The 288,358-nt window shown below is 38.5% G+C and overlaps 6 protein-coding genes across 13 annotated transcripts; 4 read left to right on the top strand and 2 right to left on the bottom strand.

The window, feature by feature from the left end:
• Positions 1-24,628: 24,628 nt before the first annotated feature.
• LOC130548761 (uncharacterized) lies at positions 24,629-42,084 on the bottom strand. 4 transcript variants are annotated; one of them, XR_008962082.1, is made up of 5 exons: positions 42,029-42,084; positions 41,812-41,932; positions 40,989-41,049; positions 38,806-40,160; positions 24,629-24,873 (listed from the first exon to the last, which is right to left on the bottom strand). XR_008962082.1 is itself a non-coding variant. In XM_057325769.1 (3 exons), the coding sequence occupies exon 3, from the start codon at positions 40,148-40,150 to the stop codon at positions 39,359-39,361; it is 792 nt and encodes a 263-aa protein (XP_057181752.1). In that variant the 5' UTR covers positions 40,151-40,160; positions 40,989-41,049; positions 42,029-42,084; the 3' UTR covers positions 38,613-39,358. The 4 variants fall into 4 exon arrangements, 1 of the variants encoding a protein (XP_057181752.1); XR_008962083.1 differs by lacking the exon at positions 24,629-24,873 and having other exon boundaries at positions 38,613-39,858; XR_008962081.1 differs by lacking the exon at positions 24,629-24,873 and having other exon boundaries at positions 38,613-40,160.
• LOC130548762 (NACHT, LRR and PYD domains-containing protein 3-like) lies at positions 28,739-38,485 on the top strand. The gene is made up of 7 exons (XM_057325770.1): positions 28,739-30,100; positions 31,427-31,543; positions 32,074-34,128; positions 34,924-35,097; positions 35,336-35,509; positions 36,855-36,901; positions 37,693-38,485. Exons 2-7 carry the CDS (start codon positions 31,443-31,445, stop codon positions 38,211-38,213), a joined length of 3,072 nt encoding a protein of 1,023 aa, XP_057181753.1. The 5' UTR covers positions 28,739-30,100; positions 31,427-31,442; the 3' UTR covers positions 38,214-38,485.
• A 5,310-nt stretch (positions 42,085-47,394) lies between the features above and the next one.
• Positions 47,395-51,257, top strand: terf2ip (telomeric repeat binding factor 2, interacting protein). The gene is made up of 4 exons (XM_057325937.1): positions 47,395-47,436; positions 48,214-49,177; positions 49,549-49,673; positions 50,549-51,257. The coding sequence occupies exons 2-4, from the start codon at positions 48,226-48,228 to the stop codon at positions 51,131-51,133; spliced, it is 1,662 nt and encodes a 553-aa protein (XP_057181920.1). The 5' UTR covers positions 47,395-47,436; positions 48,214-48,225; the 3' UTR covers positions 51,134-51,257.
• A 1,339-nt stretch (positions 51,258-52,596) lies between these two features.
• Positions 52,597-205,756, top strand: LOC130548638 (E3 ubiquitin-protein ligase RNF123). The gene is made up of 39 exons (XM_057325536.1): positions 52,597-52,707; positions 54,738-54,840; positions 54,942-55,029; positions 56,373-56,452; positions 56,832-56,926; positions 57,267-57,321; positions 58,012-58,097; positions 58,349-58,435; positions 58,515-58,582; positions 58,688-58,813; positions 59,454-59,568; positions 59,655-59,759; positions 59,856-59,981; positions 60,824-60,916; positions 64,011-64,084; positions 68,046-68,163; positions 68,532-68,631; positions 68,798-68,859; positions 72,928-72,999; positions 73,655-73,775; positions 74,137-74,238; positions 78,412-78,512; positions 78,813-79,005; positions 79,627-79,772; positions 85,146-85,229; positions 86,493-86,600; positions 87,806-87,983; positions 88,393-88,467; positions 91,585-91,672; positions 93,229-93,316; positions 93,727-93,811; positions 105,857-105,996; positions 110,474-110,662; positions 116,420-116,495; positions 118,899-118,983; positions 161,239-161,366; positions 179,125-179,219; positions 201,024-201,109; positions 204,156-205,756. The coding sequence occupies exons 2-39, from the start codon at positions 54,762-54,764 to the stop codon at positions 204,253-204,255; spliced, it is 3,897 nt and encodes a 1,298-aa protein (XP_057181519.1). The 5' UTR covers positions 52,597-52,707; positions 54,738-54,761; the 3' UTR covers positions 204,256-205,756.
• On the bottom strand, positions 137,277-152,703 carry amigo3 (adhesion molecule with Ig-like domain 3). Of its 4 annotated transcripts, none has more exons than XM_057325534.1 (3): positions 151,903-152,703; positions 150,263-151,675; positions 137,277-137,933 (listed from the first exon to the last, which is right to left on the bottom strand). In XM_057325534.1, the coding sequence occupies exons 2-3, from the start codon at positions 151,556-151,558 to the stop codon at positions 137,859-137,861; spliced, it is 1,371 nt and encodes a 456-aa protein (XP_057181517.1). In that variant the 5' UTR covers positions 151,559-151,675; positions 151,903-152,703; the 3' UTR covers positions 137,277-137,858. The 4 variants fall into 4 exon arrangements, with proteins under 4 accessions (XP_057181517.1, XP_057181516.1, XP_057181515.1 ...); XM_057325533.1 differs by having other exon boundaries at positions 137,277-137,936; XM_057325532.1 differs by having other exon boundaries at positions 137,278-137,933; positions 150,164-151,675.
• Positions 205,757-232,214: 26,458 nt separating the features above from the next.
• Positions 232,215-238,237, top strand: LOC130548853 (uncharacterized). Of its 2 annotated transcripts, XM_057325883.1 has the most exons (4): positions 232,215-232,261; positions 232,956-233,040; positions 233,404-233,499; positions 234,883-238,237. In XM_057325883.1, exon 4 carries the CDS (start codon positions 235,611-235,613, stop codon positions 237,090-237,092), a length of 1,482 nt encoding a protein of 493 aa, XP_057181866.1. In that variant the 5' UTR covers positions 232,215-232,261; positions 232,956-233,040; positions 233,404-233,499; positions 234,883-235,610; the 3' UTR covers positions 237,093-238,237. The 2 variants fall into 2 exon arrangements, with proteins under 2 accessions (XP_057181866.1, XP_057181867.1); XM_057325884.1 differs by lacking the exons at positions 232,215-232,261; positions 232,956-233,040; positions 233,404-233,499 and adding an exon at positions 234,456-234,516.
• The last annotated feature ends 50,121 nt before the right edge of the window (positions 238,238-288,358 follow it).

A 288,358-nucleotide genomic window follows, 5' to 3' on the forward strand; every position in this document is an offset into this window, starting at 1 on the left:
CATATAAACATTTGTTTTGCATACAGTACTAGGGATAAAAAGTAGACATTTTATAAAACATTTTATACATTTATTTTTAAAAAACAGATAATTGCATTTTAAAGAAAAGTAAAGAGTTTGCATACCTGATAAATAGGGAAAAAAAGAGAACTCCACACTTAACATGATAAGATATCGCTATTGTTTAACCAACAATTTACCATTGTTTTGGTACCAGGAGAGAGTCTGTCCCGGTGATCCGTTCTTCACAGGACAGGACAGCACACATTGTGGGTTTGTAGAATTTTGAGGGCAGTCCGTGGTAATGACAGGATGAGGCAGATGAGCTGAGAAACACAAAAAGTAACACATTTCTGACAACAAATTCAAAATTAAATGCAGGAAAGATTGAAAAGTTTAACATGTAGATAGAGTCTTATCTACAAATGAGCAAATGAGAATTGTAGTTTTTTAAGCATTTGTAAATCTATACATATCTTTTTTTCTGTTGAACACAAAGAAAGATATTTGAAAGAATGTTAGCATTTTTCAGTACTGGGACATCAACAACTACCATAGTAGCATATTTTGAAGAATTTAGGAAAACAAACCGTTCTAGGGCACCGTTGACTTCCATTTTACTGTTCCTACAATGGTAGTCAATGTCCCAGAACTGAATATTGCAAAAATTATTCCAAAAATATTTCTCTGTGTTCATCAGAACAAAGTAATTGAGTGATTCAGCTAAAACCAGAAAGCGTTCAGTTGTGCCGCGATCACCCAACACCCCATCTCCTCCCTGAAAAAAACATACAGTACATGGTACTTACAAGGCCTATGATCAGCGAAACATATTTTCAGGAATTTACTCACGAAGGACTGTAATGTTGAAATGCTTCCATGACACTGTTCCGTTGATGATGATCTGTACTGAACATAATCCAGTGTGTTCAGAGGTGACGTTTGGGATGTTAAGATCTCCAGATGTTTGGTTCATGTTCAGTCTGTCGCTGTATCTGTAATCATAATTTGGGATTTCACCTGCTCTTATCTGAGCTATTTTCCGGTTTTTGGATCCAGAATACCAAATGATCTGATCTCCTGTCTTTTCAACACTAACACCAGTGGACAAAGTAACAGTTTGCCCTTCTGTCACTGACACTTGTTCTTTCGCTTCAGCACCAAACACACCTGGAGAGCAGAGGCAGGATCAGTTGCCATACCAAATACAAAACCATGTGCTTTAAGGAAAAACTTGTTTGCCATTAAAGAAAAAGACAAAACCCAGTTTCAACAGTTCTTTGAGTTCTTGAGTTTACTGGAGGGGAAGATTGTTTCACGGCACGCGATAAAGGCTTCTTTTCCATGTTAAATCAGTTTTGTCCTAACCAGCCACGACAGCCCTGTGGTTTCTATTTTTTTGGAAACTGTTTCTATTTCTGCGACGTTTGACAGCTCTGCCCAGACATCGCTCTCATTGATGTCTTTGAATCTTGTCCTAATACTGTGGGTAACACCAGCAACATGCCCGTGGACACTGACTAGCTCTCAGTGTCTGTCGACGTAACCCGGGACTGTAGTGGAGGGCCGAAGCAATAGGCCAGGGCTAGTCAACTCCGCTCCTGGAGGGCCGGTGTCCTGCAGAGTTTAGTTCCAACCCTAATCAAACACACCTGACCAAGCTAATCAAAGTATTCAGGCTATTTAAAAATGATGACCTGGGCCCGTAATTATAAAGCCACTCAGAGTAAGATTTTACTCTCAAGTGTGTCAAAGCTCTAAGAATGACGTAATTTTACTCTTATTCTTACAATTCATTACAATTAAGTGTTAAGAAGGTCTCGGCTCCTAAATTATTTAGGAGAGCTGAAGAGTAACAAGATGCCAGTACAGAGCCAGATATCATGGCCAGATACATTTCTTTACAACAAAGAAAAAATGTTTTGGAATGATATGATGACAGGGAGTTAATCAAATAATTTAATAATATAAAAAAAGTTAAATCCATTTTTTAAGGATTTGCAGCTTTGGTCTTAGCTGTGAGTGCAATATAGAAGGATGGGATTCAGCAGCTTAATTATATACTGTAAATTACCTGTTAAAACTCAATTAAAAGTATGTGGAATCGAGCCAAGAATGGATACAAATTTGTAATATTTTTTAACAGAATGCAAAATAAAAAAAATTAACTGCAAAACTTTTGCATCTCTGTTGCCATCTCTGTTTGAAATATAAAATTGCAGGTTACTTTATGAATTTATCTTCATATGGATTGAAGTCAACCGATGTTAAATTTGCCACGAAATCGTATAGTTTAAATTAACAATCACTTTTATAAGCTTACCGTTGTAAATCAGGGGAAGGTAGGCAGACAGTTTTCAACACTGATTTTTGTGTACTTGCCCAATAACTATTTATTTTTATTTTACCCAAATAAGTTATGGATTGCAGCTGTATATACAAACTAATAAAAAAATATTAACGTAATGTCTGAATTAAGTAAAAGTAAATGGTGTCATGCAGCTATGACTTCGCCCTTGCAGGCTCCCTATTGGCCGACTCAGGGGTCAAGGGCAGCCATTTTGTGTTTAAATCATTGTAGTCCTTTATTCACAACACATATGCTGCATCCGAAATCACCTACTTCCATACTATATTATTACTATATAGTAGGTGACATTACTATATAGTAGGTGAAAATGAGTCATGAATAGAATGTCCGAAACCTCAGTATGCAAAAAACAGTAGGCGAGAAATACCCGGATGGTCTACTACTTCTGCCGAGATTTGTGAGTGTGGATCAGATGGACACTTTTCTATTCCATGATGCCACGGGAGCTGAGCAACGATCAAATTTCAAAAGTAAATCAAATAAATAAAGCGGATAAACTTTAAGGCGGACGTCCGTTTTTAATGTAAGTGCCAAGAAATGAATTTCTCGTGACTAAACGCTATATAAACGCTTTTATAAACGCTCACGTATACGTTGTTGTTAAAACGTCATATGTAAAAGAGCAAATGACCATAAAACATAGCCGACGCAGTATGTCCGAAAGGTATTCATACCCACTCATACTATACAGAACGTTAGGTGCTTCCAAATCGTGCACTTATGCACTATTCTACACCATTTTGTAGTATAAATAGTGTGAGTATTGCGTTCACATTTTAAATCCTCAAAAAAGAAGTGCACTAAGTACCCGGATGATGCACTTTTTCGACCGAAAATATGAAGTGTGGAACTGTGGACATTTCAGGCACTCAACGGTTATGGAACATGAACGGGGACAATACCTATAACGCGAAACGCGTTGTTCATCGTGACAATTTTAAACGTGACTTTTTGTTCCGTGTAAACGCGAACGTTTCTATCGTCTTTACGCGAAGTTTTTGGCCGTGTTATTTGAAGACACGATCGTTTGTATCGCCATAACGCAATATTTTTGGCCGTGTTTTTAGTTATGTGTTTAAACTAACGTTTTTGTAGTGTAAACAGGTCGTTTGTGAGCGTGTAATATTTTGACTCTTATTTTGATGTGTGACATACTAATCTTTCTGTTTTAGTTGAACTGCTGCCAATTTGAGGTCATAAAATAAATTAAAATCCCTAATTATATATCGCTGTTATTTAATTGCTTCTTTTGTGGCATACATATATTTATATTCTATCCTGTGTTGTATGGTGTATAACTTACATATATTTATGTTTTTATATACAACTTAAATGTCACTGCACACACACAGTATATTACAGCCTATTACATCACTTATGTCTTATATAAGTTTTATTGCTGAATTTTAAATAAGATATTTATCAAATAAAATGTATTTATTGAAAAGGGTTTAAACTATGTTTTTCATGCTTCAATGTAACCATTATGTCCAAAATGCACATATGTGGATAAGGTAGCAATTAAAGTCATGGTTAGAATACCAAAGGACATTAAAGAGACTTTTGTACTGACTCAAGCAGAGATGAACAGTCCACAGCCCATAAAAGGACAACCTTTCCCGGCATTATCTTAAAAACTTCCAGCTTCTTGCATCATGAACAGCACTTTGGCAGCAGTGGAGTCATTCAGGTTCCTGGGCACCACCATCACTCAGAACCTGAGGTGGGACAATCACATTGGCTCCATTGCTAAAAAAGCCCAGCAGGGGATGTACTTCTTACATCAGCTGAAGAAGTTCAACCTACCACAAACTCTATTAAAACAGTTTTACTCAGCTGTCATAGAGTCTGTCCTCTGCACATCCATCACTGTCTGGTTTGGCTCAGCCACAAAGTCAGACATCAGAAGACTACAGAGGACGGTTCGGACTGCTGAGAAGATCATTGGTGCTCCCCTGCCCACCCTCCAAGAACTGTATACATCCAGAGTGAGGAAAAGGGCTCAGAAAATCACCCTGGACCTCTCACATCCAAGCCATCATCTCTTCACAATGCTGCCTTCTGGTTGGCGCTACAGAGCACTGAGCATCAAAACAACCAGACACAAAAACTGCTTCTTCCCTCAGGCCATCTACCTCTTGAACAGTTCAATGTTTTTTACCCACCGTGCAATTAATAACTCTATATTAATTATATCCTCCAGATAATACACTATCTATTTTTATGCAACTTTTTCTGTAAATTATATTTCATTCTGCTGTATATAGCACATACCTTGTACTACAATAGTCTATTCTTATTTTTTACTTGTACATATTTACATACACACATAGCTTCACTCTCTATATCTTTATCTTATGTTTATTGTATTGTATTTCTTAAATTTTTATACCCATAGGCCCTTATTTAAATCATTGTGTACTGTATTCTATTGTGTTATGGTCTCTGTGTACTGTTGTTGCTGTTTCTGTGTTCTGGATGCTCCTGTCACCAAAACAAATTCCTTGTATGTGCAAACACACTTGGCAATAAAGCTCTTTCTGATTCTGATATTAAAAAATAGGAATAAATAAAAGAGTGTGCGGTTTTCATTGTAAGTTGTACGATATCATATGGAATATACACAGTGGTCGAAAGTTTACATACACCTTGCAAAATCCTAAAAACGTTTGAAATTTAATTTATTCAAATAAGTGTAATTTTGAAGATTTGTTTTTATTTTAGTACTGCCCTGAACAAATTATTTCACATATATTCCACAACACAGAATAATAACTGAATTTATAAAAAATAACCCCGTTCAAAAGTTTACATATTGCTTATTCTTATAATACTGTATGATGTACCCAGACAATTATAGTTTTTGTGTTGTCTGACTGTTGTTTAAGAGTTTTTTGTTTATGAGCCATTTAACTTACACTTAAGTACACTGATCTTCAGAGAAATCCTCCAGGTCCTGCACAGTCTTTGATGTTCAGTATCTTCTGCATGTCTGACCTCCGTCCAGCAGTAACTCTGATGTTGAGTTGATCTTTATACACTGACATATAATAGTTGTGTATGAGTGCTTGTTGTCAGTCTGTAAAGATGAATCTAACATCACAGCTTGACATTGGTCAAACATGCAGAAAATGCTGAAAAATCAAAGACCAGTGAACAGTTTAATGGACCAGGACAACTTTAAACTCTTAAACAACTATCACAAAACCACACACACTGTCATTGTTTTTCCAGGTAACATTGTACTGTATTAAGAATCAGGTGTATGTAGACTTTTGACCACCATACTGTATATCTCTTCATAGGCGTGTCTATATGTAATGTGCAGGGCAAATTTCAAAGCTTCAGATGTGGTTAAAAGTAAATGTAAGGCAATAAATGATGCCGTATACTTAATAATTAAGTTATCAGTCTTGCATTATTTGTTATTATTGTCCTGTCAGCTAAAGAATATCGCAAAGATGAAGTCATCCTTAACATGTCTGTAATACATGCTTTTATCTCATCCAGATTAGATTATTGTATTGTTTTGTACTAGGGTGTTTCAGTCTCTATTGTCTCGTCTTCAACTTGTTGAAAATTCCGCCGCTTTACTGTTAACTGGAACAAGTAAAAGGGAACATATTTCACCAGTGTTGATCTCTCTCCACTGGCTCCCAGTTAAACATCGTATCCATTTTAAAACATTGTTGTTTGTTTATAAGGGTTTGCATGGAATGGCTCCGTCATATATCTCAGTTCTGATTCCGTTCCACTGTAATGCTTTGGGAACTTCAGTCAACTATAGTAGCCTTCAGTTGACTGTTCCAAGGACAGGCTTGAAATCGAAAAGGAGATCGTGCATTTTCAGTGACTGCTCACAGCTATGGAACAATTTGCCACCTTTTATAAGAACTTCACCAACATACGCTGTTTTTAAGTCTCTTCTTAAAACGTAAAGATGAGATGACAACCCATGACATAGGAGTGACATCACAACCAACGTATCACTCAGAATTTATACGTTTGCCTACGTACATGCCAACGTACAATTACAATCTCATTCGCGAACAGATGTTACATGTGACGTCTGCATAGGTATTTGATTACATCCCTCATCCCTCATCATCCCTCACGCAAAAAATGGTCGTCTGATGTTTATATACGTATACAGTATATACGTATATAAACATCAGACGACCATTTTTTTGCTATGTATAGCAACGTGCCATCGCATCACAAATGCAAATATAATCTTAAACAGAGCAACGCTATTGGCTGGTGTACGGTCTGATGCGATCACCCGAACTCAACCTTCGTATTTACGCGTACAAAATAGTCATGTTGACGCGTCCAAATTTCTCGCGTTTCGCCTTATAGGTATTGTCCCCGTTCGCGTTCCATAAACGGTCGCAGTTTCGCTTACGTAGCGGAAGGGAGGCGGGGCTATCAGATGCTGCTCAAGCAAAACTCTCCTGCAGAGTGATAACGCTTCAATCTGATGATGACTAAAGTAATGCTGGGCAAAACAGAATGCTCGGAAAAACAGATGAAAACTACATTAAACGAACAATGCACAAGTACATTTTTATTCACACGTTTTGTGGCGTGTGATTGACGTCATTGGCACTCGTCTGGGAAAACGATATACTTCCGGTTAGTATAAAACCGTTTAGTATTCCATTTGGAAAAAAAAGTATTCCATTTGGGACCATACTACTCTTCTGAAATGCATATACTAGATGGTTGAGTGCATATTGCATAGTTTTAAGTGTATAGTATGTCATTTGGGACACAGCTACTGTTTTAACGGCGGATAGGTAGGTACTTATTCAAATTCGGTACTACTGTCACAGTATGCGATTTTGGACTCCCCAGCGTAAGTCCCCGTGAACCGGAAGTTGCGATCATTTTTACTTCCGTATTCTGACACATTTCCGAGTGAAAAGGAATTTCAAAGGAGATAATTCGTGGGCGTGGCTTGCGTTTTTCACTGCGAATTGATTGGATGTGTAAAAACAGCTGTTGCATTGATTTTGAAATTAAACTGGCAGCAGACTGATAGTTAAAGGGGAGGAGTTAACGGATGCTCCGGCCCAGAGCTGTTGAATATGAGAGTTGCGACACTCAATCTCGCCCCCATGTGGTTGGGGTGGTTCATGGAGCCCTCGATAGTTCCAAATAAATCCTTACTGTCAACATATTTAAATGGATTTTTTCGGGACAGATAACAGCAACTGTATTTGCATAAATTTTGCTAAATATTAGCACATTATGTACACTGATTAATTACTACGTTGACTATATTTATAGCATCCGTTTATCTTGGGAGTAATATAAATATAATATCAGTCTTTGTGTTTAATTTTAACATTTAATTTCAACTGCCAACTCTAAAAACATGCAGTTATTTCACCAAATGTGATGCAAATCCGTTTGGGAGACACTGACATGAATGGGTTTCAGTGCAATGTTTGGAACTATCGGAGGCTCCATGACCCGAGTTACTTCCGCATTCCATTATTCCTATGGAGGTCTATGTGCGGCTCTGCTCCGGCCAAGGCGTCTAGTTTACGTCATTTGAGATGAATAGTCATTTCAGGACAGAAGTGCATTTTCAGATTTTAACTGAAGATTAAGTTAAAAGTAGTAAGCTATTTATAAACTACAGCTTTACTGTAGCTCAGTGGTAAGAGCATTGCGTTAACAAGGTTGTGGCTTCGATCCCAGGGGATTGCACATGCCTATGTATAAATGTATAGGATAAAGCAATGTTAGTCGCTTTGGATAAGCGTCTGCCAAATGTATAAATGTATATGTAAATAAATGCTGAAATATTTCATGAAATAACAAGAATTGTCATTTTTAATTTCACTGGGACTTTAAGTCAAAATTTAAGAATCAAGGCTTAAACTTGACTGAAAGTTGCTTTTATGTTCTTTAGTCTCCTACTCTTACAAAAATCCTATTTTACTAAGAATTTTTTGACACTTAAGTCAAAGTTTAAGACTTATTCTGAGAAATTATATGGGCCCAGGTGTGTTGGATTTGGGTTGGAACTAAACTATGCAGATTACTGTCCCTACAGGACTGGACATGACTAGCCCTTCAATAGGCTAAACTTAATTCTGCTCAATCTTGATTTTATGGCTTTATAAAATGTAGTAAATATAGATTTAATTAGCTGCTACGATCTGAAACGACACTTTTACATTAAAAAAAGAAAGCAAAACAACCACCAGCCTATCCATGTATCCTCTATCCTTTGTGCATATCACTGGTTAGCATGATGTGTAACAAACAGTTCTAAAAATAAAACATTGTACTATTAGGCTACAATCTGAGTTAAATATTTGGCATAGCAAACACTTCGCATTATATATATATTGTTTGTGAGCCATATTTATGAGCCGCTGCCAATAGGATTTAAAACAAGCTTCGCTCATGAATTATATATAACATGTTACTCACATACGTACGATGTTCAAGCAAATAAATATGAAATACATCTGCACACTAATATGAAATCCACACTGTAAAAAACATCTAGCGATATTTCCCTTATTTTTTTGTGCAAGTTTTTGCACGCAGTTTTTTAAGTATTTAATACACGAGTTTGCATAACATGTAATCTGATCTAATAAAGCAGATTTGGCGTGCTGTCCGAGGGGAGGGCTCCGAGCTCGGAATTTTGGACCGAACCCAGAGCACCCCTCTCTTTTACTGGGATAGATGCCAGTATAGACTGAGGCGATGGGGTGGATGGTTCCATCCAAACATTTAACATTTAGGGTACATTTGTACATTAGAAAGTGATATTACTAGATTTAAATGTTAAGAATTTCCCCCTGTAAATGTAGCCTTTGATAATGTTCACAGCTCCGGTGAAGTCCGAAACATCAGCACTTGTCTTCTGAACGATAAAACATGTTTAAGGGACACGTTTTTGCAACCCAAAAGGATCATTCTAAACGGACTTGCAATTTCGCCGTATCGAGTTATCTCTGTAGCAATGAGATCATTCGAGACGAAAGGCGGCACATTTGATATTACTTTGGTTGCCGGAGCCATCAAAGGAGTCACAGGCACAACGCTTCCTTAATCCAAATTCCATTTTCGGTAAATTGATTTAGTTTTTCTGTTTTTACGAACACAACAACTGCCTTATTCATTCGTGATGATGAGATAATATTATCAATCAATGTATAACACAATAAAACACATTAAAATATGATAACATCATAAAAACATGATTTGAATGAAATGTTATCCTGATTTTATTTATTTTTATTGTGTTATTACTGTTATGTAGAGCTCTTTGCTCTTCAGACACGACTGTTAGAAAGAAAAACAAATTGTGAAATTTGAATAATCTTGATTTGTGCCTGAAAGAAAGAGAGACTGAACGTTTTAAATCTCACCTTCGTCTAGCTCTTTTTCTTCCTAGGACTGCAACCTGCAATAAACAAACAACACATGAATAAATAAATACTAACCCTTAAGGGTACATTTGTACATTAAATTTATATTAGTAGATTTAAATGTTAAGAATTTCCCCCTGTAAATGTATTGACAATGTTCGCAGCTACATACTAAACTCTACTTCATGTTTGCCGTCAGATTATGGCAATGTAACAATGATACACAATATGAAAAACAATTATGAAAATTTGAGTAGTTGACAGATAAACCACACTTGTGTCCTATGGTGTAACAGCAAAAACTATAAAGATAAATCTCCCTTATGCTATTTTATGTAAATAAGAATAATTACTATATAAAAGTATAAATTAATTTTTCAAAAATCATGTAATATAATATCAATCAAACTGCAGTTGGTTTGTTTTGATTTAAGCCATAATAACTCAAAAAACACAGCTAACTAACACAATAAAGACACACACTTAGACCATCATCCCATTATACCTCTAGTCTACAGAGGTCTGAAATCCTAGATTCAAAAAAGCAATATAGGCGGAGAATGAGCCAAATGCATTGCATAGAAAAGTAATCATTAAATCATTAGAACAAACGTGTTATGATCACAGAGGTTCATATAAGGATATTTTTTCTGCCAGCGGTTTATTATCATGTTAATTTAGTGTGCCTTTAGCCCCAACAACAGGGGTGCTTTTTACCCCATATACCATACTTTTACATATTCTTCAGTTTTTTTTATTGTTGCTTTAATTAACTTGAACAAAACAGAAAATCATTCACAACACCCTAAAAATACAGTATATTGAGTAATTTGAACGATTATTATTTACTGCTTAAAACTACAACATTTTGAAAAACATCAAATATTAGATCAAATTAGCACCAAATCAATTTTGCGCTGGTGCCCGCGATAGTGTCACAGATAAGCTGAATATCCACATGCAGAGGGAAAAGTGCATGCTTTGGAAAGTGCTACAGCATTTTTTTGTACCAAGTAGAGGTTTACAGGAAAATAAAATCAAAGGAGCCTTTTACCCCATTGAGCCTTTTGCCCAGTACTGTATAGCACAAATATATATATTATATGTATAGTAATCGAAAATTTGCTAACATGAAGTAACAATTTTTTGTTATATTCTTATTAAATACATTCCTATCAAATTAGTCAGAGTATATCGTTAAATTTAAGCCTAAACTTAACTTAAAAGATAGTAAATTAATAGGCTAAATACCTATAATTGATTCGTTTTTTAATTGTTTTATTAACCCAGTCTTCCAGGGAGTTAGTAACTTACAGTAAATTGTTTGTTACCGTTTTAATTTAATTAGTAGAGCCTGCCAATCAACATCGGAGAGCCACCTCCAGGCTGAATTACACAAAGACACTAGACCTCCGCCAAAAGTGTTCTTTTCATTTGAATGTCAAACCAAGACTTCAATCTGTTAAATGTAGGCTATATATCCTACCATACGACCTAGAATCTATCCCAGCTAAATTTATAGCCAGGAGCCGCTACTGTTAGATGGACCGGTTACACGTGCGTCTTTCTGCGTTAAATAATGGCCCAAAATAAATATGAGTAAATTGACGCCAAAAGCAGCGCATGCTGTCAGTAAATCTGGCCGTTTTATTAACTGTTATTAAATACAGAACTGCTAAATAGACTTTAAATTCTCTTGTGTTTCATGGAAAAAATAAAACGGCATAATAGAAGGATGGTTAGATGATGGATGGCTGCCTCTAGATGTATATCTGTCTGTTATACAGTATGGCAGATACAAACAATATCCACCTTTAGTTTATAGACATAATAATATAGTTATTTGTTTTGAAACAGAATTTTCTAGCAAGTGTTACAAGTTTTAACGTTTTCACTTCAGTCACTTTTGCTGTACAGAACGGTATGTTCTATACCTTTTGTTCATTTCATGACGTGTATGCTGTGTTGAAATCTAACTAATTAAGCTTAAATATTTTTGAGTGATTGAGCTACAACCAAAAAGCGTACTTTGTACCGCTCCCCTATTTGGTGATTCAGTGCAGTTTTGAGGAAAAGGTGATTATTTTTTGTTTAGATGTTTAACACTTAAACATTTTCCCAACGAGACTTTTCTTTAGCCTACTCAGGCCTTAAGTGGTTGATTTTGTCATCTTGGATTCTCACTCAACTGTGAATAATTATTAATAACATTACTGTATTTGACTTCATGTAACATTTTGTTCATGTAGCGGAACGTTTTGTATCTTTATGCAGCAATTTAAATTAAACACGATGAACTACATAGCATGATATCGTAAAAAAATGTTATTGTTGTCATAGTTCACTACTCAGTTTAAGCTTTGACATAAGCTTTCTTTACGTAACGTGTAGCCTACATCATAGTCTATGGATAGATACAGTGAGGGAAATCATTATTTGATCCCCTGCTGACTGAAATACAAATCAATTTATAACCTTTATATAACATTTTTTTCCATTTTATAGACCCTTCATTTCTTTGTAAGCAGGCAAACTTACAAAATCAGCAGTGGATCAAATAATTTCCCTCAATGTATATGAGAAAATGCCGCACAATTAAAATAAATAAATAAATCATAATTGTCAATAACCCTCGCTAATATTGTAATTTCAGTTATGATTTCGATTAATGGAATTTACATTGTTTTTATCTCATTGTCTTGCATGCATTTACTAAACCCTCTCTGTAAACATTTTTCGAAGCCGTTAAGTTCGAAGTGGCTGACATGTTTCAATATGGTGCTATGTGACATGCAACAAAACAGTGATTAACATAATATAAGTTTGAATTTGGTGACTTACACAACGAAATGATTATTACAAAACACATTACCGAAATTTACTTTCATGCTGCCAAAACGCTCTTTGTCCAATATCTCCAAGAACACACATCAAAACTTTAACAAATTCACGCAGCACTGAGAGAAAAGGTTTGAAAGCACAACACAGCTAGGGTCGACCCTGCATATATATGAAAAATATCCGTGAACTTTACAGTTTCCCCCGCTTTACTTTGTGACCCGCTCTCCCCACAACTAAAACACTCAATGAACAGTTATGACACATTAAAATAGCAAAAGAAATAGAAGAGAATTAAACATCGACTTGCTGATATTTCTATCAATGTATTTTCATTTCAGTATCGATGTACAGTAAGCTATATAACTGAAGACGTTTTGAGCGCTTCTGGCCCCAAACGCCATGACTCCGCAATAAATCCATTAACCATCAAAGCTACAGTAGGCCTAACTGTAATAGTGAAAACCTAAATACTCAACAAATCAAACACTGAGGCTATTACTCACCAGTTAGAGCGCAGAGACACAAAAATACTTGAATGTTCATCTTATTCCTCGACAGTAACGCGTTAAACTGACAACACGACCCCACAAGTGACTAACGGGATGACTTTTTTCCGCTAGCGGAAACTGGTTTAGCAGCTCAGTGCACCTGATGAAGGAAGAGCTACATACGTCAAGCGCACCTGTGATGGCACTCAACCACACCCTTTGCAGATTTTAAATGCATGTTTGAGCTCTCTGGGGCTTTAAAATGATAAATGCGTTTTCCACCCATTTTAGACCCCAACTCTTAAGTTTATTTGGTTGATTTCCCGTTTATATTTTTGCATCTTACCATATTATTAATTTGAGGAGAATGTAGGCCAACTTCTGAAAATACCTTCACGTCTCGCACCTACAGTCCTGCTCACCATTATTGGCACCCTTGGTAAATATGAGCAAAGAAGGCTGTAAAAATAAATCTGCATTGTTTCTCCTTTTGATCTTTTATTTAAAGAATCTACAAAATTCCATCATTTCATTAAAGCAAAAATATTTAAAGTGGGGGGAATATAACATTATGAAATAAATGTTTTCTCTTATGCACCCTGATCACAATTATTGGCACCCTTAGAAATTCTTATGAGTAAAATACCTCCCAAGTATATTCCCATTGATATTTACATTTTCTTAGCACACCAAGGTGACTAGAAACATGACGTTGTCCAGTTATGACTTCTTGTTGCACAGGAGAATAAATATTAGTAACACAAAGCCCAACCCCCCTTAATCATTTATCACAATGGATAAAACCAAAGAATATAGTTCTGATGTGCAATATAGTTCTGTTGAGCTACACAAAATACAAAATGGCTTTAAGGAAATAGTTAAAACAATAAACAATGTCATTTCCAACATCAGGGCAATGATCAAGAAGTTTTAATGGACTGGAGATGTTGAAAATCAGCTTGAAACAGGATGTGTGTCTATATTGTCTCAATGCACAACTAGGAGAAGAATTTGAGTGGCCAAAGACTCTTCAAAGAGCACAGATGGAAAATTGCAGTAATCAGTTGAATTTTGGGGTCAGAAAGCATTTAATAAAAATAAAGGAAAACTGCACCTCCATCACCACAAGTTGTTTGGGACACTGTTCAAGAAACAAATCTTCTGCTCTTATGCAAAAATAAACTGCACCATATTAATCTGCCATACTGGAACTTCAACCAGGACTGGGGTCTATGGCCATATGGAATGAAAAAGAGTTTTTTTGGCAGCAATAACACAAGATAGGTTTGGTGCACACAGGGATAAAAGAATGCCCCATGTCCACAGTTAAATATGTCACCAGATCTTCATTGTTGTGAACATATTTTTATACCAGAGGTTCTGGACATTTTGTTCAGATACATGTCATCATGTTTTATATCAAATACCAACAAGTAAAAAAATCAAAACCTGACTTGCTCTGCTAGAAATATTATAATGGGTCGTGGTTAGATCGTCCATCAGCACATTGGTTCAAAATAAACATTAACATCAATAAACAATGGGTCACTGAACACAAAATCAAGATCCTGCCATAGCCATCCCAGTTCCCTGACCCGAACCCTAGAAAATGAGTGATGTGAACTGAAGAAGAGGGAGGACCAACATTTGAAGGATCTGGAGAAATTCTTTATGGATTAATGGACTCAGATGACTCTCAATGTAATCTCAAACCTCATCAGACTGAAAAGAAAACACTCAGAGCTGATTTTCTTATAAATTAAGGTTGCGGGGTGATTAAGTACAAGGGTGCCAATAATTGTGATCAGGGTGCATAAGAGGAAACATTTATTTCATAATGTTATATTCCCCCCACTTTAAATATTTTTACTTTAATGAAATGATGGAATTTTGTACTGTAGATTTTTTAAATAAAAGATCAAAAGGAGAAACAATGCAGATTTATTTTTACAGCCTTCTTTGCTCATATTTACCAAGGGTGCCAATAATGGTGAGCAGGACTATGCAGGTCATTTTGTGCCCTAACTGTGTCTTTTTTTCACACTGCCTGTGAAAACCAGGCTAAAGTCTCCGGATCTAATTCCTTAGTTCACTAATTTCAATCTTGAATATGGCGTTACTCAGTCAATATTAAATATTTCACCGATGTAAGAACATTTTCATAGAATGTTCTTTGTATTATGTAGGTTGATTGTACACCAAACCGTAATTTTGATGGGTTTTCATCACAGGCTGGATCACATATTATCATTGTTATCTACAGTATGGTTTGGTTAAGCCATGAAATTTGATCTTGGCACTGGTTTGGTGGCACCCTCCCCTCTCAGGACTGTACACCAGAAGCAGATAACATGCGAAAAACAATCACCACAGACTCCATTTACTCAGACGTTTACTTGACAGACTTTACAGATCCCTGCTCACTAAGCCAATCACAAGATAAAAAATTAAAAAACCCACAATGGCCCGGTTTTACTGACACGGACTAGGTCTTAGGCAAGCTACTTAAATATGCTAATTTAACTTAGTAAAGACATTGCTGGTGTGGTCGCTCAGTGAGCTGACAGCTATAGGATGTCATTATACACCCTTCAAAAAGTGTGAAAAGTGATTAAATTCTAATATTGCTTAGGAGAAACAGTGAAGACTCCACTGTTCCCCGCCCCTCAAAGTGCTGAAACGTAAACGTCTTTTCATCTCGTTTTAAATTTAAACAACAAAATTAATTTTAGGCATGAAAATATTTATATGAATTCATGCAAATTAGCCATTTCAGAAAATAGTTACAAATTCCTGTGACGATTGGGCATCAGAGTTTGACACCTGGTTTAGAGGAAGAAATATGGAAATACGGTAATATGCATATTACAGACAAAGAGAAAAGACAAAATACAGGGATTAAGCATGAAGACTACAGGGTTTTACAGATGCATCTAAAGACCCAGAGAAAGGTGGGGTGGGGATAACATCATCCCAAGGTTAAAAGAGGCTGGAGGAAAAACAATTGCGGACCAAGTTTCAGTGTTTACAGGAGAGTTTTATAGCAGTTTTGATAGCAGTGAATAAAATAAGATATGGGACTGAACCAAATCTTATGTTTGGATTCAAGCTCAGTCTTGCTAAGCCTGCCCTGGACTATCAACTAATTTAAGAATGCTAAAGTCGGAGTGATTTAAATAATGCATTTACAACATACTTTATTTTATACATTTTACAATTAGGCCTACATATGTATATTTTTGTAACATATACACATTAGTTAAATTCTTCTGCTCTCTCCGTCTAAAATGTTGATCTGTTTGTCTTATGATGATTCTCACTGATGATCACTAGAGGTCACTGTCAGACCATAAAATACAGCCTTAAGTTTTTGATTGTTTGAAGTAATGTGAACATTTTAAAATGTAACAAATTGACTTGCAAAGCTAATTACATCAGATTTTACTAATTTAATGTGGCAAAACTGTACAGAGTTTGATATTTGATTTGATTTATTTATGATTTGCCCATGCATGAGATGTCAGGAAAACAAGATGAAAATGAGAATCAGGACACAGAACACATGGGCAGGTCCAGTCGGCAGTACAGGATCAGGGTTCTCAGGGGTTGAGAAGCACAGAGGGCTGTTGGGTGGTGGTGAGAGAAGGGGAGGGGCTGGGGGGGTGATGCGGTCCCAGGATGGTTCAGGCAACCAGGGCACATCAAGGCACAGGACATAAACCACCAGAGAAATAAACAGGGGAGGTAATGACAGGATCATTACTGGACAGGAAAACAATAATAAGACAATTAGCCTAATAAGATAACAGGAGGGTGAAGTTTAGAAAACCAACTCTAAGAAGCTTCGTTGTATACTTTCACTAACCAACGAATATCACAAAACATTGAGCATACAAACGCAGTAGCCTAATAAAAACCCAATTGGACAAACTTTTAAACAGTTGTAATATGCAACAATTTGTTATGTCATGTTATATGAGCTCATTTAGGTCACACAAAAATGTAGTAAAACCTTTTCCCACATTTTATTAAGCTTGAGCTAAATGAAGCCACACCTCTACATACCTCTCAATCATCTGGAGCAAAAATTCAGGGTAAAAACAGATTCATCCATGTTAATTGGAGTTTCTTTTGAATCCTTTTGTTCACTTCTCAAATCAAATATAAACTTGTAGCACGTTCTTTGCCACATTAAATAGTAAAATTGAATGTTTAGTTCAAGTTTTTCATGATGGGGTGGTGAGAGACACGGAGACAGAGGACCCAAGTGCAGACAGCGGGTAAGGGGTTAACACAAATTTTAATAAATAATAAGCAACAAAACAAAGACTCACGTGGGGGTAAAGTAACAAACATGGAAACAGGAACAAGACTAACTAAACTAACAGGACTAGACTAAAACACATCACAACTACAAAATAAAATAAACTAACTCAAAGACAGGAACTCACCACATTACACAAACACGACACAGTACAATGAACCAGCATGAGACAGAAGACACAAGGGCATTATAAAGGGGATAAATCAAGAGGGGACAGGTGCAGGACATGAACTAATTAACAAACAATAACGAGGAGACGAAAGGGCGGGAACAGAGACGCCACACCGGAGAGTGGAAGACCATCAGGGACAAAACGTCACTCTCCACATAAAACAAGAGGTTCTATCATGGTTCTGCCACTAGGTCAAGAGAAGCAAGACAAGGTGGGGCAGAACCATGACAGAAGCCCCTCCTTAAGGAGCAGCATCCTGATGCTCCTCAAGGAACAAACAAGACTAGACAGACTGTGACTAAAACACATTATACAAAACACGACCAAAAACGTGATACATAGGAAAAAGTTCAAACAAAGACATGGCGCCGGCTCGAAGGCCGGCTGGACAACACATGACGCCGGCTGGAAGGCTGGCTGGACAATACATGGCGCCGGCTGGAAGGCCGGCTGGACAGTACATGGCGCCGGCTGGAAGGCCGGCTGGACTGGACATGGGCTGGCTGGAAGGTCGGCTGGACAACACATGGCGCCGGCTGGATGGCCGGCTGGACAGGACATGGCGCCGGTTGGATGGCCGGCTGGACAGGACAGGGCACCGGCTGGAAGGCCGGCTGGACAGGACAGGGCACCGGCTGGAAGGCCGGCTGGACAGGACATGGCGCCGGCTGGATGGCCGGCTGGACAACACGTGGCGCCGGCTCGATGGCCGGCTGGACAGGACATGGTGCCGGCTGGATGGCCGACTGGGAGGCCGGCCATCACCGGCTGGGCAGGTCTGGATGTCGACATGACAGGACAGGATGTTGGCGGCTGGGCAGCGCTCTCTGGCAGCTGGGAAGCATCTCCGATGGCTGGGCAGCGCTCTCTGGCAGCTGGGCAGCAAACAAGGACAAACACACACAAACAGAGTCTACTCAACAGGCCTGGGCACCAGCTGGGAGGCCGGCAGGGATCTGCGGCGGGAACAGGACACCGGCGGCCTCAACCCTGGAGGGGAATCAGACGACCTCAACCCTGGAAGGGAGCCCGGCGGTCTCGATCCTGGACGGGGTTCCGGCAGTCTCGACCCTGGAAGGGAGTCCGGCGGATTCAATCTGGAAGGGAGTCCGGCGGCATCGACCCCTCCCGCTGAGATCCCTCTGTCTGCTGGGTCCAAAAGGGCTGGATCATTCTGTCATTAACGTGGGTGGTGAGGACAAGGACAGAGGACCCAGGTGCAGACAGCGGGTAAGGGGTTAACAAGACATTTAATAAATAATAAGCAACAAAACAAAGACCCACATGGGGGTAAAGTAACAAACATGGAAACAGGAACAAGACTAACTAAACTAACAGGACTAGACTAAAACACATCACAACTACAAAATAAACTAAACTAACTCAAAGACAGGAACTCACCACATTACACAAACACGACACAGTACAATGAACCAGCACGAGACAGAAGACACAAGGGCATTATAAAGGGGATAAATCAAGAGGGGACAGGTGCAGGACATGAACTAATTAACAAACAATAACGAGGAGACGAAAGGGCGGGAACAGAGACACCACACCGGAGAGTGGAAGACCAACAGGGACAAAACGTCACTCTCCACATAAAATCAAAGTTCAATATCATCGTAGTTCTGCACATAGGTCAAGAATAGAAGACAAGTGGGCAGAATCAGACTTAGCAAGTTCATTTGGTTACATTGTAAAATGTTCACATTACTTCAAACAATCAAAAACTTAAGGCTGTATTTTATGGTCTGACAGTGACCTCTAGTGATCATCAGTGAGAATCATCATAAGACAAACAGATCAACATTTTAGACGGAGAGAGCAGAAGAATTTAACTAATGTGTATATGTTACAAAAATATACATATGTAGGCCTAATTGTAAAATGTATAAAATAAAGTATGTTGTAAATGCATTATTTAAATCACTCCGACTTTAGCATTCTTAAATTAGTTGATAGTCCAGGGCAGGCTTAGCAAGACTGAGCTTGAATCCAAACATAAGATTTGGTTCAGTCCCATATCTTATTTTATTCACTGCTATCAAAACTGCTATAAAACTCTCCTGTAAACACTGAAACTTGGTCCGCAATTGTTTTTCCTCCAGCCTCTTTTAACCTTGGGATGATGTTATCCCCACCCCACCTTTCTCTGGGTCTTTAGATGCATCTGTAAAACCCTGTAGTCTTCATGCTTAATCCCTGTATTTTGTCTTTTCTCTTTGTCTGTAATATGCATATTACCGTATTTCCATATTTCTTCCTCTAAACCAGGTGTCAAACTCTGATGCCCAATCGTCACAGGAATTTGTAACTATTTTCTGAAATGGCTAATTTGCATGAATTCATATAAATATTTTCATGCCTAAAATTAATTTTGTTGTTTAAATTTAAAACGAGATGAAAAGACGTTTACGTTTCAGCACTTTGAGGGGCGGGGAACAGTGGAGTCTTCACTGTTTCTCCTAAGCAATATTAGAATTTAATCACTTTTCACACTTTTTGAAGGGTGTATAATGACATCCTATAGCTGTCAGCTCACTGAGCGACCACACCAGCAATGTCTTTACTAAGTTAAATTAGCATATTTAAGTAGCTTGCCTAAGACCTAGTCCGTGTCAGTAAAACCGGGCCATTGTGTTTTTTTTTATTTTTTATCTTGTGATTGGCTTAGTGAGCAGGGATCTGTAAAGTCTGTCAAGTAAACGTCTGAGTAAATGGAGTCTGTGGTGATTGTTTTTCGCATGTTATCTGCTTCTGGTGTACAGTCCTGAGAGGGGAGGGTGCCACCAAACCAGTGCCAAGATCAAATTTCATGGCTTAACCAAACCATACTGTAGATAACAATGATAATATGTGATCCAGCCTGTGATGAAAACCCATCAAAATTACGGTTTGGTGTACAATCAACCTACATAATACAAAGAACATTCTATGAAAATGTTCTTACATCGGTGAAATATTTAATATTGACTGAGTAACGCCATATTCAAGATTGAAATTAGTGAACTAAGGAATTAGATCCGGAGACTTTAGCCTGGTTTTCACAGGCAGTGTGAAAAAAAGACACAGTTAGGGCACAAAATGACCTGCATAGTCCTGCTCACCATTATTGGCACCCTTGGTAAATATGAGCAAAGAAGGCTGTAAAAATAAATCTGCATTGTTTCTCCTTTTGATCTTTTATTTAAAAAATCTACAGTACAAAATTCCATCATTTCATTAAAGTAAAAATATTTAAAGTGGGGGGAATATAACATTATGAAATAAATGTTTCCTCTTATGCACCCTGATCACAATTATTGGCACCCTTGTACTTAATCACCCCGCAACCTTAATTTATAAGAAAATCAGCTCTGAGTGTTTTCTTTTCAGTCTGATGAGGTTTGAGATTACATTGAGAGTCATCTGAGTCCATTAATCCATAAAGAATTTCTCCAGATCCTTCAAATGTTGGTCCTCCCTCTTCTTCAGTTCACATCACTCATTTTCTAGGGTTCGGGTCAGGGAACTGGGATGGCTATGGCAGGATCTTGATTTTGTGTTCTGTGACCCATTGTTTATTGATGTTGATGTTTATTTTGAACCAATGTGCTGATGGACGATCTAACCACGACCCATTATAATATTTCTAGCAGAGCAAGTCAGGTTTTGATTTTTTTACTTGTTGGTATTTGATATAAAACATGATGACATGTATCTGAACAAAATGTCCAGAACCTCTGGTATAAAAATATGTTCACAACAATGAAGATCTGGTGACATATTTAACTGTGGACATGGGGCATTCTTTTATCCCTGTGTGCACCAAACCTATCTTGTGTTATTTCTGCCAAAAAAAAACTATTTTTCATTCCATATGGCTATAGACCCCAGTCCTGGTTGAAGTTCCAGTATGGCAGATTAATATGGTGCAGTTTATTTTTGCATAAGAGCAGAAGATTTGTTTCTTGAACAGTGTCCCAAACAACTTGTGGTGATGGAGGTGCAGTTTTCCTTTATTTTTATTAAACGCTTTCTGACCCCAAAATTCAACTGATTACTGCAATTTTCCATCTGTGCTCTTTGAAGAGTCTTTGGCCACTCAAATTCTTTTCCTAGTTGTGCATTGAGACAATATAGACACACATCCTGTTTCAAGCTGATTTTCAACATCTCCAGTCCATTAAAACTTCTTGATCATTGCCCTGATGTTGGAAATGACATTGTTTATTGTTTTAACTTTTTCCTTAAAGCCACTTTGTATTTTGTGTAGCTCAACATAACTATATTGCACATCAGAACTATATTCTTTGGTTTTATCCATTGTGATAAATGATTAAGGGGGGTTGGGCTTTGTGTTACTAATATTTATTCTCCTGTGCAACAAGTCATAACTGGACAACGTCATGTTTCTAGTCACCTTGGTGTGCTAAGAAAATGTAAATATCAATGGGAATATACTTGGGAGGTATTTTACTCATAAGAATTTCTAAGGGTGCCAATAATTGTGATCAGGGTGCATAAGAGAAAACATTTATTTCATAATGTTATATTCCCCCCACTTTAAATATTTTTGCTTTAATGAAATGATGGAATTTTGTAGATTCTTTAAATAAAAGATCAAAAGGAGAAACAATGCAGATTTATTTTTACAGCCTTCTTTGCTCATATTTACCAAGGGTGCCAATAATGGTGAGCAGGACTGTAGGTGCGAGACGTGAAGGTATTTTCAGAAGTTGGCCTACATTCTCCTCAAATTAATAATATGGTAAGATGCAAAAATATAAACGGGAAATCAACCAAATAAACTTAAGAGTTGGGGTCTAAAATGGGTGGAAAACGCATTTATCATTTTAAAGCCCCAGAGAGCTCAAACATGCATTTAAAATCTGCAAAGGGTGTGGTTGAGTGCCATCACAGGTGCGCTTGACGTATGTAGCTCTTCCTTCATCAGGTGCACTGAGCTGCTAAACCAGTTTCCGCTAGCGGAAAAAAGTCATCCCGTTAGTCACTTGTGGGGTCGTGTTGTCAGTTTAACGCGTTACTGTCGAGGAATAAGATGAACATTCAAGTATTTTTGTGTCTCTGCGCTCTAACTGGTGAGTAATAGCCTCAGTGTTTGATTTGTTGAGTATTTAGGTTTTCACTATTACAGTTAGGCCTACTGTAGCTTTGATGGTTAATGGATTTATTGCGGAGTCATGGCGTTTGGGGCCAGAAGCGCTCAAAACGTCTTCAGTTATATAGCTTACTGTACATCGATACTGAAATGAAAATACATTGATAGAAATATCAGCAAGTCGATGTTTAATTCTCTTCTATTTCTTTTGCTATTTTAATGTGTCATAACTGTTCATTGAGTGTTTTAGTTGTGGGGAGAGCGGGTCACAAAGTAAAGCGGGGGAAACTGTAAAGTTCACGGATATTTTTCATATATATGCAGGGTCGACCCTAGCTGTGTTGTGCTTTCAAACCTTTTCTCTCAGTGCAGCGTGAATTTGTTAAAGTTTTGATGTGTGTTCTTGGAGATATTGGACAAAGAGCGTTTTGGCAGCATGAAAGTAAATTTCGGTAATGTGTTTTGTAATAATCATTTCGTTGTGTAAGTCACCAAATTCAAACTTATATTATGTTAATCACTGTTTTGTTGCATGTCACATAGCACCATATTGAAACATGTCAGCCACTTCGAACTTAACGGCTTCGAAAAATGTTTACAGAGAGGGTTTAGTAAATGCATGCAAGACAATGAGATAAAAACAATGTAAATTCCATTAATCGAAATCATAACTGAAATTACAATATTAGCGAGGGTTATTGACAATTATGATTTATTTATTTATTTTAATTGTGCGGCATTTTCTCATATACATTGAGGGAAATTATTTGATCCACTGCTGATTTTGTAAGTTTGCCTGCTTACAAAGAAATGAAGGGTCTATAAAATGGAAAAAAATGTTATATAAAGGTTATAAATTGATTTGTATTTCAGTCAGCAGGGGATCAAATAATGATTTCCCTCACTGTATCTATCCATAGACTATGATGTAGGCTACACGTTACGTAAAGAAAGCTTATGTCAAAGCTTAAACTGAGTAGTGAACTATGACAACAATAACATTTTTTTACGATATCATGCTATGTAGTTCATCGTGTTTAATTTAAATNATTTATGATTTGCCCATGCATGAGATGTCAGGAAAACAAGATGAAAATGAGAATCAGGACACAGAACACATGGGCAGGTCCAGTCGGCAGTACAGGATCAGGGTTCTCAGGGGTTGAGAAGCACAGAGGGCTGTTGGGTGGTGGTGAGAGAAGGGGAGGGGCTGGGGGGGTGATGCGGTCCCAGGATGGTTCAGGCAACCAGGGCACATCAAGGCACAGGACATAAACCACCAGAGAAATAAACAGGGGAGGTAATGACAGGATCATTACTGGACAGGAAAACAATAATAAGACAATTAGCCTAATAAGATAACAGGAGGGTGAAGTTTAGAAAACCAACTCTAAGAAGCTTCGTTGTATACTTTCACTAACCAACGAATATCACAAAACATTGAGCATACAAACGCAGTAGCCTAATAAAAACCCAATTGGACAAACTTTTAAACAGTTGTAATATGCAACAATTTGTTATGTCATGTTATATGAGCTCATTTAGGTCACACAAAAATGTAGTAAAACCTTTTCCCACATTTTATTAAGCTTGAGCTAAATGAAGCCACACCTCTACATACCTCTCAATCATCTGGAGCAAAAATTCAGGGTAAAAACAGATTCATCCATGTTAATTGGAGTTTCTTTTGAATCCTTTTGTTCACTTCTTTGTAACTCAGTGTCCTATGAGGAACTTCCTGTGCTCACATTTAAGAAAATAATTCAAACTAAATGGACCTGGCAACCCTAATCCCCGATTTACATCTGTTTGTTCACTACTGTAGGTGTGGTCAGGAAATTGTGGGACAGTCTCAAAATCTCCATATTCAACTGCAGCTCATAGATAACAAATGAAAGATCACATTCAAATATACACACAAGTACACATACACAGAAGCTTTCACATTACCTTCATTTTATTTTAACTTGATTCTTTTACAATCCATTTTTCGTTTGTGATTTACTGCACAACAGTTTTTATATATCACAAGGACATCAGGGGACTGAGGTGAATTCAACTTCTCTTTAGGATCTGAAGTCATAAACAAGTATAGCAACAGTAGCCACACCCACCAGAGCCGAGATGACTAATCGAATTACAGCTTTAGTAAAATCACATGAGTAAACCAGATCTGAGGAGACAAAAAGCATACAGACATACAATATTAATGATGGGGACAACACTTGTTGTACTCTGTACTCTGTTTTGAATAATTATGCCATTCACAAGTATTTGAAATGCACAGTTGTAGTTTTATACATTTTGGTTACAACCTTGTAACAAAGCTCAATAAAACAGAAGGAAGGAGGTGGGAACCGGCGAACATTTAACAATAAACTTTAATCAAAAATAAACAAACAATAATACGGAAGTAAAAGGCCGGCAGCCCCTCACGGACGACTGCCGGCCACACGAACATAAACAAAACTTAACATTTCCGGACCCGGTCCTCTCTCGTCGGCAGTCCCGTCGCTCGGCCTCTTATGCTCCCGAGCTCCCCCGTGAGGCATGCGGGACCGGTGCGCGTACAACTGATACTCATTATCACTCACGCCATCGGCCCCGCCTTCCTGCCCCATGGCTCTCGTCCCGCCTTCCTCGCTACATACCTCCATCGCCCCTCACAGGCCGGGGGGTACCACCGCGCCTGTGCTTACTCCCCCCTGGGGGTCCCCCTCTTGAGAGCTCCAGTGCCTGGGGGTACGCACCGACAAGACGAGAGAGGGGAGAGAGGTAAAAAAAAATAGTCCGGTTCTCTGACACGCTGTCGTTCTGTCCTCAGCCCAGCCGGGAGGCTCTTCCTCGCGGTGCTATGCGGTGGTGCGGTACGCTCTGGGGCGACCCGATCCTCCTCCGTCTCCTGGCGGCCGGCGATGGCTTCCCCCCGAGGGCAGCCGGCAGCGAGTTTTCCGTTCCCTGCTCTTCCCCTTTTTCCCGGTGGACAGCAGCAGGCTCCGGCCCACGGCAAACAGCCCGAACTCCTCCGCTCCCTTCTCTACGGCCGCCATCCCACCTCGGCCCAGGAGCACGGCAGCGAGGTCTTCGTCCCCCGTCGAGCTCTCTCTCTCCGGCACCACCGCTTCGGGCAGCCACTAGCGGACGTCCTTCGTCTGCGCTGCACGAACTCCCTAGCACCGCGAGGCCGCTCGGCGGCGAGGGCTCTTCGACAGCATGTCCCTCCTTCCTCCCGGGTTTCGGCACCAATGTAACAAAGCTCAATAAAACGGAAGGAAGGAGGCGGGAACCGGCAAACATTCAAACACTTTAATCAAAAATAAATAAACAATAGACATCAGTAAAAACAGGCCGGCAGCCCCTGATGGACGACTGCCAGCCACACGAACATAAACAAAACTTAACATTTCCGGGCCCGGTCCTCTCTCGTCGGCAGTCCCGTCGCTCGTCCTCTTATGCTCCCGAGCTCCCCCGTGAGACATGCGGGACCGGTGCGCGTACAGCTGATACTCATTATCCCTCATGCCATCGGCCCCGCCTTCCTGCCCCACGGCTTTCGTCCCGCCTTCCTCGCTACAGGCATATTAGTACAGAGTCCTCCCTTTCGGTCTGTCCCTGTCCCCACGAGTCTTCACGAAGATCGTGGAAGCCGCCCTCACTCCCCTCAGGGAGGGAGGTGTGTGGGTACTAAACTATCTCGACAACTGGCTCATTTGACACACTCGCGAGATCTGTTATGTACTGTACACACAGGGACCTAGTGCTTCGGCACCTAGATCGATTTGGACCACAGGTCAACCGAGAAAAGAGCAAGCTCTCCCCTGTGCAGAGCATACTCTTTCTTGGTATGGAACTCAACTCTGTCTCCATTACAGCGCGACTGACTACAGAAAGTGCTCAGTCAGTGTTGAACTGCCTGGAATATTTCAAGCAGTCAGCGGTCCCCCTGAAACAAATTCAGAGGCTCCTGGGCACATGGCATCCTCGGCGGAGGTGATACCCCTCGGGTTGATGCACATGAGACCGCTCCAACACTGGCTACAGAGTCGAGTTCCCTGGAGAGCGTGGCACACCGGCAGCAGGCGGATGGTGATTACGCCTCTCTGCCGACGCACCCTAACCCCTTGGTCTTCAATGACCTTTCTACGGACGGGTGTCCCTCTCGGGCAGGTCACGAGGCTCGTCGTGGTGACGACAGACGCCTCCCTGCCGGGTTGGGGTGCCATGTGCAACGGGCATGCAGAGGTCTGGCCTGGGATGCCATAACGTGCCCTTACCCTGGGAAAGCCGCGCTCCGTACCCTCTTACCACCTTGATGCGGTCCTGGAGCCCCTCGGAGATGCCGCTCTTTCTCTCCTCATGATGAAGACGGCTCTCCGGATGGCGCTCAAGAGGGTAGTGGACCTACATGCATTCTCCGTGTCCACAGATTGCCTAGAACTCGGGCCCGGTGATTCTCACGCTATCCTGAGACCCCGGCCCGGCTACGTGCCCAAAGTTCCCACCACTCCCCCCAGACACCAGGTGGTGAACTTACAGGCGCTCCCTACCGGGGAGGAAGACCCAACCCCATCCGTGTTGTGTCCAGTAAGCGCATTACGCCTCTGCTTGGACCGCACGCAGAGCCGCAGGAGCTCTGAGCAGCTCTTTGTCTGTTTTGGAGATCAGCAGGGAGGGCTGTCTCAAACAGAGATTGGCGCACTGGATCATGGACACCGTCACTACGGCGTACCAGTCATAAGTTTGCCCGCGCCCACTGGGTGAGAGCTCTCTCCACACTGAGTATAGCCTCCTTGTGGGCACTGGCTCGAGGCGCCTCTCTGGCAGACATCTGCAGAGCTGCGGGTTGGGCTACACCCATCACCTTCGCGAGGTCTTACAGCCTCCGCGTAAAACCGGTTTCAGCTCGAGTCTTGCAGGCATCAGGCAAGACCGGCGGCCGGTAGGGTGTACTCCTATGACAGTACCTTCCCCCCCTTTCTTCTAGGGGGGTCAGCATACTAAACTAGCCTCCCTTCTTCCCCCACTGGGTGAAGAACAGGCACTCCATCCATCACTAAGCAAGCACCTCCTGCGGGCGGGCTGGGCAGAGCAGCCCTGCCCCTTAGGCCGGGTACAACTGAGTTATCCACAACATAGCTCTAAACGGACCTAGTGCTACCGGACGTTGTCCTCATGATTGGTTCCCACCTTGGTAACCCATGACCTTCCCTAGGTGGACCTCCACCTTGTGGTTAACTCCTTCAGTCCGCACTTTCTTCCCATGAGTTCTCCCCTAACGGTGAGACCATGTTGGTATCTCTACTAAACTCCTCCCTGTGGTAGGAAGTGGTCTCTGTAGCACATTCCCCATTTGAGGAAGTAGCGCTTACCCAGTGGCCTTACGGTACTGGGCGGCTTCTCGCTGTTAGAGAAACAAGGCCGCCGCCTGTGAGGCCGAAGGCAGGGTCCTTCCCACCTTTCAAGAAAGCTCTGGGACCCCCTACCTACCCACTAGTAGGTTACAATTTCGCGGTAGCGCTCATGGCTTACACGCCCAGGCCAGTCACCGTCGCGTCGCCAGAGATTGTGACAGGGCACAGTGTTTTGGCATTTTCCATAGGAACCCCATTTGTCGGCTCGACACAACGTCGAGAGACCGACAGAAAGGGAACGTCTTGGTTACGGATGTAACCTCAGTTCCCTGATGGAGGGAACGAGACGTTGTGTCTTTCTTGCCACTGTCACGGATGGTGAGGAAGAACCCAATTGCAGGCAGGCAGAGGTGAAGGGGACTCCGTCCCGATCCTGCCACACGACTAGAAATTCAGAAACAAGAGGGCAGGACCGTGACAACCACAACACGTGCTGCCCACTGCAGCAGTCGTGAGAGGTCTCAGGCTCCTCAGAACAAAGGTGAATTAATGAGGCACGCCGTCTCCCTTTTTTAAATTTCATTGGCCTTTTCTAAGAAGTCGGAAGCGAATGGTTCTCAGGGACGAACCCCATCTGTCGGCTCGACACAACGTCTCGTTCCCTCCATCAGGGACATCAGTCACAACGTTGCATTATTGTCAATGTGAGTTACTGTCAGTGTATCAGACAGTTGAAGTGTATAATTTCAAACAGACTTTGAAATAGTTCACTGATATTTACATGCATGTGCCCACCATGCATTGTTTTCCTATAGAAATTAAAATGCCTGTCATAACTTGCAGCTACAGTATATTGACTTTTGCCATTTGTTGTCAGTACAACCTCTCATGCCTGTTTCACACATAGGCCTATTTCCAAAGTCGTGTTAAAGTGGTGATGGGTAAAGCATTCACACTGCACAAGAATGTGGTGCAATGGTCATTTTCGCCTATATTTGTGGTGCTGTAAGTTCAAGCACAATGTTTGAGGTAACGATGAGGACTGATATAATAATGTATTTAAAGTAAAGTCACTGTACTTTTCCCAGGATAAAACATAAAATGCTAAATAAACTTGTAAATTTAAAGTCTGAGTAAACCAATGTTAATTATGTGTTACACCATAGAAAAACGTGTTATTAACCACCCAACCAAATGTAAATGGCAAGTAATTAAAATAAGTTATCAAAATCTTGCAGCATAATAGAGGTTTTGTTAATAAAATAATTTTACAGGCCGATGCCCTGAATGTGAAAAAGGTCAAAACAGAAAATGCAATTCCAAAATCTGCATCACATTTAAGATAATTACTTATAACTTCATTTAAACACTGCTATCTTCTGGACTGTCAAATTGACGGATAAAAGTTTATTTTATGTGATTTAAATGCTATTTTAGGACATTCATAGATCTGATTCTCGAATTTAATTGGTCAAACAGAGTGAATATTATAGTTCATCTTGAGAAATGTTATATTCATATTATATGATCAGTGTATATGATACAGTTTTACCAGAAACATATAAATATGTGCATTTTAGATATGTTTTACTTGAACATTTTAAACACTTCAGTTTAATTAATTTGATCAGAATTAAAAGCAGGAAATAAAAGTTCTCGGTGTCTCGGTACGTTCGTTTCTGAGTGAACACTGACATCTACTGGTTCAATCCAGTTTTGCTCGTCTCTGATATGAGGAGATCAAGCACGAGCTACCAATCACAGTCGTTTGATGTCGTGACGTGAGTTCGACCTTCTGTGGAGCTGCGCAGATCAATCAAAGTGCAACATCAAAATACCGCGAGAGGATTCTAAAGCATACGAAGCAGTCTGTTCTCGCGTGACGTTGATGTCATACATTTATCAGTCTGCGCTGCGCCGCATAGGAAGTCTTATAAACACACCTTTTATTTGATTCCGCCCAGTGATAGTTGTACTGTATAAACCGAAACCAGTTTCGATTGGTACTTGACAAAAGGCGCCATTTCAGACTTTGAACGTAGGTAAAAGGTAAGTCCGCTAATGCCATTCTCATAACTTTTATCATTTTGATGTTGTTGCATAAGTGTCACGACATTGTGTCAGAGATGTGAGTTACATTAATTAATCAAAGTCGACAGAGTTTAATGCTAGGTTTGGGGTCAAGTACACATATTACGTTCTTAAAGAAGATATTACATTTGTATAAGGAAATGTTCACTACAATTGCACAATGCATACAGTTGTGAGAAATATTATTCCTTATGGGTAACGTTATTAATTACGTTTTCTCGACGCTCAAAGTCAGCATTTCCTAAACTATATTCAGAGACCAAACGTCATCAACACATGATCAATGCGCCGCTGGATCCTTTAGGGAACTTAACTCGGTTTTGAGAATCTGCGGTGTACCAGTAAAGTTACAGTATATTACTTGTCCCTGGTAATATTTCTGTACCTCTGTTTCAGTTGATCTATAATTTGTCGAGGAATCATTCATGTGTGTGAGTCATCAATCGGTTCGCGGTTCAGTCTGAATCATTGTGGCAGCTTGAAAGTGACTTTACAGCAGTTTCTCCCACCAGACGTCAATCAAATAACGTTAGTTTATAACACACAGAGAACAGATCGCTGAATAAAATGAAACATTAAAACACAAATATGTAATGCAAATACGATTACATCAACTTTCCCAGATTGCACAGGTGCGTCTGTAAACTGCTAAAGATCTGGAGGTCTGGGAAACATCTGCTGTGTAAAAACATCTGCTAAACATCTTAGAAAGGGCAGTTTTACATCCATTCTAAATCATAGACATCTTCGAGATGATAGACGTCTCAGAGGCATATTGCAGATGAACAAACTAATGTATTGCAGATGTAAATGCAGACATCATGTATGTGTGCTATCAGGGTTCACACCTGCAGCGTGCAAATGAATGTACATATCTGTTAAAAATGTGAATGTGAAACATGTAAAAAAAATCATTAGTCATAGACAAGTATCATAATAAACGGTGGAAACATAACCCAAAGTAATTTTATTGTCTGAATGAACTTTTAGATGCTTGGATCAAACATCTGAGTTCTTTATTTCACTCTAAAAAAGTTGGGTTATTTTCAACCCAGCTTTGGGTCAAAATATGGACAAACCCAAGTGTTGAGTTAAATTAACCCATGTTTATAAATGTTTATATTTGACCCAACAAAGGGTTAAAACAACCCAGCATAGGATAATTTATAATCCAACTGTTGGGTTTGTCCATTTTTGACCCAATGCTGGGTTGAAATGACCGAAAGCAGCCTTTACGACTGTAAACATAAATAACAAAATTATTGTAGTTTATTAAATTATCAGCAGGAGTGAGAAAAAGATGGCAACATCCCCAGAACCCAGTTGTGTGTCTATGAAGAGTAACAACTCCATGATTCAGTCAATCAGTTTCAGTGATGGAGGAGTGACCTCTGAACCCAGGTGATCTCTTATTGATACACACGCACTTTTACTGTCGTGATTCTGTTTGGCTGTATATTTAGAATATCTCTTGGTTTTCTTGCTGTTTGTTTGCCTTTAGTTGAACTGGAGTGATATTGCAATCCGTGAAATTAAAAGTAATGTTTTAAATAATACAAACAGTCACTCTGTGCTGCTGTAAGGTTTTACGATTGTTTTATCACGAAAGGAGATACGTATTTAATTACAAAACAAATAGAACACATAATTGCAATAGAACAAGATTACAATATAGCTACAAAAACATGTTTTTTTGTAACACCGTGTCTACACCGGATGTGATGCGACAACAGACAATAGAACGCATTAGAACCCATTATAATTAAATGATTTTGTCCACACCGGACGTGGCGCGATGCACCGTTGTAGACACGGTGTAAGTCACCAACACAACATTTTCCTAGTAAATTTCATTCATTGTCTAATCACATGAGAAACATGTACAATTACCTTGGTTATCTTTTTATTTCTCTTTCTGATTATTTTTGCAGTGTGGATAAGTCCGTTTTGCTTCATCCTCAGTGTAAATGTGAACTGTGTGAGCAAAGTTTGAGAGATCCAGTCTCTATCACCTGCGGACACACTTTTTGTAGTCTATGCATCAGCAGCTATTGGGACAAGTCACATCAGTCAGAAAACTTCAGCTGTCCTCAGTGCAGAAAGAGATTTAAAACCCGTCCTGTTCCCCAGCCACACAAGGTCATGGCAGCACCCGGTTCTGCTGGATTGGCAGCGAATGATGTCTTGCAAAGAGTCAAAGACAAACACAAAACCAGCATGAAGAACAAGTATGAGAGTCTGTTTGAGGGAATCAAGCTACGAGAGAATCAAACCCTCCTGAACAGGATTTACACACAGCTGTACATCATAGAGGGAGAGAGTGATGGAGTGAATGAAGATCATGAGGTTTTACACATGGAGAAGAAAAACAGAACACAAGACACTCAGATTTTCTGTAATGACATCTTTAAACTGCAACTAGAATGTGAGGAAAACATAAAAGAGAGGACAGATAAAATCAAGAGTGCTCTTACAAAAGGAATCGCTGGAATTGGAAAAACAGTCTCTGTGCAGAAGTTCTTTCTGGATTGGGCTGAGGGAACAGCCAATCGGGATGTAGATTTCATGTTCGTGCTTCCGTTTCGAGAGCTGAACTTGATTAAAGATGACCGGTACAGTCTTCACAAACTTCTGCTGGACTTTCATCCTGAACTTCAAGATCTGGACTCAAAGATTTATGACGAGTGTAAAGTTGTGTTCATCTTTGATGGTCTGGATGAAAGCAGAATTGAGCTGAAGTTTGCAGACAGTGAGAAAGTTTTAGACGCAACTGAGACTTCATCATTGAGTGTGTTGATGTCAAACCTGATCAAAGGAGATCTGCTTCCCTCTGCTCACATCTGGATCACCTCCAGACCTGCAGCAACCAATCAGATCCCCTCTGAATACATCACGCGTGTGACGGAAATCCAGGGATTCAATGATGCTCAGAAGGAGGAATATTTTAGGAAGAGAATCAGCGATGAGCATCAAGCCGACAGAATCATCTCGCATGTTAAAAACGCGAGAAGTCTTCACATCATGTGTCACATACCAGTCTTCTGTTGGATCTCATCCACGGTGCTTCAAAACATCCTGAATCAAGATCACAGCGCAGACATCCCAAAAACTCTGACTGAAATGTACATCCACTTCCTGCTGATTCAGATCAACATGAGGAATCAGAAGTATGAGGAGAAAGATGAGAGAGATCCAGATGTCCTCCTGAAGTCACACAGAGAAGTGCTTGTGAAACTGTCTGAACTGGCTTTCAAACAGCTGATGAAGGGTAACGTGATGTTTTATGAGGAAGACCTAAAAGAGTGCGGCATAGACCTCACTGAGGCCTCTGTGTATTCTGGGATCTGCACCGAGATCTTTAAGGAGGAATCTGTGATTCATCAGAGGAGGGTTTACTGCTTCGTTCATCTGAGCTTTCAGGAGTTCTTCGCTGCTTGCTTTGTGTTTTTATCTTATTTACACAAAAACTGTTACGTTCTGAAAATGTTTCTCAGAGGAACGTACAAAAGCAGGTGTAAGAATGTTCCTCTTAATGTGTTTCTGAATGGAGCAGTAAAGAAAGCTTCAAACTATAAAAACGGACATTTGGATCTTTTCCTACGTTTCCTCTTGGGCATCTCGCTGGAGTCCAATCAGAGACTTTTACAGGGTTTCTTGACACACATGGAAGAAAGCTCAAAGAGTCTTGAGAACGTGATCCAGAACCTTAAACAGGTTCAAAAAAACAACATCAGCCCGGAGAGATGGATGAATCTCTCTCAATGCTTGCTTGAAATGAAGGACAATTCGGTTTCGGAAGAAATTCAGATTTTTTTACAATCTGACAGAAATAAAAACCTGTCTCTTACACAGTGTTCGACTTTGGCAAATATGATCCAGTTATTAGAGAAGGGGCTGAAGGAGTTGGACCTTACAACGTTTATCATTAAATCAAGGGATGGCCGCGAGAGGCTGGTGCCAGCGGTGTGGAACTGCAGAAAAGCTGTGTGAGTGTTGAAGGCTGAAATATAATCATTAAGTTCCTTTTAATTTGACAGATTCTTGATGGAGTTCAGTACAGATATGAGAGGAATAAGTCGTAGGCTGATACTTCTATCTTTTTAGACGTTGTATAAGGATGCACCAATGTGTGAAATTTGGCCGTTAACGATAACTGATAATTCTTTAATGTTGGAAGCTGATAACCGATATATTGGCCGATATACAGTATCTTTATTAATATACATTTTTCAGAGCCTGAAACAAAAGGCAAAAAGAGGACAACTGCTTATATTTTTAAAACATTGACTACAGAAAACAAGCTGAAACATGTACCAAGCCTAATTTACACTAGTTAAAGATTCTTTAACTTTTAAACTTTTCTAGTATAATGTTTATTTAGTTATAGATGTTCTTCCAGTGCAACCCGAAAAAGTGTTCTCAATAGCCACAAGTGGTCACAAGACAGAAATAATTCAGACATTTGGAATTTATCGGCTTTAATATATCTGCCTGATTTTATTATCGGGTTGATAGCGATAACAATAGAAAAGAACCATTAATAGGCCGGCCGATACCGATTTGGTCGATAATATATCGTGCATCCCTAACGTTGTAGAGTTACTGTGTTATGCTCTCTTTGTTCTCATATTGATGTATTTCTGTCATGAATGTGACTAAAACAGATGAAATTATTTTCTAAATCACTATATTAGGATTTTTGTCAATTTGCTAGAAAATAGCATAGCATACTGGCACTAGTATCTGGGTCTGTTTAAAACGTTATTTTGTGTTCTGTTCAGATTGGCGAGCTGTAACCTCACTAACAAGAGTTGTGAAATGTTGACATCAGCTCTACAATCCTCAAACTCTCCTCTGAGAGAGCTGGACCTGAGTGACAATGATCTGCAGGATTCAGGAGTGAAGCTCATCTCTGATGGACTGAAGAGCTCAAACTGTCAACTAGAGATACTGAGGTATTCATTTATGTCAATAAACTGATCTTTGTAACGTATCAGCAAATGGCATATGGAGATGTGAGTTTAAGAAGTATGTTTATGTGACACTGAACTTGTGTCTGAAATGCACTGCATGACTAGCACATGTGATACACTTGACTTAAATACTACAACTGCCATCTATATGTTAAGAATATACTGCATCTCGAACAAGTTTACTGTTTAATGTGATAATGAATGTTTTATGTTTTTGTAGATTATCTGGCTGTATGGTGACAGAGGAAGGCTGTGGTTATCTGGCTTCAGCTCTGACTTCAAACCCGTCCCATCTGAGAGAGTTGGACCTGAGCTACAATCACCCGGGACCCTCAGGAGTTCAGCTGCTGTCCCATAAACTGAACGATCCGAAGTGCACACTGGGCAAACTCAAGTATGAATTCTGAATCACGGCAATAAGTAATAATGTCCTATGTGTTTGTGTGATTCTTATTATATTCCCTCATCATTATTTTGAAAATGAAATATACATCAGTGTTTAATGTTTCTGTGAGAATTATGAGAAAATACGTATAAACATTCATGACTAACTGAGTGTTCCCACCAAACGCTTCATTCGCGAGTGAAATTGACTTCAGAACAGACGCGAATTCGCGTCATGGGAGGGGCTTCTGACAGGCGGCTCCAGTCTCGTGTATATATATAGCTCAAGTTGAGTAAAGATCGTTTATTACAACTTACCAGATTGTCCGACCTCCTCACTCACTTTCTTCCAAGCAAGATCCTTTTTATTATTGTTTCGATAAAAGTAAGATGTATCGTACAACTCCGGGTATCCACATACAGCAAAGATGATTTTGTCCTCCATTGTTGTTTCGGATTTCTGCCTCTGCTCGCTACGTCATAATAACGTCACTACTAGAGCAAGCTCCTGATTGGTTAACGCGGCGCAAATTTTTGCCAAAGTTCAGATTTTTCAACTCGCGCGAATCACGCGTTATTATTATTTAACATGTAAATCACTCGCGCTTAACGCTTCATTCGCGTTTGGTGGGAACACAGCTTAAGGATGAGGCCAAACAACATAATGCTCATTAGGTTTTATATATAAATGTGTTTTATATAATGCATGGACTCCACAGTGTCTTATTTGTGTGTACTAAGGGATGTCTACACAACAGTTTAAAAAACATTTAATGTGTTTGGTTGTGCATTCAAATTATAGCTGCGTTGCAGGGGTCTAAAAACACAAACCTTTTCAAACGGGTTACAAAATTCTAGTTTTTTTATGTAAAAGCTGACATCATACGCATGCATATGTTCAGTCTCTAGACATGTACGATAATATGTACAGTATGTGTGCTGGCATGCGATGTTTCTTCACAAAATGGCATTGCCAAGTACTGACCTGGCATGTGTAAAACAGCGTTTTAGTCATTTATTGGATCTTTGTGAATGATGATTGTTTGGACAGCATTGTTATCTGTATGTGAAACTTTTCAGAAGGACAAAGGTGAAACTTTACATTTTGTTGTCATGTAAACGTACTATACAATTCTAGAAGGGTTTAGGAACAGGGCAATTCGGGACAAGATTTAAAAATATAGGTAATGACATTCAAAAAGGGTAAATGCTGTGTTTTACCTTTTGTGTGGGGAAAAAGGGGCATCTCCTGTTAACCTTTGTTAAATCTAATGGATGTCAATCAGCTTTTTGAGCTCTACAGGTTTATCCCATGTAGAATGTGATCTACTTTATTTTTTTTCGGTGTTTTTTAGTGTGGATTATGGGGGAAAGATCAGGATTACACCAGGACCACAAAAATGTAAGTATACACATAAACAAGAGCTGAGTGGTATGTCACTGTATCGTGTGATGGTAGAAATGAAATCAAAATGAAAGCTTTTTCCTTTTATTAAAAATATGTTAGCCTTAAAGGACCAGTGTGTAATTTTTTGGAAGATCCATTGACAGAAATGCAATATAATATCCATAACTTCATAGTTGTATAAAGACCTTACATAATGAAGCGTTATGTTTTTATTACCTTCGAATGAGCTATTTCTATCTACATAGTCCTCTTGCATGGAATTCATTATGTTGTTCCTACAGAAGCCCTAAACAGACAAAGTGCTCTACAGAGCGCATTTCGCAAATATGTTATCTCCTTCTACAAAAACGTGGAGCCATTAGTTGCAATTTGCAACCTTGCTCCTTTAAGGAATAAAGTAATATGCTAAAGCGCTGACAAAATTCGCATTTAGACGATATAAGGATTCAAAATGGACAGTCTTGCACTTGCACTCAAAAAAATCTAGAAATTTTATGACATCTTTCTATACTTAAATCTTGTCCAATCAAATGCTCTTTAGAATCCGAAGCGTTCTGCCCCCTTGAAAGTCAACAACAAAGTTATTAATAAAAATAACAGTAAAACTCTTCCTCCATGATTAGAACAGTGTTCACTTACTTTTTTCTACAAATGTATAAACCATTTTTTTCTTGAAGTTTAAGCAAACATGTTATTACTCACTAGTGTGTTGTTGAGTAATATTTTGGTAATACTACCTACTCCTATAATACAGTTGTACAGTGAATGTTTTCTCTTGTGTCTAGATGTCTGTCATCTCACTCTGGATCCTAACACAGCTCATGCGTATCTCGTAGTGTCTGAGGACAACAGATCAGTAAAATATGTGAGAGTGGATCAGCAGTACCCTGATAATCCAGAGAGATTTGATATAAATGCTCAACAAGTGCTGTGTAGAGAGAGTCTGTCTGGACGCTGTTACTGGGAGGTTGAATGGAGCGGAGAAGCCGATATATCAGTCACTTACAAGGGAATCGACCGGAAAGGAGAGAGTGACAGTGTGTTTGGACGCAATGCAGAGTCGTGGAGTCTAACCTGTTCTTGTGACGGATTTACTGTCTATCACAATAAAGAGAGAACACCTGTCCGTTCAGACTCCAGGAACAGAGTAGGAGTGTATCTGAACTGGCCCGCTGGTACTTTGTCCTTTTACAGCATCTCTGACATGCACACACTGAAACACTTACACACATTTAACACAACATTCACTGAACCTCTCTATGCTGGAATTGGTCTTTATTTTCTCACCTCAGCATCACTGTGTTAAACGTTTGTCCTACCAAATATGTACAGTTACAGATCTAGAGTACAGCAAGTTAAATGGAATTGTTTAACACATACTGTATCAACACTAATGTAAATATGCAATTGTTTTTACAGTTAAAGTGATTTTAAGACGAACAACATGAATTGTTAAACATGCAATCAACCAAATTATATACAAACAAATGTATAATTGGATATAATGTATATTTTACACATACTGTCAGTGGCAGTCTGTTAATTGTAAATAATTAAATAAATTGGTACAGTATATCATTGATGTGGGACTGAAACCCGTCTCTCCACGTTTCATTATTATTATTTTTTTCACAAATCATGATTATTTGCTCACCCTTCTCTATGGGTTTTAGCCACCAGGGGGCGATCAAATTGCTTTGGCTCCACTGCAAGATATGTGTGGCATGCTTGGTTTTAACCAATAAAAAGCTACAGCTAATAAGCCCTAACTAATTGTTAGTCAGTAAAACTAGCCCTGCGTCCGAAATCGCCTACTTCCATACTTTATAAATTAAGGATGAGTCATGAATAGTATGTCTGAAACCTCAATATGCAAAAAATGGTTATAACAGAAATACCTGGATGGTCTACTGCAGTGGTTCTCAAACTGGGGGCTGTGGCCCCTCGGGGGTCCCCAAGACGGACACTATTTTCATAAAATATAGAAATTTATCATAGATTTAATGCAATCAAACATCAGAAAAATAAGACCACCAACCAAAAGAATTGATGTTCCAGCATTGTATAACTAAATATGTTTTTGGATCATAAGTCTTTATTTTGGGGGGCCGCAAAGCGATGCACTCTACACAAAGGGGGCCTTACAACGAAAACGTTAGAGACTGCTCTACTGCTTCCGCCGAGATTTGTGAATGTGTGATGGACAGCCGAGTATAGGTCAAATTTCAAAGTAATTTGAATAAAAAATAGCGGAAAACTTTAAGGCGGATGTCCGTTTTCAAATGTAAGCACCGATAAATGAATTTCTTGTGACTAAATTATGTTTTTGTCATTGCCAATGTACAGGTTGTTATAAATAGGTCAAAGAGAACACGGGTCATGACAATAAAACGATTGTCGGACACATCTTAGGTCTTATTTTAGCATCTATTCACCTGGCCTCAGAATGACTTAAAGTATGGCACAATTTCTCCAACAAGTCATCTGCAGGTCCTCAAAATCTCCTTCCATGGGTATGAATATGTCAGGGTTTTTTTTAGAAATTGGAGGATGTTCTTTGTCAACAGTATCATCTGGTTCTGAAGAGAGATTGGCTGAAAGATCCACAGTAACATTTGAAGTTGGGATGGTCTGAGGTGTGAGACTGCTTGGTGGAGTAGTCAGAGGTTGATTGTGAACATTAACGGGGTGTTCTGGAAAGAGACTAGCTGAAAAATCCACAGCAACATCCAAAGAAGATGCCTGAACAGATCCCTGAAACTTCTCCAAATCCATTCTCCTGATGAACATGAGCAGGCCTTTGGAAATCCGGAAAGTGGTGTCTGGATCATAGTTTGAATTGTCGATGTGTTGAGTCACATAAACTCTTTCAATATACTCGTCATCGTCCACGCTGACAATGATCCGGTCTGTATTGCTGTCGTCGTCGTCATTATAGGCAGAACAGTCTTCTGAGACATATGAAGGAAGTTGATGAGCTCCTGGTGAATTTAGATTGCCAATCACATAGTATGGGATATCTACATCTGGTAGAAGTCTATCACCATACTGATCATATCTGTTTTTAAAAAGGTGAAAACCAAAACATCCCTCGTCCGGGTCATATTTAGAGCGGATTTCATTATTGTTTTCAAAATAAATGCACTCATTGGCAAACCAGTACAAGAGTTTAAGACCATGTCTGGGCCTAGGTCGACCAAACCCAGAGCGTCTCAGATGGGCTATTTCATTAATTGTTTCCATTGTCTTTTACCTGAGGAGGAGAGATGAATATCGATGATATAAATAAGCATGCAAGATAACCTAATGTTATAGACTTTGTGAAAATGTGACAGTACGACGTTGTGTTCTCTGTCTCCAAATGTAACTTAAACTGTAAAACACTACAGCCTGTGAGACAGTGGTCATTCAACATCAAATAAATATGATGTCCTCCTGAATGATCTGAATCTATTGTGATTTGGCCGTTCAGACATGAATCAAATACCAAATCTCAAACCACTTATGTTAGTAAAGACACAGCCAGCAGTAAGAAACGCTAATTTACAACACCAACTTTAAGCACGTATAGTCTGTTCCTTCCCATTTCCTTGAATGAGTTAAACCAACTATATACAGTTTTAATTTGAAAACAGATAAAAGGAGACTTATACTACTATTAAGTGTTTACACCTACACTGTATGTATTTAAATACGATTTAAAAATGTATTTGAAATTCTAGATAGAAAACAGAGTTGGCAAAGAGAAAGTATCTAAATTGTCACCGCAAAAGTATTTTGTAATTGGAAAAAGAACTGGGAAACTAAATCACTCAGGTGAAAGTTGTTTTCTATTCTAAATACAAACATACTGTATACTTTAGAAATGATATTATTTATTGTGGTTCAAACAGTGTTTTCACATCACAGGTTTGCATTAGTTGCTTTTGCACAAGTCGTGTATTCATTCATGTGGCCTCTCATCTTTTTTGTTTGTGACATCTCGTTTTTCTTTCGTTTGATTTATTTACCATTTCACATATAGATATTTTTAAAGCAAAGTAATTCATGTGATTAGAAAAAGGAGGAAAGGAGATCATACCTTTGTTTGGCAACCATCAAATAAATGTTGGAGTTTCTTGGAAGTTGCTCTTTGGTTCTAGCTGTAGACAAAGAAAACTTGACGATCAACTTACTGCTGAAACAGAAACTTCACCAGAAAATATTCTGGATGTGTATGGTGTAAGGTTACAAGGGTGTATACATACAGTAAATGTATGTATTGCATAGCGCTTAAAAGTAAGTCATTTTGACAGGTCTAGTTTAATGCTACACATAGATTAAATATAAACATTATGGGGCGGTTTCCCGGACAAGGATTATCTTAAATCAGGACTAGGCCTTAGTTAAATTAGGATATGTAAATCAATTTTACAAACAACATTACAGGCTTGCATCTTGAGACAAAACAATCGCACTTATATATTTTAAGTTATGTCAGTGCAAGTTGTTTTCGATCAAGACACCTCTAACATTTAAGTTAGTCTAGGACTAGGCTTAAGCCCTGTCCGGGAAACCGCCCCTATATAACTGTTTCTATGTTTTGTGATTAAAAGAGAGCAGCATATTAGCTGGGAAAGCGAAACTAAATCCCTCTTACATAACACCAGCCTTACAATGCTCTTAAACAAAGTAGAGGTAAAGTATTTTTGCATAACATCATCTCCTAAGTACACACATGCACACAGGGTTTATCCCAGTATTTTTTGTTAAATTGTCCCTATAGTACATGGTGCACTGACATACATAAAACATCAGAACAAACATAGTAGTTTCATAAAAAAAAAACAAAAAAAACACAGGGATAAAAACAAAAGATAAAGAACAACAACAGCATTAAATAATAAAGATTGAATTACTTTCACCTTTTGCCGGAAGTGACTTTTTTGTTGCTTTGTGTATAATATTCCTGAATCCTTTTCACAGCCTCTCATCTAAACGTATTAATGTAGCTTATTTGTATAATTTCATCTACGATTTCACTATCTGTTGCAAAATACAATAAAAAACAGACATTGAATCAACAAAAATTGTAAAGGAGATCAAAACCTTTTTTGACAACACTGTTAAAGTTGCACTTACCTTTCTTGCGAGTTGTCTGTTTCTAGCTGCAGAAACACAAAACAGGCTTAACAAACTTAACCAGGAAAACGGAAGCAGATGCCAGTGTGGGTGTGGTGTTTCTATGGAGAGTTCAATTCAGGCTTTTACAATTGGGTATGAGTGTCATGTTCATGTTCAAACACAGTGAAGCACACAGCCATACAAATCAATATATTTCAATGGTAACCTATATTAATTTGACATTCTGTTTCATGTTTTTTCATTACTACAGTATTACCAACTGTCATGGTATGACTGTGTATATAAAGCGCACGATGAAAGAGTAGAATTCCAAAAGTCTTTTAATAAATACACAGGGAGAAATCACAGGAGCATCCAAAACACAACCAAACGAAAGTCATACAGTTCTTATATTTAATCTATGTGTAGCATTAAACTAGACCTGTCAAAATGACTTACTTTTAAGCGCTATGCAATACATACATTTACTGTATGTATACACCCTTGTAACCTTACACCATACACATCCAGAATATTTTCTGGTGAAGTTTCTGTTTCAGCAGTAAGTTGATCGTCAAGTTTTCTTACAGCTAGACCCAAAGAGCAACTTCCAAGAAACTCCAACATTTATTTGATGGTTGCCAAACAAAGGTATGATCTCCTTTCCTCCTTTTTCTAATCACATTTTAAAAGTAGATGCTTTATCTATATTTCTACTGAATTAAATATTTAAACTTTTTCAGAAAGCTGTGAGTGTCTATTTTTAAACACGTAACAACACTGTTTCAATTAAAGCAATAAGTTCCAAGAAACAGTGGGTTACAGTGCATTTTATAACAGCTAAGGGCGTTGTGGCACGACGCGAAACGGAGTCATTAAAACCCCCTTAGCTGTTATAAAATGCACTGCACCCACTGATCGCAGGGCTTATTGCTTTAATAAAACGGTTATTCCATATGCGTAGCAAGTTTCATAAAATAAAGTAAATAAAATGATATTTAGGCTATGTAATGCGGTCAGCCGTTATACATCGGGGTATTTTATAACGGCCTAGAACTTGGCTCAGCCAATCAGAATCAAGGACCAGAACTGACCGTTTTATAATTTTATTTTTATTTCAGATATAATTATGTCTTAAAGTCCAGAGTGATTTTTCATATTTATTAAAATATTGATGTTCCCTCTCCTCAGGTAAAAAGCCATGGTAGAAACATTAAATAAAATAGCCCAGCTGAGAGACGCTGGGTTTGGTCGACCTCGGCCCAGACATGGTCTCAAACTCTTGTACTGGTTTGCCAATGAGTGCATTTATTTTGAAAACAATAATGAAATGCGCTCTAAATATGACCCGGACAAGGACATTTTGGTTTTCACCATTTTAAAAACAGATATGATCAGTATGGTGATAGACTTCTACCAGATGTAGATATCCCATACTATGTGATTGGCAATCTAAATTCACCAGGAGCTCATCAACTTCCTTCATATAATCCAGAAGACTATTCTTCCTATAATGAAGACATTATTATCAGTGTGGACGATGACGACTGGATTGAAAACGTTTATGTGACTGAACACATCGACAATTCAAACTATGATCCAGACACCACTTTCCGGATTTCCAGACGATTGCTCATTAATTTCAGAAGCATAACCTTAGAGAACCTCCTGTGGAAAACAGGCTATTATACATGGCAGCCTCAAAGACCTGTGCTGGACGTTTTCCCGATACCATTCCCCAAAACCATTCAGCAACCATTCAGACCTGTAACAACTTTAAATGCTGTGGTTTCTCCAGCCAGTCCCACTCCATTACAACAAGATGTTGACAAGGAATGACCTCCTACTTCAAATCCTGCCTTGGTTTCTCTTGCTAGTCCTCCATCACTAAAGCAAGATGTTGACAAGGGACCACCTCCTACTGCACAGACCAATGACACCACTATTCAGATTGAGCCAGATGTTAATACACACAAAACAAAAGTTTCAGAGAACGTACCGTACAGAAATAAGACATTTTGGGATATGTGTGCCACTGTAACACTTGACTCCCCACCCTCTTCCTAGTTTTATCTCTTAGTATCCCTTTGTTTATTAGAAATGTAGTTTGCATTTATAGAATATATTCTAATGTTTTTGTGTAGGTTTTATTAGGTCTATGAGTTATTTTATAACAAAGCAAAATATTACTTATTCACTCTAAATGTGTTTGACCTCTTAGTAAAATCAAGTTTTGAAATTAAGTCAGTATGGAATTAAAAAAGGATAATTCTAATTTTCTTAGTGTTGCAGTATTTGTTATAAATGATTTATCTGTGCACATTTTCTAATTCATTTGCACTTGTAATCTTTAATCAAAAACATTAAACTCCTCTCAAAGACATCTCTTCATAACGTAATACTCAGAAAAAAGTAGAACTATACTGACTGTCCAATGGGTACCGGTAGTGTCAGGTCCCGGGTTTGATTTTCCTTTTCACTGTCTCACTTTCTCCTCATCACTACTCTGTTGCGCAGCTGACGCGGTTTGGCAATCAGCTGAGCGGCTCAGCAGCGCACACCTGTCTCTTATCTCTACTGTCAACTCTCCCCTTTATATTCCTCTCTTTTCTTTCCTTAGTTACTGTTGTGTTGCATGGTTTACACCGCTCTTGCTACCTTCGGAATATTCTAATCTTGTTTTCTTCTAGTCGTAGTTACCTTGAGTGTTTTTGTTTGGAGTTTTGTTCCCGGGACTGACCTGCTGTTCGGTACTGGATCATCCTTTAGTCTTCTTCGGTTGGGATTACGAGCTTGCCTTTTCCCTCTGGATCCTGTTTGCACCTCGATCGACCCTCGCCCGTCTGACTACTCTCTGGATTTCCCTTTGGACACTGTATGCCTCTCGTCTGACCACACGCCTGTTTGACCCTGCCTCTGTCTCACCCTTTGGATTGTCGGAACTCTGTTATGTTATTTTGTTTTTTGACTCTTGTCTTGCTGATTTATTAAATTCTTTTGATTTGAATCTGCCCTTGAGTCCAGTTCTTCCGAGCGTGACAGGTAGTGTATCAGGCCAACTTGCAACGATCCAATCAATAAGGAGAGGGCAAAATGAAGCCCTATTTTTATCTAATTTCAGAAGATAAGCTAATATTTCAACAGCACACACAACACTACATGTTACACATGACAGAATAATATTTCAAGGGGCGTAATTTTGGGACAGGATCTGTTTTGCCCACCTGCCTCAATTCTACCCCCCTCAAACTTATGCATGGTTGCACATACAGTCCAAAACAATTAGTCTGATGCATGCACAAAAGCAACACTGTAAGTCTCATTAAGCATTTATTCCTAAGGCCATAGACATTGTAATGTTTCATAGCCACAGGCACTACATGACAAAGTAATACTTAAAGAGGATAATATCGGGGCAGGATCTGTTTTGCCCAGGAAAAGCACCCCTCACATCTTCCACTAGGAGCGTATCACATCCATGAAACTCACCACCCTTAACCACAATAGACATAAAACTATACTCTCAAATTGTGTGACGCTAGGACCAACAGAGGCAAATTTAGGAAGGTGTGCTTTTAACTGTTTTCTCAAAATTGTCTGATGCTAAAGACCAAGAGAGGCAAATGTAGGAGTAGGTGTTTTTTTGGCAACTGGTCTACCAGGAAAACAACCCCTCAAATCTCCCACTAGAAATTCACCAGATAGTTCAATTCTGTCATGAATTACACACTCTCTAGTTGTTCCAAACCTATATCATTTTTTTGTTTGGTTAAACACAAAGAAAGATATTTGGATGAATGCGTGTAACAAAACAGTTCTTGGACCCCATTGACCACCATAGTAGGAAAAATTATAATAGTAGTCAAAAGTGCCCCAGAACTGTTTTACATTCTTCAAAATATCTTCTTTTGTGTTCAACAGAACAAAAAAATTATGAAGTAATTTTTCCTACTATGTTAGTCAAGGGGGTCCAAGAACTCTGGTTATAAGCATTCTTCCAAATATATTTCTCTGTGTTCATTAGAACAAAGAAATGTATACAGATTTGGAAAAACTCGAAGGTGAGTAAATGATGACAGAAATTTTATTTTTGGGTGAACTATGCCTTTAACCATTACTAAATAACTATACTCTCAAAATTATGTGAAGATGGGACCAACAAAGGCAAATTTAGGGCGGGGGTACTTTTAATGGTAAGCATTTTCTCAAAGGTAACCCCATGTAAACACTGGATATACAGTGCACTGCCCGTCCCAAAAAACGTCACACACTCTAATGTTTCGTTGGACCACTTTTAGCTTTGATTATGGCACACATTCGCCGTGGCATCGTTTCGATAAGCTTTTGCACTGTCACAACATTTATTCCCTTCCAGAGTTGCATAAATTTTTCACCAAGATTTTGTATTGATGATGGGAGAGTCGGACCCCTGCGCAAAGTCTTCTCCAGCACATCCCAAAGATTCTCAGTGGGGTTAAGGTGTGGACTCTGTGTGTGAGAAAATTATGTCAAATGCTCCCTGAACCTCTCTTTCACAATTTGAGCCTGATGAATCCTGGCATTGTCATCTTGGAATATGCCCGTGCCATCATGGAAGAAAAAAAACATTGATGGAATAACCTGGTCATTCAGGTAGTCAGCTGACCTCATTCTTTGGGCACATAACGTTGCTGAACCTAGACCTCCAATCCAATGGGAGGCTCTTACCTATTTGCTTAGTTAAATCCAGGTGGTTTACTTTTTTTTGGACGGGCAGTGTATTAATCATTGTATTTTTAGCCGTAAATGATAACTTTATGTAGTTTTCTTACCTAAATTGTTGTCACGGACAAAGCAACCAATAAATTGATTACTTGCACTGAAGGCAGGGGCTGTAGCCTATGGAGAGCCAACTTGGTAGGTCACATGACTATAGATAGCGTATCTAATAATAACAACGTCATCTCAAAGTACACACATGCACAGCACACAGGGATTTAAAGGTCCCAGTATTTTTGTTAAATTGTCCCTATAGTACATGGTGCACTGACATACATAAAACATCTGAAAAAACATAGAAGTTTCATTAAAACAACAACTATTATTATTATTATTATTATTATAACATATAATAACAACAACAACAATACTAATAATAATAATAAAAAATCACAGGAATAAAACAAAAGATAAAGAACAACAACAGCATTAAATAATAAAGATTTACTCATAATAGATTTACTTTCACTTTTTGCCGGAAGTGACTTTATTTTCCCGCTCAAAGGCGGTTACTTCCAAAATTAAAGTCTCTGTCTAGCTCCAGCCTAAACCGTTAACACTGAAAAACTTAATTCGTGACTCTTATTTTGAAGAATTTCCATCGCTTGTTTTCTGTTATTGCCGCAGATTTACACGTCGTGCTCCTGAAACACTGCATATCAGAACAGGTAGTTTATGATATTTAGTCATATGTCTTGTATGTTTTCTTCTTGTTTTCACCACACAGTTCATACGAGTGTTTGTTGGGGCATGTACGGCCTTCGTTGTTTTAAAAGAGTCCAAAGTAATCCATCGTAATGTTAGTTGTGAAACCGAGATAAATGCATTTTATTAGCGAGGAATAACTACTATTTTATCATTTATTTAAATATATTTACCAGCTTTTTAGTAATCATTTTACCGTCATTTAGCGAAGGTTTATTTAATGCAAGAAACAACTTTTGTTTTGAAGTCTTGATCCCACTTTGTACACAAACACAGTGTGAAACATTTACAAAAGTATTACAAATTACGGCGTAAAATAAATATTGCATATACTAAATAGAAATTTTTATATGACAATTTCTACTTTTAATTTTAAATTCTAAAGATTTAGGTTAAACATTGTTCCTTAAACTTTACTCTCCAATCCGATGAACATTTTGAAACTCGTAAAATAAGAATAAGCAAAACATATAAAGATGTGTATTTAAAATAATAATAATGAGTATATATAGATATATGTAACGTGGTGAATATGAATTAAATCCTATAGTTAATTATTTGTACAGATTGTACAGAAGATTTGCAGTAATACAATGTATTTTACAATTTTCTATGACTTCTTTTTGTACTTAGTTCTCCTCAGTTTTACAATGTGTTTTCTGTAAATGCAGAAATTTTAAAAAGTGCTATAGAAATAAAATTGAAATGTTATGAAAATAATGACGACTTCATCTCTCCAGATAATTCTAAACATGTCAAAGACGGTGAAGGAGGAGGATTCTAACGTGTCTCCAGTCTTATTCCTGGACACAAGCGGACAACAGATGCGGTTCTTTTTAAGACCTGGCCCCACCAAAGAAGAAATTGCCCCGCTCGTAACCAAAGGAGGCGGTAAAATGTGTCGCGTTCAAGAGCATAGTGCCGTTTTACTAGCCGACCCCAAGGATGCAAGTAGTGCCATGACAAGTACTGGACAAACCTATATCTCCATTCAATACATTAGAGATTGTGTAGAGCAGAACCAGCTGCTAGATATCGATGGATACGTCATTAATGATGGGCCTTCGAAAAAGACAAGGAGTTCTACCCAAAACCAGGGAAACGGACGGTTGAGTTACTCAGCAGAAGATGACGCTGCTATATTGAAGTTTATTGAAAATCGGCAAAGTGAAGCGAAAGGCATCCTGGTTTGGAAAGAAATGCAGAACATAAAGCTCACCAAACACACCTGGCAGTCCATGAAAGACCGCTTTAAAAGACACATTCAGTTTAAGCTTATAGACAAAAGCTCGGAGAAATGTCCTAGTGTGGCATCTAAAAGAAAAGCCCTTGCTTTCATAGACAGTTCCATGAATACGGAGAATGTCTCTCAAACCTCCTCAAAAGATGAATCTTCTCAAAAGTCACCTCAGAAGTCCGTTGTTGTCTCGGACTCCACACAAGTGGTTGGGGAGAACAGTTTGTGTCCCGCTGATGTGTCCAATCCTCAGCCTTCTCCTGATAGAGCTAGTTCAACTCCAGATGTTCCTGAAGCAGCTGAAGAACCTCAACAGGGTTCGAGTGATGCTGGTCAGCAGGAGTCTTGCCGCCAGGTCCAAGAACAGGAAACAACAAATGAAGAACAACAAAGTCAAACTCAGCCAAGTCCTGAAACGTCCAAAAGACCAAGACTAGATGGTGATTGTGATGAACAAGGTCCAGAAGGTAACATTCCTAATAAAATGCATCATGATTTCTCTTAAACTAATTACTTTAACCAGTACAAAATGACTTTAGTGTTTTATACGTGGATAAGCTTTTTGTGTGTATATAAGCTCTTTTTTAAGGTGACTATCTGGTGCCAATGCCGTAATAATTAAAGACAATATTTAAAGTTAAAAGTTTTGATGTTGAAAGAAATTCAAGCACAGTAATGTTTATTTTTAATGTTTGTGGTGATGTGGGTTTGTAAATTCTGTGTGTAAAAACAGACCTAATTTGATTCTAGTAGAAAATGTGTTTACCATATCGTCCCTCTGGGGGGTGCTGTTGAACTCCCCCAACAAGCTATTTACAAAAACATTTTTTTTTTTTAGAATCAAACGGACATTCCTCATCTCTCACAGAAACCAGAAAAACACCCTGCATAACCTCCTCACCAGCCGCCAAGACATTTGGCATTCTTGCAAGAGCAGCTAGAGAGTTTGAAGATTCTGACGGGGTATGATCAAACAACTCCAAAAAACATTGTACAGTTGTAGCTGTTGTCTAAAACACATAACTTTTTGTAGAAGAAAAGCTTTTTATTATCTTAAATCAAATCCACACTGATAGATCCAACTATGACTAGATCCTACGGATCCAGGGTTCAGCATTTAGAATGTCTGTTATATCTCATATAATACACACACCGGTTGTTGATAAAAAACTTAGTTCTTAAGAACCTTTAACACAGTTTCAGCTGAAACCCATTGGTTATCTACCTTTACGTTTATTATGGAAAATGATCATGTTAACATGCCATGACTGGTTCTGGGTGATCATGTGATACCATTCGTAACCGATTCAAACGGGTATTTACTTTCGTTCTGGCAATGCATTTGTGTGTAAAAGACATTTTGAAAGCTTGTGGACGGCTATGCTATGTGACCTGTAGTGATCGACCAGTGTTTTCTTTTTAACAACTTACTTGGATGCTGAGTATTGTTAGATGTCTGCCAAACAATTTTCTGAATTGTCTCTTCAACAGAATAACGAAAAAGTTAGACTTGAGTTGTGAATATGTCAAGGGTTGTGACTATTGATACTGTTATTATGACATTGTATTTACGCTATATTTATACATAGCTAACAGATCACACATTTGTTTTTATATTTGTATTAGGCTGTGTCTAAAACGATGTGCGTTTCTTACTTGAGAGTAATTTATGCGAACAGTATATTAAGAAATTTTACTGCTGTTTGCTTTTGTACACACTATGATGTAATACCGTTGTTTAGTGCTACTCTTTAGAGAAGACAGGAATACCAGAAAGTGGCCAAATTGATTACAGGTCTTGTTATATCTAATGACCCTTAATGGTTTTATTTCTACAGATAGATGATGAAAGCGAAGAAGAAGAGGGTCCGAGTGAATCATCTTCAAAAAAGCCTTCTGACACGCATGAAAGTTCAACAGCACCTGCACGAGAACCAGAAAGTCAAGCTGAGAATGACAGGGATGCCCGACAGGGTCCATCAGAAGCCATTTGCAATGGGGCACCACAGATACCTGATGATGAACGTCCAGGACCCAGTGGCACAGCTGTGACCTCCAAAATCCAAGAATTAATCTTGTACTCCGAATTACAGGAAAGATACCACAGCCAGCCGAATCCAGCGGAAATGCTGCCGAGTAGCTTGACAGACATCAAGCAGCACGTCATGAACTTGATGAGAGAAACCAAGAAAGACCTGGTTGAGGTGACCAAAGCGCTGTTGAAGGCCAACGGTGACCTGGCCAAAGCTCAGGTTTATCTGCTTGAGGGATATGATTGTGAGACACATGGACCCCTCTGGACCCCTCTGGATGATGAGATACTCCTGCTAGCTGATCCGTATGAACTTGTGCATCTTCAGTCAAAATATGGAGAGGAAGACGTGACCAGGAGGAGAGCATTTCTCAAGGCTGATGTGCACTGAGGGGCTTTGTGAGCGTACAAAACAATTGACATTCCTAATTGTAGAATATGTGTAATTCATAGTTTTGCTGAAATGTTCATAGCTTTAAATTACTTTTGTATAAAACAATTAAAGTATTTTTTATATCTGAGTATGAATCAGTTTGTTAAATGGGTTGACAAATATACCGTTCATGTGTCATATGGTGTGACGGCAAAAAATTTGAAACAAATTAACAAGGTTGATAAATCTCTCTTATGCTGTTTTATATTATAAATATTAACATTATCAAATAATATATTATTAACAGTTTGTTTGCTATTTTTTGCTGGCACACCATATGGCACATGTACAGTATATAGTCGAGTCATTCATGTAGAAATTAAATAAATTTAGTGTAATGGCCTGTGTATGGGGACGTGGAATGGGCGGGGCTTACATAGGCTACCGTATTGTTGTTTCTATTAGTCAGGTACTGCGTGTCTAAACAAACATGACCACATATTACTTTATAAGTATATGGCTGTTAAAGTTTCCAAATGTCATTGTTTGGGTGTAAGGTATTGTCCTGGCAGCATTAAAAGAAACACAGTTCGGTATAAGCAATATCTGATGCTTTTTGCAGCGCTGCTTTGGACTGACCAATCACAGGGCAGTTACGTGATACGTAAGTTAATTGTATACAGTGCGCTGGGTCGATTTTTTTATTCTTATATGAGGACATTTGAAATGTAAATACGTATATATTTAAAGCACAGATAAATATACAATAAGACAAAACGTCCTGAAGCCGTTTAGAGCCCCCTGCAAAGTCAAATAGAGACGTTTAGCCAGCAACAACTTGCTATTTAATAGATGAATAATGATTCGCCTTAGTCAATTTTGTCCCAGACGACGTACCATAGCGGTGAATTGCTTGGGTTAAATGCATTGGAAGACAAGCGTTTCCTTACTTTTAACTTCTCATATGACACAGACAAATTTCTCCAGCAGGGGGAGCTTGACGGTTCATCATGTAAAACTGTTGCATTCACGCCTTATAACTTATTAGTCTTATTTGAGACACTTGTAACTTAAAAGTACAATCGTTTATTACTAATGAATGTAATGAGCGGAAATTGAGAAATACGTTTAATTTCTAGTAATTTCTATGAGAAAACTGATCAAAATGTATTTTCACAAACAATTCTGATTGGGCCATTCTGACCAGCGCTGAGATAAGACGCAGCAATCACGTGGTAACGCAGACGCTCTGCTTTTCAAACAAAGGTTAGATACATGTTTTATACATAAATAACGACAACCACAAACTTTAACACTAATAAATGCACAATATAACGAGTTTTTGTAAATATCTTATTTTAACGTCTTGCCTGACCAATCGCAGATAACTTCCGCGCCACCGAGCCCCGCCCATTGGGAGACAGACATTCAATGCTATTATAGATCTACACATTTATTGTATTTCTATGGTTAGAGGCACTGACTGTAGACACATTTAAAGAGGAGAGTCCAATAACATAATCTGCTGATCACAAATAAACACAACACACCAAATCAGTGACGACAGCAGGACATTAAAGAATCAACCATCGGTAATGTCGCTTTATTTCCCTACAGTGTATTTAAAATATGATCATAACTGTGCTTGCTGTCACATGCATTCAACACGGAGGGTGAAACACATGAAATATTGTTTTTGATGCAGATATTTAGGGCAGGTTAGAACATCGACATGTGTTATTAATAGAAGTTATACACGTATAAATGATATGGCCATTATTAGTGTTGGCAAAGAAGGGACTGAAGACTATCTGTATTTATTTTGTGGATGTGCTTTTATGTTTGCCTGGACAGCAGCATGTAAACATTGAAACTGCAGCTGCTTTGGGGGCTGGATTGTAGTTTAAAAGTGTTGTCAAAATAATCCTGTCTAGAGTCTGTGTTTTTGTTTATCGTAGGTTTGGATAGATGTGTGCTGTGTGTTATTAGACAATAAAGAGAACTTGAGCTTTGCTTGTTTTAAATAATAAATAACACACTTAAAGTAACAAAACATACTGTGGTATAACTGTGAACTGTACTACGTTTTTTATGTTTTTAATGGGTCAGAGACGAAAAGGGGTTTAAGCATAAAAGCAATAAATGTAATACTGCTTTAAATTGTAAGTTTTCTGTATAATTCATTTTCATTTTTCTGAGCAAAAAATTTATATCATACATTTTTCCCTGATTTACAGAAGATGCCCACTAAAATGTCATTCAGTATATTAATCTTGTCAGGCATATTTACAACAAAAATCAATTTATGACATATTAAAAGACTAATTACTTTCACCCCAAATGCAAATTAATTGTAATTGTAATTCTTTTTAAATTTGCCACTATCCTAGGTCTTGCCCATTTGTCAATAATATTTTTTTACTCATTTAAAGCACAATGAAATGTCATATGCTCCCTTATTCTTTTATATAGTTTAATATGTACAAGTCAGAATAAACATGTTGTTTGAATTTGTACAGAAATATTGTGTTACACTGAATGGCAATGTAACATTATTTCAACAAAATTTTGACATTTTCTCCAAAAACCATAAAGTGGAGATTTTACTTGCATTTAATGTACTTTTGTAAATTTCTTTTGATGGGGACATCTTAATGTCTTTGACCCATATACCATGGTGTACCTTGTTAATACCATGGTTTATAAATCATTCAACATTTGCATTTTACATTTATGCATTTGGCAGACGCGACTTACATTGCATGATACTAAACATTTGTGTCTAAGTATGTGCAATCCCCTGGGATCGAACCCATGACCTTGGCTTTGCTAGCATGCTCTAACCACTGAGCTACAGGAAAGCTTCAAGGCTATATCACGTATTACTTTTTAATGCTACTACATCATCTGGTCATCATATCTCTATTAATCTATCACGATGACATGCATATTAATGTGACAGATGAATATATAATTATATTATACCAATAATTATTGGCAGCTAGTTTATTAATATTCATTTACATGCTATATAAAACATTAATATATTTTTTATACATTTGTATTTTATGTAAGAACTCTAGATTTGTTAGTCAAGTAGCCTCATGCCGGTAAAATGTGTGTTTTTCAACCATAACAACAAAAAATGTGTCTGGTTTGATCTTATGTATGACAACATCTTCAATAGCTTGGTCTTAAACTGAAATATTAGACATTAATGATGATTTGATTTATTTACATAAACCAGTAAAGATAGCAATGAATTCAGTTCAAGCCAATTGTTGTTTTGCTTTAAAGACAGGCCTTTAGTTTAGGGTCCAATTTTATTCAGCAAAACTTTAATAAAAGCCTATTCAAATAATTGAATAGACATTAAGATATATTAAAAGAAGCACTTATTTGTATCTGTTTTGTGATAACTCTTGACAGTGGTGCTTGCGTGTGTAAAGCTCCCCACCACCGTTCTGGGTGTTTTTTTCTGTCCTGTTTTATATACTGATGTTGCGTTAAGCAGGATTGTTTCAACCTGTTTTTTTAACGTAACTTTTTTATGTGACACCTGTACAGATGTGTACAGAGTACAGATGTGCGGTATCTTATATCATTTGTCTGTTTCTGTCAGATTGGTGATCTGTCTATCAGCAGTATGAGCTCAAAGGGTGGCACTGCCCTGCCCCGACGCAACTATCGTCTGACATCAGAAACAGACAAACCTAAAGCTGCAGGTATGTTTATGTGCTAAATGTGCTATACACACAAGTGACTACTAGCGAAGAATTGTCATTCCACATGCTTAAGAGTTGTGTTTATGGTTCATATTTTTCAGGTATTGTCAATGAGAAGTTGTTGAGTGATTATTTGCATCATGTGTTTCCTGCGTCCGGTAAGCATGGACCAGCGTCAGCAACGCACAGGTGGGTTCTGAACTTTCCATTAAGTTGCCTGAATTCAGTATATAAGGAATTCAATTGAGTATGTTCTTATTGACTGTACAATATAATACAGTATTATTAGTATGAATGCATTCCTGAAGATTTTGGACTGATATTGGAATACTATGTAGTAGGGAAGTAGTGTACCCGAGTTTTTACCCTAATGAGATGTGACCGCAATAATTGACTAGCGACGACTTTGTTTTATGGCTGGAATACACTACTCGACTTTTTCTCCGATGTTTGCCCAATTCGCAGTCTGGACAATGGTTGACAAGACTGACAGATTCATATTAGTGAGGTTTAATAATAAGGTCTATAATGCGTCACGTTTCCCTGTTGAATTCAGCAAAATGTTGTTGAGAATTTTGCTTCTTCATCATTCAAGCAAATACTCTCCTGTGCCTTCATTCCTGAAAAATAGTTGACTGGGGGCATCACCAAGATGGATGAATGAACTGAATGAGCCAAGTCCCTTTGACATTAAACATTCTGCTTCCTGATTGGCTGGGATTCTTTTGCATCAGTGTGAATGGACAAATTATAGTGCAAATTAGTCTGACAGCTGTGAAACGGCCTTAAACGTGCTACAGTTTTACAGTTTCTCATGTTTGCATTATCACATCCACAGCAGTTAATTTAATGTATAAGTAACTGTTTGACCGAAGGTAGTAAATGATGAATTCACGAAGAAATGAAGTTTGATCTGTTAGTGGTTTGTTCACAAGCTGGTTGAAAGTAGGTTGTGGGTGTCTTGTGTCATGATGGAGGGAACCAGCGGCCCCGTCCCGCTCATTCCCAGCCAGTGTCAGATTACTGCTGTGGATCTATACATAGAGCGTGATGTTAGAGGAGAGAAAGCTGACACTCAGCGTGTGAGCGCTTCAGTGTGTTTACATGTCATCGTGTTTGATCGCTGGCGTTCCCCGCAGGTGCAAAGATGAGCATCTCTCAGCACATGGCGCGAAGCTAAATCACTGCCATCTGAGGATGCATCGCGTAGAATATGAAATACAAAGTAAAAAGGTTTTGTATATACGGCTGTGGAAAAAATTAAGTGACCATTTCAAAATTATTTTCAGTTTTTCATTTTTGTTTCATTCTCTGAACTACTAACAACATTTCTCCCAAATTAAAAAAAAAAAGTTTCTATTTGCAGAAAAGGATAACTGAAGAAACGGGTGAAAATAACAGAAAAGATGCTCATAATCACTTTTAAGCAATACAACAGTCATATTGTATTTAGAAATAGTGGCTATATACAGTATCTCTATAATTTGGACGAGCCAAATGAACTCATCTCATGTCATCATTGTTCCCTGTAGAAAAACTCTGACGTTCCAGAATCTTGGAGCCCATCTGGAGAAACTGCTGTCTGAGGATAATGCTTCCGACGACGGCCGGGGTCGGTCATCTTCACATATGAGCTCTTCTGCTGAGTGTAGATCAGATGAACAGAGTGTTCAGGTCACAGGTGCACTTGAGTAATGATGAGAGGCTGTGTTATATTGTAAATGTTAACAAACGATTTTGAAGAAATAGAAGGTTGCGACCAATCAGCATTCTGGACCACCTCAATCAGCATTATAATGAGAATTTAATTAATGACTTTTTAATAAATTGATTTTTACTCCAAAATGTCTTAATTATTAAATGCTGCATGTAAAGAAGTATTTACTGTGTTAGCAATTACCATTTGCCAAGCAACAGATTATTTTTTCTTTTATTTTTCTGGGATTTGTAAAGGTGTGTTTAGTCATGAATTTGTGTGTGGTTCTGTGCAGATCAGGTGGAAGGCTGTCTCGGACCGTCGACTGTTGTTCTGGATCACAGCAGTGGGTTTGAGGGACTGTTATTTGTTGACGACGACCTCTTAGGGGTGAGAATTTGTCTGTTTATAATGGTTTAATAGCTTCATCAAGTTGTTGCTGAAGACAAATTGTAAATAGACATTGGTTGCATGCCAATATAAAACGGCAAAACTTTGACTTTCGGAGTTAAAAAACAAGGTAACAGAAATGGATTGGATCACAAAAAGTTGTACTGTTAAAGACTACGCCCCTCCCAAAACTTTCCCAGCTCAAAAGGAAAGACGTTTGGACGTTATTATTTTGGCGAAAGATTACAAAATACTCGATGATGTGCAATAATGAATTGTTCAAATGACACCAGTAACGTGTATGAATGATATTTTGTTCTACCTTGTTTTTGTATTCAAGGTGATCGGCCACAGCAACTTCAGCTCCATCAGAGCCACCACATGTGTTTACAAAGGTAACATTTCACTGGCGACGTACAAATGTATTAACATTATGTTACCCGAGAGTGCAGTGTAAACAGCACGGCATTTAAGTTCAACGACATCATTTACACAGGACACACAAAAAACACCTGAAGATGTCATTTTGAACAACACCACATTGTGAACAATGAGTTTGTTATACATTCAATTCAGTTTATTTTTTGTAACGCTTCATGATTCCAATGCAGCTTTAAAAAATTCAGGTTGAGCATCTTCTTTTATGGCTGTAAGAAAATTATGTCTTAATATAGTTTTCTGTAAGCACTCTTTTAGTTTTAATAATATTTAAAATTAGCTTTTCTTTTGAGATTTTTTGTTTTAGATACATTGTTAGCAGATTTGTTATAGGGTAATGTTACTATTGTCATTTTTTGTTTATTTTTTATTTTGCTATATAAGATTTTTTTTCAGTTTTTGTTTATTATTGTAATTTTAGTGTCTTAAACTTATTTCAATATATCTCTTAGGCAACATTTCGATCTTTTGTTTATTTTTCCCAATAATGTTTAGGCCAATGTTTTATTTGATTTCAAAAAACAGAAACGTTTTCAAAGTTTTCATTTTGGTAAACTATAATAATCTTGGTCTGTACAGTCGAACAGTGTCGTAAACCCCTAAAATGTGTAATGCAATGTATTGTTGTTTGTTTTTATTGGTTTTAGGGAAATGGGTCTATGAAGTCCTCATCTCATCTCAAGGACTGATGCAGATTGGCTGGTGCACATTTAACTGCAGGTTTAACCAGGAGGTAAAAGTTTTCGGTGTTCAAAACAAAAACTGATGTCATGTCAACCTCTGAGGACAGAGTTTTCGGTATAGAGATGTATGAATCAAGCTATTTTTTTAGATGATTCGCAACATTCAGAAATGACGAAATAATCGGGACTACATTGTGTTTGTTGACTTCTGTTCGGGTTTAATACATCTGTGAAATTGTCTCTGGTAGCAGAAGGTGTTATGATAAATTAGGTATATGAAAACCGCACTTATTGTCTTCAGGAGGGAGTTGGAGACACGCCAGACTCGTACGCCTATGATGGAAACAGAGTTCGTAAGTGGAACGTCACAACCACCAACTACGGCAAGGTAAAAACTCTTGGTTTGTCCCTGCGAATATTATTAAATCTGAAGCATTTGACGTGTATTTCTTTGTGTTTCTATTTAGTCGTGGGCTGCTGGGGATATCGTCAGCTGTCTGATAGATTTGGATGAAGGAACGATTACGTTTTGTTTGTAGGTATATTTTTATTATTAAATGCGTTTTATGCATTGGTACAACGGTTTACAATGAAATGGTGTTTGAGCTGTTTTTAATTGCCTTTTGTTTGTTTATTTTAGAAACGGACAGTCGCTCGGTGTCGCGTTCAGTAACATTAAGACGGGACCCGGCATCGCTTACTTTCCCGCAATTAGTTTGTCATTTAAAGAGTCTGTAGCATTCAACTTTGGCAGCCGTCCTCTCAGATATCCTTATATGTGTATAGATTTAGAAAAGTGCAATGTCATTTAATGTTAGTCATTTAAAGAGAGAGTTCATTGAAATTTGAAAATTCTCTAATAATGGACTGTATTCAACGTATTTATTGTTATTTATTATTCATTTTTGAATGATTAATCATCAGCATTTCTAAGGATAGCTTTAAAGTCCCAGTGAAATAAAAAATTACAATGCCTATTTTTCATGAAATATTGCAGCGTTTATAGTAAATAGTTTATCAATGGGGGTCTTTTTAGGATTCGTGTGCCCTCATAATCTTCAGTTAAAATCTGAAGTCCTGTAATGACTACCCCATCTTAAATGATGTATGTTAGACGGCTTGGGTGGAGCATCCGCTAACTCCTCCCCTTCAGCTGTCGGTCTGCTGCCAGTTCTATTTCAAAATGCAACGGCTGTTTTTATACATCCAATCAAATCACAGAAAAAGACAAAAGCCACGCCCACTATTTTTCTCATTAGAAATTCCATTTCACTTGGAAATGCGTCAAAATACGGAAGTAAAAATGATCGCAACTTCCGGTTCACGGGGACTTTAAAAAAAAGTGGGGGAAAAATGAGATAAATTCAACACAAAGATGTTTGTCCCTTAACCCGTCTGTTCTTCACGTACCCTGTGGAGGGTTACCTTCCTCTGCAAAGCCCACCAACCTCTGACCTCAGCAAAGCCAATAGACTTCTGGGATACATCAAGACTCTTTTGTCCACCTCCATGGACAAACAGGTACCTGCAGAAAACAAGACGATAGTGTTCTTGATGAATTATGATGTGTCCTAAAAACACTATTAAGTATGTATTATGTTTAAAAGGAGGAGAAAATTGTTGAGAAAGAAATTGGGGCCTGGCAGCTTCATGGCGATCCAACGGTCCTGATGACCCTTGCACATGTATTTAACCATTTTGCACCTCTCATGGTAAACCCATCACTCACCTTTGATCTTTTTATAAGAGCCTTCTTATTACATGGGGTTCATGATTCTTCCATTTGCTGCTTTATCTGTGTTTGGTAGTGTAAAGTGTATCTGGTGGAGGACGTGTTGATGAACTTTCTGTTGAGTATACTGGAGGGCGGAGGATCTGTGGAGGAACATCCGCTTATACAACAACTGCTGGATCTTTTCTGGCTGCTCATGGAGGTAAAGAGATCAGACACAAATTAAAGAGTAGATGTTTTGTGATTTTTAAGGTCCTACTTTGGTTAATGGAGTGTCCAACAACAAGTTACGTACATACAAGGTGTAAAAAGACTTTCATTTTCTAATAATAGGCTGTTATTATTACCTCACTTCTTGACTGACTCTCAAATGATTCATTCGGCGATTCATCTGTCTAATACCCTACTATCGGTCAGCCTACTCTTATCTGATTGGTCATAAGGTGCTTGTCTGCTGGGATTGGTCTACCGCGTACAGCGTCGCAAATGGAATGTAGGCAGGCATTACACGGAGTGAAGCAAATCCGACAGATGACTCGTTCGCATGATTCAGAGTCAACTCATTTTTTACCAAGCCAGTAACTTTGTTATTCGTTCACTTTCGGCTTTACAACTTGGCCGACTGCTTACATTCGCACACAGCAACATTACACACTGCATGAAATGTAATTTTAAGGACATTGTAATGGTTACTCCTTAAAACAAATGAAAGAAAACAGAGTCTTACAGGGTCTGCTTAAGTCACTAAATCATCTGCTGGTCTTTAAATGTTAGCGTCTCGAATTTCTGATGTTATTCATCTTCTTTTTGATGGATGTTTGTGAAGGCAGCTTTTAATCAAATAAAATGTGTTTAATCATCTAAATAGTTCAAAAAGCTTTTATACATAAGGAGATTTCTCATCTCATGAGTCTACATCACTGATTGATAAAAGCTGTTAGTTCTTGGTCATCTCATAATGGATTACAGTGTGCCAAGTTTGCACATGCGGGAACGTGAATGAGGTTATTGAGGGTTTCAACCAGTGTTTCTATCTGTCTGCAGGACTATGAGGTGAACGAGTGTTTAAAACAGCTGATGATGTCACTGCTGAGAGCCTATCGGTTTTCGCCCATCATTCCTGATCTGGGCTTCCAGGTGACAAACTTATCCTTCTAAAGCTTTCACACACACATTTCTATACTGTAGTCTTTTAAACTGTTAACTGAAAGTTTGTTCCTTTAGGTTGGCACCCCACTAGGGTTGATCAGTAATTTGTTTTTGTTCTTGATCAAGACACTTAATCCCAGAAGAAGACTCACCCTGTATTAAATCAGCTGTAAAAGCCAAAATTAAACGGAGTGTCTATTTACACTGAGTACAAATAGCCCACCTTGTTGGTAGAAACTATTTACACTAACTCCGCCCACCAGTGATTGGAATAGAGAAAGTGTAAGAACGACAACATCTTAAAGAGCGACTTCAGTGTTGTAAGGTGTAAAGTGTGTAGTAGTTAATAGCTTTGATGCTGGAGACCCATGTTCGAATCCATCTTTTGCCGAACTCGCTCTTTAACCTATTTCCATCACATATCAGATCATGAAGGCATTTGTTTTCAATAAAATTAAGAAGTATTTGAAAACTGTCTGACAAGGGTTTAATCATAAAGTTTACGTTTAGGGCATGGTTGGGGTAGGTGGAGGGCTTTATGATCTATCTAATAGATAATCTAATAAATTACCATTCTTTTAATATTTTTATAAATATAATGATTCACAATTTATGCATTGTGTTTAATGCACAACAATACTGAGGTGCAAATAGTCACTATTTATAAGTACGAATAGCATTTAAATACTGTTTACACTTAATCAAAGAAAATACAGCTATTTTCATTTAGTGTGAATAGCATATCGCTAAGAAATGCTGCTATTTTCACTTAGTGTAAACAGAACATACTGCTATTGAAAATTAGTGTACATAGCATCTGTCCCTATTTTCACTTATGCATATATCTATTGCTATTTATACAAATAGCCACTGCCAAAATTGAATGTAGATGAACTAAAAGAGCCTGATGCTAACAATGCTAAGGTCACGGGTTCAAAAAATGGAATGTGTGCGCTAAAAAAAGTAGAGTTTGAATGTACTGTACTGTACTGTACTGTAACTGTCACTTTGGTTAAAAGCATCTGCCGAAAGTAAATGTAAAAAAAGAAAAGAAAAAAATAGAGAATTAGTATTGCAGTCGTTTTCTTTATTGATTATTTAGGAAATTGCAGTCTTTAATAACACTTGTAGTGAGACTTTGAGACTTCACTGATAAAGTTAGTTGCAATAAAATCCTTGACATGAAATACAAATGTATTTCAACAAGTAAAGCACCACTTTGCACCACAATATGTACGTTGTTGTGATTGTTATGTTATCCCAAAATGAGCATTTTTGGGGAATACTAGGTGAGAGTTCTCTGTTGTATTTCATTTAAAGGCGCAGTTTTTGATTTACAGCGGCCACTAGCGTTGTATTATAGATTTGCAACGAATCGCTCAGTCCAAACACGACGGTGGCCACCATAGTACAAAAAGATGTCATTCTCATGTTGACGCATGGAAGAGATCGTGCGGGCATTAGAAAGACTGTAGAAAGAGCGATGTCTTATGTATTACATAAAATAAAAGGTCTGTGGATTTTAAGTTTAAAAAGAATGATAAAAGTCAGGCAGGAGCTAGGACCTGCGTTAATATTATAAAGACATTCCAGCAGAGACGCGTTAAGACCCGCGGTACTAAGGCTTTTAGCAGAGATACTCACAGATATCTATGGAGATACTTTCCAGCAGAGAGACGTTGGAGAGAAAGATCGTCTAAAAATCACCCCTGAGGAGGATGCTTTGATTCGGATCAGTATTTGAGTTACATTGGTTTTTCTGTTTGTTAGAACCAAGATATGTTGTTGTTGTTGTTCTACTATTAGCTGTGTGATGGAGCAGTTTTGAGCGTCATTGTTTATCTGGAACCGCTTTAATATTGTAGAGAGAGAGAGAGAGCAAGAGCGCGTTGGCGCTAAAACTGTAGAGAGAGCACGTTATACTCTCTTACTCAATGATGAATAAACTTGCATTTAATCCGCGGGTCCGATCATGCGTTCCGATCACGGATCATCCGCGATCCCTTTCACCACTATACCGCAGCGGAGAGGAAGAGAAAACGCGCGTTGTAGAGTTGTTTGTCCGTTTAGGGCTGCTGTACAAAACATGGCGGAGAATTCAATGCATGTAGGGCCGCTCTGTATGTAGATATAAACAGCTTATTCTAAGGTATTACAAACTTAATGGTTCATTACGTAAGGTCTTTATACACCTCTGAAGAAATAGTTTAGTATATTATATTGCATTTCTGTCAATAGATCCTCCTAAAAACTCTGTATTGTTCCTTTAAGCATCAACTAAAATTGCTTAGAGAAAAAAACAGAAACATATTAATTGTTCAAATAAATGCAGAGTATGGAGGTGTAAAATGAATGTGGATTGTAGAGGTTATTTGGATCTGGATTTAGGTACATTTAATGAGAAGTGATTGAGTTCATATTGAGATCTTTAATAATATTGACTTTTGATTGCAGACTTGACAAAGCTGAGCTCAGTTTGTGACATTGTTAAGATCTCTTCTAAAACTCGTTTTGTCCAGTGAAATATGTTTTTGCTCTTTATTCAGTTGGTCTAGGTGAAGCAATTGCGATTAAAAGGTGTTCATCTGTCATTTTTCGTAGGATTTAATTTGATGGTAGCTCCGCCCACTGCACCCTTTCGGGCATGTCCCTCGTCTAACACATATAATTCAGCTCATTAGTAGAGACCACAAGACCTGAACTGGATGTGTGTAATATATAAAACATCCAGACGTGCAGTGCTTGATGCTGGATACTGTTGTGATTTTGCATCTGATCAAAAGCAGAGTTGTTGAATTCCTCTTGAAGTTTATGGCAATTATCGGCAAGGACTCGAGGACTTGTAAACTGTAGTACACATCTTGTGTTAAACACTTTGATGAACCACTTAACCACATTTGAAGGATGCTGTAATACAAATCATGTTTGTTTTTGATGTTTGTTGTTTTGGACCTTTTCACTTAACGGATGCCATATTTTCACATGCACTAAACTGCAAACATTTTGATGTTTAGTTTGGTATTGTTAAGACATGTTATTGTGTTATTTGTCTAAAATGTGGTTTCTTTCATATGTTCTGCAGATTCATTACCTCCGCCTGACCATAGCCATCCTCCGTCACGAGAAGTCAAGGAAGTACCTGCTCAGCAATGTTTTATATCCTCTTTATTGACTTCATCATTTATTTTAATTTTAAGATACCTTTGCCTTTATTGGGTTATGAAGAAGGTCTCTAACTCTTCTTCCTGTGAAACACAAAGTTATTATTGTGAGAAATGCCTCAGTGGTTTTGTTTAATTCAATTCAATTCAATTTTATTTATATAGCGCTTTTCACAATGTGCATTGATTCCAAAGCAGCTTTACAGGAGCAAATAAGAAAAACACAGAAAGGTAAAACACAGCACAGTGCATGGTGTTTATAGACCAAGCAAGATCATATAATAAATAATATCTAATAAATAATAAAAATAAATAAATAAATGCAGTCTCCCGGTGAGCAAGCCAACACTGCACTGCTCTGCTGTGGCGAGGAACCCAAACTCCAATGCTGAATAATGGAGAAAAAAAAACCTCGGGAGAAACCAGGCTCGCAGGAGGATGGCACGGGATTTTCAGATGTAGCTGGCGTAATCTCTAGTTGTGGATGGGCATATGACGTTCATCTGGGCCTGCGGAATCTCTCCCTCACCTCGGGATGGGCATCCCGAGGCGAGGGCAGAAACAGAAAGAGAATAATTAGCGTAGCTGCTGTTCATTAGCTATGTATTAGTGAATGCTTGGCTGAAAAGATGTGTCTTTAATCTAGATTTAAATTGGGAGAGTGTGTCTGACCCTCGAATAGTATCGGGGAGGCTATTCCAGAGTTTAGGTGCTACGTATGAGAAAGCTCTACCCCCTTTGGTGGATTTAGTTATTCTAGGTGTTATCAAAAGTCTGGAGTTTTGAGATCTTAGAGAGCGTGATGGGTTGTAGTGTGGTAGAAGCTCTGTTATGTAGGTAGGGGCTAAACCGTTTAAGGCTTTATAAGTAATTAAAAGAACTTTAAAGTCAATACGATACTTAATGGGTAACCAGTGAAGGGTTGATAACATTGGGGTTATGTGATCGTATTTTCTGGACCTGGTTAGAACTCTGGCAGCTGCGTTCTGAACTAACTGTAGTTTGTTTATTGATGATGCAGGACAACCACTAAGCAGTGCATTACAGTAGTCAAGTCTTGAGGTCACAAATGCATGAATGAGCTTCTCTGCATCAGCCACACATAAAATATTTGCAATTTGGCAACATTTCTAAGGTGGAAGAAGGCTGTTTTTGTGACATTTGAGATGTGATTTTTAAATGACAGGTTGCTGTCTAATATAACGCCAGGTCTTTAACTGTATTTGTGGAGTAACAGTGCAGCCTTCAATTTGCAGGTCATAATCCGAAATATTCTGCTCACGTGTCTTTGGTCCGATAAGTAATATTTCTGTTTTATTAGAATTTAAAAGAAGGAAATTACAAGTCATCCAATGCTTTATATCGTCGATGCACTCTGCCAATTTGGATAGTTGGAAGGAATCATCTGGTCTTGATGAGATATATAGCTGAGTATCATCTGCATAACAGTGGAAGCTAATTCCATGTTTTCTAATAATGTTTCCAAGGGGCAGCATGTATATGGAGAATAGCAAGGGTCCTAAAACCGACCCTGAGGTAATCCATAATTTACTTGCGTTAGATTTGATGATTCCCCATTTAAATGGACAAATTGATGTCGTCTGATAAGTAAGATCTGAACCATTGTAGTGCCTGTCCCTGAATACCGGTATAATTGTGTAAGCGATCTAGAAGTATTTTATGGTCTACAGTATCGAACGCAGCACTAAGGTCGAGCAGGACTAGGAGTGAGATGTTACCTTTATCTGATGCTATGAGCAGGTCGTTTGTAATTTTAACGAGTGCAGTTTCAGTACTATGATGCGGTCTAAAACCTGACTGGAATTTTTCGTGTATGTCATTATTTTGTAAGAAAGAGCACAACTGAGTGGACACTACTTTTTCTAGTATTTTAGACAGGTAAGGGAGATTTGAAATCGGTCTATAGTTTCCTAGTTCATTGGGGTCTAAGTTTGGTTTCTTGATAAGAGGCTTAATGACGGCCAGTTTAAAGGGTCCTGGGACATGGCCTAGATTAATTGACGAGTTGATAATGTTATAAATGGGCTCAATTGCAACGGGTAATAACTCTTTTAATAATTTAGTTGTATGGGGTCTAATAAGCAAGTTGTAGGTTTAGATGTTGCAATAAGTTTAATTAAATCTTCCTGTTTTATAGGTGAAAAACACTGTAGCCTTTCTTTTGGGGCATGGTTGGTACTAATTATAGGACAGACTTGGAGGTTGAGTTTTTACTATTTTGTCTCGTATGTTTTCGATTTTCTCTGTAAAAAAATTCATGAAATCATTGCTACCAAGGTGCGGCGGAATACCCAGGTCAGGTGAAGTCTGTTTATTTGTTAGTTTAGCAACTGTACTAAATAAAAACCTTGGATTGTTTTTGTTAGTTTCTATGAGGTTACGGATGTGCTCGCCTTCTGCTGCTTTTAGTGCCTTTTTATAACAGTTTGCACTCTCTTTCCACGCAATTTTAAAGACCTCAATTGGGTTTGTTTCCATTTGCGCTCCAGTTTTCTGTTTCTCTTTTAAGGGCGCGAGTGGTGCTATTGTAACATGGTGCTACGTTTTTCTCATTAATCTTTTTTGACTTCATAGGTGCGACAGCTTCTAATGTATTAGAGAAAATAGTGCCCAATTTGCTGGTCATGTCATCGAGCGATTCTATATTTATTGGTATGGTTATTAAAGGATCAGATCTGGCAAGCTCTTTGTGAAACTATCTTTAGTAGTCGAGGTAATTGTTCTACCCTGTCGATAACGAGTTAAACGGCTGATTTCTGCAGTGCGCAGTGTACATGTTATAAGATAGTGATCAGTGACATCGTCGCTTTGAGGTATAATATCTATATTGGTTAGATCGGCTCCGTGAGATATAATCAAGTCTAGTGTATGATTAAATCGATGAGTGGGTCCATTGATGTGTTGTGTTACTCCAAAAGAGTGTAATAGCTCTGTAAACGCCACTGCTAATGCATCGTTAGCACTATCTACGTGGATATTAAAGTCTCCGACAATTAGTACTTTATCAACGTTAACCAATAGGTCCGATAGGAAGTCCGCAAACTCTTTCAGGAAATCAGTGTAGGGACCAGGGGGTCTATACACTGTAGCCAACGTACAAGAAAGCAATGGTTTTTTACTGTCAATTGGAACAATTATGTTCAACGCAAGCACTTCAAATGATTTAAATTTATGCTCCGTTCTCTGAGTTAAGTAAGAAAGTCTCTAAAGATTGTTGCGACACCCCACCTCGACCAACCGGACGTGGCTCATGCATTTAACAGTAGCTTGGTGGGGTACACTCATTTAGACCGTAATAATCATTTGGTTTAAGCCAGGTTTCGGTAAAGCAAAGTATATCAAAACTGTTGTCTGTGATCATTTCATTTACAATAACTGCTTTTGAATTTAGTGATCTAATATTAAGTAGGCCGAACTTTATAGTTTGGTTTTGGTCGTTTATTACATTGTCCTCAGGTTTAATCACGATTAGATTTTTTCTCTGAGATTTGGCTATTATTATTGTAGTATTATTCGGGGACAGACACAGTCTCTATGCATTTGGAAGCAGTAACATTTATAACAGATGATGTGGAGAACACAGACTATGGTTAAAGTTTTGACTTACCGCTGGGAGACGTAGTCAAGCGGTGCGTCGTAGTCGAGGTATAATGTCTAACTGTTCATACGATGGAAGTCAATGGTGGTCAACATTCTTCAAATATCTTCTTTTGTGTTCTGCAGAAGAAAGAAAGTCATACAGTTTTAATAAATAACGACAGAATTTTCATTTCTGGGCGAACTATTACTTTTAAAAGATTAACTTTTAAATCCTCAACCGAACCGTAAGTCTAACCATAGGCATAATACGAATGTGTGCATGATCACTTTATAGTAGATGTGTAAATAATCACAGATTGAAGATTTTCACAAACGTTGGTCCTTAACAGTGTCACATTCGACGTTCTGAGATCTGTAGTCTTCTTTTACATCAAGACTCCTCTAAGGGTGAAGGAAGCGGGGCTGGAGGAACTCATCCCAACCACATGGTGGCCGACACGCTTTGACAAAGAGGTGAGAACGTCTGGGGACCGTAAGGTTTAAAACTTAAAGAACTTAAACGCTGTACACTATATTAAAAATATCATTTGAATAACACTTCAAAAGTTCATTTAGGTCTGATTAGGAGTATTATGGTTATGTGTATAAAGCGTTTAAGGAGTATTATTATGATTATTTTAAGGTAATGTTATGCTAAAAGAACATTTATTATTATTAATAATAATACCATTACTATTGTAACTGCAGTATATTTAGAGTTGCTAAGCAAAACAACACATATTTATACATGCACTAAATGAAATGTCACCATTAATAATCTTGTCACACGAGTGACCTCTCATGTAAATTAAAGATGAATAATCCTCCCTTTTTTCTCTCAGGGTAAAGATGAGAGAGACACACGTGAAGAGACGGCTGACGAGAGACTGAGACGACGGGCATATGAGAGAGGCTGTCACAGCTCAAGAAAAGGATTGAACCGTCGACATTACACCACAACACACCACACACACACACACACACACACACACACACACACACACACACACACACACACACACACACACACACACACACACACAAGATCAAATGTAACACTGTGACACTCAGCTGAACCCGTCTCTGTTTGTGTCTGTGTTGTTTTCAGTTGTGGAGGAGTTGCAGGTTCAGATTCTCAGACTGATGTTAAACAACAACGACAAGGGAAAGGTACGTGGATTCCTCTGTGTTGTCTGATCACAAGAAAGTGCTTTGAGTGTCATTCTCTTCATCATAATAAAGGGTGTAAGAGAATTTCATTATGTGCCTTAAAGGCGGGGTAACCGATTTCCGAATTACGCTTTAGACAACTGAGTCGGGCTGAGTACCAAAACAACCTTGTAGCCAATCAGCAGTAAGGTGCACAGTGCACAGGACGGACATTAGTCGATGCGAGCACTGACGAAAGCGAAAGATGGGGGTAGGGGTGTGTTTGTTTTGGTGATTTGAACATCTAAGAGATGTTAAGAGAAATCGGACACCCCGCCTTTAACCCTGTTAACAACGTTCGACGGAGAGCGTGTTATAGCGACAACAGCCAATCACATTGTTCTCCGATCTTGCATGAACGCAATAAGCTAGCGCCTGCACTAGGTTATTTGCATAAGGCGATCTGATTGGCTGACGCCTGCGTTGGCGCTTGAATAGTTACGCTGACCTGTACGTTATGCTTACGTGTGAATGTCGAATGTTGACTACAAAAAAATATTTAGTCGTTATTTAAAGGGGTCACATTACGCAGCTAAAACAAATATTATTAGGGATGCACCGAAATGAAAATTCTGGGCCGAAGCCGAATAAAAATGAAACGCTTATGAATACCGAATACAGAACATGGCTATTCGCATTTCTTTTATTTAACTAGCCAATTTTTTCACTATTGCATAAACTGAATGGTCAAAATGTGCTTATATAAATATTTTGTCTTGCTTTTCAATATAATACTGTAACAAGAGTTCAAGGGAACAGGAAGGAAGAGGCTGGAATCAGGGTAGAGCTGACGACTACAAAGTTTCTTTATTATACTACACACAAGCGCTGTATGCGCATAAATCAAAACTCCCACTTCAGTGGATGAAAAAGTCTTTTACTGGCTCCGAGCCTCTCGTTTCAGTCCGCAGCTCGCTCGTCCAGAGTTCCGCATTCCCAGCCGTGAGCTCCGGTCTCTCTCCTCGACTGTCTCTGCCTTGCTGGCTTTTAAGCCTCCCCACACCAGTTACTGGAATAAGGCACAGGTGTTCGTTATTTGTGCGAGCGCCACTCACTCACCGCTCGTCTCCTCACTCTCTCTCCCTCTGCAGACTTCGCTGAACCACGCCCACCTTGCCACAAATACAATATAACTTAAAAATAAAATTGATCAAAACAAGTAAATTAAAACAAAAAATTGTCCCCTCTCCCTTCTTGAATTGCCTGTATCAGGCCTAAACCTGACTACTGTACCCCTACAACAAAACACTTCATTAAAAAGTGTCATTCAAATGATTTAAATGGAAAAAAACATCCATGCAAGCAATTCTGACTGACAACCATTTCAGTTCACGTCTCTCCACCAAACTCCGCCCACAAAAGCTGACTGTTCTCTCAGAAGGTGCACACGTGGCCGGGATGCACAGAACATACTTTGACAAGTTGTTTAGTACAGGGAACTGTGTGCTCGCTAGACCACTGTATGATGTCAAAGAATGTCTCGAGCGGCATGGTTACACAAGTTACTGACCGGAAAAGATACTTTCATTCAGAAATTTACTCTGGCGCGACAAGTCCTGTCCTGTGCTGCTCTGTCACTTTAAAATGCTCCACACACGGCCGACATGTTTGCTGCATTAATAAAGTGCGTAATGTAACGCCTCTTACCATATTTGGACCATCAGGTTCCAAAGCAATTGGATATACGCCCACCTTACTTGCGTATACATTTGGGCGGTCTTAGTCAAATCATACTACGAACTGATGCAGATTTGTGGGGGTGTGGTTACACGAGGCGTTTCAGGCAGGTCTGGGAGAGAGCATTCGCTTTTAGATAGAATGCATCTTTTGTTCCCGCACTTTCATTTGTGCATTTTTACGTGTCTAATACAGTGTTTATTTTGACAGCAAATTTTGATTTAGTTTTAGTCATAGTCTTTTGACGAAAATGCAATTTAGTTTTAGTCACATTTTAGTCAACCCCATCATTTTAGTTTTAGTCTAGTTTTAGTCGACGAAATATGAAAAACATTTTAGTCGAATAAATATACATTATACTAAAATCTAAATGGTTTAAATCATTTACTTGGTGTAATTATATGTTCTATACAAAGATTCAACTGTTTTGACATAATTTACTTCACCTTAGAATGAAATTAAACCAGGTCATTACCTTTATAAAGTTCAGTAACTAGATATGCATTGTTGGAACACATAATATTAGACCATGAACGACATGTTCCAGTTCATTCATCCCATTTGACTCAATTGACTCGTTAAGTAGGGTGTATTCATTCAGTTCATTCAACCAATGAAACGCTCTGACAGGGCTCACACTCAAAGGCTATTGGCTCATGGCATGCCTCTTTGAAGAAAGAGCTGCACTGTCTTTGCTTGAGACAGCAATGAATGAGAAATAGCTTTCAAAAAGACATATTATATAAATTGTATTATATTTCTTTAGTCATGCAAACATGTTACATATTTGGATCGAATGTACAGTTTGACTCACTTCATCACTTCTATAATCAGTAGAGGACAGCGCTGGTTTTCTTTTGGCTGACTCTATGTTGCATTTCACGTTATGCAGAAGCTCGTGTTAGCGGATACGTTAACATAGGTATATAAAAACGTTTGAGCTTGCCTTTGTAATGCGTTTCGGGGTGACTCGCCTGCAGTCGCGCTTCAAGTTTGCGGGGTTTTTCCGGCTATCGTGAAGGAAAATAGACGCTTTGTAAACCGTGTGGAGACACAGAATATATGTCTGTGCTTTCCCTTCTCCCAGAGACTTCTCTCTATCGTTTATATGAGATAAGCAGCACATGCGCTCAAACTGATGTCCGCCAGGTGGGACAAGAATATTTTCTTCTCGTTTTTATTAGTTGACGAAAATGTCAGTATATTTTTATTACAGTTTTCGTTATCATGCATTAATTTTTTTTAAAGTGAAAGTGAAAGTGACCTATTAGTCAGATATGGTGACCCATACCTGAAATGTGACCTCTGCTTTTAACCCATCCAGAGAGTAGTGAACACACACACAGCAAGTGGTGAACACACGTACACCCGGAGCAGTGGGCAGCTATCACTGCAGCGCCCAGGGAGCAAGTAGGGGTCAGGTGCCTTCCTCAAGGGCACCTCAGTTGGCCCTGAGGATCGAACTGGCAACCTTCTGGTCACGAGTCCAACTCTCTAACCATTAGGCCACGACTGCCCTATTTTAACAAATACTTTTCATCATAGTTTTCGTCAACGAAATTAACACTGGTCTAATACATGCATGGGCACCTTATAACACACCAAAAACACAGAAAAACACGTACTTCCGCCATATGACCCCTTTAAAATGAAATTCTTTGAATCTTTAGGCATACGGTATCTGTAGAGAGTTCATTACCAGTAAGACTAGTAATGTGATAATATATATTAATACTAGAAAGGAATACTAAGGACTATGTCCAATAAAAAAGTTATTCTGGGACGGATCTCCCAAAAATGTTAAGTTTGACTGTAAAATTGTGTAACTTTGATGGCATCAGAGTTACTTTTATGTTGGTTCAGAATATCAGACTTTTTGTATTGTGGTACCTATAAACATGTCAACAGTTTAAACACTTTTTTTTTACATTTTTAATAGTTTTCTTTGCCATGAAAGTAGCTAATTTGAAAAAAAGTTAAAGATAATTTCTGCCAGGTATAGACGGTTTCATCGGATGCACACGCCTGGCCTAACTTCCGTTCTGTGTTTGTTTATAATTTAACAATTTATTTTATATTTAATTTACATTACGTTCATTTATATTCATATTTTATTGTATATTAATGCTATTAAATTCATTTAAGACTACTCAACAGTCATTGATTCTTTTTGCAGGTCTATCAGAAGTTAAGTTTGGGCCACTTAACATAAATTTAAGCTGTTGCCGCTGAAATGGCTGAGACGCATTTGAGAACACAACAACGTTTGAGCATATTTTCGGTCTTAGATTTGTTTGTGTGCTATCTTGTCTGGCATATTGGTCTGGCTCAAATGGATTTCTCTTTTCGCAGGGTGAAGCTTCCCGATACATTTTCCTGAACAAATTACGCAAGTTTCTACAAGAGAACTCCAGCAACAGAGGGGTATGAAAAGATTATTCATTTGTCAGTCTATTCAAATCACTTTTAAGCAGCGGATCTTAATATTCTTAACTTCAAGTCTCCCACAGGCATAAGTCCCCCCTCACTCACAATTTTCACCTAAAATATTCTTGATCTTGGCATAACTAGAAAGATGTGTATTTGTTCTAAAAATAACCAAACATTAAGATAAATATTGCTTTTTAATAGTTTTAGCTTTTTTAGTGCTTGTTTTGTCTTAAAAAAATAGAAGTCATCTTGAGGTCCCCTTAAAAGTTTATTGAGGCCCCCCCAGTGGACCCCGGCCCCCGGTTGAAAAAGACTGAAGTTCTGAAGTTTCAGGCGATACAGTCAGGCGATAGAAAGACTTGTTTAACATGGGTTCAAGACATTTTATTGTGAATTTACATTTGGTCAAGATGTCATGCAAACAGCTGGGAAAAGTTGGACCTTTTTTATAAAATTCACATGATTTATAAGGCCATCAAAATATGGCTTAGGCAGTTTCTTGTATCAAATGTATATACTGTAAATCTATATAAATGTTTGTCTATTGAACCAACATTATTTTAATAATCATTTTTTTTATTGGCTGGTTTGATATTTGCTTCCCGCTTGTGAATTGACATCAGTCATGTTTGTGTGTTCGCATTTTCAGAACCCCACAGTTTTATGTCCTCCTGAATACATGGTGTGTTTTTTACATCGTTTGATCACAGCCATCAGGGGCTACTGGGATGAAGGGAGGAGAAAAAGTCCTGGATCCATCAGTAGTGAAGGTACATGTCTTATTACGAATAGTGTCAATGACGCAAAGTTGCATTTCATGCCTTATAGATTTCCAAACTGAGACGTGTTATATCCTCCACAAGTGCATTGAAACCGATCTTAACTTCGACTTTTATGTTTTAGCTGATTTTTATTGACTAGTGGAATACACCGACCATTAATAAACATGAATAAAACCGCCAGAAAGCTTTTAGGAATGAGGTCACGTTTTCAAGCGTTTATTATTTGGCCACAGATGTAGACTCCATTATCATTGTGCGTACCAAAAGTGCTTTTGTCCTTCATAGTTTGACTTCATACAGGACATATGGACAACAAACTTTGTAAACGTTCTTTTTGTGTCTCCGTCAGATGCATACGTTCCCCCTCAGCTGTTCTACAACGGGAAGGTGGATTACTTTGACCTTCAGCGGCTTGGTGGCCTTCTCTCGCATTTAAAGAAAACGCTTAAAGGTTGGTAAAAAAAGAAATAAATCTTTTTGGGTTTCAAAATCATAATGTGCGTAGTTCCGCTGGAGGCCACCAGAGGGAGCAGAAAGTCAATCTGTAAACTGACAACAGCAGAAAATATCCAATCAACTTTTATCATATTATCAAACTTTACATATAAAAATTATTGTAAGAAATTATATATACAAATATTCGATTGCATTTTTGTTCTGTTTATTGTTTGTTCTGTTTATTGTTTCTATTATTTTGTTAAAAAAAATTATATATAAAATAGCTATAAATATTACATTTAGGCATTTGGCAGAATATATACAGTATATATAAAATATTTATTAGCATTTTGTTTTGTTTCTTTTTATAATTGGTTATATTTGTTGTATTTTGTTTAAAAACATTTTTCCCAGAACTTTTCTCAGATGTATTGCTTTTTTGTTTTATAATTTAAATAGGGATTCTCATATTGATGTGCTCATTATGTTTGTTTTGTTTTGAAACTTCAGTTATTGATCTTAGCAAAGCTGGCAGGCAATGTGTAAAGATTGATCAATGCTACTTATTCATTTTGAATGGAGACCGAACGCGCATTGTGTTGAACCTGCAGGGTGCTTTTTTTAGTTGGGAATTTGCTTTTGACTTCGCCGTTAACCTCAAAAACAACGGTCGGCCGTTACTTTGATCTGTGGCGTCATTAAAGTTTCTGATATGATGGGATAAGATAGATGTCGGGTACGTTTAGAAAGACTCTGATGCAGATGGCCATTGATTTCCCTCAGGGTAGCGTCACATCCCGTAAATATATTGACGGACAGTGGGGAGCGAGAAATAGAGGCTAGAGATTTTTCTTTTTATATCTGTGTATTTTTAAGCGTATTGGCTGGATTACCCAGAATGCACTGAGGCAGGAAATATTTCACAATTCATTTACCTTATAATGTCCTGATCAATAAAAGTGTCAAAAAGGCCAAAAACCATTAAAAGAAATGCACCAGTAATGTCATGCTGTCTGGTCAACTCTGGACATAGGCTACTGCTTTAATGTATTATATGATTTGGGACGCACTCATCCCAAACTGGAATGCTGTATATATTTAAATTACATTTATGCATTTGACGCTTCTATCTAAAGCGACTTACAGTGTATTCAAGCTATTTTTATCAGCATGTACCCTGGGAATCAAACCCATGCTCTTTGCTCGATCCTGATACAGGATTATGAATATGCTAATTAAGAATCACACGCTTTCTGTTTAATCACAATGTGAAATCCAGGGTGTTTTCATTGGTGGTGAGGTACGTCATGCGTCACTTTGTTTGAATTCATATACAGTACCATCACTTGTTTCCTAATTTTTCACTCGCCTTTTTCTTTCTCCATTCTCATTTGATGAAACACTGATGATTAAATTGTTCGCCTTCTGACGTCTCCACATTGTTCATTGTTCTTTCAGAAGACTGATCGAGCTCTTTGTGATTGTTTCCTCAAAGCCTTGTGGGTAAATCTCGCATCGACACATGTGGTAGTTGTGTTTTGTCAACAGTGACCGTTTGTCGTTGTCAGGCATCGGTTCTGACAGTCGTATCTTGAAGAATCTGTGGGCTGAGGCTTAATTGTAATGCCAACTTTGGAGCTTGTCATTCGCACTGTATCTCGACAATGTCAATTTATATTTAGCAGCAGCAGTGGAAAGCATTTCATTCTTGACATTATTTGTGTTTTTACTATTGATTTTGGCATCAAACCGTGCCGTATTTTTAATTTACTCAGCATGACATGGTTGAATCCACCATCTAGGTTTCTTCCTAGTTCTGTTATGACTTTTGTCTGTTTAATAAAGTAACTCCACATTTGGATTAGATCGAACACTTTACCAAAAGAATTGCCATATTAAACTTTTTTATGCTAGAAAGATGAACAGTAAAAAAATCCACAGATTTACTTTAAATACATTTTTGGGACAAATTTAGAAGCCCAAATATTGAAGACAATTCACTGCAAAAAAAAGTATTTTACTCTTACTTTAGTATTGTTGTCTTGTTTTTCTGTACAAACATTCTTAAATTACAAATATACAAGATTACGTTTTTTCTTGCTTTTTTTGTTGCTTAAAACAAGACAAAATATCTGCCAATCAGGTAAGTTATCTTCTTTTTGAATTATGTTTTATTTTTCTTATCTCACTGTCAGATATTTTCTTGTTTTAAGATTAAACTCTCAAGAGTTTAGTATAAGATATAGATTTAACAATGTTTAGATCATTGTAAAACAAGAAACTTACTGTGAGAAAATAGTATAATATATAATTTTTGCAAGTTTAAACCACCAAGAAGACCCTAACAACCACTTAGCATTGCCCTAGCAACCGCCCGGAACACCCAAGCAACGACATAGCAACACATTTACAGTAAAAGTGCCGCATTAGCAACCACTAAAACATTTCTACAGATCAATTACCATAATCACATCATAAATCATTTTGAATGGTCTTGATGTTTGTTTTGAAACCTCATCTGTCAATCTTTCCTGAGCACTTTAGCAAACTTCACTACAGCGTTTTCAGCATTTACCTTCGATTTCCATTTGAGGCTAAATGGACGGCCTTGGTGCTCTCACCAACCTACTTTCATACCGAATCCATTTCACGGCTTCATCAAGGTCACGACAGTATGAGGAAAATATCAATATTTTTATTTAGCAGTCCATCGTCTTCGAAAAGCAAGGGATGTTCTTATCCTAAACAGTTTATTTTTCCGTCACCTGATGTTTTTAGCGTGGTGATGAGAATTGTGGATGATCAATAACGTGACAGATACTATGTTATACTTGAAGGTCATGTTTGAGACATTAGAATGTAAAAAAATAAAAGCATCACTTCTAACCAAGCTATAGTTTTGTAAAAATATATCAAAAAAGTGAAACGTCCACCTGTCGACTCCTCTCCCTTACGTTCGCAGTCGTCAGGGTGTAATAACTGTCAGATTTATGGATGTGCTCCTGGTGATGTTTATGGATACTGAAATTTATCAGCGACAATTTACTGATGCGCAGGAGTGACTCCCGCAGGTCGAACGAAGACGCTGGATCAGCCTGACGCTAAACTAATGAAACTATATCTCTCAGGTCACCCATCCTGTCCGACTACTTGGTCCTAAATTATGAAACCATCATGCTTATGATAAATTATAAAATACAATGTGCGTGTAGATTGTTCAGTTTTTTGGATAATTGGAAAGACGAGTGTACTGTTTGAAGGTTAAATTCAGATCTTAATGTAAACAGAATTTAAATATGCTAAAATGTCCATATTCAGCACATTTTTCTATTGCCTGCTTAAATGAACCCTCAGTGCCATAAATGTCTTCACTTTGCTGAGGTTAAGCCTTCTTTTCATGTTTCTGAACTAGCTTTTTTTATCCCAAATGCACTTCTGTTGGACACAAGTTAGATGGCTGTGGATATGTAGACGATTGGAAATGGAGCACATACGTCTCATAAAGTCCTCTGATGACTTGAAGCTGTGATTTTTATTGCTCTGCTGTCCAGAAGAAGAAAAACGGCCATTAATAAATAATAGGCCGGAGAGTTCATGAGAAGTTAGGAGCTTGTCATCCACTGATTTGCTACGCTTTGAAATTTCTGTCTCGGGGACTGATAGAAAGTTTCTTTTTAGTTTGAGTTTCACATTGTTTCTAGAAATTTCTGTAGCACAGGGAAGGTGGGATGAAGCAATGATGGATGACAACGTCTGGAACTTGGTTTGTGAGGACAGTATCAGTCATAAAAAACAAAAACGATCAAACGTACACTTCTGAAGTTTTGGACGACTCATTTTTAGTAATTGGTTGATTAAACTGTTGTTTTGAGCTCAGTGTTATGCCAGTACCTTGTAATTTCTGCGTACGAGTAATAATACCAAAATGTATAAATGTGTGAAAATATTGTATCGTTTTAGGTAGAGTACCTTAGAGTACAACAATTAATGTGATTTTCGTATTCAGCATGTTAAACTAAAATAATAAATAATAACGAATTATACAAGCATAAATATAAATAAAAACAAATATGTGCACTTCAGATGCATTTTATTTTATATTTTCTGTTATTTTATTACATTTTTTACTTTTTAAATGTTTTTATTTGATCATTTTTAGTGTTAAAAACGTTTGTGTTTTTTTTAGATGATCTGGCCGCAAAGGCCAACATCATCATAGACCCAGCAGAGATACAAGCTGCCTCCATGGATGACCTGGATGAAGATGATGAGACCGGAGCCGCACAGGTACAAGCTTCAAGGGATTTTACTTTATGACTTGGTTGACAAAGTACTTGCTAATTGAGCAAAATCTGTTTTTTAACATCATGAGCCATGTGTCATTTTCATGACACTGGTAATTTGCCGGTAATCTCAGAACTCCTATTACTGGTAAATTGGGAGTACTGCTTTACCGGAAAAGTTCTGTTCACACACAATCTGTTACCTGCAATTTTCTTGCAATTTACCAGTAAAGACTGTATGTGTGAAAGGGACTTTAGAGTTTAGACAATAACGAATGACATGATGTGTGTTTGGGATCCACAGAGACCATCTGGTGCTGCTGCTATGGGTGGTGCCATGGCCCGGCCCAGCTGGTTAAGCTCCCCGACGCTGGGCAGAGCCAACCGCTTCCTTAGCACTGCTGCCGTCAGCCTCATGACCCCTCGACGACCTCTCGCCCCGCCCGAGAAGGTCAAAGTTCGGACGCTCGCTGTGGAGCAGAGAACAGAGGAGGATAGTGAGTCAAACCATTTACTTAAATTGAAATCCAGGCTAATAGAAATAAAATTGCAGAACTTTTATGCCTATTTCTAAACAACATCTGCGCTGAAATTAGAAGATAACATTTAGTATATAAAACCATAGAAATATGTTTTTATGAGAAATATAAGCACGAATATGAGCGAGAAATGCGAATATGTGCCATTGGGACGACTTGCCCCAATTTGTTTAGTCCCATGGACTGCTGATGGTTCAATCCTTGATCATCCGATACACATTACACACAAAACTGTTCATTGCTCTGTATGTATATATGTCAAATTTGAGTCAATTACTACCTTTTAGTTCGCATGTTGGTCCGGCTGTCTCCAAGTGGGCTTTTTCTAGGACAAAATAAACTGTAATGTGGACCAGACATCATGAGTCATAGGTCAAAGTTTAGCGTATACCAGACTACCTGACGCCCAATCACACATCTACAGGTGAAATCATCTGGAAACCAATTTGCTTTTCTATTAGTCTCAAAAATCTATTATCCGCCTCAAAGGAATATGACATTTGAGCTCAAATCCCTCGTCTTTTCTTTCTCCCCCTTAACCAATATCTCTCTCACCCCTCTCCCCTCTGCCATGTTCAGTTGAGGGAAGCCATGGTAACGATGGGCTGTTGCTGGGGCGACCGTTAGAAGAGCCCGACCAGCCAATCACGGAGAAGTCCCTTCTGGAGATCCTGGATGGGGTTATGATGATGTATAATCTTAGCGTTCATCAGCAGCTCGGAAAGGTAAGAGATGGAGATACAGACGTCTTGGGTGTGTGCAGGAAAAAGAGACTAACAGGCGGAACTTTACTTGGCTAGTACAGTGCTACATAGAACCAGCTCAGACTGTACTCAAAGTTTGCTTTTATTTTGGTGACCTGCTTCTTTATTACGTGAACTGTAGAAATTGATATGAATGCACAATGCAAGATTTCGTTTTAGAATGTCATATTGGGACAAAAAGATGATGTATGACGACATATCAATAGACGATATTAGAGATGCACCGATGCTAAATTATTCCAGAATACCGATAGCCGATTACTCTGCCTATGCCGATATCAATTCTCAAGATTAAATGAATATTTCTTAACTTTCTGAATCTAATTAAATGGATAGTTTTTCTCACCCTCAAGGCATCCTAGGTTTAAATGATTTTGTTCTTTCAGACAAATACAGTCAGAGTTATAATAACATTTATCGTGGCTCTTTCAAGCTTTATAATGGGAGTGAATGGAGGATGAGCGCAGCCATCGATAAAAAAACAGCTCGACCTTAAGCAAATCGATGCGTTTGTTTTAGAGAAATATCCATACAACTTTATAAACTGGATAACTTCCTTTGTCTGAAAAGTGTGAAAAGTTGCTTTTATCGACCGATATATATATATATGGCGATATTATATCTGTGCCTCTCTAGATAATTTTATCGACACAGTCCTAATTCTGTTAATGAAAAACACACAAAAAGTTGTAGACACTTTGTTATGCACATGAAACCTAAAGCTCAGCTCACAATTCGATTCAATACATGCTGCTTGCTCATATGATATGTGGTACCACAATATAATTTTTTTATCTGAAATTAAAATAATTTCTTTTAAAGCATTAAGAATTACTAATATTTACTAATACTAGTATTTTTTGTTGTACACACCACTTGTAATAGAACATTTAACATTTAAGGATTCATTCAACTTTCTGTATGTAAATTAAAAAAAATTGAATAGATGTGTCACTGAAAATAAATCAGAATGATAACATCAAATTAAAATTAAGAAAAGGTAGGGCTGTCCAACGATTAATCATGATTAATCGCATCCATAATGAAAGTTTGTATTTACATAATAAATGTCTGTGCATATTTATTTTGTATTTATAACCACATACACATATACATGTATATATTTATTAAATATTTGCATGTATATATTAATATTAATATATAATTTAAATTATATATAAACATTTACTCATTTTTATTTTTTCTAATATTTCTTAAATATATGCACATATGTGTTTATGAAAACAAAATGAATATGCACAATGCACAGACATTCATTATGTAAACACAAACTTTTATTTTGGATGCGATTAATCACGATTAATCATTGAACGGCCCCAAGAAAAGGTATGAAGAAAGCAGCAAAAGCCCAAAATTGAAAAATAAAAACATTATATATGTTGATGCAGGTCATGTGTTTGCAGCTCAACCGATAGCATTAAACAAATCACCATAGCTCTGATACATATTGTAACTGTTATTCTGTGCTACAATATATCATTACACCCCCCCCCCCCTTGGAAAAATAACATACACATTTTATTTTGCCCTAAGCTTCTTTGAACAATTTTTTGGGAAAAATAGTCCACTTTGATTTACAGTCGAATTCTCGTGCCAGCTCATCTTGACCGACCCGCTCCGCTGGTTGACGTGTGGTTTCTTTAAAGAGTGAATCACATCTCTGTAATACACGTCCTGCCGGCAGCTGTTTCTGTTGTTCAAGTCTTTCAACAGCGAGGAGAAAAGAGTCAGACATATAAACGGTGCGGCACTCACGGCTGTAAATGTGTATCATTCATTCTCTCTGTGAAGTGCTTCGCTCAGCAGTTGGCTTTGACCTCTGTCTCCTCACTTGTGTCCTTAAACCTGAAGAAGAGGCGTTTCTATCACAGAGCGATTGATTTTCTGTTCCTTTTTTACTCTTAGTACTAAATACCTGTCAACATCGTGCAGTCTTTGGATTTTCTTAGTTTATTCCTAAGAGGATGCTTATAAATATCCAGAAATGGTTCCGGTGTGCGATTGCTCATCGCTCAACTGCACAGGAAAACTGGCTTCATCTTAAGCCTGTGTTTAAAAAAACTGCAATAATTTGAGTGAAAACGTGTAAAATATTTCTAATCCACATTAGACTATGTTAATATACATGTAACATCTTTTGTGTACTGCTGCTGGAGAGACACAAAGGTGAATAAATGATGACAGAATATTCACCTTTCATTACTTAGTGAGAACTGAAGGATGGTTAAAGGTCATTTTTCAGTTATTCCACTTTGATTTCTGATGTGATTGTCGTCAATTGAACGTGTTATTGAAATGGCCGAGAACTGACTGGCAGATTACGAGCTGTGAGTAATTTATCAAACAAGCTGTCATTCATCAAAAGAACGAGTCGTGTCACTATGGAAACGGTGCAGGCTTCGGGATCTGTACTACAACATCCATCATTAAGAAAATCCTCTGTTAGAATGAAGGCAGCATAATGATGGCATCTATGAACAGTATGTTATTTGGGACACATCTCATTAGTTTGGAGATCATTCGGCCATCTGGCGAGTCACTGGTGTTTTATGTACTGACCAAAGTCAATTTTTCTCTTGTTTGGCACTCCGGTGAATGTTCATTCTGAAACTGCTGAGTTGTCATTGAGTGGATGGCATTAATTCAGAGAGATGCTGACAGTACAGGGTCAATCCCTCAGGATACACCTGAGGTTAGGTCTCATGTTTAAGGCTTCAATAGTGATTGATCATGTTGTGCGGGATGTGAACCCACAACATTTTGGTTCTCATGTTCTTTACGCAAGTAATCGTGCCAATCCGACAATTATTTCCATTGTGTGACATATGATTCTCTAAAGCAGGGTTCCCAAACTTTTCAGCCAACGACCCCCAAAATAACAGTGCCAGTGACTCCAGACCCCCACTATCCTCGGAGGTGGGTAAAATATACAAATGTTGCACGCAACTGCGCACATGCACTTATTAAGTCTATCCAAACACGCGCATAATGACAACACAAAAGCTATTTCTAATAATAAAAAATATATATTTCTGGGAATCATCATGCGACCCCCGCCCTCGCGGCCTTGCGATCCCCCGGGAGGTCTTTGGGAACCCCTGCTCTAAAGGAATAGTTCACCTTCAAAATGAAAATTCTGTCACCGTTTACTCACCCTGTTGTCATTTAACCTGAAGATATTTAGAAAAATGTTGGTGACCAAAAACCATTGGTCCCCAATGACTTCTATTGTATGGACACAAAACCAGTGCAAGACAATGGGGACCAACAGTTTTGTGGGTAACACTTTACATTAAAGGTGCAGTTTGTAACAATTTTGCAGTAAAATATCCAAAAACCACAAAGCTAGTGTTATATATTTTGTTCAGCTGAGTACTTACAAGTAGTTGGAAACATTTGAGATATTGTAAATCTTGAGAAATTCGCCATTCTAAACAGTGACACGGTGCTGTGCAGTCACCTGTCAATGGTGTCATATCCGCGTTCCCCTTTTTTACCGCCTTTACTGACGTAGAAACCGCATGACAACAGTGTCGTTGACAAATAAGGAAGTAGTGTCTAGCAAGCCACTAACTTGTTTCGAGCAGTCACTTATTTATGGACCACAATTATTCGCAAAAATGATAAAACTTTACCTCATCCGCTAACATGATTTCTTGTTCCCGTCTGATTGATGGCCATCAGCGGTGGAGTTGAAGACAAACAGATCCCATCATTCCACGCTCCTTCACAAGCATCAAGCTACGCCATTGTTATTGTTTTGATTCTGCGCCCTTTAGCGGCGGTTTTTACAAACCGCACCTTTAAATTTCTCAATGTTAGTGCATGTTAGCTAATGCATTTACTACTGTTAACAAATAGCACCTTATTGTAAAGTGTTACCGTTTTCTTTTACCAACATTTTTCATAATATCTACTGCAGGAGAAATAAATTCATACAGGTAAGTAAATAATGACATAATTTTCATTTTGACTGTGAACTATCCCTTTAATGGACATTTAATGAAGTTATTTATGAATGAAAACTACCTATAATGCACCACCTATAGAGTTACGCTTTATAGGTAGTGCATTAATTTAGACTAGTAATCGAACTGAATGGAACTACTTGTGCATTAAACGGTTTTGTTGCACACGTTTGAGCCAATCAGAATCGAGCATTCAGACAGAGCATGTTATAATGGAAATTGAAAGCGTTAGCGCTGGTGTCATGACAAAATGAACCTCTGGAGAAGACTGATTCCTCATTGATACATGTAAGTTAACTTGACTTTGTAAGTTAATTAAAAGTGTCTTGTTTCCTACTGAGATTTCTTCAGAACTCTGTTGGATCTTGATGAGGTTTACGCTGGAGCCTGTCTGGTTTGACTAACACAGACTTCATAAAGAGTTTTTTAATTGGCTTGGCACGGTGCAGTCAGACGTCTCGCCTATTATTTATATACGGCAGATATATACGCCCCCTCATTATTTATATACGGCAGAATTCAGGCACATTGTGAAATATTACCATTGTACCTCGTAATTTCATCAAACTCTAATGCATTTTTTATTCTGCTGAGTTTGAGAGGGCCGGCTGGCCATAGTCTCAATAAATAATCCAGAGGCCTCATTTTGGGAATGGCGTAAAGCGGTTGCTCAAATGAAAATGAGCTGCACGATGATGTGTTTTTTAACTTCTCCACAAGGAAATTTACTTTCACTTCAGGTGAAACCCAAATGATGTATTTTGAAATATACAAATATGTGTGCATTGCATTCTCAAAAAGTTCCACAAGGGGCGCTATGCTTTTCAAAATGTGAGTTTTGCTGACAGATTTTTCTTGGAAAAATGTGATGACTCATCTTGCACTACACGTATTTGTGTCTAATCAAATGATATTTGAAATGTACGTCCAAGCTTTTTTCACTAAGAAATCATCAACAAATGGAAGGAAATTACACTCATCGGTGGTTAAATGGTTTTATTATGCGAAGCGATGCTTTGACACGTCCATACTTGCGTAGCACATATGTGTCTTAAGTGTACACATTTGTGTCTTGTGAAGAGAGATGTTTTGATTTCGGCTCTATTAGAAGGGTCTGTGCTCAGTTCAGCACACATTTAAACCTCATCTCTGCCCGCAGGACATGGTTACTAGGATGATAATTGTCCTTTTCCCCCTAAAATTGGTGGCTGTTTTGGACTCCAGCCAAATGGATAGCGATTATAATACTGCTACTGAAACGAGGACAATTGTCTGTACCTCTTTGAGTTTGGATAGCCTAAACTCTAATGTTGTTTGTGCCTTTTTTTGTGTATGTTTTCTACAGATGGTGGTCGTGTCCGATGATGTCCATGAATATGCGATTGCCCTAAAGGACACAGAGGAGAAGATCGCCCGATGCCCAAGCAGAGTAAGATTATCACGTCATCCATGTAACACAAACATAAACGTTATACAAAAATTATGAAACACTGTGAAGCATCGTTACAGATGCACAGATGCTAAATTTATCCAACGATAGCTGATTATTTAGAGTGATATCTGCCGATACCTACAGTATCTCACAGAAGTGAGTACACCCCTCACATTTTAGTACATATTGATTATATCTTTTCATGTGACAACACTGAAGAAGTGATAATTTGCTACAATGTAAAGTAGTGCATGTACAGCTTGTATAACGGTGTCAATTTGCTGTCCTCTCAAAATAACTCAACACACAGCCATTAATGTCTAAACCGCTGGCAACAAAAGTGAGTACACCCCTAAGTGAAAATGTCCAAATTGGGCCCAAAGTGTCAATATTTCGTGTCGCCATCATTCTTTTCCAGCACTGCCTTGTAACCCTCTTGGGCATGGAGTTCACCAGAGCTTCACAGGTTGCGACTGGAGTCCTCTTCCACTCCTCCGTGACGACATCACGGAGCTGGTGTATGTTAGAGACCTTGCACTCACAGATGCTCAATAAGGTTTAGGTCTTCACCTTTACCCTCAGCTTCTTTAGCAATGCAGTGGTCATCTTGGAGGTGTGTTTGGAGCCGTTATCATGTTGGAATACTGCCCTGCGGCCCAGTCTCTGAAGGGAGGGGATCATGCTCTGCTTCAGTATGTCACTGTACATGTTGGCATTCATGGTTCCCACAATGAACTGTAGCTCCCCAGTGCCGGCAGCACTCATGCAGCCCCAGACCATGACACTCCCACCACTATGCTTGACTGTAGGCAAGACACACTTGTCTTTGTACTCCTCACCTGGTTGCCGCCACGCACGCTTGACACCATCTGAACCAAATAAGTTTGTCTTGGTCTCATCAAACCACAGCACATGGTTCCAGTAATCCATGTCCTTAGTCTGCTTGTCTTCAGCAAACTGTTTGTGGGCTTTCTTGTGCATCATCTTTAGAAGAGGCTTCCTTCTGGGGCGACAGCCATGCAGAGCAATTTGATGCAGTGTGCGGCGTATGGTCTGACCCCCGACTGGCTGACGCCCCACCCCTTCAACCTCTGCAGCAATGCTGGCAGCACTCATACGTCTATTTCCCAAAGACAACCTCTGGATAATCCGTCCATAACACCCCAGCATCCTATTTTGCAAGGCTATAAGCACCCCTTATATTTTCCTCAGAAAATATTCTAATTTAATTATTTATGATGATCTGATTTTGTTTGGCAGAGGCCGGATATTCTAGAAGAGTTGCAAAAGAGCCAGAAAGTGTTTGCTGAAAAGCTGAACCACTTGAGTCGCAGGTTGGCCTGGATCAACGCCACCATCTATTCCAAGGTACGTCTGACATCAACAAAAGGTTTTCAGAGAAATATGAGGTATTTCTTTGAATTTCAGAGGTTGGCATTGTAACATGGCATGTAATGGCCCCTGAAACGACTCTTTAAAATGGCAAGAATTGTGTATAAGGTAAATGCCAATGCATTTATCACAGAACTTTCTGCATGCGGAATGATAATAGTGGAGGTCATATACCATAGGAAACTGGATTTTTCTTGCACTTTATAAAGCTGCAATTAATATTTTTTTGTTAAAAATAAATAAAAATCAATGCTCAAAACTGTATGCTTACTTTACCTTGATTCACAACAATATACTTGTAACAGTGACTTTTAATTTAAGCTGTCGGGTACGATATTACAGTTAATATCATCGACTTTAAATCTACTTAATGTATGTAATGTAACCTGCAATTTATGTTTCAAACAGAGATGGCGATACTACAAAGGGATACTTCACCCAAAAATGAAAACTGTCATGAATTACTCACTCTTGTTGTTCCAAATCTGTGTAAATCTCTGTTTGGTTGAACACAGAGAAAGATATTTGGACGAATGCTTAACCAAACCCAGTGACTACCATAGTAGGAAAAATTACAATGGCTGTCCTACATTCTTCAAAATATCTTCTTTTGTGTTCAACAGAACCAAAAAATGATAAAGTAATTTTTCCTACTATGGTAGTCAATGGTGGCCAAGAACTGTCTGGTTATAAGCATTCTTCCAAATATATTTCTCTGTGTTCATCAGAACAAAGACATTTATACAGATTTGGAACAACTCGAAGGTGAGTAAATGATGACAGAAATTTTCATTTTTGGGTGAAGTATCCCTTTAAACAGTTGTTACTGGTTGCTCGCTAAGGAAAGGAGGAAAAGCAATTTTTTTGTTGTTTTTGTAATTCAACTGATAATATGACGTCAACGTTGCTTAAAGGGACAGTTCACCTAAAAATTCTTTATTTACTCATACTTGAGTTGTTCCAAATCTGTATAAATTTCTTTGTTCCGATCTTGCTCTGTGTTCATCAGAACAAAGAAATGTGTACAGATTTGGAACAACTCGAAGGTGAGGAAATGATGACAGAATGTTTATTTTTGGGTGAACCATCCCTTTAAATAATGTTCAAGCTTATCTCTCCATTTATACATTTCTAGATTTTCTGTGAACCTATTTAGTTTCATTAAATGTGTTTGAATGCAGGAGAAGATGTCGGACGTGTACTGGCTCCTGAGGGTTTGTATCCGCACCATCGAGCATGCAGACAACACTGGCTCCTTGTTTGCATTCATGCCTGAATTCTACCTCAACGTAGCCATGAACAGCTACAGCGCCCTCAAGAACTACTTCAGCCCCTCCAACTGCATGGAGGAACTTCCAGGTCATTATCACGTCATACTCTTTACATTAACTTCAAGCAGATACCTATACGTACTGCTGTTTACAAACTCTGTTATTGTTATGCAACCTGTTGTTTTGGGGCATCATGATGAATAGTTTCAAAATCATTTTGCATTGTTTTGTTGTGTGTCACTCTTGGTGATATATGCATGTGTAATATATGACATGTCCTACAGTATATGGCTATCATTGCATTTTTTGTTTCCTGTTGTTATTCATGAACAATAAACGAGGAGCATACACTGTAACATTTAAGCCTTGAGAACAAAACTGTGCACCTCCTAAAACAACAAATTCTTCAAATCCATTTTTATGACTATCGTTTGATTTTTTTTATGTTGTGTTACACAACATGTTTGTGTTTACTGTTGCTTGTGTATCACCATCAGGTTACGAGGAAACGCTCACACAGCTTGCCACGATTCTCTCCAAGCACTTCGCAGATCTGCGTATCGTCGGGACAGGTGAGAGAAACCACCTTCGTATGGTTCTGAACCATCTCACAAACGGTGATATTCCTCATTAGCACGATGTAAATATCTAGAGAGTGTGTTAGTATTGTGAGTGGTTGCTAAGATATTCAGGGTGGTTGCTAGGGCATTAGGGTGAATGCATGAGCATATTGTTCACCACTTCAAAATGGGGGAAAATAACTCATCCACATCACAAAAGAACTTGTTGTGGTGTACCATCAGTCATTGTGATGGTCGGTCACTAGCATTTTCTAATTTCTATCGTCTGAGTAACAGTTACGAATTTTGCTATACCATTTCATTGGCCACACGTTTACACAACAAAGGGCAAGTTTTTGAAAGTGATACCGATACAGTATATGTGTAAACTGTGACATTATGCGCATGTCTATTACCTGTTTAATAGTCACCACTCTTTAGAAAAATGAATATAGACCGTTTCAACGCGTAGATATGGGTGGGCCCGGGTGGACCTGGGCCCACCCACCTGTCAGTCAGGCCCATTCAATTAGCCTAATAAGTGAATTATGTGGCAACTATCACAAAACTTGACCTATTAAAATAAATTGTATTGTTTCTTGATTCTTGTTTGCCATATAATCAAATCTATCGATCTATACTGAAATAGATGAGCAAGCTTGGCATGTATTCCCGTTTTGTTAGGAGCCTAATAAAACCGCAGGTCGAAGCAACCACAGTTCACGTTTTTTCTTTTTTGTGTGCTTTTTGTTTTGGAGGTTATGCATGCATCTAATAAAGGTTAAATTAATTGGTAATGAAAACAAGATTTAAGAGAGTCATTTATTATTCGTAAAAGTAAAAAAAATTATCTAATGCTGCACCCAAACTGAAACTAAAAGAGTTTGACGTCGTTTTGCCTCTAAATGCAGATGTAAAGTTGAAATGACTTTAGTCAACATAATTAGCTTACAAAGCGTTTTGATCGATTTGATCGCTATTACCTGCAGCCCCCGCGCCACTGAGGAACGCGTATTGTTTTCTTCGCAAAGACCTGACTTTTACTCAAGCCTTTATTGATTTTACTCGACAGAGCATTTTGAAACAACCTAAAAATTAGGATCATGTGACGACTCAAGTGTTTATGTATGTTCCCTACATTATTATGGGCAGTCTGCTTTATTGACGGGTCTTTCGTTCACCTTTCGTGAGCTCAAAATGCTTTAGTTCTGAACCCTTGTACTCACGCATGCACCGCATATTTTCGATTAAAAACTCGGCATATAATGTGAGCTTATTATATAGGCCTAAGTATATCAAGTAGGCCTAATTCAGGCTACCGAAAATGGCAAACCTTAATACCCAGTGCTTTTTGCATTCGTTAGCTGCACAAATATGCTTATTTTATTTATTCATTGAAACTCCGCCGTGTTTCGTTGTAATTTAAATTGAGGCTCCGTATATTTGCACTAAACAGCCTAAATGAGCATTTCTTTTCGTTTGACATTTATGTTTAGCTTACGATGGCTAGACGTATCCGGAAAAAACGTTCTTTCTAATTGCACATCACTGCTTGTTGTTATGCATGTATCAATAAATAGCCTAACTAATAAAAAGCGTACGTGTAAATAATAATAACCTAATAGCCTAATAGCTGATTCATTCGTATTTTTGTCAGCATTTCTCTCATTGTCATCAGGTGCATGTACATTTTCCTACTATGTGTTGCCTCAGCCATGACCAAGCATAGTTTTCAACATACTATACACTACTGTACTATCCAATACTGTCCTGCTGATTTGTTGATGGTGTAGTGTTGAGTCTGTCAGATGCGCGCGAGGTGTGGTCATTATGCTGAAGCTGTCCTTATCGTTATGTTCTCAGCGCTGTTCATAATGATATACAGGCTTATTCTCTGATTAAACGGTGGAATATTCAAGCAGGTGAAATTGTGTAGCCTATTTTAGATGTAATTTAGACCTGATTTTCTCTGGGCCCACCTACATTGTGATTCCTGGCTAGCCACTGGGCTGGACACACCCATGTTGCATACACGTGTTGTAATGTGAACAGGTAAATAATGGACACAGTGTTCCACGAGAGGATTTTCTTCAGATGTGCACCTGCTGTAGATGTGGTGGTTCCTACCCACGAGGAGCTGAATTTAATCACATTATCTTGTTCCAGACAGAGAAAAGCCCGAGCCATTATGATTTATGACACGGATATTAAATTAACCCTGCTCTGAATTCTCAAACTACAAGACATTTCCTGTGTTAATGCATGGACTCTCTCTCTCTCCATCTCTCCGTCTGTCTGTCCATTCGTCTCTTTGTCTGTCACACACTCTCTCTCTGTCGTTTTCTATTAATGTCTCATTACCTGCAGAATGTCGAACAGCTCAAAATATGTAAGGAATCAGTTTATCGGCTGTTTTAATGGGAATTCTTTAGCTTAATATAGCCAGTGGCATGCACCGTTTATCACTGTGCTCCATTTCTCACATGGAGGTGTAATTAAAAGCTTCCTACTTCAGCTCTCGGGCAACGTTAAATCGAGCCGCATTTTTTTTTATTCTGTTGAAGATTTGGACTGTGAAATACATGGAATTCATGATTCACGAGAAGTGCAGTACTATGCAAATGAACAGATGTTATTAGACACCACCCATTTATTTAAATTGCATTTCATATGCAGGCTTTTTATTATGCTCACACTCCGTTATGCCGATGCAGTTAGTTTTTTTGAATACTTTTTGTTTTGATTTTTAAACGTGGGTGTCTTACACGCAGAAAAAACCCTCTGTTTTGAATATGACTGCTGTGTGCTCTGAACTACCTTTGTAAGAATAGCTCTCCAAAGCCTCAATTTGAGTCTTTAACAAAAGGGTTAACAATTAGGGTCTTTAAACATTTTTTTAGACTTCTTCTGTCAGTATAGTAGTTTACTTATAGTTAGTGACAAAAAACTTTTACCAGATATGCACATTTGAAATATTTCCGTTTTTGCGGTCACCCATGCGGTCAATGTCCTGTTTCAATATGACATGTTGTATGTCAACATAGTATAGAAAGTCTGTTTATGAGCCCAACAAAACGTGCAAACACATTCATTTTCTACATTATTTTTGTAACCTTTTTCCAATTTTAGATATTAAAGATTCTTTGATGCAGGCTTTGGCCAGTTATGTGTGTTACCCACAGTCCCTGCGAGCCGTCGAGAGGATTCCAGAGGAACAGTAAGTGCTTTTTTTATTGTATCAAATAATAAATAAAAAAAAATGTCTGCACTGGTTAAGAGACTAAATGTAACCGATCAGTTGATGGTTAACTACTGTAGTTTTGCAATGACGGTAGTTGATCTAAAAGAGAAACTGATGGACTATAGGTGCCGCTATGTCTCTAGCGGCAACAGTGAAAGTTGTGTTTTGAATTCCTTTCAGACAAATTTCCTTTCAGTTTTATTTTTTTCAACGATGTGAATCAATACAAGCGATTCATCTTTTGGAGGCTGTATAAGAGTTATACGAGTGCTATCAACGGTTTCATCGAATGCACGCGCCCGGCCCGAATTTAACTTCTGGTCGGTGTTTGTTTATTGGTCTGGCTAGTGGCTAACTGTAACGGTACTCAGAGAATAGACGATGCTACAGGTGGTAAAGTGAAGGTGAATAAGTTTAAGGAACCAGGAACAAAAAGGGTAATCCACAAAAATATAATCCACAGGGTAAAAACGTGCAAAAACCAAGTAATCCACTGAACAATACAAAAAAACACGGAACAAGATAACCAGGGTCAAAACATGCACGGGATAGGTTTGGAACTAGATATACATAAACTTACAACTAGACCAGACACAAAACACTGGGTAAAGGGAGAACATATAGTGTCCGGATGATGAGGTGCAGGTGAAAGTCATTAGTAATCGGGTGAGCGGGAACGTGTGAAGCGGGGTGAAAGCGCTGATGCAGGAGGCGTGGTCGACTGTGGAGACGTGACAGTCACACTAATAATATAACTATTTATATTTGATTTAATACATTTGCGTGAAATTGCAATGAAGCAACGTTCATAATTGTTGTCTAATCTATAGCGACTGGTGAATTGTAAACTTGCATGAGATTAATGTGAAAAAACAAAAGCCTGTTTTTGCGTAAAGCCGGCCAATCAGATTAGAGTTTATATTAGAGTAAGGCTGCGTCCGAAATCGCCTACTTCCATACTATATTGTAGGCGAAAATGAGTATGAGTCATGAGTAGAATGTCCGAAACCTCAGTATGCAAATTCTGAGATTCGTGAGTGTGGATCGGATGGACACTTCTCTATCCCATGATGCCACGGGAGCTGAGCAACGGTCAAATTTCAAAAGTAAATCAAATAAATATAGCGGAAAACTTTAAGGCAGACGTCCATTTTTAACGTAAGTGCCAATAAATTAATTTCTCGTGTCTAAATTATGTTTTTATCAACTCTCACGTGAAGGTTGTTGTTAATACGTCAAAGAGCATACGGGTCACATGACCATAAAATATGGCGGACGCAGTATGTCCGAAATTTATTCATACTACTCCCAGTCATACTATATAGAACGTACTGTTTTAACGGCTGATAGGTAGGTACTTATTCAAATTCATTACGTACTGTCACAGTATGCGATTTCGGACGCAGCCTAAGAGTTTGCTTTATTCTGCTGCTTAGTGTGTATTATTGGTTCCTACTGTCTGTCTTTTGTCTGTCTTTGTGTTTTAATGTTGTTATATATAATAAAGTTATATATACTGTGATATCTCTCAGGCGGGTGGCTATGATGAGGAACTTACTGGCTCCATATGAACAGAGACCCTGGGCTCAAACCAACTGGATTCTGGTTCGTCTTTGGAGGGTATACTGCATATTTTCTGTTCTTCCCTCGCTTCTTTCTTTTAATCTTCTCTTTCCCCCAACCTCTTTATAGATTCCAGCTCGGAATAGGTGCATTAAATCAAAGCCATTATGCAGGATATCTCCGCTGCCGTTTCCAATTAACATTATGAAATGCTTCTGACAGACCAGCGACTGCCATTGTTTTAACATTTATTCTGTTCTCGAAACAGTGCCTGCATTGTTCTGTAGCTTTCAGAGAAAGTCTACTTGACTAAAATAAACTTTATGGGTGTAATTGAAGTGTCTTTTCATAAAGAAGTGGTGAATAAATATATTTAAAGGGTCATTGGTCACAGGCACAATAACAGGCTTAATCTGAGAAATATTAATATGAAGTCTGATATTAAATCGTCTTCGTCTTGTCTTTAGGGTTGTGGGTTTGGCTACAGGTACACTCGTCTTCCTCACTTACTGAAGACCAAACCTGAGGATGCCAACCTACCCAGCCTTCAGAGTGAGTCATTCAATTGTATTACTTTATTTATTTTATTTTACTAAAAATATTTTTTTCTTTGTGAGTTTTCTCAGTTATTTTTAAGTTATATGCTAATACATTTCTGGGCTGCGTTTCCCGAAACCTTCTTAACGCTACGTCTTCTTAAGTTATACCTTATGCTGTACCTAATCGTTAATACTTGTTTCCCGAAACCTTCTTAGTTAAGTATACCTTCTGCAAGTCATACTTTCGTAAGGTTGGTCTGGACCGCTCTTAGCTATACCTTATCACCTTTGATGGTTCATACCGCTATGCAATAAGCTTTTCTACATCGCAGTTTAATTTCACATATAAAATTTAATATAAATTCTATTTACTATTAAATTTACATTTTTACTTTAACTTTAATTTTACAAATAAAATACTCGGGTTTAATACACTCAGTGTAGGCTATTGAAGTGTTTTCATGAATAAAATTGTCATACACTGAGGGTTGTTAGCGTTTTTAATTACAGCCTATTATCCCAAGGCACATCAGCTGGCAAACCATTTGACAGGAAAGGCGTAGTCTATATAAAGGGAATGAATGTTATGGTGAGTTTGGTCAAACTATGACAGCGAATAGTTGTCTTAAATCAAAGACGGCGCCGTCCGCGGAGCCAGTTAGTGTATTTGCACAATTTCATTAGAGAACATTTTAGTCCCCTGGTTACCATGTCAGAAGAGAAAATTCTACACAAATTTAGCCTGCCATGGGAGCAAATTCTGCAGCTCTTGCATCTCATTGGCCCAACTTGGTCGAGACAAACTCGACGGAGCTGCCCCCTCAGCCCCGAAAATCAGCTGCTGCATGGCGGCTCTTCGTTTTTATGCCGTGGGGAGTTTTCTGGAGGTGTTTGGGGATGAATATGGGCTGAGAAAGACCTCGGTGTGCCGGTGCGTTCACTGCTCCGTCATGCCACCGATTACATACGTATGCCTTTCGCCAGGCACGACGTGATGGAGGCACATCAAGGCTTCCATGCCATTGCGGGTGTCCCGCGAGTGATTGGCATTCTGGATGGGACACTTATCCCTATACACAAATGAGTGATTTATGCTAAGGATGCTCATATTGAACGTTTAACCGTTAACTGATCGTTAACATTTTGACCGGTTAATACTATCAGTTAAACGATTTTAAAGGTATGTTTATTTTAAGTTTAATAATATTAATAATATTTTTTAATAATAAAAATAATTTAGTAATACGTTTTTAAATGACTATTAAATCGTACATGTTTTTAGTTTTCTGTATGGTGAAAGAAAAACATGCTTAGCATTACCTCACGGAGCGTGCAGACGCGTGCGACTAGGTGTAAATGTCCTCCGAAACGTTTTCGAGACCGATTAAAATCCGATCACGCAAGTCACTTGACGAAACTGGACACGTGTAATTCGTCTGATTGTTGAGGCCACATTTGTCTGGGCTTTACTCCTCCAAACGGAGTGCCACTGGCAGCCTTGCTCAAGTTCTTTGTTTTAAATGTAGACACGGGACAATCGCGCTCACAATGCGCTGTGACATTCTCTGTCTTCCCGGCGTGTCTACGGCTCAGCAAAGCTAATAGCGGAGCTACTGCAAGGGAATTTCGGTGCTAGCCATAAATTTATCCTTTACATAAATTTATCTCATGGATGCTTATCATCGGCTGCCCGTGCGCTTTGGAAAGGAGAAGAAATCGGCGCGGCCAGTGGTTTCCCTGCCTTCTTTTAGACGTGACGTAAAAATATGAATGTGAAATATGAGTAAGTAAAAAATAATGTCTGTATTTTGGGTGGTATAGCAGATCGGATTTATATATGTTTTGCTAAGACTGGCTGGTGGAAAGCAAATGTGACGCACTTCCCGAGGCGTTATCTCTACATTCCCGGGACATCCGTGCCATCTGAAAGGGTGTTTTCTGCCTCAGGTCTAATTGTCAACAAGCTCCAGACTGTCACCACAACACGTAAACATGTTACTTTATTAAATAAAAACTCCAAGCTTTGGATTGAGGTAGGCCTGCTATTTTTATTTGATGAAAAAACCTTGCCGGTTCTTCTGTGTTTTCGTTTTGTCATATTTTGTTAATTAATTCAGTTTTTTTCTTGCCTGTTTATTTTATGCTTTGAATTTATATTATTTTAGTTTTTCTCCATTGTCCAAAACGCTGCAGGTTCGTGAAAATGTGATAATATGTGAATGCAGGTGCTGTTGTTGATGTATGTATTCGTTATGCTGCTGTTTGCATGTTAAAATAAAACTGTGAAAAAAATGTTTGTATATTTAACGTGTCACAGACCCTCGTCAACTGTAGCTGTGTTCTTTTTTCGAAGGCTGCGTCCTCCGGATGTCGCATGCCAAGGCGTATTCGGCGGACAAACGCGACCTCCAGAGGACGCAGCCTTCGAAATGAGATGCAGCATGTATTTTTTTAATTCCAATTTATTATTAGAATCTTATCGGTTAACGGTTAATGTTCGGATAATGAGTGTCGGTTCTCGGTTAGGGAAATTTACCGAAATGAGCATCCCTAATTTACGCCCATAATGTGAATCAACACAGATCGTGGAGAACATTAACACACGATGGCAAACTATGAGAATATAAATGACCCTTTCAAAAACAAGCGAAGCCAAACAGCCAGTTAATTTAGCTGGTTAACGCAGAAAACGTATGGCCGTGAGGGTGCGGGATCGGACACTTGCAAAATTATAAATACGTACATACACACACATACACATATTTCTTTCTTTATTTATACTATTTCAGTGAGCCCTGATAAATGCCATTTCTATTATTTCTAAAACGTTTCTTTATAATAAACATTGTTTTCTCAATACTTTACCCACTCTGTACGCAAGGTAGAGCGAACAATCGATTCTCGAGGAATCGATATCAACCTATTCAGCACCACCGCCATGGACAGCACCTGCTAACGTCGCACTTAAGAAGGTTTACCTTAAGTAACCTCAAAAGGTAAAGTTCGGGGAACACGCCAAGGAAAGGTATAACTTGAGTTAAGGTGTACCTTTAGAGTCTTCGTAGCGCACTAAGAGACGACGTTATCGGGAAACAAAGCCCTGTTGTCATTTACATGAAGCAATATTCAAAGAAACATTGTGGAAGCTGAGTAAAGCATTGAATATAGACATAGTCTAAAACAAACATTACAAACAAAAAGTTTTGCTGTTTTATAATTTATTGGTAGCATTTTACAACATTAGTTAAATTAAATTTAAATTTAATAGCATTGATTTAAATTTGTTGTGTTTATAAAAAATATATACAGTATATATATAATCTTTTTTTATAAAAGCACAAAATAAACAAATTAAATTCACAGACATTGTTTTTATATCTTATATAACAACTAAGTCTGTTATTTGACCTGTTTTGTTTCACTTGAAGTATTTCATACTTATGCTTTCTTGTGTTTTTGTCATTTTTGTTTACATTTGTTTGTTTTTCCCCTTTGTTTAGATATATGTGTGTGTGTGTTTGGTCAATGGAACGGTATTTAATTAATGTCTCATGGTTAACAGTCAAAACAAAGCACTAAATCTTCATCACCCAAAGCACACCACATGCAGAGACTCATTTATATTTGCAATATCAAAACAAACAAACAAACACTCGAGTCATTTATAATCCGAAGCAGCCCCTTTGGACACAATTTCCAAAATATAATTTAACAAAAAGTTAAATTTCCGCAAACTCCTCAGACAATGTTAGCATCTTAAAGGGACGGTTTACCAGAAAAAGAAAATTCTGTCATCATTTACTCACCCTCTGGCTCTTCCAAATTTGTATACATTTTGATGTTCTGTTGGACATAAAGATATTTGGAAGAATGTCTGTAATCAAACAATTCTGGGGCACCATTGACAACCATAATAGGAATAACTACTACTATGGAAATCAGTGTTGCCCCACAACTATTTGGTTTGCTACATTTTTTTAAATATGGTTTGGTAAAAATTAAATTTAAGAAAAATTTAATCTTTAAGAAATGGTTTGGTAGTTGAGTCTGGTACTGGTGTACAAAAAAATGTACTGGTTTCAAAAATCGATCAAAATAATTACAGTTTCTGTTTAAATACTATAGTTACTACAGTAAATCTATATTAAAGTAATTTGAAATCTCTTTAAATTAGTTTAAAACCTGTCATTTGTGTGTTTTACTATAGTAACAACCCCTCCTTGTGGTTTTCAGTGGAAACTATGCTCACCATTTTATAAGGGATTTGGAAACTGATGCCATCTGCATTACACATCACATTTTTCTTTATTTAATATAAGGTGTTGTGTGGTTTTTGGCATGTTGAGATGGGGTTGCTAGGGTGTTCTGGCTGTTACTCCTGGAGTCTTCATCCTCCTCTGACATTACTAGGATGTCCAGGTTGACAATGTTAAACACTCACTACAGATGCTGGGGTTATAAGGGCAGTTTTGACGTCATACCGTTGTAAAATATCTCTTGGCTTGAAACTCATTAAACAAGGCTGGAGCAAGGATATGACAATTCACCTGTTGTCCTTTATTTCTTTCAACAGCCTGCCAGATCAATACTTTTGAAGAGACAATCATTTAGGGCAAATCCTTTGTTGCAATATTTCCCTTTTGAATGTGTTTTAAAGCTGCATCACTCTCGTTTTACTGCCATTGCTGTTTTTCGAGGCGTCGCTTTCTTGCGTATAAAATCCATCGCCTAATTCGTTGCCTGCATCTTTTGTAATGTAATTCTCTGGAGGATAAAAGCAGGTCATTTTGACATTTTCAAATGTTTAGCCTGTCGTGACTTTGAGAAAAGTCACTTTTAAATGCAACACCATTTGCGATCCATTTAACGAAATTACTAATAAATGACCAATTAATTTTTACACTTTTCATGTGTCCTCATTCCTTTTTTTTCTGTCACTGCCTTGAGGCAAAGAGCTGTGGGACCTGTCAAATAAATCTCATTCATTTAATTTCATCCTCTGAAATCGAGAGTAACCGTATAGTGCACATTTGTGTTTCTCCGTTGTACATGTTTGAAGAGACCGCTGCTGAGGTTTATTACTTCTTCATGACTTGCTGCTTGGGAAGAAGTCCTCAGACATTGACCCAGTCATATATATAATGCCAGCTTCCCAGGGATTTTCCTTGCTCAAAATGAGGTGGAGGTGGTGCCACCCTGATCTTGTACACACACATAGGCCTACTGTACCTTTAAGTGGCTTAACCAAAGTGACATTGACATATTAAAAGTTCTAATAAAATAAGATGAAAATGACAATTATTAAGTTATATAAAACATTACTTTTATTTTTTTAACTAACTATTAACTAACTATTTTCAACTAACTTTTCAGCCCACAATCGCCAACTGAATTTACCAGTCTTACTAAATGAGCAAAGCTCATTCACATCTTGCATTCTCTGTGGTTCACTTTAAATGATTCAATGATCTCTTATATTCGCTAGTGACTGAAAAGTTCAATAGTTTAAATTAATCGGTTCAAATGAGTCATTCGTGTGCGAGTCGTTCTAAACGCAATGTGCGTTCATACTGGCGAACTCACTGGCCGTGAAACACAGCTAGCTGTTGTTCTGCAACACTTTTTAGTGCCTCAGTGTGCTGATAACGAAACAGCGCCCCCACTGTGGCGTAATGTCGCAACTGCAGTTACAAATGACAGTCTGTTAAATGCACGCAGCATTTCTTGTGAAGACTCGCAACATAATTTTGGCGATAGCCTGAGGCGACACGACATTTGACGGAGGCGGCCGCCTCCAATTTCTCTATGCAGGAAAAACCCTGGCTTACAGATCTCCATCACCACACTAACAATTGTGACTTTTAACAATGACACTTGAAGGAAAATTTCCGTTATTATTTACTTGGCTGTTATTTTTATGGCGAATACAAAGTGCGATTTTAAAGAATCTTAACATTAGGGGCCGGTTGCATAAACTGCTTAGACTAGTCTTACAAGTTAGTCATCTCATTTTTTCCTTCAAGAATGGACATAACTTCTTTAAGTCAGTTACATAAAAAGGTAGATTGGTCTAATTGAAATCTGAAAAGTAAGACTGATTAGTCCTGACTAACTGCTAGTCAGTGAGACTCGTTGTTAAGACACAGTCTTAACTTAGCGGCTATGTTTATGCAACTGGCCCTAGGTTCGCCTCAGTATACCAGTACTGACAATAACAGTGACTATTACACCGTGTCTATACCAGATGCGGTGCGACAAGAGACAATAGAACACATTAGAACCCATTATAATTTAAAACCTTGTCCACACCAGACGTGGCGCGATGCAGCGCAACAATCCCATTAGAACAAGCCATGTGTCGCGCCGAGTCCGGTCTAGACACGGTGTTAAAGTCCCCCTGTGGTCGATAATTTTATCCCAACTAATTGTTGACCATCAAAATGACATATTTAAACGTTTTTTTTCCTGTGAAAATAATTTTTCCAGCCCTAAAATAGCTTTAATGTAACTGTACACCTGAGCTTCATTAAATATACGCAGATACATGAATATGCAAATTAGCCCCGCCTCCACTCATTTGCAACAGGCAGTTCCAGACGCTGCTAAAACTGAAAGCGAAACTGAGAGCTGACACAGCAGTTCAGCGATCATTTTAGGCCGAATCTATGCGCCATATTTGCATATTTATGTCTCAAACTGCTGATCCACAGGGGTCAAATGAGCTGATGTGATTAGTTACAGGTTTATGACATCATTAATCGGAGCAGTTTCAAACACATTTTTAAAGCTGTCTTAGGTAAACTCCAGTTTTATGAAGACAATACTCAGCAATGGTTTAAAATGATAAATTTGTACATGGTTTGTCTTAAAACACATGAAAAACACCACATAAACATATAAACAACATTAAAAACTTGATTTTCACCACAGGGGGGATCTGTACGTGATGATAATATAGTAAATTGTGGATTTGGAATGATAAGACTGTGTAAATAATAATAATAATATTCAATTTTGGAGGTCTAGTGCTTAACTTCACAATTTATTCTCTTTTTACATAACCAAAAGGACAATCTGGTATTGTCTTGACACTTTATGTGACGCATGAATTCTTTCCCTGGTCTGATGAGTCTTGTCTCAACTCTAATTCCATCTCTCTTCACTCTCATTTGCATGATGTCCAGGGGATTTGTCAGTTGCTAGTTTTCAAAGTAAGTTTGGTTTCTTATTGCTTCTTGTTTTCACCTTCCGTTGACCCTGATCCTCAGTTTAACACTATCCTGTGTGTACAGTTTGTTCTGCTGTAACCGTACAGACGGAGCCGCCTGACAGCAGACTGACTTACAGTTAGGATTGTGTTCATTTACCCTTAGACTAGTTTACCCTTCAATTCTTATACTAGTTTTAGTGCTGACGTGTAGCTTTATGAAGATGTATCTGTTCAATTTGTCTTGTTTGTTTCCTTAGTTCATTCCAGTTGTGTCTCATTTCTGCCTGTAATTTTGACTTTTCCATAATTGTTCCTCATTACAATACGATATATTGTTTGACCTCAGTGTACTGTTGTAAAGTATTAGTCTATTAAACATCACTCCAAACATAAATATTTATTTGAATTTACATTTTAGACATGGCCTAAATAAATGTACTATAATACTTAATAACTTTCATTGTCCTTCGAAACATTTATCATGGTAGCAAAGGTTTCTGGCCAAAGTTAACTTCCATAAACTCGTAATCAATCCATTTGCTTTTAAATACTGCAAAAAGCATTAGATTGTGATTTTTTTTGCTAGTGAAATGCACACAAGATTTTCACTCCTTGGACGTGACAATAAAAGTGAATTGAATTAAAGGTGCTTTGAAACAATGCAACATGGTAAAAAGCACTATACGTATACTACATAATCATGACTTGCTTTGAAGAAACCAAATTACTATAGTTTTACTGTTGTAATTAAGTTATTTTGGCAGAAACTATTGTAATTTTTTTATAAAGGTTAAAGTAATTAAAATGTTTTAGAAATCATTCAATTCACTTAAATTCATTCATTTACTACAAAGATTTTTAAATTATAATTTATTTTTTAAATAATAATGTATTAAAAGTTTTACTGTAGTAATTATGGTATTCTGGCAGAAGCTATTTTTGTTTTTGTAAAGCTTAAAGTTATTAAAAATAACAATTTTTATTTCTTTAATGTTTTGTAAAGGTTAAGTAATTAAAATGTTTTAGGAACCACCCAAATCACTGTAATTTATTTATAACTTTTTTTAAATTATATTTTATTTTTTAATAATAATTAAAATGTATTAAAAGTTTTACTGTAGTAATTATGGTATTCTGGCAGAAGCTATTTTTGTTTTTGTGAAGCTTAAAGTTATTAAAAATAACGATTTTTATTTCTTTAATGTTTTGTAAAGCTTAAAGTAATTAAAATGTTTTAGAAATCATTCAAAATATTACAAATTATTTATAACAATATAATATAATAATAATGAAAATTTATTAATTATGATTTCATGACATCATATATTTCAGTGTATGTTAAGTTAAAAGTAGGAATTCAGTTGTATAAGCAGTGTTTTTTTGTTGAATAATGTACTTTACATAATAATATTTAAAAAAGTGTAAAGTAAAATATTTTAAAAAGTGTAAAGTTAAAAGCTTAATTGTTCAATTATGAAAAAACATACTAACACAGTTATTTTGGATTTTCTGTAGACAAAACTATTGTTTTATTGAAATATTCAAAGGTTACAAATGTATGTTATATAAATCTTATCATGAATATGTAAATATGATTAGCATAAAGAAGCACACTGCACTTGTGTCTTTCTTATGATAACTATAGGATGAGCTAATGAAGAACTGTGGGAAATTTACCTCGGGATAGCGGCTTATACAAACAAATTTAGTAACCTTATCTCGGTTCCTAGTTAACAATCTCCACGTTTGCATATTATTTATTTATTGTGATACAACTGAGAGTTTAAGCAGTTTGTATTCAGCCAGCGACATTCTGCTATCAAGTCGTCTCAAAAATCCTTATTTACTGATGCATTATGGGTTTGCCATCATCTTGCATCCAGTTGTAAGTATCCTAGAAAGCAGCATCCAGCCCTCCCATCAGGTTTAACATTCCCATGATGCCTCACAATACTGCCTACAGGGGCAGCTGACAAAGCTTCAGAACAGAACAACAGTTAATGTAATTAGTGTCCTGTGTATCTCCTCGTGTTCAGAAATGTCCTATGCCATGCCATAAATGACACACACGTCCTCCACTTTTACAGCCTTTGTATATCTCTCTCTCTGCCTCGGTCATTGCCACATAAGCCCCTGTGTTTCCTACCTTCCACTTAGCAATAAGCAAAGACGGACATTTAATTAAATATAAAGGTTGCGTCCGTATGCGAGACGCGAGCTTCAGCATCTAATGATTGGCTTTATTTAGAGCTTTATTGCCATTGCTTGCTCTTGCTTTTAACACGGCACTCCCAGGCTCTTAGTGTGTTTGCCATTGCTGCGCTCTTCCAGATAAGCTATTAAATTACCCAGTGTTCTCTTTGTGTGTGTGTAATGAGAGAGTGCCCTTTCTGTGTTCGCCCAGATGTTGGCAGATAGCCGTAATAAATGGGACGGGGGTGACGCTTTTCCATCAGCCTTCGGTTTTGTCATTTTCTTTGTTATACGATGTCGTCATTCTGTTTGAATGCGATGCACAGAACTGTTTGTTTCTCTTATGTTAATCTGGTATTTGTAATTATTGTAATTATTTGTAAATATTGTCTCATTTATATGCAAAAAAAGTTGGGGTCAAATAAGGAAGATAATAGATTTTTTCTTTAAAGGTCTAGAGTGGGATTTATAGCGGCCACTAGTGGTGAGTTTGAGAATTGCAACCAATCTCTCAGTCCTCCGCTGACTCCTCCCTACAAAAAGATGTCGTCGGCTGAGACAGCGTGTCTTCTATTGTTGACGCAGGGAAGAGATCCTGCGGGCATTAGAAAGACTTTAGAAAGATCTATGCTTATTTATAATAAATGGTCTGTGGATTTTAAGGATAAAAAGAAGGATAAAAGTCAGGACCTGCGTTAATATTATAAAGACTTTCCAGCAACCCGTTCTCACTCCCGACTCATCACGTTTACGCTCGGTCAGCGCCTCTCGGCATCACTTTTGAACGCACAGAGAACCCCTTTGGTGTCGTTTTTCGTTGAACAGGGATCTGCGTTGCTGTTCGCTAAATGCTGCAGACCGAGATGCGTTCAATTCTTAGCATTTCATAATTATTTATGGTTTTAATATTTTGTAGCACCTAACTCCAACCTCACCCTCACACCGTATCCTAACCAAGCGATGCGACACTGCGACACGCGATAAAAGTTATCTTTTCCATGTTAATCAGAGATTGTGTCCTAACCAGCCGCGACAGGGCTGCACGACGAACATGTTTAGATTCTAAAATTATATCATAGCGTCCGGTGAGGCGTCACTGTGGGAGGGTGCGTGGACAGCGAAAAACAGTTCTGATTGGCTGTGTTTTGTGATTGATTGTAGCGTCCCGCCTCTTTTTCGCGTTCGGTATGGACAAACAAATTACTTATCGCAGGAATTTCATCGCATCGCATTTGGTTAGGATGCAGTGTTACCCTAAACCTAACCACTTCTCAGCCATATAAAACGCAACACGCGAATAAAAGTACAGTCACAGGTATTTATTGCACAAACTGACCAAAAGCATTACAAAGTATTACAAACAACTCGTGTCGCAGACCATTTTGCACCAAAGCCATATGATAACTTTACATGATGCCATGTCCGTGAATGCACGAAGTCTGCTCCCATTCAAAAGATAAACCAGAACAGCTAGATGCAGTCGGTCGCGAGAGCCAATACCGTTTCACGTTCAAAGCCAACGAAATGACACGATTGGTCACGAGACACGGGAGAGCCAATGGTATCGAAGCCTACATAACTCTTCCTCTGGTGGCAATTTTTGAACGTCGTTGTTCACCGGATCTGAGATTTACGGCGGACTGTGATCGCTTTCGCTTCTGTCCCTCACACAAATCAATCGTTTCGCGTTGGTACCCTTGGAATATCTGTATTTTTGAACAACATTGTGACTGCTTGTATCTTGTGTTTTATATTACGATAAATACACTGTTACATTACTTGCACAAACTGCCTGAATTGTGTCATGTAAACGCAATTGTTCTGGCCATTCAACTTAAATTAAACCCCGAAACATAATCATTGAGAATTATATCTAATATACATTTTCATAATGACGGTAAAATTTGCGTGCCCTAGCAGATAGAAAAACGATGCCAAAGGGCTACCCTGCACATTCGCGGCCACAGTTTGCAGTGTAACCAAAGCCTTAATAGTGACTGATGTATCAGTTTAGTTTAGTTTAGTTTAGTTTAGTAATATTCTCATTACAAAAGCCCTATGTTTAATGTCTTCCTTTTGGACTATTAAAATAAAATTGGGATGCCTACTACAGTACATCTGTAAATAAGCATATGAACAATTAATTTCACTAAATATAACACGTTTATGACTTTAGTATATGTGACCCTGGACAACAAAACCAGTCTTATGGGTCAATTTTCCGAAATTGAGATTTTTACATAACCTGAAAGCTGAATAAATAAACTTTCTATAGATATATGAGTTGTTAGAATAGGACAATATCTGGCTGAGATACAACCGTTTAAATCTCTGGAATCTGAGAGCGCAAAAAAATCAAAATATTGAGAAAATTGCCTTTGAAGTTGTTAATCAGGGGCACTGTGGCAGACCATGCACTCACAAAAATAAAGTTTTTATATATTTAAGGTAGGAAATTTACAAAATATCTTCATGGAACATGATCTTTACTTAATATCCTAATGATTTTTGGCATAAAAGAAAAATCAATAATTTTGACCCACACAATGTATTTTTGTCTTTTATAAAAATTTTCCCGTGCTACTTAAGACTGGTTTTGTGATCCAGGGTCACATATGATGTATGTGAATAATCTCTTCTTCTGTTTGTCTACAGAGCCCTGTCCATCACTTCTGCTTCAGAAACACATGTCCGAGCTTCTTAGTCAAGACAAAGAAATGGCTGCCAGTTTCCTCAACAGTGTCCTCAACCAACTCAACTGGGCTTTCTCTGAGTTTATCGGCATGATACAGGAGGTTAGACAGAAGAAATATTTGTACAAATTCTAGACATCATTTTGATTTATTTTATATTTTTTAGTCATAACAAGTTACTTTTTTTAGTGTTTATTGTTTGTAGGATTTTTACTCATGTCCATTTTACTGTATTTAGTACAAATGGTGCAGGTTATGCCTCACAGTTTAGCGTTTTGAACAAACCCTTCACTTGTAATCAGTAATAATGACAGCACTAATAAACATGTCCGCTCTGTGTAACTACTGCACTGTACATCATCAGCAACAAAGTACATAGATCTGTTCATTTTCACTGCACGTGTGCGTTTGTGACGCATCACCGAATAGCATTATCCACCTCAGCGATTAAACAAGGCCGTAAAGATCCTGAGATTGCAGAATTGCACACATGGACACACAATTTCATTAGTTACTGTTCCTGCAGGACATTGATATTCCTTAAACCTTGTGGTTAGCGTTCACTCCAAACCTCTATTATAAAGTAATAGAAAAAAATAATGCAGCCTGAACTGCTTAGTGTACATTTTACCTGATTTTTACTTACACCTGAGTTTATTTTGTTTTGGTCTTTGGCTTGCTATCATTTTTTATTTTTTTATTTAAACTTCGTATTTTTTAATGATTTTTTTATGAAGATGGTTGTTTTTAAAGTCTCTCGTTGGCCTGTGCTATAAAAAATACCTGTAAAAAATACCTGTAAGTAAAATGACATGTTTTTGATGTTATTTTACACCCAACTTGTAAATTTCCCTAATTTGACAATTTGGTAACACGTTACAATAAGGTGCAATTTTGTTAACAGTTTTTTTAATGTATTAGCTAACTTGAACTAACAATGAACAATAGGTCTACAGCATTTAATAATCATAGTTCATGTTAATTTCAGAATTTACTAATACATTTTTAAAATCAAACGTTGTAACTGTTCACATTAGTTATTGCACAAAAAACTAACATGAATAACTGTATTGACATTAACTAACATTAGCAAGGATTAATAAATGCTAAAAAACTATGTTGTTCATTGTTAGCTCATGATAGCTAATGCATTTACTTCAGTTTACAAATAGCACCTTATTGTAAAGTGTTGCAGACTTTTTATTGTAAAATGTTGCCAATTTATATACAGCAATTAATAAATCCGTGAAAATTCTGTGAAATAAATGATAAAGTTTGTAAACGTACAGTTTTTACCATTTAAAGTATTATTTGAAAATATTGCTAAGGCAACATTTCTAATTTTCATTGATTTTGAGAAATAAAAACATTGACACAACTTTAATATCATATATCCATGATAACAAATTCCTAAATATTAACTCTTGTTGAGGTTGAGCTTTAAAAATGTAGCCAACAATGTAGATGTCATCATAACAGGTGCTAGCTGAATTCTAATTTATGTGTTTTATTACATATGTTTGCATGCTGGATTCTGATTGGTCTGTCTTTTCTTCATCAATTTAACATCGGTATCCACCGTTGTCCTGTTTTAAATTCATAAACAAAGATGCAGGCTTCTGTCACGAGAAATAAAGTCCAATGACCTTATTTACTCTTCTTTGCCACCTCGCACTGGTATTTCCTTTAGGCAGTGGTGTAAAGTATTGGAGTAAATGTACTTAGTTACTTTACTTAAGTATCTTTTTGGCTACTTTGTAGTTGTACTGAGTATTAAAGATATTAGCAACTTTTACTCTCTACTTAACTACATTTTTGAACAAGTATATGTACTCTTTACTCCACTACATTTGTAATGACTAATGCAATTACACATTACATTTTGCATGGCACCTATCTTATAATTAATATTGCCATTTACAGGGCAATGAAGGTACTACAATCTTGTGGATTTTGCCCTAACTTACAAAAACTTGTCAACATGGCTTCTTTATATGAATATGAGTGCAGTATCAGGTAGATGTCAATCGCTGGCGGTTTATACACGGTTAGCCCTTACCCGCTATTTCTACAGTAATATATTGGCAACACTGTTGCCAGCTAGTTACTGTAGGTCACACATCTACAAAAGCTCTTATTTTTAAAACTAACTCTTCCTAAATGTGCTCTAAACATGTTTGCTCAAAATTTGACCATATGGTGGGACTATTGCCATGAAGTGATGTAAACCAGTAAAAAGAATGTATAGTATTTCAATTTTCAAAAGTGCTCTCACACTATATAGACAAAATATTAACCTATAGAATGAGTCGGACACAGAGAAATGAACAATTCACATATGAATCTCAACAATGGTGACAATCAACTGAACAGCTTCATGCTGCAATGCATGCTGGGTACATAGTACAAAACTCATTCATGATTGTTTGTCACCATTGATGAGGTTTGTATGTCAAGTGTCTAATTGTGTCTCAATTGCAAAGAAAGATTTTCTGACAGAGATCTTTCCATTACAACATGTAATCACTTTACCAAACATATCTTAATAAATCTTAAATGCTATATTATTATTATTTAATGATTGAATTCTTTCAGATGTATCTTCAGTTACTAAGCAAACATAAAGTTGCGGTTCCTGTAAAGTCCCTTTCAGTGTTATTGTATAAGTGTACATTTTAAAGCTACAAGAAAGTCAAAGAGTCCAACCAAAGCAAACACTGATCGCCATAATGGTGACTTAAAACACAATTGAACCACTATGAACTAGAGTTCAATCTCAATAAGATCTTACACAGATGACAGAAATAAAGTGAAAGTGGTGTCTGTAATATGTGAAGATGTTATTGATGTTTGTGTTTAATTCTCCTCTGGTGAAATCTTGACAGATTTATTGTGTTCATCTGTTATTTACACGTGTTCATCTAAGACTGTGTGACTTAAGTGCGTTAATAGATTCTTTATAATGTATCTTCAAACAGCCATTGCAGTAGTTTACTGTAAAACACCTACAGTAACTAGCAGGCAACAGTGTTGCCAATACAGTATATTACTGTAGAAATGGCAGGTAAGGGCTAACAGTGTATGTGAAATGAGGACATGACTGCAGCTGGCCATGAGGCCCAAACCAGCATGTCCAGTGCAAAAAGGCTTTGACTTTTTGATTTTACTTAACATTACTTTATTTATCCGTTATATTGAAGAGACCTTTTTGAAGGAGTTTGGTTTACTTATGAGCAGTTGAGCTTAAATGAGACTTGGGTGTTTGTAATAGACGTACAGTAGGTTATGATGTCGGCCATGATTTGTTGCAATTTTGAGGTGTTCAGTCTTATTATGATTTAAGAAAATAAATGCGATTGCTCTCCTCACAAATCGACTGTTTCTAGTTTTTCCACTGACATGTCTCTTAAGTGTTGAGGACTAGTGCTGCTTTGAGCCTACATTCAGTATGAGTAAAATACTCAAGTACTGTTCAAATCAGATACTCGAAGACTTTTACTCAAGTCGTTTTGGAATTGGTGACTTGTAACTTGTAATGGAGTAATTTTCACTGCAAGGTATCTGTACTTTTACTTAAGTATGGTTTTCAGGTACTCTTTACACCTCTGCCTTTAGGAAATGCAAATCAGGTTTATCTCATGCTCCGTTCACCTCCTTCAAAACATGTCCAGCTGCACACTAATTTAAAGAGTTTGGACAGCATGGAAACAACCTTTCGGAGAAAGTGGAGCGCTATTAGTGGGGTCATTACTAAACGCAGGCTTCTGAGCCTCAGGGGAAGATCCAGAGGAAAGCAAAACCTCCCTGATCCGTAATGGCGGTGAAATAAACCTCAGACGTCAAAGCACTTTCCCACCGAGCTTCCTCCTCGACATGTAAATCAATGCCTCTCAGGAGAGGTGAGGTAGAGACATCCCGCTCAGAGCGGACTTTGATTCGCTCGCTCTTTCGCGTGGAGGTTGGCCCGGATCTTAAGAGCGGCTTTCATCTGTGATAATCCTTGAATTAGGAGCGTTCTCCAGGGACGTTTGTGATGTGTCGGGTTGCTCTCTGCTATCATGGCAGTGCTAAATAAGAATCTGATTTGAATTTCTAAATATCAGGGCGTTCTGTTTTTATGCACCAAATAGAAGTTTCACCCCGAAAGTGAAATGAACCATATTTAATACAAATATGAACTAATGCTGGGGTGGGTTGCTGGAACGTTGCTGCATGGTTGGATGGTTTCACTTACAGAACCCACCTGCAAGTCTCCATATTAATCTGTTCCCTATGGCTTTGAAATGTATGAGCTGGAATGGATAGTGAAGGGAAACATGGCGTACATAGGAATTGAAAGCATCCCAGGATGCACCTCATGATTTACATGAGAGAATTAGGGACTTGATGGTTTATCCACTCTTAAAGTGTCCAAGACCATTCTAAATTAAACGAGTAAACCGATCCAGTAAAATATACAATTACGTAATAACATTTTTATTAATGAACTGTTTAATAAAACCATTTTGAGTCAGACGTCCCATCACTTCTCTGTGTCTTTGTTTCAATTGTTGGCTTTTTGTTTTTCTCATTGTTTCAGATCCAGCAAGCAGCAGAGCGACCTGAGAGGAATTTCGTGGACACGCGGCAGCTGAAAGTGTGCGCGACATGCTTCGACCTGTCTGTCAGTCTGCTGCGGGTTCTGGAAATGACTATCACTCTAGTACCGCAGATCTTCCTGGACTGGTCCCGCCCCTCCGCCGAGCTGCTGCTTCGACGATTGGCTCAGGTGAGGGATTGACAGCAGATATGTTTTTTGAAGACACTGCTATGAAATCTAAACGTGATATTCTCCTGTTTGCTCGGAGCTTATCAGTTTAAGCGCAGAAGTAATTTTCCATTCAATCATAATGTGTTCACCTTGCTGACATCACGTTTCCTGCAACACTATTTTTATGAGGAACTGTAAATGAATAATCTCTTCTAAAGCGATTGCACTTTATTAAACATGATTCATATTTTTTTTCTGTCCGGAAGGAAATGTGTTGTAATGTAACGTGTGTTTGTGTGGTGCTTTAACAGACGAAACTCAATGGTTGGTAGGCATTATTAAATGCCCACTTATTGCCCCAATAAAGCAAGTCGTTCTTACTAGAGATGCACTGATATATTGGCCAAAAATTGGTATCGGTCTTTAAAAGCAACTTTTCACACTTTCGGCTATCGGCCAGCCGATGATCAGTGCCGATATGTATTGTCAATCAAAAGAGCACAAGAAATTGCAATTGATTTGTGCTCTGTATATAGAAAATGTTAAGAAACATCACCAGGTTGATGTTCAATATTAATAATCATATTATGAATTAATAACATTCATGAAGTTAAGAAATGAAGAGTTTGGTTCCAAAATGAGATAACTCCGTTTTAACAATTTTTCAAAAATCAAGTTTTTTTTTGTGCATTCCAATTAATCAAACTGCAGTTGGTTTGTTTTGATTTAAGCCATAATAACAAAAAATACAGCTAACTAACACAATAAAACACAATAAAAACATGATTACATAATAGAAAACATGATTTTTGAAATTTTTTGAAAATGGAGATATCTCATTTTGGAACCAAACTCTTCAAATATTTATTGAATCTTCAGAACCGTTATTAGCAGATATCACTCTGAATAATCGGCTATTAGTAACGGTGGAGAAATGCAGTACCGGTGCATCTCTAGTTCTTACATATTTGTCTTTTTGTAGTTTACATTAATGGAGTTTTTAGATTTCTGTATTTATGCACAAAAGTTTAATGTAATGGTTGTATAATGCACCAACGTCGGCACTTTAATAGAATTTTCTTAATAATTTGTGTATATCAACGTTGTACTGATGTCATACTTAACTAGGGTTGGGAATCGTTTGAATATTAGCGATTCCAATTCCGATTCTGCTTATCGATATCGATTCTTGGTTTCGATTCCACAGTTAAAGTAAAACATTTAGATCAACCTGTATGGTCATTTAGCCTGCTTATTCACTTGTTTGCAAAAAATATATATATATTTATGAGCACCGTTTTGTGTAACGGTCCTGTCTGCCCCCTTGTGTTCCCTTGCCAGCTTTCCCCGTGTTTTCACTCCATGGACTCTTATTCACCGCACCTTTAACAGTCACGGACTACACTCCCCATAATCCTTTGCACCAGTTCGTCACCATCTTTGATTACACCCTCACCTGAGACTCACGATTGCACCCACACATGATCGTCATTCCCTGGACTTTTTATATTCCTTGTGTTTTATTCTGTTCTTGGTCAAGTCTTGTTGTATTATGTTTGCTCTAGCTCCGACTTCGTACTTAACAGTTGTTTGTGGAGTTACTTACCCGTGGATGTTACCAGTTATTTGTGGATTTACTTACCTGTGGATGTTACCTGTTGTTTGTGGAATTACTTACACGTGGATGTTGCCTGTTGTTTTTGGATTTACATACCTGTCTTCTGTTCACTTGTTCCCTGCAATAAACCACCAGTCTCCTTCAGTTCCCTGTGTGGCATCGTCCTTCCGTCTGCTTGTGAAGTTGTTACAGAAGACCTGACCCAAACTACGATGTGCAAACTGCAACGGGACCCGGACATCTTCTCTCCGGTGACTCGACTCCTGCAACTCCGGCAGGATGGTATGTCTCTGGAGAGATACGTGGAGGATTTTTTGGAGGCGTGCAGACTGGTGAGTTGGAGCGACCCAGAGTTTAACAATTTGTTCCTGACTGGGCTGGATGATGAGCTGCTCGCAGATGCATACCCCCTGGAGGATTTTCTCAACCTAATCCTCCAGGCTATGGGGTATGAACTCTGCTTCGGGAGGAGTGATGGGGGCGGGCATAGTAGTTATCCAGTCCCAGTCGCAAATGGGGGGTCTGTTCCAGCTCACATGGGGTGCACGCCTCAATCCTCCACTGCCCAGCACTCCTCCACAAAGCCTCACTGCCGTGGGAAATGACGTGGATGCCGTAGCACATCCTTAAAGGGCCTTGAGCCGGTCCCGTCCAGTCTTCCAGAAGCCTTCGAGCCGGTCCCGTCCGGCCTTCCAGAGGTCTCCGAGCCAGTCCTGTCCAGCCTTCCAGAGGTCTTCGAGCCGGTCCCGTCCGGCCTTCCAGAGGTCCTTCAAGCCGGTCCTTTCCGGCCTTCCAGAAGTCTGCGAGCCAGTCCTGTCCGGCCTTCCAGAGGTCTTCGAGCCGGTTCCGTTCGGCCTTCCAGTGTCCTTCCAGCCGATCCCGTCCGGCCTTCCAGTGTCCTTCCAGCCGGTCCCGTCCGGCCTTCCAGAAGTCTGCGAGCCGGTTCCGTTCGGCCTTCCAGTGTCCTTCCAGCCGATCCCGTCCGGCCTTCCAGTGTCCTTCCAGCCGGTCCCGTCCGGCCTTCCAGCCGGTCCCGTCCGGCCTTCCAGAGGCCTTCGAGCCAGTCCTGTCCGGCCTTCCAATGTCCTTCCAGCCGGTCCCGTCCAGCCTTCCCGAGGTCTCCGAGCCGGTCCCGTCCGGCCTTCCAGAGGTCTCCGAGCCAGTCCCATCCGGCCTTCTAGAGGCCTTAGAGCCGGTCCCATCCGGTCGTCCAGAGGCCTTTGAGCCGGTTCTGCCCGTCATCCAGAGGCCTTCGAGCCGGTTCCGTCCGGTCGTCCAGAGGCCTTCGAGCCGGTCCCGTCCGGCCTTCCAGCAGTCTCCAAGCCGGTCCTGTCCGGCCTTCCAGAGCCCTCGCCCGAGTCATCCCCTGAGCCCTCCTCAGGACCCTCCAGCTCAGTCCTGGCTGATTTGCCCGAGATCACCGCTGTGGCCACCTTGGCAGTGGCGGTGGCGTGCGTCTGGGTGGTACAGACGACCGGGGGGTCTCCCCTGGAATTTTTTGGGGGGGTGCAGTATCGGTCTGTAGTGGCCGTCCCAGTACTTACGCTCCAGGCCACCAAACCGGGGAAGCGCAAGCCTGCTGCTATTGCCGTGGTTGTGGTGACGTTAGGCTGCGTTCAGCCCCTGCTTCCCCGGCAACACCGCCAAGGCAGCCATCAGCCCTTGCTCCTCATCTCCCGATTCCGATGTCATGGCCACGGCATCCATCAGCCCCTGCTTCCCCGGCAACACCACCAAGGCAGCCATCAGCCCCTGCTCCTTGTCTCCCGATTCTGATGTCACGGCCACGGCATCCATCAGCCCCTGCTTCCCCGGCAACACCGCCAAGGCAGCCATCAGCCCCTGCTCCTTGTCTCCCGATTCCGACGTCACGGCCACTGCACCGTTCCCTGCTCCTCACCTCCCAGCTCCGCTGACTGTCTGGCTCCTGGTAAGGCCCGCACCTCTGCGGCCACCCAAACGGCCCGCACCTCCGCGGCCGCCCGAGTACTGTAACGGTCCTGTTTGCCCCCTTGTGTTCTCCTGCCAGCTTTCCCCGTGTTTTCACTCCATGGACTCTTATTCACCGCACCTTTAACAGTCACGGACGACACTCCCCATAATATTTTGCACCAGTTCATCACCATCTTTGATTACAACCGCACCTGAGACTCATGGTTGCACCCACACCTGATCGTCATTCCCTGGACTCTTTATATTCCTTGTGTTTTGCTCTGTTCTTGGTCAGGTCTTGTTGTATTATGTTTGCTCTAGCTTCGACTTCGTACTTACCAGTTGTTTGTGGAGTTACTTACCTGTGGATGTTACCAGTTATTTGTGGATTTACTTACCCGTGGATATTACCTTTTGTTTGTGGAATTACCTGCCCGTGGATGTTACCTGTTGTTTTTGGATTTACTTACCTGTCTTCTGTTCACCTGTTCCCTGCAATAAACTATCACCAGTCTCCTTCAGTTCCCTGTGTGGCATCGTCCTTCCGTCTGCTTGTGAAGTTGTTACACATAGAACCATGTTTTTTCTGATTTATTATCTGTATCCATTCAAAGTTTTGAATAAAAAGAGAATAAAGAGAAAAGAGAAAAAAAAGAGAAAATAGTACTTCAGATTAAGTAGCTTTTATTTTCAAACTTTTACATTTACTATATTATCAAAATAGAAGTTGTTGCAATGTTCGAGAATAAATTAAACGTATTTGGTTTGAATTTGCATTAAGTACACTTTAAGTACACTTCTGTAATGTACTTAAAGTGCTCCATTGTCACACATTAATTTTATACTTAATATACTACAAATACAGTATATATTTCTTCTAGTCATGCTGTTTCAAAAATAGCACAGTTGAGTACACTTAGATCTTCTCTTGAAGAAGTTTATCTTAAAAAGAACTAAAAAAAATTAGACACATTAAAACATAAAATTAGCAGAGCACTTTAAGTACATTTAAGTGTATTTAGTGCACAATTTGTTTAGACCTTTTGTGCCCGATTGTCGCACTTTAGCAGCATACAAAATCTATATCGGTCTGAATCTAAGTCGAATTGAATTAAATAAACAAAAATTGTTCTGTCATAAAGTGTTGAGGCCAAACAACAGCATTGAAGGTCTGTCAGTCATTTAATGCTTTTCACGTTTTGTGTGTCCTTGTTTTTGGAAATGCTTGTTTTTGTGTCTTTGTGTATGTGTGCGAAAGAAGATTTTGACGCTGTATGTACACACTGTATGCAGATGAGGTATCCTTGGCATGTTTAATGGTTTTGTGGCCTCAAATAAAAGCAAAGGCTTTGAAAATGAAAATTTTCACTGTGCTTGAGGAGGATTCGTTCCCAGTGGAGCATCTATACACCTGCGGCTTATAATCAGGGTTTAACTGAAACACACCTGTGAGCACAGCAGGCGTCCACATGTCCTTGAGAAGAACACATTCACCCCCCACATCCCATATACTGCACACGTTTGCCTCACATTTATTATTTCCCCTTCCTTAGCAGCACTAAATGAACATAACAACAGTACTGTATGCATTTTGAGGATGGAAGACTAAAATAAATTTTCTTTATAATAACATTTATGGATTTTGAATATTGTCATGTAGCAGATGAGTAATCCTGGCGTCAGTGTAAAATAAGTTTCATGTTATGTAACACTTAAGTTAAAGAGGAAAATTCTTTCATTGTTTATTCAACCTCATGTCATTCCAAACCTGTATGACTTTCTGCCTCTTTTGGTCATGTTTTTCTTAGTCTTGTGGCAGGATCATGACAGACCCACGTGTTTAGTGTGGAGAGAGACATGGTGTTGTTTGTTTTGGCGTGCCATGCGCTCTTTCCGGTCTCATCTTTAACCCCGCCCCCTCGTTTCCTCGTTTAACTTCCCGCTGTTGTATTACCCACACCTGCCCATTGTTATCTTCCCTTCTTAGTTCCCCTATTTAATGCCCTTGTGTTTGCTGTCCTGTGCTATTTCATTTTGATTCGTTGCTCAGTATTTTTGCATGTTTGTAGACTTACCTCATGTCCTGGTTCGAGTTATTCCCCAGAGATTGAGATTGTAACCCCAGATGTGTTTGGTTTATTCAAAGCTTCTTCATTGGAAAATGTCCCCCCCCACGATTAAAATTTTGGTTTAGCAACATTTTTGTGTTGTGTTTTTTTCTACAGCTCCTCAACCAAGTGTTAAATCGAGTCACGGCAGAAAGAAACCTGTTTGACCGAGTGGTCAACTTGCGCCTCCCAGGTAACGCGTCTCCTTTTGTTTTGCATAAAACGATACTTGAAAATTCAGAGAAAAATGCAAATTGTGTAAAGCATCACACACGGGAGTGCATGCTTCAGTACGCACTTGAACGCAATTATATTTCTCAAGTGCAAACCTGTCAGCGGCTTTGCTTTGATCATTTTCCCTGGGGGCTGAAACGTGGTTTGTTGTATTCTAACAGCTAAATCTTCATTCGTCATCTTTTTTCGGATATTATTTTATGTCCCAGAATGCAACAAGTGCTTGATATCACCTATGAAGTTTGAAAAGTCAGCCCGCCTAGTAAGGAAATGATATCGAACGAATGCTGTACGCCGAGAGATTAGACGGCGAGTTAGTGGGGAAACCATAATCCAATTGTGCTGAAGGATATCGAGAGCGTCCTCGGTGCAGGAGGGCCAATTTCCCCCTGTGACACTGTACCTATTAAATCTATAATGCATGAGGTTGGGTCATGCTGTTAGCCTGAACTTCACCCCCAGAGGGGTTTACAGAAGACGGGCGCTTAAGCAGGAGTCTAACTGCTATAGATGATGTTATTAGACCCATTATGAGTGCATTATGACTCATGTCACCGTGGTCTCGCATACGGCCACCGGGTAGGGAGCATACAATACTGTTTTGGCTTAAATGGATTTTAATTTGAGCAAAACTTGATGTTTTTCCTCTTCTTTTTTATGTGTGCCTGCAGTCCCAATTTAAAAAGAAATGACATTTTCAAGGGATCCTTGAAACGAAACAAAAGGACATTAGTCAGACATTGGCTTGTCTGTTCTTTTTCTTGACCTGCACTTTAGAAAAGCGCTTGCAGTAAGAAAGTCTCCAATTAAAGTCATGAAAAGTAATTTTCTTGGTAAATAGCCTAATGTTGTCGTGTAGTTACATGAATCACAGGTTGTTTGAAATTACATGGCACTGGTTGTGATTTAAAGGACAATTATCTAAATTGTTTACAAAACATTTTTTATCTGTTTGCTTAAGCAATAAGGTATACGATATTTAAAGATTGCATAATATATAATATAAATAGGTTTTGCTTCTTATATTATGGATAGTTGAGGTCTTTAGCATTCATTGATCAGTTACTTAAAGCTGCAGTTCGTAACTTTTTTGGTGTGAAATAAACAAAACTCAGTTCAACCTCAACAATGGTAATCTTATAACAATGATTTATAATCTGAGCTGTCGGGAACAATTTCACAGGAAATGTACAGAATGTATGTAATTTAACTCGTAAAGACAATGTCTAAGATAACATTTTAAAGAGTACATAACATGAGATGAAAATTACATTTCATGCAGTGTGTAACGTGCCGTGTTTGAAAGTAAGCAGTCTGCCAAGTTGTAAATCCGAAGGTGAATGAATAACAAAGTTATTGGCTTGGAAAAAAGTCGACTCTGAATCACGCAAATGAGTCGTCCCTAGTCCGATTCGTGAACCGCCGCGGATTTACGTAACTACATATAGTCCCCGCCTACTTTTGCTAGGACTGCCCGCGAACTTCACTCTTCTCCCCCAAACACTGTAGCTCATGAGCCTCATTCGCGGTAGACCAATCACAGCAGACTAGACCATCTGACCAATCACATCAGACTAGGCTAGCGGAAAGGAGGGGATTAGACAGATGAATCGCAAATGAATCATTTGAGAGTCAGTCAAGAAGTAAGGTAAGAATAACTGCCTATTATTACAAAATAATCGTGTTTTTACACCTATGTAGATAAACTTGTTGTTGGACACTTCATAAACCAAAGTAGGACCTTAAAAATCCCTAGTTATGTACTCTTTAAGTAAAAAACACAGATGAGATTTCTTTAATGTCTCGATTATTTCTTAAACAGAGAGCTTTTGCTTAAATCTCTTGCGTCTCAGATATTTCTCCTGAGAAAAGAGGCAGAAATCTCACAAATGTCTCCAGTAGAGTTTCAGAAGAGATCTTAACAATGTCTCAAACTGAGCTCAGATTGGTCAAGTCTGCAATCAAAAGTCAATATTATTGAAGCTCTCAATGTGAACTCAAACATTTCTCATCAAATTCACCAAAATCCAGATTACGTTACCGCTACATTCGACATTCATTTTACACCTCCATACTCTTCATGTGTTTCAACAATTACACCCTCATTTGTTTTCGTTTTTATTTCTCTCATAAGCAATTTTAGGAGAAACATCTGAGACTAACTCAGAATTGACAAAAAAACATCCTTTGAGCAGTACATTTTTTATGTTTGAAATACATAGGCAAAAGTTACGAATTGCAGCTTTACGTAAAATGGTTACACCATAAAAAAAACAATTGATTTGTACTAAAGCATAATTTTATACATTTTAATAACACGAAAATGTAATTACCTGAATTGACTGTTATATTTTCTGCCCAGGTCTGGAAAGCGTTGATCATTATCCTATCCTCGTGGCTGTTACAGGGATTCTAGTGCGCATTCTGGTGGACTCGGACAAACAAGGGTACGTTGATGGGTTTTTCATTTAAGCTTATATTTGATGGTATTTGCATGCTTTGCTGGATATAATTTACAGTGATGTCGTAAAAATCTGGATTAAAGCAGCCCTCATGAATTTCAGACATTGCTTTCTTTTATTTGACATGTTGTTGCCTGAAGGTGCTATTAGAAGTAAATATCTTGAAGATTGTGGTTTATATAAAAAATGCAGCTCTCTACGTCTGACAACTCTGGCCATCTGGAGACTCTGGAGATCAATTTCTGCATCTCAAGATATAAAGTCGTCGACATATTTTCAGAGTATATAAACTCATACCAACAAACTTTTATTTAAACTGAGCTTCTATTTTCATAGGTCTGTGTGGTTTGTATCATTGGAGGTCACATAATGGGTGTCTGTGACTTTGTCTGGCTTTGAAAGCCATTTTTGCTTTCTTTTTATAAGAGCCCATTTGTTCCTAGCAAACTGGCACATGGCAGAGGTTGCGCTTGTTGGCACGGGAACCGGGTGACTTTGGTCTGATCTCCAGAAGTAATCGACAGTTAATTGCTGTTCTGTTGCCTGGGGAAGTCTGACACCTACTTCCTCCCTGTTGTGGGTATGTGGGGCTGAGAAGAGGGTCAGAGCAACAGGGTTTCAGGACAGAAGATGTCCTGTGGGAAGGTGACAGATAATAACCAAAGAAATTAGACTTCTGAGAGACCAAATAAAGGACAAACGGTGTCTACGGTTTTGAAATGATTTCTAAGGCTAGATTTGTCGCGTTGCCGGCACTTGAAAAGTCAATTCCACTGTGGGATTTTGGTGAAATGTTATTCTTTCTTTGATATTATTGTTTTGCTAGACAGCATTACACTGTGCAGCTTTGATAAAGTAGATAGACTACTAACTGTAAATTTTGTGATGTTGTGCAATGCTGTTTGTCAGCCGAGGCCATTTTTACTCCGATGTTCTGCCACATAATGTTGAACGTCCAGTGTATGAAATTTAACAGCATCTAGACAAACAAATTACACACAGCAGCTTTAAAATTAGTTTTTTATGTTTAGTGTGTAGTTGTTTAACACTGTGGTCCCCGTGAACCGGAAGTTGCGATCGTTTTACTTCCGTATTTTGATGCATTTCTGAGTGAAATGGGATTTTGAATGAGAAAAATATTTGGCGTGGCTTTCGTCTTTCCAGCCGTTGCATTTTGAAATGGAACTGGGAGCCGACTGACAGTTAAAGGCGAGGAGTTAACGGATGTTAAAGCTGCATACATCTAGACAAACAAATTACACACAGCACCTTTAAAATGTGCTTTTTATGTTTGGTGTGTAGTTTGTTGAACACTGTGGGGTCTGTCACTGGCATTTTTCTTTAAAGCTGCAATCTGTAACGTTTGACTCTCTATCGCCACCTCTGTTTGAAACATGAAATTGCGGGTGAATTTATGTACTTTTCTTTATGTGTGTTAAAGTCAAATGATGTCAGACTGACATTTCCCAGAAGGTCTGACCTGAAAGCTCAAATTATAAATCATTTTAAGTTTACCGTATGGGAAGGAGACAGATTTTTCATGTTCTTGCTCTACTTTTTGTTTATTTTAATTATTTGTTTTTTGTTAATTTTTATTAGCTATTTTCTTTATTTGTGTGAAATTAACAATTAATGTTTTGGGGTTAGATTTTGGTCAAATAAAATAAACTGGAAATAATTAATTTGCTATAGACCATTTCGCAAGATGTAAACACTGGTCCAGTTTCATTTTTATGCATTTTATTTTTAAATCGTACATATATAAATAAATCTTAAAGATATTTGTTTAACATTTTGATTCAGTTATCAATGTTCTGTTGGATTTATTTTGTTCAAACGTTTGTGTAGTGTTAACCATCCCCCCGTCATGATTCTGCCTCTTTTGGTCATGTTTTTCTTAGTCTTGTGGCAGGATCATGACAGACCCACGTGTTTAGTGTGGAGAGAGACATGGCATTGTTTGTTTTGACATGCCATGCGCTCTCTCCTGTCTCGTCTTGACCCGGCCCCCTCGTTTCCTCATTTAGTTTTGATTGCCCTCACCTGACCCGTGTAATCTCCCTGTTAATTTCCCGTTAGTGTTAATTCCTGTCACCTGCCCGTCACCTGCCCTTTGTTATGATCCTTTGTTAGTGTGTCCCTATTTAGTTCCCTTCTGTTTTTGGTCCTGTGCAGTTTGTACTGTATCTGGTCTTGGATTACCTTGCCTTGTATATTTTGTGTTCCTGTTTTTGCCTTGTTGTGCCTTTTGGATTACCCGTGTTTTTTTAGTTTGTTTTTTGTAACATAGACTTCCTTGTTTTCGCCCTCGTAGGTAGTTTTCTGTTTGCCCTTGTCTTTTTGCCCCCTTGTGGGCTTATTGTTTAATAAAAGTATTTTGTTTGTTTCAATGCTGTCTGCATTTGGGTCCCGTCCTTGTCACTTTCATGACACCCCCCCTGTAATTTTACAGAATTTTACTGTTAAAGTTTACGTATTGGTGAATCATCAAATTACAGAAAATGACTGCAAGAGAAACACAACAATATTCAATTTTACATTAAAATATGTTTTTTTACTGTATGTCTCTTGATGGGCTTGCTCTAAATTGAAGATTTTATTCCAGGGTATAATTTCTTCAATTATAATGTAGGATTTACAGTATATTACACACCCAGTGATTTCTTTAAATTATCAACAGTTTGTAGTTCCAAAATCCCTGTGTGATAAAATATTGTAGTGCATTAAAGTTTATAAATGTGTTTGGTAGTCACAGCTCTGGTTACAAATGGAAATACAGCATAAAATCAAAACAAGAGTACACAAAATTGAAACTAATGAGCAGGTTTAATATTTGTTATCATATCATGAATTATGCAAAGATAAAATCAAGACTAACCTTTTAAAGTGTGTTTTTTTTTTAGATATTTTTGCATATCTCCTTGAAAAAGTTTACTTGGAATCAGAACATCTCTGAAGAAGTTGATGTCTTGAACTTTTCAAACTCGTGATCTGTTGCGTTCTTCAGAATTGTTTAGAACATTTGCTTTGAACATCTAAGATGCATGGATGGGTTTGGTAATTTTGAAAGGTTTTCTTCCTGGAAGATCCTGATAACTGTCTCTGCTGTTGAATGCTTCCTAATTAGACATCTTTCACTCTACTGCGTTCAATTGTGTTTCATTGAGCAGATGTTTACAGCAGCTTCAGGCTGATGTTGAAACATTCTCTTTATCTGCACAGATCTAGAGTGATTCAGTGTTTAGCAAGAACAAGAAAAAATCAAAGTAGATAGATGGAAATGGCACATTATTGAAAGAATTTCATGTGGTTTGAGAATCAAGACTCTACTCACTTCCGGTTCCGGTCTAGAGAGCGAAGGTCCACGCGTGGCTATGGTAGCGCATTGAGTTTGAATATTTTTTTGAATTGTTAAAGTAATCGGGGCTATGCCACCAAAACAAATCTACACACAGACCGATGAGGTTGACGACATTAAGGGATCGCTGGAGATGTTGTCGGAGGAGATTTCTGTTGTTAGACATTTCAAGTAATATCAATCAAACTGCAGTTGGTTTGTTTTGATAAAGTAATAGTAACAAAAAAAAATTCAGCTAACTAACACAAGAAAACACAATAAAAACATGATGATAAAATTTTGATGATAGGAAATACCGAGTAAATTGTTAATTTACATTAATGCTTAAATATCATTTTATTTAATTAAATTAAGTTTTGTTTTGTTTTGTTATTATTTATTTTATTTTAATCAAGTTGACAAGCTCTATTCAATACTTTTTATTGGTTAAATATTTGCAAAACCCACAGACAAACATGAAGAGTGACCAATATGATTTATGAAAAAAATATAAAAGAAATGAGACACAATGTTTCAGTCCGACAGTGACAGTATCATATTAACTTTTTTTTAAAGAATTTTATCATACTCGTGTATGACCTCATTTAAAATCGGCACAATTTTTATTTTCCAACAAAAAATGTATTATTCAAGTTCTAAACCAGAAGTTCATAATATCATCAAAATATATATCAGTAAGATGTGTCAAACCCCTTGACCGGTCTTGTATTTATTCTAGAATTGGTCACATATTCTTCTACATTTATCATATGACCAGAACAGCACTGTATAAAATATCACAGTTTTGATTGTGTCGCTGTGGCCATACAGTATATAAATGAGCTGTGATTAATCTCCGATGAATAACAGTCTTACTGATATACGACCGCTCCCACTCCTGTGTTATTGCTTTCATATGAATCTTGAGAAAGGATCTGAGAAATTGCGGTCTACTTTCCAGTTTACGTCCTAGTATCGTCGACAGCTAGCCTACGCCACAATGCTCCTCTCCGCTGAACTGTGGCGTTCTCTTATCTTTTCAGGATGACCTAGCATCTCTCTCTTGTGTGCTCAGATAAGACGTGCTCTTTCCCTTTTAATGTCATCCGACTGCTACTTGTGCTTCTGTTTTATAATGTCTTTCATAAGGTCACTGTAAGCCTGTAAACACACATTGAGACGGGCAAGTCACTTCTGTTTACATGTGAACACAACAGTTTCTCTCCTTACAAGATGACATTTACAAACTTGAGAAAACCGTCACCTCACACCTCATGTAAAAGCCTTTTTTTCTTGAGAGTGGAGCATTTCTGGATTTTTTAACAGTCTGTATTTGAATCAAATTGCTAATGGTTTGTTTTGGCTTGAAAGCCGGAAAGCTTTTTCATAATGCAGTTTGTTTATAGTTATCATATTATCATATATTTTCATTTAACAAAAATCTTTTCATCTAGAGAAAATGTAGAGGTCGAAAAATGGACAAGAAACATCTTTGCCATAATCAGACCAAACAAACTGATCTGATGCTAAATTTGGCGTATGATATCACGCACAAAACTGTTAATGAGGAAATAATTGGTGTGACACCTGCCACCTTCCCGTTTCCTGGATTCCGGCAGAAATCTGCACTAACTCAAGGTGTCATGCTGTTATTATTCTCTTTTTTATTCTCTCAGAAAACTCCGACCTCAGTAAAATGTACACCAGCTAATTCATTTGCATGCATGTCTCGTACGTTTTGATGTAACCATCCTTAGCTATTTGGATGTTTTGGCTCACAAATTTGATTTCAAGCGTAGAAAATCAAGCTTGAAATTAAAAGGAACATTTCTGGAAAAGGAATGGCTTGAAGTCATTGGGCCATGATAAAGCGGTTGACAGCTCCGCCCACACAACGGTCTCATTCGATGCAAGTTCTGCACCTCATGAATATTAATCGCCAAATATGGATGAGGACTGGCTATATATGTTTGATTACATACGTTTAGATGCTAAAATTATAGCATAGCGTTCGGTGAGGCATCACTGAAATCATGAGAACAGGACGCATCTTTCTTTGTGCACTCTTCTGAAAAACTGTTCTGATTGGCTGTGTTTTGTGATTGACTGTTGATTAGGATTTGTCTGACAGGCATTTAAAATTGACATCAATTACATTATTTGACATAGTCAAATAATGCTTGTCAATAATACATTAAGATCAAGCTCGATGCGGACCGATCCTTTCAGAACCTTCACAATTCTTTTAGTTCTTTTATCTTGGCACTGGGATCTTTAAATTATTTCTTCACATCTCTTGTCATCTCCTTAAAGATTGCCTGTAATTTTCCACAAGAACCAAAAAGCTTTGTGGGACCCGTGCCAAGTTCAGCCTTCCATCCGCTCTTAGAAACCACACTGAGCACATCCAGCCTAAAATGACCCTTACAAAAATATCCTGTGGTATTCCATGTGATAAAACATAAAAAGTACCACACAAAGCTTGTGTGGTAATTGTGCGGAACTCTGTGGTTTTTTGGGACGCTTTACCACAGGATTTTCTGTTGTACAGCATGTAATATTCCTGTAATATTCTTATGGTACTTTGTGGTATTACTGTCATACTTCTGCAGTAATATCCGTTGAAAGATGATTTGTCGTATTTTTGTTGGATGCTGTGGTAGTTTGTAGTATTTGTAAAAAGTAATACGTTAATGGCATTTATGCAGGAAGCATGGCTTTCTATGCAATTTTACAAGCATACAAGACAAGTTCACAAATAAGGTACATTTATGCATTGAAATATGCAGGAGGTTTAATAAAATCAGCCTTCAAATAAGACACACAATACTACATATATTATACAAGTTTATTTACAATGTCAAAACCATTAAGGCATAACTCATTATTCCCTACAAACTATAGGGTAAATGCAGTGAAATGAATTAACATGAAAAATTTAAACACAAAATTAAAGTCTCACAGCAGGCTTGACCCTTTATCTAATCTGTTGATAACTGCCTTTTTCAGGAATCATGTCTTCAGGGCAATAACATCTCTCCTTTCCTGTAAACAAAACAAAAAAACAGTTTGATGATCAAATAATTGTCTCAATTTTATCTTTTTATACAGTGTTATAAACAGTCAAAGCCATCACCAAATCCAAGCCGTGTGTTCCAAAGACAAATGTTTTTGAGACAAGAACTGTGTAAATGTTTATGATTCCTCTGATAATTACACCGTTTAACACCCTTAGACATTTAAGACGCTAGCTTTTTATAAAACAGTACATACGTTATGTATTGTGAAAATTGCTTTGCAAATACATGACTTGATGTTAATTTTGGAGCTGATATTTATAACCACAAAGCTTATGCACGATCTGTACCTATCTATACGTCACAGCATAGTCTGATTCATGAGTAACGAATCTTACATACAGCGCAATTACTGCAGACGATTCAAGAATTAATTACTCTTATGAACAGCCTTGAAGTTATTCAATAACATACAGCGCATTTGCAGACCACCCGTTTAATACTCAGTGATTCCAGTACATACTACATTTGAAAAACCCCATTAAAGGCTTAAATAAACTATATGTGATAAAACACGATTGCAATAAAACTCTTACATTATATTTTACTTTGAAAATGAGTATTTGCGACCGTCAAAACTTTTGTTGTAGTGTTAACAAGCAAATAAAATACAGTTAATGTTCACGAGAATATAATTAATGCAGTAAAACGTACACACATAAAATTTTAAGGATGCAAGTTACACAATTAACGTTACTCACCAGGAAAACGATTGTGGCGACGTAACTTTGCTGTCCGGTTTTCCCTCAGGACCTTTTAAACATCACTCCGGAGGGGAAATGGCACTCGTACAGTAGTTATTTAAAGTCTCAATAACAATTTGTATTGCGTTATCGTAATAAATATATCAAATAAATGGTGCAGGTCTTTGGCAGTTGCAGGCCAGACTGTGACAGGCACGTTCAAACACAAAAGAGCATCAGTTACCATGGAAATGGCAATGACGTAGTTAACTGCACCTTGTGGTAAATTCTTGTGATATGTACAACAAAAGGTGCTGTGGTAATCCTGTCATAATGAGGTCTGTTTGCATGTGTTGTATTATACCACACAAAAAACAATTTAAATACCACAGACTTCATTTTATGGTAAATTCTTGTGATACTGTACAACAAAAGGTGCTGTGGTAATCCTGTCATAAACAAACATAGTGTGGTAATTTTTTACTGTACCACAGAAATACCACAAGTAATTTTTGTAAGGGGATGCTCAGATCATATGTGTGCTGTTTGCAGTTTGTCTGAGTAAAGCAACAAAAATAAACAAAACACTCGAACAAATGCCACTGACGTACATCGCCACTGCTAAAGGCTTCTGGGTGGTTGCTAGGGTGTTGCTATTGTGTTCCAAATGGTTGTTCATGCGTTGCTATGTGGTTTTAAGTGTGTTGTGCAGTTGCTGTGCCGTTGCTTGGTTGATTTTTAGATGGTTGCAAGTCAAACGTATCAACCCTCAAGGTTCTGTTATATTCTGGTCTAGTAATGGCTCGCTTCCCACCTTCAGTGTAAGTCTTCTTCGTCCATTTTATGGATCGTCAGGTGAAAATAAGTCACTGAAAAGTAATCGCACACCTCTCCACACGAAGTCACATGATTTGAGATACTGTTTCAGTCATTTTTCATGCACAAATAGTGTAGGACCAGGCTTCTTCAAATCTCTAACCCAATATCTAGGGGTGAAGCTTTCACCACCAACCTATAGACGGTTTGCGGTTAAAGAAAGATAAGTGATGATGTCGTGATTAGAACAGTCATTTTGTAATATGTAGTTAAAAAGAAATGTATTTAATGAGCTTCACATCACATCAAACTGGGTGCGAGGACATAAAACATCTCGGAGATCTTTATTTAAAGATTTACCTCGGTTTTGACCTTGGTCTTTGAGATAAATTCCCCCAATGGTCTGTTTAAATGTCTTCTTATAATCTCTTCACACTAATGAATTTCTTACGTGTCACTTTCGTTCCGCCCTAAATAGCTGGATGGTGATGGATGGCCGTGGTATTTTACAAATGTGGAGGTCAGTGGAAGTTCACACGATTTTCTTATCAGATTTTGAGATTTAGTTTCTACCTGTATTGTAAAGGTACACATTGTACTAGGGTACGGCCAGTGTATATATACTGTATAACGTGGTACTGAATAATAACCATATTCATTTACTCTATAAATATATATTTGCATGGTGGCTAAAATCGTCCAAAGCGCTTTGTTTTCCTCACTCTTGTAAGTCGCTTTGAACGAAAGTGTCTGTCAAATGCCTACGTAAACATAAAATGGCTGCATTTATGAAATACATTCAGTTCATACATTTCTTGGGACTCAAACCCATGGTTATGCCGTTGTTAGCGCCTTTTTGTACTCAATAAGCTACAGGAATGCAAGTTAGGGTGAGAGTAATGTTTTTTTCGACAACATGTCCATAAAAGCGTACAGTCCTGCGATAGCTTATGTGTGACCTATGACATGCTAGTGATGTGCTGTAGTGCCTAACATTACAGCAAAATATTTCTAATCTATGAAGAAAATCATTATAATTACAAACAATTAGCATTATTTCGTTTAGCATGGTGAGTGTATCTGTTTGACAGCCTCACGGAGACCGCATTTGCATTAGCAATTCATTTATGCGTGGCGGCGGGGTTTGATAAAGCAGAGCCAAATGCGTGTCAGTTTGCCATGTTTTAATTGGCCCATTTCTCTTTTACCCCACTGACAAAAGATAAGAGAGGACAAAGCAAAGCAGCGTTAGCACATCACCCTTCATTAGCCGAAGTGTTCGACATGTGCTTCACTGCAGCTGCTACTACAAAAAAATACTAAAGCCAGTGAGGGTTGAGCATAGACAACACATGGGGTTCTTTGCTTAATATTCATTGTGTAATAAAAAGATGTTGAAACCAGTTTAAAAGAATCTGCTGCCCTATGGGGCAAAATGCCACGTACTGTATTTCAACCTAAAAACGTTAGTTTAAAAGCGTCCTTGATTGAAGTTAAAGAAAAGTCACAAGGCTTTACAAGTAACTTAAATTTACTTTAAATAAACTGACTGAAAAAGATCTAGTTGCATTTCGTATAACTTACAAAATGAAGTTGATATTGGTTCAGTTATTTTGATGAGGTAAAGCAAAGTTTGTTTACTGAAGTCGTGTCGTGCCACTCGGCGGCCATGTTCGCATCTGATTCAGTCATAACAAGACCACAGTGCTGTCTATTTGATTGAGAAAGACATATTTCTCAAATCGCTGGCAAAGTCAGAATTAAATAGCAGTTATCCAACCAACAATTAAATTGTTGTCGGTTTACAATTGCCTCTTTTTTGGAAGGCGAGACTTCCTTCCTATTGGGGACTTTAACAGAGCAAACCTCTCCCGTGAGCTGCCAAAATACAGGCAGCATATCACATGCCCCACCAGAGACAGCAACATTCTGGATCACTGTTACACCACAATACGGGATGCATACCACTCTGTTCCCAGAGCAGCTCTGGGTCTCTCTGATCATTGCCTGGTTCATCTTCTTCCGACCTACAGACAGAAGCTTAAATCTGCCAAGCCTGTAGCAAGAACAGCAAAGAGATGGAGCAGCGAAACAGAGCGGGCCTTACAAGCCTGTTTCGACTGCACGGATTGGAGTGTCTTTGAAGCTGCAGCCACTGATCTGGATGAGTTAACTGACACAGTGACATCCTACATCAGCTTCTGTGAGGACATGTGTATTCCCACCAGGACTCGCTTAACATACAACAATGACAAACCATGGTTTACAATGAAACTGAGACAGCTTCGTCAGGCCAAAGAAGATGCTTACAGAAGTGGGGACAAAGTCTTGTATAATCAGGCCAAAAACACACTGACAAAGGAGATAAGAGCAGCTAAGAGAAGCTACTCTGAAAAGCTGAAGAACCAGTTTTCAGCCAACGACCCTGCATCAGTGTGGAAAGGCCTGAAAGACATTACCAACTACAAGCCATCATCCCCTCAGTCTATGGGTAATCAACGACTGGCTGACGACCTGAACGACTTCTATTGTCGTTTTGAAATGCAGAGTCTCACCCTTCACACCCGCCCTGACCCTATCTCTGCTATACCATTAACACCTCCTCTTGACATTCAACCTGCACTTAAGATCTGCGAAGAGGATGTTTGCCAGCTTTTCCGCAAACAAAAGATCAGAAAAGCACCAGGCCCAGACAATGTCTCACCCTCCTGCCTGAAAGTCTGTGCGGAGCAGCTGTCGCCCATCTTCACTAATATTTTTAACAGATCTTTGGAGCAGTGTGAAGTCCCTTCATGCTTCAAACGCTCCACCATCATCCCTGTACAGAAGAAACCCAAAATATCTGGACTTAATGACTACAGGCCTGTTGCTTTAACATCTGTGGTCATGAAGTCATTTGAGAGACTTGTACTGGCCCACCTGAAGGACATCACCAGACCACTTCTTGATCCCCTCCAGTTTGCTTACCGAGCAAACAGGTCTGTGGACGATGCAGTAAACATGGGACTGCATTACATCCTACAACACCTAGACAGACCAGGGACTTACGTCAGGATCCTGTTTGTAGACTTCAGCTCGGCCTTCAACACCATAATCCCAGACCTCCTCCTGCCCAAGCTTACCCAGCTCTCTGTGCCAACCTCTACCTGTCAGTGGATTATTAACTTCCTGTCGAACAGGCAGCAGCTAGTGAGGTTGGGAAAATTTAAATCCAGCACATGTACCATCAGCACCGGAGCTCCTCAAGGATGTGTTCTTTCTCCACTGCTATATTCACTCTACACAAACGAATGCACCTCTACAGACCCTTCTGTCAAACTCCTGAAGTTTGCAGATGACACCACAGTCATTGGCCTTATTCAAGACGGTGATGAATCTGCCTACAGAAAGGAGGTTGCTCAGCTGGCTGCCTGGTGTAGTCAAAACAACCTAGAGCTGAATGCATTCAAGACAGTGGAGATGATAGTGGATTTCAGAAGGAACCCTCCATCACTTCCTCCCCTCACCATCCTGGACAGCACTGTGGATACTGTGGAGTCATTCAGGTTCCTGGGCTCCACCATCTCTCAGGACCTGAAGTGGGAGTCCCACATAGACTCCATTGTAAAGAAGGCCCAGCAGAGGTTATACTTCCTCCGTCAATTGAGGAAGTTCAACCTACCACAGGAGCTACTGACCCAGTTCTACTCAGTGGTCATCGAATCTGTTCTGTGCACTTCAATTACTGTTTGGTATGGCTCGGCCACCAAATCAGACCTACGAAGACTACAACGGACAGTTCGTAGTGCTGAGAAAATTATTGGTGCTCCTCTGCCCACACTTCAGGACCTGTACGATTCCAGAGTGAAAAACAGGGCAAGAAAAATCATCATTGACTCCACACACCCAGCACACAAACTCTTTGATCTGCTGCCCTCTGGCCGGCGCTTTAGAGCACCAAACACCAGGACTTCCAGACACAGAAGCAGCTTCTTCCCCCAGGCAATCTCCCTCCTAAACAGATAACTGCTCCTTAAGAGCAATATTCCACTTCCACTACTCCTATAGTGTGCACTATAGTGCCTTATTATATCTACATCTTATGTATACATGTATATAACACTACCTCTACTTACTAAATTATCCATTTGCACAAGTGTACATACAATCTGTTAATATGTTTATTCTACTATATACTACCCTGTACAATGTCTCTTATATGTTATTATCCCCCATTTTCTGTAAAATAGTCTTTATTTTATATATGCACAATTTAGAATCTTTTAGACTGTAAATCGTATTATATTGTATTGTCATTGTGTTGAATGTCTGTACTAGAAGCTTCCAACACCAAAGAAAATTCCTTGTGTGTGCAAGCACACTTGGCAATAAAGCTCTTCTGATTCTGATTCTGATTCTGATTCACTCAAGCAGCCCTATTGAGCGTTACATTCCCTCCTCGTTTATAGTAATATCAATGGTGCATTTCGTTAATATCTATTATTTTTGGTTACAGTAATGCTGTAAACATCATTTTTACACAGCCTTCCTCCAAGTAAAAACGACTCGAAAGATCGTTTGTGCACATAGCTTATTACGACAATAGTTCATGTTTTAAATTTAAGCACCCCCCAGCGATTGTTTTATGAAAACGACCCCATGCCGTTTTGTGCAGACAGATAAAGACGCATTTATTTTTGCATTTGTAAAAGTATTAATGGTTTAATAAATGTTTATGGATTCAAAGATATTTCAAGAGCACCTAACCCCAATCCTTACCCTAAACATAACCACTTGTCAACCATTAAACACAACACAAGTACAGTCACATGTATTTATTCCATAAAATGAACAAAACAGTATAAACGTATTACAAACAAGTCACGTTGCAAACCTTCTGAACCAAAGCCATACGATAACTTTTTACGAGGAACTCCGGGAATGGACATCAACGCATCTTTAAACAAACCGGAACATTAGAATGACGTAATAGGAGAGCCAATAGCATTTCACACTCAACGCTGACGCAATGGCGCTGTATGTCACGAGACAGACGAAAGCCAATTATATTTCACTATTAAGGCTGACGTTACTTGGCGGCAGATTTGAAAATTGTGAAGCGCAGCAGAAACCGGAAGACAGCAGATGGTGATCGCTTTCGCGTGTGTTCCTCACATAAATCAATCGTTTGACATCGCTACACTTGGAATATTTGTACTTTAAACATTTTAACTGTTTTGTATCTGTATCATGTGTTTTTTGTTATTTAATAAATAAATGTGTTACGTTGCTTGCTCAAAATGCCTGAGTAATGTAAATACTGTTATCACGACATTTTGAAATGAAAATCAAACCAAAAATTATTATTAAATTATTGCAAAATAATACCCCAAAATTTACATTTTATAATGACGGCAGGCGATAGTTTTGCGTGCTGCCGGGAGAGGCGCTGATTTAGTAAACGCTCATGTTTGTCGTAGTTGAGGAAGGGACAAACGACATACATATGTTGTATGGGTTGGAGGATATGTTGTTTTTACAGCATATGTTTTCTAAGTTAGGCCCGATTCACATTTCGCGTCTAAAACCGTTCGGAAACAGCGAGCCGCGCCTCTTTCTCTCTTCAAATGACCCGCGTCATCAGAGTGCGTGCGCGGCACTCTGAAAAGTTGAACTTTTCCATCTCAATGCGGCACCGACACGCCTAGAAAAATGTGCGCATGCCGCACCGCATGCGCGTCACGACCGTGTCGTCCCCTATTTGTACGCGCCTACCGCCGTCTACGTTTAAAATAACGAATATGCGCGCGTAAAAGACGCGAAATGTGAATCGGACCTTATGATTCTATTACAATGCCGCATAGTACAGTTTTTCCATCTCAAGTGACAACAAATTGGTAAGTTGGTTGCTTGACCATTTTTAATTTTCCTTATTTCCTTCATTTATTTTTGGTGAAACGCAATTTCAATCCGTCTGTGTAAGTACTGTTACATGGTCGGTTTTGACAATAAAGTTTACTTTGACTTTGACTTAATTTCCTTATTTGATCATTGCTTGGTTGGTTGAACAATGGTGGCTGTCTCTTTGCTGCACAAAAAATGTGTGGTTTTACAGATGTTTACAGAGCTTTTAATATCGTAGCTCAGGATGGTTCTAGCTCCTTTGTCGTTAGACAGGTGTGGTTTCTTACACCACCTTTTCCAGTAATATCTGTCAGATAGCGGTGATAGGACAATAACAATAAAGTTTGTTCTAAACTTAAGAGAGTAGTGCAGTCACAACTAATAATAACGTCCCAAAGGAACATTACTTCTAAGTTCCCCTTAATAACATTTTTCCAGCTGAAGAAATATAAAACATTAACTGACTGTGAAACTGCAGTGCATTAGCTTCAAATAAACATAACGTTATCCTCGCTAGTGTAGACTCTAATATAGTTATCTGTTTCAAACAGTCTTCAAACGCAGTATCACTGAAATGGCGAGCTGCTCCGCCAGCGTGCTATTTTCATTCTGATAACACAAGCACACGCCTCCCCAATCTCTGGTGCAAGAAAAAAATCAATTGAGATAATTTCCTTCCATTATTGTTGGCTAAAAGGCTTCAGATACAGCTGGCAGTGCTGTACTAATTAGATTGTGACATAGTGTAATTGGCTTTGGCAGCTTGAGGGGACGCAGTGGATGCAGTGAAAGGGCGGTACATATCACTCTCGGTGTCTTTTCAACACCCCTGAGCAGGTCCTGCTGATAACCGTTTGACCACAGGTTCCCATGAACCACTGTCTAATCAATCACACTCACAACAGCAGAGAAAACCATTCTGTATTTTTGGCTATGGTGGACCACGGTACTGTACTGTAGATATGGCAATACCTTGGGTATTTTTGGACATATACCATGATGGTACTACCATTGGTTTGGGCTACCTATTCCACGGTAATACCACAATTCTAAGGTCATGACAGTACTATAGTAATGCCATGCATGTACCATGGTTCATCACAAATACAGTATTGTACCTGTATTTAAGAATACAGGTAAAAACAAGGAGGCCTATGTCTTGATGTTTAATGTCTTCAGAAAATCTTCAAGAATGATTTCTCAGAAGCCAGCACGTATTTCAAAGCTGCTTTCTCCATGAGATAATACAGTCATCTGACGGCATTGAGATCACGACTCATCACGCTTGATTTATTTGAAAAGCTTTTTATGTTGATGGTTTCACACTAATACTTGAGTTCTTATTGCATTTCAAATGCACTTGGCTATTGGGCTTCATTTCAATAAATTTCAAATCCTATGACTGTGTTCATGGCTAAGCAACATACAGCACCACAGTTAATAAATATGGGCAAATATTTTCCTTTAATGTACACTATTAAAAAATAAGTTCTATGAAAGGTTTTTCAGAGCGTTGCCATAGAAGAACCATTGTTGGTTCCCCTAAGAACCATTTACGGTTTTTAAAAGACCCATTTCTTTCTTTCTTTCTTTCTTTCTTTCTTTCTTTCTTTCTTTCTTTCTTTCTTTTTTATAATCTATTCAGCCAAAAATTTATTTTAAACTTTATTTAAAAGTGTATATTGTGATTTCGATACATTTGCTATGAAATATTGCACTACAAGATGTTCTTATTTCACTTCATATTTATTTATAATGTAATTATGTGTTATAATAAATCATTGTGCCAGGATGTAAAACTCACAATTCTATACAATCCACAACAATGCGTTCACGATATGCTACTATCACAAAAAGTAAAATCCTGAAATTGAAATAATAGATTTATTTCCCAAACAGTCATTTGTTTTATTTTGTTATTTGGTAACATACAACTTGTTAAAAAATTGATTACACTGAAGGTTAAATTGAACCTTCTGTATTTAATTAATTTAATTGTGAATTCAAATGAAGAAAATAAGAAAGGTAAACACTTTAATAAATATGTAAATAATTAATCATTATTATTATTATTATAGTTGTTGTTATTGTTATTATTATTATAAATAGAAGAATAAAAAATAAAAATAAAAATATAAAATATATGTTAACTCTGGGCACATTTTGGCTGCTCGTTCTGTAAAATTGAACAAACATCATATTGTAAAAAATGCCATAGCTCTAAAATACATATTGAATTGTTAATATCGCAATATATTGTGTCACGATATCTCACTAGAAGCACACAATATGTTGCAAAGTGCATATGTTCATCAGCTAAGACATATTTTAACAAATGGCGGTAAAAACTGTAAGATAATGAGACGTGTTGTTCCAGAAACTGTCATTGGTTCTTATGCGTGAGTCTGAAATATCGACTCATGTGGAATGGGCTGCCGTCACCCGTGAGAACACCAGTAAACAGATTGATGAGAATAAACACCTTCAAGGGTTTCACTCAAACCCAAACCAAATCAATCACAAACTCTTTTCTTCCGCTCTGCATGCTAATGCCATACAAATCCTTTGAGTGCATCAATTCAAGCTTTATCAACTTGAATGACTCAAGTGTAAAATCATCGTCTTTAGTCTGCACTTTTGCTGTGTTACATCACATTGCAGCTCATGACAGAACCTGTGATGTTTTCGAGATCTTGGTTTTGTTTACACCGTAGTTCTTGACTGCCGCAGTTGTTAATGTTTACCGTGTTGGGCGGCGTTTTTTTAGATTGATCCGTATTGCAGTGATAATTCATCACTATCGATTCTTCTCACTGTCGCAAACACTTTTCTTCAGTGCTGGCTGACTGTGTGAATTGACACATCTGCAGCATCATCAACCCTTCCTGTGTCACACCCGGTGTACAGATTCAGTTTCCTTTACTGCGGCTGTCTGTTAAAGCTCCAAGCAGTCAGCTCTAGTGTTTGTCCAAGAGTTTCTTTTGCTGATTTTGTGTATTTGTTTGACTCTTGTTTTACCCACAGTCCAAAAACGTTTAGATTGGAGTCAATAAAATTGTGTGTATTGGGTGTGTTAGTGTATGGGTGTACCTTGCCTGTGGCCCAAGATGCTAGAAGAGGCTCTCATCATCCATCTGTAGAGGATAAGTGGGTTCGGAAAATTGACTCTCGGTCAAAAGTTTAGGATCACTTACTTTATTTTTTTCTACATTTTCGAATGATAGTAAACCCATCAAAACAGCTGGAATAACGATCATAACTGCTGGAATTATGTTGTGACTAAAAGCAACCTAAACTCTGTTATGTAGTCACCCTTTGTCAATTATGCGCAAAATTGTATACATGGCATTTCATCTGGCCTCTTGAGGTCTCAACATGGGAAGATTTCTAAACAGTATTGAATGAATTTCTATCTTTGCTGGACTTATTGGCTGTTTTTTGTTCATCATTTGGTCCAAGTAATCCATTTCAAAACTTTTTTATATAATAGTTCTGGTCCTTGATTCTGATCGGTTTATTCATATTTTTAGCAAATATATTTTTTACATTAGAATACATTACATTTGCTGTGTGTTCTTTTATGAAGTCTAATAAAAGCAACAAGCTTTATAAAATAAACATTTCGTTCAAGAAATTAATTGGTTGGCACAATAACTTTTTTGTCTCCAAAACTAATTTCAAACATTGAAACATACACTTTCAGATTAAAAGATTTTTAAGATCATTAGAAACATTTTTATCAAATATTCCTAGAAACCTTTAACCGGTTGTGTGTACTTGTTAGGGTTTCACACCCAAGTTTTCTTTAACTAAAGCACTAAACTCAGACCCATTTAACTCTTTTCTCGCCATTGACAAGATTTTTCATCATTTTTGACAATGCTTACCTACTTTCAACCTAAGTTTTTCTGGCTTTTCACTGTTTTCACTCTTGTACAGTAGGAGGCGCTGTTTCAAATCTTCTGAAATAGCACAGCATCTATTGATCCCAAAACCGTAAATATCTGTTTTGATCATCGTTCTGAATCCAGTGTGGGTCAAATATTTGACCAAAACACAATTTTCCCATTCTTTTTATAGATTTTTGAAGAAACCTACCCACATTCAAGATAGGATGCAAAAAAAGAGAAATGAGCGAGAATAAAATGTTTTAAAGCAGAGGCTCTGTTCTTTCTATATGTTGTTTTCTCATAGATTTTCTCAAAATGTTGGTGAGAAAAGTGAACAAAAAAATTCTGTATCTTTGCTTTCACACGGTTTTAAGGAACCCTATTGAACATCATTATATCGTAAAATGAAACTATTGATTCTCTCAGACACCTGAATTAAACTATTCTTTGATTTTTATACCTAGAGACACATCTAACAAAACGTCTTCTGTGGGCCAGTGTATTAATTTCTAAACTTCATCTGGTGAAACTATCAAATCACATTTCGGTTTATAGAAGTGGATCATTGTAAACTTATGTTGTTTTGTGTTATCCATGCCTGCCTTTTGTATCCTGAGTAAGTTCAAGGTTGCTGTTCTGTAATCTGTCTCTCTATTGAAGACAAAGTTGTTGAGTTTGTTTGTATCAAATAAAGCGTACACACAGCTGCAGTGCAGCAGTGAGTGAGTTGATTCTCTTTATTGCCTACATCATTTTTCACCTCCAAGTAACTGCCATGCCGTCCTGCCATTCCCACAATGCAGTATTACACATTTATCCCCTACAATTCCATTTAAAATGCAAGCTCTCACAGATGGAGGGATTCATATTGTCATCTACTCTACGTTTGTTTTATTCATTATTGCTTTAAACAGGAAGTATAGAAAGATAGATGTGGCATTCATAAACATTATTATTTGAACATTATCAGAACATCATCGTTGTTTCACGGAGTTGTCGGCTTATTTGTTTTTCTTGCCGATACACGCGTGCGCAGAATTTTCATGAACAGTTTTTTTTGTAAACACAGAGATTGAGAAAGAAAAGGTCTTGAGATTGGTAGCTGGTGACTTTTTTACAGGAGCCGTGCTGTAGGTTAAGGCCTGAGATGTATTCGTAGTTTTATCCGCAGAGATTATTGTGGCGATGTTTGAGTGGTCCATATGTCAGGAGCCGGCTGCTGGGTGACTGCTGGTTTGGACTGAAACATCTTCTGAGGAAAAAGAAAATCGGAAAGAAACAGAGAGAAAGAGAGAGAAAATAAGAATTGGGAAAATCCTGAATAGATTGCTTTCGCTTGATGTTGTGTTGGCATTTGATACATCCAGAAATTCAAATAAAATATTAGTCTTTAGTCAGTTTGTCTGAGTCAATATTAAAAGAAAAGTTGTCTGAAATGAAAAGTCTGGCATTTATTTGCCTTCATGTTGTTCCAAACAATTGTTCTGTTGTTCTGATGTGCGTTTATATTACACTATTTTCCATAGAATGAATCTCAATGCTCCGAAAAGGCACCACAAAAGTAGCTCACACTCCAAATATTCTATATAATATATAATAATAAATTATTTAAAAACTAGGGCTGTCGCGATTAATCACATCCAGTATAAAAGTTTGTGTTTACATAAAATGTGTCTGTGTACTGTGAATGTTAATTTTGTATTTATAAACACAAAAACATGCACATACATATATATAGGAAATATATATGTATTTAATTATATTTGCCAAAAAGTAAAATTAAATATATATATATATATAGGAAATATTTATATGTATTTAATTATATTTGCCAAAAAGTAAAATTAAATATGCACTTTCACACATTTTTATATTTTTAATTTTTCTTAAATATATGCATGTATGTGTTTATAATACAAAATTAATATGCACAGTACACAGACACATATTATGCAAACACAAACTTTTATTCTGGATGCGATTAATCGATTAATCCTTTGTCAGCCCTAAGAAACAGATCTTTTATTATTGACGGAGCTATTTCTTTAACATTAATGCAAGAGCCCACAAACCATAGGTGGCACATCTGAGCTTCATTACACTGGCATCTGTCTTACCAAGAACATTTCAACACAAAGCATCACAACCCTGTTGCTCTGTCATTCATTTGCATGTGTGTGCCCATGTGACTCGCTTTGGGATGAAGTCCAAGCGACGGAGCCTTTCTTACTCGTCTGGAACTGCGACAAGATAAACGTCATTTGAATCGTGTTGCCCAGCATGTGATTCCCAAAAGCTGAATCGAAATCTAAGGGCGAGACTGAGCTGGGAACGATTTTGTTCATAATATTACAAAAATGTGAACAGCCCCAATCACAGCCTCCGTCATAAAACAGAGACAATAGATTCATTTTAAGAGGGATATTAGACTGGAAATTAATGTCAGGGCTTCTCCAACACACAAAGTATAATCCCGTATAAACAAAATGAGTTTCATTCGTTCAGTTCTGAGCAGCCTGAGCTCAATTCAGTTTACAGCCTTGTCAACGCTGTAACAACATCACCTTCTGTCGCACATGCCACGATGCAAGTGCTAAAAAATTTACTTTTAGTTCACCTCGTAGTGCTTCAAAAAACGTTTTGGCCTGTCTGTGTGGTTATGGTGATAAGAAACGTGTGTTTTTGTACTAGACGTAGGTGCCAGCATTCTGGGATTATTATATAGAGTATATAGAGCCGCGCCGCAGGTGGCCGACATTCCCCATCTGTAATGTGCAGCCAAATGGAGATGTGGAACTGCTCCACAGTTAAAGCATTCACTTGTGAATAAAATTATTTTTTATGTTACTAACTGAAGCGTAAGAAGGAATCACAGCAAACTTCAGGCACACTTAAAGGGCTGGAACATCCAAAAAATAAACAAATTATCATCATTTATTCACCCTCATGTCATTCATAACCTGTATATTACTTTTTTCTGTGGAACACAAAAGAAGATATTTTGAGAAAAACAAAGCAATTAAACAGATTATGTAAACTTAATTTTATAAAAAAAGTTCAACTTACTTAATATATATGCAGTATTCTTCCTTTTTGAGTTAAGTATATTGATTATTTTTGAGTAACTTCAAGTTTTGAGTCGCACTCAAAAAAATGTATTTGCTCCTCGCTCAGTTTACTTAATGATGGTAATTCAACACATTTTGTCAAAACTGATTTCCAATTCCCAGCATGCTTTGCGTCAGAATGCATTGGGAAAGTAAATTTTGAAAAATGATTATTTTGTGTGTTTTTCAGTAAAGTTAAAGACAAGTTATCTTGGATATTTAGTAGCGTGTTGTTTCGCCAATGCGCAATAACTGTGCTAATGCCAGTTCTGAGATCAGTCTCTTCTTGCTCATTTTGACTTGCATAAATCAAGGTGTTTAATTTATGCATAAAAGACTAAAAAATATGTATAATAAGAGAAACTAAAAAAATACGTTTAGCTAACTTAATAATAAATCTTTGTGAACTTATTTTTGAAGTTCTGTCCTCTTAATTTCAAGAGACGGATAAATGAAAATTTTAAGTCACGCTAACTAAAAAAATTGAGAACTTTAATTTAGCAGTATTCAAAATCTGAAAGTTCTGCTTACTTAAACGAGTTGCCTTAATTTACAGTGTAGATGTACTGTATTGTTAAAAACAATTTTTTGTGATGGTTTGACCCTCTGGTGCAATATTGAATGCAATATTTGATCCAATCATGCTCTAGCAGAACATATATGTTGGGTCAACATGTTTACATGTCCAACACTAAACAAAGCAAACATCTATTGAGCTGAATGAGGCGTGTCCACCTGTTGTTGTCATACAGGGCAGGTGCCTGGGTTTCCGTCGTTTTGCATTATTGGTCCTTCATAGCAAACATTGCAGAGAACGAAGCTTAAATATACATACACAACATGCTTGTGTGCTTTTGTTGACTACACTCAATTTGAATTCTTCTCGCTTTTATTTTTTGTAATGATCAGGGCTGCGTTTCCCAAAAGCATCATAAGGCTAAGTGCATCGTAAAACCAATCATACGAATCATCTTAGACTTACGTACCGTTTCCCAAAAGCTTCGTAACTAAAGTAGCACTTGAAAATCGTCATAGATATAAAAATTAAATGACTGAACATACATTAATAAAGTAAAGAATAAAAAATATATAGTATGGGCAAGTTATTGGTTCTAACAAAGGATGCATGTTTGTTGCTGGATTGCTGTATTAAAGTTACTCCACATTTTATGCAAAGTAAAAATGTGTTTACAGTAGAAATGGTCAAAATGCTTACTTGGTGGTTGTCCCATCTACACATAGATAAAGTATTACACGTTGCACAAAAAATATGTTAAACAACATTAAACAACATTCACCTACCACATGCACATCCAGTGAAAATAATTAGCCTAAACATTTCGAAAACAAGTGCGTGCTACAAAAACGAGCCATTGTATAAGGTGGCACCTGACAAAAGGATAGCGACTTGTAAGTAGTACTTAAAGCACTGCTATGTGCAGTCGTGTTTAGTGCATTTTCGGGAAACGCACGTGAAACGATGACGAACGTTCACAAAATGGCTTGTAGAAAACGCTCTTAAGTGCTAAGATCTATCGTTATCTGGAATCGCAGCCCAGGACTGTTGGAAAATAAACCTTAGTTGTTTGTTATTAGGTGGCTTGTGTGGTGTTTATACAGACTTTTCACTATAAAGATGATGATGAAAATAACTAAAGGTTTTAAAAAGCACTCTTAATTTGGACAGTCCAAATTATAAATATATTTTATATAATTAATTATTAATAATATGATGTATTTTCAAAATAAATAAACTAATAATAATATTATTTTCTATTATGTTATATTGTTTATTATATTAATTACAACAATTACAATACAGAGGAACAATCTTTTTATTTATATTATAGTTCTTGATAGGAACAGACATTATAAATAAAGTGTTGTTTTATAAATCTATAAATCTTTCAGCATCATCTTGAAAAAAAGCAACAGTTGTCTGGAGTTTAACCCTGCAAACATCTAAATCTTTTGTCTCTCATGTGATTTATTTGCAATCTGTTTGATAGCAGTACTAATATGGTAATGGCCTTTGAACGTTACTTCAGATTTAATTGGTTGCCTGCTCTTCATAGCACACGCACCAGTAAATCATTGTAAGTTTGCCCTGGATGGCTTCATTAAATACCAGCGGAGCGGCTAAATGTCGGCTCAGAGATCTCATTAACAATGCCTGCTAATTAACTTGAGCAGACTCAAGGCTCTGGGTTCATGTCTAAACATCCTGATACTTATAAAAAATGAGTGAATTTAAAGAGTGAAAAAGTATATGCTTACAAATAAACGAGTATAACTAATAAAGGAAGTGCTATCAGCTGATGGTAATTATTCAGAAAACGGACATGTAGGCATACACGTTGTGTATGAAGGTGAAATAACGTTTCAACCTTGGAGTGTATGTTGCAGCAATGTAACACAATAGTGTATTTCCCTTAATTTTTTGGTAAAGAAAATTATTTTTAGAAATAATATGTAATCATTTCAACATAATTTACATGTACAAGTTTAAAATATTTCTGTAAAAGTCACACAAAAGTTCCTGGTAAATTCCTGGTAAAAAACTACACTACCCATAATCTAAAAATAAATCTGCCAATCAAAGAGGCTGCTGTCACCATGGAACAGCGAATCATGCAAGTCTGCTTTCCCAAAGCTTTGCAAATAATAAAATAAAGTTAGCCACCCATCACTCTAATTACTTTAAATAAAAAAGCAATTCTTTTACTTAAAAAATTTGAATGTTATAGTTTTTCAATATTTAAAATGTCATCTTAGTTTGCGATGATTCGCAACATTTAGCTTGTCCTTCTGAAACCTCGTATCTCCATATTTCGTGATTTTGATTCGTTTTTGATTAATTATTTTGATAAATAATTATTATTAGTCAACCTTTATGTTTTTCACTGGGTTTTTGAAAATATCTGACAAATAAAAAGTATTCAAAAGTGATGGTCAACTTTGCAACACCGTATTTAACTATTTAAAGGGATAGTTCACCCAAAAATAAAAACTCTGTCATCATTTTCTAACCTTCGAGTTGTTTCAAATCTGTATAAATTTCTTTGTTCTGATGAACACAGAGGAAGATATTTGCAAGAATGCTTGTAACCAAACAGTTCTTGGACCCCATTGACTACCATAGTAGGAAAAATTACTTTATATTTTTTTGTTCTGTTGAACACAAAAGAAGATATTTTGAACAATGTAGGACAGAAAACAGTTCTGGGGCACTTTTGACTTCCATTGTATTTTTCCTACTATGTTAGTCAATGGGGTCCAAGAACTGTTTGGTTACAAGCATTCATCCAAGTATCTTTCTTTGTGTTCAACCAAACAAATAAATCTTTACAGGTTTGGAACAACTAGAGAGTGAGTAATTCATGACAGAATTTTCTTGTTTGGGTGAACTATCCCTTTAACAAGTACAGTGTTTTTTTCCATTTTCTGAAAAACAGCAAATTTGGACATCTGAGGTTTTGAGAGGACAGCGATGATTTATAAGTTGAGCTATCAGGTCTATCGGGATTTTGCTGGAAATGTCAGTTGTTCATCATCACATGCAAAGATAGTACGTAAAGAGTAACTGCAGTTTTATGCTTCAAACAGCGATGGCGACAGAGTTAAAAGTTACGCATTGCGGCTTTAATAACATGATCAGCTGTTTTATATTGTATCATGTTTATGGTGTCATTTTGCAGTACACCATGGACAGAGCAGTTCATTCTCTCGTAAAAGAGCTGGTTAAATTAGTTCATGGCTGAGAATTTTTACTGTAGTGTCTATGGAGAAAATAAATGGGAATAATATTTCCGGAATGCCATTGAACTTCTGCGCTTTACTGTGGCTTTTATAGCTGAACCTAAATTCTTCTGCCATTTTCTACTGCAGTGAAGTTATTTTATGGACCTTGTATCGATCTTGATAATGTTTCTCGTGTGAGTTAGTTCTAATAATAATGTGTATTCGAGAAGGGTTGACCTGCGAGGATCTCTGTTACTTTAACCCAGTCTTTGTCGCATTTCATCTTTCCGCTTTCACCTCGTGTGGCGTGATTACATTTCACATTGGAATGGATCTAGGCCAATGCTCTAATTTCAAATCATTGATATCCAAAAACAATTTTGTAATTCACAGGTTAATCAAGACAGTATCAGAATAGGCAAAGATTTCTAACAGAAGTGATGTATAGATTTTGAATTGTTGGATTTCTAAAGTGCTGAAGTCAGAGAGCTCATACATAGTTAATAAGGACTGCCAGACATTTAATGTAAAGCTATACTTCAGAGAGTCTGTCCTCTTTGAGTATACTAGGCTAGTCTCTATGACGTTAGAACATAATGTTTGGAAAACAACCCATAATGCATCTAGAGCTGCCTGGTGCCAAATAATGTTCATTTCAACAGCTTTCAATCGAACGTTAAAGGAAAATTGAGGCATCATTTGTTATCCTCTATTGTAATAATTTTAAAGCTGCAGTCTATAAATTTTCATATCTGTCGCCATCTCTGTTTGAAAGATACAATTGCAAGTTACTTTATGTACCTATCTTTATGTTGGTTCAAGTCAAATTATGTTAAATTGACAGCTTATATATTAAATCATTATTATCAGTTTATTATCAGCTTACCATAGTGAATTGGTGTAAGGGAATTAGACTTTTTATGTACTTACTGATTTTTGTTCACACAACTCTAGTTATTACAGATCAAGCATCAAACACCATCAGAGGATTTATGTCAGATTACACACAAATCTTTCCACACATTATTTGTAGGACTTCAGTCTGATCAAGACGAACTATAAATATTCTTGATTTATTTGGACCGCTTGCTGGTAATCGAAGAACTGTGGAGTTATTTTGAATATCTTTGAAATGGGTGGACCAAAATACGATAAAAATGAATAAAGTAAATATAGTCATGACTTATTTTTACCATTTTCTTAACGTGAACAGTCTTGGCTACATTGATGTCTTGGCAGTTTTTCCAAGTTAAGTAAGCTTTTTATGTTCATCTGACATGGTTTTTAACGCAAGTGTTCATTAAATTTTTTAATGCGTTCAGGTCCGTTTAAACTGTTTGGGAATAGATTCACGCTAATGAATTACACGTTCCTCATTTACATCTTCACAGCCTGTTGGGCAAAACTGTTGGGTTTCTCCTGCTGTGCTCTAATGATAGAAATCTCGCAGAAAGGCGGAAAATGAAAGCCGATCTGATGTGCATGTGATTGCATTATGGGAGACTAAAACTGTGTGTCTCTTTATTTTCATGCTGGCTCTGCTCAAGATCTTTCCACATTTAATCGTATATTGTCTGGAATTATATTTACACAGAACAAATGTAGAAGTCTGTTCACACAGAATCCAATGTGATTAAATGAAACAGAAGTACGAAACATCCGCAAGTAGATTTTCGCACTAATGCCAAATTATTGTCACCGTCAAAAAAGAAATAAAAATAGAGATCACTAAATAAATCCATAGGCTTCGAATACTTCTCTCCCCCGCCACTCATTTGAACATTTCAAGATAATGCCTAAAAAAGTTTTTTTGTTTAAAGAACATATAGTCTGTTTTTTAAGCATGCTGCCAACAACCATTAATATTTATATGAATTGGCATTTTCTTTAAAAGTGGGAGTTACTGTACATACTTTACCAGAATTGAGTCTGTTGGGTGTTTGATAAAACAATGACTAAACCTTCAGTAAACATTATCCAGTAGCCGTTGTGGCGTCTGTGGCGCCAATGAAAAAGTTATCGCATTTTTATTAAAGATGACAAAAAGGGTCAGTTTTGATTTTGCTAACATTAAGCTCCATCTGTTATACAGCCGTGGTTAAGAGAAGATATGTTGGAATCCTTTCCAGCGTGTTTGCTTAAACAAACTCACATATTGATCTTCCTACACAGACGTCTGAAGCTCATTATAGTGTCCAAGAAGAATCTTATAGACCAGCTGTAAAGCTTAACAAATGATTAAAGGATTTCACTTTTTTGTTACATTTACCTTTTATGCCAGCTGATTTACGCAAGCTTGTTTATGGGTTAAAAAACCACATTCTTCTGCTTGTTAAAGGGTCAGATTGTGTATTCACTGCGGAATGATTGAGATCCTGTACAGTTTACTTGTGGTAAATATATTTCCACATTTTTAAAGAAATAGTTTACCCTAAAATGAACATTTTGTCATCATTTACTCACCCTCTGGTCATTTCAAACCTGTATGCCTTTCTTTTTTTTGGCAGAACACAAAAGAAGATATTTTGAAGAATGACAGTGGCGTACCCTTTCACTACTTCACAAAACCAATGCAAGTCAATGGGTACCGCTGTTGTTCGGTTAACGACATTCTTCAAAATATCTTCTTTTGTGTTCTGCAGATAAAAGTAAGCCGTACAGGTCTAAAATGATAAGCAGGTGGGTAAAAGATGACAGAATTTAAATGTTTGGGTGAACTATCCCTTAAATGGAAAACTGGTTTATGTTATTTACACAAAATTGACAAAGACACGTTAGGTAATGTGAAAAAACAGGTGAAGGTTTCGATTCCAAACAGGAAGCATTAACTTCTTAATAAGGGTTTTGTGTTGGGCTCAACATGACGTTTTGTTTTGTTTCTTTGGTTAGTGTACGTTCCAAATAAAAGTAGAAAATGCAGCGACTACCAGATGGTTATTTTTGGATTTTTTTGGATTTGGATTCAATTTATTGTCATTGCACATGTACAAGTACAAGGCAACGAAATGTGACCTCTGCATTTAACCCATCCAGAGAGTAGTGAACACACGTACCCCCAGAGCAGTGGGCAGCTATCACTACAGCGCCCGGGGAGCAAGTAGGGATAAGGTGCCTTGCTCAAGGGCACCTCAGTTGTTACCCGCCGGCCCTGGGAATCGAACCGGCAACCTTCTGGTCATGAGTCCGACTCTCTAACCATTAGGCCACAACTGCCCCCGATTAAAAATCAATATCATTTTTGTTGGATATCTAGCAAAATGAGTCATATTGTGATATATACTGGTGGCGTTATATATTACTCACACTGTAATATAAGATTTCGGTCATACCCCCTATCCCTGGCCTTGAGTTTTTTTTATCTGATAGAGAGTAAATTAAATGTTGCCGTGTTTATTATGCACACACACACACACACACACAAATATTGCATGTGTCAAAAAGCCTCTCTGACACCCAAACCTTAGGTTTTAAATAGAGCTCAGCTCAAATGATGTTTCTCTTTTTTTGTGCGTTTCGACATATTGTTGTGTGACAGTATTGATCCTTAGTGATAAATAATACAGTGATGTGTGGACCACGCACAGCTCACAGGCAGCCCCTGCACCCCACTCGACACAGTTCCCCTTTACACAGCATGAAAAGACACGTACACAGCAAAACATGCATTCAGAGCGGTGAAGATGATGAAATGTTTTTTATTTGAGCATAATAAATATTGTGCTGCATTTGAGGTAATAAATATTATCAGTGTTTGTTATAGACCCTTTTGCAAGACGTAAACAAGATTGGTCCAGCACTTACTGTTTCTGTTTTTTTTGTCTTAAAGATGTTTGATTAATATTTTAGATTTAGTTAGATTGTATTTGTTCTAGCAAGTGTTAAATAAACTAAAACAGGAAGTGATTCTGGATTAGTGTTGTTTTCGTATTGCAAATTGGTCTATAGTTCGGAGACTGGAGCAGGTCGTCTGGACAGATTTTGGGAATGTTATAGTTGCTTTGTGGGACCAGATACATTGTATGAATTTGTAAGATCTTATACATTTTATTGTGATCTGCTCTGGTGATGGTTAGATTTAGGGGAGGGGATTCATTATTGCTATTTTCTAATAATCGTAATAATGATTCACATTCAATAATGATTCACATCTTACATTTTTCATTTATCTTAAATTCATACAAATTAGCGACCGTGTAAAATAGTGATGAATTGCTGTGAGATCATGTTGTGGATTAAATTACTTTCATGAAGTTTTGAGTCATAGACTCTCATTGTCCCATTTCAAGACTATGAACCAAAATTTTTAAGGAAGAGCCAAGAGCATGGCACTATAGACGGTTTCAGTGGCAACAACATAAACTTTATGTGGCCCAAACTTAACTTCCAGTATCCGCAAAGAATCAATAACTGTTGATTAGTTTTAATTTAATTTAATTAATTGATACAATTAATATACAATACAATATTAATTATTATTTAAATATTATCTAAATTGTTATATTATAACCAAACACAGCCCAGAAGTTAACTTTGGGCCTGGCACGTGCGTCCGATAAAAACTGTCTATATGACGTTTGTGTCAGCGAGTGAGACGTTTTATTAAAATAATTGATAACTTTTTTACTGTATATGATGGGTAACAAATAACTTTAGCATTCTTGTCACATTGTAATTGTTTTATCAAACGTTTGAGTTCACTTAAAAAATTAGTAGTTCAGAACTTTGGCTCTCTTCCAGTTCTGTGTGTCAATGAGAGTGTCAGATCATGACATGATCAATCCCCACATCAACGCTACCAAACGTGACAGAAGCTGAAAGCCGTATATCATGCAGTCTAACATTAAAGGCTGTGGCCTTGGATCTCAGCAGGCTCACACCATACAAGCTGACAAAGAACATTCAGGCCAGGAAAATATGCGCAGCGCATGCACAATTTTTAGGTGAACATGTGTCCATGCTGATTAGAAGCAGTGTGATGATGATGATGATGATGTTGATCTCGTGATGATGATGATAATAGTGGTTGTGGTTTTAATGACAGTAGTGCAGCTTTATTTCATAAAGCAGATGGTGCACAAGAATTACTATGCAGTTATTCTGGGGGAGATGGGCTTCGGCTCAAGGGTAATGTACTATTGCAAAATTCACCCTGTGACTGCATGTTTTAATTTCTGGGTCACAGCATATCACCGAATCATGAGTCTGTGTAATATGAATGACTCCCTTCACTGAGCCTGAGAGGACATTAGCATCTTTGGACAAAAAGAAAGAAAACAGCTGGTTTGATGGTCTTGGATACTTTAAACTGGTCTCCCAGCATCACCATGCTGGTGTCCCCCTATTTTGACAGGCTAAACATTGCCAACTTATGTACATCAACAAACAACTTTTTAGCTTTTTTCCAGCAGGATAGAGCTGTGACATCAATGGTCAGTTATACCTTTGTATACCATTGTCAAGCTCATATAATCCTTTTTGCACACCATTGCAAATAAAAAGCCATGATATGTACAGTATGTCATGACTAATGCACGTGTGTCTGGTTGCCAGCAGCTTTCAACATTGAAAACCTTGTTAGACTTCACATGTTAGAATTCATTTGTATGTTCGAACACAGTGCTATGTGTATTTGCAAAGCAGAAACATTGGCACACGTATAGTTTGGCCAAAGCATTAATATGACTTGACAATAAAAAGGCAGACATTTACCTCTGGGGTCGAAGCAAGAGGATTTATTAAGGTGATAAAGAAGGAATTGTGAGAGGGGAGGGAGTGGTGGACAAAAGGGAAACATGGAATGCTTAGGAAAGGGGAAGAGTATTCCAGTATGTAAACAAAACTTTCACAGATTCTGTTTCACTCAAGTTATAATCCCATTAAGGTTGGGATTTGAAGTTTGTGTGATATCCGCGTCTTTTTTTGAGCACCCCCTCGCACAGTTTTTCAAACAACTTTCACTAGCTCAACTATATACGCTCTGGATCCATTTTCTCTGTGAATTTACAAGACAGGCATGGTCCCGAAACGGTTTACAACTAACAACCAAACGGTAATGAGAAACACGGGTACAATGACATAAATCTAAAAAAATCAACATTCTAGAAGTCTGTAAAAAAAAACTAGAAAATCAGTATGCACTTGTCATTCTCCTTCATATCCGTCATGCTCTTTCTAAAGTAATAACATGGCTTTTTGTGGTATTTAGTAAGATATAGGCTCTGGACAAGGCATTCATAGCTAAGGATCTATCAAGGCTCAAGCAGTGTTAAAGGGGAAGCTTTTTACCCTTTTTAGCATTTTCGTTCACCAATTCCTTCGTCTTTTACCATTGTGGCTCAGTTAAGCCTTAAAGCTGATTCACGGGAACGCTCAGCTCCATCTTTTTGCCTTTTTGTTTATTATACCTTTCTGTTTGAATGTGCTTTTTTCCTACTGTATTTGGTTCCCTGCCTTGGGCTTGCCAAGCCTCTCCCTGATCTGTCCTGAGTAGCTGTGCAGTTGCGTACTGCCACGTCGTAAGAACCGCACTCTCACTTGAGCAGGTCATCAAAATAACAGCAAGCACACTCTATGGCACAATTGTGATGTCTGAGAAGACAGAGGTGACCGAGTCAGCATCGCTCCGCGTTACCGTCAGCCTGGGGTGATCGGGGGCCAGTGCTGCCCGCGGCCTCCCGTTCTGTGTCTCCTTGATGGGTTCCAGAAAGGCCACATGCTTGTTGTTACTGACCTTGCGGCCGGGGCCCTCCGTGGTGGCAGGTGGCGTGGGAGACATGATAGACGATTGGACGCTGCATTCGTTTGCGGGACTTGGCGTTGATAGTGGGGGCTGCTTGCGGCACCAGCACCGGCAAGGCGTCAGGTAGAGGTACATAAGAACCAGAACCAGGCTGACCACGCAGCACAAGAGGGTTGTGTAGCCGGTGTTGAAAGGCTCATCCACATGATGCTTTTCAACCACTGTTATGTTCACTTCTCGAGTCTCGTTGCGTGACTCCTTATGGTTTAGAGCCATGCACAAGTACATCCCGGAGTCATTCATTTGTGCTGCCAAGATTTCCAAGGTTCCATTTGCATACATTCGCATCCTGGTGTTACCAGGGGGAGCAATGTACTCCTTCTGCGGGGACACCCACAAGAAGGTGAGATGCTTTCCCATTAATGATGTTTTACAATCCAAAAGCAACAAATCCCCAGTGTCTGCTGTCAGACTCTCTGTCTCCACGTGCGGTTTTAAAGTGCAGTTCTCAAAGTATCGCATGTGTTGGAGAAACCTCACTGAAGCGCGCGGCTCGCCGTAAAGCAAGCAGGTGTGCTCCTCTCGGAAGTCTTTCACAGAATTGAAGCCTCGCTGCTCCCAGTGTTTGAACAGGCTGTACATGGAGCAGTCACAATGGAGAGAGTTGTTGTGCAGGAACAACCCTCGCTGTATTGATTCCTGTAGACTGAAAATGTACTCCGCAGGAAGGTTGGGCATACGGTTCGAGCTTAGGTCCAGGATAATGAGGTTGGCATTTTCCTGGACTGAAAAGAAAGGGAAGTCTGTCAGCCTGTTATGGCTCAGGTAGGCCTTACGCAGGTTTGTCAAACCCTTCAGGGCGTTGCTTTCCACCCTTACTATACGGTTGTTGTATAGGAGCAACTCCCTGATTCCTACTAATTCTTGAAAGTAGTGCTCCTCTATAACATTTAACTGATTAGATGAAAGGTCCAGGTGATGTATGCTACTTGTATTCCTGAAGGTTCCTGGAGTGAGCCTGCTCAACCAATTGTGGGCTAACCGTAAGGTGTCCAGATTGGGTAGTCCAGCGAAGCTGCCATCCTCCAGCTGTTTTAAGCAGTTGTGGTTGAAGTCCAACGTGGCCACCATTACAGGCAACTCTACAGGAACATGTTCAAGGCTGAGGTTGGTGCAGCTCAGGATATCGGATGCGATCAAACAACCAGAAGGGAGGTCGGCCCTGGCCAGCTGCAATAGGAAAGAGCTCAGCATCAGGGGTGCGGCAACACCCTGAGCACACAGCATTGTGCCGTCAAGATGCTTCAGGTGTTAAACAGAGCAGCCAGAGTTTCACGGGTAGAGGTCCACGCGGTGTTTGACTTAGAGCTGGCGCCTGGGTTGAGTATTCCTATCATTAAAAATCTAACAGATTGCAAGACAAGAGAGAACAGAAAGACATCAGTTTTTGAATACAGTACTTATCTTTCATAATTGTGTTCTGTTAGCCTAAAGCATGAGAGTGCGTGTATGAGAGAGGTGTATTATTATAATTCAATCACCTCACTGTCAATTCAATCCACAGAGACATTACAGAGTGAAATTTTATACTTAGAAGTGCATAAAAGTTGCAGTGCATAAATTGCTTTTACCTTAAGATTGCCAGCAGTTTCTCCAAATAGCTTATATCTCTCGTTTGTATGGCTCCCGCTCTCAACCATTACGGCTCTTGGATTTCCAATGTTTCCCCAGATATCAGTTCATTCTTAGGTAGAGAGGAATGGAGAGCATAAGTCATTGAAAGAAAAAACGCATTTGTTTTTGCCCCATCCCCGAGGCTCATCCCAACCTTCTGTACAACATCCTTTTAACACTTGGTGTTGTTTTACAGACGTGACATTTAGGAGGAGGTTTTTCTATCGAGTTAGCTTGCTTCAGCAGGCTGGAAGATGTTTTTTGAGAAAGTCAGCATCCTGTCCGGTTTAGTAAGTATAATGTTGCCCTCGGTTGAACAGCAGGCGCACGGCGTGTCACATGGGCTCGGCTCCGCAGAAGCGCTCGCGAAACAATCAATCTGTTGTTTGCTTAATTCAAAAGATAAGTTCGTTGCTCCAGAAAGTTAAATAAATCCTTGTTTTTTTTATGTAGATTCAGCTCATTTAGTTCACATGCAAGTCACACACCACGCTTGCTGGGTAGAGCTGCTACTTTCATCCAGGTGGCTTTGAAGCTTTCGGTGTCCACGTGGCATTTGGAAAAGCTAATAAAAGATGATCGCCCGATCGAAGATAACTATCATAAAAGATTCTTCCGTGTTTCTCCCAGGTCCTGGTTACGCGTCAGTTTTTTTCTTTCTCAGCATCCTACTCTCCTTTACTCTCTTGTGTTGTAAATGTCTTTTCCTCTGTGTCTCTCTCACGCGGTGCTTGATTGTGTACAACACTCTCTCTCTCTGTCTCTCGTTCTTTCTGCACTCTATAAACACACTGGCATGGAGTTTTGGAGGAGGGGCGTTATGGAGAGGGGTTCTACAGAGCACTGATTGGTTGAAGTCGGAGATTATGAAAGGCAAGTGTTTGCCAGAGCCTCCCATGATGGTGCTGTTTTTTTTTCATTCTTCCAATTATTCATTTCCCTTCGCAGGCAGCTCTTTGGCAGGTTGTGTTTGCTCTGTTTTGCTTTTAATATTTCATTGACCCTTGTCCTTTAATGGTGATCTGAATCAGCCCTTAATTGCTTGGATAAAATACATCTTAATGTGAGAGAGTGGATTTAAAGGTGGATTTTTGCAATGTGCATATGATGTAAGTGATATCACAAAGTAGAAGCGTACTGCTGTTAGATTAATGTTTATTATTTGGGCAACTTGTGTAATTTCCATTAGCAGTACAGTCAGGTTCCAGAAGTAAAAATTTGATTCATTACTTTCACCACAGGGAATACATTTTTAACAGTGACTTATAAAAGTTTAAATACAGAATACTGTGAGCTCAGTGGGTGGTAATCAGTGCTGTATGCTTTTGTTGACTGTTTTCAAATGGAAAATGGAATCTGTTGAAGAATTATTAAAAATAAGATGCCACAATAATTATTTTTGGTTCCTCAAAAAACCCTTAGTCAAAGAATCTCAGATGAACAATTTGTTTATCTTTTTATAGTCTGAAATGGGCTATCACAGTATCAGATTTTCACTGCTCGATTACAATTTCCCAAAGCATGTACGATAACAATATTGTGATTTCTATTGATATAAAAAACAATGAATTAGTCAAATTCCTCTTTAATTTGATTTATTTTGTGTTTTCTCTTTGGTGGCCAAATAAACTAAAAATGGTAGAGGTGGAGGGGGAGAGAGTATTTGGAAGAAAGATATTTGGAAGAATGTTTGTAACCAAACAGTTATGAGGCACTATTGACTAATATAGTAGTATAGCGCCTGAGAACTGTTTGGTTACAAACATTCTTCCAAATATCTTTCTTTGTGTTCATCTGAACAGAGAAATGTGTAGATTTGGAACAACGTTAGGGTGAGTAAATGATGAAAGAATTGTCATTTTTTGGTTCAAACTATTCCTTTAAAATCACGATAATTGTCAATACTGGTATATTGTGACACTACTCTGAAAACCTTTTTGAAAGAACCTTTTATGAAATGGAAAGCTTCTGAAAGTTAAAGGAAGTTAATAGTTCTTCATTGTGCCATACGGGCCAATAAAAAATAAGAACCTTTATTTTATAGAGTGTACTTATGAGGGTGCGGAGAAAGATCCTACCATGGAATCATGGGTAACCAAAAATGCGAAATAATATGTAGCCATCGCCCTGTCTAACATAATCAAACTGTTCTCTCTCAACCTACTGATATGTTTGTATTGTATTAAACAGGCATGGATGATATTTTTCAAACAAACGTCACCCATCACCTTTAAGATCACAGTTGTGTCAATGTTTGGAAAGAAGATTTAGAGTGTGTTTACAAAAATAAAGTTTCTGTGAATATTTACTCGCTCTCAGTTGCATCACACTAGATTTGACATAAAAGCAAATGCCCTTGGTCCTTGTGTCCTTGTAGTTCCTGTTGTTGTGTATTTGGTTTCCAAGAAACATATGTATGGTACATGCATGTATAGCTTGAACGCACTGTACGTGTCACTTTTGCATAAAAGTGTCTGCCAAATGAATATAAATGTGGAGTACGCAGTTCATTGAGTATTCATTGTGTTAGTGTGCACACTATAAACCTGACAGTACTCGTTCAACCTCGTGGGTGTATAGCGTCCTTGAATGTGTTTGTCATGGCTGTGGAGAACCTTTATATTTAATAAATCTCTTTATATTTGTTGTAAGCCCATTGTATACAAATGTGTTAGCACCTGTGTACGCCGTGTCTCAGCCCTTGATAATAGATTTTGACTGCGGTCATGATTAATTTTCCTTTGGATACAAGCCGTGGGCCACCTCCAAAGGATTTGAGCACTGCTACACCCACTGTCACACTTCCCTTCACCGGTTTACATCTATAACTAAATATCGAGGGCCAGTTTCAGCAGGTTTCTCGCCTGAGGTGCACATATTTCACAGAGCGCTTAGCAAAGACAGAGTCCAAGTTGTTCACTGTCAACAGTCCCCTAAAATGACAATGTTCTGGAAAATTGGTTTCCTGGCCCTGAGCTTGCTCATTTCTCAAAAACAATCCTCTGAAAGTGAAGGAAGCAGGCAGCGGGACAGGAAGTGGAACCCCGAGGTTAATAGCTTAGTCTCCTCGTATACGTTTCCAGACAGCATCAATTTGAGCCGGAAGTTGCTTTGCACCTTTCATAACTCTGACCCGAGAAGCAGTCAAGCGTCAAACTGCTTATTACGTGTGCACCACATTTTCTCGGCGTGACATATCCATCTGCTTTCAGAAACACCTTTGAAAGCACTTTCATAAAGTTCGAGACGGACGCAGTTATGGATGGTTAGCTTTCCTAAAACCATCTCGAAGATCATCCGGCCTTGTCGTTGGAAATGGCAATATCATCGATCGCCTGATGACAGTTTGCTAATGTTTTTTAAAGATAATAGGTGATTCATAGTCAATGGCGGGTCTTCTGACATGTTGTTTAATGGAAGCGGCTCTTAGCGGTTGATAAATGCTTTGTAAGGTGTTGTAAAAGACCTTGGGGGTCTGTTGATGTATTCAAGACATGCAAATACTTGATTCTCAATGGTTGCGTAGAGGACAAACCGATGTGTCATGAACGTGTAGCGGAAACCATTCGTTTGTGTTAGTTATAGAAAGGGAGCAGCGTGATGTGAGGTGGGTTATCTCATATTGCTTTGTGCATGGCTTAAAATATAGGAATGGATATCCTGTGACATCGTATACGATAATGCTCAAGAATTGTGTTGTTACAACTTTCTGAACTTTCAAGAACAATACTTCCGTAATCTTGTAAATATGGCATGAGTTTAACAGGAGCACACATTACATAAATTTAAAAGGTCCACAAAAAATGAAAATTCATGTATTCACCCATATGTAATTTCAAATGCAGAACACAAAATAAGATATTTTAAGGAAAGATGATAACCAAAAAACATTGAACCCCATTGACTTCCATTGTATGAACACAAAACCACTGAGACATTTATTAAAATATCTTCTTTTGTGTTCCACAGAAGAAAGAGTCAAATACAGGTTTCGAATGACATGAGGGTGAATTAATGATGACAGAAATTTTGTTTTAGAAAGAACTGTCCCTTTAACCCTGTTGAAAAAAAACAGCATATGCTGGTTTGATATGTTTTGATGCTGGTTTGTGCTGGTTTAAGTTGGTCATGTGCTGGTTTAAGCTGGTCCTCAGCTGGTCATGTGCTGGTTTAAGATGGTCATGTGCCATGTGGTCATGATGGTGGTCAAGATGGTCATGATGGTCATGTGATGGTTTAATCTGGTCCTTAGCTGGTCCATAGCTGTTTAAGCTGGTCAAACCAGCATCAAAACATACCTAACCCAGCATATGCTGTTTTTTTCAACAGGGAATACCAGCAAAAACCCATATGGACTAGCCCATAGAACAAACTTTTGTAAGGAAACAGCTCACACAATGCTCTTTCGCACAGGGTTGTTATAAGCTGAGAGACTAAAACTCCTTTAACAACCTGCTACAATCATTGAGGCTGAGTAAAGAACACAACACCAAAGACAAAGGCGACAGCTAAATGCCGCTAGCATTAGCTTCATGTATGTTTATGTCCTGTTAAACTTTAAAATATTGTTCTGTATCATGCGTTCGTTCGTTCGGTCAATCAATCAACATACATTTGGTAGTTCTGGTAGATCCTACTCTGAAGATAATTTAGTCCTAAAAGGCGTTCCTATAACTAAAACCAGGATTCCTAGTTCATCCCAGTTTGGGATGGATGTTGTTCTGTTGCGCTGAGGAATAACGTTGACACCATAATGTATTTTAAGCACACAGCACAATGACATTGATGGCATACAGTGAGACACAAACAGATTCACCAGCCTTCAGCTCGGCAGTCATTGCTGCTTGTTCAAAAATCCAACTCTCTTTATACCGAGATCCAAAGTATTTTGCAGAATAGTTCTGTTATTGCTCGAGTCTGTATGTGTGTCTTTTGATCTAGGACAATTAGATGTGCATTCTTTGTCGAGATTCAGCATGAATTCAAGTTTTTGAAAGCGGCTCTTTATGATCCACAATCTGGGATGTTTATCGGAACATGAAAAAAACTGAAGCCAGACAATTCATAAACATAAAAGTGAGAGAAAACAAAAGGAAATTTGAGGCAGACTGTTTGTGTCGTATTGTACAAATACTTGAGACAGACTTCATGCAGAGAGAGAGAGATTTCAGACGTCGTTTCTAAATTGGCTCTTTTTGTTGGTCTCTTTCTCATTCCTGAGTGTAATAAAGAGCTGTGTTGATGGCAGAATGTTACATCTCTGGGGTCAGAATAGAGTCAAGGCCATATACTTTTTGATAGTTGTTTTAATTCCAGTTTTGTACGGTGTCATATACAATAAAAGGGCCAAACATATCAAATTTACAGGAAAAAGCTGCTGATATCGAAAATGCGAGATATTTATGGCTGTGCGTGGGTCTTGTATACCAACACAAACTAACGGCAGTTCGTAACTATTTTAGGAAGTGGCGAATTCATATGAATTATTACGATCTCAGTTGTATGCTTTAGTACAGTTAGGTCCAATGTGTAATTTTTTTCTATTGACAGAAATGCAATATAATGTACATAACTATGTCTTCAGAGGTGTATAAAGACCTTAAATAATGAAGGGTTATGTTTTTATTACCTTAGAATGAGCTATTTCTATCTACATACACTGCGAGTCCCCTTACATGGAATTCACCATGTTGTTTCTACAGTAGCCCTAAACCGACAAACTGTTCTACACAGAGTGTTTCGTAAATTATTGTTATCTCCTTCGGCAAAGAAGCGAAAATGCGACGGCATCTTAGTTCTGTGTGTCACCGTAGTGCTTTGAAAGGGAGGGGGGAGTGAGCCTTTGGTTGCAGCTTGCAAGCTCACCACTAGGTGCCGCTAAATTTCATACACTGTACCTTTAACATCGTACAAATTCATACGAATTTGTCACCTCGTCAAAGTTACGAATTTCCTTGAGATTAGGTTGTGTATACTGGCTGTACATAAAAGCATTTACACCAACACAGGTAGCGTTTTATTTAAATCAATAGCTTAAACTTATTTCGATTTACAAAACAACTAGCGGCTAACAATAGATTACCTTCTGCTGTCCTTTGATCAATGTGTGCCAAATTAATCCCAAAAACAGTTATTTATTCTCACTAGGTAATGTGTTTAAAACGACAAAAACCTTCGGCGAAAACAGGTTGAGTAGAATCGTTTGAAATTTTGGTGTCCTGTTCACTTTATTGTCTGTAGGTTGCTGTAGAAAAGCATAAGAAATGGCTCACACATATTTCTGGTGTGTCCATTTTTCTTTCATCATCACCCTTCATACACAGCTGTGCCTTTCGCCAAAGGGCCCGTAGCATGCAGTGTGAGTTGGAGTAGATCTGTAGGCATATTTTTGAAGGATGTGAAGGAATCGTGAGCCATGTGTCACACACACACACGCCTCACGATTCCCTCACATCTTTCATAAAAAAGGATATGGTGATGGAAGCTGTTCCAATAATCCTCCCCCGTGCTCAGCTGTCAGTGCCGCTGTGCTCCGAGGGGCAGGACTGAAGTGGAGAATGGGGCCCGTGAGTCAGTGTCTGTCTGTTGGGGGCCACAGGCTCCACAAATAACCTCTCCTGTTTACAGGCTTATCTCGCTGAGAGACACCTGCTGTCATACTGGGATGTTTTACTAACCTTTTTGACTGTGTTTTTCGTTTTTTTTCCGTCAATTTTAATGTGAAGTTATGATTGTCAAAAGTTGCTGACAGTCGCTGTGCAACACCAACGCTACTATATTTGATAAAAATGTATGTTTGTGCGTCATCATTTTGGTGCCAAAGAAATAGGCGTCAGGTGTCAGGCACACTCCAAGACGTCTGCGGATGTGATATTTCAGCGGCCCTAAAACACACCAGGGGGGTTGCCAGGTGTGGGTTGTGCCGGCACTGATCTTGTGTATGTGTGATTTGTTTACTAGACCTTTGTTGTTTGATGGTTGTTGTCTGTCTAGGCCTGTCATTGAGCGTGTGTACTGTACTGCTAACTTCGCATGACAGCCGGCCATGCCTTGTAAACACGGTAGCCTGCTGGGTGTGTTTGTGTGCCGTGCAAACATATTTGCTCAAGTGTTTGTCTCTCTGTATTTCCTAAATCATTTTCCTTGCAGCAGAATTTGTTGCCTTAAACACGCACTTAGATTGTCGGGGAATGTTACATTTGAAGTGACGTATATTGACAAATTAGTTTTTGAACCATCTAGTCAGAGTGTTTAGTTATGTCCACATTAATTCGGATACATTTTGCAATGCTCTTTCACAATGTACATTTGGTGAGAGACTTTGCATTTTTAACAAATTAATATAAAATATTGTTTTATTGAAAACATAGCTCAATTTTATAGTCTGAAATAACTTTCATTATTAATAATATAATTTAGAAAAATAACAATAATAATTTTTTGTATTTATATTATAGTATTTGTACTTACGTGCTAAAAAATCAATCAATCTTAAAATTGCAATTTGTATCTTTTGCCTCTCTGTCGCCACCTCTGTTTGAAATGTGAAATTGCAGGTTAATATACAGATTTTACGTGTGTTGAAATAAAAAAACTGATATTTTCCTAATACCAGACCTGACAGCTCGAATTATAAATCAATCATATAATCATACCATTGTGAATAGATGTAAAGTAAGACGACAGTTTTCAAAGCTGATATTTTATGTACGCACTTGTAACAGATTTTGGTTGATTTTGAACAAAAATGTACGGATTTTATCATTAATAATAATATAAAACAATAAATAAAAATAATATCTAATTCCAGTTTGATGACAACAATGGATAGTACGAAGTAACTTTAACTTCAGTAAACTTTTATTTTGGTAGAAACTCTTCACTTTCCAAACCTCCCAGACGATTCCCATAAGCATCAGCAGTTGTTTTTATTTTATTTTTAAACTCCAGTGTATTATTTAAAGATGACGGTTTCCTTTGCTTGCATCATGAAGAAATGTACATGAGTGGGTGGATGTGGTCCGATTGGGAAAAACACATGAAAGATTGATCAGTGAGGGTTTAGATGCACACAGCAGGTGTGCCGGGTGGCTGTAAGTGTTGGTTTGGGTGTTAATGTGTAATGTCTACAATTTATGAATTATATGCATTTTTTGAGAATCGGGTGATACAACAACGTGAAAGAGAGCATTGTGATTCATACGGTTATGGTCAAATCAGATATTTAGTTGTAACACTGAGAGTAATCCAGCCAGGAAGCGGATCCACGTGCAGTAAAATATTTAATGAATACAAACCAAAGTACAACAAAATAAATGAACAAAGTAACAAGGAGCAAAAGTAATCCAAAACATGACTAAACCCAAAGCAAAGACTTGACAACTGACAAGTGAAACTCAAGGGCTTATAAAGACAGAACCAAACAGGGTAAGAAGATACATCTGGGAGCAAATCAACAGGGAACCAATGAACAAAATAAACTGCAATAGACTACACAGGAAACAGGAAGTGACAAAATAACTAAAAACCTAAAGTCCACATCATACAGGGGAAAAAAACAGACAGAATCATAACAATAGTTGATCATCTAGGATGTGCATCTGGTGTGTTTGTTTTTCTGATGGAGAAAGACATGTTTATTTATACACTGGAGATGTTTCTTTTCCATGCTGTAGTGGAGTTGGTGTTGACCCTTCGGATGATTTGTGTTTGATAGGAAGGGCTCTGCTCTCACAATCTGACAGTTGTGTTCCCTTGGCTTTTCATTGGTCGCTTGGCTTGTATTTCTATTTTTGTCACATCAATGAAAATCTTAATTTCTAAATTTACTGAGACAATAGCATGTTATGGTTGTCTGTGCAAACTTTGTTGCCATGATGTGTTCTGTTTGGTTTCAGAGGCATTGCTATAGAGTTTATAGGGTGCTTCTAGGTAAATGACTGTAAATTGTAGATTTTCTTTCCAAAGTTACAGTATCAACTTAAGTATAAGTAATGTTTAGCAGGTAAACTCCTGTAAATAAATTCTGAGTTGCTATAATGTTGTTATAATGCTTTCCTGTGGCTCATTGGTTAGAGCATGGCGCTAGCAACACCAAGGTCATGGGTTCGATCCCAGGCATTGCACATACTTAATGTATAGTACAATGCAATGTTAGTCGCTTTTGGTAAAAGCGTCTGCCAAATGCATAAAAGTAAATGTTGCTTTTTGTGTACATCATAAACACAAAAACTATTATTTGATGCGTGAAACCTGAAATTCGAATATGTGAAAATGATGCGCTTCTCTTTCAGGATCTCACGGGCCGCAGCCGTGCTTCTGTCGGATCCTTGCTTTCAGCTTCGGTCCATCCAGTATCTTCTCGGGGAAGGAGAGGGCGAAGCTACGGCCGCCGACAGCAAACACTTCTCTCTACACACGTGTAAGTTTGAGCGGACGCAACACTCTTAAAATACCCAATTATACAGACTCATCCTCAAGTGACGTTATACAGTATCTTATTTGGGCATACCCAGTAGGATATGAAATTGAGTTTTCTTTGCATTTATTGCACTTATTGCTTCGGTTTTAGATGTCAGATCCTTTGGAAGGCCACCAGCCTGCAAAGTTCAGTTTCAAAACACCTGCATGCATTTTCAAGTAATCCCAAATACCTTAATTATTTCCTTCAGCCGTATTTTGTAGGTTTTATGCAAGGAATGGTGGCCTTCCAGGGTTTGACACCCCAGGTATTGATACTCAGCATTTCGTTTTTAAATACACTTCCTCCTCCTCAGAATAGCTTTTTATATCCAGTGATCTGAAAGTTATTGTGACTCTTTAAATAGCCTCCTCTCAGCCATAGCCCCAGCTCCTATTTCACCCGCTAAGAATAAATCCATGCAGTGATTTAGATGAATCACAATTATAATCGGATATAATTTACCTCTTCATTTTTTTGCTCATATACTTACGTACCAGGTGGGATTGATATGTGAATAAAAACATTTTTGCAAAGGTGTAGAATGAATAGAAAACATTTTAATGGGTGTGGAAATGAATTAAATGCCATATTACTTACATTGTGCAGATTTTATTTACACGAGATGCACTTTTTGTTACATCCTGCCTTCATAACCAGAATTTCCGGAGCTTGAATGGGAAAGCATAGCAGTCACAATGCCAAGGTCATGCAAGGCACAAATTGAATTTGATTAATTTGGATCATACGTATAATGCACTATACTTCACTTTAAAACAATGTTGTTATAAACTTTTGGTTGATTTGAATGTTGTCCCAGGGTCAAGGACGTCTCGTGGCAAAATCAGGAAAGTCACTGTTATACGCAGCCTTGAATGGTTTATTATCAAGTAATTTTCTGTCACTAAATAATAGTTTGTAAATTGATGGTTGGTTACTGTTAACAAGCAGTGGCGTAACTTTGTTTTGAAAAGTGGTGGGGACAAAAACAATAAAAGCTTAATAAATTGTTTCTGTAATAACTCGTTGGGAATAGTTATCATATAGGCTTGTGGGCGGTCCGTCCATTGCCTCCTCCACTTTTGGACTCCAGCTCTAACAGTATGTGGTTCCCAACCTGTCATTTTGGGAAGGTCACTTGGCTGTTGCAGTGCATTACACTTAAAAAGCAGTTTATTCCTATGACTATATCACTTGTTCTTTGGTTTACGCGTTTTTGTGCTTGGACACTTGATGCACAAGCAAGCGCGCGAACGTGGATGATGAACGCATTTTATTCTGGCCGCGTTTATGGAGCCGTGGATCTCTGTCTTCCGCAAAAATGAGTTGAGTGTGAGCAACGGGAGATGGTGAGAAAGCGTCTGCGTTTTCCACGACTTTTAGATGTTAATGGCCCCTAAACAATACACACCTTCCACAAGCATTTCTTAATTTCTTCCAAAAAGTGGTGGGGACATGTCCCACCCACAAATTACGCCTATGTTAACAATCAACATACCTTTTAAGTATATATACAGTATGAGTATTAATTAGAGATGCATCAATACTTTATTTCTCCACTGATACCGATAGCCGATTGTTCGGAGAGATACCTATTCTGAAGATTGAATTAATATTTCTTAACCTTCTGAATGTTATTAATTCATATGATGACTATTAATATTAAACATCAAACTGCTGATGTTTCCTAACATTTTCATTACAGAGCACAAATTCATTGCATTTTCCTGTCCTCTTTTGATTGACAGGATATATCGGCCCTGATTATCGGCTGTTTTTAAACTAAAACAAACAACGGATTATTGACCGATATAATCGGTGCATCTCTAGTATTAATGTAACATCAGGAAATCCTCTCCCGCCTGCACTGCAGTGTCAATCGATTCCTCCAGCACTGAAGCTCAGATCTGCTGTCTAACTTTATAGACCATCCGCCCCAATCTACCGCCACCGCTGTACTGTAAGAAGCCTTGATGAATTATTTACACTAAGTGGATGCATTTCTATCCTCTCGATGGCCACACTTCTAAACTTCTCCACTTAAAGCGAGAGCCAGGCGTGACAGGAGTTCTTCAAGCGTGCAAGAACATCATTGAGAATTTGTTTACTTTCGGTTTGCGAGGAGAGCCGCATCACATAAAAAAGTAAACTTTTACAGTTTACAGAGTTTTGTAATAGAAATAGAACTTATAATATCTTAAGTCATTTGAATATTTTTACATTAGCTGTTTGGCCCAAGTTTGGGCGGTCTGAGCAGCATGAGGTCATTTTTGCCATGATGATTTCTTTGTGATTCATTCTGCAGTCTATTCTGACCTGTAAAATTCATGATCAGAATTTTGAAACTGTTTATTAAAGCTGCAATCTGTAACTTTTGCATATCAAAATTGCAGGATACTTTACGTAATCTTTACATGGATTAAAGTCAAATGACATCATGATGTTTCTCACAAAATCCTATCTGAAAACTCAATTTATAATCTTAGCATTGTGAATCAGGTAATGAGACTGTTTTCAACAATTTCACTGCAATAAATGATTTTCTTACTAGGCATTTTTGTCTTGTTTTCTGAGGTAAGAAAAATAAACTTGAATTAAGAAAAAAGTACAACTACATTCAAATATATTTTTCTTACCCCATTGGCAGATTTTTATAAATAAATTTACTTTATTCTTATATTTTTTATATAAGAATTTTTGTAGATTTTTATATTTGTACTAGAAAATCACTTAGAAATCATTTTTTAGCTGTGTTTTTTACTTAATGGATTTTCGTTTGTTTTTAACCAAAAATGATGGCTTTATCTTTTATTATTCTTATTATTAAAAATCATACACAAAACATTATTTCGCATCTTCAGCAGCACTTATACCACAAAAAGTAAAATTTACAATGTGAGAAAAAACGTGGGAGACTTCAGAAGATTTAAACCAAGCACCTTTTACCGTTGCTGAAAACTTGACATCTATTAAGAATGTTTTTCAAATCACAATGTGACACCCTGAATCCAAAGGTGCGTAAACGCTCGCACTCCTAGCGATTTACTGGTTGTGGGTGAGTAGAAATACAACCAGGTTTGTCATGCAGAACTGAGGTCTTTATCTCTGACAAACTCTTCATTCAAAACCAATTTTTTTTCACACCGTGAAGCTCATTCCACTTAGCTCCGAGGGACGGCATGGTGTGAATCTCCAGGCTTACAAGGAAGAAGCTGGTCTCTCTCGTAGTCATGGAGACCGAGGGTCGCCATGGACACCATGTCCGGTCTCAGTTCCTGTCTGTCTCTCAGATTCCCCCCCACCGTGCGTTGTTTTTCCACCACTAAACTGGGTCACTGGTATCAGACTCTGAGAGGAGATTGGTTGGCGGTCGTCCTTGGGTCTTTTTCAACCTGTTGGTAAAAAACCCAGAGGACACATAACGGCAACAACTGAACCCAGATCAACATGACATGGTAACCCATGTGAACGGGGACACTTGTAGCCACAGGACTTGTTTTTTTTTATGAAGCTGCTAATGGATGTAATGGGGTTGCATTTGTTTTAGAAGCGATAGAGTGGCTGTGTTCTGAAAAGCATATAACCCCTTGTTTACACCGCATGCATCTGCGGCACGTTACGGCTCCGGCAAGGTTTTGTTCCATCTCAATGCAGTGCCAATTTACACCAATAGCGCCTCAAGCGCAAAGCGGCTGAATTTGCGAAGACCACGTGATTTGCCTGTCCGTCGTTGTTTTTTCTTAATGTTTTTTTTCATGATTTTTTGGCGTTATACCATAAGAAAGTTGGCTAAATGGTTATGTTTGTCTGGTATATTGTTGTGTTCATTGCTATGAGTCATGCTTTGTTCATTTACGAAAATTAACCATGGTTTTACTTAAAACAAAAAAACATGATTATTATGTGGTATTTTACCACAAAATAACCATGGTTTTGTTCGAGGATGAACCTCTCGTCGTCCATTTATGGTCCTAGGTCAGGGATATGTGAGGTGAAATACGAATGGAAGTCTGCATAGGAACTTTTATTTTGACATGAAACTGTGCGGCTTGGACGCGGCGTCCGTCAAAAAAAGACTAGGTGCGTAACACGCGTGGCCGCGTCGGAGCCGTGACGCGCCGCATATGCGTGCAGTGTAAATGAAGGGTAACCGTACTGTTCTTACTATTTTATCATATTTTAAAATTAATACAGGCGTAGATATAAAATGCTAAATGCAAAAATTCACAGTATACAACAAAGCATATTAATTGAGATTCTTCATCTCATAATGCATTGTGTTCCGTCTGATCATCCATCCATGCTTTTTTAAAGCAAAATCCCACAGATGTCTAAACTCAAGATTTAATAAGTTAAAGTTAGGAAAAGTTTTTATATAACCCATGGTTCTCTTAAAAATGGACAAACCCAAATGTTGGGTTGTAAATTGACCTATGCTGGATTGTTATAACCCATGATTGGGTCAAAAATGAATATTTTCTGGGTTCATTTAACACAGTGGTTGGGTTCTTCCCTTTTTGATCCAGCAATGGGTTGAAACAACCCAGCATTTCTAAGAGTGTATAATTTTACACTCTTATACATATACAGTACACTTCAGTGTGTATGTAGTAAGCCGCGCACTAGCAAATGAAACACAGCCTATGCATAAACGCTCAATTATTCTTCCTAATTTTCCATCCCTGTAATGCAATTTCTGTTTTCAGCTCTCTACAGAACCGCAATAGAAGGGCAGGTGTTGTCTGAACAGCATTAATTAGCGTCTGGAAATATGTCCAACGCTTCATTTTCTCTGGTCTCTGCCAATCTCAGAAGTCGTGTTATTAAATCAGAACTGCTAGCAGTGTCACATCTTAGAAGTGCCACTGTTTTTCTTTTATAGATTATTCTTGGTAATGTACTTGGCCGAGCTTCCTCTCGATAGCAAGTCTGAGCCTGCAGGGCGCTCCAAATGTGAAGAAAAACCTGTTCTGTGCTCATAGTAATATTTATTTATTTGGTAACATATTGTGTGCGAAGAACAATGTGAGAATTATTGAAGTAGAAGTTGGCGAGGTTGATGCTGGCATTAATTCATGGGCCCTGCTGCTGATATTGTTATTGTGTTGCTCCCCTGGTCCTGAAAAGCAATTTCTTTAATAAAAAAGGATGAAGTGATTTTACAGTAAGAAAATTCTGAATTTAATCTGAAGGCCATGAATTATACAGTGATTCTTGTGTTTCTTGATTTCTTTCTCACATCAGCAGATATTTCAGAATAAAATAAATGTTTTAAGAATAACTGTTTTGAAATAAGTGTTTCATGAAAAAAGAAATCAATCAAATTGGACTGTTTGCGAATTTGAAGGTGTCTTGAACTGGGCTTGTTTATTGTTTTATACTGTTGTATTAGGTCTACTTATGTATTAGGTTTGCGTGGTTTTTACATTCGAAAACATTAAAATCAATAAGTAATAGGCTGTTTTCTAACCGGGTTTAAGGCCGTCTCGTCAAACGCTCTGTTTTAATGGGTGTGCCGCGTTGAAGACTTGGAAGTAACCGCCCACTGCTATGATTGGATAGCAGTTTGCGTAGTAAACTTAGTTGGAGCCTTCTGTGAATTTGGTTAGACACGTAACGTTAGGTTACACATTATCAGGACATACAGTATCAAGCGATCTCTAACAAAGCAATAGTGACTCATAGTACAAATATGTTTTACTCGCATAAGATTGCTGCGCCATTCCTGTTGGATCCAATATTGACTGCACAGCACTGCTTTATAATTTTAGTCTCTCTGCAAATCCAGCGCCTTGTTCACAAAGGAATCCATGGTGAAATGACGCGAACAAATGCTCAATGTTTCACCCATGTGAGCAGGAACGTACTTAAAAATAAACTTCAACCACGCATTCCTAATATCAGAATCCGAAGGAAGCGACTGTGTTCTTCCACAACCAGGCGCTGCACAATGTTGCATGTTTGTTGCTTGGTCGCTCTAAATAAAAATAACAGTGAAAGTAGTCCTCACTTTTGCACATATGACACGGGGCTAGCTGCTCTCGAGAGCCCTTCGCTAAAGTGACAGGGTTGCCAGATCTGCACAGAAAAAAAAGCAAATAAAGACAAGACAAAATCAAACCTTATAATGCAAATTGTTTATATATCTTATAAGACCAAAAATTCTTAAAATCTGCAACAGACCATTTATTAAGACCTAAGTGCCGAGGCTTTTTGATCTAAGACCAAACAACAAGCATAATGCGCTTATTAGTACCAAACATGGCAACACAGCAAAAGAGCGCTGTGTAATGTAGCCTTCCGAGCATAAACACAAAACAGCGCATATCAGCAGTTTAGTTTAAACTGACGTACAAAACGAATCTTTAGCCGAAAAATGTGTCGCTATGGTTACCAGTTTGTCAATCATCACAAATGCGGGAGTGTGTACTATGTGTGGCTAAAGTCATTCACGAACCAGTGGGCGGGGATAGAGAAGTAGTCGTTGATATTTTTCTGTGGAGGCGGTGTTCAACCTATCTATGACATAGATAGGTGCATTCCAGGACCTGGCGTTCGCTGGGCCTGGTGTCAATAACAGTTGTAATTTCAGTAACAAGAACGTTTTCAGTTCTGACACTTACAGGTTGTTCGCTTGAATACGATTCCCTCTTATACAACACAAGCTCGGGTTAAAATTGAGTTCTTAATTCATGGCCCCTTTAATGCCTGTTTACACTAATACTGATTGCTATAAAGACAACTATACCGATAAGTACAGTTAACTAAATTAGTTTACATTGGTCTATATTATGATAATTTTCGCAAACTGACGTTTCACATTTTTTATTTTCTTTCTTAACTTATTTTTTAAATAGTTTTAGATTGGCTGGTAATGTTTTTTGGGGGAGGATTGAGGATTTCAATCTATTGTGGCATAGCGTGTTACCAATGGTTTTCTTGCTAACTGTGGTCCCAACTGTCTTGAAATCATTAACAAGCTTCTTCCGTGTAGTTCTGGGTTGATCTTTAACCTTTCTCATGATCATCTTTACCCCATTGGGGAAATCTTGCAGGGAGCTCCAGACCAAGGACAATTGATAGTTATTTAGTATTTCTTCTATTTCCAAATAATCACAGTTTTTATACTGTTTTATACTATCAGTTAAAATAAACCTACCGTAAAAATTATAGACCCTTCATTTCTTTGTAAGCAGGCAAACTTACAAAATCAGTACGGGATCAAATAATTATTTCCCTCAATGTATAATCTAAACCACATCGACAAAATAAACAGGTAGGATGATTTTTCAATGCCAAATACCCTGTCATATTATCCTACCAGCATAAAAGAAACATGTGGGATTAATTTACAGCGCAATACCCTATCAAATTGTACTATAGGTATTAAATAATGCAGTATGTAGAATGATTTAACTATGAAAATACACTATCATATTCCCGTAGCAGTATAAATAGAATGATTTTATAGCGCAAATGACGTTACATTGATGTGCGCATTCCTGGTAGGATAATCTGACGGGTATAAATTTCAGGACACCTGCAACATTTTTCTACTGCATAAAATCTATGGTTTATCTACACGCTTTACCTGATGAAAGAAGTCACTGCAACACTGGTTTGTGCGCGAGGCATGCCTGTGTGTGTGTGCACGTGTGCCTGCATGCGTGTTTGTTTGGCATTTGGCGGGTCCGGAACGAATTCCCTCCCGGTCCGTATCCGCAGATTGATCGTCTGCGCAACGTTGCATGAAGTCAAACACACCTGATATTATCGGATATCGTGATGATTTTAAAGTCGATTATCAATTTTTTTTAAACACATCGCCCAGCCATATTGTTATAGTTCACTATTATGCCAAATTTTCTATGATTTTTAACACTTTATAATTGTTGTTCTCGGTGTAAAAGCGCCTTTAGTCTGTCTGTCAGCTTTATTTCTCTAGTGTAGTCCCGAAAGCTCACAAAACAAACTTTTAGCAAGTACATGCAATTATAATATACAGACATATTATAATATACAGACTTAGAGTCTTCCGAGACCAAAAACTTTGATGAATCATTTTGCACTTAAAGGCGTGTCCAATTTTGTATCCAGTAAATAGCTGTTTATACAGCCTGATCACACAGGAATTCGTAACTATTTTACGAGGTGGCTAGTTCGCATGAATTTGTACGATGTGAGTTGTACAAAAATGTATGATGGTTAGAAAAAAGCAATGCTGAAGCCCCTCTCCTAACTCAACTCAACTTTATTTATATAGCGCTTTTACAATTTTCATTGTTACAAAGCAGCTGTACATGAGACACATTGACTACAAGCAAAACAATCAAAGTTGTACCTGCAAAAACAAGAAAAGGTTGAAAACACAGAAGACAGACACACCCACACACAAAACACTCCACACACACAACACGCACACGCACCAACACACACAGACACAGAGACACACACACAAACACACACACACACGTACGTACACAGACAAGTACGCACACACACACACGCTCAGTGAGAGCACACATTTAGGATAAAGGAGAGAGAAGCACAGGTCAAATATAACAGATAATAAATTCCTATATGCAATATTAATTAAGTAAAACTTTAAGATTCTAAAGCAGCCCCCCCGGTCAGGCAGATAGTGCAAAAACAGTATGCAAACGGTGGCGAGGAACCCAAAACTCTAATCGAGAAAAAAAACCTCAGGAGAACCCAGGCCCAACCAGGGGATTCCAGTTCCCCTCTGGCAAAAGCTGCTGCCTCTGCACAAGCTCCAGAGAACTTGCACAACAAGGCTAAATAAAATAAATAAACTTAATAATAAAATAAATTATAGTTTAAGATTATCATTAATAATCTAATAGCATTTGAAATTTTGTGGTGAAGACATGTCAAGAGACCGCGTCCTTCTTTATCCAGCTCTATCATCTCAGCTCTTGTCAGGTCCCCACTTCCCATTCTCCGCTCTACCATCAGGTCAGGCCATGAACTGCATCCTGCTCGCTGTGGTAACCTTGGAACAATGAGACAAGACTGGCTGAGAGTAGAGTACTGTTCTGTACTCTTTGATGCAACAAGTACATCAGTTGTGTTTTTGGTTCCGGTTGATCTAACTAATGCAGCCTAAACCCTCTGAAGATTTATATTATGGAAGAGTAGTGTATGCAAGATTAAAAAGATGCGTCTTTAGTCTAGATTTAAACTGACAGAGTGTGTCTGCCTCCCGGACAGTGCAGGGAAGACTATTCCAAAGTTTAGGCGCTAGATAGGAAAAGGATCTACCACCTGCACTTGATTTTGAAATTCTAGGTATTACCAACTGACAGGACGCCTGAGAGCGTAATGCACGTGAAGGACTGTAATACAAAAGGAGTTCATTCAAGTACTGAGGAGCTAAACCATGTAAGGCTTTATAGGTAATAAGCAAGATTTTAAAGTTAACGCGATGCTTTATAGGTAACCAGTGCAAGGTTGACAGAACCGGGCTAATATGTTCATACTTTTTTGTACGTGTAAGAACTCGAGCTGCCGCGTTTTGGACCAATTGGAGTTTTTGTAATAAGCCTGCAGGGCAACCACCTAACAGTGCATTACAGTAATCTAGTCTTGATGTCATGAATGCATGAATTAACTTCTCTGCATCTGAGATTGACAGCATATGACGTAGTTTAGATATATTCTTAAGATGGAAAAACGCAATTTTACAGGTGTTGGCGACGTGGCTCTCAAATGACAGATTACTATCGAATAGAACGCCAAGATTCTTTGCTGACGACGAGGGTTTTATGGAACATCCGTCAATAGTTAAACAGTATTCTTGGTTGTTACTTATAGCAGTTTTCGGTCCAATAAGTAACACTTCCGTTTTGTCCGAGTTCAGTAATAAAAAGTTGTTACTCATCCAGTTTTTTATATCGACTATGCATTCCATTATTCGATGGAACTGCTGTGTTTCATGAGGCTTCGAGGAAATATAAAGTTGAGTATCATCAGCATAACAGTGAAAGCTAACTCCGTGTCGCTTTATTATATCTCCTAGAGGTAGCATGTATAATGCGAAGAGCAGAGGCCCTAAGACTGAGCCCTGTGGTACACCGTACTGGACTTGCGATTTGCGTGACACCTCATTGTTTATTGCTACAAATTGAAAACGGTCGGATAAATAAGATTTAAACCATTTCAAAGCTATTCCCTTAATGCCGACATAATTTTCGAGTCTATGTAGGAGTGTGCTGTGGTCAATGGTATCGAATGCAGCACTAAGGTCTAGCAGCACCAATAACGAGATACAACCTCGGTCAGACGCCAATAGCAGATCATTTGTAACTCTGATCAAAGCAGTCTCTGTACTGTGACATGCTCTAAATCCAGACTGGAATTCTTCATTGATGTCATTCCTTTGGAGGAAGGAGCATAATTGAGTTGAAACTACTTTTTCCAGAACTTTAGATATGAAAGGTAGATTCGATATAGGCCTGTAGTTCCTTAGTTCTCTAGGGTCGAGTTGGGGTTTTTTGACAAGGGGCCTTATAACAGCCACCTTATATGCTTTAGGCACATGTCCTAATGTCAGAGATGAGTTAATAATACCAAGAAGAGGATCTATAATTTCTGGGAGCATCTCTTTCAGTAGATTTGTAGGTATAGGGTCTAGTATGCATGTTGTTGATTTAGATGATCTAATAATTTTAGACAGCTCATCTTGATCTACGGTATAAAATAATTGCATTTTCTCCTTAAGGGCGCTGTAGTTAGTTTGTTCAGCGGGTTTCACTTCTGATTGCATTGTTATAATTTTTTCTCTAATATCTTGGATTTTATATGTGAAGTAGTTCATAAATTCATCACTGCTATGCTGATATACAGGATCAGAAGTCACTGACGATTTATTTTTTGTTAATTTAGCCACCGTGTTAAATAAAAACCTAGGGTTGTGCTGGTTTTCTTCTATTAGTGATGAAAAGTAGGCGGATCTAGAAGTTATTAGGGCTTTCCTGTATTTTCGAATACTATCCTTCCATGCTGTACGAAATACCTCTAATTTAGTTTTCTTAAAGTTGCGCTCCATTTTTCGGGCCGCTTTCTTTAGAGCCTGAGTGTGTTCATTATACCACGGTGTGGGGCTGCCATTTTTAATCTTCTTTAAACGTAGTGGAGCAACTTTGTCTAGCGTTACCGAGAAGGTGGAATTAAAATTTTCAGTGGTAATGTCAAGATCTTCAACGTTATTTCTCATGATTTGAGACAATTCGGGCAGATTATCGAGAAACGCATCTTTGGTAGTTGAAGTTATTGTTCTACCATATTTGTAACAATGAGTTTTATTTGCAGCCGTAGGCCAGTGAAGCAAACATAATACCAGATAATGATCCGAAATGTCTTCACTCTGCTGAAGGATTTTAACGTCGTCCACATTTATACCGTAAGACAGTATTAAATCTAAAGTATGATTACGAAGGTGAGTGGGTCCTGACACATGTTGACTAATGCCCATGGAGTTAAGAGTGTCTTTGAAAGCCATTCCTAAGGCATCTGTAACGTTATCTACGTGGATGTTAAAGTCACCAACGACAAGGAGTCTATCTGCGGCCAGTACTAGTTCTGATAAGAACCCACCAAATTCTTTAATAAAATCTGTGTGGTGCCCTGGAGGCCTATATACAATAGCTAGAATCAATTTAAAAAGTGTTTTATCTTTAGTATTAGGTGTTGAAACATGAAGAACCATGACTTCAAAAGAATTATATTTAGAGTTCGACTTCTGGGAAATGCTAAGAGAGTTATTGTAAAGTGCTGCGACACCTCCCCCTCTGCCTTTTAGACGAGGCTCGTGTTTATAATAATAATCTTGGGGGACAGATTCATTTAAAGCAATATAATCATCTGGTTTTAGCCATGTTTCTGTCAAACAGAGCATGTCTATTTTATGATCTGTTATCATATCGTTAACAAAAAGTGCTTTATTAGAGAGAGATCTAATATTTAGCAATCCGAGTCGTAACAGTTGATTATCTGTATTTTGTTCATGTTTAGTTTGTTTAACGTTTATTAAATTACTTTCAAGAGGTTTACGCATTATTTTATGTTTGCTAATCCGGGGGACAGACACAGTCTCTATTTTGTGATGTTTGGGAGAACGGATTACTACATGTTGTACATTTTGTGTATTCTGCGACGTGAGACGGCAAGCAGACAGTTGGTTAAGCCATACTGTCTGCTCCCTGACCTGGGCCCCAGCGAGTCAAGTTTTAGCATTAGCATTAAGACTTTTTGCCATATTTCTAGACAGGATGGAAGTCCCAGCCCAGGAGGGATGGAGACCATCTCGTTTCAACAGGTCAGGTCTGCCCTCAAAACTCTTCCAGTTATTTATAAAAACTATATCATTCTGCAGGCACCACTCAGACAACCAGCCATTTAGTGATGATAATCTGCTATAAATCTCATCACCACGATAAGCATTGAGGGGGCCAGAGAATATTACAGTGTCTGACATCATGCTTGCGAGCTCACACACCTCTTTAATGTTATCTTTTGTGATCTCCGATTGACGGAGTCGAACATCATTTGTGCCGACGTGAATGACAATCTTACTGAATTTACGATTAGCCTTAGCCAGCACATTTAAATTTGACTTGATGTCAGGCGCTCTGGCTCCCGGTAAACATTTGACTATGGTGGCTGGTGCCTCTATGTTAACGTTCCGAACAATAGAATCACCGATAACTAGGGCACTTTCAGCAGGTTTCTCAGTCGGTGCGTCACTGAGCGGGGCAAACCTGTTCGAGACTGTAATCGGAACGGTCGAGTGATGTTTTGTCCTGCGACTACGCCGTCTCACAGTCACGAAGTTTCCCAGCTGCGGAGGATTTTCAACCGGAACCGAGCTGTGTGCGCTAATGTTGCTCGCATCCAAAGTGTTTTCTATCGTCGTTAAACTCTTACTATCCTCAGATAAAGATTGGATGCGAGACTCTAATTCTAAGATCTTCTCTGTCAGCCTAACTATTTCCCTGCATTTATCGCATATAAAGCCCTCGCAGCTGACAGAGAAGGCTAAGCTAAACATATGACATGAGGTGCAAGTAACAATAATAGGAATAGAAGCCATAACTCACCGGATTTGAAGTGCAATTCCAACTTACCAAGGTTGCTCGATGGATCGTAGTATACTCGCTTAAAAAGAGAAACAGTTAGCACACAAGACAAACCAGAGGCAAGATGATATTCCATAGTGTGAACAAAAAGCAAGCTAACACGCTATTGCTATGCTAACGGCGTTAAGTTAACTATCACTTTTGGTTTAGACTCTTCCAAGTAAATAACAGGAACAGGGTTATTGAGATATCAGGATAAGTTAGCAACGACAATAATAATTAACGAAAATAAAATACACTAATATTAGAGCGAAGTGATAAGAGCACTGATACAAACAAGCTGCCGGCAGCGATGCAGGAAACAGGAAGCCAGCGATAAAACCGATATCCGATAAAAACCCCCCACCGACCCCACCGATAAAAACATAACGTCACTGGCACAAAAGCAAATCATACTAAAACGTACAAATAAGATCGTACAAATTAGCCACTTCATAAAATATGTACAAATTCCTGTGAGATTGTGTTGGTTTAGAATAATAATATTTTTCTTCGTAAATCCGCCTACTTTTGCAGTAGCAAAAAAAAAGGATCAAACCCGTCGAAATGCCTCTCCCCAACTTCTTGTTTTCTGTTTACGAAATACATCAACACAGGAAAGAAACCTAAACTAATTAAGCGATTTCATATTTTCTTTTGAAGCACTCAAGCATTCTCATTACACTTATTTCATAGACCAAGAGCGGGCTTTAGTGTACACAAACACAGCCACGCAAGCTATATATAATGTACGACTCCTGGAGGCAGTTCAGATTCAGCGTGACTGTAGAAAGAGTGAGAAGAACAGATTAATGAGAGACGACGGACCGTAGGTGGTCCACATTAGCACTTCAAAGGGTATGTCCGTCTTGAAATGTTCAGGCCAACCTGAACGGCTGTTATTGTGCAGGATCTAATGAAAAGTCAAATACCACAGGCAGTGGCGCCCCCAGGATTTTTTTTATGTGGTGGCACAAAGAGGCCAGTACAAATCTTAGGGTGGCACATTTAAAAATTTTTTATTATGCCTGAATCTAATGGTTAAGAGTTTTGGCATTGCCATTAATACTACTGAGATCATATAAAGTTATTACTAGTCTTACGATTTAATTTCTAATTTAATTTACTAATATTTTCAGTGTTTGATCGATACATGCTAATTCGCTGACTGTTCTACATATATTTGACTATAAAAAATATGATAGTAATAGATGCCAAAAACTGCAAATCCAACAATTTAAAGATCAGCTGATGGAGTAATGTATTAACCAAACATGTAGAGTGATCGGTCAAAATGCGAGTATGAGCAGCAGAAAAATTAAAATCCAATGCCTTAGCGACTAGCTTAATCTCAGTTAGCCAACCCGTATTAGAGTTTGATAGAATAAGTTTTATCATACAATAAACCACGTTTTACTTACTAGTTTGTGAGTTTCGTCTCCAACCCTCTACCCCTTTCATGCGTTCTGACTGAACAGGAGCAAACATGACGTCACGTGCGTGGTACTGCGGCTGCCGTGCGCATATTAGTCGCGGTTTCGCAGGTTAAACGAGAGAGGAGGGGTTGAGATCGTATTCTACATAACACATTATACAAGTTATTTTTTTCACATAGTGCTTCGATAATGTACATTTTAATTAATAAATATTAATACTATTATTCTAATATAAAAAATATATATTTAAAAAATCTCATTCTGGTTGGGGGGGCCAATGGGGTGCCAGTGACTTTTTGGGGGGGCCACGGTCCCCCTGGCCCCCCCCCTTGGGGGAACCACTGACCACAGGCCCTCTCCGCTTCTTTAACCCGAAGTGGCGTCAGGCCCGTCTCATTATCCTAGTGCTTCTGAAGGAGGTTACACATAGATGCTAATAGATGTAATGACATTAGGCTATGTTCCTGTCGCAAAGCCGGCAATTTAAATGGGACGCAGAATTGATCTGGCTTCTGGGTTTTGATGTGGATCTTCTCGACTCGAAGGACTAATTAATGTCTAGATGCTGTGGGAAAGATAACCGGCCCTCTTCAGAAGATCTTCAGCATGTGGGAGTCTTCTGGAAAAAGCAGTGGTGGAGCTACTTGTGTGGGCCGGACTATTAAGAAACCGTTGACGCAAAAATGTAAAATTCTGTTATCATTTACATACCGAGATTTCAAATGATGATTGATAGTGTGCTAATGTTGTGAACTTTAAAATCTGAAAAAGTGTTTCCCTGTTGAAAAAGGCCAAAAGTTTGCCTCATTTGAATCCACCTCATACATATTCCTTGTAAATATCACTGCAGCTTTATAACTCACAGGTGTAATGCACACCCCATCTGCTTGTGCTCCTGCAACAGATGTGGCTTATGTTTTTTTTCTGTCTAATCATTGAAGAGTTGATTGGTGACATTCAGTTTTAAGAGCCCCCTGAGACCGCCAGGCCCTGAACAAGTGTCAGGCATTCCCTACAGAAACACAACTACTACACATCTCAGAAGAGTGAAGTTACAGCAATCTGGTGTTGTTGGACGGTTGCTGGGAATTTACTGGCAACGTGTAAATTCTTGCCAACAAGTTTTTATCATTTTGTGCCCATATGTTGCGTCATTCGATAAATCATGTGCATTATCAATGAGGCGTTCTGTATATATTTATTACTTTGGTTGAAGCTTTTATCCAAAGCAATCTGCAATACATTTAAACTATCCATTTTCTCAGTGTGATATGTTTATATACTGTATGTACTGTATGTTCCATGGGGATTGTACCCATGACTTTCCTTCTTCGAATGGAATGATCTATGCATGCATGATCAATTGAGCTACTGAAACGCACTTCTGAAGAATCATGCAATGACACAATGGAGAATTGAGCACTATTAAAATCTTAATAAGTAACACTTTACAGTAATGTTGTATTTAAAGAGTTTATTTGCAAAAACAGATAAAAAAATGGAGTTATCTGTTTTTGCAAATGAACTCTTGGATTAGCTGCCATTAATTAACAATGGACAATACTCTTACAACATGTATCTTGTTAATACATGTTAATTTTTAACATGAATTATTAACATTTGTCTTGTTAATTTCTGCATTTACTAAATTTACTACATACATTTTGATAATTAAAAGTTGCATCTGTTAACATTAGTCAATGCACAATGAATTAACATGAGTAATTGAAATGTTTGAGCAAATTAAAATGAATCTGTATGAATTGCAGTTGTTTCTGTAGCTCTACTGGTAGAGCGTGCACTGTAAAAAAATAAATTCACTTTGAGTTGCGTATATGTAAATTTAACTGGACTTAAATGTGACAAAAAACAGCTACGAACCTTTTTGGGAAAAATACTAATATTGATACTAAAGCAGTCAACTGAGCACCTCGTGATACCTGAAAAGTGTAGTCGGCTACGTACCATTGCTAGTTAATGACTCTCCATCATTGACTAAGCTTCAGATAAAGCACAGTTTAACATTGGCTCTGTGTCATTGAGAACATTCGGGAGGCCATGGCGAGGTCGCTCTTTTTTCTCTCTCATAATCAGGATGTCGGCTGTCAATGCTGTTCAACCGTCCAAATAATTAGCTAGAACAGCAATGATTGGCAACGTCAGGGCCAAATTTGGCACTTGCAAACTAGACAAGCATGAAATCGCTGTGGGGAAAGTGGAAGCTGCGGGGAAAAATGTGCCGAGCAGACCTCTGGTGCTCAGATGAAGACTAAAATTATCAAGCTGATCCCGAAGTCCCAGCGCATTCATGATGAATTTGTGTAATTGAGGTTGGGAGTGTGTTGGGGAGGGGTCTTTCACACAGTCCCTTAATAGCAAATAGACCCCGCAGGGCCTGGGCTAAACCTTATGTCTGATTGAAATAGTGACGTAAATGCAGTTATTAAAGTCTGTTCTTCGCCCCTGATCTTTTTAGTTGTGCCTGTCAAAGCTGTTGAAGAAGAATTTGAGTGGCAGTTGTAACTACGGTTTTCTTTGGCACTTGCGTAGCTGAGTAAAGTGCATCATTTCACTTTATTTTATAATGAATCTTGTTTGTATGAAGCACCGATGAGTAGTCATGTAAACAAGATAGTTTTTTTAACAACAGAGTTATTGTTTTGTTTTCAGTTTTATTTTGGTTTTATGCTTATTTTGAATTATTTAAATGTTATTTTTACGTATTTATTTAGTGTTCATGCTCATTTCAGTAAAATTTGAGCTATTTTGTTGTTTATGTTGCTATATAAGTTTATATAAGTTGCTATGCAGTTATTTTATATACATTTTATTTGATTAATCTGTTTTTAGTTTATTTTAGTTGGTTAATTGTTTTGTAGTTGATTGTAGTTGGTTCATTGGCTCTTGGTTAATCTTGACTAACCATACATCTTTGAAAAGGTTCCCAAGACTTATTTGTCATTTACTTTATAACAGTAATGTGACAGCAACAGTAAATTCTTCACTTGTGTCAGGACTTCACATCAGAGATCAGTTTCAACCAGGGAGCACAGATCAATTTGTTAAGCCTGGACTTGAGTTCCTCAAAATCACAATCTGTCAGTACCCCACTCTGATGCCTATTTGTGTGTTCATTTGTTTGAATAGACACAGACTACATCAGCGCAGAAGAGGAACAGAAGGTAGAACAGATGCTGGCTTTCCTGATGGAGGAGTCCAAGCAAGCGGCGGCCAGCACAGCGGTGAGTACACCTACCCACACAGGGCCCTAAAACAACTACCAGCACTTACTTGCACCATTGTTCCCTCATGTGCTATAACAGAAAGCAATACGGTGCGTGTCTGCAATATATTCATTTGAACTGTGAAATAGGCATTTGAAACAGAGGAATTCAAGGTGCGTGCGACAGTACAAACAAGTGGAAGCTTGTTAAAGGAATAGTTTACCAAAAATGAACATTTTTTCATCATTTACTCGCCCTCATTTTACCTGTATGACTTTCTTTTTTTCTGCAGAACACAAAAGAAGGTTTTTTCAGAAATGTGTAAAAAGTAATTATTCAGAATTTTTAGTTTTTTCTACAGAAAAAAAGTCTGTAAATTTACAAGAAAAAAAGTAAAAAAAAATGCAATTTTATACCACAAAACTGTTATTTTACGTTAAATAAAAACATGAAAACCCCTAATTTGACAACTTTTATTTTACACTATTTAACTGGCACACCAGCTGCAGGAAAAAAAAAACATTTTTTACATGATTTTATTTACAGTATTTTTGAAATACAATAAAAAACAATAAAAAAGAAAAAAAAGAAAAACATGAAAACACATAATTTTAGGTGACACAAATATTTTACGGTATTTAACTGGCGCCCCAGCTGCTGGAAAATTAATGTTTTTTACGCCTTTTTTACAGTGTAACCAAATAACATTGAACCTCTTTGAGTTCCATTGTATGGATACAAAACCACTAAGACATTTCTCATATCTTTTTTTGTGTTCAACAGAAGTAACACTAGTTTACATTATGATATCAGATTAAACAAAGAAGACACTACATATGTGATTTTATAAGACTTCAGTGTCGACACTGATCAAATCTGTTCAATGGGCATCATTCAGAATTGCCTAAACAAAGTCATTTTTAGAATGTTAGATTTGTACATTTTTATATTTTTATTCATAAATGTATTTTTTTTGTTTCTGTTTCCTGGACAAGGCCCAATGTACCTGAATATTGTAATGTTACACAACCATAAAGCTCTACAAAAAAAACACTATTGTGTCAATTCCATTTGGTGACACTAGTGGCACCTGATATAATATATAATACACCCTTCACTTTTGAAAGTACATCCAATCTCAGTTGAAGTTTTATTTTTCTATATATAATTCAGTCAACACCATCGCATCTTAAAGTAAATTGCTACTTGAGAGTACTGCAGGCACCTTAAGCGATGCAGCACGCCGTAGCTTTCAGAAAGCATTAGTGTGGGTGGCAGTACAAGCCTATTAGCGATTTTCTGAAGTGGAATCACAATGTTCCCATATGTTTCTGTGGTCCACAGTTAATGTAATGGCCGCCCCATTCAGGTCTGTCCACAGCCGGTTCTCAGGGATAGCTGAGAGTCCACCGCAGCATTAGACAGCAGAAAGTGAGCTCCTCCCACGAGAGCTTTTCTCTTCTGCAGAGAGAAACATGATCGGCCATTCCCATCTCCCCTCAACCCAACACCAACCATCAGCAGAGAACCGGGAATTCCACTTGAAACAGATGATTTGCCCATTTTATATCGAGTTGTGAAATCTGGTGTCGCAACAGCATTTGATATAAACTAGGGCTGTCAACGTTAACGCGTTAACGCATGCGATTAATTTTTTCAAATTAACGCGTGAGAAAATATTTATCGCAATTAACGCAGCATCCGTTTGTTTTGACATCCTTTGTCTAGCGTTACATTATGTAATCACGCTCTTATTCGTGTACAGGCTTTTAAACCACTTAAGCGCGATTTGAAACAGTTGCTTTGACGCGTTCAATGGAGATAGACCGCTTCTAAACTGTGGGACGCGGCAAAACGCAGCGTGAGGTCCAGTCTGGTGTTTACAGTAACGGCTGCGTCGGTGAATCTCTGTCAGACAGCGCATCCGTGTTAAGTTCTCTTTCGTGCTTGAATGGATAAAACCACACAAGATTATGTCAGAAAGCCCGTTTTGTCTAGCGTTTTCTTAAGCACAGACTTCAAAGTGTAAAATAAAATCTTAATGAATGCAAAGAGTTGTGAAAATGGGAGTGCGGTGACGGTCAGATCTGCGTACTGAGACAGCTCTTAAAGGGGCCACGTTCTTAAACGTGCTGCTGTGACTCCTGTCACTAATGTTAATCAAAGAACAAAATAAAAGAAGAAATCAATGTGATTTTATAGCTTTAATGAGAATTCTTCTGCATTTAATTTATAATTTAGCATTAAAGACTGTAAAGTGTCCTTCAATTTCCTACATGAGCTCTCAATTATACTGTTGAATGGCTATAATTAATGTTAAAATAATCAATTTAATAGAGACATCAGTTACAATACTAATATCAAAATGTTAGCTTTCATAAAATGATGCTGTTAAAGAAATATGTTGTTTCTACATCAATTTGATGATTAAATGTGAAATTATTAATATGTAAAAGTATATTTTAAAATATAATTGTTGTGTGCGATTAATCGTGATTAATCACAGAAAAAATGTGTGATTAATCCGATTAATTTTTTTAATCGATTGACAGCACTAATATAAACGTATTTGCTTTCTACAATAACGTATAAGCGGTGATTGCCGTGTTGAGACGGGATGTGTTGGTGTGATCATGGGCAGTTGATCATAGAGCCCTTGTAGTTTTTCCTGTTGTATTTTCATCCCTTGGCTGGATAGCAGATTTGGTTGATTTTAAATATATAAGTGTGGATGTTGTTCTGTGGCTTGACCTTTCATCATAAACTGTTAGTTACAAAAACAGAAACCGTATAAAATATGAAAACAACATGAGCAGAAATACATTTGAATAGAAGTCTTTTTTGTGTGAATATTTAAAGGTACAGTCCGTGGGATCAGCCACTAGAGGTCGCATTTTTTAAAATATAATACAGGCGTAACTTGATGCCTGTGAAGGAGCGTGGCATGATGGAATTCAATCCGATGGGACTAAAAAAACACGCTCGTGGAAGACATACCATTTTATAATTGTGATAAGAAGGGCCTTAACCTGGAAAATGTCTCTGGATTCCAACTTTTACGGGATAATGTAAGTAGGTAAGTAAACAAAAATATATAACTCTGTGCTAGGGGTTTTGGGATATTTTAAGGCAAAAATCTTACATATTGTACCTTTAAGCTTCCCATATAAAAGAGAGATTGCATTTTAAAAAGCATTTTCCAACTGTATTGTGATTGTTATGCATTGTTATGTTTTTTATGACCTAATTTAATGAGAAACTACATTGGATACTTTAAAATTGCATTTATCATACCACAGACCCAGTTAAAATCACGTTGTAAAGACAAAAGCTTACATAAATTGGTGAAAAAACACGTTTCTCTATACAAAAATAAAGTATACGATAATATAACGTTTTTTTCAAATTTCGTAATTGTCCATTGTCAACCACCTCCATACTAATATAGCCATATTGAAAAATATGGAAGCTCAATAAGGCAACATTGAACATTGCAGCATTCACATTTAATTTGCACTAGAAGGTGCAAATTTTCACGTTTTTACCTCAGAGAGTTGCGTGTTGATTTCGTGGTTTATTTCTAAAAGCGTCTTGTTATTTCTTATCCTGGAACAGATGTACTTAATCTCAACCTTCACAAAAGAGACGCAGAATTGCTGCCGTAATTATTGACAGTTTTTCTGTCATTACACTCTGGATGATATTCAACAGGATTGCGGCAAATAACACAAGCAATCACAGGGTAGTTTGAGATCCAGGTAAAGCAACAATTTCTTCACATTTTGTAACCAGAGCTTTACAGGTATTCAAGCAAGTTACAGATTAGTGTACGTTTGTATAGAAAGACTTTGGAAAGTTTTTCTGTAAAACTATCCAACAACATGCTTAAAGGCTGAGTAGGCAAACCTGTCCAGAAACTTTTTGTGTCATGCTGGTTGGAAGTCTCTTAACATCCTGATAGCAATCAATAAGTAAAGTGATACATTGGTATTTTTATAATTATACTGTATATTGTCTGTGAAAGGCATAGGTCCAAAAAAACGTTTGCCCAATCATTGCCCTCGGCGCGTCATGTGTACATTTTCAGTCAACGTATTTTGCATCCCACTGCACACCCTGTTCACGCACACACCATACGTCATCAGCACGGTCACATACGCTTTGCAGACACAGCGGGAGAATGGCAGGTAAACAGTTGGAACCTAACTTTCCCCTTGTTAAATGTGTGCAAGTTGCAAGTGGCACTTGCAAAAGATGAACAAAAATAAAGACCATCTTAAAAGCTGCCACGACTAAAAATGTCTAATCAGCAAAGAGGTGAAAGCAGAATTCCATTTAGACGACTTTAGAAGACTCGATGCAATGCGACCTGTTCATAATGTTTTTATGTCGTTTTTGGTGTTTGTTTTAATAAATGTGGCTGACTTCTATTTGCTTGTTGCATGACGGAAAGTGGGTAGGTTTAGGGCAGGAGTGGGTTTAGAGTGCTCTAAAATATCTACTATTTTATATACAAGTACAAATACTACGCATTTATAAAATTGTTTCAGTTTTACAAATGCAAAGAACTGAGCGTGTCATTTTCACGCCTAGAGGAGGCAAAGGGTGTCTATTACATGTTTTGGCGTAATACCGAGTTGGAAATGTGTGTGTGTGCATGAATACGGCTGTCAAAAAGTTACATCACAATAAAAAAAGATCATTTATATAATGAAAAAATGTTGTGCACAAGTATTTTTGGCAAATAAAAATACATTAAAAAATATATATATTTTATGTAGTGGCCCAAGGGTGAGTAGTAAAGCAGGGTTAAAAGTTTAACAACAGAAAACGTCCTTTATTTGTAAATAAATTGTGACGGAAATGTGAAAAATAATTTTAGTGATAGACAGTAATACTTAAGTATTTTTAGTCTGCTTTTACCCTAGTACATTTTATACTGTTCTGTACTTTATTACAGTGTTTTTACTTTTAGACTACTTTATAAAGCATGTATATATCATGTTTTACTCCATTTCATAAATACATTTTCATAAACACATCTTTTACACTTAAAATTCCCAATACTTTAAGTACATAAAAAATCTAGTACTTTCTTACTTTTATTCAAGTATAATTTTGAGCAAAATACATCAGTAAAAGTAAGAAAGAACGGTAACACTTTACTTGAAGGGGTGTTCATAAGACTGACATGACACCTTCATAATCATGACATGACACATGTCATGAATATGAAGGAGATTTTATGCATGTTTATGACAACTGTCATTAAGTATGAGGAGCCGTTTAGGCCTTAATTATTGAAATGACTCTTACAAACACTAGTGAAATAAAAACATTGATCGAACTTAGTGAAATTCATTCATACGTATTACTGAAATACATCTTACAAACACTAGTGAAATNACTTTACTTGAAGGGGTGTTCATAAGACTGACATGACACCTTCATAATCATGACATGACACATGTCATGAATATGAAGGAGATTTTATGCATGTTTATGACAACTGTCATTAAGTATGAGGAGCCGTTTAGGCCTTAATTATTGAAATGACTCTTACAAACACTAGTGAAATAAAAACATTGATCGAACTTAGTGAAATTCATTCATACGTATTACTGAAATACATCTTACAAACACTAGTGAAATAAAAACATTGATCGAACTTAGAGAAATTCATTAATATGTATTACTGAAATACCTCTTACAAACACTAGTGAAATAAAGCATCAATCGACCTTAGTGAAATTCATTCATATGTATTAATGAAATACATCTTACAAACACTACTGAATTCATTCATATGTATATAACTGCAATCTTTTACAAACACTAGCGAAAATCATTCACATGAAAAGTCTTTTACAAACATCAGTGAAATTCATTCACGTGTATTACTAAATAACCTTTTACAAACACTAGTGAAATTCATTCATATGCATGCTGAACAGCCTCTTTTAAACACAAGTGCACTACTGCGGCAGCATATTTCAGGTATAGTTGATGAAAGATTTCAGTGTAGTTGATGAGAGCTTATTTCACTTGAAAAGGAAGCTGCACCCGCACTTCCGTTTTTAGTTTGATTTGAGCCCAGGCAAACCTTTGTAATAATACATCTGTTGTTGTGTCGCAAAATGCAGTTTGAAGAGTTCGTTAGAGCACAATGTGGTTGTTTAAACTCACAATCTCAAACTAAACAGAAGTGCGGGTGCAGCTTCCTTTTCAAGTGAAATAAGCTCTCATCAACTACACTGAAATCTTTCATCAACTATACCTGAAATATGCTGCCGCAGTAGTGCACTTGTGTTTATAAGAGGCTGTTTAGCATGCATATGAATGAATTTCACTAGTGTTTGTAAAACGTTATTTAGTAGGCTAATACAAGTGAATGATTTTCACTGGTGTTTGTAAAAGACTGTTTTCAGTAATACATGTGAATGATTTTCGCTAGTGTTCGTAAGATCTATTTCATTAATACATATGAATGAATTTCACTAAGTTCGATCGATGTTTTTATTTCACTAGTGTTTGTAAGAGGTATTTCAGTAATACATATGAATGAATTTCACTAAGTTCGATCGATGTTTTTATTTCACTAGTGTTTGTAAGAGTCATTTCAATAATTAAGGCCTAAACGGCTCCTCATAATTAAGTGTCATTCGCTGATTTATGTCATTTTTATTGCAAAGATGACATTGTTTGAGTTGTCTTTGTTATGACAACTTGACATAAAACAATACATCATAACCAGTCAGTGTCTTTGTCATGACAACTTGACATTACCAAGACAACATAAAATGTCATAAATCTGTCATAAATATGTTAATTCGTACCACTGTAGTTGAGGGCAAGAAAAGTATTCATGACACTGTTATAAAACTATCTGACAGAGTATTAACACTTAATGACATTTTAATGCAACATCCTCCAACCCATATGACATATGTATGTCGTTTGTCCCTTCATCAAATACGACAACCATTGACAAACAAGACTATCGCCTACCGTCATTAAAAATGTACATTTTGGGGTATTATTTTGCTATAATAGCAGGTGTTGTGGTTTTATTTTCATTTCAAAATGTCGAGATAACTGCATTTACATTACACATACACAGATATTCAGGCCTTTTGAGCAAGTAACACAACACATTTATTTATTAAATAACAGAAAACGCATGATACAGATACAAAACAGTTAAAATGTTTAAAACATACAAATATTCCAAGTGTACCGAGATGAAATGATTGATTTATATGAGGAACAGACGCGAAAGCCATCACCATCTGCTGTTTTCCGGTTTCTGCTGTGTTTCCAGATTTTCAAATCTGGCGCCAAGTTACGTCAGCCTTAATAGTGAAATATCATTGGCTTTCGTCTGTCTCATGGCAGACAACGTCATTGCGTCAGCATTGAGTGTAAAATGCTATTGGCTCTCGTTACCGATTACGTCATTCTAATGTTCCGGCTTGTTTACAGATGTGTTGATGTCCGTAAAGTAATAATAGTAAAAAAAGATGCGTTGATGTCCGTTTCCGGAGTTCCTCGAACAAAGTTAGCGCATGGCTTCAGTTCAGAAGGTTTGCAAAGCGACTTGTTTAATACGTTTATACTGTTTTGTTCATTTTATGGAATAAATACATGTGACTGTAATTTTACTTGTGTGTTGTGTTTAATGGTTGACAAGTGGTTAGGTTTCGGGTAAGGGGTGGGATAGGAGTTAGGTGCTCATAAAATATCTTTGACATTGGTAATAATGTCATAACAAAGACAACTCAAAAAATGTCATCTTTGCATTAAAAATGACATAAATCAGCAAATGACACTTAATGACAGTTGTCAAAACATGCATAAAATCTCCTTCATATTCATGACATGTGTCATGTCATGATTATGAAGGTGTCATGTCAGTCTTATGAACACCCCTTCAAGTAAAGTGCCAGCGAAAGAACAAGTGCCCAAGTATTACAGGTAAAAAAATCAAAAGGTATTAACATTTACATTTTTGAAGTAAAGTAAAAAGTATGATATTTGCTTTATAGTCGTGTGCATAATGCCGTAGGTACTAAAGTAAAAATAAATCCAAAGTAAAAACACAGTAAGTACAGATATGTTTAAATGTACTTGAGAGTAAAATACTTCAGGACTGTGTATCTTCGACAAAATGAGCTTTCTTTCAGAGTTCATCACAGATCTGTGATTTGTATGTGAAAATAACGACAACTGCCAGCATATGATTCAGAAATTACATTGTCAGCTTCAGTTTAAATCCTGAGGTTCGAAATAACAATTAAATGCCAATTTATAAGTGTTTCTCATCAGGAGCAAATGCGATCTGACGTCTAGGATTGAGAGTAATGATGACTTCAGGTTGAGCTTCATTTCCTTATAACCAGCTTGACAAATGAATGCCATGTTTAGGCATTTCAAGTGTCATTAGTTGTTTTGAAATATTCTTAATTTTCTTAAATCGAATGTCATTTTAATTATGATGACACACTTTCCCATATCCCAACTTCAAATTAAACAACTACAAGCAAGCCATTTGTAGCTTGATTTCCCCGAAGTAACACTTAAGCATGTTTAGTTAAGTCTTGCTGTACAAAAGTACACTAATCTGTAACTTGCTTGAATACCTGTAAAGCTCTGGTTACAAAATGTGAAGAAATTGTTGCTTTACCTGGATCTCAAACTACCCTGTGATTGCTTGTGTTATTTGCCGCAATCCTGTTGAATATCATCCAGAGTGTAATGACAGAAAAACTGTCAATAATTACGGCAGCAATTCTGCATCTCTTTTGGGAAGGTTGAGATCAAGTACATCTGTTCCAGGATAAGAAATAACAAGATGCTTTTAGAAATAAACCACACATATACACTCAAGTTTAGCGTGTGATGCAGTCGGAGCAGGACAGCCAATGCCATTTGATAGTTTCTGAAATTGTATTGTACACAACAGGTTCTGAGTTTTATGGCGGGCGGAGAAGGGGATCGCTTTTGGGTCTGTTCTTCGGGCTCGGAAAGCTTGGAATAATTGCCCTTTTTGAATAAATAGCATCTGTAGCCATATCTGCCTGTTATGTGTTGTGTTTTATATGATATAATATACAAACAGTTGGGGTCGGGTTGTGTGCTAAAATGTCTTAAGTGTGCGCACAAAGTAATAAACGTACACAAAATACCATGTCTGATTAAATTAACGTAAGAAAATCGCCCCCTGCTGGTAATGTTACTCCACCTTCATGTTTGGTGTCATATTCACGGCTAGAAAAGGCGTGTTTTTTACACGATTTGGCGTGATACTGGGTTGCAAATTTTGAATAAGCGGAATTCCGTCAACAGATTTGTTTACGTTTGCGTGACATAAAAATATGTACATGATTAACGAATGTAATTGAGCACTGGCCATAAAATGTCTTGAAAGGGCGAGCGGGCCGCTCTTTTTGTAGAGATCTGTTATTTGTTTGCATGTCATAATGCATAATGCTAAATGACTAAATGTAGAAGTGCAATCAAACAGAAATATTATTGCCGCTGCTCGCCTCTGGGCCTTTAGTGATCTAGCTAATACATATTGTTATTGTTGTTTGTATATGGTGTCATCTTTTATTTGCGTTTGCTGTTTATTGCTGCTATAATTCTGCATGCTTATGTACATCCAACCCTTGATGAAAAGATTATGGGTCTGCACTACAGATCAGGCTCAGGGTAATTGAGACAATCATTTCTGCATAGATATTCAGTTCTTGTGACCTTGCTGTATATCCGCATGGAATCAGACTGATATATTGCGTTGTTTGGTTGTAATAAGCAAAGATTAAACTCTTGAACTCGCCTAGTAAGTTTATTGTAGTGGAAGAGATGAAACAATAATTTAATGTTGCAGCTCTGCCGTTTAGTTGACAGTATGTCTCTAAGCAGCATTAAAATACATTTTAAATTATTAACACTAAATCTATCTTATGAAAGAAAATTATTTCAGGCATTATTTATGTTTTTCAGCACTATTTAATTGGATAGTGACAAATGACTGTTGCCACAGAATAGAGCAGCAATGTTGTGGATGAAAATCCAAAGGCACAGATTACATTGCATGTTTATAAAATACAAATTACATTATGCTTTTTATGAAAGATGATGAAAGAATGCACGGACTAATCATGCACAAAAAAAGTTTTGAGGACAAAAATTGTAGTTCATTGTATTGTCTGGAATAGCGCCCCCTGTGGTTAAACTGAGAATGCACTGTGAATCTCATTATGAATTGTATAGCATTATGAATTGCGTTTTTACATATTTTAAAACTCAACGGCGTGTGAAGTGAAGCTTGTGTACCACTGGAGTGCATTTCCAGCACATTTTTGCAAAACGCATCATTTGCTCATTGAGCTTGAGCTTGTGTGTTTGTTTCCACACCGGCTGACATTTGTTTACTCTTCTCTGCCCTTGGCTCTGACGTCCAGGGTAACAAAGCGTGCAGTCTGGCTTTTGTTCACCATCGATGGGATCGGTGTGTGTGTGTGTTTTTACCAGAGATTGGGCATCTGTGAAGTGGCAGTCATTTTTCCTCCTTTGAGTATAGCTGTTGGATATGTAAGCAGACCTCTCAACCTTAACGGTCCTCTCCATTTGTTTTGCTTATTAATTCTTTTTGTTCAAAGTTTCAAACTATGACGCCTCGTTGTAGCTATATTTGGCCTTACACATGTTTGGATTTGACAGAAATGGGAGTATTTATTCATTTGACATGGCTTGAAGGTGTATTGAGTGAGCTCCTCTGGTGAGGATTGATGCCTACCAGAGTGAAACTCTTGCTGTGGTTTGTTTTTCGATATTTTCTAGTACAAGTTAGCAAAGTTAAGTAAAACAAGGGTGTGAAGACGACTAAAATTCACATTATTCCTTAAAAGAAAAGCTATACTTGTTGAACTATTGAACTATTTCTTTAAGCATCTGAATTTGTCATTATATGTCAAATTGCTCGAAGACATTTTTGCAATGAATTTATTTGACTTAGTGAATCTAAAGCCACATTTTTATATTCTATGCAACAAGAGGAAACATTTTACAAGTTTAAACTCAGTATACTATACTGTATGTGTTCTGGTGTTGCTATGGTTGCCTTTGAAGTTCAGACTTTCGCTGAGCTGTGTCCTAGATTTCAGTCATTGTGAAGACATACTGTCAGGTTACAAAACAACATACTGTTGCAATCAGTTGTTAGGAATAATCTGCAAAAGGTTTTGGTATCATACTCAAAATAGTCTGAAAAGTATTTTATTTTATTTTATTTGATGAATCTGTTTTTTTAGACTATACATGATTCACTAAATCAGTCCTTGCAAAGCCTTTTTGTTCCTTTTTTATTTACTTAAATGTTACTATTCATTATCTATATAATAAAATGCTGTAAATTATATAATTTAAAAGAATCATAATATAATTTATAATATATATATATATATAGTTATATTAATTTATTTATTTTCCCCCTTAAATAGCGTTAGTATAGACCCCTTCAGAACACATAAAAAATGCTGGTCCAGAAGAACTTGTTTCAGATTTTTTAACATTACACAATCATTTGAACGAAATATAACCAACAGAATATTTATTACCAAATCAAAATGTTAAATAATTGATTAAAGATTTAATTATATGTTGCCCTGCTTGTGAAAACCCAGATAAAGGCATATTTCAGTCATAGATTTGCTATTTTCTACATACATTTCATTCTACATAATGTAAAGAACATTCTGTGGAAAATTTCCTTGATAGCTTTAATATTGACTGAGCAACGCCATGTCACAAGATTGAAATCAAAGTGAAATTAAAGTGATAGTTCACCCAAAAATGAAAATTCGGTCATCATTTATTCACCCTCTTGTCATTTTAAACCCGTATGACTTTCTTTCTTCCGCAGAACACAAAATAAGATATTTTGAAAAATGTTGTTCACCGAACAGCAATGGCAGCCATTCACTTGCATTGGTTTTGTGTCCATACAATAGAGGTCAATGGGTGCCACCGCTGTTTGGTTATCGACATTCTTCAAAATATCTTCTTCTGTGTTCTGCGGAAGAAAGAAAGTCATACAGGTTCGAAATGACAAGAGGGTGAGTAAATGATGACAGAATTTTCATTTTTGGGTGAACTATCACTTTAATGATTGAAATCAAACCTTGATCCTGGTTATCTCATAATTAGATTTTGATACTTTAGCCTTGATTTCACGGCTAGGGTCACATGTAAGATTTAAAAAATTCATTTCAATTAAATTTGAGAAAATAAAAGTGCTTCTGGACCAGTGTTTACATCTCGTGAAGTGGTCTATAGCGAGGTGCTGTGAGTTTGTTGCAGTAGCTTGACTCTTGATTTTGAGCAGTTCGTAAAGCTGGAGTTTTAAATATCTTCCCCATTACTGCTAATGACACACCAGTGTTTGAGAGGAATATTATAATTTTCTGAAATTGTTGCTGCAGTGGGAACTCCACCCTGACACATATTTGACAAATCTCCTTCAGATGCAGTTCACAGTCAGTATAATCCATTCCAGCATGAATACCACACTTTGAGCTCTGATCTTCGTGCTAGAAAAACATAGGGATTTTCACTTCAGGAAAACCAGAGGTCTGATTACTCAGGATGGAGTTTCAGCATTTTGACGGCGCCTTCATCTGATTCTCAGAAAAGTTCAGTGCAATTACCAGAGCGCTTTAGCTTTCACCAGAGCTACAATTTTCACTCCCACTACAAAAGTGCTGCCTCCCCACCATACAAGCCCCCTAGTCTTAAAGCATGTTGTGATTTACATAACTCAGAAAAAGTTCAACTTATTTTCATAAAGATGCACCAACAAATTCGGTCTGGTTTTCCAATAAAAATATTTAAACATCCTAAAACAAGATATAATTTATGCAGTAATTTTACAGCAAGGTTGTGTTTTTTTACATTAGTTAAAGCTAGCATGAATTAACTAAGTGCACTATAGCTGTACAACATTTTTGACCTTTGTTACTGTTGTATTGACCTTTTTTAGTCATTTATTTTTTTGTTGTAAGCATAAAACTTAGAAAGGCAAAACTATTTAATAATGGTGAGAGAATCAACTTAATTCTGTTAATTATCTGACAAGAAAATATACTTACAAAACGATTCATTATTACTTTTGGAAATGTGCCACATCTTATATTTTCCCAGCTTTAGAAATCTCTAATACTGCTCGTTTTACAACGCTTTTCTGTGCGTCTATCAAAGGATCCAAGAGAATATCTGTGTTGACACTGACTGTTCGATCTATTTTTAAGGGTCTGTCGACTGAAACACAGCGGCATGTCTAACCCAAAAAAGATGGTTTTGTTTTGGTCTTGTGCAATAACTAGAACAGCATCTCGGTTAAACCTGTTTCTGGAGCTCACCGCTGTTTTGAATGGCACAAATAACAATCTGTTTGGATATGAATAATTCAGCACTTTTTGTCAGGAAATGTGCTATCATTTGAGCATTAAATCTTAAAGATGGGATCTTTGTGATATATGGTGTGACAGTGATATAAAACATCTGTATAAAAGCCTATAAATTCCGTGAATTGTCTGCTTGTCTCAGAGCTGTGTGTGGTGTACATTCAGATTCACTCAATCTGTACAGCCAAATCTGAGGTTTCAGCGTTGTGTATCACCTAATAATTTTATATTAGTCTATTTGTTTTGCAAGGTTGTTTAAATGATAGAATAAAATGTTTGTTTATGTTCTTGCCTGCATTGACAAACTCCAATGTCGCTTCGATTTGAATGTCATTTGTCACACTATTGGGAAGCCATAACTAGTGTTGTAATCAAGACCACCTAAACCAAGACCAAGACCAGACCAGCATTTTCAAATTCATCTGAAAGGTACACATCCTAACCCTAAAAAGGCATAATAGAAAAATAAAATGTAATTGCAAGTGAATTTTATTGAGAATTTTCCTTTGGTTTCTTTGAGCAAACAAGTACAAATACTAAAGAGCTGATATGTATTTGCTTGTGACTATTTTTAACACCCAAATAAAGCAAACACTTAAAAAAATGATGTTACCCAATATTAACTGCTTGTTAATGTTCATATAAAATCACATTTGCATTCGTGCTCATATTCATGAAAAACAGCTCTTTAGGCCTTGTTTTAGGTTATTTTAGTTTACTAAAATTAAAACTATGAAAGTGTTACTGTTTATTGAAATCAAATAAAATATTGGCCTAAAAATTATTGGGAGAAAATAAACTAAACGAAAAATTGAAATGTTGCCATAGTTGCCTCAGAAATAAACTGAAATAGGTTTAAAGCACTAAAATTATAATAATGAACAAAAACTAAACTAAATAAAAAATTTATTAACATTATAAAGAAATAAATAATAAAAAGAATAAAAGCATATAAAAAGTTGCTAATATTAACAACTAAAAATCTTAAAATAAAAGCTAATTCAAAATATTAATAAAAAGGAAATAAAACAAAACTATAATAACTCTGGACTATATTGCATGAATCGCAGGCAGGATTATTATACTTGTTTAAAAAATGTCTGTTTATTGAATAAAACCTAGGGCTTCATTTTTTTTTAAATGCTTAAACTATATGAAAATGACAAATGTTGCCTTAGTAATAAATCGCAATATGTTGAGGTAATAAAATGATTAACTGACATAAAATTACATAAAAACTAAACTGAAACTGAAATAAAAATAAGTAAATCTATATATGATGCAATAAATGAACAAATAAATAATGGAATGCCAAAAGCACATAACAAAATTGCTAATAATTAAACCAAAATATACAAAGCTCATTTAAGATGTTAATTAAACTATGACAAAAGTTATCTTAACTCTGATTGCAGGATCATTTCTTGTTAATTCTTTATTGGTCAATATATACAATTTATACGCACACTGTAAAAAACAATAATATCCCAGTACTATAGCTGTGGTCGCCAAAAACCACAGCTACAGTATGTGGTATTTTTTTTTATAAAAAAAAGTAAAGTAACATAAAATTGACATGTTATTTTACACCTGCCATGTAAATTTGCAGTCCATTTCTGTAATAATTTTTCCGCATTTCAAAAATACGTGAAAATTCTGTTAAATAATGCAGTGCAATTCCATAAAATGATATTGTTATTTTTGCAGTGCAGGACTTTCAACATTACACATTTTATGTAATGGCCCCCCTTAAAGCACAACTAACCCCAGCCACTTTTCAGCCATTTCTGAAATATCACCCCAGCACATGTCAATGGTGACCCATCAAAGAAAAGGTCAGTTGTCAGCACTCTCAGGGAACACTCAAACCCACAGTATCCCACAGAGGGACCCCTGCGGTCAGACGGTTAGGGGTGGCCTGAAAATGCTGCAGCGGCCGGCACAACGCTCAGATGTAAATATTGCTGATGCAGTCGTGTTTCCGCATCTACGATTAGTTCAATCGAAACAGCACAGCATGTTTTTTCCACATCCTAATGTGATGGAAAACTAATTTGTTTAGTGAGCATAGCAAATGGAAGTGGTGAATTTTAAGATGTATTTTAATGAAGACGAAGCAGTTTTAGGATTGGTTCACAGAATTTTTATTCAACAATTTGCATTTTGCATAATGGGAAAACAAACAGATTATGAAAATTGCCAATTTTACAATCCTGTGTTTTTATTTAGATCTATTTACCTTGAGCCAATTTCTGAGAATGGAGTACACACAATAGATTGTGTGTTTCCCCCTGTGATTACAGTAAGATCTATAAGGTCTTGAGTCAGTTATTCAGAGAGGTCTGGGTGGTACTGTACAGCGTTTTGTGCCTCTTCAGCACATTTGCTCTGACCGTACAGGAATATATGACCTGTGGCTCTGGATGGATGGAGCCATCAGCTCAGTCGATTTCTGCTTCTGTGGCTCACAACTCTACATTTCATTTAGCAGTAGAGCTCTGTGGGCACTATTCACATTGAGACACATCTGAACGTCACATTTCTAACAAGAATGATTAGAAATCTTGAACACAGTATGTTACAGAGCAGAATTACAAAAAACATGAAAAGATCCACAGGCTCTCCACGTCTGCAGTGTTCGAAGCAAGAAGTCATAATATAATAAGTTAGCATTGATCAATAAAAAATGAACTTTTTTTCATGTTATTTCAAGCCTGTATGGCTTTCTTTCTTCTGCAGAACACAAAAGAAGATATTTTGAAGAATGTTGATAACCAAACAACACTGAACCCCATTGACGTCCGTTGTATAAACACAAAACCACTGAGACATTCTTCAAAATATCTTATTTTGTGTTTCACATACAGAATAATAATAGATGACATAACTTTTTTATTTTGATGTGTTGCTTAGAAATAATGTTTTTGTTTGAATACACTAAATTGAACAGAAATAGAAATATGTTTGTCAACTTTATAAGGCAAGATTTATCGACACACTGCATTTGTGTTTAGTCTACCTCAGCTACCTTGAGTAAATATTTGTCTGCGGTCGACAAGCCTTCAGAACAGCGTCTTCTGTGATAGATGAAGTGTTTACCTGCACTGGCAGTCTGTTACCCTTCAGGGTTGTATCAGACCTGATGTTTTGTTGCTGGACTGGATTGGCACTTGCACTTCTTCCATCAGCCTTACCTAAAAAACTTCAATTGTATACATTATGGAGTTGGTTTGACAATAAGTGTCTGCTTTTTGTTGACTAACCTCAGACACAGAGCAACAAACAAACACACTCCTTCCCGGCACAATCACAGGCTCGACATGACCGATTTCTCTATTAGTTTGTGCTGACGGACTAGAATTGGAATTTAGCTGAATAATGAAATAAAACGTGTGAGGGACCTACTGTTCCATTGTAAATCAAAGTGATCCAGAGTAGTCAAGGTCACGGGCCGCTCGTGGAAATTACCTCGAGATAGTGGATGTCTTCCCCCATTACCCCGACACAGGATCTGAAGTTAATAGAAGGACTTAGAAGAGAGTGAATGAGATTTTGGAATTAGCTTAGATTTCCTTCATCTCACCTCAGAGAGTAAACCGAAACCCAATCGTTCCCTGTGGCAGAAAGTTCAGTTTTGAGAATGGAAGGGCATCGGGGGGGGGGGGGCAGATGCTAATACGAGGTTCCCCGGTCACGTCACGCGAGCGGACAGAAAACTGATGAAGGACTCTTTAGCCCTGCTTAACTGCGTAACTGAGGTCGATCAATGGCTTGCTCTCAGAAATCACTTTGCGAGTGCAAAGACCTTTTAAACTTGCTGAAGCTTTGCTTTCCGTCACACTGTGTGTTTTTAATCAGTTTGGCAGGGGCGGACAGTTACACTACTAAGGGGAAAGGAATCCTGCTGGCCTTCATTTTCTTTAGGTCTGTCTGCACAAGTCTCATGTGTCTGCGCCATACATCTGTTAATTATTTATATATACCATAATATTACTATTATCTTTTTATTTATTATTATTATTATTAGTGGTTATTGCGTTTATTTATTTATTATTACCATCATCTATATTTTTTTATTCATTATAAGTAGGTGATTTCCTTTTTATTAATGATTTATTTTACATTTATTTATTATTTCCATTATCTTTGTTTATTTATTTATTAATTATTTGGCAATTTCGGCTTACTTAGTGCCGTCAACACCTTTTAACAGTATTTCTTTACTAATGGCAAGATTTGTTAAAGTTGTTACATACACAAAAGTGTATAGATTGAATCTCTGGATAAAAGCCGATACATAAATGCCAAATGCACAACTATAAATCACAACAACGTCTTGTGGTGCCGTCCCACAAAGGGAAAAAATCACTCTCGCGCACTTTCTCCGGATGTGTTCCACGACTCTGGAAGGATCTCCCTCTTGCCACAAGATCAGCGGATTCTGTAGTTGTCTTTAAGAATCGGCTAAAAACACATCTCTTCCGTCAACATCTGATGCATTAGTACAGTCTTCTACTTCTTTTCTAGTTTCCTATCCCCCCCAAAAATGTCATAGCTTCGTATACTGTGGTAGGCTAACTGAGACCGGTTTTACTGCACCTATGCATTGTTGTTCTTTTGTTGCATAAAAAAGTGCTTCTATTGTTTTCCCCTACTTTGTAAGTCGCTTTGGATAAAAGCGTCTGCTAAATGACTAAATGTAAATAAATTGTAAAGCCTGCACTGTAAAAACTGTAATTTTACAGAATTTTATTGTTTTTTTACAGATCTTTTTATGCATTTTAATGCATAAGGTAATAAGGAAATAGGAAATAATAAGGAAATAAGGTAAAATCTGTCAAATTACAGAAAAAGAGTGCAAACATGAAAAACATGTAATTTTATGTTTTTTTACAGTAATTCAACCTGGTGTCTTATTTTATTTTGTTAAAACAATTAGTATTATCAGCTTTAACATGATAACTAAAAGCTGAGGTGTCCTATGCAAGTGAAGCAACGTGATACTACGTAAATAATGACAGAATTTTTTATTTAGGCCTAAAACACAGTATGCAGACTCTATGTAGACATGCAAATGCTTGCTTGACTGCATTTTAAACAACCTACTTATACAGTTATTGTAAACCCTAAAAGTTATAGATAAACTATTTTTGGAAGTTGTATTTAAAAATTTTTGCAAAAAAAGCACACACAACACAGACATGACATTTCCGCAACTTTGTACATTGTAGAGGCCTTATGGAATTGTGGGATTGAGGTCAGAGTACTAGGTGTACGTGTAATCTTTTAAACTAAAGTGGTGAATCAATATGGTTTTTCATCACTTATATCTGGAGAGAATGCTATTGTAATGGAGGTTTTTACATTTCTAAAACTGAACCCTTGACTTTGTTGATCAGCGCTGAGCTCTACCACTTTAGCTACAGGAAAATTACTATTACAAATGTAGTGCATTGCAAAAAAAAATGAGTTCGTTGAATCGAATTGGCTGTTTAAGTTATTTCAACTGAGTTTCTGTTATTTATAGCATTAGTGTTCATTTCAAAACCAGTTGAAATTGCTTCATTAATTTTTAAGTTTTTGTATTCCATTTGACTTTGTATATAAAACTTTTTTATTTTCTAAAAAAGGTCTCAAAATGTACACAACATAAAGAAAAAACATCAGATTTGCAAATAGTCTCAGAATAAAAATTTGACAAAAATGTCAGATTTTGTGACTCAGCAATCCGATTGGCTGCAGAGGACTGGGATAAACGTGTGACCTCACACTGGCCTGTCCTCTGTTCTGTCACTGCCATCTCTATGAAATCAGTACAGAAAATTCAACTATAGGGGTCCTATGACAAGGCTAAAATGAATATTATTGTTTGCTTTAGATGTAATGCAATGTGTATACACTATTTAATCTTAAAAAACGTTGTATTTTCCACATACCGTGCATGTTTGTATCTCCTCTTAAGCTCGATGCTCTGTAAAGCGAGGTGTGTGCTATGATTGGCCAGTTAACCAGTGCGTAGTGATTGGTGGAATACTGCAAGCGTGTGACGGAAATGTAACGCCTCTTACCATATTTAGAACATCAGGTTCCAAAGCAATTGTACTGACAGGTACGCCCACCTTACTTACGTATATATTTGGGCGGTCTTAGTCAACTCATACCACAAACTGACGTAGATATGATATGTGGGGGTGTGGTTACACGAGGCGTTTCAGGCAGGTCTGGGTGAGCATTCGCTTTTAGATAGAATGCATCTTTTGTTCCCGCACTTTAATTTTTGCAATTTTATGTGTCTAATACATGCATGGGCAACTTACAACACACCAAAGACACAGAAAAACATGTGTTCGCGCCATATGACCAAACTGAAAAAAGGCCTTGGAATGAAAGGCTTGAGATTAAAAGAGTTTCATGTGACTCACAGCTAAAGGTCATTCATCTCTTCTTGGGTGTCTTATGGCTGTTTCTGGAATTTTGCCGATTGGAAGTAAAGATTGAGACTTACTGACAGCAGGAATTTTTTTAATTGCATTTTTATGGGTTTTGCAAAAAACAAGTATCACTATTACTAATGCTCATATTTTAGGTCTAAGTCCCTAACCCCAGGTATTAAAAAGTAATTAAAAATGTAACCCATCCCACATGAATGATGCCTTTCAATTCTGTAGGCAACCACTTACAGCAGAATCATTCCAGTTAGTTTGGACAAACACTGCTGTCAGATAAATTCAGCGTGAAAACAGTTTGTTCCTTGCTTCCATTTATGAGTCAATGAAGTGTATGTGTACTAGTTTGTTGACATTTCTGAAGGCTGTGTTCTCTCTGGGATGGCTTTATAATTGTCTAGCAATTGACATCTCTTGGATATGAATTTAGAATATTGTTTGCAGCCTTTTTAAAAACATCATGCTCTTTGAATGTGAGGCATGCGAATTGCATACTTTAAATAAAAATGGTGTCTTCATGTAACATTTAGAACTCTGAGCTGTCAAATTTGACATTGATTCACATAAATGTGAGATATTAGCATTGTTGATGAATCTTTGGGATCACTTGGCCACCTTCAAATTACAAAACATCCATTCTGCAAGATTTCATTCATTTGAAAATGCCGTAAAAAATAAAACTAGGAGCGCTTTTCCACCATTCTGAACCGTTCTCGTTGCTTAATCGTTCCACTTCATGCCGATCCAGGCCAGCCGGTACGTAAATGGTTTCATTTTCCACCGCAGGGCTGATAACGGAAATTTTCAGAATGTAAACGCAAACGCGTCACACGCTGCCTTGGTAACACAAGAGACTAAGCAATAACGTCTCTGCTCGCATTCATTAGCACGATTCAGCACAGTTAGACAACCGTGCCAAAAATTCTGAGTTGAGAACAGTTTGTATTCTTGCCGAGTTGAACCAGGCTCACGTGGAAACATAACTGTAACCGTTCCAGACCGTGCTTAGAACTGTTCGACGCCATGGTGGGAGATCCACTTCTGTAACTCGATAGCTTATAAGAGCCGATATTAGTCTAGAAAGCATCCATGATGCATGGTTCATAAAACAGAAAGCTCTCAGGGCATCTCGTCTCTTGTCAGACTGTCATTCTAAATCTGATTATTTGTGTATCCGATTGGAATTTGATTGAAAAGATTGACTGTGTATGGCAACTGTTCAGATCTGATTTGCGTGTCCCATGGTGCTTTTTTTAGAATATCTGTATTTGGAAATTATGTTGCGTTGGTAGGTCAAAAACAACATGGAGTTTACAATGTTGTCTTACGATAATGTGTAGGGACGAATGGACTACTACAACTAATGAAGCAACGGCAGAAATGGCTGGCACATGCTTTTTTATTCTGTGCTGTCGTCTTTAACGGCACATCGGCACTTACATTTACATTTATGCACTTTTATCCAAAGCGACTTACATTGCATTGTACATGCACCACTCTGTGACATTTTCTCTCATTTCAATGCAACCCCATATTCACAGTCATACCTTTTACTCCCTGCGTGGCCTGGTTTGAGACAAAAAATCCTGTTGCCCTACTGCGTACATTTGAATTTGCTTCAATTTAGAATACATTCATCCTGTTTACGGCACACTTGGCAAGACGGATGGTTAATGCAAATTTGTATTCACATTCACAGTACACTATGTTTCCAGGTTAGCAGAGTCATGTCAAAAAAATGCAGATTCATGGATGTGTTGTATTGGTTTGTATTAAAAAAATGCAACTATTCTACTCATCAACTATTCCCGGTAGTATTTCAGTTTCATTTTGCAGTGTGATATATACAGAATAATGATACCCTTTTTACTGCTTTTTACTAATTTAATCTCAATCTTTCTCTTCCATAGCCAACCAGCGAGGATGATCTTTGCCCAATCTGCTATGCACACTCCATATCGGCCGTCTTCAAGCCCTGCTCCCACAAATCCTGCAAGTGAGTTCAACAAACTGCTGCCAATATCCCGTCAATAGCACCATTCTTCTATTCATTCTTCCATTTAGGAGATTAACACCATGCATTTAAAGCCTTCTATGGCCATTACTTGGCCATAGCATAGACATCATGATGGTTAATTTGGTGGTCTCAGAACATGCATTATGTAGGGGGATGTTGTCTAGTGGTTAGAGAGTTGGACTCGTGAACAGAAGGTTGCCGGTTCGATTCTCAGGGCCGGTGGGTAACTTGAGCAAGGCACCTGCCTTGCTCAAGTATGTGTGTTCACCACTTGCTGTGCGTGTGTTCACTACCCTCTGGATGGGTTAAATGCAGAAGTCACATTTCACTTAATGGCATACAAACATTACAGTTTAGATGTTTAGGGTCATCTGAGCGAAATGTGTCTCATACTCTTAACAAATGATTGACTAGTTATGTTTGTAAACAAAAACATAGTTGTGCCAACCTTTTTTAATTCTTTAATTGCAAAACTAAAATCTAGTTTTAACCAAAAAAAGTTATTTTACTCAAAAATCGTTTTACTTGAGTATGATTAAGATGGTTTTTAATGTACTTAACTAAAAAGTACATTATATGTATGTGTAAAAAAGTATAATATATGCATAATAATGTTGTGAAGTAAAACATTTCCAAAGTAAAAACTGTCACGGCTGGCGTGGCGGAAGAACCCAATTGCAGGCAGGCGGGGTTGCAGGGGTTAACAAGACAGACTTTATTTTAATAAACAAAACACAAAACAAAGATCCACAAGGGGATAAAACAACACTAACAGAATAAATAATACATGAACTTTGACATGAAAAAATAAACTGGACTGGACTAAACTAACATAACACTTGACACTACTAACTTGACTAGACTACACACTTACTAAGACTTGACTGGGTTTTTAAACAGCAAACAGGATCACAGGAACACAGCAAACATGGGCTACATAGAGTACGTAGAACGCAATGCACGAGCAACGAGACAATAGACACGAGGGCATTTTATAGGGAAGACAAACGAAGGATAATCAATGAGGGCAGGTGGGAAACATTAGACACGGCAGGGAAGCAATACATGAAACGAGAGGGGCGGGGCCAATGACATGACACGAGAAAGCACATGAGATGTAAAAATGTAAACAACTCATGGCTTTCTCACATAAAACCTAAGGGCTCTGTCCCGATCCTGCCACATGACTAGAAATTCATGAACAAGAAGGCAGGACCGTGACAGAGCCCCCCCCTTAATGAACACCCCCAGGTGTTCACCAAGGGGTCGACTAACAAGACATGACGGACTGGGACAGTGACAAGAACCAGACAAACATAGAAAACATAACTAAGGGTAAACATGACAAAATGACAGCGGGGCTGGGGTGAGACAACAAAAACAACAAACATGGGAGGGGGGGTGGGGGAACAAAAGAGTTCAAGGGGAGAAGTCCAAATGGGTTAGGACAGGGTGGAACAGTCTTAGGGGGGATAGTCTTAGTCCCCTGGGGCATTCTCGTGGTTGGAGTCCCCGGAGACTTGGTGGCGGCCGACATGGCTGTCGGCCGGACCCGGCTAGGGACCGGGAAGACTGTAGGCTGAGACGCCGGCTGGACCGAGCTAGACGCCGGCTGGACAGGGCTTGACGCCGACCGGAAGGCCGGCTGGGCCGAGCTAGACGCTGGCTGGACAGGGCTTGACGCCGGCTGGAAGGCCGGCTGGACAGGGCTGACGCCGGCTGGAAGGCCGGCTGCTGCACCGCTGGGGACGCCGGCTGCTGCACCGTCTGGGACGCCGGCTGGGCAGGACAGGACGCCGGAATGGACTCCGGCTGCACCGGACTGGATACCGGCTGCACCGGACTGGACACAGGACTGGGCACCGGCTGCACCGGACTGGATGCCGGCTGCACCGGACTGGACACAGGTTGGGCCGGATCCCGCGTCCCCCTCCGTTGCCTCTTCTTCTTCAGCCGAGCCACCCGTCTGGTGGTCGGCTGAAGGAAGGAGGTGGAGGGCACAGCTGGCTCGGGGTTGGAGGCCTCCGACGAGGACCCCCAAGACTCACGTCTCCCCCGCTTGCCACCGAGGCTGGCTGAAGAGGGTGGTGCGGACAGCGTGGCAACACCCAAAACCCCGACCTGCAAGGGACTGTCCTCGGGGATAGCCGCCAGCCCCGTGAGAGACTCCGCTGTGGACGTTCCCCTGGGCTCCTCACGATTCATCGCGAGTTGGAGCTGGTTCATGAAGCCCAGGGGTCTCAACCGGCGCATCCCTGCTGGCTCGAAGGGTTCATCGAGGCAGCTCATTTAATTTGAGTAGATGTATTATTTTATCTTATGCAGTGAAATTTATACTTATACCATTTACTAGATAGTACTTATACTGAAGTTCCAAAAATGTGGTGGCCAATGCAAAAATGTTAAATATTAACAAATAAAATCATAATAATAAATGTTTTAACTTTTTAAGTCAGTATTTAAGAACGAGATTGAAAGTTGTTTTCTCTTTAATGGTAAATAAATATGAGGAAAATGGCAAGTAGCCTTCAGTTATCTCTTAATTAAAAAAGCACTGAAAGCTTTTTGTGTGCAAATAATTCATGGTTATGATATGACTCGACAGTCTTCAAATGATTTACTGCAAAAAATAAATGTATTGTTTTTGTTTTATTTTCCAATCACAAATATCTAAACATCCAATTTAAGAAAAATATATGAAGTCTGTTTATTTAAAAAAAAATAGGGAAAACACCTGCCAGTGGACTAAGAAAAATAAGCTTATGTCAAATGGATTATAATGAAAAATAAGATTATTTTTTGCCCCATGGCTGATATCTTTCCTCTGAAGCACAAGAAAACAAAACTTAATATCTTATTTTGCTTTCTTGTATATTTTTATACAAGCGAACAAGACAAAAACACCAATTCAAAATAATAATAATCATCATTATTAATTGATATTGTTATTATGTTTTTTTTGCCGTTTTCAGTGTCCCTGATCTTACTTGACATTCAATGTGGCTTTTTGTCTTTTTTTTTCCAGGGCCTGTATCAATCAGCACTTGATGAATAACAAGGACTGCTTCTTCTGCAAGGCCACTATCACAGGAGTAGATGATTACATCAAACCAGCCAGCTCATAGCATGCCCTTCACAAACATACACAACCTTACACGAAATCAACATGACTTTCCCCAAAGACTTCACTTATGAAAACACACACGTGCAGACAGGTCTCACATCCTTTCTGTGTTCAGATAGCCCCCCATCTGTTCATCCTGGCAGTGAACCCCTCTGTGCCGATATATTTCGTCCTCTGGCAAATGGACCGAGGCCTCGCAAGGCGACAATCCTTCCCAGGTGTCTTTGTGATGAATGTGATGAAAGCTGTCGTCTCATAGCGGTTCTGCAGGAGCAGGAAAGCGGTCTGATGCTGAATCAGAAAAATCAGATGATAGTGACGGATCACTCGGACGCCGGAGAAAAGGAAATGAGAAATCCGGCATCACACCTTTATCACTATCTCACCTCATCTCTTCTTGTCTTTCATTTTTTCTCATGTTTTCTGTTTTCATCGTCTGTTTTACTTACGTCTGATCTCTAATCTTATATTCTGCATCTGATTTCATCTCTTTTCTTGCATCTTGTCTCATTTCCTCCCCTCTCGTGTTTTGTGATCTCATCTGTTTTATTGTACTCTTTTTCCAAACTCTGGTTATAATAGCATATCAGTCGGGAAAGCAGACATAAACTTTGTACTAGAGACACTTTTACATCATTACCTGCATTTGGTAATGTTTTTATACTCTAAACCTACAGCCATATTTGATGTACCGTATACACAGTAAAAATATGTAGTATCACACTAAGCAGAACCTACAGTCTGTAGTCTGACATGGTCAAAGAAGAACATACACTAGTCAGACTATATGTAATAACATTTTTATTAAGGGTTTATAAAGCACTATACTGGATAAGAACTTCATTGTGTATGTTTTGACATTGGGACTGTTTACATTTGATCATCAATGCAATTTAATTTGTGGGACAGTCAAAATGGTTGACACCATCAGGACAGATGGACGTACAAATGGTTCAGCCAAGATTTAGCGTTGACTGTCGAAATACAGCAGACGAGTGTTACAACAGTTGGGTTTTGCTTTTTAACCCGCGCACATACTGTATCATATACATCCTGAACGCTCTTGTCACTTAAGTTCGAAACACTGTATAAAATATATATATGAATTATCAAAAACCAAAAAAGTTGGGTTACTACTTCTATGATTTGGACTGTTCAAGGATTTCTTATGATCTGGTGTAATATTGTTTTAACCGGGGATGCATGACATGATTTTAGGACCCCCACTCACCCTCCATAGCTCTTCACTTAAAGTGTGCGCGTGTGTGAAGATGTGTGAGTTTGTTTTATTTCTGCGATTGAGTGTGTGCCGACAGATTTCATTTAACAATGGGTTTCCACTCTCAGGCATCTGATTCAGTTGTCAAAGGGAATTTTAGGTTAGTTAAGCAATATTTAAAGAACGGTTGATGAAACGGGAGACAGCAACTTCTTGTTCTTTCACGTTTGTGGGAGTGTACATGTATTGATGTGATATTAGCATTAAATTATTTATCTTAGAAGTCGGTGTGGTGTGGTAACTTGGGGCACACGTTGGTGTCCCGGTACTCTTTTAGTAAAAAATACATTCACTGCCAATTGAAATTTTATAACGGAAAAAATGGGAATATTTTTTTTATTTTGATACTCAACAGGTGACGTCATTTTGGACTGGGTCTACAGTATGGATGTAAGTAAACAACTTTTTTATTGTGTATTCAGTTCACATTTTAACTTTATTAGATAATATCTATTCAACACAGCTGAGTTGATTTAAACCAAAACTTCAACCCTGTTGACCGTTCTTCCATTTCTGCTTAGCCTTTGTGTGGTGTTCATGTTTTTGTTACTTGTGTTTTAGGTCTGGTGGACCCACAGCATTATTTAGTTTTTAAGTCAATAAGGCGAAAAAAAAACTTTTGATGTTTGCTTAAACACCATACAGTGGCTTGCGAAAGTATTCAAAGCCCTTTATTTTATTCACATTTTGTTATGTTGCTGCCTTATGTTAAACTACTTCAAGTTACCATTTTGCACATCAATCTGCACTCCATACACCGTAATTATTAAGCCAAAAACAGATTTGTGACAACTTTGCAAATAAAAAAATTTCATTTACTTTTTATTAAATTGCATTTATAAAAAGGTGTCATTTTTAGTCAACTGTTCTAGTTTTTTTGTAAACTGTGCTAAAAATTCTATGATATGGGAGAACACATTAATGTTAAAGTCTCAATGAAAATTATTTTTCCAAATTGTGATGTACTGTCTAGTTTTCGAAAATGTAAGGCTGGGCTTGATTTTGATTGTTGGATGTTGAAAGCCTGGCCATCGGACAAAAGACTTTGATCAAAGATTATGAGGGCACATGAATAAAAAGCTAATTACATGCACAGATCAATCAGTTATAATAAACAATGCAATATTACATAAAATAATTTTCAATTGATGGTGACTTCAATATAATAACAGTGAATAATAGTGACTAATATAAATGTTGTGGCTAAACACCAGAGAAGGGTTAAATAGGAAGTATAATCTAAAGCAACATCAATCATTTTACTTTTTACTTTAGATGGCATATAATGAAATATGAAGTTTAAACTGAAGTTTGTTTCAACAAGACGTCAAATTCATATTTGTGCCAAAATTCAGTAATACAGTTTATCGTAATAATTGATTTGTACAATATTATTATCATTGGCAGTTTCAATACTGTGAATAACATTGTTTACTTTTCTCACTTTCAATCATTAAGTCAAGATTCACAATGCTCATGTCAAACGTTCCTGGAGAGCAAGTGTAAATATGTAAACAAAACCTAAGATGAGAATGTAATGATGTAGCGCACTTCTACCGCTTGGTCTGTTGTAATGGAAATGCACAATAGCCGTAGGCAATGGCAAAAAATCTCGCCAGTGCAATGCTTTAAATAAAAGATGTTTGTATCCACCTTTCTTCCCAGTCCAGCTCCCAGAATCCTTCACTCTAATTCCCTCTCTCTGGCATCAGGTTGGTACAGTATTGTATATTGGGTGGAAGTCTGTGCCAAGCTGCTTTGATAGGATGATTTGGCTGTAAAAGAGTCTCTGGTAGTAAAAACGTCGATAGTAAAACCTTGCTGTTATGTCAGCTTTATTGGGCCGCATCTTTCCTCCAATGGCCTTGAAAATTCTTTCAACATTTACTCGCCCTCATGCCCTGTATGATATTCTTTCTTCTCCAGAACACAAAAGAAGATATTTTGAAGAATGTCGATAACCAAATAACATCGAACCCCATTGACTTCCGTTGTATGAACACAAAACCAGACATTTCTCAAAATATCTTCTTTTGTGTTCCACTGACGTCACATACAGGTTTTAAATGACATGAGGGTAAATAAATAATGACAAAATTTGTATTTTTGGTTGAAATATGTTTTTAAGTGTTCACAATTTTAGAGAGGTACAATTCATTTCTATTTCTTAAGATGTTCAATCGGTCGATAATGTGCACTTCCAAATGTGTGGCGTTTAGATATTTGTGTACAGATGCATGTGAATTCAATAACCTGGAGCATCAATGTCTATTTTTCTTTTTTCCTGAAGATAACAGGAAGGGTGATGAAGTACGGGCTGTAAAACCCGTTGAACATCTCGGCTAGAGGGACGAGCACGATCGCTTCCTCACCAGAGGGGTGGCGACCTCGGCCCGAAGCACGGGGCATCCTTGCTTCTGCTGAGGTTAAGAGGATGCCCCAAAACTTAGGCGGGCGTCTGGGGAGTTGGATCGCGTCTCCAAACACTCAAGAATCCGTCTGTAGTCCCTCCCAGTGGATGGGATACAGCCTAGCGTCTTTCCCCACCCAACCCCCAAAACATCGCTACCTGTTCTGCAGCTCTTCATTGATCTATCGGAACCCCAGGCAGGCGGCGTGCTGGGGCTTTATAGATCGCCTTCAGAAATAGCCTCTCCAGAGAAGAGAAAAGCAGGCAATGAGAGAATCTTCCCTCCTCGGGCCGGCCACCGATAGCACCTCATGTACAGTATATTTATAGATGAACAACAGCAAACCAGCACCTCGATCAATACATGCTGGGACGAGAACCGACCTGCCCGGAGCTGGTGGCAACATTTCTGAGAACATGACCCTGGGTAAACAGAGGGAGAAACCTTGTTCTTTTCCACCTGTTCACTTTTGCCATCCTTCCACAGCAAATGCGGTACAAACCACATCTAAAGTAATTTGATTCACCCAAAAATGAAAAGTCTGTCATCATTTACTCACCCTCAGATTGTTTCAAACCTGTAAACGTTTCTTTGTTCTGCTAAACACAAAGGAAGATATGTGAAAGAATGTCAGAGTAACCAAACAGATCTTATCCCACATTGACTCTCATAGTATTTATTTTCCCTACTATGACAGTAAATGGTGGGTGAGATCTGACATTCTTCCAAATTTCTTCCTGTGTTCAGCAAAAAAAAAATGTATACAGGTTTGGAAAAATCTGAGGGTCAGTAAATGATGACAGAATTTCATTTTTGGGTGATGTTAAGGGGTTTCTTGAAACTGGGCACTGTCCTGCATGTATCGTGGATCTGGCTCTTGTTTGTTTTCTAGGTGATTTTCTGTTTCACGTCTTGACCGCGCTCCCTAGTTTCCTAATAAATCATTCAATTATTGTTTCATGCCCCACACCTGCCCTACTAATATTATCTTGTAATGCACTTGTTTCTAATTCTCTTGTGCCGGTTTGTTGTCCTTGTCTACAAATTGTAATAGGCCTAGTGTATTTCTTATTTCATTGAACATTATAACAAACATATATAACAAATATAATATATAACAAAAGCAAGGTCTCCTAGAAAATGAAATAAGACAATAATAGCACAGTATATCAGTACAAAAGTAATGTTCCAACATGCATTTCATAAAATACTTTTAAAAAATCATACTTTGAAATCTTCAGTTTGTGTATTTGTTCAGCATAGATGTAATCAAAGGACACCATTCTATGTTAAAAGTGGATGATGGTTTCATCACAAAACAGATAATTGTTGTGATTCTGCCTCAACTTGTCATGTCTTTCTTGATCGTGTGGCAGAATCACGGCAGGATCCCCTGTTTAATGTGGAGAGAAGCATTTTGGCCCACTTGGCCTTCCACATGCTCTCTCCAGGTCTCGTCTTTGTCCCCGCCCTCTTGTATCCCTCATTATTGATTGTTAATTAGTTCATGCCCCGCACCTGTCCCTTCTTGATTTGCTCCCCTTTAAAAAGCCCTGGTGTCTATTGTCTTGTGCTCGTTCGATGTGTATTCATGGTGTGTATACCGTTCCTCTCATGTGCTTACCTGGTCCTCTTGCTTGTGTTCCTGTTGTGGATTCCTCCGTCTAGTCTTAGTAAGTGTTGAATTTAGTTCATGTCTAGTGTTTTGTTTGTCTAGGGTTTAGTTAGTCTTTGCCTCTGTTTAACTGCACTGTAAGAAATATATTGTGAAAATTACAGTAATTTACTGGCAGCCATTGACAAGTAATACACTGTATTTAAAAATACAGTAAGTTATTGTCAATGGCTGCCAGTTAGTAACTGTGATTGTTTATTACAGTAAGTTACTTATCAATGGCTGCCAGTTAGTAACTGTGATTGTTTATTACAGTAAGTTACTTGTCAATGGCTGCCAGTTAGTAACTGTGATTGTTTATTACAGTAAGTTACTCATCAATGGCTGGAGGTTAATTGTTGTGTTTTTACAGCAATTTGATTGTCAATGGTTGCTACTAAATTACTGTGTTTTTTTACAGATAATGTAGATGATTTGGAAACATGTGGTTTTAGTTTACTAACTTTCTTAAGATGATTGCTTAAAAGTGAACCTAGAGCCAAAACCAAAATGAATCACAGATCACTTATTCTGGTTTGGTATCTTTACGACTGTTTCTGACCGTAAGAATAATACTATTAAGAAAAACAATCTCGGTACAAATTCAATAGAGTTCCAGCACTTTATGCTTGGACTGATAGAAGTTGATCATGACAAATACACTATCTCTATTTTAAGCACAATTTGAAAACATTTCTTAAACAAACAACAAAATGCAAAAACATGGCATAATGTAAACAAGTCCACTTATAAACACTGGGGAACACTGCTAATAGAGCGCTGCTATGTACTCTAAGGAAATAAATACTCTAGGACTAGGTAGACTAACTCCAACTGTGTCTCAAATAATGCAAACAAAATGTACAATAAAGATGGGTGTATAGTGCACACTTCACAGCTGAACTGAATGGATGGTTCCACATGAAATGTTACAGAAGATTTATGAAAAACAAACAATAAACAGTAAATGATACTATATACATTAAAAAAAAACATTTAGCTTAAATAAACATTCAACTTTACTGCCATCATTCTGCATGATAAAGCATCTTGTCTGTGGCAGCGGGTTTGAGGTACCGGTTTAACTTTGTGCAAATGAAATCGATACATATGCCTCTGAAGTGCACACACTGTCATGTAGCAGGTCATTCTGCATGCCCACACTGAAATCTGATGTTTGCCAGATTTCTTTGAAATTTAATATGCCAAATGAATGCAGAAATCGAAGCTGCATTGAACGTACAAACGTTACACGTATAAAGCATGATGACACCCTAACGTTAAAATGTCCACATGCACTGTCAACGACCAACTACTGTTATGCTACTGTTAATAAAGTGACAAAGTTTAGTCCAAATAAAACTTAAGAAACGTACCGATGCTACGCAATCTGTGCAGCTACACTCCCATCACAATTCAGGCTGCTGCAGGTTAGAATAGTGGTCGCGCCAAAAGGTGGTGCGGCCCAAAGAGTATAGATACCAAGAGGCGAAACTCTGGTGCCTTTTGGTAAACAGCGTGGCCGCCATTTTGGGGTGAAAAGGCTTTTTAACTGACATGGTTTCTATCGAGCTAAGGTTTTTGTCATCATGTGTTATCATCATTCAGATTGGATTTCAGCTTCAATGTTTTTTTTAACAAAGCAGCTCATATTGCCATCGCGACAGAAAAAAAGACGAGTCGCTTTCACCCCAAAATGGCGGAAATCGCAGTGCGCTGGTGTTGCAGTGGAACGTTATATTGAGTTTCGGCTCTTGGTATCTATAGTCTTTGGCGGCGCTGCGCTGCTCCCGGATGGCGTGTGACATCAGAGTACCGCGAGAGCGATTGTAATAGTTACGGAACAAGCTGCACTCAGATTCCCCTGTCACTGTATTTTGATGTAATTTCGGTGATCGGATTTGCGCAGCGCTGCATGACGTTTAAGTCATTACTAGAGAGTTTCAAACAGGTGAGTTTGATCAGGGTTAAGGCTGCAGGAAGTTGACGTCACGGGCCACAGAGTTTAGAACCACCTGTAGCCTACATCATAAGCCTGTGTCAATGCCATGTATTTTTGCTACTTGTAAACAAAACCTTATGACAACTCAATAAATTATTTATTTGAGAAAAGTCTATTTTCACAAAAATATTTAATAATCAGTTAACAGAAAGTTACAAAACAGTTCAATGTTTAATGTCTAGTTGTGATAGCCTCAAAATAAAAAAATAAGCTATTAAAAGCTTGTGCGAGACATTTGTATCCTTTAAATAATGATCGTACTTTGTTTTGGATTATGTCCCATGTCAGAGTTGCCCTGAATATCACACAAAAGTTTCTCAATTCAAGTTTCACTGTAATACCTGTGAACTGGGAAAATCTCTATTTTAATTATTTAAGCCCTTTCTAATATAGAACTATGAACATTCATGCTTGATTGTTGTGATTTACCACAGGCCAGTGTTGGTTAGGTTAACAAAGTCGTTTTTTCTAGCACATTCCTCTAATGTGATTTTCACAATATTTTGATCAGTATTGTAATTTCTCATTGAATATAGCCCACACTCTCAAAAAATATGGTTCTTAAAAGGTTCTTTAATGATGGTAAAGGTTCTGTATAGAACCATGTCTTCTGAAGAACCCCCTTTCTGCTGAAATGGCTCTTTGTATTGGGAAAGGGTTCTTTATTCCCGCCTGTTTTGGTTTAAAGTAGATCAGTTATTTAGAAGCTGCCTCCTGATTGGTTGTATGTCCTGAATCAAAGTCCTGATTTAACAGTCCTGCTGAGGTGTCTGCAGACTGATACACCACACAGGTAAGCTTCAGACTGTTTTTAATCATATATTTTTGTTTTTTTATAATTTAAGATATTCTATGGTTATATAATTTATGGGAATCTGCTTTACCAATTATTTAGGATAGTTAAAATGTATATACTCTACTTAATATTTAAAAAATGTATTACATTAACAATATTATTCTAGCATCAATCATTATTTACTTCTACTGGCTGAACTTCCATAAACCATTTTTCTAAAGTATTTTCATGCACATTATCTTGATGTTACTTCAACACAGTTGACAACAGTTCTGACAACTGTGTCATACTTGATGTTTTAAAGGTGATGCATTCATGTTAGTTTTAAAGTTGATATCCTTTCCACATTAAAACGATAGCAATTTACAGTTAAAATAATTTTGGAAATTAAGTTTTGTGTATTCTTATTGTACTTATATGTACATGTCTCTGTTTCAGGTGAATCATAAGCCAAGCTCTAAACCACTGCAGGTCTGACTTTTGACGGTTGAGGCAAATTCAGTGACGCATTCAAAGGTAAGTAATAAAAATTTACGAATGAATCTTTAGCCAAACATTATCTTTATTACCAAAACCATGTTTATACTGCAGGAGTCAGCTCAACCAAACTTCTGCCATGACATAATTTTGACATATGAGAGTGACCTCTACACTAACATCAGCTTGTTTTGTCTCCATGTCTCATCTTCAGGCTCCTGAAAACACCTGAGACTGACAGACACAGCTCTGGTTCAGCCTGATGCTCAAGGTTGATGACCACAGCCATAGATGGAAAGTGGTGGGAATCTGCGATGACCATGGCCTGCAATTTGAGCCCCATGCCAGACCCTAGATTTGATTTGCCAGAAACTCAAAATCATTACCACACATAAAAATAATGGATGTAGTTATCTGTAAACAACATAATATGACTTCTTGGCTGCACTGCTTGCTGTATAATCTTGCTGATCAGTTAAATTTAAATTGTAATCATGTATTTTTATAATTTTCCTGGTTATATATATACTTTTATTTCTATACATTTTTGTTGTCACATTTCTACTGCTTTTGTGCTAAAATGGACTAAAACGTATTTCTTTATTTTTTCCTTTGTCTCTGTTTAAGGCTAATATGTTTTTTTTCTGTAAAGCTGCTTTGCAACAATGCAAAATTGTGAAAGGTATTAATATGTACAAATATAATGAATGTTCCATGACATTTAATGATGTGACTAGAAGGAAATAAAAGTATTACTTTATTTACATGTCTTACTTGTTGTTTTTATACAGTAAAACGGAAATAGAAAATGATAAACTCCATAAAAAACTAAATGAACGAATTAATAAAAATACCTAAATTAAAACCCCTCCTGTTTTCTGATGAAGAAAGGGTTCTTTATAGCACCACTGAGGTTCTATATAGCACTTTTCAAGGCAGGGTTCTTTATGGAACCTTATAAAAAGGGTTCTGCTATTGTTACAAGCCGAAGAACCCTTTTTTGGTACTATTTAGAACCATTTTTCTTAAGAGTTTACTTTAATGCTCTGTGACCCCTAATACGTTATTTCCAGTGCATGAAAACAGTGAATTACTGTAGATTTCACATAGTCCTTGTTTGTTGTGACTTTCTACAGGACAGTACTGGTTACTGTGACTTTGTACAGCACATTCCTCTTTAATGTGATTTTCACAATATTTTGACCAGTATTGTCATTTCTCATTGAATATACATCGATTCACAGTGACCCCTAATACAGTTATTTCCAGTGCATGATCACAGTGAATTACTGTAGATTTCACATGTATTTTTTACAGTGTGTTGTTATTGCTTTACCCCCACGTGGGTTCTTGTTTTGTGTTTTATTATTTAATAAACCTTTTTGTTAACCCCGAAACTGCTGCCTGCAATTGGGTTCGTCCTCGTGTTCCACGACAGATAATATTGTGCACCATCTAGTGGATTTTAAATAGCAATTTTTGATTTCTGATTCTGTTCTGATTTGTTTTAGTAGAAGTTCAAGCACACGAAATTCTCTTGAGCTTAAGTTAGTGTAGTTATTGAGGTCTCATTCATCTTCTCTAAAGAATATACAGTATGAGCATAAAAGCATAAAAAGCAAAAAAAATGATGACATGATAACAGATGCACATGCTGTTTTTAATGTGATGCACTATGTGAAATAACTTTTTTTTTTACATTTAATTTCATTATTTTGGTGTAAGGGTCGTTTATTGCAACTGAACATTGTATTGCCATTGACTGCAACCAAAGTGCTTTTCAAAACTGTCTCTCAGCTGCCCTCTACTGGAAAAGCATGGCCAAACAGGTCAAATATAACAACAAACAAACAAATACATAAAAACAATATATAAAAAATAAATAAATACATGTAAAGGCTCATAAAAAGCGCTTTGAGTGCACAGAAAAAGCGCTATATAAATGTAATGTATTATTATTATTAATAATAATAATGCAGTAATGATTAGAAAATAGAAATAGTTCATATTGAACACAAATATAGGCTTTGTATGATTTACTCTAACAAAAGCCTTAGAAATGTGAAAGCTACGATGATGCATTGTAAAGTCTAATCTCAATAAAATATAAATGAGTTGCCAATTTGTCTTGAATCATATGTGATATGATGTTGTATGTAGAGTCATGTGATCGGAGCTGTCCATGGTGCTGATGTTTTCTTTCTTGTAATAATTTACATTAATCATTAAGAGAAAGCAAAGCAAATCTGTGTGTTGGGATTACAGACACAAAATGATGTACTTCATGAAGTATCAAACGGTAGAAAATGCCAGGATGTTGTGTTGGATCGTTTGCTAGGAGGATATCACTCAACTCATCATGTACATTCATTTTGAGGTATTTCGTCTTTCATCTGGGGCCAATTGCATAACTTAGCTGCTAAATTAAGACTGCATCTCACTGACTAGCAATTATTTAGGACGAGTCAGTCTTATTTTCAGATTTCAATTAGACCAATTTACCTTTTTTTGTAACTGAATTAAAAAAGTTATGACCAGTCTTGAAGAAAGAAATGAGATAACTACCTTGTAAGACTAAGTGGTTTATGCAACCGGCCCCTGCTGGTGTCAAAATGTCAAATGTATTTTTCTTTAGATGCTACAACCTATATGATCGATACCATACTGTTTTGAATATAATTTTGAGGGATTTCCTCGCTATTTGGGGGTTATTAGCACGTGAGGCTTTGCTAACTGCATTCACAACTCTTTTTAGGGTTTATGTTTTCAGATGATGACAAAAAATCAGGATTCTGTGTTTTTATACTTATTTTACTAAGTGTATTTTTATTTCATGTATTAATATAGAAGCACATAAAATAGTTTATGATTTATATGAGGGTACAAAAAAATAATGCTGCGTTCCAGACACCTCAGATTTGGGATATTTGTCTCCTCAACCCGGAAATTATTAATGGCGCTCTTTTAATGTTAATAAATACTTTTAATGTTGAAATATCTTTAATAACATTATTGTTACTAAATAATTTAAATATTAAATCCAGACGTTACTTCCGGTTTACATGAGGGAACAAAAAATGAGACATGACAGTGATGACAGTAAGTTAGTCATCTCAAAAAAATCCAACTGAATTCTCCATATTATTATGTTTTTTTTAATTACGTATGTATCATGTATTTATTTAGCACGTTTGAACGTGTAACACTGGTTTCACAACAAACGCAAATTAAGCGTTTTGCGCGAGTAAATTACATTAAAAGTCAATGCAAAGACGTGTACAGACGCGAACTCGCGCAGGCAGTGTGAATGATGCGAATCGGGCTGCGCGATTGCCGAGAACGCGCGTCAATCTCGTCTTCCGCGAAGGTTGAAAATATTTATTAGATCGTGTCACTCACGCAAAAAAATGAACTTTTCCCGCGAGTAATAAAAAGCGTGGAAGCGTTTGGTGTGAACCCAGCATAACGTTACGTGTGTGGTGTGCATTCGCTTGTATGGGACCAATGTGTAAAATACGAGGTGAACAGTTAACAAACTAAATCGCTTAAAAACAGACAAGTTAAATGCTGTTGTTTTTATTTAAGAATGCCAAATGTTGTATGGGATGGTTAGGTTTAGGAAATGGTTAGATAATACAATTCACTGTGTCTTCGTAAACCACATAGGCCTAACACAAGTATGCGTGCGTGTGTGTTCTTAAGCAGGATGTCTTTTGTGACGTCACCAGCAGTTACTGTCCGGCGGGTCTTCATAGACAAGCAGTGACTATTCAGAGCGACTTTTCGAGTCATTTCACATACAGTTTAAGTCTATACAGACTTAAGTTTGTGAATTAGACAGCGTTAGAGTTTAACATCATGTTTACATCAACAGTGTCAGTTGATGCTCAGCTGATGTTAAGCGCTTTACAATCTGAGGGTTCTCCTCAAGTACAGGATATGGAGATAAACACAGTCAAAGTATTACAATGAGATAACAATAACATCATAATTTTGATGTTTTTCAGTAAACAAAGGTTTTCTAGAAAGTCTTCAGACGATTCATGTTTGCTTTTGTAAACATGGACTCTGTTCAACTCATCATAATTCTTACTGTAATAATGAAAATACATATCATATTTCATCGGTTGACAAAGATTGTCTAATATTTTGCGTTATAATAGCTTAAAATACACAAATAAGCACATATTTAAGTGAACAATTGAATATCTACATGAGCATCAAGTTAAGTGAATTTACTCAGTCAGCTTATTAGGGTTTTCAGTGTACTTTACCTCTTGATAAAACTACTTAAAGGTGGGGTGTCCGATTTCTCTGAGCCATTGTTGATGTTCAAATCACCAAAACAGACACACCCATACCCCCATCTTTCGCTTTCGTCCCATACCCCCATCTTTCACTTTCGTCAGCGCTCGGCTCGACTAATGTCCGTCCTGTGCACTGTACACCTTACTGCTGATTGGCTACAAGGTTGTTTTGGTACTCGGCCCGACTTTGTCTAAACAAGCGTAATTCGAAAATCGGACACCCCGCCTTTAAGTCTAATGAATGCTAAGCTCTGTAAAATGCATTTTATTCAAGATGACAGCATTTTTTTTATATATTATAGCAAAATGAAAAAGCTTTTGTTATGTTAAGATAATGACCCATTTAATAATATTTCATATTTCATATGGCAACTTGCATTTTTGTCTTTATTTGTTTTGATCTTTTAGAAAAACAAACAAAAAGACTAAAGAAGAAGGGAGTCCGTGCCTTCTTCAGGAGATCATGGAAGGCTATAAAGCATACCTTCTGTTGCTTCCGAGACAATGAATTTGAATCTCTCATTTCACAATCTGACCTGGATCTATCTGATCCTCAGCCAGGTCCATCCGGTCAGACTGATCTATACGTCTTTCAGCCACCTTTCTTCCCAGAACCAGCCGATTTGCTCCTGGGTTCATGTAACTGGGAGCAAGCAGCTCTCGAAGATCAAGCGGATCTTCAGCGAGGTCTATCTGGACCAGCTCCAGAAGAACCAGCTGATTCCCAGCCTTACTTCCAAGCAGCAGATGATTTCACATTTGATTTCTCATTTGATCCAACATTGGACATATCATTTGATTTCTCATTCAACTGGGAGAAAACAGCTCTCCAAGATTCAGCCAATCCTCAACCAGATCCACCTGGACTTCAGCTAATAGCTTCAGAAGAAGCATCTGATTCCCAGTCTGGACCATGTGTCACGAATCATTCTGCGATTCGGCTGCTTCTTGAAGATCTGTTTGCTACATGTAACCTGGATCAAACAGCTCCTGAAGAACAAGCTGACCACAGCCCAGATCCATCTAACCTGGAGAAAATAGCTTTGGAAAATCCATCAGATTCCCAAACAGATCCATCTGGACTCAGGCCAGCAGTATCTGAGAAACCAGCTGATCCACAGTCACGTCCATCCTACCTGGAGCCAAGTGCTCCTCAACATCCATCTGTTCCCCAATCGGGTCCATCAGAACTCAAGAAACTTGCTGTCCAAAGTCCATCCAGTCCTAAACCGTGTCCGTCCACAGTCAAGCTAAATCCTTCTGATGGTCCATCAAGACTCAAGCAAACTGCTCTTCAAAGTTAATCCAATTCCAAACCACGTCCAACCAGAATCAATCAAAATCCATCAAAGGTCCACCAACGTTCATCAAAACTTGTGCCACCGGCTCCACAAAAGCCGGCTGATTCAAGGCCAATGAGTGAGTATACTGTCAATATGTCCTGCAAAGAAAACAAGAGACAAAGAAACATGAATCTTATTTTTAACAATCTGATATATTAACCTCTTTTTTTTACCAGCCTGGGCATTCCAAGCCTCTGCTCGCAGAAGTGGCTTTAAATCTGATACCCCGAACCCCTGAGAAATGCCCTTACATTGTCCAGTTGTTTGACTGGTTCCAAGAAAAACACTGACACGTCCTCATAATGGAGTTTCCACATCCATGCATGACCTTACTTGACTTCATCGGACACAAAAGAGGACATCTGTCTGAAACGCTGGCACGGGATTTAATGCGTCAAACGGTAATCGCATGCAAACACTTCATTGACCATGGCGTCTATCATGGCGACTTGAAGATAGACAATGTCCTGGTCAACACAGAGACACTGGAGCTCAAATTAATAGACTTCGGATGCGGCGAGCTCGTCTCAACTTGCGGTCTACAAGGCAGCCAATACAGCAGCGAGTTGAACTTTCAGTGTCGCAAAAATTGAACTTCACCATCAATAGATTCAACTTCATTGTCATTTTGCACAAGTTCAAAGTCAATGAAATGCAGTAAATGATGCTGTGATTTAGATCATTTTCGCTAATAAAATGTTCACTTACCTCTTGCTTATGTTTCAGGACGCAAGTTTGGAGTTGCACAGACGGTCTATTCTTTAGGTGTTTTGCTGGTCAAATTGGTGTGTGGCCATGACGACTGGATGAACTATGACCAAGTTATAAAAAATGACCCATTCTTGTACCGCCTCGGATTATCTAGAGGTAAGTACTAAAAAAACATTGGCGAACGTAGACCAACCTTGGTTAACCAAATGCAACTTCAAGTAACTTGAAATTTGCTTTTTAAACTTTAAAATCTACTACATTTTCAGCAGCTATTGTTATATGACAGTATTAGTGTGATATTACTAATTGGTACTTCTGTCCATTTGATACAGAATTTCACAACGCGAAAAATCTGTGCCTGTCTTGCCCAGCCGACAGGCCGACTTTAGAAGAGCTCCTCGACCATGAATGGTTTAAGTGGAGCTATAGGTGAGAAGTGGAGTTCGTCTTATTACAGAAGAACAGAGTAATCATAAAATAATGATTTTAAATATTTAAACCTTCCACAAGGAGAAACCAAGACACAATATATCTATAAAATTTATTTCTAAGTATATTATAATGAGGATCAAGATGACTCACAGATCATGGTGTTATGAGTTTTAGGCGGTTGTTACATGGTCCTCTGGAATACATTATTTGATTCTGTTTGGCCCCCGACAACAACCGCTCAAAACTAATAACACACAATCATCCAGGTACCACAAGTCACTTTGACCAGTGCAGATTTAATATTAAAAGTAATTTAGTTTGTTTCCAGTGGAAGGTCTGCATTCATAACAATTGGCTATACTTAATTCCAATCAATATTTGATATCTAGCGGTACCACCTAAAACTTGCGTAACATGCCTTACATTTACATTACTTTTATTCATATAAACAGACAGAAAGTTATTGGTTATTCAAATAAATGCCTAGCAGGTATGTTTTGAGATGTTTTTTGAAAGTTGTGAAGGATGGAAAAACTTGTTCTGTGTGAATGCCACCTTATGCCCCGTTCAGACCTCCAGTGACACCCGGTGACAAAGCGAGGCGATGTCATTCATATCAGAGTCGGTGACTTCCGACGATACGTGACCGTTGGCGACAGGAAGTGGGCGTGTCTAGCGACGTGACAAAGTTGATGAGCGACTTTTGGGAGCAACTGCCAATAGAAGTAAAGCAGCGGAACTCACGTGTCATGGTTCTGCCCCACCTTGTCTTGCTTCTCTTGACCTAGTGGCAGAACCATGATAGAACCTCTTGTTTTATGTGGAGAGTGACGTTTTGTCCCTCATGGTCTTCCACTCTCCGGTGTGGCGTCTCTGTTCCCCCCCTTTCGTCTCGTTATTGTTTGTTAATTAGTTCATGTCCTGCACCTGTCCCCTCTTGATTTATCCCCTTTATTATGCCCTTGTGTCTTCTGTCTCGTGCTGGTTCATTGTTCTGTTGTGTTCTGTTTGTGTCATGTGGGTGAGTTACTGTTCTGTAGTTTATTGTGGTTGTCAAGTGTTATTATTTCTAGTCTAGTTAGTCCCTGTCCTTGTTGCTATGTTTTGTTATGTTCCCCCACGTGGGTCTTTGTTTTGTATTTTTTAGTTATAATTAAGGTCTGTCTTGTTAACCCCTTACCCGCGGTCTGCACTTGGGTCCTCTGTCCTTGTCCTCACCACCCACGTTCATGACAGAATGAACCAGCCAACGTCGGACCCAGCAGACAGAGGGATCTCAGGGGAGGGTCGATGCCGCCGGACTCCCTTCCAGGGTTGAATCTGCCGGACTCCCTTGGAGGGTAGAGGCCGCTGGGCTCCAGTCCAGAGTTGGGACCGCGGACTCCCTTCCGCGGGTCGAGACTGCCGAACCCCGTCCAGGATCGAGACCGCCGGGCTCCCTTCCAGGGTTGAGGTCGTCGGATTCCCCTCCAGGGTTGAGGCCGCCGGTGTCCTGTTCCCGGCAGATCCCTGCCGGCCTCCCAGCTGGTGCCCAGGCCTGTCGAGTCGACTGTTTGTGTGTGTTTGTCCTTGTTTGCTGCCCAGACTGCCAGAGAGCGCTGCCCAGCCGTCGGAGATGCTGCCCAGCTGCCAGAGAGCGCTGCCCAGCCGCCGACATCCTGTCCTGTCATGTCGACATCCAGGCCTGCCCAGCCGGTGATAGCCGGCCGCCATGTGTTGTCCAGCCGGCCATTCCAGCCGGCCGTTCCAGCCGGCGCCATGTCCGTCCAGCCGGCCTCCAGCCGGCGCCATGTCCGTCCAGCCGGCCTTCCAGCCGGCGCCATGTACTGTCCAGCCGGCCATCCAGCGGCGCCATGTGTCTGTCCAGCCGGCCTTCCAGCGGCGCCATGTTGTCCAGCCGCATCCAGCCGGCGCCATGTAGTCCAGCCGCCTTCCAGCCGCGCCATGTTGTCCAGCCGGCCTTCCAGCCGGCACCATGTGTGTCCAGCCGGCCTTCGTGCCGGCACCATGTCTTTGTTTGGACTTTTTTTTTCCTATTATCACGTTTTTGGTCGTGTTTTGTATATTATGTTTTTTGTCACAGTCTGTCTAGTCTTGTTTGTTCCTTGAGGAGCATCAGGATGCTGCTCCTTAAGGAGGGGCTTCTGTCATGGTTCTGCCCCACCTTGTCTTGCTTCTCTTGACCTAGTGGCAGAACCATGATAGAACCTCTTGTTTTATGTGGAGAGTGAGTTTTGTCCCTCATGGTCTTCCACTCTCCGGTGTGGCGTCTCTGTTCCCGCCCTTTCGTCTCGTTATTGTTTGTTAATTAGTTCATGTCCTGCACCTGTCCCCTCTTGATTTATCCCCTTTATTATGCCCTTGTGTCTTCTGTCTCGTGCTGGTTCATTGTTCTGTTGTGTTCTGTTTGTGTCATGTGGGTGAGTTACTGTTCTGTAGTTAGTTTAGTTTATTGTGGTTATGTCAAGTGTTGTTATTATTTCTAGTCTAGTTAGTCCCTGTCCTTGTTGCTATGTTTTGTTATGTTCCCCCACGTGGGTCTTTGTTTTGTATTTTTTAGTTATAATTAAAGTCTGTCTTGTTAACCCCTTACCCGCTGTCTGCACTTGGGTCCTCTGTCCTTGTCCTCACCACCCACGTCATGAGCTCACGTCATCCGTCTCTCTTCAATTACTGCAGGTTTGTTTAAAATGTTGCTAGAGCTTCTTTACGACCTCGTAGCGAGAGACAAGCGACATCAGAGGTGGGTAGAGTAGCCAAAATCTTTAATCAAGTAAAAGTACAAGTAACTAGAGAAATTGTTACTCAAGTAAAAGTAAAAGTCACTATTTAAAAAATACTTGAGTAAAAGTAAAAAAGTATGCAATGAAAAAACTACTCAAGTAGCTAGTTACTTAGTTACTTTGTATCTGATTATATAGGCCTACTACATAAAATTAATATTAACGCCAATATTTTATATTACATTTTAATCAATATTTTAATTATCATAAGCAGATATCTTTGCAATATACTAGAGAGACTAAAGAATAGACAAACACAGAAGAGACAAGCATTTCTGTAAATTTCATCTAGTCCTGATGTCAATGTAGTTTACACAACTTATTTAGAATAATAGACCATGTCAAACTAAAGCATGAACTAAACTCAGAGCATTTCCTAAGATGATCTAGAACATCTGCAGTGCTCTCTTAAATGAAATACACATTTTTGAACAAAGCTCATGTTTTCTCGTGTTGTGTCACGTGTGTGTTGTGAAACGCTCTTACTTGTAAACAAACAGTAAACAGTGAACCACACGCCCATCAACAAGTTTTCTTCCTTCTGTTCTTCAAATGTATATTTCTGCAGCCCACGTCTCTGTGTCTGACAGGTAACGCGCATGTTGCGTGTCTGACGAACAGGTCGCGCGGGTGCGCGCATATGGCGGGCATTTATCATTGCTGGCAAACAATATGACACATTTGCAGTTTTGATTGTATAGATATAGATTAATATCCACTTCATCCAACGCTCTTTGTGTTCTGCGTGTTCTTAAGTTTCGCGCTACGAGGAGTGAGTAATCCTGCTTCAGATGATTCAGATCGTGCTGCGAACTGAACAAATCATTTGAACTGATTCATTAGCCTATTCAAATGGTTTTGCCCATTGTTCAATTAATGCTTTCAAAAGAATCGACTCAAAAGAATCGATCACTCGGGAATGCCCGTAAAAAGAGACGACAACCTTGAAATAAACAACGCGTTTTAAAAAGCATATTTTAAAATGAAGGAACGAAGGAACGTCACGCAATGTAAGTTATGTAACGAAGTAAAAGTACAGATATTCTATTAGAAATTTACTCAAGTAAGAGTAAAAGTACACACTTTTAATTTTACTTAAAAAGTACATGTTTTCCAAAATGTTACTCATGTAACGAATTAAATGTAGCGCGTTACTACCCACCTCTGAGCGACATACAGCGACACAGTCGCTGGCGGTCTGAACGCACAGTTAGAATGTTATTGCCTGAACTGCAACAATTTCAATAATTCCAGCCAATCTATACTGCCAGAAATTCCAGCACAAGTTTATTTGCTTCATCACGGCTTAAATAAATAAATCAATTGAAATGAATTTGTGAAACAGTCTGTCTTTATTCTAACAATCAGCTCTCTTCAGTTTTACTGAAGTAAAAACAAAATGTAGTTCTTTGTGACGTTTTTCCTGTCTATTTTTTAATCCTAAAAAGTGTGATTTGTGTGTTTCCCATTTAAGAAGCTTTGGCTGCTTTGGTGTAACCGCCCACTTCTATAATTGACAGCTGCAGACAGATTGATGTGCTGCTGCTCTTTCTAAGCACTTTTTGTGTTTATTTATGTCACAGACACTCAAACAATTATGTAATGTATATGATTACAGTTTTCAAAAATAAAAGGAACAAATAAACTAATCCCAAGCAAACTACTCTTGGTAGTTAAAAAAGGGGTGTGACAACAATGACCTACTGTATCAGGTAAGCCCATGTTTTTAAACAATGTTGTTTGTATGTAAATCTATGTTTATTGATATTACATATTTCGTTACATACTGAACTGAGGGTAAATGTGTTTAATTTTTCTAAGATCAATAACATACTGTACGTCTAATTGAACGGAAGAGGTAACCAAGAAGTTTATGAACATTGTACCAAAAACTGGATTTGACACCTTGTTACTTGGCTCCCCTCTAAAAGAGACATTATTCTTTTAGTTTCTTTATGTATTGATTTGTGATTTATGTAGACTAAAATGTCATTTTGGTATCTTTAAATTATTAGTGTTGACTGGTTTAATTCATTTTGTAAACCAGCCAGACTTTTGATTAAAAAAGAAATAAACACTTATTTATATGCATATATATATAGACTGTTGTGCAACAAAAATGAACACAGCACTGAGTGTTGCATAGTTTTTAAAGTCACTTTTAACAGTCTTGTCTAAAAAGGCAAAGAGCAAAACCATTGAACATATCACCCCGCAGATCTGTCTCAGAATCGTTCATTGTATCAGTCTGGAGCAAGCCTACCTCTGACCTACCAATGTTGTATAATGGTCCAATGTAAGACTTTGAGAATAAACCTTTCTTGCTAGCAGCCCTGATCATTGCAATCCCTAAAATGTCTCTCCAGTCTTCTTCTTTCAGGCTCAAGTGCTGCCTCTTCAGAGGAGTCTGGGGATGTAGACTCGCTCCGGTGTGGGCATTTCTGATCTCTCTGGTTCTGACTGTTGCCTCCTTCAATGGGGCTGGGAACATGGATCATGGGCTGTCTGGTCTTGGTGTGATCTGCGTATTGCACTTGAATAGCAGTTGAGTGACCTTCCACTGTTCCTTCATCTTGGTCTCATTAGGCATCTGGCTGCTGGTCTTGGGACCAAGATTTGCCCTCTGAGGCACCCAGGCATTTTAAATGGAAAAAAGAACAAAGTTAAAACTGTGATTAAACTTTCTATTGTCTGTAAAGAATTTGAGAATTATATTTAAACTACTTAAACTATAAAAACTGTTCACCTGTGCTCTATTCTTAAAGTCTTTCAAATGTGTCTTTGTGTTTTTCTCTTTTTATTTATTTTGCTTGCTTTCATTGCTCTAAAATATGTGCTTTTGTATTTTGTTTTTCAAAGCATAAGAAAAACATTTCTCCTTTTGCTTAGAATTAAGAATATTTTTTGGACATATATCTACCTGTCATATTCAGTATCATTATCATATGTGATAATGCAAAACATACACTTTTTAACAAATGTCTTTTCCTCAATAGTCACATAACAACAAATGCTGTGTCCCAATTTGCCTACTTATACTATGCCCTTAAAGTATGTACTGTTTTTGTTATGGAAAAGTATATACATTTTAGTGCCTAACTTTCTATATTGTATATTGTGTTTTTGTGGCCGTTGTTGCCTAGACGACACTGTGGGTGCTTCTCAATTCTTATTTGTGCATCCTCGTTTCCTTTCCTCGCGTCTTAGCTCCACCCCTTCAGGATGCGAGGGAAGGGAACAAGGAAAAGAAGCGAGGACGGAAACCGATCGAGCACGGCCATCTTTAAGGACGTCTCAATGCTCAAAATGCTCTAATTGCACTGGGAGGAGGCGAGGATCGAGGAGAGAGGAGGCTTTCTGAGGAGTCATGAGCGAGGATACACATGTGTTTACTTTGCGGAAGTGTTTTATCCACTAAACCTGACGCACGTATTATTCTCCTCCCCCTGCACATCGTCACGTTTAGATCATATTCAAACATGCATAAATTTGATAATTACGCTTTTTTTGTAAATGCATACCTATTTCAGACAGTATAGTTAATATTAATATAGTTAATATTTATGTATAACATATATTTGACATACCTTATATAAATTTCGGACCACTTTTAAGTATTTTTTTAACTTATTTTATTGTAGTGGGCTGGGCCGTGCACAGGGGGGTGGCCCGGTGGCTAGAGCCACTGCCCCTCTGCCCTCATCCTCTAAGGTGCCCCTCACAACCCCACCCCCACCTCGGGGCAGGCACCCATTCAAGATCCCTACTAAAACACGTCTATTAACACTCCGCTAAACATCCTCTGATTCCACCTATCCTCTCGGTGTTTTCCCGCTCGCTCCCCAGTATCACTCACAGACAGGGCTGGATTGGTAATCGGGCATACCGGGCATTTTCCCGGTGGGCTGATGTACTTTTTGGGCCGAAACGGACGCATGGCCCGGAGAGATGGAAGGATTAGAAGCGTGAATCGGGCGCGTATGCACGGAACGCGAATGCAATTGCGAATCGGACATGTATGCAGGAAAGGCAATGACAGCAGCACAACCTACCACTCGCATGTGGTATATACTGTATATACATAATTATAACTCAACAATATTGATTTATTTAGCACCAGGAGAAATGGAGACGTATATCGTATAACACGCTATACTGAGAGCACTGCCACAGCCCTTATTATTAACTACAGTAAAGTGATTATCTGCAGTTGTATACCAATATTTACTATGGTAAGGTTCAAAAACACAAATTTTACTAGGCCTACATCATTTACTTTTGGGGTCGCTGTGTGAATTTGAGAATATATTGTGTGCACAAGATCATAGTCAAAGGATCGACATCCTTTGTTGTGGCAAGAGTTAGACAGTAGTTTAACCACAGCAGAGATCATTCAGGAATGGGATAAACCTAGACGACTGATTAAATTGAGTTTAACTAGCTGCCTACCCATGCAGTATCGGGGAAACAGATTATATTTTATCGAATGCCAAAATCGGAATTTATCACTTTGGTACATGAAGACAATAAAACGGCTGGCTGGCAGCAGACCAAATCAGTCGCCAGTCAGCGGGAGCCGCAGCGGGGTACGCAGCGGGGTACGATGGCCATCGTGGCGGATGAAAACATACTTGGCCGACGGTAAATCCTTGGGCACGTAGGATTGGGGGAGGCCATGGTGAGTCATGGGAATAGGAACAAAAGCATCGGCAATGTCCCGGGACACAGCCCGATGAGAGGCCACAGAACGGAACGCGCAGAGGCTGGCCGTACACCAACTCGGCCGATGAGGCTTGCAGATCTTCTTTGGGGGCGGAGCAAAGGCCAAGCATGACCCATGGGAGGCGGTCAGCCCAGTCGCAGTTCGTAAGGCTGGCCCGTAGCGCGGCCTTCATGTCACGATGAAACCGCTCGCAAAGTCCATTGCTCTGTGGGTTATAGGCTGTGGTACGGTGGACCTTCACCCCCAAGACCTCGGCGACTGCAGTCCAAAGCTCCGATGTGAACTGCGGACCTCGGTCCGAGGAGAGGTCAGACGGTGTACCGAAACGGGCCACCCAAGCCATAATGAACGCCCGGGCCACTTCAGCTGATGTAGTGGAGGACAGGGGAACCACTTCTGGCCACCTGGTGGTCCTGTCCACCATGGTGAGGAGGTAGGTGTAACCACGGGAGGGGGGTAAGGGGCCCACCAGGTCCACATTCACATGATCAAAACGTCTCTCTGGCACTTTGAAGGGTGCCAAGGGGGCTTTGGTATGACGAGTCACCTTTGCGCGCTGGCACGCCACACAGGCAGCAGCCCAGGCCCTGACGTCCCTCCGCAGGCCTGGCCAGACGAACTTGGCCCCCACCAGCTTGGTAGAGGCCTTCACCCCCGGGTGGGAAAGGCCGTGGATGGCGTCAAAAACCTTACGCCTCCAGCCAGCAGGTACCATAGGGCGCGGTTGGCCAGTGGAGACAAGACAGAGGAGCGTAGCGTTGGCCGTGTCAAAAATCACATCCTCCATGAGCAACGCCGTGGGGGCTGTCCTGTAGGCTTGCACCTCAGCGTCCGCGTTCTGATCCACCGCCATAGTAGCGTAGTCGAGGCCCAAGTGGACGGACCCAGCAACAGCCCGGGAGAGGCAGTCGGCTACGAAATTGTCTTTACCGGCCACGTGCTGAATGTCAGTAGTAAACTCGGAGATGGCAGAGAGCTGACGCTGCTGTCGACCAGACCATGGTTCCGAAGACTTGGCCATAGCAAACGTCAGCGGTTTGTGGTCCACGAAAGCCGTGAAACGCCGGCCCTCCAACAGGAACCGGAAATGACGGGTGGCGAGGAAAAGACCCAGGAGCTCCCTGTCGAAGGCGCTGTATTTCCTCTCGTTGTCACGGAGCTTCCTGCTGAAAAAGGCCAGCGGCTGCCAGGCTCCGCCCACCCACTGTTCACACACCGCCCCCACGGCGTAATCAGAGGCGTCCGAAGTAAGAGCAACTGGGGCGGTCGGAGACGGGTGCGCCAGCAGAGCAGCGTTGGCCAGCGCGGTTTTGGCAGCATCAAAAGCCTCCGTCATCGCTGGGGCCCAATCCAACACGTCCGCCGGCCTCCCACCCCGCAAGGCGTCGTATAAGGGTCGCATGAGGTGGGCCGCATGGGGGAGGAAACGGTTGTAGAAGTTCACCATACCCAAGAACTCCTGCAGGGACTTCACAGTGCGTGGGCGTGGGAAACTGGCGATGGTGTCCACCTTTGCCGGGAGGGGCACGGCCCCCTGTGGGGTGACGTGGTGGCCGAGGAAAGTGATGGACGACCGGCCAAACACACACTTAGCCGGGTTAAGGATGAGACCATGCTCGTTGAGCCGGCCGAATAGCTGCCAGAGATGCGTCAGGTGGTCGTCTGCGGACGCGCTGGCCACGAGAATGTCATCCAAGTAAACAAATAGGAAGGGCATGTCCCTCAGCACAGAGTCCATGAGGCGCTGAAATGTCTGCGCTGCACCCTTGAGGCCGAAAGGCATCCGCAGGAATTCAAAAAGGCCAAAGGGTGTGATGACCGCTGTCTTGGGGACATCCTGCGGGTGGACAGGCACCTGGTGGTAACCGCGCACCAGGTCCACCTTCGAAAAGATGGTGGCGCCGGCTAGGTGGGCGGAGAAATCCTGTATGTGCGGCACCGGGTACCGGTCGGGGGTGGTGGCGTTGTTCAGGCGTCGGAAATCACCACAGGGCCGCCAACCACCATCAGCCTTGGTCACCATGTGTAGGGGGGAGGCCCACGGGCTGTTAGAGCGGCGCACTATGCCGAGGTGCTCCATGGTAGCGAACTCCTCCCTGGCGATCACGAGCTTGGCAGAGTCGAGGCGCCGGGCTCGTGCATAGACCGGGGGGCCAACCGTGGTGATGTAGTGCTCCACGCCATGCTGAGCCACTGCCGATGAAAACGTGGGCGTGGTTATGTCAGGGAACTCAGCCAGCAGGCGTTGATACAGGTCCCCGGTGGCAAGCGTATTCGACAGACAAAGCGCCCCCACCCCTCCAAGCGTGCAGGGGTACGAAGCAAAAGAAAGGGCGTCGATCAGGCGGCAGTTTGTAACATCCACCAACAGTCTGTAAGCGCAGAGGAAATCCGCCCCCAAGAGCGACGTAGATACGGCGGCCATTACGAAATCCCAGCCGAAACGCCGCCCGCCGAAACACACTTCTACATACCTCGTGCCATAGGTACGAATGGGTGTGCCGTTGGCGGCGTCCATCGGGGGGCCATGCCCGCCAGCCATAGTGTCCACAGTCATCGCCGGCAGGATGCTGCGTTGAGCCCCAGAATCGACCAGCAGCCGCCGGCCAGACAAGGTGTCAGTGATGAATAACAGCTTGCAGTCACGGCCAACACCCATAGCTGTTAATGAGCGCCGGCCCTGGCTTTTCCCTGGGCTCTAAAACTGCAAGGCTGACGACACTGCTTGGCCTTGGCCCCAAACCTGGAATGGTAATAACACCACCCGTCCTCACGCTGTCGGCGAGCCGTCACGGCAGCTGCAGTGTCCAGGTCGTCCTCCGGGGGGCCAAGCGGGGCAAACGAGTGCTGGGGGGGCAACAGCGCATGGACAAACTGCTGCCGGTTGGCGAGGAAAATCCTGTCCGCCTCCACAGCCAGTGCCCGGTAGTCTCTGGAGGAAGGGAGGGGGGAACTGGCCAGCGCGGTGCGCACGGGTACTGGAAGCTGCCGCAGAAAAATGTGGGCGAAAAGGAATGAGGGATCCGCTGCGCCCAGCACAGCTAGCATCCTCTCCATTAACTCGGACGGCTTGCTGTCGCCAAGGCCGTTCAGAGACAAAAGGCGGTCTGCTTTCTCCAGCTCCGACAGTTCAAAGAGCTTCAACAGGAATGTTTTGAGTGCGTCGTATTTGCCGTCAACCGGAGGAGCCTCTAACAGCGCCATAGCCCTGGCTGTCGTCGAGGCATCTAAAGCCGCTACCACGTGGAAATATTTTGTCACGTCCTGTGTTATTCCTCTCAGCTGGAACTGGGCCTCGATGTGTTGAAACCACGGCCGTGGGTTGTGCTGCCAAAAGTCCGGTAATTTGACGGTGGCGGCGCAGGTAGCACCGACATTAGCCGCGCCGCTAGCAGCAGCATTTTCATCACCGTCGTGGTGTGACATAATTCAGCCGTATCCAACTCGCGTCAGGGTCACCACTTGTGGAGTGCAATAAACGAGGAGACAAAAACGAAGATGTGTCGGGTCCGCTTACTCTCCACTTTAATATAACTCTCACACCGAACAGCGAGTCAAGTAAAACCACAGCACACACATCACAAAACAGGAACAACACAACTAACTCCTCCCTCCCTTAAAGGTACAGTACCTTGGTGAATGTCTCCTCTCATATTACTTGTGGTTCGCCACAGGATCATAGTTTATTTATTCAGAATAATGCAACAATTCTGATCCCATACAAAACAACCTTGTAGCAAATCAGCAGTAAGGTGTACAGTGCACAGGACGGACATTAGTCGAGTCGAGCGGTGACGAAAGCGAAAGATGGGGGTATGAGTGTGTCTGGTTTGGTGATTTGAACATTAACAACAGCTCAGAGAAATCGGACACCCCGCCTTTAAGGCTAGTCCCAGACTAAAATGAATGTTTGACCTGTCTTAACTGAATATAACTTATAACTTGACATAAATATCTTAATTCAACTAAGGCATAGTCCTGGTTTAAACTAAGCCGTGTCTGTGAAACCGGGCCTATGACTGCTGTGCAGTACATTTCCCATTATCTATTTTCTATAGTTGGAACCAGTAATCTATATATCATATAAATAACATTTTATTAAGACCATATTAATACCATAGACCAGATAGCAGGAGAGCATAGGAAAACCATTGAATCATTTGATAATGTTAATGCATTAATATTTCCAGCTCAGTGGTTAGAGCATGGCACTATAGCAACGCCAAGGTCATGGGTTCGATCCAAGGGATTGCGCATGCTCAGAAACAAATGTTTAGTATAATGCAATGTAAGTCACGTTGGATAAAAGCGTCTGTCAAATGCATAAATGTAAATATCACTTTTGCACCAGCAAATAATGTTGAAAAATGTTTGAAATTTCAACAAATCACCATTATTGTGAAATGCTGTATTGGCTACCACAAATGTTTTTAAAAGAGTTGTACCTTAACATAGTACAAAATAAAATATATACATATTTACTGAGTGTGATAAGTAGAAAGACATTTCTAAGAGCGTGTGCTGTCTTCTCATGTCCCAACCCTTAGTGCCCTTTTTTTTGTTTCGGCCACTGCCCATCAAAACGTCTGTGCACGGCCATGGTAGTGGGGATTATGAAATCTGCCTAAAGTATGTGTTTAACTTTATTTTTTTATATTTTCAATGTGCAATGTGTACAGTCATCATTAATTGACGACGCTTTGAAGTGACACTAAAGCGAGCGGGGATATGCCATTTCACATCTTTTAATTCCTCTGTCCTCACTTCTTTTCCTTGTTCCCTTCCCTCGCATCCTGAAGGGGTGGAGCTAAGACGGATGCACAAATAAGAATTGAGAAGCACCCTCTGATCCTTAACTGTCACGGACATCAAAATACAGCTCTTCATTGCATTTAAGTATTTATTAATTTATTATTTTGTATGTATGGTTTACTGTATGCTTACATTTATTAATTTAGCGAAGCATCTTTTATTTAATTTGATTAATGCAGTCTAGTGTCACTAAACTCCGCCCTCTCGCGGTGAGTTGTGGGTAATATCAGCCGCTAAGTGTCCATGGATTCACACATCGAATTTTCAGACCATCCGGGTACTTTGAGAATACTCATTTCAGCATACTATGATTTGGGACATACTAACTCTATTTTCGAATACTATTTAGGACGGATAGTATGCGAACTGGGACGCAGCATCATAGTCTTTAAATCTCTCTGGAAGTTGGATTTATCTCTGTGGTCTCATTTGTGTAGAGACATCGCCATCTAGTGGCTCACTCTGGATTAACATTTATTTTATCTTTTGAGGATTGTCTATTACTGATTTGACTGGTTCAGTTTCTAAATGTTTTTACTCATTTTGCCGAAGAAACGTTTATTTTATTATGCTTTACCTAAATCCTTATTTTTTTTGGACACAACAAGGGGTTTCCAAATAAAGGTCCAGGGACCCTAGGACTCCAGAGAGTCTCAAAGAAAAAAGATAAAGCAAAAACTCTGAACTTTCATTTCTAAAGTTCACATTATTTATAATTGTTAATCCATCAATTTCTTGATATGCATACTTGCCGGAATTGTTTTTTGTATCTATTCTCACTCACTGGGTTTTTGCGATGCAGCATGTTTTGTAAAGTTGTCAAAAACAAGATTTATTATCGCCACAGTACAAATGCATTCGAATTGAAAATGTTTCTCTTCTGTTTTTGATTGTCTGATAGTTCAAATGTGCAACTCACGAATACGTTTTAGCAAATATTAATATCAAAATTTGTTTTCCGTTCCTCTCAGAACATTTCAGCCATGAATAGAAAATCTGAAACCCATGTCTGCAGAAGCCCAAGGGAGTTCTGGACTACCCCTCATTTTGGACAAGGTCAGTCACTGATACATGAAGTCCAAAATATCAGATAGTCATGGGGGTTTCCATGTTGATGAACTGCTTCTACAGTAAACTATTTTCAGATCAATTCAAATGGATTATTCATGTGATATAATATAAATCGACTGTAAACATATATACTTTATATGAATCTTATTGGCTGTTTTAACTCCTGAATAAACATAGGCTTTAAATGAGTTCAGTCTTATGCCAAAAGTTTGTTTGTGTCTTTTATTTTGAAATTGTATTTTGTAGTCTTTGTGTCTGGTCTTTGTAGTCTTTTGTGCTACTCCACTCCAATTGTGTCAATCTGTTTGTCGTTGTCCTCTGATGTTTGCGTTTTGTTTTGTTTTTAAGGGTTATGTCTTGAAGTTCATTTGTGGGTTTATCAGAACTACACTGATTTGTATCTAAATCCGCCATCAACTTCCAGTCTTCTACTATACATCACAGGTTGGTTCTCATTTCTTGGTTTTACTCATTTTTATGTTTCCTTATTTAAAATATGTGCTCTGAATTGTCTATACTAAAAATCCGTTCACGGCTACTTTAACTGGACCAGTACCTGTTTGGGTGCCTCATGTTAAAACATTGAAAAGTGTTATGCAAGTTATATGTAAGTAAGTGATAGTTCACCCAAAAATGAAAATTGTCTCATCATTCATGTACCCTCATGTCATTCAAACCTGTATGACTTTCTTTCTTCTGCAGAACACAAAAGAAGGTATTTTGAAGCATGTTAGTAACCAAACAATATCGACCCCCACTGACTTGTATATGAACACAAAACCACTGAGACATTTCGCAAAATATCTTTTTTTGTGGTGATATGGGTTTTGAATGACATGAGAGTGAATAGATGATGAAGTTTTCTTTTTTTAGTGTGAACTATCCCTTTAAAGCTGCCTGGCTTTACATGAAAATGTCTCCATCCATCTGCACATTATGGTCCTGAAGAAAAACACATCTACCTAAACAAGTCAGCTATTGCCCTGAGGCCTGGCATAAGGAGACAGGAGATGTCTCAGGATTCTGAGGACAAGAAATCTGAGGTGTTTATTCATTTTGGCTTCAACATGCATCTCATGCAGCGTTTTGGCTTGCTGGATAAATTAGGGTTTTGAAGCATGGTAGCTGAGCACCAAAACAACCAGACACAAAAACAGCTTCTTCCCTCAGGCCATCTACCTCTTGAACAGTTAAATGTTTTTACACACCGTGCAATTAATAACTTTGTGCAATAATAATTAAGTGCAATATTAATTATATCCTCCAGATAATACACTATCTATTTTTTATACAACTTTTTCTGTAAATTATATTTCATTGTCAGAAAGCCTGCCTTAGGAACTAAAGTGTTTTCAAGTGTTTCCTAGACGGACCAGTATTAGTGTTACCTATCGGTACAACGCCTTTCTGCCTTTGTTCATGCTGCTGCTATGTCTTTTTGAATGTGTTCATTTATTACAAGTGAGTTTGCACAATATTGAATTCAGTATTATGTTATGTATGCTATGGCTGTTTTCGGATGTTTACATTGTTTGTATTTGTCCGCTTTTGCGGTTATTTGCGGACGTGATTGCCGCGATATTTCTGCCGAGTCATCAGCTATGCTAGCGCTATGTAGCCGCCACAAACGGGTTTACACATAATAACTTATAGAAATGTCTTACCCTGAATATTATTATATAGTGTTCATTGTATTGGTGTTCAGAAGGAGAGATATTTAGGTTATATATTTGTACTGGGCATATTTGCATTGGTGTTATGCTAACATTGTCAGCTATGATTATTGATCATTTGTAGATTGTAATTATTTCTATTGTTTCTTTGTAGAACACACACAAACATTTAAATCATATTGGAGACATGCATATTGGATTGTTAATAAATGCCTCAAAGACTTCCTTCCTTCACTCTTGATTCTCTGACCGGAATCTGGTTCATACTTGGCCGCCTCAACCAGTTAAATTCTGAATGTAGCAAAGTTTGCTGCATTACAAATGGTCCTTCGAGCCGGATTGAGAGCAACATAAAACTAGTATGGACCCAGCAGTAAGTGATGCAGAGACAAGGGATAGACCTTGCCGCAGGACAAATCTGCCACCTCACCTGGATGAATATGAGGTTGGATACCAACCCGCAGGGGACCCTCCTCCTAAAGCTTCTACCTCCTGTCCCAGCCAGCATAGAAGCAGCTCGAGGAAGACGTCTCATAGCGGCACCAGCTCTCATTCCAGGACCAGCAGGCGTTCAGTTACCTCCTCAGGCGTTTATCTACCACCTCCTCAGGCGTTTATCTACCACCAGAGCTCTCTAGTGTCCAGACTGCTGCTTTGGAGGAGAGGATTAAGCAGAGGCAGTTTGACAGTCTCTGGCAACAAGTAGAGGAAGATTCACTTGCAGACAGGGAATATCAGCGGCTGCAGACACAAGCTAAAGAAGCTCAGCGCATCCAGGAGGAGGCTCTCACAGCAAAGGAAGCGTTGTTCAAACATCTAGAAAGACAGCGTAAGCTGCATGAAGCAGAGACTGAGCTAGAGGTAGCGAAGCTCGTATCATCCATGCTTACTACAGACTCTGGCTCAGCCACTCCTATGCCTTCAGGCTCACCAGCTAGCTCTTTGGATTCAACTCATCTTATTCATAGCAGTCCAGCTGTGTGCCCACAGTCTCCCTCCTTGCATCAGCAGCTCTCCTCCGAATCACCAGTGGTGACATCTTCCGTGCAGCCCTGCTCAGCTGATCAGGTGATGATGGATACTGGCTCTCAACTGTCACTTAAACGACTAGCGCTTACAATACCTGCTACTGAACCGGTCAGTGCCCCCGATGCTTCAGCGCTCCACTTGTTGTCACAGACAGCTCCATCGCGAGTCCCTACAGTATCTCAGACTCTCCCTACAACTGCACCCTCTGTACGCACGGGTCGTCCAGCGGTGCCACTGCAGCCCATCACAGCCGCACTTACAAGTCCATATGTGATACAACAGGCATTGTTCCCTTCGGTGACCCCGCATGCTCAGCCAGTGCAGCCTCCAGTTACCAGCCAGTGGACATCAGCCCTTGAGGTGTCGTCAGTATTCAAGCCCAGAAAGAGGTTCGCTATACGAAATGCATTCACCGCTACTGGGCTGTGTTTAGCAGAGCACAACTATCCCGTGGCTGCTCTCCAGAAGGCCTACCGACACCTGAAGGACCTACCACTGCCTCCTGTGGACAGAGTGCAACCGTTGCTCCTTATTGGATCTGACATGCCGCATCTCCTGACACCAGTTCAGCCCATATGCCAAGGCCCAATTGGAGGACCCATTGCTATTCAAACATCACTTGGATGGTTCCTCCAAGGCCCGATGAGTCCAATGCAGCCCTCATGGGGATTTCAGCAATGTCTTCACATGACAGTTCCAACCAATGATGATCTGATCCACCATGCGGAAAGACTCTGGCAAGTTGAAACCCTCCCGTACAACACCAAGATGGTTACCAGGTCCAAAGAGGACAAAGAGGCTTATACCTTACTACAGAATGCAACCGTCAGGGTGACTGTAGACGGTGTACAACGATACGCTACGCCATTGCTGAGACGAAACCCTCTGAGTTTACTAAATGCGGAGAAAACAGCTGTTCTTCCCAGCTTACGTAGCACTGAGTGCATGCTGGCACGAGATCCTGAGAGGACTAAAGTCTGCTGTAGTGAAATCAGTAAATTGGAGTTAGCTGGTTATGTGGCCAAGATAACTGCAGCGGAAGCAGACCGAAGTGCAGAGTCCTGGTTTATTCCGCACCACATAGTGCATCACAATGGTAAAGACAGAATAGTCTTCAACTGCTCCTTCCAACACCAGGGACAGTCTCTGAATGATCAGCTGCTACCAGGTCCAAATTTGTCTATCCTTACTAGGTGTCCTACTGAGATTCCGCCAACACAGTGTTGCTATCAGCGGGGACATCAAAGGTATGTTCCACCAAGTACGCTTGCTACCTGGGGACAAATCAGTGCTGCGCTTCATTTGGAGAGACATGTGCAGGGATGCAGAACCTGACATATATGAGTGGCAGGTACTTCCGTTTGGCACTACTTGCAGCCCTTGCTGTGCCATCTATGCCCTCCAACACCACGTCCAAGGACACAAAGGTGATATGGACAACTTAGTTGACATAGTTGAACATTCGTTCTATGTTGATAACTGCCTTCACAGTGTACAGACGACAAGTGAAGCCAAAGAGATAGTGGATGGCCTGCGGCAGTTCCTTTCCCAAGGGGGCTTTGAGATCAGACAGTGGGCATGCAATTTACCATCCGCGATTCAACACCTACCCACAGAGGCCAGATCTACAAATAGTGAGCGCTGGTTAACTCAAAGTAGTGCTGACCTCCAAGAACTCACTCTTGGTCTGCGCTGGAATTGTATCAGTGACACCCTGGGGTACAATCTACGTTGAGACCTTTGAGCCTACCATGAGGAACATGTACAGAACTTTGGCGAGTCAGTATGACCCTTTGGGGTTCATTATCCCATTCACAACAAGGGCCAAAGTCATTATCCAAGACCTCTGGAAGCACAACCTTGGTTGGGATGACCCCATAAAGCCATTACCTTTAAGAGAGAAGTGGCTCGCTTGGGTAGCCGAACTTCCAAAACTTCCTCAGCTGCAGTTCTCTCGAGCATACACCCCAGCTTCTGCCGACAATCCTTCAGCCATTCGAGAGCTTCATGTCTTTAGCGATGCATCGGAAAGAGCCTACGGTTCCGTTGCTTACTTTCGCACCACAGATGAGCAAGGGCAAGTTATCGTAAACTTTGTCTTGGCCAGATCAAGAGTGGCTCCTCGTAAATGCTTGTCTATGCCTCGTCTGGAGCTGTGCGCAGCCCTTACAGGTGCCCAGTTGGCCAAGGTGATCCAAACTGAGTTGACCTTACCTATCCACAGGGTCACCTTTTGGTCCGACTCTACCACTGTGTTAAAATGGTTGACATCGGAGTCCTGCCGATACAAAGTGTTTGTGGGAACACGCGTGGCGGAGATACAGACTCTAACAGAAATGGCTGAATGGAGATATGTGGAGTCGGGTCATAACCCAGCCGACCACATCACACGGGGTCTTACCCTAACAGAGTTGGCAGGCCCTCATTAGTGGAGTTTAGGACCAGCCTTTCTGATTCAGCCACCCGACCATTGGCCATCCATGCCCAAAACTGAAGAATCAGACTGCAGTGAAATAAAGAATTCTGCCTTTATTGGGATTGCTTCAGTACCTAGTAATCCTCTTCCTGATCCAGGTCAATTCCACAAATGGCAAGAGCTTGTCCAGGCCACTGTTAGATCCCTGTATGGGGCGTCTTCCACAGGCACTGACCTTCCTAAGTAGGCTTCTGATTATATTAAGGCAGAGAATCTTTTTCTGGCACAGGCTCAACTGGATTCATTTCCTACTGAGGTCAGTGCTTTAAAGACTGGACATCCTATTCCACATAACAGTCGTTTAGGCTCACTTGCCCCTGAGTATGATGATGCCACTGGTCTCATTAGAGTGGGTGGAAGGCTACGGCGTGCCAGTGACCTTGACCTAGAGGCCATACACCCAATTGTGTTAGATCCTAGGCATCCTACCACCAAGCTGCTGATAAAAGACACAGATCAGCATCTCCATCACCCTGGCTCAGAACGGGTTCTAGCTGAACTGCGCCGCCAGTATTTGGGTACTCAGAGGCAGAGAAGCAGTTCGAAAACACCAGTATACCTGCCGAGACTGTCAGTTATGGCGTGCCAAGCCTCAAACTCCTCGTCTGGCGGATCTACCCCCCTGCAGATTAAATCTGTACAAGCCACCTTTCTATTCCACTGGGGTAGACTGCTTTGGCCCATTCACAGTCAAGATTGGTCGTCGCCAGGAGAAAAGATGGGGGATTATCTACAAATGCTTAACAACACGATGTGTGCATCTAGATCTATTGGAGCACATGGACAGTGATGCTTTCCTGTTCTCTCTACGTCGCTTCATAGCGCGTCGTGTCAAGCCTTTGGAGTTATTTTGTGATAATGGCACCAACTTCGTTGGAGGTAATCGAGACTTATGGGAATCCTTTGAATCCATGTCACCGAAGCTACAGGAACAGCTTGCAGAGCAAAAAATTTGCTTTCGCCACAACCCCTCGCAGGCTCCTCACTTCGGGGGAACCTGGGAGCGTGAGATAAAGTCAGTTAAGGCAGCACTCCGTGTAGTCCTACGAGAGCAGACAGTGCCGGAATCAGTTCTACAGACCCTTCTGGTAGAAGTTGAAAGCATCTTGAACTCTAAGCCGCTTGGCTACGTATCCTCAGATGTTGCGGATGCAGATCCTGTCACCCCCAACTTACTACTTATGGGACGTCGAGATGCCTCCCTACCTCAGGTCTTGTATGATCCTAACAACCTGCTTGGAAGAAGGAGATGGAGACATAGCCAGGTTCTGGCTGATTCTTTCTGGGCTGCCTTCATTCGTCAGTACCTCCCGGGCATGCAGGATCGACACAAGTGGAAGACGGATGGCAGAGAACTCACAGTAGGTCAAGTCGTACTCATGGTCGACCCACAACTTCCACGCTCGCTGTGGCCTGTAGGAACAGTGACTGAGACATTACCTGGGGCTGATGGTAAAATTAGAGTTGCCAGAGTCACGGTTAAGGACAAAACCTACACTCGCCCGGTCGTGCTATTGATCCCACTTCCTCACCTTGATGATAATTACACAGATACCCCCGACAGACTTTCTTAAGAATGTTAATTTATCTTGCCAGATAAATTGGGGCGGCTGTGTCAGAAAGCCTGCCTTAGGAACTAAAGTGTTTTCAAGTGTTTCCTAGACGGACCAGTATTAGTGTTACCTATCGGTACAACGGCTTTCTGCCTTTGTTCATGCTGCTGCTATGTCTTTTTGAATGTGTTCATTTATTACAAGTGAGTTTGCACAATATTGAATTCAGTATTATGTTATGTATGCTATCGCTGTTTTCGGATGTTTACATTGTTTGTATTGTTCCGCTTTTGCGGTTATTTGCGGACGTGATTGCCGCGATATTTCTGCCGAGTCATCAGCTATGCTAGCGCTATGTAGCCGCCACAAACGGGTTTACACATAATAACTTATAGAAATGTCTTACCCTGAATATTATTATATAGTGTTCATTGTATTGGTGTTCAGAAGGAGAGATATTTAGGTTATATATTTGTACTGGGCATATTTGCATTGGTGTTATGCTAACATTGTCAGCTATGATTATTGATCATTTGTAGATTGTAATTATTTCTATTGTTTCTTTGTAGAACACACACAAACATTTAAATCATATTGGAGACATGCATATTGGATTGTTAATAAATGCCTCAAAGACTTCCTTCCTTCACTCTTGATTCTCTGACCGGAATCTGGTTCATACTTGGCCGCCTCAACCAGTTAAAATCTGAATGTAGCAAAGTTTGCTGCATTACATTCATTCTGCTGTATATAGCACATACCTTGAACTACAATAGTCTATTCTTATTTTTTACTTGTACATATTTACATACATACATAGCTTTACTCTCTATATCTTTATCTTATGTTTATTGTATTGTATTTCTTAATTTTTATACCCATAGGCCCTTATTTAAATCATCTGTGTACTGTATTCTATTGTGTTATGGTCTCTGTGTACTGTTGTTGCTGTTTCTGTGTATTGGATGCTCCTGTCACCAAAACAAATTCCTTGTATGTGCAAACACACTTGGCAATAAAGCTCTTTCTGATTTCTGATTCTGATTTCTGGTTTGTGCTGGTTTAAACTGGTCATGTGCTAGTTAAAGCTGGGGCAAGATTTACAAAACATTCTTAAGAAAATTCTTTTTAACTGCCATATAAAATTAGGAATGTCATGTATTCCCGAAAAAAAAAACTTCTTAAGACAGTTCTTAAAACTTCTCAAGATTGATCTTAGGAAAAAACTTAAGAAGAATCCAAATTCTTGAAACAGAAGCTGTCGTAAATATCATCGGCATTACGGTTGTCTTAAATCTCAAAAGGTGTTATGCTTAATACATGTATTTGGTTGTTTCACATGTGACGTGTATTGTATTGTGCCAGAATCATAATTTTGATGTTTACTTGCCATAAGGAATATTTATATTGATACAATAATGATGAGGTCTAGCTCCTTTACTTTAGCTTTCATAATTAAAAACATTCTTTTTACATTTATTCTGGGCCAAAGTGACACGAAACGGAGAGGGTCACAAATATTATGCCGTAGGAACACACAAAAAGTATTACAACGACTATAATTAATGCTAATATAGGCTATTTAAGAATGCCAGGTGCTTGTTACACAAAAGGTTTATTGTATAGATAAACATATTCAGTTACCACACGTGCAAGCGAGTGTAATCACTGACAAAGCATATCATTTTATTCTTACGACAAAAATTGTTCTCAAGAAAATATTTGAGAATCTCACTTACGAACATTCTTACAAACTTCCCATAATTTATCTTAAGAACAATCTTATATTTTGTCTTAAGAACATTTTCGTGAATCCGGCCCCTGGTCATGTGCTGGTCCTTAGCTGGTCATGTGCTGGTTTAAGCTGGTCCCGACCTAAACCAGCTCAGGACCAGCACAAACCAGCTACCATGATTCAAAACCTACCAGCATATGCAGTTTTTTTCAACAGGGAAAAGCGTTACAGAGAGTGTGTTTGCATACAGCTGAAACATGCTCATGTGAGATTATTCATACAGTACTAGCGATAGAAACTGCTTCATGGGTTCACTTTGACGCATCCATCCTCCCATGATTTATAACTGGTTCAAAGCTTTCCGAAACAGCATTCCACCTTCATTTCTCTCTCAGTTCTTCTTTCTAGTCTCTCTTACTGTTTATCTCCATGTCTTGTCAATGCAAAGGGAGTATGGATTTAAAACCTACTGAATGCAGCCTGACGGTTGATGGTTTAATAATGTCTAAACATGCTTTATTGATCCCTGTCAGTTACGGGGAGATCATTAGCTGGGCAGAATATTGACCACATCGTTTCACCTGGCGAGCATGACGGGTATTCAATCAGCAAGGTTTCACGCACCGCAGAGGCTAACTGTAGTGTTAATGCAATGTCTCCCATTAGACCGCTTCGCTTCATTGGTTAAATGCAGAGAATACAATCCGTGCTGTTCTAGTGTTGGTAAAGGCCTTTATTAAATTTAGGTGTAATGGGTCTTCTTATTGCTCCGTTAAAGGGATAGTTCACCCAAAAATGAAAATTCTTCCATCATTGGATCACCCTCATTCAATTTTATATCTGTATGACTTTCTTTCTGCTGCAGAACACAAATGAAGATATTTTGAAGAATGTTGGTAACCAAACAACATTGGCCCCCTTTAACTTCCATTATATGAACACAAAACCACTTTTATCAAAATATCTTCTATTGCGTTCCACAGATGAAAGAGACACATACAGTTTTAAATTACATGAGTGTAAATAAATGATGACTACAGTTTCACTTTTCCTATCACAGACACTTTTCTGATGGTTTCCACATTAGATTAAATATAAGTTTCACGTAATAGTGACACCCAAGGTACATTCCCATCCCATTTTGCTGTCTTACCGCCGTAAAACGGTTTCGCCCAGCCAGTCCCAGGCCGTCAGGGTCCCAGTTGCAATGTTCTGCCCCACAGAGCAGGACAGCGTCTTTTTCCAAATGGCTCTGAGCTTCAGGGAAAGAGCTGTAGTGGTGGCTTCCCTTGGTGAAATGTAATGGATAGTAAAGGCTGAAACACTTCACGCTCTCTGAGCGGAGGCCAGTAACGTGTGGGCCAAAGAGAGTCAATATCCAGCCTGGACACCTGGGCTGACCCTGTGAAGGCTGGATGAAGGGGTTTTATGTGGGGGTTGATATCACAGTAAGCAGGTGGCAAAAGACTGAGGATTTGGAAAGGGGTCGGCCACCCGTGTGCTGGATGCGTCAACGAGCCTTTTCTTGTTTGGAGATTGTGAAAGTGTCAGTTTTGTGTGTATATGAAATTAGTACGAACAAAGGGACAGATTTACTAAATGGGGCAAATTTGTGTGAGAGGGCAATATCAAAGATGGGAGTTTTTTTTTTTTGCTTGGTGATAGGGATGTAAGGATTCACCGTGAGCCGGTTGAAAACCGATTATAATATGTGAGGTTTCAAGTCGGTTGAGATGTTAAATTAATCGCAATACATGTTTTAAACAGCAGGGGCCGCTGTGTTACAGCTAACTTAAACGTGGATATGCTGATATTCCTTAAAGCAGAGCTATCATGCTATGTCATGCATTCTGACTTTTTTACACTATTGAATGTGCTGGCTTCTCATGCTTAACATTGTCAACTTTTTAAAAAACGAGTTGGATGTATGACGTAGTATTTCTGTATTTGATACACTCCCCTAGCACTCCAACTTGTTTCAGAAAATGTTTATAATTCTGGATCCCTGTGTCGTCACAGGGATCCTATTCCTTTTATTGGCCATTCTCCCTGAAAAGCATGGCAAGGCGAAAGCGAAAGAGCCCACCCACGAGCCAACTGACAAGCGAGACCCTCTTACCATCAAGATTATCTGCGCTGCGTTAAAATGGGTTGCGCTGCAGCTCGTTACTCTTGCGATAGTGAAGTTTAGGTGTGTCTGTTTGTTCACGGCATTTCAGGGATGGATGTTATATAAACGGTGGATATAACACTGGATTTGGAGACCGTTTTAGACTGTTAGATTGAAACTGTTAGTGCGGTCCCAGCGCTAAAAGATGCTGGACATGAACCACACGTGGTAAAACAAATTAATTCATGATACGTCTGTGTTTTGTTGCCAACCGGCGTGTACATGCATAATGTACAAAACACGAATGGATTAATGTGATGATGTGTTGCTTGCTCATGCTGTAGTTCCATCCCACTCTCCCCACTAGTCCCACCTCTAGCAGCTCGCGTTTTTCCGGAAATAATCGTACAGCTGTATCTCTCTTTCATAAATTTGATCAAACTAAATACTCTTCGAAGATACGACGTATGCAATACTACTGTATAGGCACTCAAGATTAATGAGATTGGCAGAAACTGAGTGTATTACCTGATCTTTAAATGTAAAAAATCCAAGAAAACAGTCTTAGTTTGTTTATATTAAATAGACTTTTGTATTATTCATTTTATGTTTGACTTGGAATTTTTTCCAATTTTTTAAATTGCAGTTTAGTTTTGTTATTTGACATAAAATATACTTTTATGTTACATGGAAAAGGGCAGCTATTTATTTCTAATTGGTCTCATTTTGTAAAAATAAATTGGTAGCATGCGTGCGATACAGTTTGACAGGTGCATAAGACAGAGCCGCTTGCTTGTGTGAAGTGCGTTTGTCGTTGTGCTTGTTCGTGTGTGAGGTTAACTAATGGCGCACCACTATTTATTTTCGTTTTTATTTCATTTTTGCAAGTAAAACTTGTTCTCCGGCTGCATCGAGTCATTGATCTAGAGCCCTATGATCTGCGCGATGTGGGAAAACATGGAATGAATCCCGAAAGCGGAATTCGTAATTTAAATATGTCCTATGCTTGTTTTGCGTGTTGAGTTTCCAACTTTAACATAATAAGCGTTACACTCGTGGATTTATCTGTATCTTACTATACAAGGACATGAACACATGAACTTCATCCACACAGTTGTTCCAAGTTTATTTTACGAGCATTTCACTGTTTGAATGAAGCTACTGTCAAACTCAGCGTCTTCGCGATGACCTGCCAAAATAAAAGTCTGATAGATGATAAGATGTAATAAATTTATCAACTGTACTATACTACACAAGAATTTTACTGCAGTCTAATATATGTGGACAAATGTATTTACTACTGCATAGTAAAGCATCGTAAAGACAGAACTGTAATTTATCCATGTGTATAACGTTAATGTCCTTTTTACCCGTTACCTGTCTATTAATGTGATGATGTTTAAAGATGATAATAGACGTATACTTGTGCTACAACTCTTTGGCCGGTGCTACAAAACTTTAAACCTCTGTAGCACCGGTGATATGTGCAAAAAAAGTTAACGGACAGCCCTGAATAAATCGTATTGTGAGATCAGTATCGTGAATCACATCACATCGTGAGCAGAGTGAATCGTTACATCCCTACTTGGTGAACAATAAAACAAAGGAGAAAAATCTGCACATTGTTTTAAAAGCAGCTATTCTGTCTTTTATATTTTCTCTTGTGCCTTTCAGTCCAAAAGCAAATCAAACAAACGCACAGAAAACCCACTCCTGTAGCATTTCATCTGCCTGGTTTCCCAGCATCCCATGAGCCCGATGCCTCGCAGATGATGAAGTTTCCAAGAGACTTGACGTGACATCACATATATCAGCCCGTCTTCTCGCATGATCACGTAAGGCTTTTAACTCTCTGACTCCCAAACTGCCATGGCCTGCAAGTGAATTCTGAATGAATGGCACAGCAGATGGCAGCAGTGTACTTCACGATAAACATCAGATCTTCCCACGCTGATCCGAGGACGTTCATTCGGTGGTGCACAGGTTGAGCTGTCAGCGATGCTTTGATGGTGAAAGTGAGCCGGGAAGCGATGTTTTCTTTAAACCTCGGATGAATCTTATCCTGCTTATGCAAGCAGCCTGTGTGGGAGACCCCCCTGAGGAAGACTCCCAGCGAGAGCGATTCGCAACGCAGGCCTGCTTGTTTTACATTTGGCATCAGAGAGAATGCTGGCTTGCGATAAATACCGCCGTAGTCTCTTTGCATTATCACGTGTGTGTGCGCATTGTTGAGTACATATGAATGTAAAGTCATGGTTGTTCTTTGGATTTTATTTTATTTGCCAAGCATACTAAAGGTCTGAGATTGTGATTTTATTAGTAAATTCGAAAGCAAATCATTGAACAGACAAACAAATAATACAATACAATAAAATAAGCAAACTATTAAGACACTAAACAAATAAAGTAAAATAAGTTAAGTCTGCTAAACATGTACAGTATAAATTATATAACTCCCTATAGATGCATAAATTATTCAATGCTGTCCTTTGATTCTTTGTTTTTCTGATCTTTATCTTCTATAAGATGAGGAACTGGGGATTTACCAAAGGCCTCTCTAAAGAGAAGAGATCCACACATGAATCCATTTCCATTTCCTCTCTACGTTCTTCGAACTCTTTGTGATGTGGTTTTCTTACTTTGCTGTGCAAGGACACGTTTTCAAGTTGAAGACTTTTTTAAGTTATTTTAAACAATGTGAAGATTGGGAAATGTAAGTTGAAGTCTGTACACTCTCATTAAAAAGGCCTTAAAGGATTGGTTCACCCAAAAATGAAAATTCTGTCACCATTTACTCACCCTCAAGTTGTTCGAAAACAGTAAAAAAAATCTTTGTTCTGTTGAACACAAAAGAAAGATATTTTGAAGAATATGGAAAACTAAACAATTCTGGGGCACCATTGACTGACCATGGTAGTTTTTGTCCCTACTATTGAAGTCAGTAGTGCCCCAGAACTGTTTTATACAAACATTCTTCTATGTCAATGATGACAGAATTTTTATTTTACGGGTGAACATACATTAAAGCCTCTACAAATGACTTCTCCTTGCATGTATTTTTTACCATTCAGAGTAGGTATGGTATGGTAAGAATATTTCAAACAATTAAAATATGACTTTCATACAATATAAAAAATGTGTAAAACAGTAACATTCTGGCAGCTGGTGTGCCAGAAAAAAATAAAATATATACTTTTTAGTGCTGTAAATCGATTAAAAAAATAATCTGATTAATCACACATGTTTTTCAATCGCGATGTTTTAAAAGATACTTTTACATTGTAATGATTTCACATTTCATCTCCAAATTAACTTAGAAACAACTGATTTCTTTAACAACATCATTTTATGAATAAAAGCCAGCATTCTGTGATATTAGTACTGTTACTGATGTCTCTATTAAATTTATTATTTTTAATTTATTTTAACATTCATTATAGCCATTCAACAGTATAATGGAGAGCTATCATGTCTTACAGGTAGGAAATATACAGAAATTGAATGAAGTTCTCAAACACTTTACAGTCTTTAATGTTAAATTCAAAATTAAATACAGAATAATTCTCATTAAAGCTACAAAACATTCCTCTTTTCTTTTTTTTTTCTTTTTATTAACGTTAATGACAGGAGTCACAGTAGCAGGTTTAAGAATGTGGCTCCTTTAAGAGCCGTCTCCTTACGCAGATCTGACGCCACTCCCATTTTCACAACTCTTTGCATTCATTTAAGATTTTATTTAACACGTTGAAATCTGTGCTTACGAAACTGCCAGACGAAACAGGCTTTCTGGCATAATCTTGGGTGGATTTGTTCACTCAAGCACGAAAGAGAACTTAATACTGATGCGCTGTCTGACAGAGATTCACTGACGCAGCCTTTAGCCCGTGACTGTATACAGTCGGGACCGCTGCGGCGTTTTGCCGCATCCCAGAGCTAGAAGCTGTCTATCTACTTATACTGAACGCGTCAAAGCCACTGTTTCAAATCGAGTTTAAGTGGTTTAAAAGCCTGTACATGAATGAGAGCGTGATTTTATATAATGTAACGCTACACAAAAGATGCTAAAACAAACGGTGCTGCGTTAATTGCGTTAAATATTTTTAATTTGTATACGTTAAATGCGTTAACAGTCCTAATTTTTTGTAAAGTAAAATGACTTGTTTTGCAAATTTCTTCAGAAATATGTGAGAATTTTGTAAAATAAAACCGTAACATTTCATGAACTTTTTTTCACAGAAGCATTAAATAACTAGTTGCAGATATACACTGTTATAAATATTTGGTTTATTTAGTTGTCAGTAATAACTAAATATTTAACATTTAGGCAGACACTTTTATCCAAGGCTACTTACATTGCATTATACTATACATTTGAGTATGTGCAGACCCTGGGATCAAACCTATGACCTTGGCGTTGCTAGTGCCATGCTCTAACCACTGAGCTAGAGGAAATAATATTTATAATAATAATAATGTTTCAAAACGATAAAAATATCACTTTCGTACAAATAAACCCACGTAAAAATGGTAATATTCTGGCAGCTATATATTTTTAAAGTGAAGTTTTGCATATTATTTTTTCAAAAATATGTGAGAATCTTGTAAAATAAAACCATTTTGTAAGAATGTTTTTTTCCACAGGAGCATAAAAATAACTACACTGTTTTGTCATATTTCAGTCATTTTATATCAATATGATGGTTTAATTAGTTGTCAGTAATAACTAAATATTTATAATAATAATAATAATTAAAAAAAACAATAAAAATATTACTTTCATACAATGTGAAAAAAACCCTGTGAAATGGTAATATTCAAGCAGCTGGGGTGCCAGAAATAAAGTAAAACAACATTTTTGTAAAGTAAAATTGCACGTTTTCCTGTTATTTTTCAATGCATTTGTACATTTATAGCCTGTTTCTGTACTTAGAATGTTTTCAAAAATTACAGTTTTTTTTCTGCATAGGAGCATAAAAATAACTAGTAGTACGCTGTTATAAACGCTTTGGTCATGCTGGTTCATTCAATTGTCAGTTATAACTTAATGTAATCGGTTTATATTCAGCAGATTGCACTCATCATGACACTACAGAGTGTCGAATGCATGCGGGCGTTATCTGAGCAGATGATGAATGGCTGGTCTCGGTCAGGTTGTCATATCTGCAGTGTGGCAGATGGGACCCTGGTCAGTTAGCGGAAGATGCCACAGGACAGAGAGCACGTCCTTCCCCTTCCAGGTATAAATAACATCCAGCATATTTGCTGTCATTGAGCGGCCTCCTCTATAAGTTCTTTTTCCTCTGTGGAGTCGTGTGAAACATGTGAAATGTGACACGCTGTGAACATCTGTTTGTAAAAGGGTGTTGACTGATCTGAGATCTGCAGCGCAGACCTGCGTCCAGACATTTGTTTGAGCCACGGATTAATTTCCATCGTGCTCTGCCGAGAAGGCGCCCCAGCTGACGTCCAGATGACTCACACACTTAACAGGTGCTCAGACACACAGCGGGCCGCAAGCTTAGGGGATCAAAGCGTAGCCGCAAAACCGCAAGCCTCTGTAATTGCGTACAATGAGCTGGCGAGTCAGGCATTCCAGGTGCTATTTGAACAGGTGCATTTGCATGACACAATACAGATGGCAAAGGCCTTCACGGCCTTGATCACAATTCCAACACGATTTACCTGCACCGTGCCCGCAACTGTTCTCTAGACCTGCAGCGTTTGCCAGAGTAAACAGAACCAACAATGCCAGACACATTTTTGCAGCTCCAAGTGGTTTTTAAACAGGCGGCATATATCTGAAGTTTTCCAGTCCTGGTTTGTTAAAAACTTGGCTTTACAGTACAAATGCAGATGTGAAATTGCAGGTGAAAAAGGTAGCAGAGGGCTTTTAAGCTGTAACAAGGACGTTGTGGGGAAGCTGCAGTGTTTAGGATGGGACAACATTTTTACAAACCAGTTGGCCCGTTAAACTAAAAAGCTGAGAGACAGGAAACTGAACCACTTTGTTAGCAGTTAAATGGAGGTTTTTAACAAATTATTATAGCATAATACCAATTAAAATGAGTTTTGGCGAAGTTGTTATGAGATGTTATAAAAAGGGGCGCGACAACATAATTGATTCATTTTCGATTGGGTCAACAGGTAATTTACTGGTATATCACTGGGTGAATCTCGGAATTTCGAGAAGGTTTGTCCACAAAGATGCAAGATTTGTCTCTAGATGATTGACAAAAGTCTCAAAGGGGTGGGAGGTCTCTAAATTTAGAGACAAAATCCCTAAATTGGCAACACTGACGGGCGGTACTTTGATACTGAGGCTCTACCTCGCACTCATGTAGGCCTACTGTCAACACCAATCTAGTCTCATAGGTAATACGTACCTCTGTACACTTTTGCAACGCCACAAAATACGTACCATCAGGTACATATTGCTACAGTTTTGAGACACAAATGTCCACTGGGGGCGCTAAACGAACTGACGAACTGTATTGGTCCGCTAGATTTTGCGTTTTAAATTCTGTCACTGTGCGCAGGCAGCGCAGCCGGTCCGGATCGGACTTTTATGCCGGTCGGAGAAGGGAATCGCTTTCGAGTCTGTTCTTAAGCCTCGGATCGCCTGGAATAATTGCACTTTTTGAGTAAAAGGCATATGTAGCTGTATCTTCCTGTTACGTGTTGTGTTTTATATTGTATAATATACAGACTGTTAGGTTTAGGTGCGGGTGGGTTGCGTACTCAAGTTGTGCGTAAGAAATAATAAACGTACACAAAAAACGACGTCTGATTAAATTCAAAATCATAACACCCCAATATAAAATAATATGATGTTGTTAACGTTACTGTTGTTGGAAATTGTGTTACTGGCTTGCAATATGTACCTGATGGTATGTATTTTGTGACGCTGTACAGAGGTACGGACTTCCTATGAGACCAGGTTGGACAACACAGTATTTATTTATTAAAAAAATTCAGTGTCTTTTCCATTTCCTGAAAAAAAAGTGATAGCAGGATAGCAGTGGTAAATTGAATATGGTAATATACTGTACCTCAGGATGACGTATTGTACTCATGGAAGTACTTGGGCGAATTGGCACCTTCAATATATCTTGAATTCCTTCATTTTTTATCTTTATTCCAATTTAATCCTCCTACACACAAACATACAGTATGTCTCATACGTGACATTTTTATTTGTGTCCTGTTATTATTATTATTATTGTAAACCAGACATTCAGAAGTTTTCTTACTGAACTTTGTCAGCACAGCTCACTGCCAGCAGTGTCTGCTCCTTACCTTTATTCAGAGTCAAGCGTGATGAACGCAATGGCAGTGCTGGCCACCAGCTGCAGGGGCATTGCTGTCATTCTTATATATTCGCCACAGCATCGAATAACCATAAAACATGTCTATATGTAATTATATTTAAACTGTGGCCAGTAATGCACCTATTAAAATTGACCACATCATTTGTGCAGTGCATTTGGCTGTGTTCATCATGTTCATAATAACAACAATAATCAGAAGAATGAAAATTGCATGCAGAGTTTTGCTTGTGTCATGTAAACATCTTGCAATGAAGTCCCTTCTTTGATTGTTGTAAATCATTGGTGCACATGAATACACACATTAGTCAGTGTGTGTTGTTAATTTTGGTAATGTTATTTCCTCTGACTCCTTGGGTCTTTCTTTCAGTTTCTGCCAACCCATCCTAGAACATTCATCAGAGAACAGTCATCTTGACACCGTGCTAGCCAAAAGTTGTTACAAGACCTGAAGTGTTTTTGTGTAATGCATTCAAGTTGAAGAATTTTAGACATTTGGCCAAATGGGAAGTGAGCCTGTAAAAAATGAAACGGGTCTGCAAAGTTGAATCTCTCAAAGTTCGAAAACTTCAATATTCATAAAGACTTTTCTTGTCTCATCTGCTAGATTACCTCCCAAATTTTCGAGTTCCTCTCGTTCTTTTGCCGAGGGCAACGTGTTAAAGTTTAATGCGCAACTTTAAGAAAATAGAATTCTGTTATTTATTTATGATCGGGTCAGTTGTCCTCTGCCATTACTTTCCTCCTCTCTTATTTTCTGCAGGCATGGCTGCTCGTGAGCTGGCTCAGACAATTCCCACGAGAGGAGCCAAATATAAAAGACACCTTTCAGGTCAAAGTGACACCTTGAGTTCTCTACTAGAGGCCGTTCAGTTCAGTCCGGGAGTTTGATAAGAAAACGTGCTTTTGTCCCCTGGAATGACATAAATAAAAGAGAAGAGGAAGTCTGTGATGCTTTCATTTACCTTAAAACTTCAAAGCTATTTCTTTGCCGTCTTCACTGACGGCACTGAAAGCTGTCTTGCACATGTCTACAATCGGCACCATCAGTGATGTTCTTATCAGGCCTTTGAAAGAATGTTGGCATTTTCATCCGAGTAAAATCACTCTCATGCAGCAAGCGAATGGCAAACCGATGTGTTCGGTTACATCAAAGTGCAAATTTCTCACATGGATTCCTGGATTAGAAAGGTCTGGAGCGCAGAGGGCCGGTGATATGCCTGGAGAAACAGAGATAGATTGTTATTGAGTCTCCCTGCATTGATTTTACTACGAGGTTTTTTTACGGCAAGCAGAAAAATACAATAATTGTCTTGCGGGCAAAAGCCGTATTTCAGGCCTTTAAGTGGCTCTTTTTTAACTGATGCTGTGCCAGATATTACATAGCCACAGATACTGGAAGAGCAAGGTTTACTGCTAATGTTTGTTTGGTGAACGGTATTTGCAGACTTTGCTTCCTAAATACTAATTATCAGGTTTTGAAGAAAATACTTAATTATTACTGAATACAGCAAAAGTCCCTTTAAGGGATGTCAAGGTGGCCATATTTGTTGCTTTTTCAGTTATATACTCTTAAAAATGTTGGGTTATGGGTTAAAACAAACCAGCGTTTGGGGTTAAGCAATCCAGCACAGGTTACTGTAATTTATAACCAAAAAGATGGGTTTGTCCATTTTTTACCCAACAATTGGTTGAAATAACTCAACATTTTGGAGTGTAGGAGAACATGTTCTCACTTTACGTCATCATCAATCTCAAGAACACAAGTACAGAGAACACATGAAAGTACGAGGATGTATTCTTGATATCAAAGATGCCTCAAATGTAGATTGCACGTACCGAACCCACTTGAAGTCCCAGAAGTCATCGTGGGGCATCCATCCAAGTTCGTTCTTCCAAGGTTGCCTGGCAATACCAGTCTCCATGAGGATGCAAGTCCGTTCTTCACATTCTTGGAATTGAGACACAGCCATTGTTTTTCTATGATAAACGTTTCAAGGAGTAGCATTCTACACTGTTGTCATGTGATCATCATTTTGCATTTTTAATTATTTTTTGTGTGCGAATGTCTTCTCTTGGCAGTTCAAACACAAGCGATCAAACTCGTCACTTAATATTTTTAGTTTAATTGACACAATGGAAGAAGCAGGTGGAGTGCGATGCATTTTGGGATATGATTCCATTATGATTTGTTGTGCACCATTTTGACAAAGTTGTATTGAGTCATATAGAAATTTTGCATTCGGTACGCATTATACAGTAAAAATAGTACAAGTAATTGTGTTAGTGTGCTATGGACACAACCCATGAGATTCGAATAAGTGCATTTTACATAATAGTACTGTATACTGTTTCCATTGGATTTTAGAACAATGTTTGTGTGCTTTTTAGGCTAAAATTACCCACTAGGCCATGCTCAAAGGAAGAGGAGTTTGTGACAATGCCCTATCAACTTCCTCAGTGGAAATAAACAGGCGGGGAATGTAAGTTACAATGCTTACATACAAACAAGCTACAAAATTAGGGTTGGTAATACTAACGTGCAGTTTTGCAGCTGTACTGTTGCGTTATTTAATATTCATTAATGCTAACATAAATGTTATCTCGACATAAGAAAATGTTAAAGACAATAGGTGTTGTTTCAACCATGTGATTGGGTGTAATTGGTGTGGAAGCTTTAATTAGCTTAAAATCACAATGGAAAAGGTTATCTTGTTATTTATTTCAAAAGAAGAAAACACAGTTAATACGCGTTTTAATTAGTATATTTGTCTCGGGAATGTTCATAAGATTCTTTGTCAGGCAATTTAATCAAATAAACTGCTTTTAAATTATGATGGGAAAAATAAACCGAGCAAGAATAAAGATAATCAGTTCTTCTTGTGAAAAAAGGTTTTATTTTTATAATATGTGGGGAGTCATGTCTGGCTTGGTGAACCCAATTATAATCACACAGACCTGCACTGACCAACACAGAGCTATAAGAATACATTAACATACTGTTATAGTCCACACCGCAATACCTAGTAAAGGTTTAGCCATAAGCATTGCAATTTATCTCAGTGGCATTTGCCCAGGGAGGTATGCATACTACACACTACATCCATGTTGCAGACACTCTAAAAACGCCTTCAGGATATAGAAACACTCTGGAACATATAGAAAATAATGCCCTGAAATGCTGATAACTCACCTCAAGAGTGTTTTGAGTCCCAAACTCCTTACAAGCAACTATCCTGAGGTGTGATGTAAAAAGCAGATGACAGAAAAATAAAAACTCTACATGTCGATGCAGGCCCGTAGCCAGGGGGTTCGGGTGGTTCACCCACCCCTCACTGTCAAAGGTCCAGAATTTAAGTCTTTTTTTTAATAGATTTTTGTAATAAAAATGTGGCCTTTTAAATAACAACTGCCAATAATTAGGATCATGGGCGTTGGAAGCACAAAAAATGTGAGTGCAAAAACGAAACCACTTTATCAGCAGCTTCAGTGGTATCATTACTTTCGTAGTGGTCCTCCGATTACACATTTTACCATTTGTATGGAGAGTGGGGTATTCACATTAACAGTGGAGTTGGAGCATACAAGTATTTGAACCTCATAATTAAGAATAGAACCACCCCTTCCACAAGGCTGGCTATGGTCCTGCCATGTCATGCATTTAAGAGATATTCAAATACAAAGATGTCACTGACAAGATACACTATATGGACAAAAGTATTGGGACGCCCCCTTATTCTGAACAGTTTCTAATCGGTATCTTAAAGAATTGTCTTGAATCCCAAAATATATATTTTATGTGGCAAAACTATTAGTATGAAGTATACATGACCACGTTTAAAAGACTGTCAATGAAAAAGGAAGCTTTGTTTTTGCAGAATGGTGTAGATGTGGAATCTATCAGCGGGGGCTCACTGGCCCATGCTAACCAGATAAATCTTGATGCTTGTTGTAGGGTATACTATTAGTAACAATCACCAAAAAACAGGGAATTGTTCGGGAGTTGGGGTACCACACTGTAAAAAATCCAACTTGCAAAAAGTTGTAAAAACTATTATCTATTAGTTAACTGAACAATAAAACTATAAAAAGTTGACTTAACAAGAGGAAATAAGTTGGTTAAAAAATTGTCTGACCAACTTAATTTAAACTGTTGACTGGATGTGCACATGCAAGTTTACAAGCACACATGTTGGTTTGGTGGTTGGAGCATGCGCGCTGTAACATGATATGCCATTTTGATCCTCAGTCAAACGTGCAGCACGAGATCACGACAAACTTCATCTTTTCAAACATCATCGTTTAAAGTAAGTATCGTTATTCATTTTATTATATTTATTATATTGTTAAAATGTTTGTAAAACATTACACATTGTGATCATTAAGCATATTGTTCGCGACATGCAAATATCTAACGTTACCGTTAGAGTTTAGAATGCCAGTAAAATGTACGTTGTGTGTTTTGACCTGGGTTTGAAACTAAATTCATAAGTAATGTAGTGTCACCGGGCAAGCTTATTTTAAAGTAAGTTTGCATGAACGTTCTCATCAAGGAGAAAATGTCGCAATCCGGGGTTTAGGCCTATATCTTGTAAATCTAATTTCATGTTTTACAATGCTGGCTAAATGTATCACAGTTATCAGACATAGTGTGCGATTTGTCTTATAAGTTAGACTTAACTCAAAATATAATTGTGTTGTTTATTACATCACAGAAAAAGCCGTTGGAGTCCACATGGAATGATAGCGCCATGTGGCACGAGATCACGACAAACTTAATCTTTTCAAACTTCATCGTTTAAAGTAAGTATATTTATTCATTTTGTTATATTTATTAGATTGTTAAAATGTTTGTAAAACATCAGTGTGACCATTAAGCATATTGTTTGCGACATGCAATCTAACAAATCTAACTTCATGTTTTGCAATCCTGGCTATATTTACCAGTTATCGGAAATTTGTTGTTGTTGAAATGCAAATTCACAATGTCACTTTAATAAAAAAATTGTTTTGTTGTTGATAGTGCATTTATTTTTCATTTTTTTCAGAATCTTTTTTGTGCCATTTTATTTGTTAATTTATTTGAATTTGATTTGTATTTTTACTCTTTTTTTTATTTAGTTAATTGTTTGTTTGAAAATGTTAATGCTGATTATATATGTTCACATTGTTGACAATATTACATTGCTGAAAGGTGGGCAGACCATCCAGTGTTGAACTGCTTTGTTTGAAAGTTGCAGTTCTAAAAACTGTTTATTTCACATGTTTATTGGTGTTTTAATGTTTTATGCATTCAAAGAAATAGAGTCAAAGCCTTAGCATGTTAAAAGGTTAAATGTGAATCTTAATTTATCCTCCGTTAGCTTTAAATTGATTTTGAAAATTTTCCAGGATTTTTTTATTTTATTGCCTGTCATTTTGTTTCTGTTAGGAAGTATGGTTTTTATTTGACCTTGTTTATATTTCTTTCAACATTTTTTTCTGTTAGGAAGAATGGCTTTTATTTGACCTTATTTATATTTCTTTCAACATTAAGGATAATAAACAAAACTTGAAACCTGCAGTTATAGTTTTATTTTATAACATTGCTAGAACACAAGAACATAACATATTTGTCCAAAAACTCACAGAAAAAAGTTCACTTGACATAATTTATTGACACACATTAGAAAAGAATTAGAAGTCTTTTCAACTAACAAAACTATGTTCGCTGAACAAAAAAGTGACCTGTGACTTTACTCAGTGATTTGAGTTGAGTGAACCACTTGGTCCAAAGTTGAGTAAACTCAAAAAAGCTGTGCAGCAAGTTGCCTTGAAATTTTAAGTTAAGTCAACTTTTTATTTTTTACAGTGCAGTAAGATAGTGTAATAAACTGTTTTGTCACATAAAATTACATGTTTTTCTTATACATTTGCAGTATTTTTCTGTAATTTGATGTTTTTTTACCATGTTTCAAAAACACACAAAAAATCCTGTAATTTTTTTACCGGGGCGCCAGTAAAATACCTTACAATAACCATTTGGTCACGTAAACTTACATGTTTTTCTTGTTTACTCGTTTTTTATATTATGTGTGATAAATCTGTAAAAAAACAAGAAAATTCTGTAAAATGACAGTGTATGAAATTTTACAGTGCATTGTAATGCTTGTTTTGTCTTATTCAAACTAATTTTCATCTTGGGCCCCCCTTGAAAATGTGTTAAGGCCCTATAGTGGGCCTTGGCCCTCTGGTTGAGAAACACTTTCGTCTACTATCTGCGATCCCATTAATGAGTCTGATTTTGAGTCTTTTCCACATGTGGTTTAAGATATTGCAATGATTAAATGTTTTGCATGATATAAAAAATCTACATTTTTCAAAATTGAGATAACTTGAAAAAATAAAGAATAGGTGCCCAAGGTAAACGGATTGTTCTTAGGAAAGCTAGAAATGGACCTCAAAAAGTCAACAAGGGAGATAAAACTTTGAAAGGCTTGATTCCCAGACTCCTCTTCACCAATCAGATGAGAGATGATTGGGTCTGATTAGCCACAATCAAAGCTGGCACTCGCCTCTGACTGTCTTCTGACTTTGTAATCGATGTCTGTCTGGCTCAACCAGCAAATTTGGGCCTGAACACCGCTGAGATGCTATCACCCCCCTACCGCCATAAACTATAATCCCTCCGTTAGAAGACCATGCCGTTTCCAGACTCGCTTGAGAAGGCTGAGGATCTTCAGCTGGATGCATCCCAGCAGTAAGTGCAAATTGATCTAAAGAGATATCATTTTGAATTGGCTTCTCTCGTGGATTTTTTTGCCGCTGCTATACGAATCCCAACTTTTTATCAATGATTTGCATGAAATGATAACAGGATTAAAGGACCTGAGCGTAGTATGTCGGAGTGCTGCTACAAACTGTGAAGGCAATTTTAGGTGTCAAAATGTACAGAGTGCAATGGTTCATGTCAGTGTTTTGTGTCATCCACTTTTTATGATACAAAATCAGGTAACGGGGACCATTTTGATAAAAAGTGGAGAAAAATTGTGCCTCGTGCAAATGAGCAGCGATGCGAAATTTAAAACACAAAAGTAGCATCTATAGATGAAGAGCTATCCATCCATGTATTTACACACATCCATGTAATGTAATCTTGTAATACACGGCAGAAAGCACTCGACTAATGAAAACAGACTTTTTACAATACAAAGCGATCTGCCGGTTAGCTACATTCATTTGAAACATGGTAGCTGCAAGATATTAACACTGTAAGACAAAATGAAGCGGATGAGCCCTGAGCAGCTAGATATGAAGCTCTCTGTCTCCTTGGCATGAGAATCATAAAGATAATGGAGGTAAAAATCAACTCGTTCACTTTAATGTTCAACTCATGAGCCAGATGGATGATCCTCAGTTGAATTCTTCCCCCAGACGACTCTGTCTCTTGCTCGTGTGCTCTCTTTCTGATTCAAAAAGAAAAAAGAGAGGGCAAATATTTGAATGTGCTCATGTATCATTTGATACTTAAAGGGATGTTCCTTCATTTACTCACCCTCAGGTTGTTTCAAATCTGTATCGATTTCTTTTTCTGATAAACACAGAGAAATATATACGTAGATACATATTGAAACTGTCATGTAACTTCACAGATGTTTTATTTAGAATAGTTCTTTGCTTAAACGCACTTGATGTTATTTGGTAACAATGTGATATTCTAAAAAGCATAAGAGCACTTAATGAAACTATGGACTATGATTTCTGTATATTTTGGCAGTGAATATGAATTTACTTCACAGACCTCCTTCACCGAATGAGATTCATTGCATTCTGGGATGGCCACGCTAACGATGGACGATGCAATGCTGTATCAGAACTTGGTTAAATGAGGTATCTTTGGGAGCAGCTGACGACGTTCTGGAATGGAACCGGTATGTTTTTTTTTCTCTGACCAAGCAAAGGCCAGCATTTAACGGTTCCATGGAAATGTATTTGAAACTTTTGCCACTTGCTGCCAAAACACGCACGCACGCACACACCCACAAACTGTTTAGCTGTTGGCTTCTTTATAAAGTTTTTAGATTTGCAATGAAAGATGGTAACCTCTCAGAAAGGTAAGAGAGTGCTTCAATTGTCTATCAGTCACAGAAAATGACTCTTGTGCTGTAATAAGAGCACCTAAAATAAGCCGACGTGACACCGGCTGCCGGCGTGACACCAAATGACACTATTCTGTTTGCAAGAGAAACATTTACACTTGTAAAAAGTCTGATCCCTGACTGTGCAACTGCAAGGGCATGGATAATCATTCCGAGCAAATCATAAAAACAGCTGTACTGGATGTGGACCAGCATTTAAAATGAAACACTTTACTTGTCCAATGAAGTGTCTTTGGGCTTTGAGCTGATAAATGCTATGAAAGTATTATGTTAGAAACCACTTACACAAGCGAGACGGTAAACATCTATGATTTACTCCAGTAGAGGGTGTTGATGTGGAACATATGTTATTTGTTTCCAAGCTTGATGCTTTAATTGATAGTTATGGTGTATCTATTTCTGCTCACATATTCTTTTTAATTGAGAAAAGAATATTTATGCATACTGTGGCAGGAAGAGAATGGCACAAAAACATGAACTCTGAGCAAATATGTTGTTCTACAAATTAGGAAGTGAAGAGAGCTGATATGAATCGTCAGGAAACATTTGCTGTGTCTGAAATCGCTCACTTGTTCATCCTATAGACCCTTTTCTGTTAGTAAACGTCATGTTTTTGTGGGCGGAGGTTAGGTGGAGGCAAAAAGATTCCCCTGACCACATTAGTAACACCAGCTGGCGTGTTTTGTTAGCTTGCTTTTTGACAATGGCTGGCAAAAATTTAATTTGATTTAATTTGAATATGTAAGGGCTGTGCCTGATTAATCGCAATTACCTCTAAATCCTGCTGAAATCTAGCTGGCTGCGATTATGCAACGCATCGATTATGTTTTTTTATGCGTAGCTTGTCCGTGAAGCACATCTCTGGGATCAGTAGGAAATGCTGCTCGATCTAAAAGCAGTGCGAGTTTGAGTCGCTTATAACGTGCATTTGAAAAAGCAACACCTGTTAAACGTCGTCATTATAAATATACTTTATTATCATGAAAATACCTGAGGCGGCTTAAAGAAAAGTGATAAAAAGATGTCCATAGGCATTTCCTAGAACTACGTGCGTTATGGTCTTCTTCTGCGGGGGCCTATTTAGAGTTTCTGCACGAGAGCGCCCTCTGGCTTTCAGATGTGGCGCCATTTTACCGTACTTGACTCACAAGCTTTGCTTGAATCACGTGCGATATATTTTTGGTTAATCATGCGGAACCACCAGTGTTGTTGAAAACGTTAACTTTAACGGAAGGAACCAGATTGGCCAACACACGCTCACTCAGTGGAAGGACGAACTGGCAGGATTACCTCCAGTTAAGTCGGCTGACATCTACACCACCAGATAGAAAAACCAAGCGTGTAAAGTAAAGAGAAACTGTAGTGTACGTCTTTAGATACCTATATGTACTAACAGTGCTAACAAATGTTAGCAAATGCAACTACTTGAACACACAACTGACACATAACACGAGCCTTCTCACTGTTTCCTCTCCCCTTATACTATAATGCACTTATAGCAACTGTAGAAAAAAAGACGACAAACCATTTCCTTTGTTTAGTCTCTGGTTGTTAGCTAACTGCTAGTTGTACAAGGTATACTTTTTGTGCGCAATAAAACAAAAATACTGACTTTATTCGTCTTAGCATCACATGTTCTCTTGGATGTGCATTGGATATTGACTCGGAAGTCAGGAAATTGTAGAATAAAGTGGTTATTTTTGCTTGTTTGCGCAAAAAAGTATCATTGTCACTTTCATAATTAAAGTTGAACCACTGGAATCACATGGACTTTCAACGATGTCTTTACTCACTTGCAGCGCTTTGAATTATGGTTACGTTGCTGTCTATGGGGGAGTCAGAAAGCTTTCTGACCTCTTCAAAACTATCTTAATTTGTGTTCGGAAGATGAAGATGGGTGCTAGGGTTTTGGAACAACTTAAGAGTGAGTAATTAATGACTGTCATTTTTTTTGGTGGAGGTTCCCTTTAAGGGTACCACCCCAGTTACGGTAAAAGGTACCGTTTAGGGTACCACCCCAGTACCTTAAAAAGTACATTTCTGTACTGTTTTTTGAGAGTTTGTTGTGGAATTTTTGTTATAAATAAATCAGATTCCTTATTTTAAAATCTTTGTGGCCTTATGGATTGTGTGGTGAAGCGGCCATGTTCATTTTCTAAATTTTTGTCATATTTTATCACATAAAAGCTTTTTTTAATAAATCTTATCTTTGATTCAAAATCGTCATAATGTAAACTTGTTTAACCAAATTATGGCAAATAAAAATGGGGTAGCTTAATAGTTTCCAACAATGGCTGTGTAGAAAATATATATAAATGGCTGTGTAGAAAATATTTCTTGCTTTTATATTTGGCACAAAAGAGCAGTGTTGCACATTTGTCCTATTATGTACACCATATTAAGAGACAATTTATGTTCTATTATTTATATTTGTCCATTTCCAAGCTCTTTAGAAGCCATCATGGACTGTTAAAACAAGTGACTGTGAAGTGCTTTATTGTTTTAAGCCTTCAGCTCAGTTCACTTCCCTTTAGTAGAGATGCTCCGACTTGATAAGAAACCATCACCTGTCCTATCTAGACTTCTGCAGACTTCTCCGGCAAATGAAAATGTAACTCAACAGGCAGCTCAATTTCATTGCCAGTCTCCTGTGGATGCCATCCACTCCAGTGGGTTTCACAGTTCAGTGAACGGAGTGCTGGAGTGGCAGATGCTGGAGATCAGTGATGGCCAGTGTATTGTCAGCGACGCCTCCTTTCACCTTCTAATGGTTTATCGAATAGGTGCGTTGCTGTGAAAGAAGACCTTTCTCCACCTATTACCATGGAAAAAGGTTGCGAGTGCTCTCAAATTACTGCCAATTCAAACCGACCCAAAAATGCCTTTGTCAGAGATGTTTTTTTTAAAAACTAAGACTCTCTAGACCCTGTGTTCAGGTTAGAATGAAAAATTAGGCATAAAATGAACATCTGATTTATAGTGCTGTAGTACTCGAGTCCGGACTCGCGACGTTTTTTTATGATCTCGGACTTGTCTTGAACTCGTTGGTATTTGCACTCGGACTTGGTCATTGGTCTCGACTGAGTCCAGATATATATATATATATATATATTTTCTCCTTCAAAACAAAACATTGATAGAGCATGCTTCTTGTGATCCGAAAACTGTTGCCGACTCTCGACTCAAGAACGAGAGCCACGCGTGTTCGTAAGTTCTCTCTTCACACAGCAGTTCAGTTCAGTGTGTGCTGTTGATGTAACTAAATAACTCCGGTATATTGGTTCAAGTCCTCGGGACTGTCATGCACGCCAGAAAGTGAAGAACTGAATTAATTTGTGGGTAATATTAAGTGTTTACGGGAGACGCTAAACGCGAACAATTCAGGTGAAATGGTTCGACCGGTTCACTTAAAATAATGAACCGGTTCAAATGAACGGATTCGTCCGCGGCGCGAACTGAACAGCATCAATCATTCATCAGGCACGATGTCAGCGAGCAGCGGCATAATAACATTTGGTTTTATATACTATATAGAATTTATTGACAGTGCGCTTAAAAGGAAACTTTTTGCAACAAAACTTTCTCCGAAACCTGTGGGACAACATCCAGTTTTGTAAGAAACCTGCAAAGGCATCACAAAGAGAGGTAAGTTAATGCCATGTTTCAAAGTTAGCATTGCATTTGAAAATTTTTAGAAAGTAGTTATGAGTTTAGAAAGTAGGGCTTCAAGATAAGATTGATCGTATTTTTATTGTCATTACGATATGAACATGTTATTTAAGTGGGCACCGAAACATGCTTTTAAACCAGCCGTGGGGCCTCTGCTCTTTCTGGCAGCTCCTCTATCGAATGCGCACGAGCACCGGCAGGCGCACACGCACGCACGCACACAAAGGTGTTAAAAAGTTCCTTAAAAAAGTGTGGGGGGGGGGTTGGTTACTTTGGGGGACTTAAGTCATAAGTTCAAGAATGGGACCATATTCAAGTGTTTGCTGGTTATTTGTTACATTTTCTATTGGCAGAATAGGATTGTTACACTTCAATAAAAAAATTTGAAGTTACACTTCGGCTTTGTGACTTTAGTGCTATACCTAAAGTAAATAAAATTACCTTACTTTAAGGTAAAATAAAATTGTCTTTTTGATCATTACCAATAATGAAAATAGAAGTTATGCTGTCTCTTGCATCACAAAAATTCTCAATAGTTAAGTATGTGGTCTTGTAGTCATATTTTTTTTTCTGTCTCAGTCTTGACTGTCTCAATTGGACTCGGTCTTGACTTGGACTCGAACCTCTTTGGACTTGGACTTGACTTGGACTCGAACCTCTTTGGACTCGGACTTGACTTGGACTCGAACCTCTTTGGACTCGGTCTTGACTTGGACTCGAACCTCTTTGGACTTGGACTTGTCTTAGACTCAACAACGGTGGACTTGACTACAGCCCTACTGATTTATATAAAGCCACTTCTTTTGTCAAACACCAAGGATTTGGTAAAGCCAACATCACTATTACTGGTGTATAATCCTATGAATTGGGAAATTTTTTATTCATTTTCATTGGTTTCATTCAAGTCCACAGCATAATGCTTGATAGCTGTTTTTGTTATTTATTTACTTTTTTAAATGCAAATCGAACAGAAAATGTATTATTGGTAGACAATAAAAGATGCAGGCCCTAGTTGGGCGTGGGTCCTCCTGAGTTTTTTTTTCTCCATTGGAGTTTTGGGTTCCTCGCCACCGTTTGCATACTGTTTTGCACCGTTTGCCTGGCTGGGGGGGGGCTGCTTTAGAATTAGAATTTTTAAGTTTTGCTTAAAATTAATATTGCATATAGAAATGCATAGTCTGTTTAAAGGTGCAGTGAACTGGCCATTTTTATTGTTTTATACTATTGTCTGATGTCTACTTATGACGTTCGCATGGTTTTTACATTCGAAAACATCAAAATCAATAAGTAATAGGCTATTTTCTACCCTGGTTTTGAGGCCGGCTGGAGAAACGCTTGGTTTTTAAGGGCGGGCCGCATAGAAGACTTGGAAGTAAACGCCCACTGCTATGATTGGATAGCTGTCATGAACGTGGGTGGTGAGGACAGAGGACCCAAAAGCAGACAGCGGGTAAGGGGTTAACAAGCCATTTTAATAATAAAACAAAACAAAAACCCACGAGGGGGTAACATCATAAAACAAGGGAAGATCACGACATGACAAGACAGGACTAAGACTAACTACACTGAAACCAGACTGGAGATAACATAAACAAGGACTACAATTAACTAAACTAGACTTGACAGGGACTAAGAACTCACCAGACAAATAACACGAATGACAATGAACCAGCACAGGACAGAAAACACAAGGACATTATAAGGGATCAAAATCAAGAGGGGACAGGTGTGGGGCATGAAACGGGGCAGGACAGGAACAACACATAGGACAGGGTGTCGACTGGACAGGCCTGGGTACCAGTTGGGATGCCGGCAGGGATCTGTGCCGGGAACAGGACACCGGCGGTCTCGACCCTGGAGGGGAACCCGACGACCTCAACCCTGGAAGGGAGCCCAGCGGTCACGACCCCGGACAGGGTTCCGGCGGCCTCGACCCTGGAAGGGAGCCCAGCGGCCCCGACTCTGGACTGGAGCCCGGCGGCCTCGACCCTGGAAGGGAGTCCGGCAGATTCGACCCTGGAGGGGAGCCCGGCGGCATCGACCCCTCCCGCTGCGATCCCTCTGTCTGCTGGGTCCTGATTTGGGTGGTTCATTCTGTCATGAACGTGGGTGGTGAGGACAGAGGACCCAAACGCCGACAGCGGGTAAGGGGTTAATAAGACATTTTAATAATAAAACTAAACAAAAACCCACGAGGGGGTAACATAATAAAACAAGGGAAGATCACGACATGACAAGACAGGACTAACTACACTGAAACCAGACTGGAGATAACATAAACAAGGACTACAATTAACTAAACTAGACTTGACAGGGAAGAAGAACTCACCAAACAAATAACACGAATGACAATGAACCAGCACAGGACAGAAAACACAAGGGCATTATAAGGGATCGAAATCAAGCGGGGACAGGTGTGGGGCATGAAATCATAATGAGCACTAACGAGGAAACAAGAGGGCAGGAACAATGACGATACCTGGAGAGAGCATATAGAAGGCCAGAAGGGTCAAAATGCCTCTCTCCACATAAAACATGGGGTTCTGTCATGATCCCGCCACTAGGCCAAGAGAAACATGACAAGATGCAGCAGAATCATGACAATAGCAGCTTGCGTATGTCATGACGGTGAGGAAGAGAAGAACCCAAATGCAGGCAGGCAATGACGGGGTTAACAGAAGTTTATTTAACAAGAACAAAACAAAAACCCACAGTGGGGAGACAAAACACTATAACCAAAGACTTCTTAAAAAGATAACCAAAAACTTTCCACAAGGGGGCAAAACGGGAACTAAAACAAAAAACAAACAAAACTCACAAGAACCGGACAAGGCAAGGTACGAACACGAGAGATGCAGGGACACGAACGTGGACCAAAGAACACGACAAACTGGATACAATGAACCGACACAGGACAAAGAATACACAGGGTTTAAAAAAGGAACACTAACAAGGGTTGATGACGCAGGGAGAGTGACGGCCAGGTGACAGTACTCAAACAATGATGGGACAGGTGAGAGGGATGAAACACAAACGGAGAAACAAGGGGGCGGAGTTAGACGAAAGACACTGGAGAGATGTATATTATTGTCAAACGGACAATAATATGTTTCTCTCCACACATAACCAAAAGCTTTGCCATGGCTCTGCTACAGGACCAAGAAAAACATGACTAAATGAAGCAGAGCCATGACAGCGTGGTTGACTTAGTTGGAGCCTTCTGTGAATTTGGTTAGACACGTAACGTTACGTTACGTTACGTTACGTAATTTTACTCAAATATACGGACTTATTTCCCGGATGTGATGGCAACGCTTTGCGTAGAGTTTGTATAGCCTATAGTTGTATGGTGTTTAGTGATATATGACCGTACATGTCAACATTTAAGACCCGCAAACCGGACAGAAGATCACCGCATTCGCGGGTCTCAAATGTTATAGTTTTCATGATAAATAAACAAACGGTAGACTCCCGGCCAAAACGACAGTGTTGGCAGATATGGATATGACCTAGCACCAGAAATAATATCAAAACACTTCAAAACAGCCTTCATTATTCGCAAACGGTGGATATAACCTTGAAAAATGATATATGAGGCTGCCAAATCACAGAGATACCGATTACAATTATTACAAATGACTAGAGGTCCCCAGGTAATACTATCAGGGCATATCGAGCGATCTCTAACAAAGCAATAGTGATGCATAGTGCAAATATGTTTTACTCACATAAGATTGCTGCGCCATTCCAGAGGTGGACAGTAACGAAGTAAATTTACCTGAGTACTGTACTTAAGTACACTTTTTGAGTATCTGTACTTTACTTGAGTATTATTTTTTCTGAGTACTTGTACTTTAACTTCACTACATTTGAAAGACAAATATCATACTTTTTACTCCACTACATTTATAAAAAGGTCCAAAAGTAGAAAATGGTTTCTATGCAGCGGGGTTTCCTGTGTGCGCAATTTATCTGGCTTGCGATCTGCCAGGACCTTTTACTGTTGCCAAGTATTTCAGCTTTTCTAAACTCGCGGTTTTCCGGCAAGCTTTGAATGGCCATTTGGCAGATTTTTTTAACGCAAATCTGGCAACTCTGGGATCTTCCCCGCTAAACTAATGTAAACGTAGGCGCTGCTACACCGTTGATAGCGCTCTAAAAAGGCAAATAGAACAATAAAAGACGAAAAGGGCACATGTTAAAGTGTGGTGTAATCATCTGTGGGTTACGATCAGTCAAAGATCGTAGAAACATTGTCATGAAAATGATCGGCATAACGGCTAAACGGTAAATAAGCATCACATACACCTTGAGCTACACGTGCGTGTTAACTTCTGATCTGCTGCTATATCATTTAAAGCGATTTGGAAAATGAATGATGTTTTTACTGAAGTAACTATAGTTGAAGTATTCCTGTTGAAATAAAAACAATAGAACCCTGCCCAAAATACAACATAAAATGTAATGGATTTAATGGTTATAATGGGAATTGTACTATGGATACTTGTTGTCTACTTGTATGTGATGGATTCTATTGGTGGGATGGTAAATCCTATTGGAATAAAACCCAAAACACACTACAAAGAGGAATTTAATTTAAAAATCTCATTCTAATTAAAAAATTCATTGTTTTTTTTCAGCAGGGATGGTATTTGCATTAAAACCACAGTATCCACAAATTTACCATTTTCTAAATATAGGAACCATACTCCAATTAATAATCTTTAGTAAAACCACAGCAACTAAACATACCATAGTTTCATTATATTCATTATTATACTAGCTATAGTTTATGTTTGTAGTTAAATTATGGTAATAAGTCCAACAAACACATGGCTTCTACACTTTACTATTTACAAGAACCTTACTACTTACTGGTAAATTGCTGCTAAAACTGGTAAAGGGAATATACAAAATAAAAGAACACTGCTCATAAATACATATAGGCCTAGGGGGCTAATGAGGATAATTAGGCTAAATGATCATACAGGATTATATCTAAACTAAACATATGTGTGCTAAACATATAAAGCTCTTAAAGGAGTTGCTCACTGCAAAATTTGCCCCCATTGACTTTCCATAGTAGGAATAAAAACTACTATGGAAAGTCAATGGGGGCAAATTTTGAAGTGAACTACTCCTTTAATACCACTGATTCTGTGAGCTACTCGGTGTATTCAGTAGGGTGCTTCAGAGGCACAAGGTATACGACAATAAAACAATGCACAACTGACATAAAGGAAATTTACTTTTAATACTTGAGTACTTTTAAAAGCACGTACTTCTGTACTTTTACTTAAGTAAGAATCTGTCTTCACAACTTTTACTTGTAGTGGAGTAATATTTGACCAGTAGTATCTGTACTTTCACTCAAGTAAGGAAGTTGTGTACTTCGTCCACCTCTGCATTCCTATCAGATCCAATATTGACATCTCTCCACAAAACCAAGCGTCGACCGCTGACTTGTTCAAGGAATCCGCGTTGAAATGAAGCGAACAAACGCTCAATGTTTTCCCCACGTGAGCTGGAACGTCTTTAAAAATGAACTTCAACCACGCATTCCTACTGTGGGAATCCGAAGGAAGGTTATGAAGCGACTGTGTTCTTCCACAACCAGGCGCTGCACAATATTTTGTGATCTTTAACGGCATGATGCTTACACTCGCTCTATCTGGTTCTGTGCAGCTTGTGTTCAGTACTGTCATGCGCGAACCAGTGGGCGGGGCTCGAGAAGTATGCGTTGATATTCTTCTGTGGAGGCGGTGTTCAACCCATCTATGATGGATAGGTGCATTCCAGGACCTGCTGTTCGCTGAGCCTCGTGTCAATAACAGTTGTTATTTCAGTAACGGGTTGAAACATTTTTGGGACCAAAATACCATAAAGACTTAAAGGGACTGTATGTAACCACATAGAAACGCATAAAGCTGTGCTTAAACCTACCTGATGAAACACTTTTGCAGACACCCCGTGCTTCGTGGCAGGAGGTTTTCCATAAGCAAACAGCACTCACATTTTCTTCTAAAAATGTAAAAGTCTAGTTGAAATTCTGCTGTTTCAGCAAAAGGACTGATTTGAGCAATAATGCTTTGGTTTTGGTTTTACATAATTCAGCGTCTTCTCATTCAGGTTTCAAGAGAATTTAACTAGTCACTCTAGTTTTACTTAAAGGGTTAAACTGATTTAAATATTCTCCATCTGTCATATCGGTCTCCGTTTTATAAATTCAATGAGTTGTGTTGAAAGTCTGAACTTTGTCCATTAAAACAGCTCTTAACAAACTTAACTAAACCCGCCTAAATTCAACCCTTCATTCAACCATTTCCCTTAATTTGGCAATGTACAATATACGTTCAAAATGTTCAGAATAATAGCAAATGACATAATTTTCTTTTTCAGCATCTTAAGACATGGTGTCATGGCTCTGCCTTATATTGTCATGTTTTTCTTGGTCTTGTGGCAGAGTCATGACAAAGCCTTAGGTTTAGTGTGAGAAAGACATGGCATTGTTTACTATGGACATGCCATGTGCTTTCTCGTGTCTCGTCTTTGGCCCCGCCCCTCTCGTTTCCTGTATAGCTTTCCTGCTGTGTCCCATTACCCACACCTGTCCCTTGTTAATTATCCTTTGTTTGTCTCCCTTTAAAATGCCCTCGTGTTCATTGTCCTGTGCTCGTTCGTTTACTTATGTGCTTACCTGTTTGCTGTTTTTGCTAGTTGCTCCTTGTTCCGTGTCCGTCTGGAAACTACGTCTTGTTCCTGCTGTATACCTAGTCTAAATCAGTGTAAGTGTTGTCGAGTGTGTAGTTTACGTTCCTGTGTAGTCTATTATTTATCCCTTGTGTCCTTGATTGTTTTATCCCCCCTCGCGGGTCTTTGTTTTGTGTTTTATTATTTAATAAACCTTTGTGTTAACCCCTTCACTGCCGCTGCCTGCGCTTGGGTTCTTCCTGCCACGACAAGCCTGACAACATGGTTTACGATCAATATTTAACTGTGAATTTTATCAAATAAGATTGATAATTATTTAGGTGTCCTGCACCATGTAAAGTATGATCTTGTTTTAGGTTAAGCTGACAGAAAGCATGACAGAAAACATGAACCAAGAGATGGGACCCTCATACTCAAGAGACCCATTTATTATTAATGATAACAAGTATGGTTCCTTCCTTAATAGCCCACATGCACCCGAAACCTCCCCAAACTAGATCAATAGGCTGTGAGACCAGCTAAGATCAGTAAACCACACTGGTTTAAGCCGTTTATTCACCAGGGAATGGCAGTCAATACGAGTATGCGAATGTGACGTCAAGAATAATGGTTTATAGATGATGCATCGGACAAAAACTAAAAATGGCAGCAGCGATTAGAAAACATGTTCAGGCTTTTAGATCCAGGTAGCTGGGGCATCTCTTCTGTGCAGTCATACCAACAGTTCCTGACTAAATCAATTATTTTTAGGCATTTGTGTGAGGTGTGATCAATAGTTTTTTTCTCTCTGCAATGATGCATGGCATCCAGTCTCAGATAATCCCTGTCTAACTGCTGTAATACGTCTCGGCTCCATTCCACACATGTACGTATTGCCATTGATTTTTCTTACCTTGTACTTTGCCCTGCCTGCCAGAGTGTTTGCTCACGCCATGTAAAGCCTGCTGTCCTAGTGTCCTCCATGACAGGGGTGAAATCATGAGACTTTTGTGTTTGAGCCTAAAAACCTCAAACCTTCTTAACCTGATGCTTTCTGCAGTGTTGCTCTTTGCATATTTAAATTTATGAGTTTTGATGCATTTCAGCGTAAACACCATGTATATACAGTATACATACATAAATGCCTCATTAGCAGATGTTTTTATGGGCCTCTGTATGGAGATTGTACGCCATATTGGAACAGTCAAAACCGGTTCGTGATCACCAGATCTGACTGTGCAGCTGTAAGCAGTTATACTCGTGTAACGATATTAAAAGTTATATGCGTTTGTTCAGAGCCAAACAATTATAATTGCTAAACCAACACAGTTAAACAACACGAAGAGGGCACATAAAAAATAGTTGATGCTTTCCTGCGCTAGCAACCCCAAAGTCGCTTTGGATAAAAGCGTCTGACAAATGCATAAATGTAAATGATACATATAAAAACACAAACCAACATATTCTCACATGTGAAAGGTTATCCCATTTCTTCTGGACTGTCAAACTAGCGGCTGCAAGCATACATATCTATACATACTGCACTACTGTATGGTAAAAATACTCTTTTCTTTGTGACTCTGCAACACAATCTCAGAATTCGTAACTATTTGACAAGGTGGCTAATATGTATGACTTTGCTACGATTTCCTTTCACAGCAGTAATGTGGTTTACGGGTGGGCTGAGGGGAGGGGCTTCAGTATGACTTTTTTATCGTATGTTTTGGACGATTCACATCATATAAATTCATACGAATTAGCCACCTTGCAGTATTTTACGGGAATATTTACCAATTCCCGTAAAATCAGGATGGGCTCTGATGTGACAAATTTATACTATAGACGGTTTCATCTTAACAACATAAACAAACGTTAATGCGCATGTACCATACGGTTTCTTTAAATGCAACCAAACCGCAGGACCCATTCAACAAATTTAATAAAATGAACATGCAACAAAATTCAACACATCGTTTATTTAATTACAGTAAAATAATAATACAAATTAATATTAATATTAACATAAATGAAATAAAATATAAATAGTTACATTATTAGACACTAGCCAAACACAAACCAGTAGATAACAGGGGTCAGGCGCACGCACGTCCGATGAAACGGTCTATAGCTTGGGTCTGTACGTAAGAGTTTGCGCTGTTTCTTTAACTTAGTGTTGTACTTATTACCTAAGAAATCAACTGGCACACTGTTTTTTCATGAGAGGTTTGCATTTATTCTCTAGTTATCAAGATAGTAGTAATTATCATGTAATGGACAAAAGCTTTATAATCCAGTGTATATAGATGTGGGGTATAATGTAGCATTTCAAAAGCTGAATCAGGTAACTAGACATCAGAAGAGGTGCAATGCTACAGTCCTACTAACGACATATTACAGTAGCCTGCATGATGGGAATTGCACCAAGCAAATCGCATTTAACGCTTTAACATTTTTTTGGGCATTTGTGCTGTTACCCCATTAGCGTAATTACTAATGAATCTAGTGCACAAAACAACACAGAGCTTGAATGCAAATAAACACTACTCTAAATGGGCACAGTCTCTGTGAATTCCCCTCTGGTCTTTCTCGCTCCACTGCACGGGTCTCCCTCATCGCTGTTTGTCGATCACTCGAATCCAAACACGTATGAAGCGAAACCTCTTTGTGCCCTCACAGTTGTTTTTGAGGCTTTCTCACTCACCTGCTTTCCTCTACTGATTGCATCTCCAAACTTAGAGCCTTTCAGATAAGAGGGTGTATATTGTATACTACACAAAGAAATAGATGCTGTTGGGGGGAAAATAGATAGAGCTAAGAAAAAGAGAGTTTTCTGGATTTCTGCTGAGAGATGAAAGCCTCTTTATTAATGGACTTTTTAGTTACATGCTCTGGATGCCATTTGGACAAGGTAGACTTTACTTTTTTCAACAAAGCTTCAATGAAAAGCAGGTGCTTAACCTTCACAAGATGTTGCTTATCAGCAGGTTAAACTAAATATATGAGCTGTATATATATATTTTTTGCTATTTTTCAAGCTTGTTACCAATGTTTTAGACCCTGATTTATGTGATGCTATGTTCTTTAGCCATAAACATGCAAATAAAATGAAAAGTAAAAAAATATGAAATCGGGGTTAAATAATTATTTCTAATTTGCATGTCAACCCTACTTTGAAACAACATATTAGATATTAATCAACATATTTCTTTTAATTTTATTAATAATTTTATTATTATAAATTATTGAATGGTTGATGAATGTAGGACTACCATTTGTAAAAGCTGGGAGATTTATGTACTTTCCACTGTACTTTTATGCTTCATATGTTGCAATAAAGACTTTAGTCTTTAGTCAGCAGCGCGACTTTATAATTTGAATTGTTGTACAGTCAAGAAACTAGATATTTTTCAGACCCTTTAGTAAAGCCTTTTATTTCCCATACTGTCACTTTAAAATTGAAGCCCCCACCACTCAAAATAACTCCTTATCACCTGCCAAACACATCAGTTTCCCAAGTGACACTATCTGAAACCATACGCTTCCTTTCATTTTACAGAGCTTCATGTGGGTGCGCTAATGCTGTTGATTTGTTATAAACCTGATTTGGTTTAATTGGGTAATTAGCTGGGATTTTACAGAGGAAACAAGAGGGCTTTGCTTCACCAGATTAGTGGTTATTACCGTCAGGCAGTTTAGGGACAGCTTGTAGTCCTGCGAGGCCCCCATCCCTTCACTTTGGCTTAATACTTATTGTCCCAGGCATTGATAGCTTCTCTCATTCACCCTGTAATTGTTCAGAGGCCAGAGTAGAGATACATTCTGAAATCTAATTAAACATGACCTTTTCCCAATGCAGACTCCCCAGACTTGAAGACCATATTGTGCAAAATTGTAAATAATGAAAGAGATAATGGGACTTAAATGGATCTGATAATCACCAGTTGGGGTGAATTTGTTTCGCCTCTTTGCGATTTTGGGACTTCTTCCAGATGGTTGTCGTAATCCCAAACTGGTTTTGGCAACCTGAAATGAACTGCAGAAGATGTTTTTGACACAACACAAATGTTATAAAATGCAACCAACTGAACATTTAAAACCATACAACTTTGCTATACTGTATATATACATAATACATTTATCATTTTATTTATGATTTTTATTTTTCATTATTTTCATTTTTTCTGTCAAACAAACCCGCAACCCATTTATCAGTCCACCAGTTTATAAGCACCCCTGGCACAAATGATGCTACAATGCAATGGTTTGACTCTTTCATAAGCTTGAATGATCCTGAAAATGGCATCATCACCCTTTTCATCGTCATGCTGGAGATGACAGAAGAATAATTTAGCGTCGACGGCGGGATGAAATGCATCAGCTGTTCATCACCGCCAGTAAGTTTGGGCTGGGAAGCATTTGGTCTGACTCCTGTGCTTGCTCAGAGGGAGAAAAACACTCAGAAACAGAGACAGAAAAATAAAGAGGATGAAAGTTCTCAGACAGAGATAGCATAGTTGGCCCCAGGTGCACCACTGTTTCATTCCCCGGCAGAGAGCAGCAGGCAGGAGACGGTACAATGATTGCGGCCTAGTAGACGGGTGCTATTACGACTGCCGAAAGAGAAGGGGGGAAATTACATGATCAGGCTTTCAATGAATAGACAAGCCATCAATTTGCAGAGGCGGGTGAAAGAAGAAAAGAGAGAACGAAGAGAAGGAAAGGGTGTCATTTGAAATATACTGTCGAAATTGGCAGCTATGACAATCTGTAAACATTTCTATTATTGCTCAAATCCCCAAACAAATCATAAAGCCCCCAGCTAGTAATCGGAATGATGACTTCGCCCATCTAGCTGGTGCAAGGGGTCGGCTACTTTAATTGCAACTCGCTCTGTTGCTTTGAGTTATTACTCTATTACTAGCGGAGGGTGTTGACGCTTATCCTCCGTCAAGGCTGCTCAGGGACTTTGCCGTTTCCACATAAGCAACATTTACATGTTGGATGATAATATCAATCTGAAATAGGATCGGTTTTGAAGCTGAGGTGAGAAAATCACTGTAGGGAACTCCTTCACTTTGAATTTGCATCAGAGAGCTACCATGTAAACATATATTTCCACCTCTTTGCCACCCTAAGGCCAACGCTGAAGAATATTAAAATTTACATAACAGTAGACTTACCTCAGAGGCAACATTGTGCACAACAAATCCCTTAAAATGCGAATAAATACTTAATATTTTTGTTTGTGTTTGACAGAGAACCTCTTTGTGTTCTGTCACGGAGAATGTATTTACACTGCACTTTGCATCCATTCCCACAAGGAGATAAAATGCCTCAGCACCCCCGCTAAGAGTAACGTTTGACATTTAGCTTGTATATTTGTTTCGGTCTTCAATGTCTATGTGTTTAAGAAAGGCCGAAGATTGACTGTGAACCATTGGCTTTCAAAAAGGGCGAGCGCACTGTGCCCAAACGAGGACAACGGGTCTTTATTCTCTTGCTTTTTCATGTCCCTCCTCACTGGAGAGAAAATGTGGAGGAGGAAAAGTGTGGTGTGGTCCGAAGCCAAAGAGGGTCAAGTCAGACGTTCTTTCCTCCATCTTCTATCGGCCGATGCCGAGCCGCCCACCGGATGATTCAACCCACAGAGGACAGACTTTAAAGCCGCCGATCAATAATGTCACTTTTAAGTGGGCAGAATATGAAAGGTGCTCTGAAAGAAACTGAAATCGCAACTTAAATGCTGCGAGCTTATCTTGCGTCACTCGACATTAGACAACCATTGGGAGCCAAGATGGCAGGGGGCGCTCTGGAAGAAGGGCAGACGAAAATATCCCAGGGTTCCAGTGAAGAGCAGACAGCAGATATCTTTGAGATATGTAGGTTAAGATCTGCAGACAAAAACTGGTTCGAAATGACTGTGAAACTGAAAGTCTTTAAAATGTACTGTCTGCTGAATAATGAAGTTTCCTCATCAGAGGACCCACCCAGTTTTTAGGCTCTTTAAAGCCTCTTCAAAGACTAAATATGTTTGTTAGTGAGAAACAGTCAAATCAAGATTGCGTAAAAGTATGATAATCCGTTATTTTTGATGACAAGCCGTTATGGTTAATTGTGTGGCTAGACTGTAATTGGGAATTTGCTAATTAAATGCAGAGAACGGGAAAACAACTACACAAAGTGCTACACTTTTAAAGTTGTAAACATTAGAATGTGACATGAATATTGAACTGCAAAATTTTGTGCAAAGGGAACTATTGTTATTGACCCTGCATGCAAATGCTGTAAATTGTTTCATTATGAGAGCTACCATCTAAAAGTGCTGTTTCCTCAGGCATTATATTATAAATTTAGATTCTAGTTTTTATTCATACTGTGCCAGTTTATAATGCATCAATTTCTTTGCGTTGGGACTTTCGCATTGCCTATTTTGAGAATGTAGAATTGGAAATGTATGACCCCATCGAACAGCTTGACGGATTCAGTTTACTTTCCTGTGTATATAAAAGAGTGGGTAGGGCCAGGTCATGTTTTTTTTTAATAGCCAGTATCTTTACATCACAACCTCACAAAAACATAACTTTCTCCTTCCTACTGTTGGTTGTGGTAGATTTGAGAGAGCATTTCATAGGAAGAAGGATGCGGAGAGCTGTCAAAAAGCTAACAGAATGGAATCAAAGCTAACAGACGTAGACTAAAAGCCGCAAAACTATAAATTACCAAATTATCTGTATGTTACTTTGGGTATATGCGTCTTTTGAACTGTTGAACCCTTACCTGTCTGGTGGATCTGCTTATTTTAAACTTTTAAAAGTTGCTTTATACCAATTAATCACCCCAAAGGAACCTTTATTGTAGATCAAGCCTTAAGCTCAGTTTATACTCTGCGTAGGACCTACGTGTCAGTTTTAATTTATACTTCTGCATCGTTGTCCGTGTCGACAGGCAATGACCACTAGGCATCAGTGTCCACGCACGTGTTGCTTGTGTAACCAAGACAAGAGACGAATAAGAAGCAGCTCGTTTGAGAAGCATTAGCAGTGATAGCGGCAAGTAAACGGTTTTGTTGCAGCTTGAGATGTTAAATACAGAAAAACAAATAATTTACTGAGATAATTCATTCGGAAATGGGTTTGAGTAAACATGACGCTATCGCAGAGTTTTTTGACCTGAGGGAGGGGTTCAAACAGACCAATCACAACCGGCATAAGGCTACGGCATAGGTCCTACGCACGAGTATAAGCTGAGCTTTACACTGATTGATTTTTATTGTCTCTGGGACAAAACACACCTTCCTCTTGTTGTCTTAAAATTAAATGCAACCATTCATATGAAGTTCTTCTCTTTTATACTGTATAAATACAGAGAAATCACATCCCTACAGCAAAGAAACCAATTCACCTCTGTCGTCACTTCATTTTTCTTTGGTAGCTCCTAACTATCCTTTCTTTTCTTCCATTAGGGTTGAACACAGTTGACCATCCTTCACTTAGCAACCCAATGACTTTGTCTTAATCAGCCTCTTTGTCTCTTAAATAGTTGCCATCAGCGTTTTTTTTTCTCGTTTTTTTTTGTTGTTGCAATTTTGCTACGTAGTTGCTTGGTCATGGTGGTTTAATTTGAATTAGGGTGCTTTTTGGAGTTTGTTTTTGCAGTACTCTCTGTTCTGTGTATTTGCTAAGGAATTGCTACATGGTTGCTTACTCTGCCATATGTGAAAAAGAGCTCACCTCAAACTTTAGCAGTCTTAACAGAGCAATGAGTGCAGAAATGATCAACACTTTCAACAGTGTGTACATGTGATTCATGAAACATTCATATGCTGCCTATCCAATCGTATAAATGATAACACTGTATAGTGGTAATATTTATTTTCATGTAGCATCAATGTTTTAGTGTATATTCGGCTCAAGTTTATTTTGAGCTTATATCATTAATTACAATATATACGTATATTGCAAATAAACAAAAACTGTACAAATTTTTGCATATTTTAAATAGCATTGTCACAGTCAGAAAATGTTAGAAATTTCTGTAGCACATGAAAGTGGGATGAAGCGATGATGGGTGACTAGTCTGGAACTTGGTTAGTGAGGACAGTAGTAGTCATAAAATACAAAAACTATGAAATGTGCACACACTTCTGAAGTTTTAGAATTTTTTTTTTTTTGTCACTACCATCGTTGGTAAAAAGAGAATTATTAGATTTCCGTATTCAGCATGTTAAACTTAATTAAGAAACAGTCAAAATTAAAGCAAAACACAACTTTTTAAAACATTTGAGCTGTATCTTTCTTTTTTTTCATATAGGATCTTTTCAGATAGGACAGGGACCCTCACTCTAACTCAAAAAAATTGAATGACTTGAAATCTGACATAGCTACCACCAGGGGCGTATCTAGAATATAAAACCACCAGGGGCTGAGCCTAAAACATTAGGGGCTAATGTAGGGAATTTGGATTAGGTTGTAAGGGGTATTTTTTTCAAGGAAAATATGCTTTGCATGAACTTTTTATGCAATATAGTTTATTAGCAGACACAAAATAATCACATACATTTAAATGTATTCTTCTCAAGGAAAATATGCTTTGCATGAACACATTTATGCAATATATTATCACAAAATAATCATATGTAACTTTATACATCTGACCCATTGTTATCTATGTCTAGCTACTTATGTCTACTGTACTTCATTCTCTTGTGGACTTTTCAAAGTTTTTTTATGATTCTTTTATCCATGTATTTTTCCTGTTCGTTTTTTGATGGTGGAATCATCACAGAGTATCTTCAACTTGAGCAAAAGAAAGCATATGGTAATGTTTGTAATGCGTTAGTGCTTTCACGTTTATGAGCTGGGCGATAATAATGCATGAAATTAACAGTCAGTCCCTTAAGGATTTCATTCAAGGATTTTTCATTGTTTGTAAATTGTGTAAATATTTGTAATGTATTTACTTAAATACTAAAAGTATGTGTATGAATAGAAATACTTAATAACTATAATTGATCATGCTTAACCTAATATAAATAAAAAATGAAAGGTTTTTAAGTAAATTTGTAAGTAAACACAAACAGCCAGTGGCCTAATAACTGCTGGTGTGACTGCTGGCACTTTAAGACTTGCGGTATAGTGCGGATCCAGTGATACACGTCCCAAAAAGTTTCTCCCGAAAATTGTTTGTTTACTTCATACCCGATTGTGTTTAAAAAAACTTGACGGACATTTTGACATATTTTTCCATTCAAGCAATAAGCCTGAAAGACAATTTGCGCGCTGACGGGAAGCATTTGCTCAAGGATTATGCTTTTTACAAGGAATACAAAACAGTAATGCTCCACTATGCTGTCATATATTAGGATATTATTGCTTCGCCTGGTCCTTGGCACTTATGCGAGGTAGCAGCCATGTAAGAAAGGTTCATACAGACCACTCACTGACCTCACATGAGCGACAGGCAACATCTGTGCATTATCCTCGTAAAAATAATGCATCACAAATTGATAAAATTCAGTTTTGCTATCTTTGCATTGATTTTGACTAAGATAATGCCGCAATAGCAGAATCATGAAAAACTGTGCGGGCTTGTTGTGATAATCCGGATTTTTATATCATGAGTTATAGCTGTACATTTTCGTCTGCGTGTACTCGCACACTAAAGTTACCTTTCTTCGTCTTCTCCCAAAATGAAAGAAGATTTGTTTGTTTCTTGGCATACGCCATTGCCGTTCTTCTGTAGTCTTCTCTGCCCTCACACCGTTATATCTCATTTTGTCGAGCAGCTCAACTGCATGGTGATGTTCTAGGGATAGGTTGAAATCAGTCACGTGGTGTGTGTGTATGTGTGTGTCAGACTCGGCGTGTGTGGGAGAGAGGCTGCAGTCAACATCGTGTGCACAGCATCAGCAGCGAATTTTAAACGTCCAGTTACTGAATTCCTATTATTATATTTACAGGCCAAAACATTCGTGGGCTAGATTACAAACAATCGGGGTTAGAGCCCCGAATAAATTGTGCTAGCGACGCCCATGGCTACCACTCATGTCCGCACTGAGAAATGCCAAGTTTAGCATGGAAATGATCATAGCCCCAGTTTTGTCTTGACTTGCAGTGTTTCTGTTATATTCATTTTGCCGTGGCGCACAAAATAATCCTCCCCACCACAACTGCAGTGATGCAGTGTTTTCTATTCATTCCTATTTTGTCAGGCCATTGTTGCTAAGTTAGCAGTTCTTTCACTAGATTTGGACCGCTTAACGACAAACCTAGAGTCTATATGGATCAACCTTAGTTTCTATTCAGTGGGGTCTCGCTTTCCCGATGCAGGGATCGACTCTCCGAGCAACTTCTCTGTGAAACCAGCCTTAACATTTTGGTTATGTAGTCGCTTTGTTAAAGTCATTGTGGGATATTATTACTGAAAAAAGCATGCATGCTGTACTTTGAAAGACATTCAGACATTCGCAAGACATTCAGCATCAAGTAAAGGTTAGGAATCTTGAATAGATTGTTGTGCAGGATAAAGATGCCATCTTGTGCTTTGAAGCAAGCATTGATTCTTGTGTTTGATGTGTATAAGTGAATCGAATGGCTTTGTCCTTAGAAAGTTCTACTGAAAGTAAAGTGATTTCTTTGAGAAACAAGCAATAAGACAAAGGTTACTACCTGAGCAGTACATCTATCAACTGCTCTTTAAAGGCGCAATCAATTTTTTCCACATTAAAAAGTACCTATAACAAAATGAATAGTTCCTTTGACAAATATATATATATATATATATATATATAACGATATATACTCGCATAAGACTGCAGTCATATCAGTAGCCTAGAAACACAATTATAGCCTAGTGAAGTGTCTACTCGTAATAATGCTACTACATCTACATTGCATAAAGGCATTTACAGTGCCTTCAAAGTGTTTTTATCAGTACGTGCATTAATGTGAGAATCAAATGCATAATCTTGATGTTGGTGCTCTGTAAACGTGAATACGTTAAGATTACTCGATTTGAACAAACTCATTCCCTCAGTTCAACTGAGTAATAGGGAAACTGCTGACTCAATTGAATTATTTGACCTAATGTGGTTTTTCTATTGTATTAAATCTAATTGACTTGAATTTTAAGTTAACTCAAACTTTCCACTTTATGTATTACTTAATTTATAAATAATTTCTTGTTTGACAAACAGTTCACCCCCAAAAAAGGAAATAACCGATATTTTACTCGCCCTCAACCCATGAGTGAATATGACTTCTTCTTTTAGTGGATCACCATCAGAGTTATTGAATAATATCCTGGTTCTTCCCAGCTTGGTAATGGCAAAGCAATTCTGCCCTACAAAGGCAAAAGACCTTATTCGCTAGAGTGTGAAACTGAGATAAATGCCTTTAAATATTTTTACCTGTTATTTTCTCATTGACTTTTTGAAGTTACAGCCCATTTATTTCTTGAAAAAACATAGAATTTTACTCAAGATAGTAATCCACATGATAAAAGAGGTCTTGTATGCCACGAAAATATAATTAACTAATTTTCGACCAAAAGTAAAGTTACTGCCTTTTGCCTTTGCAGGGCAGAATGGATAGAGACCCAGTTTTTTGAAGCTCCGGAAAGCGCATATATCCGTCTTATAAGCAATACAACTCCAGGGTTGCATGTCCAGGGCAAAAATTTGTGAGCAAAAACAATGAATTTGAGATTGATTTGAGCTAATTAAGTCACGTTTGGATGTAAATGAGATTCCCACTGTTCTCACTCAAAATGGTCGCACGCAGACTCAACGAATCTCATCTTTTGAATCTCATTGGTTGTCGCGTGTCATTGGTTGTCACATGACAACCAGTGAGATTCAAAAAATGAGATTCATTGAGCCTGCTTGCGACCACTTTGAGTGGAAACTGTGATAAACTTGTTTTCATCCAAGTGTTACTGAATTGACACAAGATTAATTGAATAAGAATTGAGCATCGTCCATAATGATTATGTAGATCAGCATGTGATCCACCGATCTAAACAGAATGAGTAGGATTAGAAAAAAATCCCAAACCATAAATCCCAACGTATGTAAACATGCTTATGACTTATGTTTGTACCTCATCAGTGTTTATCGCAGTTGTATTTTCAACATACTTGGGAGAATCACATGCAAAACTGACGTTATAATCATTTATCACAACAAGCCTGGGTGTCAAACCGAATCAAAAACTCTTATTATTCCAAAAGGTGCTAAGTAGTTTTGCCAAACAACTTAAATGTTTTTAAAACATGTGAGATATATTTTGTGACATCTGAACCCAGCATAAACTTAGCTGCTAAGACTGCGTCTTAACTAGTCTCACTGACTAGCAAATAGTAAGGGTTAATCAGTCTTACTAGCCCAGTTTACCTTTTTCATATAATTGATTTAGAGACGTTATGACCAGTCTTGAAGAAAAAAAATAGATGACTAACTTCTAAGACTAGTTTAAGCAGTTTTTGCAACCGGCCCCTGGAAACATGGCTGTAAATAATGATCTAAAGGACCTCCGGCATTGTGAGTAGTGACACTAAAACCAGCAAACTCTTAAGCCCGATTTTTACTTCTGCATCAGACCTACGCCGTAGCCTCTATGCCGTAGGCTACGTGTCGGTTTTCATTAATACTTCTACATCGTTGTCCACGTTGAGTTGAGCTGCGTGTCAGGCTATGGCGTAGGGTACGCGGCTCTGCGTAGGCTACGGCTTAGGTCCGACGCAGAACCATAAATTGGGCTTTACAACTATGTTTGTAATCAAGATGTGTTAAATTATGCGGCGTCCCGATCTGTACCTGAAACCAAACATGTAAATTGATTATGCACTCTGGTGGCTTTAGCATGCTGTACCTGAAGTATTTGTAGATTTAATGCGCTCTTTATGAATAGAATGTGTGTTTTCTCTGACGCAATAGGATTGTGAAAAAAAAATATTTTGTTCTAATGCAAAGCCCTGTATCTGACAATTACCCCCTAATTTACTCATAGCTCCACCTGTTTTTTAGTCACCCGTTTTGTGTATCAACAAGTTACACAAAAAGAAACTCTTCTGACAGGTATTGGACACGAAAGACAAAAAATGTAATAAGACTGTGAAGTTATTGCATTTTAATGGGACGTGTGTAATTTTGAAGCCTTAATCATTTGTTACATCTCAGAACTCATCCTAGAGCCACGGAGGTAAGATGGATGAAATCCCACCAGTTCATTATGCCTTCATAAATATACGACTTTCTAAAATGACTAGCCAAAGTACAGTGAGTTTAATCTGAAATTGGAGTCTCGTGGCTCTCAATAATGATGTCTTTAATGGCCATTAAAATATTAATCGCTCACGTTGACATGTAACTCTCGGCTTTGTGTCCCAAGTGAACCATCGACTCACTTCACTGAAGTGAACAGAGAGAATCATAAGTTACAGTATGAGCATTTCTCACTCCTTTTGTGCACAAAAGCACCCTACTGTATAGAAGACTGTAAGGTCAGGCAAATAATTGTTAGCGTTTGTTGCTGTTATATATGACATATATTTCATTCTTTATTTACATATTTTTCACATTATTACATTAGATTTAGATCGTAACCTAATGTTTCCCACACAATGCCATTTACTTGGGCAGGCCACCCAGGAATATTAATGGCAGTATGTTTGGCGTCACATTTGGTCATTTTTATCCATCCGTGATAATGATTGTACAGTATCTGTGATCAAACAAGTCAGGAAAGAGAGAAGACCACTAGTTCATTGATTTGAGTGGGGCTTGGCCGCATGTGCGTCCTCTCTCCCGTGTTCGCATGCACTCTCTTTCTCGATGAGCTCCGTGTGTGTGCGAGCCCTCGGCCTCTACCAATGAGTTTGGTGCGTTGTGTGCGCACTTGTGTAGTTAACTCCGTGTTTTCTCTATATTTCTGAATTTGCGCCAAATCGTTGACTCTGCACTATACGTGATCTATAATAAAACTATCATTTGTATTTAAAATCAAAGAAGTGCACCTGAGACATCAACACAATGACGAGAAATAGAAACCGCATATAGCCGCTCTTTAATTTAGATGTATTGTGATTTTGTCTGATGATGTTGCGTTTATAAATCAGGATTTTAGCTGCAGCTAAAGTGACCGCTGGTGACATTGAGTTGTAAAGTACAGTATAATGTGACAGATCAGAGAGTAGAAGAAAAACAGATATCAAGTGCCAACACTAGCCCAAAGCACAAACACAAAGTGATGACGTCACAGGTATGCTAATTAGTATGTGACGTCACCAGCACCACGAGTATCTCGAAATCCGGTGGGAAACCTGTGATCAAAAGAGTAAAAAAGTAAAGTGAACCACGATTGGCTTTGCTTTACTGATTGATGGATCTTATTTTTATTCAATTTTATGATTTCAAAGCCTCTTTTACTACGCACTGTATTAGTGTACTCATATCAGGGCTTTCTGTGCAAATTTTCAGAGAATGAACAGCCTTAAAGTCATCGAACAGCTCATCTAAAAGCCTGACAGAGGTTTAAGAGTAGGCTACGCTTGCGTTGGGGGTTCATTGACTCATAAATTATTGCTCTCGAGCAATAGTTTGTTTTTTCCTGAATTCTGCTTAGAAATGCCTTGTGTCAGAATGCAGCAATTATATGATATTGGCCACATCATTCCTCAGATACTACTGTGATAAATGGATAACATGGCATCTCATAAATTTTTCATGGTAGTTCCTCAAAGATGATCATTCTCATTTCTTTGGTTTTGTGTGGTCTAATCTTTGACACCAGGGCAAACAAAGGCCAGTCAATCAAAATTTCCCAGTAATAGTTTATCCCCTCCCATCATGTGGTCGAGTAAACCCCCCTAGAACACACAGGGTCATTTTTCACAAATGTCGGCCGCACAATCTTTATTTCTCTCCTTGCTTCTCTTGTTTACCCTCTTGGCACTATCCAGGGCTTTTCATACATCTCTCTAACAGATAATACCTGCCAAGATCCAATTTCGTGGTTTTTCCCTTCAATGTCAAACCTTGTAGGCAGATGGCTTTGGTCTTAAGATAATAATGATTGCATCTCTCTTGCTGTCGGGCTGGATTATGATGTTTGGGAGAGTCAATGGGGGCGTTTAACGACAGCTGATACGTCTCTGGAGGCACGATCTCCATTTATGTTGAGGGCACTTTAATAGTTCAATAATATAGTACTCATTCATCTCATATTTAGTATGCCTGCAGCTTTCAGCAGCTGGTCTTTCAAAACGGAGAACCTTCAAAAAACGTAGGCGCCTTTTTTTGGTTGGTTGGGTTCATCATCTGCGTGGGTTCTGTCTGGCATGAACATGTCGTATCCGTCTTTACAGAGATCAGAGAAACTGAATGAAAGGTTGATCCTCTCATGCACCTCCTGTTTGTCAGACCAGGCTCTTAATAATTTAATAGCCCTCTGTTTGTTGCGCGAAGCAGCTAGTCATTCAAAGAGGGTCAAATCAGATCTTTAACAACACAGTCTGTATTAGTCATTACTTACGTTATATTGTGCGTGGGAATTCAATGACCCATAAAAAAATAGGTGTTCCAATAAAAACGTGTGTTTACTAAAACAGTATTTTAAACTGGTGGCTAGTCAAAAGGGGGCGCTGGGGTGCCGCCTAATGAGGTTATCTAAGGAATAATGCTATTTAAACATGTTGGACCATTTTTATAGTAAATTCAATATCTAACTATTTTGTTGTGCTATCTGGCTGGTAGATATGTTAAAGTTTGTTAACAAAAATTATATTAGATTCATTTCTGTGTAAATACATATATAGGCTATATGCAGAGAGCCAGACAAATGAGTGTCTATGTACCATCCGTAGGTATGTAAACCTTTGGCAAGCTGGTGACCGGCTGATCTCTTACTGGCTCGTGTCAGATTGTCCTTTTTTTGTTGATATCTTTCTCACTCAGAGCTTTAGTTGGCCCGGTACGAGAAGAGACTGGAATAAACTCTGTTGAAGTAGAACTGCCAAGTTACAGGGTTTTATTTTTTATGTTATGTTGTAACATTGTTCGTGTTATCATATTTAACTCATTATGTGTTGATTTTTAACACAAGTTGCATTAAAAGTAACACAAAACGTGTTGTCTCAAGAAATAACACAGACATGTGTTGCTGCAAAATGTGTTGTTTTTAACACAACTGGTTTTGGAGTGCACATCTGACCCAAAGTAACTTATTATTATTTGCTTGAATTTTCCATTTTTAAATTGTTTTTCTTTTTAATGACATGCACTGATAAATCTGAAATAGTCCCCACAGGATTTTGCTGAGATTCTTTCATCTGAGGAACTCAAATTTTGCAATAAAAATTGTAGGGGAAAAAAAAAGTTTTGTTTCGTTTCATGCCACTTCGTTTACGATTGTGGAAATGTCCCTATGATAACAGACCGGTGTGCGTATACAAACGTTTCAAAAGTTTACAACAAAGTTTATGAGTTTATGCCATGAACCTCGCATACCTTTAAGAAATCAGCGTTTAGTTGATCGTGATGAATGTTCGTTGTCACCGATATAAACTTGACAGCTTTCTTCATAGATCAGATGGCTTTGTGTTGTTTCCAGGTGTATTGTTTTAAGAACGTGAAACACACGTTGGTGAGGCTGGCTTGACTCAAAGCCACTAGATGGAAAGCCTGCAACCTTTAGTCAAAAAAACGTAACGGCTAAATGCTAACGTCTTGACTTCAGTGGAATGCAGGGAAGGAGACCAGAGGCTAGTTTTTTAATGGATGTCAATGGATGTTGTTAGCCATTACGCTTTCTTAAATCGTAAATTGTACAGACCCTTCTATCTCCCCATAATAAGAGTGTCTCTGCTTGACTTTTGGAGCAGATTTTGGCAGAATGCGCGATGTGATGGCATAACATGGCGCGTGTTCGGCCAAAATTATTTCGAAAATCTGTGACAATCTATAAACTTTGCTAAATCCTGCAGGGACTGAATATAACAACACCACTAACGTGAAACAGAATTGCACATTTCCTGTTTTTTTGGGGGGGGGACAAGTCCCGCACCCAATTGATTCCAGTGATTATGCTGTTATGTCCAACCTACAGAGACCGTATACATTCACGAACGTGTCAGAAGTTGACAGCAACAACGTTTATGAGTTTATGCAGTGAAATTCGCATACTTTTATGAATTTAGCGTTTAGTCGATCGTGATGAAGTCTTATTACAACCGATGTAAACACAACATCTTACTACTTCGATCAGACGGCTTCGTGTTGTTTTTAGGCGGGCCGTTAAAGAATGCGACACGCACGTTTCCCGGAAATCCTTTAGGATTCAACCAATCACATGATGAAAAGTGTGCCTTATGCATCAGACGTTCAGCCACCGGTCCGTGGGTCTGAGGCTGAAACTATGTCCAACCCCACACAGAATAACGTTCCTTTAGGTACCGAATGTGCTGAGAAATGACACAGTTCAGAAAAGAAATAAATACATTTTGTTTTTAAGTCGATTTCAAATATTCGAGACTGATTATGCACCCAAGTCATTAAGTTTCCATTGTAGCCTGGCTATAACCTTTGCAGATTTATATAATAAGCAGCTATTGAGATGAAGATTTGTTTGCAGACTGGCCAGATGATGTGTTAGTCTTTGTCTGGCTCGACTCCTACAGATCTGTAGAGTACTTAATGGCTATTGATAAACATTTGAACTTCATCCTACCTGTAAATCCCATTTTAATTGAGCCATGAGCCTGTCAATCGAGCAAGTACTCGCAGTGTCTTACAAAATTTTACTAGCCCATGCCTTGACTCATAATTATGGTGTTTCATTCCCAAAAGGATAAAACACCCTTTTCATGGGGAAACAAACCAGGATAGAGGTTTGTACCCAGCAGCTGCTGCACTCTTGATTCACAATCACACAAGAACCGTTGGGAAACTCGGCCGCTGGCATTCGGTAACACGTCTTCAGGCTACTGTTAAGTTTTTATGTTGGGTTGTCCACAGAATACTCAATGACCATTGTAGCAGGTTGCCTGGTAACTGAACATACCCCATATTCTCTGTGTGGCTCTACCCACTTATTTATAAGCCCCAAACACAATCAGCAGATGGTTGATTTCATCCGCTGTTGTCTGACGCATTTCTTTTTACTAAATGACGTGTTTGCGCAGCTGTGCTGATTCATCATGTGTCAGGTTGGCTCGGGGATTATGAAAATGTTAGCTTCACGCTGTTCCTAATCTGTATACTTAGTTTTGTTGGAAAACACAATCTTTCATGCAATGACAATTCATAGTCACAACCCTTGTTAAGATCTTCAAGTCCATATGCTTTCTGACGCTGTGTTAGATTTCTTTGTGAAGAACTGACTGAAATTACAAAGGCATGATTTACAAAAAATCTCTACCATCCTGCAATCAAATGAAATATGCTGCCTTGAGATATATTGCGTCAGGTTGGATGTTGGTACATCAAAGATCATGGTGGTTCTCTCACATATGAACAAACGGGATTGACATACTGGCGATGGGTTTGGACATAACATTGGAGGACTCGAAGATAACAAAATCGAGATTCTGTTTGAACTATTTTGGTAATGTTTTTATGTTTATATATATATACATGCTACTGTAGATTCTGTAGTCTGGTTATGGCTATTGTCACTCACAGGATTTTCAGCGGAAAATCTCATTTTAATGGAATCATTAGTAACTAGTGAATCATGCAGGTACTCTTCAGCTCTCCGTACGTAATCGCATACTGTGACAATACGTACTGAATTTGAATAAGTACCTACCTATCAACCGCTAAAACAGCATGTTCTATATGGTATGAGTGGGAGTAGTATGAATACATTTCGGTCATGCTGCGTCCGCCATGTTTTATGGTCATGTGATCC

The sequence above is a fragment of the Triplophysa rosa genome, linkage group LG25 (assembly GCF_024868665.1).
Source record: "Triplophysa rosa linkage group LG25, Trosa_1v2, whole genome shotgun sequence".
Taxonomy (NCBI): Eukaryota; Metazoa; Chordata; class Actinopteri; order Cypriniformes; family Nemacheilidae; genus Triplophysa; species Triplophysa rosa.

Coding starts and splice junctions, on each gene's coding strand:
- LOC130548762 (XM_057325770.1), top strand. CDS start 31,443: ATGGCAACATCCCCAGAACCCAGTTGTGTGTCTATGAAGAGTAACAAC. Junction 34,129..34,923: donor TGGAACTGCAGAAAAGCTGT/GTGAGTGTTGAA, acceptor TGTTCTGTTCAG/ATTGGCGAGCTGTAACCTCA. Junction 35,510..36,854: donor TGCACACTGGGCAAACTCAA/GTATGAATTCTG, acceptor GGTGTTTTTTAG/TGTGGATTATGGGGGAAAGA.
- LOC130548761 (XM_057325769.1), bottom strand. CDS start 40,150: ATGGAAACAATTAATGAAATAGCCCATCTGAGACGCTCTGGGTTTGGT.
- terf2ip (XM_057325937.1), top strand. CDS start 48,226: ATGTCAAAGACGGTGAAGGAGGAGGATTCTAACGTGTCTCCAGTCTTA. Junction 49,178..49,548: donor TGATGAACAAGGTCCAGAAG/GTAACATTCCTA, acceptor TTTTTTTTTTAG/AATCAAACGGACATTCCTCA. Junction 49,674..50,548: donor AGTTTGAAGATTCTGACGGG/GTATGATCAAAC, acceptor TTATTTCTACAG/ATAGATGATGAAAGCGAAGA.
- LOC130548638 (XM_057325536.1), top strand. CDS start 54,762: ATGAGCTCAAAGGGTGGCACTGCCCTGCCCCGACGCAACTATCGTCTG. Junction 54,841..54,941: donor AGACAAACCTAAAGCTGCAG/GTATGTTTATGT, acceptor CATATTTTTCAG/GTATTGTCAATGAGAAGTTG. Junction 73,776..74,136: donor TGGATCCATCAGTAGTGAAG/GTACATGTCTTA, acceptor TGTCTCCGTCAG/ATGCATACGTTCCCCCTCAG.
- amigo3 (XM_057325531.1), bottom strand. CDS start 151,558: ATGCTGTGTGCTCAGGGTGTTGCCGCACCCCTGATGCTGAGCTCTTTC. Junction 137,937..150,163: donor CCGATCACCCCAGGCTGACG/GTAACGCGGAGC, acceptor CTTTTTCCTCAG/AAGATGTTTCAGTCCAAACC.
- LOC130548853 (XM_057325883.1), top strand. CDS start 235,611: ATGCTTACTACAGACTCTGGCTCAGCCACTCCTATGCCTTCAGGCTCA.